The sequence below is a fragment of the Neurospora hispaniola genome (assembly GCF_033458365.1).
Source record: "Neurospora hispaniola strain FGSC 10403 chromosome Unknown B0T23scaffold_10, whole genome shotgun sequence".
NCBI classification, from domain to species: Eukaryota; Fungi; Ascomycota; class Sordariomycetes; order Sordariales; family Sordariaceae; genus Neurospora; species Neurospora hispaniola.
The window spans coordinates 879,041-1,115,737 of NW_026944415.1; the positions used below are offsets into that span (position 1 = coordinate 879,041).

A 236,697-nucleotide genomic window follows, 5' to 3' on the forward strand; every position below is an offset into this window, starting at 1 on the left:
GGAATTTACTAATCTAATAAACTTCTATAATTTTAATAATTCTATAAAAGTTTACTACTTATATAATAAAATTAATAAACGCCTTTACAACGCCCTCGTATATTATAACCTTTTTAAGGTTAATAATTTTAAAAAGTAATTTATAATTTACTATATTATTATAAATAATTTAGAGGACGCTAATTATTACTATAAAATAAATGTTTATTTTTTCAATAATAATACCTCCGCTACCGGTAGAAGTTTTAATAATAATATTAATACGGGCGGCGCTTCTAACTCCCGTAACGCTAACGACGTTCTAATTAATTAAGGTAGTAATAAAATAGACTTCGATACTATTGACTTTATTATTTTTATTTATAAAGACGTCCTTAATTAGTATATTTATAATAGTAAGTACCACTATTATAGTAGCGATAATTATATTATTAGTAATTACCTTACCTTTATTAATTATAGCGTTTAAAGCCCTTAATATAATAAAAGTAAAAAGAATAAGGGTAAGGGCTATAGTAAAGGCCGTTATAATAGAAAGGAGGTCCGCAGTATTAAAATTGCGCTTATTACTACCCCCGCCGCTCCCGCTATAGCCTCTACTATTACCGCTATTAGTAGTAAATATTATAACAAATTAGAAAATATTTAACTTTTATATTTAATTATATATAGAAGCCCTTCTAATTATTATTGTAGAAATAAATTTTAAGCTCCTTAAAATTAAAGGGTTTAGAAGAGGTTAGAATATAATTATTAAATAATTCTACTTCCCTAAATTTAATATTCTTATTATTTTATATTATAATTAGATTATATAAAAATTATTATATTTCCTTTATTAATACCGGCTATTTTGTATTTACTTTTATTAATTACTTTTTTATTATTAAATATAACCTTCCCTATTTCCGCCTCCGCTATATAAAGAAGCTTATCCTTACTAATAGAATTATTAAAAGTATTATTTCTAAAGGAGTAATAGTTAAATTCCATATTAAGTACTATAATAAAATAATTACTTTCCTAATTTATAATATTTCGAAGAAATACCCGGTTATTTTAAGTTTCCTATAGATATAATACTATAAGCCCGAAATCGATTATAATTAATGCGGAATATATTTTATTAATTTTATTTATAAGGGCTGTTATTTATTTATTAACTTTATTAGAGATTAATTGGTAGTCTTGAAAGTTCTTACTAACCGAATTTCGGTTGCGGTTATCCGTAGTAAGATTATTCCTATTTTTTTATTAATTTTAATTCCTCAATTAGCCCCGAGGAACGAAACTGCTACCCTTACTAAAGTAGCCCCGGTATTATTAGAATTAATATTAATTAACAAGATTATTAGCTTTAATTAAATAGTATTAATATTATTAAACCTTATATTAAGAGTTTTTAAAGTTAATTATTAATTTACTTCTACCCTTATTAAAGTATTAATAATTAGTAGGGCCGGGTTTAAGATTAGTATTATAGATACGGCCGTACTTCTTATTAAAATTAAGAATTTAATACCCTACGAACCTTATATTCACTTTAATAGCTAATATATTTTTATAGGTATAAAACGCCCTTAAACCTACTATTACTATAACCCTAATAATACCTCTCCTATTAAATTTAATAATATTAGAAAATTTAATATAACTACTTTTAATTTTATTTATAAAATTTAGTAATTATAATTGTACGTTACGAATTATATTAAAATTAAAAGGTTAGTAGCTATAGCGGAAATCCGGGATATAAATTTAATTAAAGAAATAATCGCTAATATAATAGAGGGTAACGGATAGTAATTTAAGGAAAATCTTCTTCTACTCCTTTATAATTTTATTAATAATTTAACTAATATTTACTCCTCTAAGGAATTTAGGGAGGCTATAATCCTCGCTAAAATAATTTATTTTATTAGAAATTTTAATAAAAATACCCCGTTCTACAAGGAAATAATCCATTGCATATACTTAATTAAGATCTTTAATAAAAATATGAAGAAATTTTTCGATAAGGCTAATTATTTAATTAAAATAAAGGACGAAATTCTCGCTATTTTAAAGGAATCGGAGGGACAACGATATATTAATAAAGTAGTAACCTTCCTTCCATTATTAATTAAGGAGGTCCCGCTTAACTATTCGTATAATTATAAAATCGAATTCTAATTAGGAGTAACCTCCTTTAATGCGCGTCTGCGCTGTATATCCCCGATTGAAGCTGTTATTATTAAGAAATAGATTAATAAAAATTTGAAAAAGAATTTTATTTACTTATTATAGTCTACAGCTATATTTCTTATCCTTTTAGTAAAGAAGCCTAGCAGTAGTATTTATATTTGTATTAATTATTATAGTATTAATAATATAATATTAAAAACGTATTACCTACTCCTACTAATTAAGGAAACCTTCAATACTATTTATTATATAAAGATTTTTATTAAATTTAATATAATTATTATATTTAATAAAATCCGTATAAAGGAAGGATATAAATAATTTATTATTTTTATTACCCGTTTTAATTTCTATAAATCTATTATCTATCCGTTCAGCCTCTAAGGGGCCCTAAGAACCTTCCAAAACTATATTAACAACGTCCTATATAATATCTTTAATATATATATAATAGCGTATTTTGATAATGTGCTAATTTATTTAAATAATAAAGAAGATTACGAAAATTATATTAGGGAAGTCCTATAATAGATAATTTAAATTGGGTTATAAATTGATATTAATAAGTACGAATTTTATATTATAAGAATAAAATATTTTAATTTAATTATTACCCTAAGAGGATTCGAAATAGATTTTAAGAAGGTATCCGCTATTATAATTTAAAAGGCTCTAAAAATTAAGAGGGTATTATAGTATTTCCTAAGTTTTATTAATTTTTATTAATAATTTATTAAATACTTTTCAATTATCGCCGGTCTATTATATAAATTAATAAAGAAATCGGCGGAATAATAATAGACTAACCGCTACTAAAGGTCTTTTAAAACTCTTAAGAAGGTTTTTAATAGTAGTTTAATATTCCGGATCTATAATTAATTGAAGTAGATTATTATTAAGACGGATACTTTAAATTAGGTTTGTAGTAGTACTCTATTTTAATATAATAAGGAGGGTATTTTATACCCGGTTACCTATTTTAATTAGCAGTATTCTTTAATTAAATATAATTATAATATTTATAATAAAGAGTTACTAGTTATTATTAAAGCCTTCGAGGAGTAGCACTCCGAATTAGAAGGAACCTAAAAACCTTTCGAAATTCTAATTAATTATAGGAGTTTGAAGACCTTTACAATTAATAAATAGCTTATTCCCTATTATATACGTTAATCTTATTTTCTCTTTTATTTTAACTTTATTATTAAGTATTGCCCCGGGTTATTATAAGTACGTCCCGACGTATTAAATAGGAAGCCGGAGGATTTGCCTAAAAATAAAGCTAACGAACGATTATTAATTAGGAATAAGGTTTTATTCAATTATAATATTTTTATTAATAGAGCTTTCGTTTTAAAGGATAGAAGCGAAAAAGTCCTTATTAATACTAAATATATTTATAAATTAGAGATTTTAAATAAAAGGTTAATAAATAATTTAGTAATAGAAGGCTATGAAAAATCGATTATTCTATAAGATATTATTACCTATTTATCCGACCCTAATTATCGAATATAGTTTAAAGAAATTAAAAATTATATAAAGAGGGTCCTATTTATTAAATACTAAACGATTTAAAGACGAATGTACTTTCGTAGCGCTATTTTTATCGACCTTACTAATATAGAATTTTACTTTTTATTCTTCTATTGTATTTACAATTTATTATCGGCCGGATACCCGGGTTGTAAAAAGACTTATTTATTACTATTGCAATCCTTCTTTTAATTAAGGATATATACTACCGTTAAATTGTACTATAAGGCGTATTTAGTATATATTAAATCTAAATTATTATAATACGCCCCCTATAGTTTTTTAAAATTATTAGCGGTATTATTCGTACTATAGAAGGATATTTCTATTAATTACGTTACTCCGCTAATTTTATACCTACGCTACGGGCAAGAATTTAAGTACGTTATAATTATTATTAACCGCCTAATTAAAATAAGGTATTATATCCCTATTATCGGCCTAATAATAGAAGAATTAGTAGAGCATTTTATTAAAAAGGTCTATAATATTTATAATCTATTGGATTTTATTATTTCTAATTATAGTACCCAATTTATTTTATAATTTTAAAGAGTTTTATTATTATAATTAGAGGTTATTCTTAAACCTTCTTCCACTTTCTACCCTACTATTAATAGTTAAATTAAGCGTATTAATATAAAAATAGAAAAATATTTATATTTTTATATTAATTAGGTTTAAGATAATTAGGTAAATTAATTACCGATTGCAGAATTCGCTAGTAATAATCTAGTATTTAAGACTACTAGTATTTCCTTTTTCTTCGCTAATTACGGATTTTACCTCTATATAGGTATTGAACTAGTAAAATTATATCCACCGGAAATATTAGTAGTATAATAAATAGAATATTTTAAAATTAATAAATTAACTAACTATTTTATAAGAATCTTAAATTTTATTATTAATTAGGCCCGTTAAATATAATAGTATTACAAAAGTAATATAAATACTCAATAGTCGGACGCTTTAAAATATAAGGTAAGAGATAAGGTCCTTTTTAATATTAAGAACCTCGATATTAGCCGTCCTTATACTAAATTTATACTTCTTTTCGAAGGCCCTTTCGAAATTCTTAAAGTAGATAATTATTAAATAACGCTCAAATTTCCAATTAATATAAAGTATAGCCCGACGTTCTATATTAGTAAGGTTAAATTATAGGATGAAGAGGGTTTTTCGGAATAAATAAATTCGGAGGAATAGGACGTTCGCACTAACTATAGCCGGACTATAAAAAGGATTAATAATAGAAAGGATTTTATTAAATACGAATTCGAAAGGATAAACAGATATTAAAAGAATAATAAAGGCCGTTAGAAATATTTTATAGTTTAGGTACCCCTATATACACTATTATAATAACCGTATACCGATATATTTATAGCCCCTAATATAGTACGGGCCTTCTATAATAGATACCCGGAAGCGTTATACTTACCGGTTTAGGTAATAGCGGAGAAAAAGCGGAAGGAGAAGGAGAAGGAGGTAGAGCGGGAGGCTCCAATTCCACGGCGGAAGTTATAACGATAATTATTAGTAATAGTAAGGATTTTTCAAGATCGGACCGCTTGTTTAATAGGGATTTCTATTATTTTATATAATATTAGTTAACTATATAGTTTTTTTTAGTCTAGGGAAGTATTATAGGGTTAATTTATATACTTTATACCTAGTATTAGCGTATAGCAGTTTTTAAGATTGCCGTACGCTATTATTACCGCCGGTAAACCGATTATTGCCGGCAATTAATTAGTTAGAACGCTGCCTGCCGCGGGCCTATCAGACCCGTTGGCGGTTGCCTTTATAAGGCTAGCCTTCTAAGCACTCGGCTGCACTTCTCTTCCTTCCTCCTTCGTACAATTACGCATAATCACATCTACCACCTACCCTTTGCCCGTAATAATTAACTTATTAGGAACGTAAGCGAAAGGTAGGTTGAGGTGATTATAATCGTAATTATATATAGGGGATAGTAAATTAGAAATTAATTTAAAAATATATTAATAATTACCAACTATAATGAAATACGCTCTGTTAAACCTCTTTTATACCTATACAAACTCTATTCTTCCGCTAACGAATATTATAGAGTCTTATACTAGTCTAGCGCCTTAACGCGGTGCCGGATTATCCTTCCCGCGAATCCAACCCGATATAAGCGTTATTATAAATAATTCTACGCTTCCATTAACGAAGGGGCGTAGCAGCCGCTGAGGTGCCTTTATGTACGAGCTCTTAGCCTCCTAACATTTCTTTAATTATTTAACATTAATGTTGGGCCATTTGAGGGCGGAGGAAATTCGCAGGCTTTCAACGGTTAATAGAGTTAAGGAGTCACTGTTCTTTTCTAGATCCCGTCTTTTACCTGATAGTTAAAACAAGACAATGTATGAAACCGTCTTAAGAGGTGTACAAAGATCGGGATTTAGACGTGCTCGGTTTACTTATCACTGGTTGCCACCACGATGTTCCTTTTTGCTTTGACATCTTGCTAATATCAACGAGATGGATGATAAACTTATCCAAAAACAAAAAATATAGTCTCCCTCCCTCGCATATCTAATGAGGTAAGGGTGACAGTATTTTTCTTTGACTATCACTGTACATGTTTGTGCTATAGGTGAGCACTGAAGCCCAAGGCAAATATAGGCTCAGAGCTTTGTATATTCTGTAACAATCCAAGGGCAATTGGTCTAGGGGTATGATTTTCGCTTCGCATTGTTCCACAGATGCGCCTTTGTGAAAGGTCACCGGTTCGAATCCGGTATTGTCCACTCTTTTTTTGTTTCTTTTTTTCCTATAAGCTTGAACCTTTTCTATCCTTTTGTCCTCCTTTCTTCCTTTTTTAAGTTATGTAGCAGGAACTACCCCCTCATCCTTTACGAACGTAGTAGGTATTTCGGTTTAAATAAGAATGCTTGGGCGGTGGTATTTTCCAAAACCTAGTGTAGTGGCACCGTAAGCCAACCACACACCACACGGGTATGAGGAAGATGCGCAAAAGAACAACTCCGAAAATGATGGTATAGCGGTAGAGGGGCCGGAACTGTATGGAGGGAATAAGTAAAATCCAAGGCGGTATGGTGCACAAGATGATAGATAATGCTGATTTGGACAAATAGCGGCAGCTCGACTAACCGTGCTAGATCCATATGATCAAGCAAACAATCCAAACACACATGGCTGCAAAGTAATGTTCATGGCTTTTTGGGAAGTAAACCTCGACGCCGTGGTGTAGAGAGAGAATATCTGACAGCTGGACGAGTGGTGTGAATGACTTGGATTGACCTGGATCACAAGAAGATACTCGGTCGACCAGCCACTGTCACTTTTCATTGCACATTCAGTATATAAGTCAATCGAATGTATATCTCAATCAAATGAATGAAAAGAATCAAAGCCAGAGAATGGATGATAGAATATCGGCTGTTCGCCGGTGTCTCGATTGGTGTCGCTCCTCCAAAATCAAGATTGTACACCAAAGCCAATCCAATCCCATTATTACCGAAATGTTTCTCCCAACGCCAAGCAATGCTGTAAATATCTTTTTCCGGTCGCTCGTAATTCTTGATTGCTCTCACCTGAGACACTCCAATCTTCTTCCTTCGCCGTCGCCCCTGACGACAACTACCAAAACCGCCCAAATCCCCCAATGACCCAATGACCCACGACCCTAGGCAGTGTCTAATCCCACATCCTAATCTCACCCTTCGCTCCCGCCGTAAACACCTTACTCGTCTCCTGTTCCGACCAAACCACACAGTTAATGGCTCCACCACTCGTGTCCGCGTGGATCTTGTGGTACATCTTGCACGTCTTCCAGTCCCAGAAGCAGACATATCCTCCGGTATCGCCCGAAGCGACGAACTGCCCGTCGGGACTGCAGACCAGCCCGATGCCGGAGCCGGCGGTGTTGTGGCCGCGCCAGGATTTCTTGCGGTTTTGGCGGAACTTGTCCGAGGCCGACGAGTAGGCGACGATGGAGTTGTCGGAGCATTGGTAGAGGACGTATTTGCCCGAAGGGTGCTGGGTGGATTTGGTGAGGGCGAACATGTCGGGTTCACTGAGGGGGTGGATGTTAGCATGTGATTACTTCTGGCAAGGAGGATAAAATGGGAGGAAGAAAAAAAAGAAAAAAAAAAGAAGACATACCTGATGGTCTTGATCTCGACAGGAATTCCATACTCCCATACCCTCAACGAGCGGTCATCTGACGTCGACATGAACCGCCTGTTCTCGTCCACAAATTCGAGAGTGTTGATGGCGCCCAAGTGGTGATCGTACTCCTGCACTGGATCCGCTCCCGCACGACTGTCGTACTGCACAATCCTGTTATCCGACAAGCCCGCCAAGAACTCGTGACCCTGGTCCACCGACGGGTTGAACTTGATGACATGCGGTGTCTTGCCCGTATTGAACCTGTTGACACACTGTCCCGTCTCAGTGTCCCACAACTTGATCCATCTGTCGAACGAGCCCGAAAGGAACTTGGTGCCGTCCCTGTTAAACGACAAGTCGGTGATAGCCTTTGAATGACCCGCATACGTCCGTAACAGCTCGCGATTGCGATACACATCGAAGATCTTGATGGTGCTGTCCGTGCTGCCCGACAGACCCAAGTGACTCGACTTGGGGAACAGCTGCAACGCCGTGATCGGCTTGCCGGCATGGTGCCTCCAAGTATGCATGTGCTTCTTGGGGATAAAGTTCGTGACGCTCCCGACGTCCTTGGTGAGACTGATATCCAGATCCTGCGGGACGTGCATGTATGTCCGGCCGAGATAATCGAATTCCTCGGTGCCATGGAACGTCGTCGTCTCGGCGCCCTGCTCTTCCACCTCTTTCCTCCGCGCCAGGTTCTTCGTCGGCGCCTTGACGACCGTCCCGCTCTCTACCACGTCTTCCTCTTCCTCCCCTTCTCCTTCTTCGACGATCTCATACTCCTCATCACTCCCCAGCTCATCTTCGTTCACCTCCTCATATTCCTGCTTCTTGTACCGCGCCCACGGCCCGACGTAGGCCCCATCGCCATCCGCAATCGTCGCGCTTCCTTTCCCCTCTCTCTGTTGCCTCAGCTTCGCAGCCGCCGCCTTCTTGGCGGTGCTCCCCAGTTGTTCGCGCGCGGGACCGCCGCCGCGCTCGATGGCACGGTGCTTGGAGCGGAAGGTGTGTTCGCTGATGTAGGTCTCGGCCGCGGTGCCGGTCAGGACGTTCTTCCTTTTGGTGCCAACCGCAGTAGAAGCCGAGTCGGTATCGTCGCGGAAAGGGTTGGCGGGCCCGAGTCGCGGTCGGCTTAGATCCTCGCCGGTGTAGGGGACTACGGCATGGTCTGGTTCGGCGACTTGGCGGACAATGAGGGCGTCTTTGACTGACAGGTTTGCTGGGTATTCGTTGAAGTCGGCCATGGCTATTTGGATTCTGTTGAGTTCTGCTGCGGCTTGCTGAATTTGTGGTGATGATATGCTCGCCAGCCGCACGCTTGATGAACCTGAAAATGTTTTTTTGTTGTTTTTGTTGTTTTGGAGATGAAGATGGGATGCGACCCTCTTGGAGTTGTCGGCGGCAGGCGCATTGGTTGACGTCTGGAACAGTGGACCTCAAATTCAGAGTGGAGCTTCTCCGATACACGCGTGCACGGGCCATATGCGAACCACCAACCGGGTTGCTGTCGCACTCTGGCTGAGCAAGGACCAAGCTTTGGAGCTGAGGCTTGCTTGTGAGGGAGGGGCTGACAATGATCAGCGTTGAGCCAAGCTCTTGTGTTTTTGGCTTGTCTCGCTCTCTACCATGCAGTAGAAAGAGTGTTCAGTGTCCCGAATATTCGGTTCCATCTTGGTAGGACGACAACAGCTTCCTAAGAGAGTACATATTCCAACAGCGCGCCCAATATCTATGAACCAAAAAGTCATGTTCCTGTTCTCCATATGTGGCCCGCGTTGCCTTCCCTCGGTGTGGACATTTGACAAGACAGCAAGAGACCATGATCTTCATGACGTAGCCCGCCCGGTTTCATTACATACTTCATGAAGCAGTAAAATACAGCACGCGATTTCTCCATCTCCTCACCTGCCTACACCAATTGGTATCGCTAAAGAGGTCGTAAACTCTTTTTGATCATTTCCTTTTGCCCCGTCTATCCAGCTGTCATGCCAACCGAGGCGTACAGCAAGGCAGTTGCCACCTTCCCGAAGACCGTCAGTCGCTTTTCCTCTTCATTATAGAAGCCAAAACCATACAATTCGTCCTCCTCTTCTCCCGCCATCCAATAATATAATCATTCCCGCCATTTCTTCATAGCTTCATGCCCTCCCATTCCATCTGTCAAGGTCGTCGTATGTTACGCTCATGAACCCTTCCCGTCCTTTTGCAAACATCCGTTGCCGAGGATCCTGCCTGCCTGCTTGCTTGCCTGTGGTTGTACTGTATATGATTTTTGTTTGTGTGTGTTTGAAGTACTGCGTACCAGTGAGCCCAGCGCCGTCATGTACTTTCGAGAAAACGGTGGTGGTAAAGATGCGAGCACGAGCTCCGATGAGAGAGCTCCGCGTCCGATCCGAGGGACTTCGTGGCGGTATCGTAGTGAAACGAGAAGTCCAGTTCAACTTAGCGAGCGACGGCCATTTCCTAATGAGCCTCGTCCCGAATGAGGGCCACAATCATACTGTACAAGTAAAAGAAGAACAGAATGAGATGGAAGCCGAGCTTAGTGAAAGATTCCTAGAGAGCGCGCAGATCGGTTAGAAGCAGTTCTTGAAGCTCCACCACAGCGGACGCGGTTGGTTGTGGTGAGCTGATGACATACCTTCTTGTGGACATTAAGCTTGCGGAAGATCTCAGTGGCGTCCAGAAGGTGGGCGTTGTCAACGATCCTGCACCGCATGGTTAGTTATCCGGTTCGCGCAAGCTGCGGATATGGTCATCCAAGCGGTTGTTGAAACTTACTTCTTGACGTTCCAGGCGAGAAGAGGCACGTTGAGCACGAGAGGCAGCCAGTAGCCGTTGATAAGGAAGAGGAAGGTCAGGAAACCGTGGACGGCGACTTCGGGGATGATGTAGGTGTTGAGGCGGTTGCAGAGGTCAATAGGGTTGATGTAATCGCTGCAAGATGCCGTTAGCAACTGTCTGCTCGAAAAAAAAGAGGCGCCAGCCACAAAGCGCGCAGGATGCCAAGTCCCGTGTACTTGTAGAAGCCTTTGAGAGGGGGGTAAGATGACCAACGTACCATTCCAGATCGCTGTACATGATGGTGAAGAAGACTTGAAGGAAGAGGTTGACGGCGTTTATAAGCACCGCAAACAGGTATAGCCACGCCTCGCCCGACATTTTGGCGGTTGTTTGCTTATCGGATGATAGCTAGAGCTTCGGTGGTGTAGCTGGTTGGACTCGGTTTGCGCGAGCGTGGGCTAGATGTTGTACGTGCGCGACAGATGGCGTGCGCAACTATGATGGAATCGAAGTCGGACGATAGAGTTCGATCGAAGGAAAGGGGGACTATGTCAAGCTTCGGGCGCGCCGGTGTCGGTGCTTGTACAAACGTGGAGGCTGGTTACCAAGTTAGATAGAGGTGGGATGATAAGACTTGGAAAAAGCTGTCGTGTTGATCTTTGGATTTGGTGTTTTCTGGGAAAGAAAAAAAAGGGCGGTCGCAAGTTGGCAGACTCGGGGCAGTGGTGGGAAGACTCACTCGGTTCTTGCGTGGAGACAGCTGGAGGTTCAGTTAGGCATGGAGGAGGAGGGTTGTTGGGGGCAAGGCAGATAGATACCTACCTTAGCTGGTGCTGGTGCTGGTGCCTCGGGGCTTCCTCGATGATGAAGGCGCCCCCCCCCGGCCTCATTCCACTCTTTTTCGCCGTGAACTGCCAGCCCGAGCCCACTTGCCAAGTCCGCCCCTGGAGCCTGTTGGGCGGCTAGGTTGGCCCAAGCTTCTTTCTGCAAAGCTCCACTATCCTGTAAGCCCAGCCCGGCCGAGGTGGGGCAAAGCGGCATAGAGACGTTCCCCGGTCTCGGCCTCGCCGACTCGATGATCCGCTACATCACTTTTAAGAAGCATGGTTCTTCCAAGTTCTCATGGTTCCAGTTGACTACCGAAGTGATGAGTATTAGTCTCAAATATGGTGAAACATTAGGCGTTGTCTGTACTCTATCCAAGCATTTACAATCTCAAATCGCTTTTGGGGAAGAGAGAGAGAGAGAGCTCCTGACCCGGTTCTCCACAACCCGCCGAGTCTACCGCCGAGTCCGCCTTGAAGTGAGGATCCCGAATCCCGCTCCTCTCGATTAAGAATCTTCCAGAATATCCGTCCAGACACTTGTTCTTTGCGCGAACCTGATATATGTAACGTGCCTCTAGCTCTGCGATTGTGAGATCAGTAGGTTGATAGATCTGACCATGGCTTTGGGTTTCCCGTTTAAATGTCTCCGGGTATCAACTCAGGCATTGAACGCTACGGCACAAGTCTATACCACAACATTATTCCCTTTAAACGCCTTTTTTTGTTCCGATAACGATGCACACCTTACTTTTTAGCGTCCGACCAAACTCAAGCAGCGGCGGTAGGCATGGGTACCGGGCCGCCAGGAGAGTCAGCCGTGCGCGCCGTCAAAATCTCAACACCGGTCTCGGTGACAAGGAGGGTGTGCTCTGTTAAGCAGGGTTAGTTGAACATCTCAGCACTCAGCCACCGCCTACAGAATCATGAACAGCACTTACCAAATTGAGCGGTCCTCTTGCCATCAATGGTGGTGGATGTCCAGTTGTCGGGCCAGGTAACATCGCGGTACTTGCCCAACGCAATCATGGGCTCGATAGTGAAGGTCATTCCAGGCTTGCACTCGCCGACGGCCCTGTTCTTAGCGTAGTGGGGAATGTTGGGCGGGCAGTGGAAGGTCTTGTTGATGCCGTGGCCGACGTAGGTGCGGATGACGCTGCAGCCGCGGCTCTTGGCGTGCGCCTCGATCACGTTGCCAAAGTCGCGGAACAGGGTGCCGGGCTTGACCAGCTTGATGGCCTCCTCCAAGCACTCGCGGGCCGTCTCAACGACGCGCACCGAGTCGGGGTCGGCCTTGGCCTTATCGCCAACGTAGTATGTCTCGTTCAGATCGCCGTGGTAGCCCTCGTGGTAGAGTGTGACGTCGAGGTTGAGGATGTCGCCGTCAAGGAGGACGCGCTTGTCGGGGATGCCGTGGCAGATGACCTCGTTGAGCGATGTGCAGACCGACTTGGGGAAGAAGTTGTAGTTCAGAGGCGAGGGGTACGAGTTGCGCTCGATGCAGGCCTCGTGTACGATCTTGTCGAGATCATCGGTGGTGATGCCGGGGCGGATGGCGGCAGCGGCGATGTCGAGAACCTCACGGGCGAGGCGGCACACCTTGCGCATGCCCTCGCGACCCTTCTCGTCTAGCTGCTCAATCTTGTTGGACCTTGTACGGCCGCCGCCGGGAATACCGCTCTCGGCATAGTCGGGATGGGGGATCGACTTGGGGACGACGCGCTTCGGCGAAAGAGGGTAGACGGGGCGGAGAGGGCCGGTGTAGCTGAAGGTAGGGAAGGGGTTGTAGGTTTCGGGACCTGGAGCAGAATTTTAGAATATGCGCTCTGGCAAAGGCGGAGGGGAAGCGGGTTGATTTACTGGCAAGCTTGTGAAGCTCCTTGTGGGTGTTCTATTGGGCAACCCAAGGGTCAGCTATCAAGGTTCGCATGCAAGTGCGAGTCCAAGCAAGGTATTACGGGACCCAGTCGAGGAAATCCATAGGTATGTGGGATGAGGGAACCAAAGAAGATGCGCCGTACCCAGTTTTTCTTGAAGCAGTCCTGGGAGCAGAAGAAGCTACCCTTGATACCCAGGCTCAAGCACTTGGGGCATTGGAGGGAACCGGCATCGTTTTCGCAATCAGCGCCGAGGCACTTCTTCTTCGCGGGGGGTTGTTCGGTCATGGTGGTGGTGCTCGTATTAGACTGTAGTGGCACTGTCTGTGGTTATCGAAAGGCTTTAAAGAGGGGCCGATAAGTTAGCTTGACGATCGCAGGTGGAAGCGCGGATGTCGAAAAGAGTTGCTCTTTGACGACGAGAAAAGCACGACCTGATGTGCCGAAGGGAAGCAACAGACAACAAGTTTGCGTAGGAGAAGATGGCCTAGAGGCACAGGGTCTGAAGAGCAAATAAAAGTAGAAGTACCTTTGTCACCTCGTGTTGGGTACCTATCCTAGTCGGGAGAATTCGTTGTTCTTGAACGGGCGTGAGACAAAGTGAAGAAGCGACAACGAAACGGAAGGCGACAGGTCGGGATGCCGGGCCCTTGGCGTGGACGGACGAATAATATTTTTGGCGGCGCTGTCCGCTGCGCCCTTCCTCCCAAAAGTCGTCCCACGCGCATTCCATTCTCAGTGGCGGGCAGCGGCGGCTCTGCCGGGGTCCGGGACGGGTGGGGCTCTGCTGGATGGACCCAGCAAGGGACCAAGATGCTTACCCAATTGATCCACCTTTCTGACCACACTAAGCCGTTTATGGTGTTAGTGCACCAGCAGGGCGTCGGTAGAGTGGATCAGCTCGCACGGACGAGTCTCGAACTGCATGTCGCATGGGATCTTGGTGTAAATCGTCTGATGTAATCACCAACACATTTTATCACCTCCATTGGGTTTTCCGGCAAAGCTAGGAAATCCTCTCAATTACCAACCCAATTTCGAAAAATGGAGGAGAGAAAGCAAAAGGTCGTCGTTGTCGGCGCTGGCCCGGTCGGGTCATTGGCTGCTCTTTATGCGGCCAACCGTGGTCATGATGTTGAGATTTATGAACTGCGCGGTGGTGAGTCTTGTCTTTTTACCGTGTTGACTTTACAATACATCATGAGTCAAGATTCAAGATGTCACTGCTAACTAACAAACACTAAGACCTCCGCGATCCCTCAACAACACCACTCAACTTCACCAGATCCATCAACTTGGCCCTCTCAGAACGCGGCCTCAATGCTATGCGCCATGCCAACCAGCCAAGACTCATCGATTATGTCAAAGGGGTGACCATCCCCATGAGAGGCCGCATGATCCACGGCAAGCGACCAGATGGAAAATTGTATGAGGAGGCTCAAGACTACGACATCCATGGACGGGTAAGACCCCTCCCCTCGACCCCTTTGCCTTTCTACAGAGCAGGTGTGTTGATGAATAGATCAGAGCATCCTCGCCATCGACCGTGGCGACCTGAACAAGCGCCTCCTCGACATGCTCGAAGAGATGCCCAACGTCACCTTCTTCTTCAACCACAAGCTCACCGGCGCCGATTTCAAGCGGAACAAGGCCTGGTTCGAAGACAGAGACGAGAGCACCTCCAACCCACGAGACCGAGCCCGCGAAATCGAGGTCGACTTCGACTTTATGATTGGTGCCGATGGCGCCCACTCCGCGGTCCGCTACCACCTGATGAAGTTTTCCCGCATGGACTACCAGCAAGAGTACATCGACACACTCTGGTGCGAGTTCCAGATTGCCCCATCATCATCATCAGCCAAGTCCAAGTTCAGGATATCCCCCAACCACCTGCACATCTGGCCCGGCAAGGAATTCATGTTCATCGCCATCCCATCCAACGACGGCTCCTTCACCTGCACCCTCTTCGCCCCCGCCGCCATCTACGAGCAACTCGACGAAGCCGGCAGTACCGGCGACACTTCTTCTTCCATCCCAGACTTCTTCGACAAGCACTTCCCCGGCGTCACCTCCCTCATCACCCCCGCCGACCTCGTGTCCCAGTTCCAGACCAACCCCCACCTCCCCCTCATCAGCATCAAATGCAAGCCCTACCACTTTTCCTCGTCCGTCGTCATCGTCGGCGACGCCGCCCACGCCATGGTCCCCTTTTACGGACAGGGCATGAACGCCGGCCTGGAAGACGTGCGCATCCTGTTCGACATTCTCGACAAGCACGACCGCATGACCAACGACGACAGCAGTCTTGAGGCGTCGCAGCGGGAGCTGGCGCTGGCCGAGTACAGCGCCGTGCGCGTGGCGGATGCGCACGCCATTAATGATTTGGCGCTGCAGAATTACATTGAGATGCGGTCGTCGGTGCTGTCGCCCGTGTACCGGTGGCGCAAGGCGCTGGAGGAGTGGTTGAGCGTCTATGTGCCGAGTTTGGGGTGGCAGACCAAGTACTCGCGGGTGTCGTTTGGGAACGAGAGGTATTCGGAGGTGGTGAAGAAGAGTGAACACCAGGGGCAGGTGTTGGTGCGTAGTTTGATTGGTGGTGTTGGTCTGCCGATGTTGGCTGGTGGCTTGGTCCTGTGGTTCAGGTATAAGGGCGCGTTGGGCCGGGCGGCGTACGGGGTGTTTTATAACTTTATGGGGATGGTGTGTAGGACGATTCATGGGAGGAGGCGGTAAACTGGACGTCCTTTCTTGAGGCTGGTGGTGAAGAATTGAGAAAGGAGGGGGTTGTGTACGATTTATGTTAGCATTCGCCAATGAGATCTGGAATATAGAAGTTTGTGTGGTATCATGAAGTGGTGAGCTTTTCGGTTGTCGCTTAGAACAGCTGATGTCTCTTGCTCACGAATAAGTTCAATTCACCACTGCATCCAGACATACAATCTGAAGGCCGCTTTCGTAAGATGGATTGATCAATATTAGCCAACACTTGCGTGCTCCCCCGAAAGGACCTAATGCATGCATGCTAAGTTAACACGCTCCAAAACTCCTTGCCCCAGATAAACGATCGACATCTTCACCAAAACCCAACCCCAATAGACCTGACTTCCTCCCCCCTCTTTGTCTCTCTAAATCACCACTCATACCCCCTTTTCCCAAAGCTAAACCCTCCCGTCCAAACCCTCCCCCCTCTGAATCCTCTCCACCAATACCCCATGATACCACCCCGTCCTCTCCACCACCGGCGCATGTCCCATCCCCTCCTCAATCAATCCCACCTCCGGCTCAATGATTTTAATCAACTTCCTCCCATGCGGCACGCTAATCATACCATCCTCCGTCCCATGCATTACCAGAATCCTCTCTCTCCCCACCTCATCCGCCATTTTCTGTAACTGCTCGGCCGACTTATGATGCCACCCCGCCGCAATCAACTGCAACAAAAACCCCTTGAGCCCAAAGCGGGCCGGGTCAAGACGCTTGTGCATCTCCTGCGCCACGTACCTCTGCGCGTTGCTATCGAACTTGAGATATTCCGACCCAGCAGGGCGGGGGATCTTGTGCGAACGCGGGTTGGGTGGACCGCATTTGGGAGTGGTCGATGGGTCGGGCACTTCGCAGTCGTCTGGCTGTTCGAGCCACGAGAGAGGAAAGAGCTGCCGAGCCGTGTCGGCCATGGAGTGATCAACGGGCCGGGGCATGAGCATGCGGATGCGGTTGGCGATGTTTTCGGCAAAGGTGGTGGTGTTTTCGATGGCGGCGGCTGTGCAGCAAAGGTTGAGGGAGGAGATGGCGGTGGGGATGAGACAGGCGAGTTCTTGGGCGATCATGCCGCCTAGGGAGAGGCCGACTACGTGAAGGGTGCGTTCGGTGGGGACGGGGAGGGGTGGCCCGGAGTGTGATGAAAGGGAGGCGGCAGAAGAGGAGGACGAGGACGAGGAGGAAGGCGGGGCGGGAAGCCATCCGACGTGAACGAGAATGTCGATCCAGTCCCGGGCCATCTCGCTGCTGCTGTAGCGCATGAGAGGCTTGTCGGAGTCGCCCATGCCGCGGTTGTCGATAAGGAGAACGGAGTACTTGTCGCGATTTTGGTGGCCGAAGTAGAGGGTTTGACGCTGCCAGGCGGATTTAAGACCTCCGAGACCCATGATAAACTGCGAGAGTGTCAGTGATAATGTTGGTTGTGAGGGGAAGACTGAGTCGAGGGCTCATACCAAAACCTTGATGGGCCCTTCACCGTGTATTTCCCAGCTCACGTTGAAGGGCCCGCCGCGGCCAACAGCGACCGGAGCGAGGCCACTTTGATCGGGCTCGAGATTCCATATCGCCGTGGGAAAGGCTGGGTGCTTGATGGTCTCGGCTACGGTGGGCACTGGAGGCTTGCGCGTTGTTGTTGGCGCCCTAAGAGAAAAAGTGTTAGTGAGTGCATAGTATGTAGGTAAGCATCTTAACACTTGCATGTTGGGGTATTTTGCGCGTGATGAGAAGAGATATGAACTGGCGGGCTCTAGATGATTGTTGAGATGAGACGGGATTGAGGCCAAAGCACACTTTCAGGGCCAAATAACGGGTATAGGTGGTAGATGGCTCGGTGTTCGTGGTGGCGGCTCGGTTGAATTGGGAGCACCTTGTCGGCCGGCGTCCACATGTGATTGTGTTGGTCCCCATGGCAGTGACGTACCTCGACGTCGAAACGCTCCGATTGGTAGATCGTATAGAAAGTGGGACAGATTGACAGGCTTGTCGGTCCGCCTCTAACTACGGAGATGCCCCTGTCGTGGGATCATTCAGCGAAAGCGTTGGCGCAATCCCCGGATGATGACTCGCATCGCAAACATGTTGGGGTTCAAGGCAAACCGGGGAAGTCGTTGGTGAAGGTTCCCCCTCTTCCTCCTTTTGATCTGTGGCGAACTAATCCCGGGTCAAGAAGGCACGGTCCGAGTCCAACAATGTAGACCTTCATCGTCTGGCAGCGCCAGGCTGGCTGAATATCAATACTATTACAATTGCTTTTGATGCTAACCCCGCTGGTATCCATCGGGTATTGTTTGTATGCAGGCAACTCTTGTTCAAACACAGTAGAATCAGCCACCCTGAAAGCAGTCAACAACACCCTAACCCAAAACCCTCTTAGACCATGACAAACCCGACACCGCTCAAGTTATCCTCATCCAGCCTGTTCTTCTTATCGACACCACCGTGGATGGGGTTTGCCTTGTAGTTGAACAGGTAGTAGTGAAGCTGGCCATCGCCTGGTCCGAACTTCTGCTTCTCCAAAAAGAGCGCATTGTCCATGAGAGAAAGAGCGTTGAAGACATCAAAGTTGTGGCGCTTGGCGAGGATCAGAGCATCCGCCATCAGATCGTTCAGGCGCTTCTGGAGAGCCCCCTTGTCGAAGGGCTCGGCGAAAGCAGTCTCGGTGGCATAGTAGAACATGTAAGCAGCGCGGATCGAATTGTGCTTCGGGTGCCTGATGACTGTCGACTCGAGAAGGTAGAAGGAGAAGAAGTCGGTGATTTTGCCCGAGGCATCCTACATCAGATTAGCGTACGAGTTCAACTGCCAGGAAAGCGGATCGTAACTGGAAACTTACTTCAACAACATACGAGTAGATGACCTGCTCGGCATAAGAATCCTTCTTATGGAGGAGCCAGTGTTCCGTTTCCTCCCGGTTGAATACTGGGGTGAGGTCGAAACGCTTCAGGTAGCGCTCAAGCAGGCTGTGTACCGCGTCGAGATCCTTGACCTGAAGTTCGCGAAGTCCCTTGGTCGAGGTCTGTTCCGGAAGGGCGTACTTGCGGACTTGGAAGGCCGGCTTGCTGTTTGAAGGGCACGGGCTGAAACCAACCTCGTACAGCTTCTGCCAGTTGAGCGCACGATGGTAGTAGCGGCAAGTGCTGACGGGCCTGGGCAAGACGATGCCACCGGTGTAGATGGCTTGCCAGATACCCTCACGGTTGATGCGACGAGTGATTTCCTTGATGAGGACGGGAGCCAAGCGCTTGCCTCTAAGCTTCTTGTGGATGCAGAGGAAGTTGACCTCGGAGCCCTGGATAACCTTGTCGCGAACGCGGATCTCGGTAGGAACGGCAGCGATGAAAGCGCAAAGAGTGTCACCGCTACGGATACCGACGTGCCATTCCTTTCTCCAGCCAGGAGACATGAGCGACCTAGCGCAACGTCATTAGCACAAGCCACATGGACGCGACTGAAATAACCCTCGCCAAGTGTCACTTACCACTTGAGAATAGAGGTCGAGTACTTGAAACGGAACATGGCCTCGTCGTCCTCCACAAAGTGACCGTACAAGAGCTTCTCGACCTCCTGCATTTGCTTTTCGTCTGTGAGGTCCATGGTGACCCATCGGAAGGGCGCCAGGTTGAGTGGGATTGGCTCATCGGGAATGTCTTCGACTTTTTGGATCTTGAGGGGTCCTTCCTCAAAGATGGCTGGTTTCTCGTCGAACTGGGGCACGGGCTGGGTGGCCCAGAACTTGTATGATGCCATGTCCTTACGGTTCTTTCCACTGCTCGCAAGACCGGTGATGATGTCCTGAATCTTGAGTTTCTTGAAGGCTTCCATCACGTCGATTGTTCCCGAGCTCCCAGACGCCGCCAGCAGCTCGTTGGCAAGGGCGGGGTTCAGGTCGATGAACTCTTGAATCTGCTTGGGGGTCAAGCCGCTGAGTGCGGAATTGGGGTCTGCCTGCGCCAGCGCCTCCGTCAAGCCCACCTCAGCAGAAGATTCGGTAGAGGCGGACTTGTCCTTGTTCTTCTTCTTGCTCTTCTTCTTGTTCTTCTTCTTTGTGGAGCCGGATCCAGCCTCCTGGGCGGTGCCGTCGGCGCCCTCATCTTCGGAGCCGGACTCGTCGGCGGCGGGCTGCTGAGCTTCCTTGAGGGAAGCAAGAGCCTCGGCGGCCTGCTTCTCCTGGGCCGGGTCAACAGGCTTGGACTCTTGGGTCGGCGGCATTGTTCCTGACGAATGTGATGGATGCGCACTAGGAGAGGGTAGGTGGGGTGCTGTCAAGCTTGGGGTGGTGGTCGTCGTAGTAAAATCGTACTAGTAGAGTCGTGTGGGACTTTTGAAGCTGCCCTCACGTCCAGGGGGAGAGTTGAGAGATGAAAAGGCTGAGGACGGATCGAAGAACTCGGGTGGGAGACGTGGGGAAGGAGAGAGATTCTTGGGTGTTGACGATGGATACAGGACTCCAAAACAGCTCCAATCCCACCCTGAGCTCCTGTCCCGCTCGGGGGTCGGAGGTTGCTCCTTACTGGCGTGTTGGCGTGTCGTGGCCCAGTTAGCGCATTTTCCATCGTCTCACAGAAGGCAGGGTCAGCGGGGCAAGCGGGGCCCAATTGACCTGTCGCGGGGTCCTCCAAGGCAGCCCACGCTGTCAGGTGCAGGGGACAGCTCGGTACGCACCGAGAGGGAAAAGTGGAGCCTTCAACGGCTTCTAGGTACATATCGGTCGGGCATTTCATATCTCTACCCACGTTATGTACGACATTGTGCTGTGTGTATTATAAGAAAATATCTACCATACCTCTACATAATTATTCAAGTTGTTCTCACTTCGATTTTCGTAACATTCCCTTTGGGGTCATTATAGACACAACAATAAAACCAGGGAAAGGCCCGAGAAAATGCTTCGAACTAACACATTTGCAGCTAAAATCTGAACTCAAAGTCGATGTCAAGATTGGCTTGGGCTGATTTCCGGTGTTGCTGCGCCACTCACTGCTGCCTTCGCTGTCAAAGAAGCTGACCACTCATCTTTTCTCGTTCATCACTTGAATATTTTATGATCACCAACCGTCGCCCAATTCACTTCACCTTCCTTCAACTCTATCCTTCTATTTCTCGTTCCTACTGATGATCATATAACAGTTGACATCTATATTATCTACACATTATTTCATCAGAAAACCCTAATCCTCAAGATTGTTATCATGGGGAAACCCTCACCTCGTCTCGGCGTCAGCGATGATGCCGTCTCCATGCGCACTCAACCCGGCGAACACTCACACTCCGTTCCACTTGATGGCACTCTAGATACCGATGCCCCAGAGCTGGACATTGACGACCTCCCGCCCCTCTACGACGAAATCAACGCCTCGGGAAGCAGTAGTAGTGCTCCTCTTCTCCCTTCTGGCGCACCACCCTATATCAACCACCCACACAACATACTTCCTCCCGGAGACTGGGTGAACCACTACAAAAGAGACGAGCCCACCGGCACCGAACTGTACCTCGACTCGCGCCTGGACCACGATCCCAAGTTCCTCCAAAAGCACATCGAGCTATGGTCCAAACAGCCACCCCGGCCTTTTGTCCGCATCCACGGCACACACAAGCGCCGCAGGGACATAACTGACCCTCAAAACGGGCGTCGTAAGAACGACTCGGAGCAAGTTACGGACTTTGACCTGCACATTGAGCTCACCCCCTACCTCTACTCGGACCCTGTCTCGCAAACCTCTCTCATGCAGCTGCGCACCGCCGATAACGACGAGAAAGTTCGGCGCGGCACCGTCCTCCGCAAGCGTGCGCCGGGGGCTAATCGCCATATCGAGGTCGGCTTAGCCGAAAGGCCGACGCTGGCTGAGTGGTGCCACCGCTACTGTGCCAGCCACGCCGGACTGAAATGTCTGACGCTGCAGCGGCGCGTGGTCGGGTTCGACGACAAGAAGATTGTGCAGAAGCTGACGGACCTGGTGCGCGCCACCAACTACCGCGGCAGTCTGGAGATCAGTTTCCCCAAGAAGGACGAGTATGTGCATGTGTACAACGATTGCGAGACGAATCGGTGGCGGACGACGCGGTGGATCATCTGGCTGTGCATATTCAGCCTCATGTTCATCTTTACGTGGCCGTATTTGTTTTTCCGGACCAAGAGGTTCGAGACCGTGTTTGCGGACTGGCACTTTTCGGTCATGGGCGCGGATGGACAGAGGAAGTATACTAGCATCAGCGAGGACCAGTGGTATAACATGTGGGGACGGGCTATCCATCGTGCGGTCATGGAGAAGAGGCAGTGTACCCTCGATCAGCAGGACTTGCTGAACAGCCAGGAGGGCCAGCAGGAGACTTTTGGCCATCCTGTAGTGGACGGAGTGGCGAGCTTCGTCAGGGCGGGTGTTAATGCCATGAATGCGGTGAACCGCTCGCTGGGTTGGGGTTATGATGAATTCTGAGGTGTCGTTGATTCCTGACAACGGTATTTTGCTTCTACGAATACGACAAAAGAGGGTGCCCGGCCTTGGTCGGGCTGTCCATAGCCCCCTTTCCCTACGATACGGCGACCGGCGATAAACCCTTGAGGAGGGAACGGTGGGGGTTCTGGGGGCGCTTGATCATTAATATATCCTTTTTTGTGGCTATTATTTCCCCATCTTCGTTTGGCTTTGGCGACAAGTTCACTATCATACATTAACCATTACTGTGCCTGTGTCTCTTCGTGATGATGCCTCTTTCATGCAACATGTTCAGCCCCTTCAGTACATGCCGTCCGGTGGTATTCACAGTTTCAAGCCGTGTGTATCTTGTAAAATGAAAATCTATTCGTGAACGCCTCCTTATGAGCTACCACTGCCCCATCAATCCCGGCTACTCAGGCTGGTCAGCAAGCCCAAATGCCCTTATAACAGCCATTGGCACCGGCGCGTAGTACATGAGATTATTATGTCCTGCATTATCACCTGATTAGCTCTCTCTTCACAACCGCGATCTGACCCAAGCTCAACTTACCACCATAAGGCCATAACTCCTGCCTAATGCATACCTCCCCATCCTCCCATGTCGTCACAAACGCCCTCTCATTCTCCTTTCTCACATCTCCCATCCATCTCTCCACCGTCCTCTTCCCCTTCTCCTTCTCCAATAAGTTCTCCACACAACTTTCCACCTCCCTCTCCTCCTCCCTCCTAATCCTCTCACGCTCATCATCGTGCTCAACCTCCTGCTCACCCGTCCCATACTCAGTCCTAATCCCCAGCTCCGCCTCCACCAATCCCCTCACCGCGCCTTTGAAAAGCTTATCATCTTCGTGGCATGGAATATCCCAGTCGTCTCTGGCGTGAAGAAGCGTCAGATTCAGCCTCCGCCCATCCGTCTTAGCAGACTTCGTCAGGCTGGTAAGTCGCTCGGCGCTTTGCCACTTGTCCACGATACGGGAAATAACTTTGTCGAGTAGCCATGGCCAGAAGGAAAGCGGGCGAAGGACGGGGATCCAGCCGGCGATGGCGTAGCCGGAGAGCATAGTGGGGAGGGAAGAGAAGGCGGCTACGAGGATGATTCCGGCGAAGTCCCTCGGTTCTTCTTCTCTCCTTGCCTGAGTCTCGTGATTATCGTCTCTGTTGGGTTCAGTTCCATCATCCGAAGAGCAACAGCCAGCCTTAGCCTCAGGAGTACAACAATACTCGGCAGCAGTAGCAGCCGCCACCGCCGTCCCTAGACTATGACCCAACAACACAATCCTCTCAGGCGGGATCCGCGCAACCTTGGTAGCCCAGTCGACCACCGCTCTGGCATCCAGAATCAGCCCTTGCTCCGTCGGTGAGCCCGTGCTGAGGCCGAAGCCGCGGTAGTCGATGGCCAGGACATGGATCTTGGACGAGACCGAGGTGAGAGCGTGGAAGGAGCGCGGGCGGATGGATTGCGTGATGTGGCCTGCGTTGCCGTGGAAGTAGAGCACCAGTCTCGCTTCGGGGTCGTCGCGCAGGAGTTTGAAGTTGAGGGTGGTGGTGATGTCTGGCACAAACCCGTCGTTGGAAGAGCGTTCTTGGGCGGCTAGGGCGGATTCGTGACGGGCGTAGAGGCCCAGGGGGAGGATGTGCCATGCGTAAAGGGTTTGGGAGTCGAGGGTGTGAAGGGGGAAGGGGGTTACTTGGTTTTCTTTTTTCGGGTGTTTGATTAGTTCTACTTGTGTTACCTAGTCACACAACCATCTCTGCTTGGTGTTGGTGATTAGAGACTATGGTACTGACTTGCAAATCCCCATCGTTCGGGACGGTTGGGGTTATGTGGCGGCCACCAGAGGGTGTTAATTTTGTGTGAATATACGGCACTTACCGAAGAAAGATGGAGGATGGTTTGGTTAGCACATTATGTTTACGTTTCTGATTTATGCGATGATGGTTCTGGTAGTATTTTTCTACGGAAATGATTTTCTTACAATCGTTGAATACACGGAATCGAAACAAGACCGAGAAAAAGAGCGTATATACCGACGGGAACACCGACGGCGAGGGCCGGAACGAGGTAGGCCGCCGAAGACGTCATGATCCCTTGTCATACATGTGAACGAAAGGGAATAGAATGTAATTGTTGTTGGGTGTATTATGTGTGTGTTTTGTTGTTATTATGGATTTGTAAGATCAGAACGCTTTTAATCCATTGTAAAGAGCGAGAGACTATGAACCCAAGCCGCTTTGTAAAGATTTGTTGCCTTGTTGGTTGCAAAGTTGGAATGGAATGTTGGTTCCAAGATTCGCCAGAAGAAGAGCTGACGTTGGATGGCAAAGCGGGACTCGGGTTGGGCCCAGTTAGAAGCAGGATCACCGAGGCTAGGGTTATCCGTGTAGCTCTCACCCAATCCTGCCGTCGAGTTGCTAAGGAGCATAATACACTGGGTCCAGGGCGCTTGAGGCTTAATCGCCGTCCCACCCATTGCACAGTCAGCCGCAATTCCCGTGTTGGGCTTACTCACTATCAGCGTCTATCAAACCTTGCCGCCAATAGTGGCTTTCCACTCATCTCATGTTCTGTCGCATGAGCATGCGCAACACGCGTTTTTCTCTGAATGTCAATGACGAGATGATATTGTCACACATATTGAAGCTTGGACCGGTGTTTATGTCTTTTCCTCAAATTTAAATCAGAGATGGCGGAGACACGAGGTGCACCTGCCCGACGAAGGAAAGCTGGACGACCAAGGGTAAATAAACTTGGAGGGGACCTCATTCGACCCCGAACCAATCACAGGGCCGCTTTCCTTTTATTACCCTAGAGGTATCCAGGATCAGTGTCCGCGCAGTCTCCCGTTTGCTAGTGTACGTAGGTACCTCTAGAATAGAGGACGGTAGGCCGATGGTAGTGTAGTGTAGAGCGGAGGACAGGCCGGCCATTCGGACCATTTACCTACACTAGGCGGAGAGGGGGAAGGGAGTGCGTGCTCATTCCCTTCCCGTCACAGGCACATGAAGCCCCATCCTATTATTTCTTCCACTTCCGTCTTGTCCATCTCCAGTCTTCACTGTACATACACTACGCCACATCCTTCACCTTCACAACGAACTCTCACTACGAGTCGCAACACGCTCACTCGTCCACCACCACCCACACGTCCACACACGCAGCCGCGATCGTCGTCATCTCCGGGCATATTTGGACACCCACCCCCGTCACGCCGGACACGTTCCCTCCTTTTTTGCTTCTTATTCAACCGACACTTCCCATTTGGCACCTATCTCTTTTTGTTCATAATCCCATTTTTCTCCTTCGCGATTGATACCCCCCTCTGCCCCCCAAGACACACGTCATTTTACGCCCTTGATACCACATCCAATAATCAGCTTCCCTCGACATTCGCAATTGTTCAGGTCCCGATGCCGATTGCATAGTGCACCACTCTCACTTCCACATCACGACGAGAAACGTACCGTACCGTACCGTACCGGGTCGGGTCGCGTGCGTGAAGCCATGACTACGGAAAAGAAGCGCAAGCTGCCTCCTCGCGCCGCGGCGAGGTCTGAGCAGGCCGCCAAGCGAAGACAAACCGACACGCCTCCGACCTCGAGAAAGTCTTCCACTCCAGCGCCCGCGCCCCAAAAGGAGCCCGAGCCCGAGCCCGCTGTGGAGGAGCCGCCCAAGCAGACATTGCCCAGCTCCGTCACAGCAGGGAAGCCGCTTCCTACCGTCGAGGAACCGCAGCCGGAACATCTTTCGACCAAGGACTATCAGACTCTGCAAGAAAGGTGTGCAGCCCTCTTCAAACCCCCGCGCGTTCATGCGCTTTGGCTGAATCTAACATGACCACTTCGCAGCGGCGTCCTCCACGAGTCCTTTGTCCGATCGCGTAACCAATGGATGACCGAGCAAATATTCGAAAAGTACTGGACGAAGCCGATAAAGAAGAGGGGTGCCGTCATCGAGGAACCCAACAATCCTCCCAAGGACAGCATGGTTAAGCTGGGCCAGGTGACAATCACGGTTGAGCCACATGTCTTCGAGGCGACAATGTTCGCGGTCAAGGATCCCAACCCTCCTCCGCCAAAACCACCAACCGAGAAGCGACCGATCCTCGAATACGGACCTCCGAATGGGGTCATGCCGCCTCCTCCTACACCCAAGCCCAAGTCAGTGGTGGCCTCAACCTCGTCAACACCTACGCCAGCTGCATCAGACGCCAAGAAACCGATCACAACAGAGGCGGATCCAAAGGTCACCTCTCAGACAACACAACAAGCGGAGGCCAAGCCTCAAACACCAGGAAAGCTAGCAGTACACCCGACGTCACAGACACAGCCGACCAAACAACCATCCGCGCAAAGTGCTCCTAGTCCAGCTGCTGCGGCCCCATCCACGCTCGCGAAGCCCGCTGGAACGCCTAGAGGCATCGAATCACTTCTTTCACCATCTCCGTCCTTGGCGGCTCCGCGGGCCCCAACCACAGCACCAGTTGCTGATGCGCAACCACCCCGACCAGTGCCCGTCCCACCAACCGTTCCACCAAGTGCTGCGACTCCGGCCACCCCCTCAATACCATCGGGTGTCCCCCCAAGACCAGCAACAGGGGCTCCAGCAGCTCCAGCAGCTCCTGCCACGCCAAGAACCACTGCCAATGGCGCCGCACCAGCCAAGCCAGCTGCGGGGGCAGATCCAATCATTCTCATGCTAGCCGAGAAGGCTGGCGAAGACCCTCAACTCCGAGATCTCATGAAGCGGGTGGCCCAGGGGGAGGCCTCCAAGCAGGAACTCGAGCGATTCCAGGGTATCATTGACGCCATCACGTCAGAGAGCAAACGGCAAAGCAACATTCCGGCGCCACCAGCTGCAGATAAGTTGTTTGTCGATGGAAAAACGGTTCAGTACTTTGCGGACGAGGTAGCTGCAATACTTGACATTGTTCTAGCATCCAACCCCAAGCAAAAGTCATCTACTTTGCAGCCGCCCAAAGACAGCGATGCTCTCCTGGTCTCGTTAGTAAAGATAGCCCTGGACGATGAAAAGACGAAGGAAATGGTCCGGCGTATAGCCCACAACAAGCCTCAACCCGCCGATGCCACGGATCTTAAGGCGATTCTGGACCTCGCGCATTCTAACATTGCCACTAAAAAGAACCAACAGCAACGACGTCAATCAACGGTCTCGGCAGCGGGATCTTCGAAACAAACCAACGGCGCGAGCAATGGGACTGATTGCGGTACAGCAACGACCTCACAGGCCAATGCTGCTGAGGAGAAGAAGACGACGACGGAGAAGGCCGAAAAGGCCACAAAGGAGAAAGGAGAGAAAGCCGACAAGTCATCTGCCCAACAGGCACTTCGTTCAAAGGGCCCCCCGCCGCCGCCCAAACAACCTGATTATTCGGCCATCGTATTCGAGTTTGCAGGAGGAAACGGTGATCGGTACCTCTTTCCCAAGTTCAGCATTCTGGATTATCAGACTATTCCCAGTAGCAACGCTAGCAGTACCCAAGGACAGCAACAACAGCAGCAACAACAGCAGGTGGTGGCGTCATTCCTTATCATCAGGAGGGGAAGCAAAGCAGTATATCCGATGGCGGACCCGGAGCTTGATTACTACCAGCCCATAACTATAAGGTTGTTCACGGCGGCTCCCAGTGGCAAACATGTGCTGGATAATTTGGCAAGAGTAGTGGCGCCGGAGGAGGAGGTCAAGAGGTACATGGACGATATCATGGATACTATGCAACGAAGCGAATACGTTCTACTAGCCATGAGGCTGCCCAGGCCCACTGAGACGGCAGAGAACGGCGAAGGAGAAGGAGGTAAGGCGCAGGACGGGGCCGCCGCAGCCGGGTCTGGAAAGGGACAACACGCGAAGGAGAAAGACAAGGACAAGGAGGTGGTGATGATGGATGCTCCATCAAGAGCAGAAGAAGCGGCGGCGGCGGAACTGAAAGCGCCAAAGGCGGCAAGGACGGGAGGAGTGTTGTGGACGACGGCAAACAAGCAGATACCCAAGCCGGAGATTAGGGAGCTTCCACCGAGGCGGAATGCTAGAATCATGCTGGAGACCACGGAAGATGAACAGTACCAGAGTTTCATTCAGACGGTTACCAGAAAGGATAAGGAGGTGGTCAGGTGATTGTTTTTCCTGGAGGAGCGCTGTATTATCTAGATAGTTTTGTCTGTCTGTCTCTGCCAGGAGTTGACTTTTACTTGGTATTAATGGACTAGACATGGTTGATAGTCAAGGGGAAAGTCTGGCGTGCTTGGTGCGGTTTATTGATGTGTTCCATGATATGGGATGAGGAGATACACTACAAGTAGACGTGTTTCTTCACAGTCGTTGAAGGTTTGTAACAGTGTTGACAAGGGCAAACGAAAGGGAGGTTATCACGGTGCAGCGCTCTCTTCTACGCAGTACACTACATAGCATACAAGCTCCAAGTACTTGTACTTGTACTTTAGCCACGTGCGCAAATGAATGGAGGATGCTGTATCTCTACCTGCCTGCAAGGTCCTGGTCGAATGACCTGAGCAAAACCTCCCGTCTTGCCGGCCGGAGACCTTGGCCGCGAATAGCCTAGCGGCTTATTCCAGTGCTTGGCAGCAGCACTCCCCTGCCGTCCAGCGGTGGTGGAGGTGTGACCGTCCGTGCTTCCAAGTCCACCGGGGATCCAGTTGTGGGCCGTGCAGCTCTCTTTCCGCCTCACGACCCGGTGCTGCTGCAAGTCTGCAACTGAACACTCACAGCGAGTCGACGCCTCAAAAGTCGGTCCATTTCCCACACTCATCATCCATCAACTCGAGGCCGGCCAATCTTCCATTTCTCACCTACAAATATAATCCCACGTCTCGCGACCTACGGCCATCTCTCCCTTCCTCTCTCCTTTCCCATTTCTCGCCCACACCTCGACACAACGCGCGACCGCTGGTAGTACAACTGTACGACACCCCTGTCGCTCGCCGCTCTCTTCCAGATAATTATTCAGAATGGCCTCAAACAGCTGGCAGTTCGCCGGCGCCGACGACGAGTCCGACGATGACAACTTCAACCCCGCCCCCGCCGACATGTCGGACGAGGAGAACAACGACAACGACGAAGAGACCACGCACAACCACCGCCCCGCTGGTAAGACCGTGAGGCAGGCTAGCAGCCCGGTACCAGACGAAGAGGAGGAAGAAGAGGAACACGACGAAGAGGAAGACGCGCGCCCAGCCAAGCGATCGCGTCGAGATCACCACGACGATGACGAGGATGAAGAGCAAGATGAAGAGGAGAACGAGGAGATAGATGAGGAAGAAGAGGAGGATGAAGAGGAAGAGGAAGATGAGGAAGATGAGGATGACGTTCATGGTGTAAGTTCGCATCACAGCAATGTCCCTTTACACTTCGATTCTGCGGCACCCTCCCATCCACGCTTGCCAAACTAGCACAAGACAAGTGCCGGTGCAGATGACCTGCCAAACCTACCCGTGTCGCCACATCGGGGACCTAGCTAACCCGCTGTCTTTTTGTCTGCAGGGCAATCGTCGCAAGCGCCGCAACAAGGACCGTAGAGCTGCCTTCTTCGATATCGAAGCCGAAGTTGACGACGAAGACGAGGGAGAAGACGAAGTCGGCGACGGTGAAGAGATAGAGGACTTCATCGACAATGCCCACCCTGACGATATTGCCGACAGCGGCCGCCTTAACGATGATAGAAGACACCGCGAGCTCGACCGTCGCCGAGAGATGGAGGCCAGCCTCGACGCTGAGAAACAGGCAGAGATCCTGCGTGAGCGCTACGGCAAGCGCGCCCCGGCTCGAGGTTACGGAGACATGGCCATTGTGCCCCGTCGCTTGCTTCTTCCCAGTGTCGAGGACCCCAGCATTTGGGCCGTCAGGTGTAAAGAAGGAAAGGAGCGTGAGGTCATCTTCTCGATTATGCGTCGCATTGAAGAGCGAATGGGCACCAAGAACGAGGTCCCCATCACGGCTGCTTTCGAACGTGGTGGTATCAACTCGGTTATGAAGGGATACATCTACGTTGAGGCTCAAAGACAGAACGATATTCTCGTTGCTCTCGATGGCATTCTCAACGTTTATCCCAGGAGCAACATGCACCTTGTCGAGATCAAGGACATGCCCGACCTCCTGCGTGTCATCAAGACGCCTAACCTGGAGCCTGGCGCTTGGGTTCGTCTCAAGAAGCCGGCCAAGCACGCCGGTGATCTTGCTCAGGTTATCGACGTTACAGAAAACGGCCTCGAGGCCAGAGTCCGTTTCATTCCCAGACTCGACTACGGTGTCAGGGATGACCCCGTCTTCCAGGCCGATGGTAAGCGCAAGCGCCCTGGTGTGCCCGGCCCTCGTCCTCCCCAGCGTCTGTTCAGTGAAGCCGAGGCGCGCAAGAGACACCCCCGTTACCTCCAGGGGAACCCGCAGACCAACAGCTGGAACTACAACGGCGATGATTTCGAGAACGGTTTCCAGGTGAAGGACATCAAGATCCAGCAGCTCGAGGTCAAGAATGTCAACCCTACGTTGGAGGAGGTTACCAAGTTCGCCAGTGGAGCCGAGGACGGTACAGAGAACCTCGATCTTAAGGCTCTTGCTGCTACTCTCAAGGATAGCGCTAAGAGTGTTGCGTACGTTCCTGGTGATATTATCGAGGTGTATGAGGGCGAGCAGCAGGGTGTCATCGGCAAGGCCACCAATGTTCAAGGCGACATTGTCACATTGCAGGTTACCGAGGGTGATCTTGCTGGCCGGACCATCGACGTCCCCAACAAGGGTCTGCGCAAGAGGTTCAGGATTGGTGACCACGTCAAGGTCATTGGTGGCAGCCGGTTCCGTGACGAAGTTGGTATGGTTGTCAAGATCGTGGACGACAGAGTCACGCTCCTTACAGACCAGACCAACACGGAGATCACCGTGTTCAGCAAAGACCTCCGTGAGGCATCCGACATTGGTGGCCAAGGCTCTCTTGGACAGTACTCCCTCTTGGATCTTGTGCAGTTGGACGCTACGACTGTCGGCTGCATCGTTAAGGTTGATCGCGAGTCAGTCGTGGTGCTCGACCAGAACGGCGATACCAAACAGGTCCAGCCGTCGCAAATCACCAACAAGCTCCCCAAGAGGAAGTTTGCTGTGGCTGCTGACCGCAACGGCTCCGAAATCAGGCTGGACGACGTGGTCCGTGAATATGGTGGCCAGCAACGCCAGGGCAAGATCATTCACATTCATCGCTCGTACATCTTCCTTCACACCACAACCACCAACGAGAATGCTGGTGTTTTCGTCACTCGGGCTAACAGCGTCACCACGGTCGCGGCCAAGGGTGGTCGCAACACTGCTACTGCGGGCCCAGATCTCAGTGCGATGAACCCAGCCCTGAAGCGCAACCCCGCTGCTAGCGGCAAGCAAATGCCAGCTCCGCGAACCTTCGGACCTGATCGGGCCATTAACCAAACCGTGGTTATTAGACGCGGTGGTTACAAGGGCTTGCTCGGAATCGTCAAGGACACAACGGACACTCATGCTCGTGTGGAGCTGCACTCTAGGGGAAAGATTATCACCATTCCCAAGGCTGATTTGAGCTTCAAGGACAAGGTCACTGGCAAGACCATTGACATCAACCAGCGCGGTGGCAGCCGTGGTGGCTTTGGTGGAGGAGGACGCGGTGGCGGCGAGTTTGGAAGCAGGACCCCCATGGCTTCGGGCGGATCGGATCGTACACCGGCGTGGGGCTCTTCTCGGTGTAAGTTTTCTGTTGTCATGTTTTCTTATCACCATTTGCATGAAGCTAACATTGTCACTAGCCACGGCCCGTACCCCTGCCTGGAACCGCGACGCTGGCGGCTCGCGTACACCGGCGTGGAACGACGGCTCCCGTACCGTCAACCCCTACGACGGCAGCCGCACTCCTTACGGTGGCGCTACCGCCTACGGTGGCATCGGATCCCGCACTCCGGCGTGGCACTCGGGTTCTCGCACCCCCGCCCCCGACAGCTTCGGCCACGGCTCCAAAACACCAGCCTGGTCGGCCGGCTCCGACAGCTGGGGCTCCAAAACGCCCGGTTACGGTGCCTCTGCTCCTACGCCTGGGGCTAGCGGTGATGCCTGGGGCTACACGCCCGGTGCTTCGGGCGGCGGTAACTCATCCTCAGCTTACGATGCGCCCACGCCTGGTGGCGGTCTAAGCGCGCCCACTCCCGGCGCGGCACTCAACGCTCCTACACCTGGTGCGTATTCAGCCCCAACGCCGGCTGCTGTCAGCGCGCCCACTCCTGGGGCCTGGCAGGGTGGCTGGGGAAGTGGCGGTGATGCTGTGAGTGCGCCGACACCGGGTGCCTTGGGTGCCCCTACGCCGGGAGGAGCACCGGGCTATGCGGATGATGATTAGAGACCAAATTCCGCAATGAGTCCTAGGGTTTAAGAGGGAGTGATTCAAGCTTTCACGTTTGCTGTCAGGCGTCTAGTTTTATTGTACGTTAATTGGGCTCTTGTGGGTGCCAGTCATTTGCAAGACGGAAAAGTCATGAGCGCAAGGGATCCAGTGGAAAATGAAGATACAAAGGAAGCATGACATGGGTATGATGCAGTATAAATGGAAGCAAATCGAGGGTTGAAATAGCGGAAAAGGCGGTTTCCTCAGCTTGGTGTTTGATCTTCCGTAACTTGAGTAGGATATCCATTCCTCGAGCATTAGTGACACGATTACCTGCTCCCATTCCCGTGAAGAGCTTGTGAATCCATGCCTTGCCCGAGATACCCTTGATGTCTTCACACGTTGTCCGTCCCTCGCTGTCTACCACTCACTCCTACGTATTTGCTTGGGCTCATATAGCTATTCATACAACGACTGAGACTCATCCTTTGAAATGCTATCCTTTTACTCTCCGCTTTTAACTTGAGGCAGTGGAATTGCTGGATGTCGAGATGTGTCCATGTTCTTTGTCACTTTGTTGATGATGATGCTGGACCAGGGGTTAGGGTTAGCGTACCGTTTGCCGCCGCCAAGCACAGACCTGTGTTGTTCTCCCTCGCAGCTTCATCCGTGTATCGACATTTCCACTCTCAAACATCAACACCACAGACAAAGCTGGAGAGAATCCAATTGTCAGCCCACGACACTCGCGACTTATTGATTCCTTGACTTACTGTTCCTTTCTCTTTCAAACTCTTACTTCTGCTGCCATGAAGCCATGGGGTCTAGTTAGCAACTGGTCGGGGCCTGAAAGAGAGACAGACAAGTTGTCCCCTTCGGGCACAGTCCACTGACCGATGTGAGGACGACGACGTTCCCGTCGCAACGAGAGCTCGACACAATGATGGCTTTGTTCTCTCCCCTTGCCGACGGATTGGTCAAGTGTCAATTGCCCATTCCGGAGCAAACAAAACACACCTGGTTGTCAATGCTTGGTTCGAGCTGCCGGCCTGTTTCTTTGTCTCCCAGGTTTCCCAATGTTCGCATGCAGCAACTCCAGCTCTCCCTCGAAGGTTCCCGTCCTTGACTTTAGACAAAGAAGTTTACCTCTAGCTAAAGCATGACCCACAGAAACTGCCAGCAGTACAGCTTACCCTTCAATGGGCCACCCACTTCCACAAACGCAGACGCAAACGCCTTCACTTGTTTTCGAAGGGGGCCAAAGGAAGAAGGGGAAGAATAATGCCCTCGTTTGTCTCTTTGTCCGATGTAATGCCTTGAAATGGTTGTTTATCCCCTACAATCACCATTTCCCCTCAATGTCCTTCTCTTCCTTTTTCTCTCTTCTTTTCTTCCTCCGTTCGTCAATTAAGCTGTACGCCGTTCATAAACAATTCTCATCGTTGATCAACAGCAACAGCAACAAGTAAACAAATCATCAAAAGTTGTTAGTGCGGTTTGACTAGGCTCATCTACAACACCTGTAGAAGACCTAGTCCGAACCCAAACGAGTGCGGGAACAACCATCATGCCTTGGGGACTTCCCTTCTTTCGGAACCACACAGAGGACCAGAACGAGAACAACAAGAAAAAAGGCAACAGCAAGAGCCCGAAGAACGCCAACAAACCCACCAACCGCGTCACCAAGCCCAGAGCTCACTCAACAGGTAACCTGGAAAAGTCCACCAAGTCCACCATCCAAAAAGCCATCGACTCCGCGGACAGCTCCAAGTCCGTTCCCATCACAAACCCTTACGGCTCCCGCCTCTTCGGCACCGATCCCTCCAACCTCGCCTCCTTCAATTTCCAACGCCCTACCCCAGCCATTCCCCTCTCCCCCACGGAACTGGCCATCAAAAAGCGTGACCAACGCCTAGCCGCTCTCGCCCAGCGCAAAGCGCAAGAGGAACACGACAACAAGCTCCGCCTCGCCTCCCATCGGCGAGTCGACCCCACCGTGACTCCTCACTCTGACGCCTTTCAAACTAATCTGTATTCCATCCGCACCCACCTGGACTCGCCCACCTCTACCCTGAACGAGCTGCTCAAGTCGCGGTTCAGTCCCGAGGATCGGGACCTGTTGCTGCCGGCTGATTGGGAGCAGAATCCCGTGTTGGCCGAGTTGCAGGGGAAGAACAGCGAGAGGTACAAGAGGTTGGTCAAGGGGGAGGTGAAGGGTTGGCAGAAAAAGAGGGATAACAACGAAGGGTGGGCAAAGGAGGCCGATCTAGCGTTCAAATTGACTTGTTTGTACTTTGGATTGCCGGTTGCGCCGATGGGGTGGGAACAGAGCGAGACGAGGAGGTGGTGGGAGAAGAAGCAGCAGCAGCAGCAGCAGATGAGTGGTGGAGGTAAGAGCGAAACGGGTGGGCCGGGGTATGATGAGGAAGAGGATGATATGGGGAATATTGTTAGGAGGCCGAGAGAGGATCCGATCAAGTTCTTGAATTGTTATGGGAAGAGGGTTTTTGAGAAAGATGCTGTTCGAGGTGAGTCGTCTCTGCCTACCTACCGGTTTGAATGTGCTGCTAACGGTTGATGTAAAAACAGAACCGGATCCGGTCTTGGAGACGTACAACGCTCTGCCTAAGTTCCCGCCGACACTTAAGGAACTCGATCCTGAGGGAGACTACATAAACGCTGATGCGTTGCGTGTAGATATGCCGGATAGGTTCGACTTTAGCATCGGCCTGCGTGGCGGTGGTGATTTTGATGATGAGGATGAAGAGGACGAAGTCGACGAGGATGAAGAGCACTCAATGGATATTGATGAGCCCGTGGATCTTGTCCCATCCCCAGAAAACGCCCTCGTCTCTCTTCGCGGCGGAGGTCCTCTCAAGGACATCGGCGGCGTCTTTAAAGACATCGACCGCGGCAAACACCGCCTCTCCACCGAGGCTTTCTTTGCTTTTGCGCAGACTGATCACCACAAGGAGGGCCTCAAAAGCCGACTTGAAGGCGAGAGAGGCGGGTTCGAGAATCTGTGGATCCCACTCTACGGTTACCAGGGCATTGTCTGGTTCCGTATCGACACGCTCAACACCTTTGTTGACGCCGTCGATCGTCTTTTGGGCTTTGGCGTCCGAGCTGGTGCCTCATACAAGCTCTACGTGTTCGACAGGAACAAGGAGTACAAGACCCGAGCCCAAAAGGAGGCCTTCCTGCGAAACGACAGGAACTCTCTCGACGTCGCCTGCAAAGGACCTGGCGACTACAGCAACGACCACATTGCCTGGAACTGGGTCGTCGGACACCTTGGCTCGCTGGGCGACGACACCAGCGGATCGCCCCTGGCGCACCAAAAGGTGCTCTTCGTCGCTGGTCCCGGTGATCCCGTGCCCTATCAATGGGAGCCGGCCAACATGCACAACGTCGCCAAGCTGGTTCTTGAGTGGGACGGCATGCCGGACATGAACCGTCCGGACGTCGCCTACCTCCGCATGCCTATCGTCGGAGATCCGTCAGCGGCGGATGTGCACACCAACCAGTTTGCTCCCTGGATGACACAAGCTTGTCGTGTTTTGTGCGCCGGCCGCATCCCCAACCGTCCCGGCCATCCTTTTGTTCCCGACGTGTACATTGGCGTCAAAACTACGTCCGACCCTCGTAATGGCGGCAACGACAATGCCTACGGCACGTACGGCGGGTTGACCTTCAACTTCAACCAATGGACTTCCATCTTGCAAGCCCACAAGGACTCGCGTAACCAACCGATCGTGCTGCGGGCGTGGACTTCCGAGTCACCTAGCGGCAACATCGACCGTTGGCACCTGTTCGTGCCCGGCGTCTCGTATGTGTACAGCGACGACTGCGCAATCTTGCACTCCGAGTTCAAGGACTCCAAGCGCGTCTACGCCAAGATTAGCAACATGCTTGAGTCCGGTCTCGGCTTAGAACAGGTGCAGGACCTCAAGCACATCGAGGTACACCTCCCCGGCGAGTCGTTCCTCGCCGATGCGCGGGAACAGTCGGAGGTGCTCATCTCCGTCGACTCAACCGGCAAACTGGACAAGCAGGGCGTCCAGCGTGTTGCTGAACTGCTTGAGCAGTGGTATAACTGGCTAAAGGAGAAGCCGGGCGTGCCGCCAGCTAGGAATGGCGTGGATATGTTCCCGCAGTTTATCACGCTGCAGCCGGTGTATTGGGACCATGCCCTGGTCTGCGATGAGGATACTGAGCAGTCGTTGGACTGGAATCCGAGGGAGACGAGCCTCGCGGAGTTCCGCAGGCTGATTGCGGAGTTGTGGATCTCCGGAAGGTACTCGGTTGATTACTATGCTGAGAGCTCAAGGGTGAGACTGACGCAGAATGAGCTCGACGGCGCGCCGATGTTGGTGGTGCTGCCTACTACCACGGAGTTGGAGTGGTACAAGATTCGGGATATGATTGTTTGGCCGGAGCTGGTTGTGCAGGTCTATGATGATCAGTTTGATGGTGAGTACTCTCCAGAGTTTGCTTCTGAAAGCAGTTTGCTAACATGTTCAGTGTTTGGTGATATCTTCGCCCAGCCTTTTGGTTACCGCGATATCTACAAGACGGACGCCAATCTTCTCTACAGCAGTCTCCATAACAAGGATGATCTTCCCAACGGGAACATCCTTCGCTTTGGTCGTGACTACCAGCTCTGGGCTGAACAAGTGCCCTGGAGTCATGGCGAACTGAGGACTATCCAGCCATCAGACCATCAGCCTCGGCCTGTCCCTGGTACTACTGCTTCTCAGCAGTCGCGGACACCACAGACAGCGGTGAATCAACATAACCCAAATCCGATGGGTTTCGCCTCCAACCTGCCACCTCCACGTCCCACTCATACGGGCGTCTTCAGTGCTTCCAGCAAACTGGACATCAATGCCATGAACCCGAGCGAAAAGGGCCGCTTCCTCCGGGAGTTCAGCTATGCCAACCCGCTCACCGTGGACTTTGTCAAGGGCATTCCTGTCCACATCCCTCCCATCGACCAGCTCCTAGACTGCAAGTTCGATAACACCCCGCGTCTAGCCAACGGCGTCCTCACGCCCTCGGAAGTTCGCCTTCTTCAACAAAAATACTTCGAGCTGCGCACCATCATGCTTGAACGCGAGGAAAAGTGTCACTTCCCGGGCTGTGACGCCGCCTTTCCCTTCGGCAGCGGCCTCATGGCGCGACACATCAAAGCCGCCCACACCGCCGAGAAGTGCAACTTCTGCCACGACCCTCTCTACCAGCACTGGACCGTCGCCCAGCGTTTCCAGCACTTCGCCTCCAAGCACGCCGACATCCTCGGCGCCCTTCAAACCAGCCGCCCCGTCAATGCCGCCTCCTACGACGACCATCCCAACCCCTTCCAGTTTAAGCGCGAGCTGTCCTGGTTTTTCTGCTGCCGCTGCGGCCGTGACCACTCGGTCCTGTCTGCAAAGCTCGACCGCTTCCACCACGACCTCGTTTGTTACCCCGGCGCTGCCCACCACGAAATTCACCCGTGGAAGTCCTGCACCGTCTGCGGCCAGCGCATCAACACCGACGATCCGTCCTCCGCCAAAGCGCACAAGCACCCCGACGTCGCTCGCGGGCCAGGCATCAAACCCGATTTCTGTGCGCAGTGCGGTCTCGAGCTGCGCAGGCTCGAAATCGCCGACCGCGAGAAACATGCGCATTTCTGCAGAGGCCACTGCGGCGGCAAAGGCCACAACAGCAGTTCCTTTAACGTCCGCTTCTGCCCCTGGTGCGGGCTGGAGATGGAAATGACTACTTCCGCTGACGGAACCAAGGTCGTCGACAGCGTAGCGGCGCAGCGACACATTGATTCATGCGTTAGGAAGCCGCAAGACGACAAGACGACGTTTGGCCCCATTCACCCTGTATCCAGCCGTGCTTACTACTACGGGATTCCCAATGGCGCAAAGACGGCGCGTGTGGATGTGCCACAGGGCGTGATCCCACTCAAGCAGTGGCAGGGGAGGTCGGTGGCGACCGGGGGGAGGCAGCCGTTGAGGGCGAGGAAGGGGGAGAGGGTTGGACCTGCTGGGGCAACGGATTTGACGATGGGGACTGTCGTTCCTGCTGGCCTGTTTGCAAATGTCACACAAGGCGGCCCGGGACCGGCTACTACCGCTGCGAAGACTGCTGCGAAGAAGGCGAGGTTTGCGGATGTGGTGGAGGAGGTGAAACCTGAGGAGGAGGAGGAGGAGGATGATGAGGATGAGGAGATGAGTGATTTGTCGATTTCGTCGGAGGATGAGCCGGCTGGGAAGAAGGCTGGCAAACGGTGAGTTTGTGTTTTCTTTTTATATCACTGTTTGATGTGTGAAAATTGTTCTTGAGCTAACAATCTTGTTTGACAGACCCGCGCGTGCAGGAGGCAAACGAAAGCGGGCCCCTTTCACGTCAGACGACCCTACCTATAAACCTACTTGGAGTTGGGATCCATCAGATCATTCTTCGGAGTTCATGTCTGGTAAGAGTCTTTTTATACTGTCGGTCTCAGCAGCAAGATTTAATAACAAGCATGCAGATGATGAAAGCGTACCGCGCCCATCGGCAGCCAAGAAAACCAAGACAGTGGCAGAGCCGGAAGTCAAAGTGCCAAAGGTTTCGTTTAGGCCTACGGGCAAGGGAGGCAAGAAGAAGCTGGCGCCGTTCCAGTCGGAGGACCCTAGTTACAAACCTCCGAAGGACCATTCGGATGAGTCTGATGTCTCGGATGTTGGTATGTCTTCCCCAATTTTCTCATTGTTCCGTCTTGCGTATTTTTTGGGTCAGAATCACCAACTAACAAACCACAGCCGCCGACCCACTTGATATCTCACTCTGGCCCCAGCCACATGAGGTTGTAACATTCCCCGGTGATGAAGTAGTTGATGAGTCAGAAGAGGAAGAAGAGGAAGAAGAGGAAAGGGAGCCTACGCCACCACCAACAACCGAGAACTCCACGGTCAAACCGCCCAGGCCTGCCAAAACCCTCGCCCTGACAGCGGCAGCCCAAAAGGCCGCAGCCAAGGCAGCCGCGGCAGCACAGGGCTCCTTCGTTGAGAAAGTCATTCTCCAGGCCCCGCCCAAGATTCTACCGACCATCCATGGCATCAGGGAACCAAACTCGGACGCCACGACGTCGAGCTCTGAGGATGAGGAAGCTTTTGACGAAGAGCCCAAGAAGGGCAAGAAGAAGGCAGCTCCTAAGAAGGCTGCCGCGCGTGGTGGTGTAACCACCAGAGGCAAAGCCAAGCAAGCCGCCGCTGTGGATGATGCCGACGAGTCGGAAGAAGAGGAGGAGGAGGGTGGTGAAGAAGGAGAAGAAGAAGAAGCGGGAGAGGAAGAAGAAGCACAAAGCCCCGTGAGCGCCACCGCCCCAGAAGACCAAGACCAAGAAGCAGACGATCAAGAACGACCCCCGACTAACCCGTTGCCTGCCCTCAAAGCAATGAAAGTCAAGGTCCTCCACGCGCCTGACTCCCCCACTTCTACCGGCACCCAGAGCAGAGGTCTAAACGCCAAAATGATGCAACTTCCCTCCGGTTTCGGCTCTGGCGGCGGCGACGAGTCCAACACCAACACCAACTCCACCCCATCTAAGCTTCGCTCTCGCGGCCGCGGCCGCGCTCATGGGCGTACTCGCCCCAAAGTCTCTCTCTCTCCCAACCCCCGCCTCTTCGGCAAAGGCACGTCTCCTGACCCTCTCCAACCCTCTCAACCCCCTCCTCAACCCCCTCAACCCCCTCAATCCCCTCCACCCCAATCCCCATCCCCCCCTCCCCCTCCTCAACCCCAACCTTATTCCCATTACGGCTCCCGCTCCCGCTCCGACGCCCACCCCAAGAAACGCGTCAAAAGAACCCTACCGCCCCCCAAAAAAGTGGACGTAGAAGAAGAAGTCCAGCGCATCATAGAAGGCCAACTCAAAGCAGCCAGACTCGCAAGACAGGAGAGACAAATGGAAGACTACAGGCTGGCGCGACATGAGCAGCGGAAATTACAAAACGTGGACGACGACAACGACAACGACCCCTTTTTGCCGGATATGGATGCAGAATTAGATGAGCTGGAGTACATTAAGCGGCTTAAGCGGAGGAGGCAGCAGGAGAAGGAAGAAGAAGAAGAAGAAAGGGAGAGGAAGAGGTTGGCTACCTCTAATGAGCGGGCAGTGGTGAGGAGGTTGAAGATCCATGGGTCGATGGAGGCGGTGGAGAGTGTGAATGAGGAGAGTGTGAGGGAGGAGGAGAGTGTGAGCGAGGAGGAGAGGCAGGAGAAAAGGAAACGGCCGGGACCGCCGGGAAGAGTAACGGATGAGACTTTGGAGGCGTTGGCGCGGGAGTATCCTGGTTCTATAGTTTAGTAGGTCTTTGGAGAGTAAACGTGAGCGAGTGAGGATGTAGGTAAACGGATTTGGTCTTTGGTTTGGAGATGGATGGATGGCGTTTGTCGATTCAAGTATCGTTCTTACGGGTTGGTTTATCAGCTATTTATCTCTCATCTCTTTCTCTTGGTACGTTAGTTTATTTTCTCGTTTTAGATATCAGTTTACGTTATTGCTTTCCTTACTGAGCCTTCTACACTCTGATAAGTGCCCAGTCGTGACCTGTGAAGTTCTTGTCGTCAACAGGTTGTCTGTGTTCCAATTCGAGTTCATAAACGTGTTTACCTAGGTAGGCTGAAATCCTCAACCCATACTCATACCATACGAGAGAACTTAAACATTACTTGTTAAAAAGATGCTACTCTATGATCAATGCCATGACGTTTACCTCAACTCCATAACCCAGTCTCGCTGTCAGTTCCGGTATACCCAAAACAGCCAAGCCTCGTTGGACCCTTGCTTGCCCGCTCCAGATCTCAGGGCCCTTCATGCTTCCTTCCTTGCAAAATCATAACCGTAATCAATCAGTCCACGAGCAAATAAATGCCCTTTCATCACTCCCAAACACCTCATTACACTACCCATCCATCCCATTTCCAATTAATTATCACACACTTGCCTCCCAAACTTCCCTGACCTACCGCTCACCCTTCTCCTTCCCTTGTCCCTCCTTCCTCCTCTCCCTTGCCTCCTCAACCTCCTTCTCAAACCCACACCCAACCACCTTCCCCGTCACCCACTTGACCCCCTTCCCTCCTCCTCTTCCTCCTTCTCCATCAGGACAAGTAACACACTCCGGACAAATCCTCACGCGATGCCATGCCGTAGCCAAATTACCTCGCACGTTATATATCCCGGCGTGAGACTCGGGTTGGGTATTGTAGGCTTCATCGATAGCTTTGACTATCAAGGTTGTGCAGTTTTGATTTTTATCATCCTTAATACTACCCTCCTCGCTGGCGTTCGTCGTGGTGGTATTGGGATTGGGAACGATAGAAGAAGAAGAAGCCGGGGGTAGATGGCTGGAATACTTCCACCGCTTCCACGTCCACGTTTTGTTGCCGTAGCAGGGAGTCGCAGGGTTGTTACAATCGTCAATCAGCTCTGCCTGATCCCATGTCCGTCCGTTGTCGAGGGAGACGTCCACGCGGGCGATGGCGCGGCCGCCGCCTGAGTAGGCGTAGCCTTGCATGGTGATGGGGATTTGGGGGTTGGTTTCAATGGGAGATGGGGATGGGGTGGTAGTGGTGGTAGCAGTCTTGGAGCACCCAACCTTCAGCCCATCCACCCCGGCCAAATCGACGGTGGTCTCTTTTTGCTTATTATCATCGCTCTGGTACTTGCCCTTCAAACAATCACTCCCTACCCAAACCCCCGTGATTGCTGACGTGACTGGCATCTCCTGTATACTCCTCGCCCGCTCCCAATCCGGGTTCGCGCCCTCATTCGGTCCAAAGCTTTTGTAATCTCTTCGTTGCCACTGGCTTGGACTCTCTTCGTCGCTTACAACAATCTTGTTTAACCATTTGACCGAGCGAGCAGCCACATGACCGGGAACAATGGCCCTCAGAGGAAATCCGTGATCGCGAGGTAGAGCGCGCCCGTTCATGTCGAAGGCGAGGAGGACATCACCGGTAGGATCGAGGGCTTTGGACAAGGGGATGGAGGCGCCGTAAGCTTCGAGTGCGGAGAACTGGACATGAAGGTCCTTTTGGGAAGGGATGTCGTCGCCGCCGTCAGAGTTGGACGATGGGGAGGAAGATGGCTGGACAGGAACGGCAGTAGCAGTAGATGGATCGGCGACCTTCAACCCTGCATCCTTCAACACATCCCTCAACAAGACGCCTTCCCACTCCGCATTACTGATAGCGCCCACGCCCCATTGTAGCCCGTTCGTCTTGCCCGCGTGGCGCGTCATATCGTTCCGTCTGTTGCCCGAGCACTGCAGCGTCGCTGTGACTTTGTGTCTCCGAAACCTCTCCTTCAACTCCTTGAGGGTGTAGCCCCGTGTCTCTCCGTCCGGCAACTCCACGCTGAGGACATGCTTCTCTTCTGGGGCATCATCCACAACAGGCACCCACATGTGATGCCGCACGTAGAACACGTTTTCATCCGTCTTGAAGTCTGCTCCCACCAAGTCGGACGGAGTCTCGGCGTTCCTCGGCTTCGCCGTATGCGTCACCAGCCGCTCATCCCTCTCGGGATCTTTTTCGAACGGGTCTTCTATTTTGTCCATCTTTGGCCTTTTTGTCACGGGGTCTAGATCATCCACGTGGATATACCCAATGCAGTATTGTTCCAGAATGTCGCGGACGTAGGGCGAGGTCTTGTGGATCGTGAAGATGTCCCAGTACGGCTCGATTGGACCACCGGCCGCCCGCAGAATCACGTCCCCGCCTGGGTGCGCGCCGACCCAGGATGTGATGTCGTAGACTTTGTCGGCGTAGGTGACCCAGGGAGTGTTGGAGGTAGAGGAGTGCTGGGATCGGATTTCGGAGAGGCGGTAGCGGGGGCGAGAGAGGGGTTCACGGAGGTCGTCGGTGATTTCGTTGGGTCGTTGGGAACTTTCTTCCTCTGGAGAGGGCGGTGGTAGTGGTTCTTTATCTGGATCCTTGTCTCGACCGGTCTGGTTGCTATTGAGCTTAACTTTTGTCTTGCTCTTGTTGTCATGTTCGCGATCACGGTTGTAGAGGTAGGAAGCCAAGACAGCAACGCCAGCGCCTACGGCCAGACTTGTGGGCGCGGCGCGCGCTTGTCGGGGAGGGGTTCGGGTTTGTCGATCCTTTGGACCTCGAGGAGCATCATGTTTCGGCAGTTTTTTGGGGTTCGGCGTAGTAGGAACAGAAAAGGCACGGTCGTGAAGAAAGCGGGTGCGTATCGTAAAGGAGCGACATGAGTTCGAGACGGTTGTCGTTGGTGGTGTAGGTACTAGTGGTGTAGGTCGGCGAGGTGCAAGTCGGAGAAGGTCGCCTGCGAGGCGGGCGGCAGGCCGTGCAGAAGCCATTGCGTGTGAGGTCCTGCAAGCTGTACAGCTGTCTGTCTGTGCTGGTTATGTATGTCGATGTCGTCGTCTATTATATCATCGGTCTTCGTCCGAGTGCCGTATCTTTTGTCCCGTCAGCTATTCACCGAGAACCGGATGTAAGCGCCAGCAACGATGAGGATACACGCATTGACTGGTTCAGTTGTTGGCAAAGGAATGGGGGTAGGAAGGAAAAAGAAAGAGACAGAATTCGCCAACCATGGAAAAAAAGAAAGGCAAGACTTGAAAAAGGTAAGGAGTCCCACAGGTTAGGTGGAGGTAGAACAACCAGAGCAAGTTGGAAGGGGAGGACTTGTTGTACTTGTACCTATAAGTGGCAGGATCACCACTCCTCGTCCAGACTTGTAGACTTTCCCAGAATCCTTCCTGTTACCTTTGCTCGTTATCATTACCTACCAGCGCGTCCACACACCGCCGTCGTCGGTATAACGCACGATAACAAACAAACAAACAAATCGACAAGTGGTCACGGGTTCCCCGATAATCCAGCCACTTTCGACAAGACACGCAGCTCGTACATGCTGCCGACCTGCGTGCTGCGTGCTACAACCGGTCCAGTCAGTCAAGTGATAGTCGGTCAAGATGGTACCGACCTACCCTAGCTAGCTATCGTACCTGTACCTGAATCGCGTTGGGTAATGGGAATGGGAAGCATGGCTGGCTGACTGGATGACTGGCTGCATGTGGCCAACAAGGTGCTTGTTTGGAACAAATGTAGAAGAAGAAGTGCCTGCTTGACCCGTCAATTGCCGTTAACGTAGGGGATGGATCGCTTGACGTCAGGGGGGTCCATTGGGCGGGTCCTGTAGCGTTGCATCCGCTGACCTCGTTCAGCGCTTGTCTTGGCGCTATGACCGCTGGGACGACTGGGAAGGAAAGCAGGGGTACGAACGGTAAAGTAGGGGCCGCGGCGGGCGCGGTTATCGGTAAGTAGCCAATGTTGACGTCTACGGAAGTCGGCGGCGGCAACATGAACATCACAGCGGGAACCAGACAACAGCACCGTATGTAGTAGCTTTTTGCTGTTGTTCTAGGTATTGGGCTTTGTCTTTCTTACCCCGTATGACCCATATACACTCCTAAAGTACTGCCCAGCGGTCCGGAAGACCCCCCCCCAAACGCCGTCCAAATGTGTACCCAGGTCATCCAGTCGTAGTCCCACAAACATCCTTTATTCAAAGTCGCCAGTCCTGTAGCTTTTCCCTGCAACCCACTTCATAATCATGACCAACCCTCATGTGAACATTCCTCAACTTCACAACATGAACCATGGCCCATCAAACAACCTACCATTGCCTCGTAAGTCATTACCGTGCCGTGACACCGAGACAAAACAGGCTTCGAAATGCAAAACAAAATCATCGCTAGCAGCAAGGTACGTAGTTACGCAAAACATACTCACTCGGGAACGATGAACTTGTCAATATCGACCCTCTCAAAAACGCTCGTCATATCCCATCGGTGCCAGTGGAGGGCCAACGTATTGTGGGAGGCCAAAAAGAGGTCGCAGTCTATCCAGTCGTCTGTTTGGTCGTTAGCACTCCCTCCCCCTTGCTCTTCCAGCAGATGGATGTGATACTAAGGACTCAGAAAAAAGCACTTACCATCCCGAAAGTTATGTTCGGCCACATGGCCCTTGGCCTTGACTACCCTTGCCCCTCGAAACTCCTCTTCATCTGCAACCTTGACAAACCCTTCCTCCCCAATGTCCTTTGCGACAAAGGTATACTCCCCCCTGGGCACATTCGGGTCGCCAGTAAGCTTGATCCCCGCCAACCCACCCTTATAAACCTTGGACTCTAGCTTCCTCTTTTGAAACTCCTCATCCGTCTCATTCTCCCGCCTTTCTATCTCTGCATCTTGTATGCTCGGATCATCATCAGGCTGATGCATCAAAATAAACTCGCACCCATGCGGCCCATAATGTCCCACAAAGATCCCCCTGTATGGCTTCTCGGGCGTGGGTGTATACAACTTCTCGTCTAGCGTCGAGTACGTCACCAGCTCTTCGCCAATATGCGCCCTCATCACCCTTCCAAACTCCACCCACCTCCTCAAGTGGAACGCATGGTCGCTAATCTCCGCCCGGGTGGCAGGCGGGCTCTGCAGAATCTTGGACGTGGCCTCGGCGTTATAACCCCCGTGCACACCCACCGGCCCAACGTTAGCCACTCTATGAGGAGCCTCGATCGTGGGCGGCGGCCAGTATTTGTCGCGTAGAATGGTCATCATGCCGTGGTGGGGCGCAGCGTTGCGCAGGCCGTCGCCGCCTCCAATGCCCGGAATGGCGCTTCGCATGAGGTAGTCCCGCGGAGAGAGGGAGCGGCTGAGGTCAGCATGGAGCAGGTCGCGGACGTCGTGGGCGTCCATGAGATCTTGGGCGTCGTGGATGACATTGTGCAGACGTTGGGCTTTGGCGAGGAAGAAGTTGGTGTGGAAGGAACGGCTGCGGGAGCCGGCCGACAGGGAGGAGCCGCCTTGGGCGCGGACTTCGACTTTGAAGTGTGGTTTGGGTCGGCTAGGGTCGTCTTTGTAGCGTTCGGAATCGAGTTCTTGCCAGGATCGGACCGTGGCGTTGTCGCTTTCGGGCGATTGGTTTTCGGGATCGAGATGAAAGACGGGATGATCCAGGTGTAGACCCACGCGGAAGTCGTGCTTGCGAATCGGGTGGTCGTTAACCAGTAGATCGTCGTCCCAGAGGTGGCTGGGCACCGAGGCGACGAGCTGGTAGCCTTCGATGCAGCCGCGGCGCTGGTCGAAGCGGGCGATGATCAGACGGCCGTAGAGGCTGTCGTCGGCAAACCATATCTTGTATTTGGGCAGGAACCAGCGCGGGTCGTGGGCTTTGTAGAGCTGGCGGAACGACGTGTAGGGGTAGCAGGAGGTTACTCGGTAGCCAGGCACGTTTTCCTGGACGAGGCCTTGCCAGCGAAACTCGGACGTGGCGATGGTGCGCAGATGACGGCAGGTGGCCGAGACAGCGACCAGGTCGATGGCAGAGAGGTGGTCAAAGATGCCTTCGAGGAGTTCGGGAGGGAGATGGACGAGGGGGCTTGTTTGTTCGGGTGAGGTATTATTGACTTCATCTGCGACGTCCCTCTCGTCAGTATCGACTCGAGCCAGTATAGAGAGGAGGGGAGAGAAGGGATGCCGACGTTGTTGCGACGCCATGTATTCTGCCATGCGCTCCGAATTGGCCTCTGTAGTAGCCGAGCAGAAGGACTGGCTTTCGGGGGTATAAGCGTCCAGGTCCAGCGGTTCTGCGTGTGACCTAGGCGTCTGGCGGTGATGGGGGTTGTCGTTGGCGGCGGCGGTAGAGGTAGCAGCAGGGGCGTTGAGGTTGTTGTCCGTCCCCTGCTGCGAAGGTGACGGCAGGATGTGATGCCATGGCGAAGGCCACGACTGGTTTGGAAGATTGCCCTCCATAGTTGAACACGTCCAGAGATGTCGTGGTGTAAGAAACTGAATAGAAAACGAATTTTTGTCGGCTTTTGGAAATGGTGACGACGTCCATGGTATTTTAGCGTCTCTCTGTTAGTGCTTAGGCGCTCCGCTTACCCCACCTCTGTGTTGGCGATCTCGCGGCGATCAATGGGACACAGACGCATGGCGAGCAGGGATAGCAGCGACATGTCTTTTGTTAGTGCGCTATTTTGCCCTTCCCAGTATAGCTGCCTACAGCGCTACTGTACTAACAATTGCAATGCAAGATGCCCATCACATGCACCAGGCAAAGTGGAAGGGGATGGAGGGGTTCACTCCATCACAGCGCATACACTACCACCTCTACCTCTACCTCTACTGAGTATCACCGATCACGATGCATCATGATCCGCCTTAAGCGCCAACCATTCATCTACCATAACCCGCCTACCTACTGCTTCTCCATTTCGAATAACAAAAAATCTAGACTAGACCCCACCTCCCCCTCATCCCCCCCGGCCCAGCCTCCCTCCTCTATCACCCTACTTATCGCATTCACATGGGTTTCATAGCCATCATGGCCTCCCTCCTGCCCATCATCAACGACATCCTGCCCATGATCCTACCCTCTTCCGTTTCCGTCACTAGGAAATCCGATATAATCCCACCAATACCCCCCGTCATCCCCACGACGACGGCCGATGGAAGTAAAGGGAGTCATCGAGTGCGCGTTTACAGCCGAGATGCCGTGGTCAACAAACTGGACAAGGTCTGCTCAACGGGTTCGTTACTACGTACTAATCGACTCACGTTGACCATTTTTAACTGATGAAATAAAAAGTCCTCATCCTCTCCCCCAACTCCTACTCCACCGTCCGCCACCACGGCGAACAAGACGCCATCATCTACGTTGCCTCGGGCAGCGGCGTGCTCCTGACAGCGCCCAAAGACGAAGGCGGCGAACCGGAACGGCATGAGCTTGGCCAGGGTGATTTTGCTGCCGTCCCGGCTTGGACGGAACACCAGGCTTTGAACGAGTCGGCGGAACAGGATGCGCATTGGGTGATTATCCGCAGTGGGAGTCATCCGGTGGAAGTGCACCTTAAGGGGTGGGGGAGGGGAAAAGCTGAGTATCCGCCTTCGAGGGCCTGAGTTGATGCTTTTTATTTTTTTTCCTTTTGGAAGGGAGTCTCTGTGCTTGGGAATGATATCTAGCGAGGAGTGCGGTGCGGTGGGATGAGCGTTAATATACCCTTTTGTTTTGGTTCTCCCTCGTATCCAGGACCATCAAGACTCTACTTCAACCCCCCGATAACATCCAACACCGGCCTCAGCCTCTCCCCACTCTCAAACATCTGCGCATGATCCAACCGCGGATACCAAACGATCTCCATCCCATTCCCCATCTTCTTGCGCATCATCTGTTCCTTCCCCCTCCCTTTCCACTCAACGTCGTCCTCATCCACTATGCCCTGTCCCTGTCCCTGATCCCCAGATCCATCCCATCCCAAATACCCCCTCACACTCTTGGTATCAACAATCAGATCCCTGCCCGCCAGACAAACCACCACCCTTTTCTTTGCGTCCCCTTCCAGAAACGCCTCCAAGTCCTCCCTCCACAGGATATTCTGCCTCCAGAAGAACCCTCGCCCCAACGCCCTCGCTATCCCCAAATCTGTACTAGCAAAGTACCACAGCTGCCACTCATTCGCTGTCCTGGGCGCACGGCGCGTGAAGTTGTATGCTACCGAGGGCAAATGAAGACAGATAGAAACAGGGTCGGTGAGGATGAGTGTGTTCGTCAGGGCCGCTAGACTCTTTCCTGATGCTGCTGTTGCTGCGGCGCCCTTCTTCGCAGCCTTCGCTCCACTTCCGGGTAGTACAGGGTTGTTGAATAGGAAAGGCGTGCTGGACCTCAAAATAGGCGCCACCAGCGTTGATCCGTACGAGTGCGTCACGAGCGTGAAGCCCTTATCTAGCGGAAATCCTCCGTCATCTTGGTTGTTGTGGAAGGCGAGGATGGCTTCCAACTCCCTCAGAAATTCCCCGTGGGTGAGCACGGCCGGAAGGTCAGGACCCGAACCAGTAAGTCGGGAGGAAATTGGCAAGAGCTCAATGGCGAGGATGCCGATTTGCCCGTCTTCTTCGGACCCTACTGGACCGTGCGAGGTTTTGAGCGAGCTGAGAAGAGTGGTGTAGCTCCAAAGGCCGATGCCGATACCGTGGATGAACACCACGGGCGCTTGGGTGCGTGATCGGTGTGGACGGAGGTAGTAGCTGAGGTGTTGGGTGGGCGATGTGTGGTGTCGGAGACTGGAGGGGATCAAGGGGATGGAGTGTTGGAGGCGTGGTGGAAAGAGGGTTGTTGTGGGTGTCTTCTTGGCTGCTGTTGATGTCGCCGGTTTTGGTGACAGGGATCGAGATGGTCGATAATGCGTATACCCGTGCCACGCCAACATGAAATGCGTGATCAAATCCAGCAGCGCAATAACCCCATACCAAACAACGCTGCGGTACCGGGTATCGATCGCATCGAACGTCAGCCGCAAAGAAGTGGCAGTACCGCGGCCTGGTGGGAGTTTCCGGCCTAGAAGGGTTTCGATCTTGGCCAGATAAGAGTCCAGCTCTTCCTCAATATCTTCGTTGTTCCCTTTTGTCTCCCCATCCCTGTCAAAGAAAGCCCAGAGTAAGAACTCCCGAACATTTTCCCTCTTCACTTCATCAACCTCCGCTCCGAGGAACCATAGCTTCAGATACTCATTCCAGTCTGTCGTGCTGTCTGAGGCCCTGTCAAACAGCTCTTCTCGCTCCTTTCGCCCGGGTAACGGGGGATGTACGGCTTCGTGTGTGAGACTGGATTTGTGCGGGAGGTAAAGGGTCGTGATGTAGATGAGCTCTGTTGTAAGAAGGGCTGCGAGGAGGGGAATCGTGGTGGGGGAGGTGAGGATGGCGAGGAGCGAAGGAGGGATGAAGGAGGCGATATGCTCTGCGTAGGCGATCAGGGGAGAGGAAGGGTATCGAAGAGTAACCGCGATAAGGAGAATGAAGGTTTCGATGAGCGGGGCATATTGGAGGAGGACGATGCAAACGCGGATGAAGATGAGGCGCGGAAAGGTGTTGTCTATCATCGTAGCGGTTGGTGTTGATTGAACCCCTTGATGTTTCTGCCCTGTGAACTTTTGTGACACTTGAAGGATAGGTATATTATTACTCGAGCGCGTTCAGGGCTTCATGCCTGGGCACAAGACAACATCTTGCTAGTTCCGACGACTTTTTTTTATTTTTTTTGGTGGGGAGCCGTCGATCCAGCCAGGACCCTGAAAATTCGAGACACACATGCATAGGCAAAGAATGAAACCGTTGACAAAAATACATGCTAGACAATCTCAAATCAAGGAAACATCATTCGACTCATGGTCCCAGAAAGGAAAACCAAAGGGAGATTGTTCCCAACAGAAATGGCAACTGGTGAGAATGGCTAGTGTAGCGAGAAAAGAGTTGGGGCTCCATTCAAACACTGCCCATTGGCCCAGACCCCAGGCGACCCTTATGACGTCATTGCAGCCATCCCCGTTCGTCTCGACGTTGACTTTCCCCTGGCCGGCCGGCGGTCGAGGAAAGGCCCAAAAAGATATAGATCACTCTTAGGTGAACACTTGAGTTTTGCTGATGTCTCTGTCCGTCTGGCGTCTCGCGTCTGGTGCGCGATTAGGTAAGCAAACCGTTGTCTTGTTCCATGTGTTAACCCTAGCTAGGTAGCATTGAACTTCATAACCATCACCGTGTTTCAGGGCATCAGAGCAGTCAAGTTCACTTAGGAGTGTGCGCGCACAAATTCGCGAGTGGCTGGCATTGGCATTTGCTGTCTCGTAGGCGGCCCGGCTGACTTGAGCGAACATCACCACTACACCTAGCCCGTACAGCGCAAAAGATTTAGCAATGAGGTCGTCTATTGGTAACTAGGTGTGATATACCACTTGTCCGGTCCACTTATGCTTCTATCATGCGACTTGCGGTCTTCCAAGATCATGGCGTTCAGGATCTGGTATGGTAACTTCATGGTAGCTTCTAAACATGTTCCTAACATGGTCGGCAGACCATAGACCAGCGTCTCCGTACTACTTGTAGGGAGTAACCATGCATAGCACGGAGACCTGGAGCTGCACATTAAATGCGTGTTGTTCAGTTTCCTTGCACACCGTACTTCGTCTTGGCCGTGAAAAAGAGCCGTCCGGACAGCCCCAGCCGATTTCATGGAGATGCTTGTACGCATATCAATGCTCAAGGCAGCTGCCGGCGGTGAGAATCCAGCGTGCATATGTACTGATCATTCACTCCTCCAGTAAAAAATGCCAACGGCATCTCGCAGCATCGTGATTTCGATTTCGCCGAGTAATGCAGGTCCCGTTACTTTTGTCCGGTCTTGGAATACTGGATGCACTCTTCCAACGTCTGACACATATCGGCCATGTTCGCTACGACCGTCGATGGAGGGTTCCCTCGCTCGGCCATCTTGTTCCGGTAATTCTGCATCGTAATGAGATGGTGCTGCAAGTCTTTTTCTGCAGCCGCCATGGCCTGCTTCAAGCTCTTCGGTTGGGGCTGAGTCCTACCAGAAGCATACACCTGAGCTTGTAAACTCGAAATCTCCTTCGCCATTCTGTCCAGTTTTTGGCTCTGACTCTGAATCAGAGCTTTCTGTTCCCCGAACAGTGCTTTGATTAGCTCAGCGTCGACGGAAACGCTGATGCTTGCTGATGAGTCGGCTGTGTCATTCATCCGAGCACGCTCCTCCTTCAAGTCCATCACTTCATTCTTGAGCTGGTCGACATTATCAGATATCGTCTTTACGACACCCATGATATCTTTGAGGTCGCCTGCGTTCGTGGCAGGCGGAGAGGCAATTCCCCGTTGCGCTTGGCCTTCCTTTCTCAGATCGGACACCTCATTGTTCAAAGCGTCCACCTTTTGCGAGATGGCAGCCAGGGCAGTCATCAGCGCTTCCGAGTCCCTAGACGGAGCAGTCCTAAGAGGTGTTGCCGCTACCCTCTTTTCCAGCTGCTGGTGCTGCAGACGGAGGTCGGATATTTCGCTGAGCACCAGTGCGACGCTCGTCTTAACATCCTCTACGGAAACGGAGAACTCTGCAATGCCATTGTGTTGCCGCTCTTTGCTTTGGAAATTCTCCTTGATGCACATGATGTCGTCCTGTATGAAGGCCATTCTGTCCACCATAACCTGGAACGAGTCGAAGAGGGTGCTCATATCTCCATGGAGACCGCTAACATCCGACTGGAACTTGCTAATGCTTCGTTCAAGCGGCCGAATCACGGCAGCCGCCTTAAGCTGCCCTTCAGTATCCGCCAGTTTCTTCTCGAGTGTGGAAACCATCTCTTTCCACCCAGCAACTTCTTCATCCGAAGACACGACGGACGGATGCGGTGAAGGTCGCAGTCCGGGAATGTCGGCCCTTTCTGAGACAGATGGGGCCGGAACAGCGGCGTCGGAATGGTGACAAGCTGCAGGGGAGTTGGTTGTGCTGAGCGGAGTGCCACTGCACTCCGGTGGGCCTGTGTTATTATCGCGCTGCTGCTCCTGCTTGTTGGGAGCAAATGACTGGGTAGTAGAGGCCGAGCCGTTCAACTCAGGCTTTTGCTCTTTCCTTTCGTGCGGCTGATCTTGGACCTCTGGGCGAAGTCGGCATTCAGGGCAATTGGCGAGAAAGCGTTCCAGGTCCTCACCCCTACTGGGCCAGAAGAACTTTGCAAAAAGCGCCTTCTTAGTGCGTTTTCTTGGGTAGTGTATCCCGTCGGGCCCGCGGTGACAGTCAGACATAATGTTCATCTGCAGCGTACTCTCGGGCACTACCAAGCGCCCATTCCACAGTAAGAGATGCTCCCGAGTTGTAGTGTAAGGACTCCTTGCTTGATTAGCCTGGGATCTGTACCGATGCAATTTCGGACTCTTCTTATTGGCTTCTTCTAACCGCATTCTCAGGTTGGATCCGGAAAGGTAGAGCGAAGCGGCCGAAGGTTGAACGGTTGCTATGGTCGAGCTTGAAAGATGTGCGATGCTCTTGCTGTCGTCGGTACGCTTAGAGTGGCGCATCTCCTCAAGTTTGCGATCATTTTGAGAATTTTGCTCTCGTCTCTCCTGCTCGCCAACTTTCATTCTGCTCTGATCATCAACCTGCTTGTGCACCTCGCGTTTGCGTTGTTCTTCGAGTCCCTTCCGAGCTTCCTCAGCTTGCTTCTGAGCTTCGACTTGATTGCGCTCCTCGTCGAGCCTCCTTTGCTCGAGTCGCTGCTGGGCTTCGGTCTCCTTGCGTTCCTCCTCACGACGCTTCTTGATTTCGGCCTGTTTACGTTCCTCTTCAAGTCGCTTCCGAGCTTCTTCAGCTTGCTTGCGTTCCTCCTCGAAGCGTTTCTGTGCTTCTACCTGTTTTTGAGTTTCGGCTCTCTTGCGCTCTTCCTCAAGTGCCTTCTGCTCTTCGAGTCTCTTCTGTTCCTCGATTCGCATCCGGGCTTCCTCGGCCTTTTTCTTGGCTTCGGCCTGCTCGGCTTCGGCCCGTTTGCGTTCCTCTTCAAATCTCTTTTGGGCTTCCGCCTGCTTCCGAGCTTGGGCTTGCTGGCGCTCTTCCTCAAGTCTCTTCTGCTCCTCGAGCTGCTTTTGCTCCTCAAGTCTCTTCTGCTCTTCGAGTTTCTTCTGCTCCTCGAGCTTCTTTTGCTCCTCAAGTCTCTTCTGTTCTTCGAGTTTCTTCTGCTCCTCGAGCTTCTTTTGCTCCTCAAGTCTCTTCTGCTCCTCGAGCTGCTTTTGCTCCTCGAGCTTCTTTTGCTCCTCAAGTCTCTTCTGCTCTTCGAGTTTCTTCTGCTCCTCGAGCTTCTTTTGCTCCTCAAGTCTCTTCTGCTCCTCGAGCTGCTTTTGCTCCTCGAGCTTCTTTTGCTCTTCAAGTCTCTTCTGCTCTTCGAGCTTCTTCTGTTCCTCGAGTCGCTTTTGTTCTTCAAGTCGCCTCCGAGCTTCTTCGGCCTGTTTGCGAGCTTCAGCTTGTTTGCGTTCCTCCTCGAAGCGTTTCTGGGCTTCGGCTTTCTTGCGCTCTTCCGCAAGTCTCTTCTGCTCCTCGATTTTCTTCTGCTCTTCGAGCTTCTTCTGCTCCTCAAGTCGCTTCTGTTCTTCGAAGCGCTTCCGAGCTTCTACCGCTTGTTTCTGCGCTTCGGCCTGCTTCCGATATTCTTGGGCCTGCTTTTGACTCCTTTCGTCAAGCAGTCGGATTCGTTCTCCCTGTTGTTCATCAAGACTTTTGAATTCTTTGACCCTCGCTTGCTCCTGAAGCTTCTGTTGATCCAGCTTCTGCTGCTCGAGCCGCTGCTTCTCCAACAACTCTTGGTGCTCTTGAAGCTCTCTTTCAAGTCTGAGCTTTTCTTGTTCGAGCTTTTGTAGCTCAAGCCGACGCTCCTTGATCTTCTGCGCCTTGAGCCTCTCCTCTTCGACTTGCCGCTGCCTGAGTTTCTGGTTCTCCATTTGCTGCTGCTTGAGCCGTTGTTGATCAGATCTCTGCTGATCGTGACCATGCTGCCTCTCAAGCTGGGATTGAGCACGGGGCGCGGTAGGCGGCCGAAACAGGAATGCCTCTTCAGAGCGCGGACCTAGTGGTGGCAGACGTTCTCCAGATTGATGCCATCCATGGTACTCATCCTTATCTGACTGTCGTAAGGGAGACCTGTTGTTGTCTGGATGCCAATGTTGGGGTGCTGAGTGTTGCTCTGGGTACCACCCGGAGCTGTGGTGCCGTTTGGTCGGGTGAACGTCGTCTTGGGCGAAGGGTGAGCCTGAGCGCTTGCGCGGCGGTACCGGTTGTTGCTCGGATTTCCTGTTTGGTTCCAACAGGAACTCCCAGCCCGTACCTCGCGGTTCGGCCTTGACGGGCATCGTGGGGGGCGTTCTTGAGCGAGTCGGCGAAATTTGGTTCGGTTGCCTTTGGGAGTCAAGGGGAACTTGAGGAGAAGCACGAGGCACGCTCCGTTGGGCCTCCAAGATACGTGCTCGTCTCGGAGGTTTCCCAATGACGAAGGTTGGGATATTGTTGCAATTGATTAGAGTTCCTCTCATGTCGTTAAAGAAACCACTTGCAGTGGAAAAAAGTAATGGATCCGTCAATCTGCCGGCGTTTTGGCTGGTAAGCTGAGGCCCGTACTGGTCGAGCCAGGCAATGAACTCATCGACAACGTGGGTAGTGGGTGAGTTATGAACACGTCTCATCCTTTGGAGAGCAGTTTTGCGAGCATCCACAAGCATGTAGACCAGTTCTCTGACATAGCTGGGTTTGGTACTATAACCTCTAGCCATGGCGTTCCAAAACTCTGGTTGACCCCAGAATTCACCACACCGGCGAAGGGCCCTGAAAAGCACGAAGACGTTGTTGGCATACTTGAGCTCCTGCATGGCCGACGAATCCACCATGAATCGCCTGACCTCGTTGTGTTGCTCATTGGTGTAGATTTTGGCTACAAATCCAGCCGACCAGACATTGTCGAAGGGGTGATCCTCCTGGATCTCCGGGTCAAATCCGTATAGGACCGGAGGCTGTACAAAGGATACCATGTCTGACGACAGTGTCCTCCTCTTGAAAAAGGTTGTCTGTGCTAGGTTCAGAGACAGACTCGAAGAATCTCGCAATGCCGCGAGGTCGAGGAGCGCGCAGACCGTGCTCGCATTGACGGAGCGAGCAGTGGAAGCTCAAGATGGTGGGCGTCGAGAGTAGCTGGACGAGAGTACAACTGCAAACTGGTTGCGGGCTGGTGTTAGTATCACAACGGAAGGAGACCTGCTAAAACGAAGCAAGGCAATTAGCACAGAAGTAAAGCAAGGTACCAAGGAAGTTCCACAGGCAAAGGGGAAAAAAAAAGGGGAAAAAAAAAAAAAAAAGAAGAAGAAGAAGAAAAAGGACGAGGTGGGTAGGTTTCAGTTCCAGAACTCGAGTGAAGTTGTGGGTGGAGAGAGCACTGCAGAGATCGATAGATGTCAGTTTTTGGCCGTCACGGTGCGAGCAAAATCCTTGACGGACCAGCCAAACAGAAAGAGCAATTGCAGTGCGGTTAGGAACGCGGCATCAAAGACGAGCTGTTTACACTGTGGCCCGTCGAGATGACCGTTCCAGTTTTGACAAAAAGAACGACGGGGAAGTGCCCTATTTGATATGTCAAAATTTTTGGAGAACCACTCCCCGATATCTTACATCAATGTCGACACCTGATGGTTTACAGGCTCGTTGCCCACACAAGCAAAAGGCGAAAGCAGCTTGAGCTGGACTGTGTGGATTCCTGAAAAGGTGGAGGCCTTTTTTTCCCCTTCAAGGAAAGTCGAAAGGGCAAGTGGTGATCCACAATGACCAGCTGGCGGTCGTCCGAACCTTTCTCGCGCGGGTGTTGACATCTGCACCTGACTCTGACCAGGCGACGGCGGGCGGGAAAGAGCCTGGGAATCATCACCAAGTATGTCAATTCTGCAGGCATTCGGTCTGAGTGCATATGACGATGCAGCGCAGCAAATGATCTCAAGGCGATGGGTGCTTCAGGACGTCCCCTTTGGCGTTTGAGCAGTGATGGACTGACAGAGTCAGTTGTCTGGAAGAGGCATTCAGCGCGACGGAGTGCTCGAACGAAGAAAATCAGGTTTGACATGTCGTGGTTTCCTGTCCGTACCGTCACTGGCGGGGATCCTGGCAACATGGATCCCACTGTCACAAATTCAGGGTCCACGGGAGGGTTGATCAGGGTCCCGTCGTCCCGTCTGTTCCGTCTTCTCGGGACGCCGGCCACGTGCAATCTTTCGGTACCGGTTTAACATCATACTTCATCTCACCTTGGGGCTTCCCTCCGCCTGAAGCGTCTCCTATCACTTGCTCAAAACAGCGGACCAATCCTGCTTCTTCATCCATTCCTCCAAACTGGTCATGGGACACTCAATCCCCGCCTGTTCACAACTAACAGTCAGTACGGACTCCTCCAGCAAGACTTCTCGTTCGCAATCACTCACCTTCCTCATATCCTCCGCCGTCACCAAATCCATTCCACCTCCATACCCAGGATCATCAGAGTAGGCAAACATCATCGCCACCTCAACACCCGTATCTCTATCCGTGGTGTCTGCTATCATGTCATCGACTGACACTTGTACATACACGGCCTTTTCCGCGGGGAGTCCAACTGCCTTTGCCCATGCCTGCAGGTACTCAGGCCAGGTTGCGTGGGAGCCCATGGCCATGTAGTTTTTGCCCGGAGGCATCTGGTGAACGGCATACACAAAGTTTCCAATGTCTCCATTGACATCTAGATGGGGGATCAATGTGTTGGGCGAGCATGGCAAGCGCATGTGAAAGGAGCCATCGGCTTGCTGTTGCGTACCTGATGAGTTCTCAAAGCAGCAACCGAAAAACAGGGGGCAACACACCTTTTGAAAGTACGAATTCGGAAGGATGGCATGACTGGTCATGAAGTAGCCCGTTTGCACGCAGGACATCTTCGCTGCCAGAGCCGGGTAATTCTCCCGCACATAGTCAGGGAAGATATCAGCCTTGGAGTCAAAGTGATACAAGTCCGTGAACTTCCCGCCACTGCACTTCCGGGCGTGGCTCAGAGTCGATACCAGGAAGCCATTGTCCTCCAATGTGTCCACCACCTTGGCCGCTGCATCAGCAATATTCTTTCCCTGCCGATACTCGACGTCGTAGGCGTAACGACGGCAGGTGATACCCAGCTCCTGTGCCTTGACGCGGCTGTCGGGACGGAAGAAGGGCTCCCAGTACTGGGTGACGCTGAAGATGATGTTTGCTCCTGCAAATGCGGCATCAAGTGTCTTTGGGTCATCGAGCTCAGCGGTCACCATCTCCACACCCAGAGCCGCGAGGGCCTGGGAAGCTGGGGACGAGGTATTGCGGGTTAGGCCGCGGACTGCATATCGAGGGTCTTGAAGGAAGCGGCGAGCGACAGAGCCGCCTTGATTACCCGTGGCGCCAACAACCACAATTAGTTTCTTCTCTTGGGCCATGGTTTTTGTGGTCAGAGTGTGGAAGTTCCAGTGGTGATACTTTTGGGCAGTGGACGGCGTCATCTACCTGTGTGGCTCGTACGACTGTTGGGAGCCTGGAAGAAGCTGGACGTCCAAGGTCAATTGGCAAAGAAGACTAAACCCCTCAGTTGCCCACCCCAAGCCCAGTACGGGACAAGGTCTGCAAAAAGCAACCTAAGGCCACATGGTCAATTTCGATCAATAACAGTAATAGTATTATGCAGGGGTAGGTTGTTCCTCCTTGGGGGTGGTATGGTGGCAGCTGCGGTGCTACGCCAAGACCAACCTGTCACAACAGCAGTTGTTAGATTCAGGGGTACGGCATCTGCCCCCCCCTGGAGTAAAGTAAACAGAGCGGTTGCCTGTAGGTAGGTGTTTGTTACCACATGGCAAAGAAGCATCCTTCCTTGGTACCACGACATGCAAATAGCTCACGCCAAATTAGAACAGTGACGAGCTGCTCGTTGACAGACCTGATCTTCTCGTCACGACCAGCCAGTTTGCTTCAATTTGTCACATGGGATGTTGACCTTTGGGTCTAGGCGTCGGGTGTTGGGACTGAAGCCAGCTTCCATGGGTTTTCTGGCTGAGAAACGATTCAGTTGTATCTGGTGTGGTACGGTGAAGGCGAAGCTGAGTTGGACGTGGGTGGGACAATTGGAGCAACAGCTTGTCTGTGGCCAATGGGTTCCATCAGCATCGCTGCGGTGCGAGTAAGCTTGCAATGGCAATTCGACACAACATCAAAAGACGCATGTCGCACAGTTGTTGAGTCTGTTATTTCCATTGATTGTGTTCGCTTCGTGTAAGTGCCGTCCCGGTGGTCAGGCCACGGTGAGAGATGGCGGCGAAATGGAAAGTAACAATGTCGCCGGTAGAGGTGAGATCCTACCGCCAGTGCAGGACACAGACTGCCCAATATTGCCACATCGGTCGCATGCATGCTGGCTGGAGTGCATTATCTGGCAGGAAGTTTCAGTGGGCGATTAACGACTGTGTAAATGGGAAGTCGTGTTTAGCTGGAGAGAAGTGAAAAGATGATGGCAGCCGGAGTTTCGGAGACGTCGAAAAAATTCAAATTACCGGGCAGTAGTAAGCCGAAAGTGAGGTCTACGGGTTTAAGCTTTCCTTCAAGAATTACCTTCTTTCCCATTCTCCTCAACTTCAACAAATGAACCCCACCAATTGCCGCTCCCGACGCACTTTCCCAGCCGCATTCTCACTTCGCAAGGTACCAACCAACGGAAGCGAGGCGTACTTACCGTCACTGCACTGAAGGGAGCCTGCAGATGAGGAAAGACTGGCCTTCCCAGGTTCGAACAGTCGACAACAACCTGAACAGCATCCGGATGTCACCTCTCCACGTTCCTTCCAGTTCTACCGGTTGCCTTCCCGTATTACCACCTGCCTCATTCCGTGATCTCAAGGGAAACAACTTCCAAAGTGTCTGTGTCAGTCAAGTGTCCCTTCCATTTCCGGTCAGCATGATTGCTTCAGGAAAGGAAGTTATCAAGGTCCTCAGCCCGCCTACTAAGTACAGTTTACTAGCAATCATTACGCCTTCTCCATGACGACGGGAGTCTTCTCCTGACAGGCACTCCTGCTCTTCAACAAACAACTGCACCTAACCGCCAAGGATGAAGACAATTCCAAGTGGAATCCGCTGCAGGAAAGCCAAGAGATGAACAAAGTGAAAGTAAAAGATTATTTCCTTACTACTGGGAGAACATTGACTGGTGTTGACTTCACCGAAATAAAACAGGCGTCTGCTCGTCTGTCTGCGTCGGACTTTTCCCTCTGCTCTCTTCGTCGCCCTGTTGTACAACATCAGCCTCATCTGCAACCTGCAAGCCCCCTGATTATCTTTCATTCTGGACTTTTCTTTGTCTGGAATACGGGTACCGCGCCCTGCATATGCACTCTTTGACATGATAGCCGATCAGTCAGAGCCAGGCAGGTAGGTGACTTCCATTCTCGGGGAGTCGTCAATGTCGACCGGTATGACGTCTGTTCTGGGGGTTGGACACTAACTCGGCTCTCCCATACAGACAGGACCTAGAATTTCGAGATGCATATTGTCATGTTTGCTGGGATTATCCTGGCCATTGTTTCCAGTGTTCTTTCTGTTCCGGCAGCAGTCTCGGCCCCGGCCTCTCAGTCTAACAACTCTACTGCCTCCTCCACTTCGACGCAACAGAACTTCCAAGTCATCAAGTGTCAAGGAAGCATATGGATGAAAAACACGACGACCCATGACTCAGCACTGGTTGAGGACTGCCATCATCTACAACGTAACATTGCAAAGGACGGTGAGTGGAGGACTATGTCGAGCCGCCACCGCAATCTTGCAACGTATGGCACCTGTGTCTTTGGAGTCTGGGGCTTCGACGGCCTCGACATCTTCAAAGTCGGGAATGACGACATCATTGACCGAATTGACGAGGCCGTCGCCGAGTTCGCATTGCAAGATGCCGACGGAAACTACCACGTTGGAGCAGAGGGCGAGTTCTGGTGCGACAGCCTGATGAGCTGGCAGGATGGGGTTATCTGGGGCATTTACCGCTCTGACGATGATTTCTGAGGCAGCTTCGGCCGACAGGGACACAGGACACTGCAGTGTCTGAGGGAGATTTGAGGCCAATCTGATGGGTTTCAGCTCACATCTTCCGCACCTCTTACGTGCGATTTCTGACCGGGTTGCTGGTAGCATCCGTACGCCTCTATTCATGAGAATCTCTCCGCATTTGTATCACGGAATGAGGTAGTCTGAGTCATGGGGAGGGACTATTCGGAGAATTATCTCACCAGTCGATTTTCGTGCTACCTTGCGGCTAACTATCATCCGCGTCTTTGTGTTTCCGTATTTTAGTTAGGCTTTAGGCTCAGGCCGCTATACTCGGTGGGAAGGTCCTAGTCAATGATGGTGATAATGAGCTTGTGAGATAGTACACGGTACAAAACCTGATCATAAGTTCTCTTCGTTCCATTGTGGTGGCAACACCGTCTGCATTTCTCGCAACCCATCTTGTTCAGCATTCCCAGGTGTGATCGCCAAGTGAAAGCAGAGTGATGGACACTACATGACCGCAAACTCGCAAAGGTCCTATTTCTTCAGATGACCACAAACTCATCCCATTGTGGGTATGTCGTCCCACGACGGAGATGATACTAAAACATGGTACGGGTGGTTCGATGCTTGGTACAACTACATTCTCTCTCAAGTCCCGTTTGAGAACCGAGGCTGTTACCTCCAGTTCTCCAACAGGGCAACCGATCGCTTTCTGACCCCCCTCGTGCGGTACTGGATCGAGGAATGCTAGCCAGATAATGGAAGCAATGAGAACCTTGCTGGACAAAGATAAAAGGTGCAGTAAGATGAAACGCAAAAGTCCCGCCACCTCTCGGATGAGGGCGGTCAATTTGGCAAAAACCGACAAGGCTGGTTACAGTATCGTTCATCCGAACTTTTGGAAATCCAGACTTGGAAGGAACGTACCACCGCTGGGTGATCCTCGAGTCGAGGGCAAACAACCCTTGGGCAGGTATAAAGGAGGGGTTCCTTCCTCCCACAAACTCTTTCTTCTTCTTTTCCTCCTTCATCCATCACCACTCCTCTTGCTGGCCTTCTCAAGCTCAAAACTTGGATCACCACTCTCTCACCTTGATCATCGACAAGACAATAAGAAGCAAGCCACATCACAAGACTACCTCACTCTTCTGTTTTCTCACTTCGTTAAGATGCTCCTCAAGACATTCGTCGCCCTCATTCCGAGCTTTGCTGCTCTGGTCAGCGCTGCTCCCACTCTCGGCGCGTTCAAGCATGACCCTGACAACAACGGCACCCACGTTTTCAACAGCGATGGCTTGCCCCACATGTTGTTCCACGACTGCAAAGGCGATAAATACGTGACCAAGACTACTGCCGCCTCCCCGCTCGTCGATGACTGCCGCTACATTGCGGACGTGATCATCCCCGACTTTGACCACACCCCCATCTGCTGGTCCTGGCACGACACCATTCCCAGGGAGATTCTCAGCCACGGCACCTGCGCTGTCAACATTGCCAGCAAGTACGACGCACAGCCGGATGGTGTCTTGATCGATCTGTGCAACAAGGACATTCAGGACTTCATCCATTACTCGATTGACAACTTCCGCTGGACCACGCCCGATGGCCGCCTCGTTGTCGGCGCCGAGGGCTACGCCAATTGCCCTAGCGACTTTCCTGGCCGCTGGGCCGCCGCCATCTACGGTCTTTACCACACCTAAGCTGAGTTGGAGCCAAGTCCTCGCTGAGCTAAAGCTGCAGGCAGCACATTACCAACGGTTTATCACGATACACTGGGCGTCTGCTGGCAGCACCGCAGCCTGATTTCACTGGCGTCGGAGTTCATTTCTGGGGCGGCGGGATCTTGTACGGAGGGCTTCCTCTCGCTTTTCTTTGCATGGACAGATAGTATGGGGCACATAGCATGCTTGGGTTGTTCAACAAACATAGGTTTCGTCAGGCATATGTTGACATTTGGGAACGGGTTTTCTACACTGGATCCATATGCCAGCTGGGTATAATGACTGATGATGGGGGACTTCAAAGTAATATGAGATTGGTTTGAACAAGTAGTCAGTGTATCTTGCGCTTGTGCATTGGCACCCGACAGGTGGTAGTAGGAGATCAAAGTCTCATGGAGGTTACACTCTTGGACGGGCTTCCATTCCTCACACATAGTTTCAATCAAGTTCTTGCCCTCCCCCATAAAATGTATGCATCCTTGACACAATCGTGAGTTCCAGTGTGGAAATGTACTAAGTAGCACTCGATAAAAACCCATTATCATTAACTTTTTTGGTGTTCCAACTATGGTATCATGTCCTCGCCATCAACGTCATCAACCTTTTACTCAGTCTTGCCACGGAGGCGCTCCTGGACGGTAACCAGCTCGCCAAACGACTCCTTGAGCTCAGGAATCTCCAACAGACCCTTGAGGTATCCCTCAACGCTAGGCGCGGCGCTCTTCTTCATCTCGGCATCCAACAACAACTTGCTCGCCAGGATCAAGGCGCCAGCAACCATGACATCCGCAACCGTCACCTCGTCACCAACAAGGAACTTGCCGTTACCCTTGGCCAGGGTGTTCTCGACATGCTTGACAGCGCGCTCAAACTTCTTGGCAGAAGCATCATAGCCCTCGGGGGTGTACGGGACCAAGTCGGGCCTGTGCACCATCAACATGCAAGGGTACAGGTTGGTCAAGAGCTCCTGCTCGGCGAAGCAGGCCCACTGCTCGATCAAGGCACGGTCAACAGCGGTGCGGCCGAGGAGCTGCTCGGACTTGGGGCCGGAGTCGGCAAGGAAGCGCACGATGGCTTGGCCCTCGGTCAGGTTGAGGGAGCCGTCGGTGGTGGAGAGGGCGGGGACCTTGCCGTAGGGGAACTTGGCGAGGATGGCGGCCCACTTGGGGTCCGAAGGGTTGGCGAGCTGGAAGTCGCTGTCTTCAACGATCTCGAGGCCGTTGAGCTTGGCGACGGCTTGGGCCTGGAAGGGAGTGGGTTAGTCAATGTGGCAAAGGAGGGTTAAGGTGGTTGAGGTGGTTGAGGTGTAAATGGGAGAGAGGAGTAATATGGAAAAGGGCAGGAAAGGGAAGTAGAGTAACAGAAGGAGAGGGAAGGGAGGGGAGCGGATTAAAGCGGGGGGAGGAGACATACACGCTGGACGCGGACGTTGTTGGGGTAAGTGTAGATGGTGGCGAAGGGAGCCATGTTGATGTTTGTTTGTGGTTCTTTGGGTATAAGTTTATTGGTATAAGAGTCGAGTGAGATGTTGCAATCCGAGTTATGGATGGCGTGATGAGTATGGATAGGTCGAAAGAGTCTTAAGGAATAGATACAAAAGGTCAAGTCAGAAGTAAAGAAGACTAAAACCCCAACTTTATAGCTGAACAAAAGGACCCCTGTGTCTCACTTGTTGAAGATTGTGAAGCATTGTCAAGCATTCAGCTGTGTCTCCATCTCGGAAGCAACCGAGCGGATGCCGGATCGACATCGCCCTCGATGTTCAGGGCGTCAAGCGGCCTCCAGCATAAACCAGAACTGGCCAAATCATCCACAATCACTTCTAGTTTCCGCTGCCAAACAATAGTGTACATAATAGCCCGTGTTCCAGACTGTAACTATCCATGGGCTTCTATTGGAGATCGTCTACTACTTCCGGAATTAGTCAGCGGCTGGGATTGCCAAGGGGGTTGCAAAACCATCCATTTATAATCGTGGTCGTACAAAGTGTCCTTCAAAAAAAATGCCAAGAAATGCTTCCCATCAAGTGCCGGCGGACGAAGGTGGGCGGGCTATCCCAGAATTCCCAGGACCAGGCGGCAGATGCGGTGACCTGGCCCGCCTTGGGGACGAAGGGACTCCACCGAATGGACGGGATGCCGGGGGCACAAAGAGACCCTGTGAAACGAGCTCGAGACGCAGAAGTGACCGTCTCGATAGATAGAACGTCGTCCCGACTTGAATGAACTATAGCTACACGTATTGGCTGTTGATATGTTGTCATCACATATGTTGCGGTGTAGTGTACGGCAGTGTGTTGAGCAATCTTTGGATGTCGGGATTAAAGTAGAAGTTGCAACATCTTTCGAAGTCCTCTTTCCATCCAGATTGACGGGATAACAGGAACTCCCGCGCTATTGCCCAGTTGGCATTTGGCAACCCATCGATTCAAATGGCATGGGGTTACACGGTAGTAGACACACACTGCAACACACCATTCTCGATGTGTCGTGAGTTTTCTATCTTCCATCAGAGCTCTGCTCCCGTCCTGCTTTGCACTTTCAATGGTCCGAGGAAGAAGCCCCCAAAGGTTTAGTGCAACACTCCGCTACGTAGCAAAACAAGACACTTAACCAAATCCCAATTCTCGAACCTTCGACCCCTGAATTGGCGGCTGCTATTTTGATCATGGTCCGGATGCTCTGCGGCGGGGAAGAAACCAGATCGCAACGTCGGGACCTAGACGGAACATTGACGGAGTGGAGGAAGCCACTGTGGAGGTGAAATGTGGAGCCGGTACTTACTAATCGGTGCCGACGGGATTTAGCAGCAGCCCGGCGGCAGGCACAACGTTATGCCCGAGGACAGCGATGACGAGGGTAAATATTATATGTATGTACATTAATTCTCCGAATGGGAAACTGCAAGATTTGCATGTTCCACCATTCGAAAGCTGAATCGAGTACACATAGGTGAAGATGAATGTCATTACTACCTATGAACCAAACTGCGAGGAGTCAAAACTGAAGTGATGTCGTGAAATCGATCGCGGGGTGCGGTGGTGATTGCACTAACAATTAACTTTCCCCCTCCACCGGCCACCCTCCCACCGGCCACCGGGGCAACTGTCCACCGACTACCGGTAGGGGCATCGCGCGAACTTTGAACAAACTGTCCGCTTCCTTTCCACGACAGACGACGACTTCGGTCTTTAACAGATTTCCTACTACTCTACCCATCCACGACTTTGAAAATGTAGCAAAAGAACTAGTGTCCCCTATCATCATCATTAGTTTTCCCTTCCCGCGTTCCCTGCTTGCTTGCTGTCAAAGTCTGAGGCTCCAGTCGCCCAGGACAGAATCGATGACACCCGAGTCTACTACCCAGAACAATACCAAACCCAGCCAAAACACCTCGGGATCCAACAGCTTTGTGATCAATGCACGAAAACCTTTGCAGTTATGAAGTATCTATAAGGTATTGGTCAATCCATTCGTTAATGGTTTCTCGCGTTAAAGCCGCCCAACCTTCGCTAGGTGCACCTCTCAAAACTAGAGGTAGACTCGGGTCTCATTCAAAGCTACACTACAACCACATCATTACCCTCATTTTCCCTTTTATCTTGTCTTATAGCTTCACAATCACCACTCACAAATATCAACAACCAATAAGGTTACACAGGGCGTGTGGCTCAGTTGGTAGAGCGTTCGCTTAGCATGTTTCCGAGCATGCGAAAGGTCCTGGGTTCGATTCCCAGCTCGTCCACCATCTTTTTGGTTTTTTTCACCTGATCATGTCTTCCGACTTTTCCTGGTGGTTGGATGAGTTGTTTCTGTTTGTTCGAGCAGAACTTATCTTCTTAGTTTCTTTTGTCCAGTTGCTCTACGGTGTTTACTGTGAAGCGTTGGTTATGCCTCAACACTCAAGGTGTGACAAGTAACTCGATTTGTGGTCAAGGACACCAGTGTTTCCCATGGAGTATCGAGGCCTTGTGGTGAATTAGGTTGTATATTGTTTTGGCAATGAATAACGGGAACTAACAAGTTGCACAACATACGGGTCAGACTACATTGTCTGGCTTACAGGTTGATACTAAATGGCCAACGTGGTGATCATACATAGGATACTGCCAGCTCACAAGAGGCTGAAATGCCACAACTTTCGACACGAATAGACTCTTAAGTAGTTTATGACCATATATGTTTACCGTCTGTCTCCATATGGTATGATACGTCGACTGCAAGGACAACCGGCCACCAGTCATCCCATTGCAAACCCTTTTAAGCTTTCGCAGCCTCCAGGAGTCCAAGATCATGCTCCTTCTTGGCGCGTTGTGTCTGTTAGTACATTGCGCCAACCATAAACGCCTTCGCTATGCTACCCATACACGCTAGACTCTAACTCCTGTACTCAAAGCATGCACTCCCTGCTAAGCATTGGTTTTTGCCCATGTGGCTTTTCAGTAACCACAACTCGTCCAACATGATCAAAACAAAAGCGAGCGCTAAAACTCCCCAACCGAAAACTCATGATTCACGGTCTTCCTCACCTTCCGTCCCACCTTCATAACCGCGGCCGAGGGACTCGAGGGTGATCACTAATACCTCTTGAACGGCGGCACCTTGGATCCCTCAGGCCTCAGATCCACCACCTCAAAGTCAACTCTGCTTGACTCAAACACGTGCCCTGGTGCATGACGGGCACTACAGTAAATATCGTCTGAGGGAATGGCGTGCTGATGGAAGACGCCGGGGGTGTTGCAGTTGATGATGTGTGGGAGACCGGGAGGGTCCGTGAGGCGGAAGATACCGTATCTGTTTTGTTGGTAGACTTGTTAGCTGTTGATATTGAAAGGGGTAAAGAAGGATATGCGGGTAAAAAGGGAGGGTGAGAGGACATACGAGGGATCATATCTCGGCGCACAAACAATGGCAATGCTCTCCTTCATCATGGTCTGGTATCCGGCATGGGTATGCAAGTCTCTCGAGCTCATGAAGCACGTCTGCGTCGGATGAGTGTGGATCCAACCGAGGACGAGCAGGTCGTTCTCGATGCAGTACGTGACGTACGCTTCCTCGTTGATGGTCTCGCATGTGTCCGAGGTGCACTCTTGTTCAGGAATGAGCAGGCAGGTGATGAACAGGGCATTATTGATTAGCGTGCCACAGAGAATACCGCACATCTCCAGCTCCCTGATGGTGTTTCCACGGGCTAGTTCGAGGAAACGGCGGCGCAGACCGCTGGGGAGGAACACGGATCGGAGAGGTTCGCCGCTTTCGAGGTAGGCGACGGGGCGGAAGGTGACTTTGTTCGCTTCTTTCGGCTGCGTTTCTGGCGGCGGCGGCGGTTCGCTGACTTTGGGCGGTCTTGCGGGCTTATCGTCGACATCGTCCTCGTCGGTTACTAGTCGAATAGTCTGACTAGGAAGCATAACGTTCCTCCTTGAATCTCTGTTCAACGACCCCGATCCCTTCCGTGGGCGTGGAGGTGGTGGAGGAGGTCTGGTGACGGGCACTGGTCGCTCAAAGGGGATCACCTTGGGCGGAAGTGGTGGCTGTGGTTTTGGGCTTTCCGGCCGTGACGCCGGCTTCGGGTAGTCGTAGGTATAAGTAGATGTTGGTTTGATGGCTGGGTAGTGATAGTTGACGGATCGATAGCTGTCGGTGTCGCTGGTACCATTGTCAGTTTCCGAAACCCCGTAGCCTCCCGAGCGGTCCAATTGTCGTCTTGTGGCCTCCATTTGCCGGCGAAGGTCGTCGTCTTCCGAATAGCGATGGTTCGTTGGTGGTGGAGTAGGATATTGCTGTCTCCTGCCCGCATCATAACCTCTCTCCTCTCTGTAACCTGATGGAGGCCTGTGCATGCGTTCATCTTCATCAGCACTCTCTTGCCGTCGTCGTCTCCGTCGCTTAAGCAGCGCCTCTCTAGCAAGGTCGACTGCCAACTCTTGGTTTGATCCAGCATCCAGGATCTTAGCCTGAGAAAGATGGTTCCATGACAGAGCAGCGTCGTTGGCAGCGTGTCTGGAGTATTGGGAAGATGTAGATAGCCGCTTCTCCCTGCTGTCTTGTACGCTGGCCGTGAGCTGCTGCCACTTCGCATAGGCCTCCTCTATCTGGGGCTTGAGCTGTTCAAGCTGTTCAACCACGGTATTTATGCGTGCGTTCAGTTGCTTCATCAGTCCTCGGTTTTCGGGGAGTTTAGCTTCGGGGTGCTTCGCCATATCCTCGAGCACGAGGGTGCAGTAGCGGAGGAGAAACATGTAAGCTTGCGCTATGCTTCCTTCTTGGAGGTAGATCTGACCCTGTAACCACCAGATACTAGTCAGCGACCCTTCTTGGTGTTGCTGCCATGGCAGACTTGTGACGGACCTCATGATGGATGGTGTTGGCAGCGCGCGCCCAGAACTTGAAGCCAATCCGGGGGTTCCAGTCGTATTGTTTTGCTTTCTCGGATATCTCCCTGACATTCATGGGCCGGCTCCCGGCCTCTATCGTCGCGCTTCCCATGGTCGCCGTGTACTAACAAGGATACACTATCGGTGTTGTCTGTTTGCTGTTGTTGTAGTGTTTCCTTCTGTTTGTCGGTCGTCGCGGGGATTTTTTGGTCGCTGTCGTAATCGCAATGGCTGCCCTGGCTCGGCTGGTTGGTGAACCTTGAGAGCTACTCGAAGCTATCGCAACGGATGTTGTTCTTGCTCTTGTCGCTCGGATTGGGGAAGATTATGGGGTTGTCGAGATCGGGCAATCCAGCTTTCATTGTTTGTTCCTTGGAATCAGCCAGGCTTTGGGTGTCGTGGGAGATGACCAAGAGACCCGGCGGCCATGGAATGGGCTCCGGCTCGCTTGTTGTTCTGGTCAAAGGAGCTGTCCATGTCATAACCGTCACAGGGTCCCGGAAACAGTCCACATGCCGTCCAGGAACCTTTCAGTGGCTTCTTTGCTGAAAGACGACCTGGAAGCAGGAACCTTGGCGGCCGCCTCGACCCCGCCATTGGGCCGCGCGGCGGGCAGTGCGAGAGCAGATCCAATGCCTGCCGCCAGGCTGCCTCGCTCTGGCTTGACAGAAGGGGAAGCGCCAGCAACGGAACAGCTCGGCAGGCTTCAAGAGACAAGGCATATCAGCTGAGTCAGCTTGGAAGGTGCACAGGCCACTTTGGCGGTCTTGTACAAGTACAGGAAGTATGGTAGACTCGACATTTTGCCATTTTCAAGTTTGTAGTTTGAACGTACCATGTGAAATGGCAAGATAAATGATGGATGGCATCGATTCTTCGAATTGAATCTGCGTCCAATATCCCGGCGGTTGACCATGTTGAGATTCTGTTGTATCACATTCCTGCATTGATCTCATATAGCTGACTTGAACCCCCACGGCCAAATTATGCACACAAGTTTCTAGAAGTTGGGAGGGTGTTTCGCATCAGATCAAACATCCAATTCTTGTCTGATTCCCATGCGAGCTGTCATCATTTCAAACATGGCAACAGCGATATCCTGCCTGTTTTCGTGGTATTTTAGCGACCAACACTTGGTGACACGGCGGGACCAGCCGATGGATCAGAAGGCCCAAAGAAGCAGGTTAGCGAAATGCAAGTCGAACCACTTGGGAACCATGTCCAGCCTCAAAATCGGGAGTTTACGGAATCCGCCAAGGGGATCGGAACCAAACGGGGGGCGAGGATATGCCACAAGGAGTGAGGCATTGAGATTATGTGAGGGTGAAGAATCTAGCCCTTGACAGATACGTATAGTAAACAGGACTTGCAACTGGCCAGCTGACAGGTACGCGATGCGGTGCCCTTGTTTTCCACGATCTCGACCGCGCCATCATGACCTCGATCACGGTGTAACTTCGGTCGCAGGCTGATTATACGGAAATGCCTTTTCCAAGACAGTAAGATTAATATCAAACCTGGAAAATAGGAGGCGGCGAGACTTTTCGTGTATCCCATTCTGTGTGTTGTCTACTTGCTTATAATCCTGCCTTGATCCCCGAGTGCTTGTGTGTTGTGGTACTCTACCATCAACCTGCATCTCTCCTCTGTTATTGATACCATTTCTACATCTCAGTGATACCCTCAATCTTCTTTCTCTTCATCACAATGGCGTCCACAGTCTCCTCCGTAAGCCCAATGCAAGGCAAGTCCACCACAACTCCTCCGCCCAGCCCTTTCCTCCTCCTCACACAGCCCTCACGCCCGGCACACCCAAGCTAACACCCCATCTCCCCGCGTAAACAGCCAGCATCGAAGCAGCAGCCGACAACCTATCCTTCGAACAGGGCCGTCTCCTTGTCCCCCCCGAGACCTGCCTCTCCACCCTACTCAAACAGATCCTCGTCCAATTCACCAACACCTACGCCCTCCCGGATAGCAGTCATGCCCTCCTCTCCCAGCCCTCCAGCCTCGACCGTATCCTCAACTCCATCTTCGACACCTCCTGTCTCGCCTTCGTGACCGAGAAGGAATTCCGCATCGAGGCTGGGCTAGACGATCACGACAAGGTGACGCTGTTCGTCCAAGCTGTTGCGGGGATGGCCATGGTTTTTGAGCGGCTCTTGCGTGCTTGTTCTTCTTCTGCAGCTTTCGCAAACTCTGGCTCAGGAGACTTGACGACCAGTCTCCTCTCCAGGGAACTCCAGCTCTTTGCCGAGAGCGAGCAGCGCAGAACGATGCTGGATCGTATCGGCGCGACGTCCTTGCTGAGCCATTGCTATACTAAGGACGAGCTGGTCAGCTTCGTGGTGGCAATGGTGGAGGATCCGGATCGGGCGTCCCAGCAGGGCGGGAGTAGTCTGCTTTCGCTGAATGCGGTGGGCGAGGATTTGTCGAGTGATAGTGTGGCGTGGGTTAGTGGCCGAAGTTGTAAGAATATGGGGCTGCCGTGGGGGTTCACAATTATGGCGCTGAACTGAGGTTATACTAGACAGGATGAGAAGCTGCGGTCTGTCGGTGGGTGGATGAGTAAGGGGAAGGGAGAGGGGGGGTGTAAGCTGTGTTTTGGTTATCTCCATTCAGCGATTTTAGAGCAAGGCGTCAAGGGGTATCTTGGGGGAATCTTCGGTAAATACATCACGTAATAATCACCGTTTGGTAAAAAAAATCGACCTATGACTGCATTCACGAGACAGTTTCCCCGGATCGCTCTGTGATGAATCGTACCTGCGCCTGATCTCGATTGGGTATCGTGGACATTCTTTCCGTAACTGATTCCATTAGGTCTAAGCCTTGACGGCCTGAGGGGCACCACCAGCCTGGGCGCTCGTCTGGACCTGAATGATCTCTGTCCTCTTCTTCTCAATCTTGCCCTGTGTCTCCTTGATGACTCCCTCCAAGCGAGTGCTGTGACAGTAGGTCAGTTGCTTTGGAACTCAAGATCCCATGCAGCAGTTCACTTACATCTCCTTGCTGATGAACTCCAGTCTACCCTTGACCGTGTTCTCTGCGTCCATCTTGTCCTGCTTGAGCAGCACCGGGCCCACTAGCTTGAAGATCTGCTCGTCATCCTTGAGCTTCTCGAACTCCTACATGGTGCTCAGTTAGTCCCCATTTTTTTCCTTGGGCAGAATTTGGCGAAAGGCATTGGGCATGCGAGCTCGATGCTTGGAAGAAAGCTGACATTTTGCACGCTGATGTTTTCCTGCTTCTGAGCCTCGAGCTTCTGTCTGGCGAGAACAGTCTCTTGGAGTTCTGAGGTACAGTTAGTAGATGAACTACGGGGATATCATCATAAGGGGGGCTCACCTTTGTTCAGGTTTTGATACTCATCAGAGAGAGCTTGGAGCTTTAGTTGGAGGGGGCTGGCCATGGTTGCTTCTGTGGGGGTGATGTGAAGTGAAAGAGAGGGTTATGTTAAGAAATTACTAGGTGGTGACGTTCGAAAAAGTGAAAAAGGGTTTGGACACAGTGAGGGAGGGAAGATGATGGATCAAAATGTAGGAACAGGAAACACAGGTGAGCTCCAATATGGGGAATTTGGAGGTTCCTTCTATTCTGGGGAACTGAGCTCGCTGTGCAGTCAATCGTCAGGGGTGAGCTGAGCAGATCCCCAGGTCAGTGCCCGAGCTTTAGCTGTTAGTGTCGAAGTGTAGTCTCAGGCAAAGTACTAACAGCCCCAGACCAGCGCTCTCTCCACGCGCAAACAAGTGGCGTCAGTGGCCCCAGGCCCGGCCGGGAACCATAGCAGGACCCCGCGCTACGCTAGCGCTTCCAGGTCAACGGCCAAGACAAGTCGACCTCGTTGCTTGAAACCAAGATCATATGGACAAGACCACCATCAATCTTCCCCTCTCCAATTCCACCTCAGACCAGGGCGCGACACCAACTCTTTTGTGCCAGAAGACAATCTTGTTGTACTCGTTACCAGGTGACGCCCGCAAGATACGACCAGGTCTCGATCTCTCTCCACCTTATCTCTGCCACTCTCGTTTCCGTAGCCTAGGACAACAGCAGTCGTCATCAACGAGTCTCCTCCCTCGCATATGGCCATCTGTTGACATTGACTTCGAACCTCGGCGCGCGAATATCAACAAACTCTCCTTGTCCGAGCGAAGAAGCAAACAAGTCTAACGACTACAAACGCTTACTACGGCGTGCCAAGAAGAACCACCAATTATACACTCGACTAAACCACGAATTCACGCGACACCACTTTACACGCTTCGAACCGCCGCCGCCCAAAATGTCCAATACCGACTTCCTCGGCCGCGCCATCGAGCAAGTGCGCAAAGCCATCGAAGCCGACAACGCCGCCCAGTACGACAAAGCCTACCAGCTGTACTACCAATCGCTCGAACTCTTCATGCTCGCCCTAAAATGGGAGAAGAACCCGAAATCTAAGGAGATGATCCGGGCCAAGACGGGCGAGTACATGGACCGGGCCGAGAAGCTCAAAGCGCACCTGGCGGACGCGGAAGCGAAGCGGAAGAAGCCCGGAATGGTGGGCGCGAACGGGGGGTCGACGGGCGGGACGGGGAAGGGGAAGGAAGCCGGAGAGGACGGCAATGGCAACGGAGAAGCGTTGGATGAGGATAGCAAGAAGCTGAGAAGTGCGTTGGCGGGCGCGATTCTGCAGGAACGGCCGAACATCAGCTGGGATGATGTGGCTGGTCTAGAGGGTGCCAAGGAGGCGCTCAAGGAGGCGGTCTTGTTGCCGATCAAGTTCCCGCATCTGTTCCAGGGGAAGAGGCAGCCGTGGAAGGGTATTTTGCTGTATGGCCCACCGGGAACAGGAAAGAGTTATCTGGCGAAGGCGGTTGCAACGGAAGCGAAGAGCACGTTCTTCAGTGTGAGCAGTTCGGATTTGGTGAGCAAGTGGATGGGTGAGAGTGAACGGTATGTTTTGTTCCATTGCCTCTATTCTTATGCCACTATCGTGACTGGGAAGCTAACGGTTTTCCACAAAAACCAGTCTAGTCAAGCAACTCTTCGCCATGGCCCGAGAAAACAAGCCCTCGATCATCTTCATCGACGAGATCGACGCCCTCTGCGGTCCGCGCGGCGAAGGCGAGTCGGAAGCCTCGCGCAGGATAAAAACCGAACTTTTGGTCCAAATGGACGGCGTCGGTAAAGACAGCAAGGGCGTGCTGATCCTAGGCGCGACCAACATCCCCTGGCAGCTGGATGCTGCTATCCGTCGCCGCTTCCAGCGCCGCGTGCACATCACTCTGCCGGACCTGGCGGCGCGCACCACCATGTTCCGGCTGGCTGTAGGCGACACCCACACGGCCCTCAAAGCGGAAGACTTCCGCGAGCTGGCGCGCGCGGCGGAGGGTTATTCGGGTTCGGATATCAGTATTGTTGTGCAGGATGCGTTGATGCAACCGGTGAGGAAGATTCAGCAGGCTACACATTTCAAAAAGGTTCGTTCTTATTTTAACTTTTCTCTCCCATCCCTGACCCTCAACCCCTATTTCTACCTCTATTCATGTTGCATGATTGTTGACTGTTGTTACTACAAAAAAACAGGTGGTCCACGAAGGCAAACAAATGCTCACGCCTTGCTCGCCAGGCGACCCCGACGCCATCGAAATGACGTGGGAGCAGGTACCCTCGGACGAGCTGCTCGAACCATTTGTCGACAAGAAGGACTTTATCAAGGCCATCAAAGCCAGCAGGCCGACTGTGTCGGGCGAGGATCTCAAGAGGAATGAGGAATGGACAAAGGAGTTTGGTAGTGAGGGTGCGTAGAGAAATGCCGGCCTGCCACAGTGTGGGGGCGGGTGTGGTCAATGGTTCGTTCGTGCGGTTTATTCTTGTTCTTTGGTGTTTCTCCCATGGAAAGCGAAGGAGTGGTATACAGAGGGCGGCGGGTATCTGAATGTCTTAGGTACTTTTACTTTGGGGTTATCAGTCTTGCAAGCCCCTTTTTTTATCTTGGCAGCACATTGCATGCGGCATGGCACATGTTTACTACGAAGACTTGATGATGACGATATTATTCTAGCGAGAAAATCAGGGGAAGACTATGGAGTGTCGATGGGCGTTTTGCAATCATGCGATAATGGAAGAGTACATAGATTCATGGCACTTCATACATCAACCAGGTTCCATAAGACGTACGTTCCGTTCGTTTAATGAGCCTTTGTTTTTACCCATATCGCCGCCATATGATGCTCCATGGGTATGATGCTAGTACACACGCACATCCTTCCAAACTTTTTTGCGCTACCCCTCTATGATCAGTCGTAGATGGCAAGAGATGTGAATGACGACAACGACGAACTATTTATGATTCTTGCAAGAAACAAGTAGACCCGTAAAACTCCTTTGTACCAGATTTGACCCATACCCCATACATTATAAGAAACTCCCGAGGATAACAACGACAACAGAGCGAACCAACAAGAACGACGTGCCAAAAAACGCGACGAGAAGCTCTAAACAAGATGACGAAGAAAAAAAGTAAAAATCGTGAAAAAGACACAAGTGGTGACGCTGCTTTTGGCTCTTTTTCTTTCGGTCTTTTTACTCAGACTTCGACTTCTTCTTCTTCTTCTTCTTCTCGGGTTCCGCAGCGTCGGGGGCGTCTACCATCTCGACGTCTTCGCTAGTCGCTTTCCTCTTCTTGTCCTTCTTGTCCTTCTTCTCCTTCTTGTCCTCCTTGTCCTTCTTCTTGTCCTTCTTCTCCTTCTTGTCCTTCTTGGAGTCGGCGGCGTGGGTGGCGGTGTGCGAGTCGACCATCTCGGTGTCAATGTCCATGTCACCCTCGTCGTCCATGACGAGCTTGATGGCCTTGTCCATGGCCTCAGTGTTCTTCATGGGCTTGATGCCCTTGGCGTACCACTCCAGACGCTGCTCCAGCTGCTCACGCATAACCTCACCGAAGCGCTTAGTGGGGTTCTCGGAGAAGTTGTCGATACGGGAGGCAATGGAGCACTTGTTGGCGAGGTAGCGGGAGATGCGACCCTTGACCTTGGGACCGGCGCGGCCAATGAAGGTGCTCTGGTAGAGGAGACCGTACTTGGGGGTGGCGCCCTTGGTCTTGAGAGCGCGGAAGAGGGCCTTCTCGGCACCGAGGATCTGGAGGGTAGAGGCGGGGTACTTGGCGAGGTTGGTGAGGGAGCCGGCGTGCGAGATGAGGCGGGCGGCAACGGGGGTGCCGAGGATGACCTGCAGGTTAGGAGCGACTTCGCCCATCTTCTTGTCGAGCGACTCGGCGAGGATGCGGCGGTAGTCGGCCATCTTGGAGACGTTGTCCGCGAGGTCCTTGACCATGTTGAGATCCATATCGCTGATGTCCTGACCCATGGAGACCTTGGCGGCCTGGATGATGGCCTTGGCCTTGTCCTCGTCCTGGTTGAGGACGTTGGCGAGCTCGTCGAGGGACTCGTCGCTGAGAGACTTCTTGTTGCCGACAGCGAGAACGACCTTGGCGTAGGTGCCGTTGTCGGAGACGATGCGAATGAGCTCGGGGAAGTGCCAGCCGTACCACTCCCTCACGCGCATGGCGCCGGAGTTGATACCCTTGTCGAGGGCATCGAGGGTAGCGATACCCTGGATAATGTGGTTGTCGTTCTTGTGGACGGAGAACTTGACCTTGGCACGGGAGTAGGCGTGACCGAGACCGAGCTGGGCGCGGTTAATGTCACCGTCCTGGAGGCCCTTGAGGAGCTTGCCGGCGTGGGTGCGGATGCCGCGAAGGAGGGCAGCGACGACCTCGGAGGTGTCGGCAGCCTCGCACTGGATACCGGGGAAGTTTCCGCTGATCTCACCAGCGAGCCTCTTGTCGACGACACCGAGGACGATCTTGCTCTTCTTTCCGCTGGTCTGGGGGAGGTTGAGTTCGAGGGTGTTCTTGAGGTGGTCGGGCATAATACCCTCGGAGATGAGGTTGATGGCCTCGAGACCGTGGGCGGCAGAGCTGGAGGTTAAGGAACGTTAGTTTCTGGTTCAGCCAAGACAAGTAATTCACACAATGTTTCTGTCCCTCCCAACATCATCATCACCACCACCACCACATCACCATGATATCACCACAACCACCTCAACCCGAAACACCCACCCCAAAACCACACAATGCTTTTGCTTCTGGCTACCTACTTCCAAGGGTTGAAGCTGCGGAGCTTCACCATCTTGCCGAACTTGTCGAGATCCTTCATGGCATCCTTGACCTCGGGCAGCTCCAAGCCGACAGTGTCGGCCTGGTGGACGACCTCGAAGAGCGAGAAGCCGACCGCGCTTTCGAACAAAAGATAGTTGACGTTGGCCATCTTAACGGTGATGTTGTCGTATGATGACTCTGAATTGATGGGTGACTGGGTAACCGGGTGCGCTGGGATTCGAGTGTTGTGCGCAATTGGGCGTCGTTCAATGCCACCGGTGCATGAACTCAGTCTTCGGTCTCCGGGAATCAGAACGGCGCTGTGTTTGGATATTTTTTTGCTCTGCCACTTTTGCCCTGGACAAGTTTTTTCGAAATTTTTGCGGCAAGCTCAGGACGAAGCACGGGCCACAGCCATGCGGGGTGGGGATTCTGCCTACCCCAATTCACGCCGCATTGGCGACCCCATTGGCCCGTTGGAGCGCTGTAAGTTGGGAAGGCTTGGCAATGGCAGCAGCAATTGTGCGAAAGTTTCTTTGGATTTTGGTGCCGATAAGAGTTTGGATAAGACGAGTCTTGCCAGCTGGGCGACAGCTGTCCGTGTGTCTGGCCTCTTCTCTGCCTGACAGTCCCGCAGTTTCGCAACAGGACTTCCACTCACAGCTTCAAGCTGACCTGGGCTCGACATTTTGCTGCCCCATTCGCCCACACCCACTCACCACACCTGACTCTTTGCATCGAACTCAACCAGATCGCATATTATTTGGCCAATGGTCGAGTTCCCTCACTCACATCAGCCCTATGGGCTCGATCTGCATGTCTGACCTGCACAATGGGAGAGATTGAGGCTTGGACTGTTTGGCGGTGTCGGTAACAGTCCGTCCTTCATCGATCCTTTTACGGCTTTCCATTCGGAAAGCAGCGAGACGGATGATTCATGATGAGTCCTTGTTCTTCTTTCCATTGCGGCAATGCCACAATCCCCTTACTTATTCTGTCGTTTTCGTGCCAATATGCAAATACATACTCCTTTGTCGTCGACCGAGACACATGCCATCCTACGTTGTTTGTTGGCGTCATGTCTACTCACACGAGACACGATATGCAGTCAGATCGAGAAATATGTGAAGGCGTCGGTCACGGGTTCTCTCGCTTCTCGCCTCACAAACTGGTGTACTTCACTTCTCTCTTTCGGGCTCCCCTCTGCCACCTCATGTCAACATGCCCACCTCGGACTTGGGTTGTCACAAGTGTCGACAGCTTCGCATTTCCAAGCAAGACCCGGCGTCCATGAATGGATTACCAACTGAAGTGACCGGAACGCCGGATGACTCAGGCCAACATTGTCGACTGCCCGGTCTCAGGACATTCAACGCATCGTCTACTGCGACGTTGATGTTCTCGTCAGGGCGTGGCACAACAACAACAAGACAAGACTTGGGATGCTTTGATTATTCCATTCAAAGCATGTCGCTCATCATCGGTTTCACATCCTATAATGGCCGTTGTCTGGATGATCACAGGCGTCGCAACATGGGAATGCCTTCTCTGGCTTCTGCGGGATTGGTCGTGAAACGGTTCCGTCCATCCGGACATCCAATCAGCGACACCACCTCCGGGTCTTCGAGGGATGGTACAGTATGTACAGTGGCGGAAGAGCCCTACAGGATGCACGACACCCCCAAATCGCCCCAATGCTCCCGTTCTTCAGCGCATCAGAAGCGTACGGGTTTCGATGGCGCACCACTCCGGCCCGTTGCATGGATGTGGTGCCGCTGTGTACCTATCATTTCCATTTTGGGTCACGCAGCGTCGACGACACCATCACGATACTACACAGTACCTCAAGTCGATCCAGTCTCTTCCGACAGTTCAAGTGATGCCAAGTCCATGGTGGTATTTGGCGTGGTGATTTGTTTTTGTCGTTTGTATCATGATGGCTCTTCAGGCGAGCAGCTTGCCTCACGCTCATAGCTCATGTAGCTTGAAGCGCGAGATCCGTGGCTTTCAAATTAGAGCCATCAACGTCAACAAAACAAACGTGTTGTGGAGCTGTGAAATAGAACATGTACCCGACCTATCTGACCAATATATCAAATCGGTACTCGACATGCACAAGGAACAGCGCTGATACAACCCTCCACCATCTCCAAGACGCCATTGGATGCCCCAGTCGAGGCCTGAACAGTGCGCAGCTGCGATGAGCTTCCATCTACACCGACCTTCCAAGCCAAGAGACTGTCAAAGAGGTACTCTGCAGTGTCTGTCTATCCGTCCCCATTGATTCAGCCTTATGCCCTCCGGGTTACGTCGCTATACAGCGGCATCTCCGTACGACATAACCCCATCCTTACGTACCTTGCCAAGCCTAGTCTATTCGCTAAGTTACCCTGGACTTGGAACAATGGCCAGTCTACGAGCTCCGCGTCGGCACACCCCACGAAACCATCATCAAGGGCCGCGACTTCGCCTTGTTCTGACATGATACTACCGTCTCTCCGCGTCACCCTAGAGGCCGGCATAGAAAATGAAAGCACCGCCTCCTCCAGGAACCGTTCCGTCTCCCGATAGCTTGGTTACTTCTACCCGGATCACGTCTGACGCTTGAGAGCCTCTTGACTTCACTACCCCCACAAAGTCTTGCACAGCCCTGTGCGCAGCCAGTTCGTGAGTCCACTTCATCATTTGGTCGAATGAGCATAGATCTGGATACAAGACATGATCTGACACCCCTAGAGCTTCGATAAATAAGAACCGACCCCTTTTTGAACAAGGTCCATCTGGAGGTAACCCGTTTCCTGCCTTCTTCTTCTCACGGGATTCTACACAGACTGGTACACTTGACTTATATCTTTGTGGTCTAACAGAAACCATACCCCTGCCCAATACCGTCCAAATCCTCTTCATGGCTCTGAATCATCATCAGCCAAAGGTGGACCCTGTGAGAGATGGATTCACCAGCCATGCCGTCGGAGAAATTGATGCTTCTTCGTATCAGGTGCCGACTACTACATCCAAGGAAAACCCATATCCCGAGACACATACCGACAACATCTGGCAAGAGACCGACTACTTTCCGACTTACGATCATGATCTCATCAGCAAACACTCCCGCGCCTCGCTCGCCTCGACATCTAGACGGAGCTCAGCTGCTCCCAGCATCTTTTCGACTGCTGGCCTAAGAATCTCAACTGCCTCGACGGCATACTCACGATATTCGGTTCGACAACACTCCCTGGACTCGGCGGACCCTAATTTGTCTGCAACACCTTGTAGTTCTGGGAAATGCGATGACGGCTTCAACACCGACGACTACCCGCCTCGCTATCATTGCACATTTTGCGATGCCATGTTTGCGTGTCCCGGCCAGTGGAGGGATCACGAACTCAGGGATCACGACAGACCCGAGGAGCATCTGTGCTCCATTTGCCACGATTCTTTCTCTGATCGACCATCTCTTGCATCCCATTATCGAGATATTCACAATCTTTCTTCTTCCCCAACGACTCAACACATAGTCAAGCTACCCACAAGAGGAGCTTGGGGATGTGGATTCTGCGGTGCCTTCGTGCAGTCGCGTCCTGACTACCTAGATCACGTCGGCCGGCACTGCGAAGAAAGCATGCAAGGAGCCCATTGGCAGCATTCCTCTGTGATTCGTGGCCTTTTAAAACAGCCAAAGATAGCGGAAGCATGGAACCGCCTGGTTACAAATCAAGAGCGGGATCGAGGTACCAGGTTGCATTTTACGTGGGATGAACAGGCAACCGGACGACACGCGGCCACGGAGGCTGACGGCGCCCGCAATCCCTCTCGGTTACAAGACATACTTGAGTTCTTCGCAAACAGCTCTTCGGACCCCCAGTACATCGCGCAATATGCCTTTGACACGGCTCATATCAGAACCGAACAGAACGTCAATAGTCTCGTCAAGGCGTACTACTCTCATGGCTTGCGCCCGTTGCCGGAGAGTCCAGGTGACATCACTTCACCTCGAGTTGATGGAATGAGCTACCCAAACCTCGAGCAGTGCGCGCCCCAAATCAGTTCTAAAAAATCAGACAATCCTGTACCGGCTGAATGTTCATTTCCTGTGTCATTCGCGGGGGCAATTTCTACTGCAGCGTTTCTTTCGCAAGCAACTGTCGTCGAATCTGGACTAAGTCCCGCTTGGGACCCCTACGCTCGCACCCAATCATCCCAGGCAAGCCAGGATCGAGAAACGGGCATTGCACCGCATCACACAAACTCGCCCAACACCACAGAGAGCGCTCCTTCTCCTGTGACAATGACCAAAGCATTTTTACACATGAAGTCGACTCCATCACCAATACGAAAAGGGCTGCGTCGGATAGATAGCGATAGACATCTTGATGCTCTCAAACCTGGAACTGTGGACTTGGACCGAGGGGAAAATATCCAACGTCCACGGACTGCTTTGGCCTCAGATTACACCAGAGCCCCAATTGCAGTATCTGTGGAACATGGCGTTGAGGCCAGTCAGCAACCCTCTCTTTCAGATGCTGTGCTTAAAACTGCTCCCATGAACAGCGTCGTTCGCAAGGACTGGCTGCTTGTTTCAAAGCCAGGAAGCCGCTCTTCCATTGGGTCACCGTCTGTCTCGAGCATGCGATCTGATATTACCAGGAAAGGATTCTTGACCCACGATGATAGCACTAGTGAACATGTCTCAGATGACAGTCTATCTGATCCAGACCTCTGGGCAGAACACGACATCGGCGATGACAACAGCAGAGCTTGGAGCAAAGCGTATCAGCAGGCCATCAACATGGCGCTACAACGACTCTGGTCCCAGTATAACCACAATTGGGATGCATTAATCAGATCATGTGTTGGAAGTGCAGGGAGCAGCAACACCGACAGAATGGATCCATATCGAGCGAGAAAAGCCACACCGTCCCGGCGAAAGCCGGACGGAAGCCTTCGACCTCCGAGTTCACGGCGGACCTCCGACGACGATGACGATGACGATGATGATGACGGTAGTCAGCTCTCGCCTTATGCTTCCAGGCCTGGGTCCGCAACATCGAAGAGATTTGCTTGCCCGTTCCGTAAGCACAATCCAGAAAAGTACAACCGTGTGGATTATGATATTTGCGCCAACAAGGACTGGCCGACCATTCCAAGGCTAAAGTAAGTAACCACGACCTCTAGCCCTCGCGCCATGCATGGTACGTCGCTAACACTCTTTATAGGGAGCATCTCTATCGGAGACACTACAAGATCCATTGTCAACGGTGCAAGCAAACTTTCAGCGATGCGAGACAGCTCACGATTCACGAGATGGCCCCAGAAGCTTGCGAACTCCTCGATGTCAAACCGCCTGGAGACATTACTACATCACAGGAAAGGCAGCTCAAGTCCAGGAAGCATACATATCGGCGCCAAAGCGACGAAGAAAAATGGAGAGAGATTTATCGACTGCTGTTCCCCAACGATATTGTACCGTCACCTTGTGAGTCTTCCCTAGGACTTCCTGTCTACAGCGTCCAGACAAACAACTGACCGACCTGTCAACAGATCCCGAATACGCAGAGGATTTCCAGCCTATGGGAGCCGAGTCTCGCAACGTTCTCGAATTCCAACACTACCTGTTGACGGAAATGCCCCGGCTTTTCACGCAAGCGGCCTACGAGTACGCTGGACAACACATACAAGAACAAGTACTGCTACGGATTGACGACGTCAACAAGATCATCGAAGATACTTTGCAACAGGCCTACGACACATGGACATTACAAGGACGTCTGCTTCCGCCGAACATCAGCCCATCCATCTCAATGCGCGAGTTCCCGGCTGCACCGGCTACACAGGCCGGGCATTTGAGCAGCATGCCATCGACAACCTGGTCCGAAACATCTATGCCACTTCGTCCATACATTCATGAGCAGTCAGCTGCTCCTCTGTTGCCCAATACTTCTGCTCCAGAGTATACACTCTTCTCAGTGGCATCTGAATTGGACGCGATGCTGTCGCTCGACGACATCGATATCCCTGTTTCCAATCCGGTTGGGGTTGGATCTACACCAAGTTACACGGTCAATGACTACATGACGACGGGGCCTGATGTGCAGTATACTGGTGTCGGCTTTTTTCCTTATGGTAATGATACGGGCGGAAATCAGAATTGGTTCTAAGCCACTCCTGCCGATACGAGTGGCACAAAACCCCCCCAAAGACCAAATACAATGGCTAGACTAGGGTACTCGAAGACGAACGAAGATGGGGGCTGTTTCCTATGTTGTCTACTGCAGCAGCCATTTTGCAGCGAGCCTTTTCACCTTCTTGAAACTCGGGGTAATATTGACGGAATGGCCAGTGCCGGTTTGTTGGACAAGTCATTTACTGTTCTTCACAGCTTGTTGCGGTTTGTCCGCGATCGACAGCGAAAACTAGATTTCATTTGAATAGACCATTTGAGGCGTGATGTCTTGTCCTTCTTTTCCTCAAATAGACCATCATGTATTCTGGATTTAACTTGGATTATTTTCCTTTCCTATTTAAATGACCGACTTGTATAAAGTAGATGGTTACGGTACGGTTCAGCAGGCCATCAACGAGATTTGATATGTTATATTCAACTTTGAAAAGGGTATACAACAGCATGAAAGGACTTTGTTTGACTCATGGAATATCTGACCCGACGTCCCGGGCTACCAAACAAACCAGTGCAATGTCAACCCCTAGAAGTGCAAACAATCGGGATCGCTAGATTCAGATGCACTTTGTGCGTGCTTGCAATTAAGGGATCTGGTGCACAGACCACAAAACACCTTCTAGCCACTCAAGAGCGCCCGACGATACCAAAAGAGTAGGCCTTCTCAGCCCCGATAACTGGGTATAAATGTTTCCTCCCACCAAAATCGGACCTCTATAAGTGCACATCCTGGCCAATGTCTCTACACCGGGAGATATTTGCACTTTAAGGGGATTACACTTTCATGGGTTGATACGGTATTGGATTGATAGCTTGGAACATTCTGGCAGCTTCCAACTGAAACCGTGGTCGTTGATACGCTGGGCAACATGATGTGATGTAGATGTAACATGTCGGCGGGGGGGGAGGGTTACATTCGGTTTCGTTGCCGCTCCATCATCTGCTTGATACAAGTTGCTATCCCTTCTTGAACCAACATTGATAGTAACGAATACGACGATCGGGATTCGGGCCAACTCACACCACATACCACTTGCTCTTTCGTGCTCGTTGCGAAATTCGGTCAATGAAGACGCAATTGATAAGCTGCCACACATTGTCGGCAGATGGCAAAGATGAGGGGTCCTAAATGGGCGTGCGTCTCGAACTGTCTTGGTCCTGTGCCTTTCTCTCATTGGCCAAACGCAGTACCTGGACCGGTGGGTACAACCCTCCCCTTGGAGTATGCATGCCATATCGAGCCAATTTTGCAACATCATGATGCGTAATGCCTGATTGTCAGGGAATGATGTCTTTGATCGCGGTTCACAAAAGCGGCATGTTGATGGAAACGTGGAATGAGGGGAAAGTATAAGAATCGGGCGAGTGGCCTCGTGGTCATTGTTCAGGGTCGAACGTGCATCTTGCCACCTTCAACATTAAAGAACACTCGCCAGTCCCGTCTTCATCCAGCAACACCAAAAGCTTGCAAGATACCTTACGTTTCGAGATTCCTCTGACCGAATAAACACATTGAGCAACTCGAATCACCGATTGTACATCATGTCTTCCACCATCAACACCGTCGCTGTCCTCGGTGTAGGTTCCTTTCCTCCTCCATCTGGCACCCATAAGACTAGCGATCTAACAGTACCCTTTCTACCCAAACATAGGGCACGGGCAACATAGGCACCCACATAGTCCGCGGTCTCCTTGTCGGCGGTTTCACCGTGACCATTCTCACCCGCGCCAATTCCTCCTCCCCGCGTCCCACCTTCGACCCATATCCCGTCCGCTTCCTCGAAGTCGACTATTCCTCCCCTTCCTCCCTGGCCTCCGCTTTCCAAGGCCAAGACGCCGTGGTCTCGACCATCGCCACCGGTGCAGTGCAAGAGCAAAAGAAGGTTATTGATGCGGCTATCGAGGCGGGCGTCAAGAGATTCGTGCCGAGCGAGTTTGGAGTTCACACGCGCAAGGAAGGGGTGGAGAAGACGAGGCTTGGGGGGTTGTTGGAGGGGAAGAGGGCGGTAGTTGATTACCTTATTGGCAAGGAGGGAGATATTAGTTGGACTGGGTTGTCGACGGGGCTCTTTTTTGATTCGGTATGTTCCCATCATGATACTCCCTCTCTCTGCCTATGTACCTATGTGGGAGGGTGCGCTTTGCTAACCGTCACTTTGTGTAGGCGTTATCCAAGGGTCTGGCTGGAGTCAACGTCGAAAACGGCACCGCTACCATTGTCGACTCCGGCAACGAACTCTGGCCCGCCTCCCTACGGTCTCACGTCGGCCGCACCGTCTCCGAAATCCTGCGCCACCCCGACCTCACCAAGAACCAGTACCTCGCTACGGCGTCGTTCAACGTTTCGCAGAACCAGCTTGTCAAACTCGTCGAGGAGCTGACGGGCAAGAAGCTGGAGGTTACCCATGTCAGCTCAAAGGATCTTTTTCAGCAGGGCGAGGAGAAGTTGAAGAAGGGGGATTATAGCGCGTTTGTGGAGTTTTTGCAGGTCCATTTCTTGGCAGATGGGGCGGGGAATAAGCTGGCAGAGCAGGAGAGTGCGAATGAGAAGTTGCGGTTGCAGACGGAGGACGTAAAAGCTGCGCTTAGGGGGTGGTTGGAGAGTGAGGGTTTGTTGGCTGCTTGAGGGTTGACTTTGTAGTTCTTGGGCTGGATGTTTATGACTGACGGGATTAGGAAGTTACTTCAGCTTGCGGTACCGAATTGACGTTTCTTTTCAATGACAGTGGGGATGTAAACGTCGAGTGTCTTTGTCATAATGTCGATGGTGCGAGCTACTCTGAGTGTTACACCATCCTTGCCAAAAGATATAGGGCAAGAGTAACAAAAGATTTTCAACAACCAATAGGGATTGTAGTATAGTGGTCAGTACTTCTCGTTGTGGTCAATTCGACATACAACGATCCGAGAGGACCCAGGTTCGATTCCTGGCAATCCCATCTTTTTGCGTCCGTTTTGTACCTCACCTTATTTTTTTGACACTCTGAGCTTATTTTAGATCTTGCAATCGGCTACTCTCTTTGTCTTTGTCGTGTTCTCCTTATCTCGGGGTCGTATGGACAGGATAAGAGAAGCAGAGCGAGACTTTTACCACACGATACAAGCATTGAGATTGCAGTAATTCAACGACCTGGGAATACCTCGTTCCTTCCAAATCCTATGCATGATTAGTGAAAGGTCACTCATGTTCGACTGAGCTACCCCGCAACAGTCCTCAGTTAGACGCCTCATTGGGCCTTCCACGCTTAATGATATGTAGGTAATGAGTTGACATTTAAGCAAACAAATTGAAAGCAGGCGCCTTGTGAAGCTTGCCCGTAGAGAATTGGAAGCGGCGTTCAGTTGCCGTTGTACTCCAAATGGACAGCGAGCTTGCTGGCTGCTGTTAGTGGGACTTGGCTAGGTGCCCAGCCGAAAACCCTTGCTACATCTGCCTGCCGCACCTATCTCTACCAGGCTGGGCACAAAATCAACCCGCTCTGGCTGGCAAGTACTGCACCCAAGCGCTGCAGAGGTACAGTCGGGTATCTTCAATATTCCAACGTCCCACCGCCAAAACATTCTTCTTCCTTTGTGTGCCATGAATTCCTCCTGGCCTTGTTCATTCTGGTTCTCTCCTTACACTTGATAGACTAATGTGAACAATGACATCTTCCCACGTCTCAATGCCAATCAGGACCATCATGTCCTCGTTATTCAAGTTCCGGTGCTGCGGCCCTCACACACGCCGTCGTTGGGACTCCAGCTCTTGATCGGTCGGAGCTGTCGACACGACGAGAGCAATCGATACTCCTCCCGCTGTCACCATAAGAATGGCCGCATCTCAACTGCCTTGCGAATTCCGGACAGCGGACTTGTGATGGTTCATGGTGCCCGTTGTGAATAAATAGTATTCTGCCAGGTCCGCCAACCTCGTTCGGTCGATTTCTTTTCTTTTTTTCCTGCCACGAGATTGAGCCGCTGTCACGGTGCTAACTCTTGACAGGACAGGGACACCATCAATTCCTTCGTGCTCGACGAGCCTTCCTTCTCGTCCCACAACCGTCCATCACAGTCAGTCTGCTGCCTATTGTCAAGACATGAGCATATCCAATACCAAATGGCCATACCCAACCAACCATTTCATGTCCTACAGTAGTGAATCGAGTCACTTCTACCTTTGCCCGGTGCCGATCATCATGGACAAGCCACCGACGAGATTGGACTTGGACGTCGGATTGCAAGCAGGTTTATGAGCCTAGAAATTAGCTGGTGCTACGGCTGCCAAGCGGTAGGAATCATGGCCCGAAGGAGGCGCTGACTACCAAGGCCTATAAGGATGGCTTGTATTTCGGTGCCTGGCCACCGCATGCCGGTGAGACCTGAAACCCTCACTTCCCTCCACCCCCCTAGCAGTTCGCCTGTCCACCATTGGCTTGAACCCGGTGATGGCTGCGTCCCACGGCACAAAACACTCAGCCCTCTGATATGGCTTACCACCAATGACACGTCCTTCAGTCAGAGATCTCGCCACAAAGGAAGGCTCGGGCTCTGTTTTTCCTCCCTCGATTTATTTCTGGATTTCAGAATAGCCGTGAGGCGGTGGGAACAAAATGTGGAGCTGAGCCTCAGGTCATCACTCTAATAGTGGATATAGAGGCGTTGTTGTCCTTAGTGCTGACGGGGGAAATCCTTCGGCACCAAGATCCCGAAGATGGAGACACAACAGCATTCAGTTACGAATGAAAGCCTGCGTGCTTGTCATTGGTACCTTACGTCGTGGTACACCAATCCACTGCGTAAAGTACAAAACTCGCCATGATCTTGTGCGAAGGACCTCTGGTTTACAGCCAAAGCACACTTTCTCGTTTCAACAGAAGTCCAGACGAAAGGCTCTCTGGACAGGGTGCTGGAACCAGTAATGGCTCACGATATACACCAAGAAACACCACAAGACGTGGTTGACGACGTGACGACACCCAACGAAATCAATCTCTTCTTCCTGGTCGACTCTAGCATTCGCAGCGGAGTACTTCAAGACCCTTTCGTCCCAGTGGACAATGCCGATGGTCCACGCTTTCTCGACACAGAGGCCTGTCTTTGCCAACTTCGACCAGAACCTGTAAAGGGCGACACAGTATGGTGGCAGTGTGTGGGAAACCAGTTCAACATAACAGACACGGGAGGAAAGTGGTTCCAGGCCAGGAATGTGGATGCTCTCGAGCTCGAAGCCAACAACACTCTCGGCCCCATCTACGATGCATCGTATGCTCCAGACTCGTCACAAGGGTTCGAATGGGATGACAGCCAGAAACAACTTACGATAACGGGAGATAGGACACCGGGTCTAAATGTGTGGGATACCGCCTGCACAGCGGAGAACAACACCCTCTTTTCGACCACACTCTATCGCGCGGCCGCCGAGATTCGGGCCAACCAGACACCGGTCGATGCGGCACCGTGCTGGAGACCCGGGGCGGTTCCTATCCAGATACAGGACTATGAAAACTGGCAAGAGCATGGATGTAAAGATGGGTTCCTTTGTACGTTGATCCTGATGCCTTCCCTCACCTCTCCCTTGTCGACTACTGGCAAACCTTAACACGCTGCTCACAGGTTCAAACAACACCGTCAACTCGTTACCACAGTACTGTACTCCCATCACCGCATGTCAGCTTGCCAGACTAGGGGGCATCGACTGCAAACTGAATGGCGTCAATATTGGCATGGGCCCTTTTGAGCCCGTCATCTGCCAGGCTGGATGGTACTGTCCTCGAGAAGAGAAGGGAATGGTCACCCTCAAGTGTCCATCTGGCCATTACTGCCAGGCAGGCGCACCTACACCCACGCCATGTGCAGTTGGGAGCAGGTGCCCAGAAGGCTCCTCCTTTGAACGTTACCTTCTTCCCATTGTCCTGCTCCTCGTCATAGACGTGTTTCTCATCCTTGGGATGATCCATCTCGGTATCCGGAAGAGACACCGCAATTCCTCCGCCGGCACCATCCGACAAAATCGCTTCGCAGCTGTCATTGGTGGTTACAAGCAGGTTGAGGAGAAACGCCATGAGGAAGTCGACTACGATATGGCGCTGCGGAGACGAGTCAAGCGTCAAGACACCTTTAGGGGTCTCGGCGATCAGCTTTACGAGCAAGCGCCTCCTATTAATCACGGAAAGACCGTCCGTCACGATCCTGACCCGGAAATCTCGCCTACTATCAAAGCCTTCGTCGACTCAATGCGCAAAGCTACCTCTGCTTCCGAGTTTGGTCTGTCGTTTGGCTACGACCAACTGACCTTTGCACCCAAGAACAGCAAGAGGCCAATCCTCCAGAATGTCACTGGATCTATCAACAGCGGAAGCCTAACGGCAGTAATGGGCGGTTCGGGTGCTGGCAAGTCAACCTTCATCAACGTTCTCATGGGCAAGACGCAGTATACCAAAGGCAGCGTCACGGTCAACGGCATCCCGGGAAAGCTCAAGCAGTATAAGAAGCTGATTGGGTACGTGCCTCAAGACGACATTGTTTTACCTGAGTTGACTGTCTACGAGAACATCATGCACTCGGCCAAGATTCGGTTGCCGCGCACCTGGAACGATTCCGATGTCGAAACCCACGTTAACGTTGTTGTCGACTGTCTGGAACTCTCCCACGTACGTGACAGCTTGGTCGGCAGCGTTGGAAAGCCTGTCATCAGTGGTGGTCAGCGCAAGCGTGTGAGCATTGGCATGGAGTTGGCGGCTGCTCCCATGGCCATCTTCCTGGACGAGCCGACCTCCGGTCTCGATGCTACTTCAGCGAGCTCCATCATGAGCACACTCAAGGCTCTTGGAAAACTCGGTATTACCGTTATTGTCATCATCCATCAGCCGCGAGTGGAGATCTTTGAGATGTTGGACGATATGATCCTCCTCGGAAATGGACAGCTAATATACGAAGGACCTCAGAGTCAAGCGAAGACCTTCTTCGAACAGATGGGTTTTGTGTTCCCTCCTGGTGCCAACTGCAGCGACGTTATCACAGATATCATCACAGGAAATGGTCGGCGGTACAAACGGGAGGGAGATATATCCAAAGATGCTCTCATTGCCCAATGGGCCAAAGGCTCCAGAGTGAGCCTCCTAACTAATGAAAGCGTGGATAGGTTCTGGCAACCTAGTCACTCCCGAAACCCATCTGACACGACCCTGGCCGGCAGCGAGAGCAGCGACGCCGACACATCCCGCCACAATCAATCTTCTCTAATGTCCATCAGCAAGCTCAAAGCAGGCGCACGTATCTCAATGCTGTCCATCTCCAACCCTCAGCTATCCCGCATTCTGAAGCATCGCGGCGCCCCTCGTCGGCGACAAACGTTGCTATGCCTATTGCGCTCCATTCTCCAGCAGTACCGCACCCGCTCCAATTTGTGGTTTGAAATAGGCCTTTCTACTCTTGCAGGCGTCTTGCTCGGACTCGCTCAAAAGCCAAAAAATGGCGCCTTCTTTCGAGGCCAGTACAACAAGCCATACGAAATCCTGTCTCTCTCAGCAGACTATGTTGCGGCCCCGCAGATGGCGCTGCTCATCACCCTAGCCATAGGTCTTTCCAGTGCCGCGCCAGGCGTTAAGCTTTTCTCCGAGGATATGCTCGTGTACCGCCGCGAGGCGGAGGCTGGGCACTCTCGAGTAGCATACTTCCTTGCAAAAACGATCAGTGTGCTTCCAAGGATGGCATTGGCTTGCTTGCACTTCTCTGCTCCATTGTTTCTGATAAGCATGCCTGTAATTCCGTTCTGGACGGCATTCTTAGCCAACTTGTTATATGTGTATTGCATCTACGGATTGGCTAGCTGTATGAGTATGGTGGTGAGACGGGAGGATGCGCCGCTGTTGGCGACGATGTTCAGCTTGATTGTCGGCATCTTAAGTGGTGCGGCGCCGAGCTTGAGAGAAGCTAAAAGGTGGCATCTTGACTGGTTGTGGAGGGCTGGGCCGGGCGTGTGGTTAGGTGAGCTGTATTTTGGGCAGTTGGTCAGGCCGTTTGACTATCTGTATGATGTCAAAATCGCTTCCCAAGTAACGGGATATGAGCTGGATCGGTTGTGGGTTAATATGTTGATCATGCTTGGCATTGGGACGGCGTATAGGTTGTTGGCCTTTGTAGGGCTGGTTCGAGGTGGAAAGTTGAGGGTATAATGGATTTTGACTAGAAGGGATTCATGATCATCAACTTGTTATCGAGGGGTCGTTGAGCCGTACAGTCTGTTTTTGGTCATTTTCTCTCGCCGTGATTCGGAGAGGGACGCTTGATGGTGACTTCCTAGACTTGGTGGTTGTGAAAAGAAACGGCGTACCACCACAGTGTGTGTGGTAGCGAGAGCAAGAATTTTGACGGTCTTGTCTGCATGCCAGCTGCATACTAACTGCGAAAATAGCCTTATCGATGACCAGCGAGCCAGAGTCGTGCTGAATGTGGTTGCATTGGCCCCAATGCTAGGCATCCCAACGGCAACAATTGGGTATGTATGTAACAATGGATACACACTTTCACTGCAACACTGAGGACTTAGCTACTACCCCTCCTCCCCCTCTAGACATCAACCAAATTTCTTCATGAGAGCTTTTTCAATGCTCATATCGATGAGCTCGTCAGGTCAGACGCACACTGGAAATGTCGACGGAACACGCCGCGGAGCTCGTCAATGCTCTCAAAGACATCAAGGAGACCCTAGCTGCACAAACCGAGCACTTGAAAACAAACTCGTTGCTGCTCCAAGCGCTCCTAGAACTGAACCAAAAGGAAGTGGGGAAGAGGACGGACGCTGAGCAGCGTGTGAATAATGAAGCAACAAAACCTCCGGACGTTAAAGTTGAGGCCGATCAGGATAGTCAGTACCTCTAGGTTCTTACTCCTACATAATGATCAAGTTCCGGTCTAACATTGGCCTTGCCAGGTGGTCAACGAGAACAGCCCCGGAACAAGTCACGCGCTCTCTACGCCGACGCGCCACCTAACTTTACATTAACGTGGGAACTAACTGGAAAGGATAGAGAGACTCACCATGACAAAGAGTGGTATCACTTTGAGGACCACAAGGACAAAGAGTGGTATCATATTGATGACCACAAGTTGACAACACCGCGACCTCCGCCATGCCCGCCAGAGGAAATGCACCTGAGTGGGAATCTCTATGTGCCCTATTCTCATAGCAGGACACGACGATCATATAAGAGCCGTGAAATGGAACTTACCGCAGAAACGACGGGGCTCGGGAGTCATGCTGAGACTATAGTAGAAGCACTGAACAACCTGTATTCCGTACCCGCAGACGCGAGACTTCCCCTGTGCTTTGAGCCGCTGTCGCTCCGGCGCATGAAAGTAACTGGAGAGCTGGATGAATACCTTATCAAGGCCACTCAGTTCCTGAAAGACTTACGCCAAGCCTCTGGCACTTTCATAATTTGGGACTATGATACTCTCGGCAACCACTTTTGCTATTACCCGTCTGACCTAGGCTGGATTGACAGAAAAGCATGGGTTGCTCGGCGTCCCGCTGTCGTTCAGTATCGGTTGCTCATAAACAGGCACCAGGGCGATGAAAGGTACTTCAAATTGATACCCGTGAAGATATACCGTGAGCATTACAGGTTACGGGCAAGCCGTGAACATTGGCAAGCCACTGATTGGGCTGCACGTTCTCAAAAATACCTTCGTGTGAGAGCGCATCTCTCGAGCCAGGGTTATTTGGGATTTGATGAGCCTCAAACAACTAGGTACGTCCTCGCCACCAATGACAACCACGATTCCGAAGAAAAGTAGGATAGGAGAAACAAGATCGAGAGCACAACAAGTCCACTACATACTAACTTGACCCCATACTTTCAGGCCCTGGTACCGCATAATCGACGTCAATGGACTTGAGTGCATTGGCGGGGCTGACGTGGCTCGCACATTCGTCCAGACTTTCCTCACTTCCAGACTCAGCCCTGCATTGAGAATTGATTCCACAGAATCAGGCTTGACATTGGTTGACCATCTGCTGATAGCTGTCTCACAACATTTGAAAGCGGACCCTCTTTGGGGTGCTGCAATCAGGACAAAAGGGCAATGGGACACGTTTCACATCTCGTGGTATCGCGCGTCTCCCAAACCTTACAAATCATCTTGGGGACATGGCCCTCTGTATGTGGAGGAAGGGTCCTTTCTCAGCCGCCAATCATTCAGTGTCACAATATACTGCTCCAATTACGATGCGCCTAGCACTGGGGACTGTGGCCCATATTGGACCATGCTCGTTCTGCCTCCGCCTCATTTCTATACTCTGCCCGGGGAAAAGGGGGAATCCTTCTGGAATTCGTCGGTCTGTCTACGGACTGGGGTCTTGGATTTCATAGACCGTGCTTTGAAACAAGCTGCCACAGACTGGGCGGGACTCGATCCTTATTTCGACCAGCTTGACGCGAAGCGTGAGCTCATATTCGACCCGGGAAAACACGACAGCCTTCTATTTGACGATAGGCACTTTACGCAATCAAGGTTATACTTCTGGGCCATCAATAGCCTTGGAAGATTTATCCAGGATATCGACTTTACGATTGAGCGATGGGAGACTTTTTGGGGAGAGAACGAAGACAACTTTCGCAGAACCGAGAAACATCTAGTGACTGTGAACGAGCAGGCCAAAGTCAAGGGCTGTAAAAACGTACGAGGCGTTGTTCACAAGAGTGTTGATCAACTTCGTGCTTCCATTCTTTCACGGATCCAAAGTCTAAGGAACACTCGACAAGGCTTCGAATCCAGAAGGCAGAAGATCATCGAGTATAGAGATGGGGTAAGTGGATAACTTCCCTAGGTGACAGTGCTCGCGCATTGAACAATACAATCTCCTCGCAACCATCACATGTCTGACCTCTGGATATTCCAGTCATCAAAGTCCATCCATATACCTTTATCCAACGCGGCATTCACTGACCTGAGACTTAGCTCTTCAACGCAAGCAGTGTCATTGAGACTCGGGAAGCGACGAGACTGAGCCAAAATGTCAAGCTATTGACCTTTGTCAGCATCTTCTACCTACCGCTGGGCTTTTGCATGTCGATGTGGAGTATCAACGAGAACTATAACGCAAACCATCTTGTCGCTGTCACCATATGCATCGGGTTAGCAACCTACCTGGTGGTTGCGAACCTCGAAACAACAGTCTATTCCATTCGATGCGGTCTGTCACTGTTAGCTGAAGCACCTAGGCAGCGTTTAGTAAGGAAGATGATGGAAGAGAGGGGCACTCGATGGAGCTTCCTGGGCCGGGAGTTGTCAAGAGTTCAACCGAGCAGGGAGGACGCGAAGCCGAGTGAATGGCTTGTCGTTGGGTACTGGCTCGTGACCATATACCGCAGCTTTAAGAGCTTCCGCAGTACGGAACAACCTCTCGCCGAGCTGGACGCAGAACAGAACAACGCTACTAGAGAGGCCCCAACATCCAGAAACCCAATCAACCTCTTGAAGAGACTTCGGCCTCGTCCAGACAAGGACGTTGAGAAAGGAAACCCGCCGACAGAGAATGTCACCACTTCCCTTGCAGGGCAGGACACAACATCGGCTTCTGAACCAGAAGATACCCCTCCCCTATATATGTAAAACCTCACTCCTTGCAATACAAAAACAAATCCAACGTCAACCGGGCAGATGCACCGCTGTCACCACAATATCCTGACCGATGCTCCCATCGGCTTCTCGCTCCTGCATCCACCATGATGTGCCAAGCCGTCTCCGCCTGTATCCCCGACCCACATGAACTCACTGCAAGCCCCGTACGTACAAGTCCAGAACCACTTCTTCGTCGTCGTTTTCTCGCCAAGGGAATATAAAGCACCATCCCAGCTAACGTCGACGTAATCCAGCTTCATGGCTTCACCACAGCAGCACCTGGGACTGTCATCGGCTTCTTCTTCACTGAGACTCCCAGGAGGACTTGAGATCCACCATTTCTTCCCTCTTTCAAGGGTGGCAACGGGTGAACCTTCTCCACTTGCTTCCGGTTCTTTGCTACCACTGCCATACCTCCCATCAGCATTACTACCGCCGCGAGCAAAACCAGCATCACTGGGAACAGAATCAACACCATCACCACGATCACCCTTAGTGGGATCAACACCCTCATCCTTCGCAGCGACAACAACAAGCCCATCAAAGGGTTCAACACCAGCCCACCCAACCCAGGCCAACCCATACGGACACCGCTTACAAGCAAAGTATTTCCGCCCTGCGTTCCCCTTGGGATTCAGTGGACCAACGGTACAGAGCGTCGAGGGTTGATGGCAGTTGTTGCAGGGCGGGCCTTGATTTGTTTGCGCTTCCTGGGAAGCTGGCTTTGCGGATGGTGATGATGATGACGATACCTCGGAATCCAGGCTTGACTTTGGTGGTGATGTTTGCGATGGCTCTAGTTTCGCGAGTGTAGGTAGGCCGGAGAGGCTGGCGGGGCATGATGTCAAGGGGGTGTAGGAGTCGGAACATGACGAGGTGCGGGTTGGAAATTGGCTGGATAAGTCCGCTTGGACATGGGAGCTCCATGACATGGATAAAGACATGGCGGCGAGATGGGACTGGACGTCGTGGTGGTGTTGGTGGTGGTGTTGCTGCTTGCGTGGATGGCTTGCAGGCATGGGTGGCGCTGGCGTCGTTCCTGACTTATTGTGGCAGGAGATAAGTTTCGTTGACATTTGTGGTGCCATGATTGCGACCGTTTGCAAGGAACTGTCGTGGTTAGGTGGGTAATGGCAAGACTCGGATCATTATCGACGTAGCGACGAGAGCTGGGATCAAGGGGCTGGCCTCATGGTGGCTATCGTGTTCATCTTTAGGTTGGAAACTTATTTGGAGCAACGCTGAATTTAGTACAAACAGTAAGAATTTCAAGAAGATGTATATCTTGGTGAGCTGCTGCAGGAGGCCCACGACTCATCCAATTATATCATTGTCCATGCCTTGATCCGTCCAAGGCCAAATTGGAACCAATCACAAAATGCACCCGTAGGGATCGAAAGGAACAGAAGACAACATGACTGTCGCAACTTTCAAAAACCAGCACTGGGAAAGGTAAAGCAAGAAAAGAGAGAATAGGGCAAGCAACAGGTCCTAATAGGCTTGTTGGTCGGGACTCGGGAGTGTCTTGTTCAAGACTGATGATTCCAACGGTTGTCGTCAAAAGTGGAGTCTGTCTTACACCATGCGAGAGTGAGACGTGAGACCATCCCGTCTGCTACTAGCAATGGCGACACTTGTTGAGGCAATGGGCGGTTGGGCCCGACTTGGCTAGGTACCTAGCGGGTTAGGGCTCAGTGCGACCGAGAAAGCACTGAAACCCTAGCATGTCGATGGTGATGATGTCCGGCGGATTATGAAGGAACTTCCACTTGTAAATTGTAAGACGCGAGGCGGCGCTTGCCATCTTCTCCAACACCAGTCTCGCAGAGAGTTGTTCGATCATGAGGGGACGGGAGGGGGGAAAGCGGCTGTGCAACCTGCAACTTGCGGCAGGCACAGGCAGCTACGGGCAGGGCAGTTGGGGGCGTATGTCTAGGTAGGACTTGATTGCCGGCCGCGCGGCAGGATGGTACCCCGCCATTCAGCCCATATGTACTGTGTACTGTACTAGTACCAGCCCGCTGGAGCCTGAATCTGGTTTCAGCTTGGGCCCTGATCAGCATCCACATCCCACCTCCCATCACTTTCACCGGTGATCTCTCTCAACTTGATTCCTCCTCCTTCATCCAAATATCAATTCGTACTTGTGCGCTTCTCATTCATCATACGCTCCCTGCTTCCTATATTGCTTGATATTTCACTACCTAGAATCATAGCATCGCGAATACCGGACACCGACCAGCCATATACTTAGCCCACTAAACACCTTCACACACAGCAGCAGCAGCAGCAAGCAACCGCAAATATGGTGAGTGCAGTTCACGACGACACAACGAAGGAATTACCAAGCAACACCAACAAACCCAACTCAGCCTTCGCAACAACAACGAACCATGGTATTCCCAAAGCCCTACTGACCAACCCGCGCTCAGACGCCCAAATACCCCACACTCACCCCCGAGCACATTGCTCAATTCCGCGAAGTGTTCGACATCTTCGACAAGGACCACACGGGCGACATCACCGCCGAAGAGCTGGGCGTCGTCATGCGCGAGCTCGGTCTGAACCCCTCCAAGGCCGAGCTCGAGGACCTGGTCAACGAGGCCGACACCAACAAGGACGGCGTCATCAACTTTGAGGAGTTTCTCAATCTCATGTCGCAGTCCGTCAAAGAAACCGATTCCGAAAAGGAGCTGCTGGAGGCCTTCAAGGTGTTTGACAAGGACAATTCGGGCACCATTTCGACCGGGGAGCTTAGGGCTGTCCTCAAAAGTCTGGGCGAGGACATGACGGATGCGGACGTGGATGAGATGATCAAGTTGGCGGATAAGAATGGGGACGGGCAGATTGATTGTGAGTCTTGTTTTCTTTACTACGAGGTTGACCTGTTGTTCATTTGGGGTTGGGCGCTGCGGAGGAGGGCCAGGTGCGTTGGCCCGTTGGACCGTTGAAGCACAAGGAGGAGGAGCAGCCACGCAGGCACGGGCGACAGGAGCCATCGATGCGCAGATATGCTAACTCGATCACATGCAGATGCCGAGTTTGCCCAGATCATGAAATAAGCGAGCTGAGGCCGTGAAAGCGATACACATCACGGGGCGGGTTTCACTTTAGTCACCTCAAGGGTGACAAACTACGTGCCAAATCAGCGAACGATATCGGACTCGCAGGAACGGGCGCACACACGCTGCGGAAAGGGCAGACAGCCTGGCAGCTCAGGAGCGGGCAGGCCAGGATGCAGGGTGCGAGCTGCAGAAGCTGAGGCAGCGCGGCTATTTAACCATCGAACGGGAGATATGTACGTATTCACACGCAGGAACTCTTGCTACTACAGTTCGGGAAATGAGCAGGCGGGCGTAATATACAGGACACGCACACGGTATGGGCCTGGGTCTGGTTTGGGATAAGTTATGAGAAGGCCGGAGGCTTTCATTCAAACATATATCAATTTTAGTTTCATGCCTTGATTGCGTTTCATCATCAAGTTTTGAGCGCGTCACTGTTTGATCTGCCTTGGTCGCATACAGTGAGTGGCATGCGTTGCGAAGAAGGGCAAATTGCATATGCCTTGTCAGATGTTGACGAGCAGGTATCAAGCATTTAAGCCGGTCTGACAGATGAATGCGTTTGGTACTAACAGCCATGGTTGTAAATGGGAGAACTGTGGTCAGTCACCAAAGCCCATGGAGTCAGTTTTCGAGGTGTCTTTTGAGTCTCATTGGATGAGATGCTACTCATGGATGACAAACCAGTTTCACCATGAGAGATGACACGATAGTTCAAGACGTGAAAGTGATATAGTACAGCCCAGTACTGCTTTGTTTGTTAGTTCGAGACCTCGTGTCAACTTTCCTATACCTTTTTATGGCTAACTAATGTCTAATTTGACCTTGGATACGCCATCTCTAACATTCAAAATATTGTATCCAATCCAGCTAATGCCTTTTAATTTGTCCGTGTAGGCTTTGGGACTCTTCGAAATAGATTTCATTTAGTGTACGATGTATATTAAGTACTACGAGTGCCTAGTGTACCAAGCTCACAGATCAACCAGCATCGGACTGTATCCCCAATGCTTATCCAGAAAAAGGATGTAACCTCATCAAAACTCGATAACATAGAACAGAGGCCTCTTTTCAAGACAAAATCCAAGCCCCAAACGCCGATGCTATGCAACGCAAAACTACCGTACTTCCCACAGCCATCATCATCTCCAATCGCATCCTCATCGCTCTCTCATGGCTCCTCATTGACACCTTCCCTCTTACCCCTGGACCCCATTATAGGCCACCAAATTCGGACTCATCTCGCCCGCATCCCACACCTTATCCGGAACCCCCAACGCCCTCAACCCACTGTGCGCATCCGAGCTATTCCCATACTTCTCCGGATCCAGACTCTTCAAATACAGTGCCAAGCCCGCAACATGGGGACTCGCCATGCTAGTCCCGCTCATGGTCATGGTCCGATTATTATCCCCATCCTTCTTGCCGATATAAGTCGACACGATATTTACGCCCGGTGCAAAGATATCCACAATGGCACCATAGTTGGAAAAATACGCACGCGTGTTCTTGTTGTCGATGGCGCCCACGCTGAAGGCACGGGCCGAAGAAGCAGGGGAGACCAGCGCGGCGGGCTGGTTCTCGTTGCCGGCTGCTACGACCGTGAGGATGCCTTGGTCGTAGGCGGCGTCGACGATGGCGTTGAAGGCTTCGGACCGGTCGCACCCCAGCGACATGTTGATGACGGAGTTGCGTTGGCGCTTTTTGGCGATAATGTCTTTGACGGCCCACTCGAAGCCGTCCATTACGATGGTGTTGGCGGACTATGGTGATTGATGGCTTGTGTTAGTTGTCTGTGGGTTGGACAGATTAAGAGAAAAAAAAAAAAAAAAAAAAAAAAAAGAAAAAAAAAAAAAAAAACCTACACCTCCGCCGTGAAACACCTTGACGCATATCACCGTCGCATTCTTGGCCACTCCGTACGTCTTTGAAATCAGAGTACCTGTCACGTGCGTGCCGTGGCCATCCATGTCTATGAAGGGCGAGTCGGGGTAGGCGTTGTAGCCGAGCTGCACGCGGCCCTCGAAATCGACGTGGTCTTTCCAGCATCCCGTGTCGACGACGTAGGCGTAGGTGCCAGTGCCGGCGGTGGAGTTGTACACATAATCGGACGAGGTCTTGCCCTTGTGGGAGAGGTAGCCAAGACCCCAAGGCGCTTGCTTTTGGGTGATGATGGTGGTGTTGTCAGAGTTGGAGTCGTCGTTGTCTTTTTTGTTGCTCTTGTAAAGGCGCCAGCTTTTGTCGGGTTCGATAGAATGGACCTGTGGTTTGGTTGTTAGGGTTGGGTGAGACTGAGTACCGTAGTGTAGAGAGGTATTCAGGGGTTTGTTTGATGCGCGCTCAGTGAGACATACATTCCTCTCATCCCGCTGAATGATGTTCAAAGTCTCCTCATCGAATTCGCCCGCATACGCCTTGAACTTGCTTCCTACACTCCACGCCTTGTGCACACCGGCCGTGTCTCGGCGCGACAGACTCCTGGCGTGCACATCCTTTGCCCAGCTGAGGTGACCTTCGAGATCGGCATGTGGTTTGAGCAGCACAATGTACTTTTCGGGAATCGGCTTCGTCTCGACTTCGATGATGGGAGCGGCCCATGTAATTGATGCGGGGAGGATAATCGACGCCGCGAAGAGGGCGACGTTTTTGAGCCCGACCATCTTTTTCTTTTTTTTTTTTTTTTGGCGTTGTTGATACCTAAGGGGAATGAGAAAGACTTGAGACGGGAAAAACAACACCCCCCAAAAAGGATGAACCGTTCACCGTCACTCTCTCTCCTGGCTTTCATGAAAAAAACAGGCGGGACACAGCGAGCTTTTAACAGGATCCACGCCCCTGCCACCACCAACTTATGTACGCCAAGTCGCCAACCACGCCGCCGTCCAGGCGGCCAGCCAGCATCAGCCCTACCCTACCAGCCTACCTCCTATGGAGTCTAGCGTCCACCATCCCCACTGTAGCGAAGCCAGGAATAGCATTCGCTACCCATGATTCCCCGTAGGCATGTATGTAGCGATGTGCTGGGATGTTGCATACGAGATGTGTGGATGTGTACAGCGTTCCAATAAACCCAAGGAAATCAATCCTTCAAATCACACAGCCCGAAAAGCCCGGAAACAACCCCCCCAAAAACCGCCATTTTAAAAGTGAAACGGACGGCCAATTGGCAATGGGCGATTCTTCCCGCCGCCGCAGGCTACCATAAAGATTGAAAGCAAACATGGGGGGCCAAAGGCAGGCACGGCAGCAGCCTGGCAGCACCTCTACGCGCGCCTTGGTTCTTGGTTTTATGGAACCGACTTGGCTTTCACCTAGGTACATACCTGGCAATTATTACTTGTTTTGGGATTGATTGTCGTTGGGACAAGACAATGCAGCGAGCGAGGCGGCGGCGGCGCTTGTTGGTATGTAGTTGGGAGGAGGCTGGGTAGGTAGAGGTAGGTAGGTACCGGCAATCATTATTGGAGCCGAAAGTAAAAAGTCATCTCGCAACTTTTTTAGTCTGCCCGTATCGTGAGAACCACCATCACTTATCGAGAGTGGTTCCCCCCCCCAAAAAAAAAAAAACAAAAAAAAAAAAAACCAAAAAAAATTTGACTATCACTCATTCTGGGAAACCTATCTTGGATAATGAAGTCATCGTATCGGCGGATAAATCGGGTGTCCCTGTCAAGCCTGTGACGGCAGAGAGGCTCCAAAGTGGGCGGTGTCGTGAACCCCGGATCCCCGTGGTGGGCACTGCCCGCCCCTGCATGGACTTGTCTTTGTGGGCTCCATCGGTCCTGGCCCGCCCGGTGAGCTTCGTTGGACGCTGGGCGTTGCTGGGCACGGGAATAGTGTCTTGGCGTTCTGCAGCCATCTGCCGTGACATGCGAAGACGACGAAGCCAAGGAATCAGGAACTGAGAAAAGAAAAACACATGAAAAGTCAAAATGTTGACATTATATTCGCTCAAAACTTCCCGATCCTTGTTGACAGCGTTGATAAAGACAAGACGGACGAGAGTGGTTGAAGAATAGGCATTGTGAGATTAAGGGATGGAGCAGATTTCGTCAGCAAACAAACAAGTCTGGGGGGGGGAATTGTTGTATGCGGCTTGAGCGAACTAAACAATCGATGTGAAAAGTAGGTGTGATTGATCTTCCTGGGGCAGCAGTTACAGATAGAGAAAGTCTTACACAGACGTGGCTGTCGAAATTGTATTGGTGTTGCATGCCGCCTGCCGCCAACGGCCCGACGAAAAGGCGATAATGATAGGAATACAAACGAATGGCCGGCCAACTTCCACTTCCCACACTGCAAGCTTCCGAAATTCCAACGGCAAAAAAAAAAAAAAAAAAAAAAAAAAAAAAAAAAAAAAAAAAAAAAAAAAAAAAAAAAGAAAAGAGAAAAAGTCAAACAAAAACATCGATGAGCATGGAACCGACTGCTCTCAAAATGCGCATATTGGATATCAACTAACTTCATCAATCTACAACACCATGCCCCTACCCCTAGTCTACCATTACAAAACCAACTCCAACAGCGCCTCCCATCCACTCTGCGGCTCCCTGTGGATCTTGAGCACATCCTGCCCCTTGACCTCCACAAACAGCACATCGCCCTTGAACCGAACCAGCACACCACCCTTGCCATCGCCCCTGGCTGTGATCCGGTAATAAGGTCCTTCGGCATGCATCTTCTTGCGCTCCGGGATAAACTGCAAGTCGTTCTCCTGGCACCAATCCTCCAGCGCATGTCTGAACGTGATTTCCTCCGGCTGTTTCTTCTCTGCCTCCGCTGGCTGCGGTCGGGCTTCCCGTTCGCGGTGCTTCTCACGATGACCATGTTCACGCTCGTGCCGGGACGACGATGAGTACTTGGATGAAGGCAAAGCGGGACCTCGTTCCGGAGCCTTGAGCTCCGTCTTTGCGCCATCACCCAGATCCAGAGCGCGCTCAATCATCTTCATGCCCTTTTCGAACTCGGCCGTGATGGACGGGAGTGACTTGATTTCCTCCGGGAACACTTGATCCTGCCACCACTCAAACCACTGACCAATCTGCTCGTAGTTCGCCGTATCGAGGAGAAGCCACTGATACAGCGCGTCATGCCACATGGGGAACACCTCGACCACAATCACCTCTCCGACCATGGACGGGCGGATGACGTCAAGCCATTTGAACAAGCCTTCGAGCATGTCCATGTACGGCTCCTGGTCGCGCGGGTCGACGCGGAAGTTCTTGCGCATGTACCGCGCCATGCTGGGGAGGACGTGGTTCATCACGAGCGGACCCCATTGATCGGAACCCCGGCGAGGGCGGAGGACTTCCTTCCATTGTTTAAGGCCCGGGATCACGCCGCGGCTGAATTCCCAGACGTCAATGAGCTGGCGGAATTTGCGCTTGACGTCCGCCACGAGACCGGTCGAGCTCTTGGGGTCAAGGTGGGTCGAAGGTAGGTAGGGGAGCCACGGAAAGATCCACACGTGCGGGAGATTGGATGTGCTGCTCTTCTTTCTGGGGTGCCACTTCTGGACGGCTTCTTCGAGTTTGCGGACAATATCTTGGAGGAGCTGAGACCGGATAAACGAGGGGATTAGCCTGTCCCAGGCTTCAAAGACAGCGATGAGTTGGTCGGGCTCCCGGACATCCCATGCCCTCACCGCACTTGCCACAGAGGGGAGCCAGAGCTGGTACATCATGGTTTCGTAAGGGGTCGCTGTGGCCCGGCGATGGGTATGCTTGGTCTTCTGGTCGAGGCCGAGTAGCTTCCGAATGGACATCAGACCATCAACGAAGCCTGGCTTGGGATCCTCGAGTGGTTTCCAGATCTGTAGGTATTCCCTGAGGGCAGGATAGACGGCGGCAACGGCGAGTAATGCGACCTCGTCCTTGATCTGTGGCAGCATGGCATCAGAAAAGGAGTCGGAGGCGCTCACTAGACCAGAAATTGTGCGTCGCAGCTTGTAGTCAAGGTCCGCCCTCTTGTCAAACTCGCCGCTCTCGACGGGGATAGAGAGCACTTCGCAAAGACCCGTGATGGCCCTGTTCGCTTGTAGGCTTGCCGTGAGCCCGTCCAACTCCTGCTGCTCTTGCTTAAGCTGCAATTCGGCGTATGCCTTGCGTTCCTGAAGGTTCTGCCATTCTTCCAGAATCGCCATAAAATCATTCTGAGCCCGTCTAACGAGCTTTCGCGATTCGGCCGCCTCCGTCGACTCGGCAGGGGTGGTGGTTCCGGTAGGGGTCATCAGGCCTGAAGACGTCGTGAGCATCTTCTTGCCAGGTCCGGTCATATCCAGGATGGGAGTAAAGGCATTGGGAATGTTCAGCCCTGGGGCGACCTTCTTGACCTCATCCAAAGTCATATACTTGGGCTTCTTGGGTCGCGGCGTGCTGCCAGCGCTGGCCGTACCACTTCCCAGTCCGCCAGCCAAAGCCTTCTTTCTGCGAGCGGCCTTCTTCTTCTTCTCCTCCTCTTCCGAGTCTACCAGCTCCTCTCCACGCAGACGTGCCTGCCGCTTCTCTTCTTCCCGTTCTTGTTGCGTCTTTTCCTTGACAGCGCCCAGACCGGCACCCTGGGGCCGGAGGTTCGCCTCGATAATGACGTTGCGTCCCTGGCCTTCTTTACCGAGACCCTTGCCCTCCTCGTACCCCATCTTGGCCATCATACGGGCCGCGAAGGACATCTTGTTGGTTTTTGTCTTTCCATCTTTTGCCCGAGCAAAAGCACTGGGTAGGGCGACGCGGGGCGTGGAAGGTTCATCGTCGTCTTTGGTGAGGAGCGTCGGTGCTTTGGCCGAGGTCGGGGTGAATCCTGGACCGAGAGGGTTCGACATGTTGATTGTTGACTTGACAAAGGATTGTCGTGGCGGACTCTTTTCTTGCTTTTGTTGTGTCGGAGGTACCCATCCCAATCCTTGCCCTGTTGCTGCAGCGGCGGCAGATTTGAAGCCCAGCCCAACGCCTCGTGACTCTTCCTCCTCTTCTTCTTCTTCGTCCTCCTCCTCGTCCTCAGCATGGGCAGCCTTCATCGATGGTCTCGCGTCGTACTCGTCATCCTCGTCCTCTTCATCATCAATATCATCTTCATCCTCGTCCTCGTCCGAGTTGGCTGGCTTGTTGTTGGCTGACGAGACAAAGCTGACGCCCTTTGTGCGGAGGTTCTTGCGCTTCCATCGAGGACCCTCGTCTTCGCTTTCGGAACCAAAGACACCAAGGGCCGCGGCTTCCTTTGCGTCGCGACCAGTTCGGCGTCTCTTGCGCGGGTTGAAGTCGGCGAAATCGTCGTCGTGGGGATCGCGCGATGGCACCTGGAAATCATCAATGTCGTCCGCGTCCGAATCCGAGGACGAGTAATCGGCGGCAGTGGCCTTGTTGAGTTTGGAGGCGTCGAAGTTGAACCCGCCAAGGCCAGCCATGATGGCGATTTCGGATCGAGTGTGGTCGTGGAAAAAAAAGACAAAAGAGAAGCGAGCGGGAGGTGGTGATGACGGCGGGATGTTGTTGTTTGGAAATTGTTTGGAGGTTGCTCGCTCGCTACAAGCTACCTACGTATCGATGTTGACTTCTGTAGCACTGAGCAACAGGCGTCGTACAGTGACGGGACCGGGGTGTGTCCCGGGCAATTGATGGGTCCAGCGGGTGCCAAGTGGCGTCAGAACTTTTGGCCCCTAGAGGTACCTTCTTTGACTTATCGGAGCTTTTCCCCCGCAAAATCATTAAGCGCTTCTCAGTGCATTTCTACCCGCAAAGTGTGGTAAAATCGCAACTAGAGGGCCAATTGCATTAAAGCGTGTGTCATTATCGACTTCGATATGGCTGCAGTTGGTTACAAGTCGCGCCTATGTATGAGACAGAGTAAGTTAACGAGACAATGTCATCGATGTAGTACTCGGTATTCAACGTCCAATATTAAAATCATATGTGCAAAATAATACTGCCTGGTCACCCAAGGTCGGGTGTCTGGCATGTCTGGGTATCTCTCATTATGTCCCAAACCGGAGTCGGCTTTTCTCCCCACCCCCGCTTTTCATGCTTCCAACGAGGTTGCCTGTCAGTCTTGCCCCTCCAACGCGATTTCCATCAAATCTCAATTCCGTCTCATCAACTCTTCCGCCGACATGACACCTGTTCGATTCAACTTGTCATCTCCGCGCCGCTCTTATGCACAGGAGGACGCTTTCTAAAATCCTGCTCGATTGCAATAAACCCGACATCTTTGAACTTTGAATCATCCCCGGCATCTGAATCATCAGAGTTTGTCGGTCCCTCCTCGTCGCCCGATGAACCGGACGTGATGCCTTCAGTATCATTCGACGCAGTCGACCAATTGCTGCCCCCGCTTTCGCCCGACGAAGAAAAAGCCTCCGATGGAATCATGTGCCGCTGCATGATGCTCTCCCATGTCTCTTCCTCTGTGGCAGGTGGTAGCACCTCTGCTGCGCCGTAGTTGTGCTCTTCCAACCCCGCGATCCCATTCGGCAGAGAAAGATGGCCGTCTGGGATGCTCGGTTCGTGCCCGCCGCTTGGGCTTGGCCTGTACACCATAGGCGACTTGACTGTGGCAATCTTGCCGCTTTCCCAGGCCAGTGATTCTGTTTGAGGACCTGAAGCTGTTGGAGAAGGCACCCCGCGAGGCTGGCGTACTTTGGCCCAATGCTCGACAACGCTCTTTACCTGGTCGGCGAAGCTGATGAAGCCCATTCCAAATGTATCTGTCGTCAGGCTGGTGTCGATTGGTATACTGACTGTCTGGTAGTAGCCACTGGTCGTCAATAGCCTACTTGCGAAAAGCTCTGGGAATTCTTCCTCGGCGATGTCGATGGCGTCGGTCCACCGTACTTGCTCACCCAAGATGAAGCTCTGATCCCCAAGAATCTTGGGGCTAAGAGCCTCGACATGAACCCGTGCCACGTCTTTGACATGCACCGACAACCCCGCGTATACCCCCTGACTGTGACCTAGGAGCAAGGCTGCCAACATGGAGTTTGTGCCCCGCATCGCCTGCTTCTCCGTAGTCGCTGCCGTGTTGGCCCCCAGCACGAAGCCGGGATGTATGTAGACGGCGTCAAAAGGTGGCCGCTCGTTCTTCATGTACTCCTCCGCCACTTGGAGTGCTCGACATTTGGAGGCTGCGTAGGCGGCAAACTCGGATTGGTATGGTCCTTGGTCGACGGGTATCCGGTCTTCGGGAAGCACTGGCCGTGTTCTCTGTTCTTTGCCCTCCATTTGTGATATTGGAACAATTGCCGCAATGGAACTGGTAAAGACAACACGTCTCACGGTTCCGCTTTGCTCAGCGGCATCAAGGATGTTGAGTGTTCCAGCAGCAGCAGGCTTGATGAACGTCTCGCGAGCGTCATCTGGGGTGATCCAACGAGCAGACTTGCTCGGTAGGGGAGACGCTGTGTGGATGATGTAGGCGGCATCTTCGGCAGCCGCCACGAATGCCCCAGGTGTCGTGATGTCTGGCACGACGGTAAAGGAAAGTCTCGAACCGGGGTTCAGACGACGTACTGCGGGTCGAGCTCGGATTGTGTGTTCGTCCTCTGCTTTTCGGACAGCGCACCGGACATGATATCCTTCACCGAGTAGGAAACGAAAAATGGCCCAGCCAAGGTGGCCGGTGGCGCCAGTCAACAAAACTGTGTCTCCGAGTGCCATTTTCGGCGGTCTTTGCTGTCTGGTGTTTTGTCTTTTCTCGTGTAATGGCTGACGATAATGTGTATATTCAGTCGATGGCGAGCCAAGCTTGAAACGTCAAGAAAGTTGGATCATATAAGGAGGTCGACGTAGAGAACTCAGGAAAGGGTGGGCAACAGCCTAAAGTATCAACATGTGCCGCGTAACGCCCTCCATGAGTGGCATCGGAGAGCGCTTCCCCCTTTCGGCTCCCAATCGCACCCCATTGTCTGCACCAGCATCAAGGTATACGTACCTCAGCCACGGAGGGCCTCGCCTCTCATCTGTTTCAGCTGTATTCTGCTGACCACAAGCCTCCAACAAGGGGCAATCACAGTTACGGCCCAATGCCAAAGCTCCCTTCCCACAGACCGCAGTTTCCGGAGATTTGGTCCAGAGTATCTCTGGTCACGGTTTCGACGTCACCATATCAGCACATTTTTATGCTATGCCACGTACCCTCCGTTGTCCGAGCGGTACTAACCGAGACCGCACATTGCACTGATACCGGGCACTCGAACAAGGACGTTACCTCCGACATAGCCGTCCCGCATGCGCTTTCGGGCACTCAGCGGCCGACTTACCGACGTCGGCAACACAAGCAATGTCAAAGACGTCGTCAGCATCTTCCTGCAACTGCCCAAACGTCTCATGCTCGCATCTTGGCGTTCCGTGTGACCCCGACTGTTTGTGGCGGCTTGGGCGTCGGCCGAGAGACGATGCTCCAAGGAGGTCATTTTCTCTCCCAATCTGACTAGAACGGTCTCAATTACCCCAGATCAATCGCGGCAGTTCGAATCGACCCCTTCTTAGCTCTGCATGCATGTCTGCGGTGCGCAGATGGTACCGTCATATGCGAGATTTCCAGCTCGCCAGTCGGAGTTCGCTGAACAGTCGAGACCGACTACAAACGACAGAAGCGATGGTGACACAGCAGGGGCAAACATGAAAGCTGCTGATTTGGTAGACAATCACGAAGCGTTGCTTGATTGACGCATCTCGGATATAACAGCAATGCCTGCGACTGACAGGTCAAAACAAGTTGCATCTGCCGGCCGCCGACTCTGACGCGTCCAATGCAAACCGGCACCTTCGACTCCTTCGAGGGGCACGAGAAGCACACATGGCTACCTACCTCCACGACCCGGCAGCACGCGGCGGCGTCGTAATGCACATCTGGTCTTTGTTCATCCCTTGCATAACCCCCGCGTGGGATCTACAAATATGTAGCCGATGCCCGTGGTCTCCGACAAACTCGCAACAATGGAATGCGGGCAGTAAGCGGGCAAAGCGGGTTTGCCCACGCTCTCCACGCTGGCCAACAGTTCAAGCGGCGAACGGCGATCTGCACATATGTCTCTACCCGCCGCGTCTGGACAACATCTCCGCGTCACACACGCACTTGCAACAATATTCTTTTCGGTCCCGTGAGCCGTGAGACATGATTCGCAGAAGTAGCCGACCGACAGACAACGACCTCACCTCTTTCGGTATTTTGACTGACCGTGAAAGCTCGATCTGGACCTTTTGTTTTGCCTACAACTGAAGCTGTCTCGGTTTCTTTCAATGCTCGTGTCACCCATTTTGACGGATGTTTAGGCAGCAAGCCACAGCTACACACAAGCTGGGCTGAGAGTAGCCGCGGCCTGGCCATGGCGTGTCGAGGCAACGCCACCGGTCACACCAAAATAGGAGATTCAAGATCTGGGCTACGCCACGGGGGGTTTTTGCAACAAAGGGCAACAAAGAACACCCTGACACGCATTATTCACATGGCGAGATCTGAGTGGCAAAGACACACGTTAACGATTTCGAGGAACAGGGTCCCGGGATGCGGAGAAGACACGGATCGGGGTTTACTCCGGGCCAGGAACGAGCGAACGACAACAGCACCTTGTTATGCCACGCTTGGATCCATAAATAATGAGGCCAGGGTCTTATAACTCTGGTCTGGCATTGCGCTTGGATATCCTGGAATAACTCTCCATTTTCAGCCTCAAACGGGCGAGACCACAAGCTGCATCGCAGTCCCCCACTCGTGTACAAAATGCTCATAAGTAGATATTGCTACCTGATACGATTCCGGACTGGCATACTGCCTCCGGCTCGCCTGTGCCCCCGAATCTCCCACACGGATGACGGCCCGGAAGCTCACCGGTTCCACAACGGGGTCCGAGGCGATAATCATTGTCAGCATATGGTATAAAGTATTAGTCCGGCCAAGGGATAGTTGAGCCTATGCCCCGTCCGGTTCCTGGTTCCAACTGTAAACATTGAGTTACCAACGGCATGTCTCTTTTTAACTCTGCGATCGCGACCAAAATTTTTCACCTATGGTCACAAGCTTATGTCGGACGGCAGACATTGCTGCCAAACCACACCGCGCACAGATATGGCACAGTAGTCCTTGTGACCGGCCCTGTTCATTGTAGGAGCCATTCTTCTCACTCATTGAGGGGTGAGCGTGCAGGTACGTCATTGGCTCCATTGTCGGCCATTCTCTCCTACGGTGGGACGTCACTAGCGGAACATGTTCTAGGAAGCGCCGTTCGTGAAAACACGAGGGGCGTTCGTCCGGAGGAAATATCTGTGCAGTGCAGTTCGGACGAGGAGTTCCTGGCTGGATTTACATCCCCTGCTCTTGCTTTCGCGGGGGCTCCCGGGGTGTAGATTCGCAGTCGTTTTTGCATTGACCCCATTTTCTCCAATATGTCAAACCGAAGCCCTCTTCCTACCTCGATGTTCATCCGGCACTCTGAGCCTTAGCCGGCGTCACAACTTCTCTTATCCGAACTCATCGTAATTCTACAGCCATCACACCACATGCTGGGCTCTTCGTTATCACACTCAGCCCTAACCCCGAAATCGGTCTTTCCAGCTTACCCCTGAATGATGAAAACAAACGCCAAGTGTCCAGATATCTTATTTTCCGTCAAGGTGATGCGTCTCTACTTCCAGCTTCTATGGCTTCTTTCTGGGTTTCTTTATTAGCAGAAGCTTGGTCCTTTCATGGAGAGATCAAGTTCGGGTGCCAGTCAATGTTGAGTGGTGTTGAAACAGGCAAGAGGAGTCACGTCAATCAATCACTCAAGTAATTTCTTCTTTCTGAATCACGCAGAACACGGTGAGGCAAGCTCAGTTTGCGTTTGACGATTCCACTATGACGTTAACAAGCCTGTCGGTGATGATGCAAACACAATTTTCCTACTATAAAGTCCGACTATCCCATTGGTTGTCTACGACCACTTATCGTGCCGACCAAGCTACACCGATATTAACTATTCAAAATCTACAACTCCTCATCTGAGATAACCTATCAATATGATGGCTCTCTGTTCACAAAGAACTTCCAGCCTGTCAATGTTTCAACTACGATGGACCATGGTAACATATTTTGCCTTTCAGGAGGTTCCCGATGAATTTGATCTGTCGAAATTTGAAGCACAGGCATGGCGCTGACAATGACACTTGATGTTTTCCCATCAGATGATTCGTCTATTCCAATTCGAACTATGAGCTTAGATTCTACGGGCACAATGTACGTCTCTTGGTACCACTATGTCACTGAATCGAAAATATCAAGTCAAATGTCTCCTAAACCTCCTCCAAATTTTGGGTTCCTTTCAACTCTTTCTCGCCCAGTTTCCTGCCTACTCATATTGATGAGACTCTTTTCATCCGCCGCTCATAACGAACTAAATCAGTGACCACCGAGAACCTCGCAACTCAAATGGGCATAACAACCAATACCCAAGCCATCAAGATGGGCAAGTCCCTTAACTCTCCAAATTTCCATGCACTTACGGCCACTGACGCTTTACCCTCTTGTACTTCTACCTAGTCAACGAGTTTGCCAACTCTCCAGTTCCTATCAACGCCCAGAGACGCATAAATATGGCTAGGGCAATCGTTGAGCTGGCCATCGACTCACTGAATGCGCATCGCAATCTCGACTGGCTCAAGGATCTCGCTAAACAAGAGTTGGAACGTTCGCTGAGAACGAATGTCACCTCTGGAATGAGGGGGAAACACAATCAGAAGATTCTGCTTTGGTATAAGGTTGTGAGTGTCATTGAGGGCAAGGATTACCAAGTCCTTGTGAGAATTAAGGCCCGAGACTGCGGAGTTGAGGTGGAATAGAGGGTTGGAGTATGGACTTTGGAGGGCAGGTGAGGATATGGACAGAACGCTGGAGATTATAAGGAAATGCAAAGAAAAAGAACTGGAGAGCTAATCTTGGTATTGGAGATGCCTGGGAGTAGGCCGGGGATGAAGGAATTTGGCGTCGGGGTTATTATCTGGAACATGAACCCCTCTCTTTGTTACCTCCATGCTCTATGCTGACGACTTCCACTTGCCTCTAATCTTATAATTGCACTGATAACTCCATGCTCTGATAAACTTGTTCAATTATCCCACTCTAACGCGTAATGAAGGTTGGGAGTATAAGATCGTCGACGAGCTTGACGACATGAAATTTGTCAGTTACCTGGACACTACGCTTGACGAGCCGTTGGAAGGCAAGGACAAGAGGAGGATGTCTCTGGTAAGTACAAAGATTTACATAGTATATTAGCGAATCAGCTTTCAACAGTTGCAGATGCTAACGTGTTTGTTACAGCTGGTGTCCAGAAGGGCGTTGACGGTGAAGGTGACGAGTGGGAAGGCTGGATGCTTGTCTGGGTTGCCAGTCAAATCCGAGGGTTGCAATACGGAAACTTATCAAAGCCATGTCGCCACATAGACTCTTGAGAATTGGGTTCATTATCTGCGTTTGCATTCATTGCACCTTTCCACTCGGAGCGTCACAGAGACTAGTTCGAATACATGACGCCCTTTTAATTATTCCTCCTCTTCATCTGCTATTTACGTCTGTTGTATATCCTCATCTGTTCGGATCCCGTTGGATGCATCCGACTACCAGAACGAGAGAACGATGAACAGCCCCAGTGGTCGTGGGCTGACCTGGGAGCGGGGAAGACATCATGAACCACCTCTCCACTAGCCCCTCAAACCATTCACTTCGAAACAGATCATGCTGGCTGGAGCGTACACCTGCCTAGAGGTAGATAGGTACCGTGACCTCCGAACAGCCTTTGAACAGGCTGTCTGTCCCATCAACCTGGATCCACCAAAGCTCAAGTGAAGGGAAACTTCGAACCACGGACCTGGATGATTAGTGCCTGCCAAATCAAACTGTCACTGCGTGCCACCTGCTATAAGTTCCCACCGCCCTCTCTCTCTTTCCCAATTCCAAACTTTTGCCTTGCAACCTCACAACCCCAACCAAAATCACAACTGCCGACCGACTACCACTCTTTAAACCACTACAATATCCCACACAAGATGTCGTCCAACATGTACACCGATGGCCTCATTTCCCTCAGTAAGTCGCATCTCCATCTGCCACTTGAGGTCTTGTCAATTCACCTCGACAAAGGGACTGACACTTCCTCCCCTCCATGACAGTCAACATACATGAGAAAAATTACCCCTATGATTCTCCCACGGACTTTCGATTCGGCTACGCGGTCGGCCTTGTCGGCCTAACTGCTCTCAATGTGTCGGGCGACTACACGGCCCAAGAATTTCACGACTCCATTCGCGACTATGCGGTTACTCTTCGAAAGGAGCGCGCCCTGGCCGAGACCGAGGATAATCGTGAGATGACTGCGAAACTCCTTAGCAGGGAGTTCATTTGCTACGACATGCTGGACGTTGTTTGCGGTAAGTGTTTTCTCTCTATCAGATCCAGGATGCCCATTTTCAACCCGAACCTATCTGACACGTCCTGGACAGAGCTTCAGAGCAATCGCAGTGAGACCAAGGCCAACAAAGGTTTTGTCTCGAACAACGACAGCATCGTCAACAAGGGAAACGAAGTTGTCATCAAGAAGAATGATGTCGTCTATGTCGGCGAGGACAACGAGTTTGGTAAGCTATAGCCAAAGATGTGTAGCAATCAAATGTCGATTCAACTTGAGCTAACATCCAACGTGATTTAGTCCTGATCAGCGACGTCGAGAGCGAGACGACCAACTCCGAGGCGGATTCGTCCGAGTGGGAGCTGGTTTGAAACCACGGATGCAGATGGTCGGCTGGGGACTTCACTGTGAGGACGGGATATTGCGCTGAAAATTGGGAAAAGGAGCAAATGGCTGCGAGATATAAAAATGGTTCAAGTTCATGATGGACATCAGAATAACCTCCAACATTAAACACAACAAGTTCAGCATTCAATTAACCTTTGTACCTTACCCGCAGTTCTTGAGACTCATTGTTACCTCTACCTTCACAAAGTGCCCCATTGTGACGTGCTCATTATACGCTGGGGATGATTGTCGAGTGCCCCGTATACATTCAGATTTCAGGACTACACCAGTGAATCGGACAACTGTTCACAGATTGGATAGATCATTTGGTACAGGTACTCACCGTCGTCTCCCCAGGTCAATCCACACCAGTGAATTGGACAGCTGTGCACAGGCTAGAGGGATTGTGTTCAGGTTCAGGTATGCTTTTCGCGGTTTGGTCTTCTGTAATTGCCATTCACCACAACCTAACACTGGTATAAGAACTGCCCCTCCACAAGCTTTCTGGTCTCAAACTCTCTCCCTACACAACACAACCTCGATCAAAACCACAACTGCCGACCGGCCAACTCTCTTCAAAACTTTAAAAAAATACCTATCCAGACAGAATGTCACGCAGCATGTACACCAAGAACCTCATCTCCCTGAGTAAGTCGCATCTCCGTGCATCTGCCTTCCTGATTTCGTCAACCTACCTGGGCAAACCAACTTTGTAACACTTCGTTCTCCATAACAGTCGAAAAACATGAACACAGCTACCCGCATAATCGTCCCACCGGGACGCGTCGTGGCTACGCGGGTGGATTGTTGGGCTTCTTTGCCCTCTTCGTGGACGACAACTATACCGCCGAGGAGTTCAAGGAGACCATTCGTGGCTATATGGCCACACTCAGACAGGAGATTGCGCTAGCTGAGAGCGACGACGTGATTGTAAAGCTTTCCAGCCGCGAGGTCATTTGTTATGACATCCTCTTCGTCTTGTCCGGTAAGAGCCCACCAACCCTTCGATGCCCATTACCAGATAGGATTCAATTGACATGTACTTGGCAGAGCTGGAGCTCATCGGAACCGTGACTGGCAAGCTTAATGTCTCCACCGGCATGGACAGTGTGGTCGACAAAGACGTTAGTATCAACGAGAACGTTGACGTTATCATGAAGAAGACCGTCGATGTCGCCGAGGAGAGTATGGGTGCAGACGAGTTTGGTATGTTCTGATTATGACAATCAGTGGTTGGGCTAGAGCTAACTATCGTCTTACCACAGTCAATGTTACGGAGAGCGACGCGGGAGTCTCGGAGGCAGATTCCACCGAGTGGGAGATCGTTTGAGCCACCGAGAACTACAGTAGAGGTACCAATAGAGACTTGCATTGAGCGGAAGTGTCCTGGGAGATTTGGGAATTTGAAGATCGCAAATGGCTACATGGCATAGAGGTAGAAATGGTTCAAATTGGCCATCGGCGTATGAATACCTGAATGCAAAGTACTACAGTCATGGACCTTTTACATCCACAGTTCTTCGGGCGCTCAATGAGGTACCGTTTTCGAGTATGTTTGCGTCCTTAGACGTGAACTCGACTCTACTAGCAGTGCCGAGCGGTTTTCCCAGGTCCGTCACAGGGAGATTCTCTGCGGTGACGTTCTCACCGTCATATGCCGTAAGTCCTATCACACTTTAATCAAGGACATGTATTTAATGTGAGTATAGCTAACTTGTGCTGTGCAGAGCTTAGACAGAAAGCCACTGTTCATAAGAAGGTTGATGTTGTCGTCAACCCCAACACTTTTGTCAAAGAGGATAATGTCGACATCGACGACTTTGGTAAGTGCTGCTCGAAGAATAAAGCTGGCAAATACTGGGTTGATTGTAGCTAACTATCGCTGCCTTACAGTCCTTATCCACGAGATCGGCACCGGAAAGTCCGAGGCGGGAAGTGCCGGGTGGGAACTTGTTTAAGGCCAAAAATGGAAACAACCTTCGAGGGGGACTTGCTGTAAAGTAATGAAAAGGGAAGCGAAGCACAGGAAACTTCTGAGAAAGGGAAAAACCAGGAATGCCATCTCAACATTGGGGTCTAGTAGTTCGAGTTCATAATGGATATGCGAATCCGAAGGAGTGCACGTTCAAGACCTCCAGGCAAAACAAACACATAATTCTTGGACATCCAAATTCGCCACTCTTTTTTCTACCCATCGTGAGACATTTTTCTCTACATAAAGTGCCCTATTATAATCCTAACTACATAGGTATACACGCTGCGGACGGTTATCAAAACCCAGCCGACATCTAAAACCGTACTAGTGAATTGGATAACTGTTCACAGATTAGATGGATAGATTTTGTTCAGGTTCTTACCGTCGTTCCACCCAGTGCTTTTCGCCTGTCCGGTCACTGGCATATACCATTCACTTGTTTTCGAACACAGGTATAAAACTGCCCCTACATCAGCTTTCCGGCCCTCCCAAACTTTCTCCTTGCAACTCACAAACTTCTACGATCTAACCTACCGACTAAGTACCTCTCTTCCCTTACAATTTCACAACAACAACACCCTGACAAAATGTCGTCCTCTATGCAAAACCCCACCAAGGAGATCATTTCCATGAGTAAGTCGAACTCCCAACCTCCCCTTATCAGCCAACGTCGACAGCCGACCTCGACAGAGGCAGTTACTAACAATTTTTCCCCAACAACAGTCGAGAGACTTGATGGCCACCCCCATGGCCTCCACGCCGACAAGCGATTTGGATACGCGGTCGGCTTGGTGGGTTGCGCTTTGCAAAAAGGCTACACCAAACACGGGCTCAAGCGCATTATTTGCGACTATGAGGTCAGCCAACGACAGGAACTCGCCCTCGCCAAGAGTGACGTCCAGATCAAAAAGATCAGTCACAGGGAGCTCCTCTGTCGCGACGTGCTCGATGTTATCATCGGTAAGAGATTCCATTAACATGAAACATGCGGTATACGAAACCCGCCGTGGCCATTGCAACTAACTGACGTGTATTATTCAGAGCTTGAAAACAACACCAAGCGCGACGAGCAGGCTAAGGCCGACAATATTGCCGCTTGGAACAAGGACGTTGTCGTCGCGAATGGCTTTGCGGTCCACAACGACATCCAGCCTGTCACCGACAAGAACCTTGTTGTCAACGAGGACAATGTCGATACCCTCGATTTTGGTAAGTGCTGTTGAGAACATGAAGTAGTAAATGAGCAACGCCTGGGTCAGAGCTAACTGTCACTGTGTTATAGTTCACATCACTGGAAGCGATGTGGAGTGCTCAGAGGAGGATGCTTCTGACTGGGAACTGGTTTGAAGGTTTCCCATGAAGAATGCCAGGTAAATTATCACAATGTCTCTTAGTGGGATACTGTAATGAAGAGGAAAGTCTGGACTTTAGGGATGCTTGTATGCGAATGGTATCTTGGAGTGGACAATTCAGAATCCAACCTCAAATAGCACAAGACATCCGAGGGATACTTGCTTCAATGGACTACAAAAACCATATCATCATTGCGTTCATTGAGGGATCTCTTCATAATAGACATTCGAGTGCAAGTCCAATCTCCGATACCTCTAGGCAGAAGAAAACATGGTTTTGGACATGAACCTCTATAATCCCCAATCACTCCTCCAGAATTCCTCTTGAATATAGCTCTATCTGTCTGAAATAAGCGCCCCATGGTGACGCGTCAATTACACGCTGTGGATGCTCATCATTGGAATTTCAGCAGACTGGAAATTCAGAATCACTTTGGTGAATTGGACAACTACCCGTGCACAGACTAGTTGTACAGAAGGGCCAGGTCTTTTTTTCAGGTTTGTACAGGTATTTTCGTTCATCCAGTGCATACCGCCTTTTTTTTGGGTCTCCCCTTCACTTCACCTCGGACACTAGTATAAAAATTGCCCCTCCACAGGATTTCTGGTCCTCAACTTCCTTCCTCTTCGCAACTCACAACCGCACAACCTACTGCAAATCAACCCAAAGCACCTACCAGCCAGCCCACTTTCTTTCCCTTATCTCAAATTCTCAACAGCTTTCATCAATTACAATGTCGTCCTTCAAGTCTTCTGTCGATGTCATTACATTGAGTGAGTCGCATCCTCGTTTGTCACCGACTTTGACAGGGGCATTTACTAACACTTCACACAACAGTCGAGAGAAGCGATGAACACTCCATTCCCGATATGCCCCCTATGAAGCGCTTTGGGTATGCGGTTGGCGTCCTTGGTTTCGCCGCCCTAAAGGGCAACTACACCGTCAATGGGTTCAAGGACACTATCTGCCACTATGTGGCTACCTTGAAGCGCGGCCTCGCCGAAGCCGACACGAATGAGCTCGTCGAGAAGCTTCAGCACAGAGAGCTGCTTTGCGCAGATATTCTCTGCGCCCTGCTCCGTAAGAGTCTCTGTCAAACTCGCGATGTCCCTAGCTAATACTTGTTGTATAGACCTGGAGCAGAAGCGGAATGATACCTCTAAGGATATTAATTTGAACGAGGTCGTTATCTCTGACAACAACGATTCGGTCCACAGCAATGTCGAGATTGTCGTCGACAATGAGTTGTCCGTCGATGAGCACAACTCGGATTGGGAGTTCGGTAAGTGCTGCTTGAGAATATACCTACCTGTAAAGCAAACCAAATGATACAGTGGTCAGAGCTAACCATCGCCGTATTTAGACTTCATCAACGAGAGCGAGGTAGAGGCGTCTGAGGCAGATAGTGCGGAGTGGGACCTTGTTTCGGAGATGTCCGATTACATGTAAGGGCACCTCTAGAGGTACTATCATCGGAAGGTAGTGCCTACCTACATCGTGTGGTAGTGCCCTAGGCAGCTCACCTATTGGAAGAAAGCCCGGATCGGCGAATTTATCATGTTTTACCCTTCCTTCTTGAGAGGTAGTTCCTTCCATTCGTGATAGACTTCCTGATGTGATGGAAGGCAATAGCTACAACGAATTCGTCATTGTATTACACACTCATACATACGTCGATTACCCTCTTTCTACCCAGAATCGCATGAGTTGTGCTCGATCCTCCCAGTTTTTGCTTCAAAGATTGTATAGCGTACACCCAAGGAATTCGAAGAAATTGTTAGCTCATATGCCGCCTTTCTTAAGCAGGAGAAGTGGAATGCCCACTCTCCGGCCGAGGTAATGGTCACAAGAAAACCGCCTGATAGATCCGAGTGAGCTAGCTTCAAGAAGCTACATTTGATTATTCTCTGTATTTACCTATTTGTCGAAGCCCGGTCGGCTGCTTTTGACTTGCTTCTCTTGGTCCACTGCAAGTGCCACGTGCGAGGTGTGAAGCTCTCGAAATCTGTAATGACTGCAAAGGTCACGGGGACTACATCACCTGAACTTGGTCCTTCTTTTCTTGCGGTTCTCAACCTCCGCCGTGCAACACCAACGCGCATCCATTTGCACCACACCTCCCACCTCTCGCAAAACCGTGCACATTGGTTCGCCATATATAACGTTCAGCAAACGACATCATTCTTCGATAATACCTCTGAGAAAATGTCATCCATTGGAATCAACCTTGCAATGATGACTAAGTCGCTTCACCAGAGCTTGCTAACCACGGCACCCAGCTACCCATCCTGCGCCAGTCATTATAGAGCTGCAGGAACGTGGTGAGTATCCATGATGAATTTGTACCAGCTCGGGACAATCTTTTCAATGTTTTGTCTGCCCCTTCGATTGATCTGTTCAGGTTTCTTGCTACCCGATGATGCCTGGTTGTCCAGTCAGACGCCAAGTGGCATGAACACGATGCTAAGCCCACACCTCAAGACGAAAAGGATACAGTTACCTGTGAGAGGCAACTGCCACAAGTTCTGACGTCTCATGTTTAGCACAAGTCTATTGTTCATCTCGTTTCCTTTGCCCGATAGATCTTGGATCTTCTGCATGTACCTCTAGTTCCTTTTATGGCACAAGCTCATTGTTCTGAGGTGCCATGTTAATGTCAACAAAGAAACGCCTTCCCCGAAATACCTAGACCCTGAGACCGAAGCAGAAGATCTTCTAGCACCCACAAGGCCATCCAATGAATATCCATCACATTCTCTTTGAAGCGATTCATCTCAAACCAAGCTTCCCATTCCTCCAAACGCAAACCCGCGATGAATATCCCCTTTGTCCACTGGCACATGTCATCTGTCGGTGGCACCTTCACTGTTGAACAAGTTCGCGAGATTTGCACGTCGATGGCAACGATGGCGCCTCTCGTATCAGAATGTTTGGGCGGGTGCCTGGGTCGGCGATGGTGTATGGTGGGAAGCTAATCACGAGCGACGATCATGTCGAAGACCTCTGTAAGGTAACTCGTTAGAGGTATTTCGAAGGTACGCTCTATAAAAATAGTACGAGATACGTACCTAGGTCGTTCAACATGCCACAATGGATGTGGATGATAGCGCGGAGGAACTTCCTCTGCACCTCCAGGCGCTCATAGGCCATTCCGCGCGGGATGTTGTGCCTATATGCTGGATTTCCGCTCATGACAGTATCCAACTGCTCCAAGATCTGTTCTGCGGCACTTCTGACCACCCGTGGGGAGAGGGCGGTCCTATACGCGTGCTTGAACCACTTGATCGCTTCGACGAGAATTTCGGCTGAGCATGGCGGGATGCCTCCATTGGCAGCAGTCATGTCGGAGACTATTGCATTTGTCAGAGAGAGGTAGAGAAGAAGAAGACCGGCGCAAGGAAGGCAAGGACATACTGATGGTGTCTACCGGAAGAATCTGCAACGCAGTGAGCACGGGGGGAGGCGGAAGATGGAGAATGATCTCTACAGACAGTTAGTACAGGTAAATGTTGGATTATACCGGCGCGAAACACGCTCAACCAGAGGGTATCACCGGAGATCACCCATGTAAACTATGAAGCATATGGAGGACACTCACTCTTGATCGTCGTGGGCTTTTCTGGGGTGCTGTGGGTAGTCGTCATTGAGGCAGCTTCGTCGGCTGGCTTGGAGCTAGCAGTGGAAACGGGCTCTGGGATTAGCAATTCCGACTCGTCGTCAACATCGGGGGCTGTCGAAAGCTTCGGTTGTTTCTCCTCCTCGTCGACGACGACAGGCTCAGCGGAGCGCCTTGGAGTTTGCAGCTTCTGCGCTGTGGTACTTCGAGTGATGTATTCGGTGCGCGCCATTGTCGGTTACGTTATCGAGTGTTGCGGATGTTGTGTGTGGCTGTTTCTGGCTTGGGCGCTGGATGGAGAATCGAGGTATCGCAAATGTAGTTGTGGGTGAGGGTGCAGACTAACCGGAAATATTGCGACGGCGAGCGACAGGACACACACGCCAGCCTAGAAAGGAGGGGTGAAGAGTGGATAGCAAGGTTCTACATGGCGTGTTCGGTGAATTGCCCAAGAGTGGGCGAATATGGAAGGAACTACCCACGATCAAGGTCCTTTTTGCGGTGAACACCATGCCAGTTTGGCAACCGTAAATTGTGAACAACCTACTTGTCAGAACTTTAGGCTTTCAGACCTGGAATCTCAGGGTCGCTACCGGAGTCGCATGTCACTTGTCAACAGTATATAATATCATCCACTCACCACAAGACTCTTCCACCTTTTCACACCTCAACATCATCGACCAAAAATCGCCTACCTGCTCAGTCAACTGTTGACCTCACCTTCGAAGCAAAAAGATCACCTCCTCTACCAACATCCCTCACCGCAACAAACGCAACAATGGTCCGTGTAAAGTTCTCCACGAAGCCCCCTCCCCACTGGAAGGCGCACTCGTTGGACACGAGGAAGCGTCAACAGACCAAGAAGGGTCGACAGTCCGAAGCCGACAACGACGACGAGACTTGGCTTCTTCTCCCAGAGCCTTCCTCAAACACAGAACAGCTAGAGGTCGTCGAGATCAAAAAAGGTGAGCAAGCATACGTGTTTTGTACATAGTAACCATTGACTAATCCTGAATACTCCAGTTGTCATCGAACCTCCTCGGGCTGGCACCCGCTTGCACGCAGCCATGGAACTGATTCCCGTTGAAGACATCGGTAAGTCATCCAGTCAACTTCCAGCATTCCCTGGTTTGCTGCGCGGTGAACCCTCGGACTCGATCGCTAACATACAGACAATAGTTGCCGAACTGTATTATCTCGGCTGTCCCCCGACGAACAACGAGCTAGTCACCCATGCGAGAATGTTTTTCGAAGGAGCTGTCGCACTCGATGCTACAGGTAAAGTCAAGGATGCAGCGAGCGACATCATACTTCATCTGGCATCTATCATCAACGGAGGAGAGACTGGAGCATTCCCAATGGGCCACCAGTATGAACTTTTGAACAAGCAGGTCACATTCCTCAGTGCCCTACTTGATCTCACTGACCGCCCTCAAACACCCGGTATGTTGTCCCTCCACGAGGTCACGGTGCCAGGATTCGCCTCAATGCGTCGACCATAGCTACAGTCTGCTGATACTCTTTTCTGTTTCTAGTAACCTGTGCCGCTAAGCCTGCGACAACGAAGCCCGCCAGAAAGCGTGTGTCCCAGTTGCAGCACAACATTCCGAAGACCGACCGCGTCCTCCGTTCAAGAGCCACGAAGTCGAACTAGTCATGTGCTGCGTCATGGAGTCGGGAAGATGGTCACCCCTCAAGAGTCAAGAGGGCATATTGGTTCAAATACCATCAGAGTAGCATGTACAAAAACATGATGTGAGGGCCAAAGAGCTCCTGAGCTAGCCACGAGATAGTTTGCACCCAGAACGTCGAAGAGTCGGAGCTTACTTCAGACCATACAATGAGATGAACGATTGATATGTTTCACGGGACGATTGAGGAATGTTCCGATAGAAGGCAGGATGGAGAATATGAGATGATCACTGTGCAAGGGGCTAGAAGGACAGAGAAATGCAATGGAATCTGTAGCAGGAAGAACATCTCAATGACACCTGTCTAGCCATCTCTATCCTGTAGCAGAACGGTGCTTAACGTGTTAGTGTCCCCAATGATGAAGCTGTAAGGGGCTGTCGTATGGAAATTGACAAGACAGTTGTGATAACGTTGAGTGCTAACATAGAGTCGGGAGTGAATCGGAGTGAGCACAATCATCACGAGACTGAAAGCACGGGTACTACTGTAGAACGATAACTCGATATGAATGAATTGAACAAGCAACAAATCGGGAAACACAACGAAACATTGTTGTGCTTTTTATGAGAGTGTCCTCATAGAGTACTTCCCCAGATGCAGATCTGCATTCTTCTCCAATACCATTCCTACGCCATAGTCATTCAGCATCGCCATCACCTCGGCTTTTTCGTCGTCTGCAAACGCATCACCGATGGCTTGCTCCACACGATCGAGCAGGCTGTCATCCTCGCCCTTGGCCTTCGGTTTCTTCGTGCGCTTGTCTGACGGGAGCTTGTTCCAAAATGGACCAGCTTCGTTCTGGGCCACCACGAGCTGGTTGATCAGGTTGGTGTGTGCCGCGTCGTCTTCAACACCTCCATTGACATCTTTCCAGCTCCATCGTCGTCTTCTTCATGACGTGGTTTGTCAACTCGGTTATCTCAGTGATTTCTCTGGGAGGACTTAACATGAGGATGAGCAATAGGTCCAAAACATTCCCTCTCGGACATTAAGCGTTGTCCCTATCACGAGTGATAAGTGTTAACACGACTCTTCGAACGATCCGGAAAGATGAATATACGCTGAATAGCTCACGAACGGGGACGAACGGGGAGCTTACTTGGCCAACTCATCAAGAAAGACTTGTTGGAGTCTGAACTTCAAGACTTCTGTCCTCAGGTCTTGTTGAGCGGAGGACTCGTTGATCCTGTGTAAGACCTCGAAATCCAGCATCCTCGCCGCCTTTCTCACTGCTTGTACGGTCTCGTTCTCCCGGGCCCTAGCCAGGAAGACGCGCGCCTCAGCCGCTACCATCTCTGGAGTGGGTGCTCGCAGCTTGGGCAAATTCTCGGCAAATAAACGGTTGACTAGTGTGGGAGACAGGGGTGTTAGTGGGAGCCCCATCGAGGATCGGGAGTAACAGGGTTAGGCAGCTTGGACATCTGAAGGAATGAGCAACTTACTGATATCGACGACTGGGACTAACTGAAGTGCCGCCTTCGTACGCGCGTCAGTAGTCGGCTGTACAACTTCTTGGTTTCCCTGCGCGGTGCGTGGCATCATGGCCTGCTGGTGGACGGTCCCGACATTTCTGGGCTGTGAACGATCCATGACTGGATGCTCCTCGACGTCAATGGCATAAGCTGAAACAGCAGCCGGAGCGGTGGCCGGTGTAAATGAGGGTGGAGCAGCGTTCTTAGAGGTAGTCGGCATACTGGCTTGAACACTGGAAACTGCATCATTGGCAGGTAGCTCTGGAACATTGTCGTCGTTTCCAAACTCGAACAGTGCCGGGTCCACCAGTTCCATATATCCATATTCGTCGTGATCAACTGCGTCGGTGTTGACAGCAGGCAAATCAACGGCTGTAAAGTTAGCCGGAGCACTGGCTGGAACGGACACAGGAGCTATGACTGTGGTTGTGTCCGTGGTCGTGGTCGTCGCGGTGGTGGTGTTGGTGATGGCAGAGTTGGAGGCAGCTCTGGAGGCAGCCCTCGTGACCCTCCTGGTAAAGGGCGTGATACTCGTTGCAGGTACAGAGGGCGCGTTGGGGTTAGCAGCGGTGGTAGCGCCGGTCGGAACTTCGGGAATCTCGCCAGCCTCTCTGCGACGCTGTAGCTCTTTCTGGCGCTCTAGCTCCTGAAGCCTACGACGCTCTTCGCGGCGCTGACGACGGTGGAGCAGCTGGCTCCAATCGGTAACCTCTTCACCTATGCGTTCCTTGACGTACTTCACACGAGCCATCTTGGTTTGTTAGTCGCGAATAGGTGCTGTTTGTTGGTGATTGCGTGGTGGAAAACGAAGAAGGTTCGACGATTTTGCTTTGTGTTTTTGGGCAACTCTCTGAGAAGAGGTAGAAGTTTTTTGTGATACGATTCTGGGAGGAATGGAATGTAGAAGGGGATGGGATGGGACGAACACGTTTGCCTAGACTCCCGAGTGAATGTCTATTTGCGTGACCACCTCCGGGCCGGCAACACTTCTGGACACTGTCAGCTGAGAAAACCTTTTGGCGTCCCACGTAACTCTTGGAGTCGAAACCGTAAAATCAGGCCCTTTTGGAAGAGATGACTGATGTCAGGAGTGAGAATGATCACTATCCGAATCAGATTGTGGTGTCACCTCATGAACTGACAACACATTTGGACTACACGGTGGCGCAATTTTTCAATGCAATCACGGTAGTAATTATATATCTGCGGGACAGATACTGTCTGTCTTGTACTTCCTCTGGTTTGAGGCCCAGCTTCCTCACTTTGGGATGGTTGGGTGTTTTGTCAAGTATGAATAGCAATATGAACGGCAAAAGTTTGTAGGAAGATGGCAAAGGAAAACCACAGACGTTTCCTGCTGTTTCAATGACAGAACATCACCACAGACGCAAATGCAGGGAATCGTTTGCATGATAGCTGTCAACTTGCCGCATTCGTGGGAGGCTTCAGGATACAAAGCTGTCGCTTCTTACATCTTGGTGCCCTCGAGACTTCACGGGCTGAATGGTATCTTTCAATCTTCACAGACAGTTAAGAAACGCGGTGTATGTCAACAATCCTGGTACGAGAGAGGTCTGTTGGTGCATATACACTTGTAGATGCTGTGGAATGACCTCTACACTACACATGGAACACATATCCTGAAAGTTTTATATCACAGCCTGGCAAAGAAGTCAACTGGTCACCCGTGCAAACATGTGAGTAGTCAACACTGCTTTTAACTGACTCCTAGAGTCACTAGTGGTAGCGAGTGACCATTCCATCTGACTTCACGCTGAACATTATCCCATACATTATCATCCTCATCAACTCAAATATCTCACTGGCCTCTCGTCTGAAGACTTCTTCATTCCATGTCAGACATGACACCGGCTCTCCGGCAACATAGTTCGTCCTCCAACTTGGTAATATAAGTGTCTCATGCGCAAGGATATGTCGCTTCCGGACGATGGCTTCATCGAAGTCCAGGAAAAGAAGGACGATGGTCGTTTTGTACGCGTTGCGACACCGACTTCGGTAGTCGAATGGAGAGCTCGAGTCGTTGTTCAGGAGAAGTTATCGCACGGGGGTTACAGTCCGTTGGGCATCCAAAGATCAGCTTTGCCAGTTTCAACGAAGGCTTTGGCCAACTCTAAGTACAAGCCGTGTTAGCAATGCTCCTTTGTACCAAGTCCTCTTAAGGTTATGGGGGGGAGAAAACATACCGCCACAGATAGCCCTCATGGCCTTGACAAATTGTGTTTTGGCCTTTAGCGTTTCGTACGCCTTGTGCCTCGCTGTCGTCCGCTCCAGGCCCGGTTCAAAATGGCGAATGAGTACGTTGGCCGCAAACCGGATCAGGGAATTAGGGTATGTACTGCATACGTCCACGAAGTAGTACGTGGCTGCAGTCGCGATGTCTTCCTCGTTCGGGACCTTTCCGAGGTTTTTGGCAATCAGGTTGTCCACAGTTGGCACGAACATGTCAGCAAAAGTTGGCAATATTGAGAGACTCCTTGGAAACAACGCTGAAGAGAGACCAACTGGAGAGGAACGTACAAATATCTTCTATTGGGATGAACTGCATTGCATCCCGTACGTGTGAAGGGGGCAAGCGGATAATTACTCCTATGGTAGGCTTGGTGTCAGTAGGGGATCCCGACAAATTCTATGGGCGCACGTCGCAAATTGGGGCGACTCATACTGTTCTGCTTTTTGGTATGTGCCCTCCTGGAGAGCGCGGTCTTCGTAATGGAGTTGGAGGTGGTTGGCTGTGGGAATGCCTCAGAGGTGGTGTCGCTCTGGTTTCACTTCTGCCGCTCGTTGCTCTGAAGCTGCCTCAGCCGCTTACTGGCGTCGATTTGAGGCTGTATGAGCCTCACGCTAGATCGAGCGAAACGTGCAGAAACACGAAGGAGGGTGCGGTGTTGCACGCTGAACGTTTCAGTCTTCGTCGGGGAGTGTGAGATTGCCATTGTGGACAGTTGGTACGGTTATGGCTCGTCGTTTTTGGTTGCTGGGATCGGCGTTTGTTGGCGAGAGACCGGGCGCTTCTAAATTGGTGCGGCATCTGGAAAGACAATCTTGACGAGGTGGATAGCAATGGACGAGCGAGGGGTAGCAAAGTACGAGTTGGGGGGCCTTAGGAGGGGTTCACATCGGTGAAATGGAAATTAGGAAAGGAAAGAACGATTGGATCCAGTCTGGCGACCCCGGAACCTTCCTTCAACCAGACTTCACTTGCGTCCCCGCTGCCCGTACAGTGAATCCCTCCTGTATACGCCCCAAAAGCATAACGCGTCAACGATACGCTTGAAGTTTTCAGCTTCATCTGAAGAAGGGGAAATGCGGGAATGATCGCCAGTGGAAAATCACTGAAGAGGATTCATCAACATCACCTCGGAGACACCTCCACCACTCCAGCTCATCTTGAACCAGGCACTTTCCACGTATTATATTGAAAGATATATACGGCTGGAGTTGAAAACGACTGAACAACATGTCAGTAGGCGGCTGCCACGAAAACCCAAAGGTTCTGCTTTGGGCCGTCGGAGGCCTTTCGACTCGATCCACTTGCTGGGAAGGAGAGTAGTCAGTATATAATCCCTCTCTTGTTCTGGTCGTCACGTGGAGACAGGTTTGAGGGAATCAAGACGGCGGCGGTTGAGCTGAGAGCGGTGTGGATGGCCAATAGCTTTGTAAATGCAGGTTAGGTGACAGATTCTGCTTTGCAAACTAAAGGAACCAAGACCAATCTCGGCCGCACCCGGCGCTAGGCCCCTGGGGACAGTTCATGTTACTTGCAACTGGACATAGACATGAACAACAAAATGAGTTGACCAAAACGTCCATAGAGGAACAACCCAGAGATATGAAGATCAGAAACAGAACCGCACGTGGATATTTGACAAAATAGATTCTCGGACTGGTGTCTTCTGAGCTGTTGGCGGTTCATGATTCCAGAGTGCTTCTGTCAAGCCCATGGAAAAAGGCCCCACTTTCAGGCCCCACATCCGTCCGCCAACAGTTCGGATGAAGTCAGGAGGAACGCCAAGACGGCCCCTCTCGGAAGGTCCGCAGTCTCCACACGACCGGCGTGGTGGGGAAAGTGCGGCCGGAGCTCAGGCAAATCGGTGCAACACGAAAGCTCACAGCAGATGAGCCACAATTTTGGTCGAATGGCTTAAGCATGTTGGATCGATTTGGTGTCTGGGGCTTACTTTGGTGTTTGATGAGGCAAATGAGGGAGGGGTTGGTAATGATACCCATCTCAACAAGAGAGTTTGGAACAATTTGAGAATGTGCCACCGTGCACATCATGTGCTTAGGTAATTCACCCGCACGGTCACCTGCCATCGCGGCCCTGTTGCTCTTGCCAGAAAACCAGAAACAACCCAACACTCTTTTCCAAGCCCGTAACGCTGATGCCAATTTCTCCGACCTGTCCTTAAAGTCACCCATCACGCATTGTACTATTGACTGTCGTTCCTTTTGTTTCTTTCCAGCTCTTTACTTCTACTTACTTACTGAGCTGGCAACTGTGTCCCGGATTTTGCTGCAGGCAGTTCGCCGTTATCCACACCACACACGATTCCCAAGAATTCCCAAGGTCCCGTCCTCAGACCTCGTTCCCTGCAACTGAACCCATCATGGCCTGACTGGTAAGAACAGTTTTCAGTAAGTCAGTCCCCTAATTCTTCTCATTTCCAAAATTTGTTGACTTTTTCATCGGGCTTCGCAAGATTATTGCCACATCAGAGAGGCTGTCCCTAACAGCGCACGTCCCACGTCGAAGTTCGAACATCTGTTTTCTGGCAATCAACTTAGAACGACATCAACTTCCAACCATGACAACCCACGATGCATAAGATCTGATAAATTTCTACGTAGACTGGCCACAAGATCAATGACAACTACTTCGTCAACTCTTCCAGATCTGGGGATGAAATTGGCAGGGAAGTAAAAGTCTCCAGCGATGAGGATAACTCAAGTTCAATCAAATAAGGGTTTAAAGTTGATTGAGTGGGTCAAGTAACCAACTTGAATTGATTGATTGCTTGATTGATTAAGTAATTGACGATAGAGTAAAATATTAAAAATTTCGAGATGGGGTAGGTCCGAGCTAGGGTAGCGATCTTTAGGGGTAGAAAAGTATGGGCTTTAACCCTAACCCTAGAATTCTGCCGGGCGGCCAATTAATGTCAATCAAGTTGATGACCTTTAATTACTTGGTCAACTCTATAGGGGACTTCGAATTGATTGATTATATTTGTTTGATTGTTTGAATTTGGCTTGGAAACTTGAGTTATCCTTATTGCTGAAAGTCTCTGCGTCTCCATTTCTTGTGCATTGTTCATTGACAAAATTTGGGCATACTCAAACATTTTTTACGGGTTTGTTTTGCTCTTGATCTTGCGTCGCGTGCTCCCACCGATTTCTTTGCTAGAAACATATGCTGTTGTCACTGAGAGAAGTATTTCCATGGTTTATGTGTACCCAAGTGGTTACGGATAAGCTTGATTGTCGTGCCTTGCGGCTTGTGGATGCTGCTGTAAATCGGATGCCTTGTTCGATTTTCCACAGTTCTCGCTTATAGTCTTGATTTGTCGTTGTGTTGAGACCTCTGTGTCTAATTTGCTTCCGCTTTTCGTCAAGCTGGATGGGCTTGCTTGGTAGACAAGTGTCTGCACGGAACAGCCTAAACGTTTGGTGTACGGCTGAACACGCTCAGGTGAGCAAACCCTGTGCTTCATAATTTCATGATCCTGAGAGTGACGAAATTTCCAATTTAAAGAGGTGCCTGGGGCGGCAAGATGACTATAAGGACAGATTTACCCATCTACCATGAGTTTGTGACATAATCCAGAATCAGCTCTTTAACCTGGTATCGGCAACGAGATAGTTCACGTCTCTTAACATCATCTGATTCTATTTCCTTTCTTCTGTAACACGGAAAATGGAGAGCTCAGAGACCAACAGCCAGATAAAGAGTGTTCACCTTGAGGAGCGTCAACCGGCTGCCTCAGATCAAAGTTCTGGTAAGTGAGATCTTTGTGACGCTTCTACTTATCTGTATCATATTCAAGTTTATTCTTCCGGCACTTGAAGTTCTGATACCGCTTTAACCAAATTCATTGACATCGAGAAAATCAGTATGTGTACATCTACCCAGATTCTTCTCTTCTTAAGCTTCAAATATCCAGCCCATTTGCCGAACTTCCAGCCGTAATCACGCCTAAGCTACTAATATTGACAGCCCCTCTTACCTCAACATTTCCATAGCTTTCGAATTGACGTCAAACTTTACCACTACCCCCACCGACGACCAAATAATGTACAAAGCACGCGTCACCGTCGATCGAGTTCTGACACTCCATCCAACCCGCCAAGATGGAGGTGAGATCATGAGGCCATCAAATCACTTCATGGTCACTTCTATTTGATGTGGGCTGTTGGCGAGAGGGAAGATGTGAAGCTGTTGCTGAGGGTGAAGCTGCTTGCTTGTATGATGGCAGTCATGCGTGGTAAGTTCATGTCCAGTCGGAGATCGGTGCTGAAATATAGCTGACTGATACCAATCATAACACACACAGAGGACTATCTTGAGGATGGACTGCCTTCTTTGAAATGTTAAGGTAGACCTTCTCCTTTCTCGCTTTGTGAGTTTGGCATATCAACCCCGAGGTACGTTCATTCCCATTTCCTCCCTTGCCTGTTTTCCCCATTGCTTCTCTTTTGCAATACCTCCTGTCTACACAACTTCTTCTTTCATTCCCTCGGCCTGGTCTGAAGTATTTCTGGATATTTTCGTACGAAGTCAAATGTTTGCGGGTAGGGATTTCAAGATTCGAATTCTGGATTTTGGTTGTTGTGGTAGTCCAAATTCCGGCTGCATTTATTAGTTATATTGATGGACACGGTGGTGTCAAGTCCTTCAGCGCGACGACGAAGTGCACTGTACACTTCTAGATGGAACGAAATGTTGTTCTTACCCCTACGGGATGCCGAGGAGTCACATTTGAATGCACGCAAATGGACGTGCATGGACTTTGACCAAGATTTCCAGTCACTCCGCAAGTTTTCACCAACCGCAGCTCTCATTAGCTACATAAAGGGCACCTCCTGATCCCAGCCTTCCAATATTCCCTTTTTTTTTACGGAATTTTGGACGTTAACTCACGGTCAGATAACCTGATCCCACCCAATTCCAGCTCACAATCTCCTCGACATGTCCAGATTAGCATCCAAACCAGATGAGGTGTCTTACCCTCGCAAGGCATCCGGCCCCAGGATATCTCGCTCCACCATGCCCGCCTCAACCAGCAACACCAGGGTGGGTAAGTTTTCTTCAGCTCCCAGTGTGTTGAAGCGCATCAAGTAATAAGCGGTCGCTAACCTCTCTCTACTACTCATAGGAGCTGTTTCCGCGCCCCGCCATACCCTACTTCCGATGGCATTCAGGATCATTCCGATCAACCGGATCAGTATGTCACAATGAACCAAGCCTCCCACCTGACCATTGCCTGCGCCTCGCACTGATTTCTAGGTACACACTTACCGTTTGGTAGCCCGCGAAATGACCCACAGCAGCACTGTCATCCCGACCCGTCCCAAGATCGCACTCAGGGCTCGCCAGGTTATCCAGAAAGCCTTGATGAATGGAAGTCACGATGAGACTATCGAGATGGCTCTCACCAAGCTGCTTTCAAACTTTAATTACCTCTGGGGCTGGGGTGGTTACAAGGATAAGTCGGTGGGGGTCACCGTTGGGTTACTTAATGAGATGCTGGCTGTCTTGAAGGGTATGCGACTTCCTTGGCCCCTGCTGCTCGCTCGTCCATGTTGACCGTACGTACTCTTAAGCTGACGTATCTGGTGTAGAAGATCGGTTGGAGGGTGGTGGCTCGAATCTCTCAGCTGTAACATACAGGTCGTATCTAGGTAGTAAGTAAATTCAGCCTTCTCGTGTCAATTTCGATCCTTCAGTCTTTCATTTAGTCCAAATCCCTTTGTTAATCGTCTCTGTTCTCTGCGGCGTCTGTCGGACTTACTGGAACAAGCGTTCTGAATCCAGATGTTTTTTCGTCTTCCGTCTTCGAAATGCATGCACTGCCGATGGGTTACAGGGGGCCATGCGCTGTATGTTATAGCGTATACCCTTGGGTTTCCGGATGTCGGGTTCCCCGTTGGTCGCATACTCCACTTGCACTTTTCGGCTACCGGCTTTGGGTTACATCATATGTACAGCGCTTTTGTCTGGTATGCCCCAGAGCTTACAGCGCTCAGCATACAGGGGAGCCCGGCATACCTGTACCTCTACCTCTATTCTAGGGCATGCACGACAAAGGGGCCAAGTCAGCCGACCAAAAACATGTGTGAAGAAACAAAGGGATCTCGCCATGGTGAACCACGACAAATTTATTCGTCTTTCGTCAACTCGATCGAGGGTCACGAGGAGACTCTTCAACTTTTTGAGAAGCAGCCAAATCTCAAGAGAGGATGGTAGTGCACATCTCTGGTGACCTTTCCCTTGCGGTATGAGCACCTCCGCCGGTTGTTATATTTGAAGGCTACCTAGACTTCCACCCAAATCTTGACCGCTCAGGTTTGAGAAAGGGGGCAAACTGACCCCCTAATCTCTTTTAGCCAAGCTGTCCGCTGAGAAAGAATCTACCGGGCCAAGATGCTCCGAGCGTGACAGGTAACAGAAGCTGCGGAAGCTTGCCAGATCGGTGACTCGATCACAGTAGTTGACACCAATGTCTGGTCTCAAATGCCAGGAAGCCATACCACAGTCCACATGAAGTAGATTGAGAGACAACATGCGCGAAAGCGTGGGAAACGCTCAGTCCATTGAGCCCGCTGCAGTTACTTCATGGCCAAGGCCTGCCTGAGTCTACATGTACTGGAAGGTGAGCGATCGCGGTCTCCCAACCTTGCTTGAAGAAGTCCGAACTCATACTGTAATGGGTTGGTAATATTGTGCAAAGCAGGTTGGGGGATTGACTCTCGAACGAGGAGTGTCACCGAACCAGTATTGCATCGGTTAAATTAGAGGTAAGTGCTCGCAGTCGTATTGAGCGAGGGGTGTTTCTTACAATTACAAGTCTGAATTCCGAATCGACAAGGTCTATGGGTTTTGCAATAGAATGACAAATACATCTTTCAGACTTCCAATCCTTCATTGGGGACAAAGTACGCTCTCGAAGGATGCACCCGAAGACCTTTGATTGGCCTGTGCGTGGGTGAAACATGAATCAAAAGTCTACACGGCCTGCTCATTTTACTCTTGTTTCTTCCATTGTTTCTTCCATTGTCCCACTCTCACCATTGTTATACCCATGCTGACCAAATCACGCCCATTGTCTGCCCACCTTCAAACCGTTATCGAATTCTCCGTCAATGCGGACGTCACCTCGAGTCGTGTCCTCGGCAAATCTTCTACAAAACCATGTCCTAGTCGCTTCGGTAAAGCGGCTAAATGATGGTCCCTGAGCTCCCTGGCCCCCTGCCGAACTAAAACACCGACAATTCGCATCCCGGTTATATTGGTAGCGCACCCCTCCAAAATGCAACGGGAATCCGGGGTGAGCCCTTGTCGACGCCTTGATGATACCCTCCGGGCTTCCCCTTGGGGCTCGTCTATCTCATATTGGCTCGTGGCAACCATGCATCAAAATATCTTGGCTTGTTTTCGATGGTCCCAGTTCATCCAGGATTGGTGTTTCGGAGAATTATACACTACTTTGGAAGGCGCTAAGATCTCAGGAACCGGTTCAAAGCAGTACGTATCGGGAATTGATTGTAGACTTCGGAGGCTCAGTGGCCGGTTAAACATCAGACTCGTGAATGTCGATCCTCAATTCGATCGAGTACAAGAACGTCATCTCGTCCTGCTTTAATGTGTTTCTCTTCTCTCCATCTTCTGCTTCCTCCCCCATCCAGCACGGACCAAACCATCAGCCATCAAGATGCTTGCCGAAACTTTCATTACCGCGGCCCTCTTCGCCACTTCGGCGCTCGCCGCCCCGGCTCCCAACCCCGTTCAGCTGATGAGCCGCGCCCCCCAACCGGGCGTCGTCATCAGGCAGTGCGCCCAGCCTGGCATGCTCGCACTCGCATACGATGACGGCCCGGGCCAATACACCTCGAGGCTGGTCGACATCCTTGACGCCGCCGGTGCCAAGGCCACCTTCTTCATGACCGGCACTTTGTACGGCTGCATCTACAACCAGGCTGCGGCCATCAAGAAGGCCTTTGCTAGCGGTCATCAGTTGGCTTCGCATACTTGGTAAGTTCTTTATTTTTGTTGTCGTTGTTTTGGTCAATGTTGTTCGGTTTACCTCTATCGAGCCCCTGACCCCTGCATGGACATCCTACCCTGCTCAAGCCTCCAAAACACTCCAGTCCCTCATTCGCAAAAGTCAAGTCGTGCAACCATCAGACAGCAAAATATGATACATAGACTAGAGGTAACTAACAAACCAAAACCACCACAGGTCCCACGGCCATATGAATTCCTTCTCCGCCGCCCAAGTCGCCTCCGAGATGACCAAGGTCGAAACCGCCTTCGCCAACCTCGTCGGCAAGAAGCCGCGCTACATGCGTCCTCCCTTCCTCGAGACCGGCAACCAGGTCCTCCCCGTCCTCAAGTCCATGGGCTACAAGGTGATCACAGACGACGTCGACTCGGGCGACTGGAACAGGCAGACGCCGGCGCAGTCGGAAGCCAAGTTCATGCAGGCGGGTGCGCGCGGCAATGGCCACATCCCGCTGATGCATGAGGTGTATCAGTCAACGGTCGAGCAGTTGACGCCGTGGTTGATCAACTGGGCCAAGCAGAACAACTTGAGACTGGTTACCGTGGCGGAGTGCTTGGGAGATAAGAATGGAATGTACCAACCGCAGAGTTTCCCCGTGCATCAGGGACCGCTTTCGTGCTAGGTACCTACCTACAGGAGGTTAGAATTGATAAGTTGAGGGGCAGGAGGAACGAAGGGTATATTGGGTTGGGATAGAATTGGTGGCATTTGTGCTTTTATCTTCACTACATATTGGCAGATCAACGTACATAAGAGATTTGACTCGAAGCTAAAGTCTGCAGTGTGACTTGCGGCGGCCCCCGTCTATGGTCCCTTCATGCAGACAGAGTCAGAGGTGTGGTAGTCTTGCTGTTGCCATCAAGTTATCGTACCTCTAGGTATTCCCCCATTTCGGCTCATATCTGTAGCGTTACATGTATAAAACAGATCCCACAGTCAACGACGGTATCGGCTACGATCTCGTCGTCTTCACATCTCAGTTCTAGTCCCGATCTTCATCATCACCGGGACAAACGAACTCGATATGTCTTGCAGTCGGTAACAGCCTTCAACCTCACCAGCGTAGAGTTAGGAAGTCGAAGAACCCACGTCCCCACCCCTCTCTCCAACAACACCCTGTTCACTACCCTCTGCTCCTCCGAGAAACTAGCCTTCGCCAACATTCCCGCCCGCGACTCGTCTCTCTCCTGGCTCCTGTCCCAACTCGCCCAAGATGATGCCTTTCCCCCTTACTCTGGTCTCTGAATTCATGATTCCTTGCCTCTCCACCTCCAGGGTAACGCATCCTCAATATAGGCAGTGGCACCGGCCGCTCAATTGCTCCTCCCTCGCTGAAGCAGGCCATCCACTCCTGTGGTTGATTTCTATCCTGCCGTAATCGACTTCACACAGGAGGATGTTTCTTCGCTGTATCCCGGTAAGAGGGCAAAATTTGTGAGTGTGGATGTGGAGAAGTTCGAGCCGGGGAAAGATGATTCGCTCTCTCAAGGCACAGAGAGAGGCTGGGAGGGTCGAAAGTAATAACTGGGAGGAGGGAGATCCGGAGGGGTGTCATGCCGTAACGGTGGATTTCTCTTTGCTGCGCAAATCTGAGACATAGGAGATTAGATAGGTAATTGAGGAGATATTTACTGGTTGAGAGAAAGGCGGGCTGTTTTCATTGGGTACGGTCCCGATGAAAGTCGAGGGAGAGCTGATCGAGTGAATGGGAAGGTCGGTACCGGAATCGAGCTGAAGTTGAAGTCAGGTGTTGGAGGCGGTTCGGCAGGTCGGGTTTCAGCTCGAGTGGGAGACGACGAGGAAGTTTGCGTCGAAAGTGGTGGAGGTGGGGATCTTGAGGCCGAAGTAGGCGCATTTGTTTGTTTATGCGGTTCAGACGTGGTATCCGTAGGAGTAGGCGGAGGTGGTCAACGCTCGGTCAAGTCGGTTCGCGATCTGAGGTACCGGCTGGGTAGCACGGGGCACAACTCGTTGTGCTTTTCTGTGTGCGAGTTTTTGGTTGTTGTGTAGGACTTTTACATCGCGAGGAATGGTCTCAGTTGCCATCCTCCATCTCCTCATCCTCCTCTTCGTCTCCCACCTCCTCCTGCGCTGCCGCCTTAAGCGCCATGATTTGTTCCTCGGAATACTTGAATGCCTTCAACACGTTGACAAAAACCATCTCATATCCATCCCTGTACCGTCGCACCAAGTCCTGTCGCTCAGTTTCCGGCTCCCACTCCTCTCCTCCGTTCGGCCTGCCATAACAGAACTCGACAAAGTCCCTCTCAATCTTCTGCGCCAATGTAGCTTTTAGCATGTCCACCAACGGGTCCAGCTCCTCCCCAAGAGAACCATCGCCGAGGCTATGATTTGGCAATTTCTTAAACAACTCCCACTGCTCCGTGGTAGCCATCATCGACACCATATCATTGATAAGCCTGCCATCCCAGTGGCTGAAATGCGGCTGGTGATGAAGCGCGTTGGGCACAAAATCAGATCCCATGCGATTCCGACAAGAATAGCCCTCCCAGAAGTCCTCGCGACAGATTAGGAAGTCCTGCGGCTCGCCGCCCTTGCCCTGTGTATCGCCCTGATGTTGTCTCTTTCGCACATGTATATAATCGTTATGCGGCCTCCATGTCTCTTGGTTCTTGACACCAGCAGAGAGGTCTTTGGGGTTAATGATAAAGCCATAGCCTAGCAACAACTCGCTGTTCGTCTTGAACCCGTAATTGTTGAAAACCTGCTGACCGGGGCCATAGCTATCGTTGCAGATCAGTTCGCACGCGCTCGGCTCTGAAGTGAGGTTCCATGTGTACGAGGCATCCCAGGAGTGATTGCCAATGTCATACAGGGGCTGCAAGATGGAGAAGTCGTCAATCTTTGCTCCCTCCGGCAGCAGCCGCTCGACGTACTCCCTCGCCGACTCGGACAGGACCAACGAAGGCCTGAAGCTGCGGCTGGTAAACATGCAGTACGCCCAGTTGTAGAGCACCTGCGTATAATCGCGATAGTCCGGGAAGCCTTCCTTTTTGAGGATCTTGCGCGCCTGTTTGTACTCGGACTTGACGTTGTTTTGGATTTCCTGGATGGCGTTATAAGCGTTGGTACCCTTGAGCAGCTCGATGTCGTCCTCGGCCCAGAAGGGAGGCAGTGCCCACTTGTCAAGCTGGCTGGGGTCGGCCAGGGTGGAGATGTAGGGCGCCCAGAAAGAGGACTTGCCCTTGAGGTATTGCTGAATCAGGTAGAAGCGGCCGATGACGTGCGGCGGGAGGGAGTTCATGAAACGCTCCGGAAATGCAGGATTTTCAGTGTTGGGAGCCGGCGTCGTTGAGAACGGTGTAATGGGCTCGTCAGTGAGAGCATTGAGGTAAGAGAGCGTGATGGAGGTCGGGCAGGAGACGGCCTTGAAGCCACTTTGTAGCAATTCAGTGGCCGATGGCTTGACGCGCAGCGAAAACCCTGTGACCTCGTCCTCGTACACCTCAAGCAAAGGGTGCAGACTTGCGCCGTGATTATGAGCCCAGTCCAAGAGCGCCTCAAAGCGTTCTTTGTGTGGCGACTCCATCTTTGCACGTCCTCGTCGTCGGTGGTGATATGACGTGTGTGGTGTTGTTGAGGTTGAAGGGAAGTTGAGAAGTGTAAGTTTCACTTTTACACCATGTCGGTCGTCAGTGCTGTCACTTGGTGGCTTCAGGCAGGCGGTTGTTACAGCTGACAGCATCAATGACCTGTGTAGCTCCCCTGTCCAGATTAGTCAGCGGCACAGCGTAAAATATACACCTCTGCTTGGATTTGAAATGTTAGCGCGGTGAATTTGCCGATTAGTGGGGGTGGCAAGGCCCGGCCGACTAGGGTATTACAATGTCACTCTTCTAGTAGTTTCTATAGGAAAATACTTAAATTTTGGAAATTGGACTTTTGGGAGCCGGGGGAAGTATTTTTTTATTACTACTTTTTCTACTATGATAACGGTTACCGTCCCTCGAAGTATTGCTATTCCTAACCTTCTAAATCCAGTGTCAGGAACGTAGGCGAAAGGTAGGTTGAGGTGACTACGGTCGTAGCCGCACGTAGGGGACGGCAAGTTAGGGGTCAATCCAAAAATATATTAATAACTACCGACTACAATAAAATACGCTCTATTAAACCTTTTTTATACCTATACAAACTCTATTCCTCCGCTAACGAGCATTATAGAGCCTTATACTAGTCTAACGCCTCAGCGCAGTACCGAATTATCCTTCCCACGGGTCCGACCCGAAATAAATATTATCGTAAATAATCCTACACTTCCATTAATAAAGGAAAATAGTAACTGCTAAGGTACCTCTATACACAAACTCTTAACCTCCTAATACAACCCCCCCCTTATAGGTTCCGTCTTCGGAACTTTTATAATAAACGCCGGGTACTATAACATTGTTGGACATTATTTACTATAACTACTAACGCTATATTCTGGATTATAGCCGCTCTGCTACTAATAAACCGCCTACTAGAATATTAGTATTATAATATCCGTTCTTATAAATTTTAAATATAGTTACAAAACCGGTATTAAATTTAAAGAGTTAATATTCCGCCCACCGGCATATTAGTACTATAATATCTATTCTTATAGATTTTAAATATAGGTACGAACTTGGTATTAGATTTAAAGTATTAATGTACCGCCTATTAGAATATTAGTATTATAATATTTATTTTTATAATTCTAAATATAAATACAAAACTAGTATTAGGCTTAAATGTCTAACGTTCCGCCCGCTAGAATATTAGCATTGTAATGTCTATTTTCATAACGTACTGCCCGTTAGAATATCGGCATTATAATATTTATTCTTATAAACTCTAAATATAAATACGAAACCGTTATTAAATATAAAGTATTAATATTCCACCCGCTAGAATATTGGTATTGTAATATCTATTCTTATAATATACCGCCCGCTAAAATATCAACATTATAATATCTATTCTTATAACGTACCGCCCGCTAAAATATTAGTATTGTAATATCTATTCTTATAAATTCTAAATACGAATATAAAACCATTATTAAATTTAAAGTATCAACGGGGTTCCCGACCGTTATTAAAACCGTTATCCTATAAATATATAAGGAGGTAAATTTTATTTTACCTAACGAAGAATACTATTCCGAACTTAAAAATATTAATAAATATCTTAGGATACTAATATAATTATACCCTATAATTCTTCCCTTTAAATACTCTCTATTATCCGCACTTGCAATATAATTTAATACTCTCGTAGGACACTCTCCGTTATTTATACCTACTTCGGAATACCTACGTAATTAAAATCCAAAGCTCCTCTCGTAGGTTATTCTCTATTATTCGCGCCTACTACGACCTACTATAATATTTAAATATAATCCCCCCTCCTATAAATTCTATTTTCGGAACCTTTATTTCTATCCTCCACCTCCTATAATTCTATATACTACTTCCTCTATAAACCTCCCTTACTTATATTATTCCTTTTTAATTACTTTTCTATTACTTTCGTTTTATTTTTTATATTATTTTTTTCTTTTTAATAATATAATTCTTAACCACTTCCCTTACTCTCCTTACTATAATTTAAAGTACGTACCTTCCTATTTTCTACCTTTCCTTCCTACTTTTTTATAACTACCGTTACTATTTATTCGTCCTATCCTTCCCCTTTTAACTATCGCTCTTATCCTATCTTTCTATTTATCTCCTCCTATTATTTATATAATTACTTAATACTCTATTTACTTTATATTATTTTATATTCGCCTACCTTAAATTATATTTACTTACCTCAATTTATATTCGTATAAGGACCTCCTCCCTTATTTATATAATATCCCTTCCGCCTACCCTTTTTACCTCTTCTCTCTTTTTCCTCCTATCCTTACCTTTATAATTATATTTACTACCCCCTTTTTTAATTCTATAATTACTTCGCCTACCCCCTTATTTAAATTACCTTCTACTATAGACGTACGTATTTTTATTATATATTTATATACTAATCCCTATTTCCCTTATAAATTTAATTAGTATATTTACTTTTCCTTCCTATTTTCTTCCTTTTCGTTCTATTCTTTCCTTCCTCTTATTTTATACTCGTAATTAACCTCTAATTAACTACTCCTTTTCTATCTTCTAATAATATCCATCCTTTCGTTTATTTAGGATATAATATTACTTTAGCCTAAACATTCACTAACGCCCCAATTTTAAACCTATACGAAGTATTCTATTTAATTAGTACGTATACCTACTAGATTAAAGGTACGTTATCTACCCCTTATTATCTCCCCCATTTTTTTTTTTTTTTTTTTTTTTTTTTTTTTTTTTTTTTTTTTTTTTTTTTTTTTTTTTTTTTTTTTTTTTTTTACTAACGTCTTCCCCTTCCAGAGTTCAACGAGAGATCGCAATATTCGCTATCGCTACGCCGCTATATACTCGAAGTCCCCCACGGTATTTGCAACCTCCGGAACGATATATAGGATATAACGGCCGAAATTATACGCCTTACCGATACTAGTAGCCCCCTACCTACCCCCTCCTATAATAATTATATTAGTCCGTAGTAGCGTTTTAAATTATAATATAAGCGTACTTTATTAATAATAATCTCCCTATAATATTACTTAATATATTCTGAACTAGGAACTTCGATTATAAGGGCTATTTAAAATTTAACTACTATAATATTAGCGATATTAATATTAATATTAATCCGGTAGCCCCTATTAATAGTCCTATTACTAGTAATAATAGCTTTCCTATAAATATTTTTATACCGAACTCTCCTATTTATATTACCCCCTCCCCTAGTTGTAGCTAGGGTCCCTAGCGTTAAATAGTTAATAGGAGGTTAGTATTTATAAATAGGAAATTAAATAAATTATTAGAATTCGCGAAGGAAAACTATAAATAAATAGTATAAAATAATATTTATAAATATTATTAATAAATATAATAGTATATAAGAATATTCCTCTTAAAGTTGTAGGTTCTAATCCTATATTAATAATAATAAACACCGTCGAGGATTTTTTTATTTGGAGTAATAATAAAAAATATAAATTATATTCTACCTAATACTTTATTAATATCTTACATTAAATTAAACTACCTTCCCTTCCTATTTTTTATCCCCTTTAACATTTTTACTTTATATTTCCGCCTTATATCTTTATTTTTATATTCCTACTTTACGCTTTATATCTATATTTTATATTTATATTTTATATTTATATTTTATATTTTATATTCGCATTTTACATTTATATTTTATATTTCACATTTACATCTTACATTTATATTTTACATCTTACACCTACGTTTTACACTTACATTTTACATTTACATTTTATATTTACATCTTACATCTTACGTCTACGTCTTATATTTATATTTTACGTCTTATATCTACGTTTTATATTTATATTTTACATCTTATATTTATATTTTATATCTACATCTTACGTCTTACATCTATGTTTTACATTTACGTTTTACATTTTACATTTATATCTTACGTCTCTACTTTAAATTTCTAAATAATTACTATTCTCCTTCTACTACCTAATTAACCCTTATCGACCTAATAGTCGGCCTGCTACTAATATACTACTACTATATCTCCCTAACTTCGTACTCCTTAAAAAGGTCTAAACAATTTATATCCTCTTATAAAACCTATAAATTCTTATTATTTAAATACCCCTTCTATTTAACCTAGAATTAACATTAATAGCCGGATCTACAATACTTTATAATTGCCTTAATTTCGTATTAAATATTATCCTCCTTAATATCTATAATTTTTCTTTATAGCGCCGCCGTAACGGGATTCCTATAGTATAGTTCTAATAAAGCAATAGGGAATATTAGGTAGATCTAGTAATATATAGGGAATATAAATCGGTATACTATCTTCTTCTCCCTAATAATTTCGGTAATTTAAAAGGGTCCTAAAAATTTATCTATTAATTTAGCGCTTAAATAATATTATTTAATATATTTCGTATTAAATAAAACCTAACTTCTAATATTAAATTCCTTTAACTTCCGAACTTTATTATACTATTTCATATACCTTTAATTAATAATTTCTAAGGCTGTTACGATTTTTAACCGCTTATAAAGTAATTTATTAATCCAATTAATAATTACTATTAAAAGGACTATCCTCCGCCTTCGTTCTAGGTTTATTAATCCCCGAAGATAATACCCGAAGAATAGTTCTAAGGAGGACTTTCCAATAGCGGTATAGAAATGATTATTGTACGTTTATTGTACTAATATAATTTTTTCGGCCTAATCGACTTACTCTATATTATAAAAGATTCAAAGGTATAATTCTAAGTTCTAATTTTACCTTTCTATCTATCTATCCGTTTAGGGGTACTAAGCCGTACTAAAATATTTACGAATATTTAGGAATTCGTAATAAATCTTTTAAAATTAATTTATAAAAAAGTTACTTCTATTTAATATAATCGAATTTAGGAAATTAAATTATTAGAAGACATTTCGTTAGAAGAGGAATATAAATTACCGAGCGTTGATTATCTTCTACGTAGGGATATATAAAACGTACTTAATAAAACGGTTAATAATAATAAAAATTATATTATAAGTCTAATTAAATATAGGGTTGAATAATTTTAGTATTCTAATAATAAAATTATACGAAATATTTTATTAAGGGATAATAGAGATAGGTAACGACCCTAATAGTTTATATAATTAGTAATTATAAAGTTTAGCCTTCTAATATATTAAATATTTGCGGACGTATAATTCAATATTAGTTGTAATAGCAAACTAATAATAAAATTAATTAATATACTTTAATATCTTCTTTTAACCCGGGTATCCCGCTATTACTATATTATAATAGGCGTAGAATAATTTAGTCCGTATCCGTTCTAAAATATAAATTTAGTATTAATACTATAAAATTCCATTTTCCCCTATCTTCCAATTCTTCGTCTATCTCCCCCCTTCGCTATTCTTCTATACTTCCTTAATAATAAATAGGTCCTCTTTCTATACTTCTAATAATTATTATCCTAATAATAATAATTATTCTTCGTCCTTCTATACCTTCGCTACTATTATATACCCGCCTATATTTCCTATAATAATATTTTTATCCTCCTTCCCTAATTTAATAATAACTTTACTTATAAACCTTACCCTCTTCTTCGCTACCCTATTTTCTCTACTCTCGCTCTCAATTTCCTTTTATTTCCTCTCTTTTTTATTTAACTTACTTTCCCCCTATAAATTCTACTTTTCTTTTTATAATTCAACCCTTTTATCCTCCAATACCTAATCCTCTTCTATTTCGTTTATATCCTATTATTATTCCCTCTCTTCTACCGCTATCCTTTAAACCTCCTTCCCAATTAAAATTACCCGTTTTATTAATACCCTCACTACTTAATTTTCCTTTATTGCCCGACCCTTTTCCTCGCCCCCTTCAATAATTTTTATTAATAAGTAGTCGCCCCCCGCCTCCCGTTCCTCTCTTCGCAATTACAATTTCCTCGATAGCCTATCCGCCGGATTTAACTTTCCTAGACAATATTTAATCCTAAAATTATACGCCGCTAATTCTAACGCCTACCGATTCTACTTTATACTAACCTACTCCTTCTTTCGAAAATATTATAAATTTAAATAATTTATAATTATTAAAAATAATTTATCTATATATAATAGGTATTATTTCTACGCCTTTAATATTCCTATAATTATTAATAATTTTCTATCTCCAACCCTATATTTAATTTCCTCTAACGATTTCTTCCTCGAAAAGAAAATTATTAAATACTACCTATTACCGTATAATTATATAAAAACCGTCCTAATTGTAAAATCCGACGCGTCCGTCTCTATTCGGATTTGTAATGCTAGGTTAAAATAGTATAGTATAGGAACTTCCTAGAATAATTTTTTGAATTCTGCGAATGTTTCTTCTACTTTCTTTATAAATTTAAATGGCCTCCGTTTATCCCCCTTTAGTAATTCTATTAGAGGCGTAGTTACTTTAGAATATAATATTACAAAATATTAATAGAATTTTATAAACCCTAGGAAAATTTAAATATTATAAACGTTCGCTGGAGCCTTCTATTCTATAATTACTATAACCCTCTCTAAATCTATTACTATATTTTCCGGGGAGATAATATATTTTAAGAATAATACCCGTTTTATATAAAATTCGTATTTATTTAGATTTATATAAAAATTATAATTTTATAACCGTTAAAAGACTTCCTTAATATAATTAATATAATCTTTTTTATTTTTACTATAAATTAGGATATTATTAAAGTAAATAATATATATTATATTTATTAACCCTATTAACGTATTATTAATATACGCCTAAAATATTATTAGTACGTTTGTTAATCCTATTAATATAATTAAGAATTTATAGTATTCGTACTTTGTACAAAACGCTATTTTTTTTTTATCTCCCTTTCGAATCCGAATCCTATAATATATATCTTTCAAATTTAATTTTATAAAAACTTTAACCGATAATAACCGATTTAAAATCTCTTAAATAAGGGGTAACGCCGTCCGATTCTTCTTTATAACTTTATTTAACGCCCTAAAATTAACATAAAGCTTTAACTTTCTACCCTTCTTTAGAACGAAAATAATAAGAATACCTATTAGGCTAATAAAGGAATAAATTTATTCCTTTTAAAGTATTTCTATTAATTATTTGTATAATATTTTTAATTTTTTAATATTTAATATATAAATTAATCCTTAAAGCGTTAATTCCCCTTCGATTAAATTAATATAATATTTTAGCCGGTTATATTAGGGTAGGGGTATAGCCGAAGTTTCGAATACTAATTAGAATTCTTTATATTCTAGTAGAATAATTAGTTCGGGGACGGCGGGCTCGCCTTCTATTCCCTCTAATAATTCTAAGGGTTATAGTAGCGCTAATTTTACGGGGGGTATTAGGGTAGGGTAGACGCTATTAAATATTATTCGAAAAACCTTTACCGAGAGGGTAAGGACCGGAGGCAATTCGACCGACTCTATTACGATGGGTAGGGTTACGAATTCTAATATTAAAGAAGAGGGGATTTCGAACGGGATATTTATATATATAGGAAGGTAAAAACCCTCCTTTATCTTTATTACTTCCTAAGGGTCTAATAATAGAATTAAATTTTACTATAATTCTATTAAGATAATTATAGTATTATATACTTCCTTCGCTAGTATTATACTTAATATAAAATCGCTAACCTTAATACGAAATTAAAATAATTATCGCTACTAATTAATATTAGAATTCTACTTATAAAATTAAAAGTAACTAAAGATAACTTTTATAGCCGGGGATTTAATTATAATAAATGTAATTTGCTTTGTCCGCTTAGTACTATAGGAATTATATATTTTAATAAAATAGGTAGTTATACTATATATAAAAATAAACCGGAGGGAGAAATTAATAAAACAATAGGGTACTAAATTAATTTTCGTATTCGATAGGAATAAATACTTATTAATTAAATTTAATTCCGTATTCGAATTTATTAACCTTTATATATTCTATTAATCTCTATAAATCTTTACTAATAATTTTATTTCTAAATATATTTATAATCTACCTATATTATCCTAAGTAGTTATAATTACTACTCTAACTATAATTGGTTTAATATTCGCTCTATATAAAGGGGCACTTATAGGGATAGGGTAATTCCGTACTAAATAGTTAATTTAATCGTAATTGTAATAAGCTCGGTTCGGGTATGCCGCTATAAAATAGCTTATTATATTATATTCGTAGTAAATATTCGGTAGTTTCGATTAGGTATATTAGTTATACGTATAATTTTTCTAATAATAAAAGGAATAAATAAAATTAAAATTTATTTAAAAAGTAGTAGGGGGGCGACGGAGAAAATCGGAAGGATTATTACTATAGGACGATTAAGAAGGGATATTCGAAGAGGGGGTAGAAGGGTACGAAAATAAAGAAAATAATGGATTATACCCTAAAAATACTTAGTATTAGTAATATAATACGGATAGTTCGATATTTTCTAGGCCTTCTAACTATTTTGCGTACGCTATTACTTTGTTTATTGTATTAATATTAGCCGTTAAGAGGATACTTTATTTAAAGAGGGGGCGTAATCGGTTAGCCTAAGTAATAATTTAAGTATATTCCGGTTAATTGTATAATAAATTAAATTCTTCGGTATAATAGCGATTATAGAAGGTACAAACGGTTTCCAAGGCGCCTTACTATATATATTCGAATTTATTGAAAATAGATTATTTAATAGCCTAGGTATTACTATTATATTCGGTCTCTAAGAAAGTACAAAGGTTATTCTATATAGGTATATTATAAATAGTATTATAATTAGGCTTACTATAGAAAGTTAATATATATTTAATTTATATATTCTTAGGATTATTTTTAATATAATTAATAGTAAATGAGAGGGAAGTATAGGGGTATTTTTGAAAGTATATATCGATATTATAGAAGTAATTCTATAATTATAAGAAATTTTCGTTAGTGAATTTAATAATATTATATTTAAGACGGTATTTAATATAGGCCGGCGTAACCGTAATTAGTAAAGGGGTAACTATAGTAACGGCCGCTGATAAAGGAGTAGTAAGGGGAAATATAGTAGAAATACGAATTTAGTTATAGAAGAGGTAATTTTAATAATAGAATTTAGTAAGAATAAGGGGGTAATTTCCTATTGAATTTTATTTAGTGAGGCCTATAAATACAAATTATTCTTACTAGGATATATACGAGGGGAAGTAATTAAAGAGGAATTTAATTATAATAAATTAAAATTTAAATAATTATTATTTATATACAAGCTTATTAATTTCCGAAGTTTAGGGGTACGAATAGGGAGTTTAGGGTAGTATAGGAGAATAGTCTTTATTACTATCTTCTTCAACGGACTCTATAGTAGGCTAGTATTATTATAATAAGGGTAGAAGGGATTGGATTATTTTAATTATAGTAATTATAGGGGTAGTAGTGCGAGAAGGACGAGGAATAGCCTCGGTAGTACAAGAAATAGACCGGCTACTACGTATATATATCTTAATAGTATCAACTCAATTCCTAAAAGAAGAGTTATTAATTTATTAGGAATGTAGGCGAAAGGTAGGTTAAGGTAATTACGGTCGTGGCTATACGTAGGGGACGGTAAATTAGGGGTTAATTTAAAGATATATTAATAATTACCGACTATAATAAGATATACTTTATTAAACCTCTTTTATACTTATATAAACTCTATTCCTCCGCTAATGAGTATTATAGAGCCTTATATTAGTCTAGCGCTTCGGCGCAGTACTAGATTATCCTTCCCGCGGGTCTGACCCGAGATGGGCGTTATTGTAAATGATCCTACGCTTCCGTTAACGAAGGGGAGTAGTAGCCGCTGAGGTGCCTCTGTGTACGAGCTCTTAGCCTCCTAATATCCAGCTCCCTCAATACTAAAAAAGACGGGATTACGGTATTTAATAAGGGATGAACGGCTTTAAATCCGGGTACTTTATAATTACATTAATTTAAACTATACCAATATTATTAAAAAGATGGGGTTTATTATGCGGTAAGTCTAATTTGCTTGTATTGGCCCTGTCACTCCCTAAAAGCGAAAAAAGTAAGGTCTTTTAAAGACTTCCGAGAAAAATGAATTTAAGGAATAAATAAAAGAGGAGCGCTCTCGGAGATTTATCTCCTAGTATAATTTATTTCTCTACCTTCCTCCCTACCTTATTGCCGGCCCCGAAGTTCTAAAGAAAATACTTTACTCTCTTAGGTTTTATTAAAAACTAAAAATTAAAAGAATAAAAAGAAGTATTATTAATAAAAGAGAAAGAATTTAATAGTACTAAGAAATAAGAAAATTTTGCCCTTATCCGGAAGATTAGGAGGATATCCTTAATTCTAATAAGATTTGGGTAATTAATAATTTAATATAGAAATAATAGGTAATTTTGGACAAGGATGATAATCTAAATAACTTTACTCTTACTAAGAGAAAACCTCATGGTTGGATATTTTAGGGATCCTTTACTAGAAGAAGAAAAGGGCTTTATTTCTTTTAGGAAAAGGAATTTGGAGGAATTACTACTTAAAAGTATATTTCTTTTATCCTTCCGATAGTAGTAGCCTTTTGCCGAGAAAATAGCCTTATTTTTTAGTACGATAATATTCCTTTTTATCGGGTAAAAGTGACTTAGAGAGTATTAGAATTAATAGAAATCCCTAGGCTTAGTTAGAGACGATTTCTAGCTTACTCTCCGGATTTAGTACCAATTGAGAACGTTTAGTATTGGATGAAGTTACTTATAGAGTATAAATACAATATTCAAGCTCTTAACCCATTATAACTTAGAGTAGCCATTCAAGAAGTTTAGGATATAGTCCTAGAGGATTTCCTTTTAAAGTTGGCCTATTCAATGCCGGAAAGAATAGAAAAGATTATTGAGGCAAATAGAGATAGTATTAATTATTAGATAAAAAGATAGATAAGAAGATAGGGTACAATAAAAGGAAGGTTTTTCTATATAAAAGCCCTAGTTTATTGTAGCCTTAGCGGCTTGGCTGGCGGCTTAGCTAGTAGCTTAGCTGTACCATTTTAACCTTTCAAATCCAAGCAGAGGTGTACCAAGTAGAGGTATTTCTATGTACCGTACCTCCCCACTACATGCTCTACTCCACTGCCCGCACCCATCTGACTGGAGCTCTCTATCACCTCGGGGCTCACAGCAAGCATTATAGGTCATCGATCACTGTACATCATGATCAATGGCACTAGTGTAGGGCACTGCAATGGTCAAGTTAAAGTACCTACAATGGCCGGGCGTCTGTTTACTAGGCAATGCGAGAAACTCCCAGTAAACATAGACCACGATGTTGACAACGAGAGAATGTTAACTACCTACCTACCTAAGGAAGGAACGGATAAGAGATAGAAACTAGAAAGCCCAAGCCAAAACCGACGGTCTACCAGCAGTGATCGATAAGAACACCCTCCAACCTGAACAAATCAACCAGTACGTATTGGCCGTGCTCGTTGTTCGACCCGGTTCTTTGCGAGTTGCTTGACGTGTTGACTTTACCGAGGGAGAACAACATAATGTCAACCGCAAGTGAAGAAAGGAAATATAGACAATTTCTACCTCACGTTGTCACAGATGGGGGAAGCGAGCGAAGAGATGCCCAAAAGCCTGCAGTGTCTGCAGTCAAGACATGGCGGGTCGCGAAGGATAGTGATCATTGAACATGAAATTATAGGTAAAGTCGTTCATGGCGCTGCTCAAAGACCCGGATGTTCAGCATCCCCTGTTCCATGTGAGGTGAGATTATCACATGCGTCATAAGCCGATTGATGGTGCCGAGTCCGGAATACCATGCGGCAATAGCATAGCTCGCCTGGGTCGGACGCCAACTGGAACTTGTAGAATATAAAGAGTCACTCTGTCGTGAAAAGAACCGGCCGACGTGGTGAGTCAGCACGAAGTGAAAACGAGATCGTCATAAAGTTTTTCATGAAGTTTTCCAGAAAACCGTTGAGCAACTGCAAACTGTTCCAAATATCCGCAGTTCCACATTTGTTAGCCCCCGAGGCCCGGTCCACTTGCCGTTATCCGCGACCCACCTGGTGGACTTGGCTTCGGCGGAGCTGACGACGCCGCCGTTGATCAATTCGAGAACATTTCAACTCGGTGAACTGAAGAATACAATTGCAGTTTCAGTTACAGGCGCTGTTTCGATGGAGGTCTCGGATCACCTTGTGTTGCCTGTCTTCTTTTCTGTTGCCGATTGCGCTCCGTGGCTGACAAGAAAGGGATAAAGTGGTACCATGTCACGGCGGCCGATACGGGACCGGGGAACCACTCGCCACGGCGGAGGTTAGCCGAAAACCGGCCCGGCCCCACTACTGTTTGTGCAACTTTTGGATTAAACAAAGTGTAAAGGCATAACCCTTGTGATCAATGGCAGGATACCAAGCAGTCCGCGATATTCCCGGGCAAATTTCTTCGCAACCGAAGCAGATGTGACGGATCAGGCAGCGTCTTCATGGACAGGACAAGTGCGCACGGGAATGAACAAACCACAGAGCGACGCGACAGCCGTTAAATCCGCCCCAGACTCACCGCACCTCCGAGCTCCTGAAAGGATTTACAGACACTTCAGCAGTTGCCCTTGCAAAAATGTTGCAAATCGCCTTCAATCAACCAATCCGGCCTATGACGTCGGCCATCCTTTCCCTGACCTGCCCCACCGGCGGATGCCACCCTCGAAATGACCCTGGTCGACATGGAAGAAGCAACAAAACAAAACTAGTGTAGTTCAGATTTTAAAAAGGAAGCTTCGTCCCATCCGTAACTTTGTCATGGAAAGAACTCCTCTCTTTGTGAGAATCACATTTTTGGACTCGGCCACGGTTCCTTCCAGCACAAGTTATTAGGTACCATGTCACCGTTGGACCGTGAACCGATCGATGCTGCTGCTGCAGCCGAGAAGCAACAGATGCATGAACCACCACAACCACCTCTCGCACGGGCGCCTTCCTCCCGGAAACAGGACGAACGCCTCGACTCCAACAGGCCTGAGCACTTGGACCCTCTGGACGACCCTGAAAATCAATCGCCCATGTCGCGTCGCCACACCGATAGCCATATGAACACCAGTTCCAGCAGCGACGATGGGTATGACACCGAAAAGGACAGCGACGAAGATGCCGACGAGTACGACGGCCACCGCATCACCAGCCGAGACATCCGACTGACCCGTACTCGCACCAACCGGAGCATGAGATCCAGCACCAAGGAAGGACCGGAGCACGCCAACACCACCGGCAGACTCGACCTCACCAAGACTGTTTCCCGACGTGACACTGTCCTCTCGCGCCTGCGATCCCGCCCTACCGCCCGATTCGAGTTCAACCATCCGCTAGCACACACCCCGACTGGCAAGGATGTTATTGTCGACTTCGAGGGTCCCGACGACCCCTACCGCCCCATGAACTGGCCCATGAAGAAGAAGATCATGACCACGATGCTCTACGGCTTGATCACCATGAGTGCCAGCTGGGCCTCCTCCAGCTACTCGGCCGGTACTGCACAGGTCTCGAATCACTTCCACGTTGGCCATGAGGTAGCTGTCCTGGGTACTTCCATCTTCTTGGTTGGTTTCGGTATTGGCCCTCTGCTATGGGCGCCGTTGAGTGAGGTTTTTGGGAGGAGAGTGGCAGTCTTCGTGCCCATGTTCTTTGCCACTTGTTTCAGCTTCGGTAGTGCCACTGCCAAGGACTATCAAACTCTGATGATTACCCGCTTCTTTGGTGCCTTCTTTTCTTCGGCTCCTGTGACCAACACCGGTGGTGTGCTGGGAGACTTGTTCTCGCCTGCCGAAAGAGGTATCGCCATGGCGGGATATGCCATGGCAGTTGTTGGTGGTCCAGCCATCGGTACGCCCCGCTTTCTCATTTCTATCTCTTTCCCGTTGGCCTCGGCTAATTTATCATTATTTTCCTCACAGGCCCCGTCGTCTCAGCTGCGGTTGCCATTCAGCCCAGTCTCGGTTGGCGCTGGACCCTCTACCTCACCGGCATCCTACAAGCCTTCGTTCTCGCTCTCGGCTTGATCTTCATCGACGAATCTTATCCTCCGCGACTGCTCGTCAACAAAGCTCGTCGCCTGCGCATCCAAACCGGAAACTGGGCACTCCACGCCAAGTTTGAGGAATGGGACGTCACCTTCTCTGAGCTCGCCCAAAAGTTCTTACTTCGCCCGGTGCAGCTCCTTTGCACGCCCATCTGCTTCCTCGTCGCTCTTTATGCTAGCTTCTGCTACGGTATTCTGTACATGCAGCTTGGCGCGATTCCCATTATCTTTGGCGAAGTCCGCGGGTGGACGCAGCTGGTTGCTACTCTGCCGTTATTGTGCATCTTCATTGGTGCCATGATCGGTTGCGGCGCGAACGTGTATAACCAGTTTCTCTACAACAAGGCGTACCACGCCGCTGGCGACCGCGCCGTTCCTGAACGCCGTCTGCCGCCCATGATGGTTGGGTCCGTGATCTTTTCGGGTGGGCAGTTCATGCTCGGGTGGACTGCGCCCAAAGATATTCACTGGATTGTGCCCTGCATCGGTCTGGTTCTTATGGGATCGGGATTCTTCATGATCTTCCAGGCTGCGCTGAATTACTTGGTCGATACGTTTACGCGGTATGCGGCGTCGGCGGTGGCTGCGAACACGTTCCTCCGCTCGTGCTTTGCATGCGCGTTTCCCTTGGTTGTCACTCCCATGTTCCATAACATTGGTGTGGGACCGGGATCGTCGATTACCGGAGGGTTTGCGGCTTTGTTGATACCCGTTCCGTTTGTCTTTTTCGTCTATGGAAAGAGGATCAGAAAGAGGTCGAAGTGGTCGAGACCTAGCGTTTATGACTGAGGGGTCCATGATGGATGATGAGATGATGCATGATCATGCATTTCTGGGATTATGGGTATGTCATGTTTGATGATGCATTTTACGGCGTTCTGGCTCATCTACCGGAGATACCAACTGATAGCATTGCGTTTGAGCTTTGCTTGGAAATTCCTGTTGACTTTTATGAAGTACAAATACTTGTCAGTAGACAAATAATATTAATTCTGGCTATCGAACTCAACGATTGACAAGTGCGTCACAGAACAATCGAGTGATCATGTCAGGGTTAGGGTCTTTTTCGAGATGTCACTTTGCCCCTGACGGCGGCCCGCCCCGCTGATAGTGCTGACATCACCACTAACGTTGTGATCAACGCCGCACCGTTACACACGTGTAGAGATCTCATTGAAAATTTGTTGGAAAGGTGGTGATCTCCTTGCAGCTCTTTTACTGGATTCATCATCCTGCGATCATTGTGAATCGCATCTTGGAAAAATGCCTATATCCGTCATCGATCCAAGTCCCTACCAGGCTTCTTATCTCCGATCCGACAGCTGCATGTGAAAGGGAATTGATCAGGGGCCCGGACCACCTCGCGTATCTTTCGATAGCATCATGCAAATCCCCCACCAACGTCATTTCATCAACGATCATTTAGTATAAAGATTACCGACTCTCCACAGTCCGTCACGAACAAACGCTTACTATTCAATCTCCAGTAAGCTCGAACAGCAAAACGAATTCATCAGTGACGGCAACAATAATGGACTACATCCCCTTCCTCTCGGGGGGCGTCTCCTTCAACCCCCGCACCGACATCCCCTCTTCTGCTCTCCATGGCAAAACCATTCTCGTGACAGGCGGCAACGCCGGCCTCGGCAAGCAATCCATCCTCGAATTCGTCCGCCAGCCCGCCGCCTCTCTCCCCTCGCGCATCTGGCTCTGCTCCCGCTCCCTCGAGCGCGCCCAATCCGCCATCGACGACATCTCCGCCGCCGTCCAGTCCTCCGGCGTCAATCCCGACTTCGACGCCTCTTCCATCATCAAGCCCCTCGACCTCGACCTCACCTCCTTCGACTCCATCAAATCCGCGGCCCGGACCGTCCTCGCCGAAAGCGACCGACTCGACATCCTCATGCTCAACGCCGGCATCATGGCCGCCGCCACCGGCGTCACCGCCGAAGGCTACGAGATCCAGTTCGGTACCAACCACGTCGGCCACGCCTTGCTCACCAAGCTCTTGCTTCCTCTCCTGCTCAAAACCGCCCGCAGCGCCAAAGGTAATGACCTCCCCCAGCCGGCGGACGGCACCCCTACCGCACCTCCGGACGTCCGCGTTGTTGTCTTGTCTTCTGAAGGCCATCGTCTTCCGCCTCTTTTGGGCATCAACTTCGCGACTTTGAAATCCAACCAATCCTCCATCTTGACGTGGCAGCGCTACGGCCAATCCAAACTCGCCAACATCTTGTTTGGCAAACAGCTTGCTGCGCATTATCCGGAGGAGCTGACGGTGGTGGCGCTGCATCCCGGCGCGGTCAACACGCAGCTTTTCCACCCGTTCCGCAATAGTGGGTGGATCGGGTGGGCGGTCACGGGGTTCCTCAAATTCTTTTTGAGCACGGTGGAGGATGGAGCGAAGAATCAGGTTTGGGCGGCGACGGCGCCGAGAGAGCAGGTGCAAAGTGATGGGAAAGGCAAGTGTGCGTATTTCCTGCCGGTGGGGAAGAGGGTGGGAGAAAGTGGATGGGCGAAGGATGAGGAGTTGGCGAGCAAGTTGTGGCAGTGGACGGAGGGGGAGTTGGAGGGGCAGGAGGTCGATGCTTGAGCGGGAGGTGCTGCGATGCATGAAGCGTGAGGTGTTGGGGACACGTACACTAGATGCTGGATTGGAGCGGAACTCTTCCCGACTACATGAGCACCTTGGAGGGGCTTCGGGCTTGTCCTTCAGTACCGGAGAGCTAGAAGATCTCTTATACGCCTCTGTCTTTGGTATATCTTTGACACGCTGGCTATCAAGTTCTGTTTCTTCTAGCTTTCAGTCCGGGCGCACCGGGATCAACTCAGGGGGATTAGTCGGGTTGGAGTCTAACGTGTCGATAATGTTTTTCAACCTTTCTATACAACTTGATAGTTCTTTCCTACAACAGCGGTATATAACATACATTCGAACTCGCTCATCAAGCAGTCAACGCCCCCGCCCATGGTGGGATTTGACGAGGCGGTGATCAAAGTTGCGAGTTGGGCGCCGTTGGAGACTGGATCTTATTGACGCTGATGTTGGTGATTGATAAAATATACAGCAGCTTGGGCCCCATGTATTTCGAGTTACATCGGCTCTGTGGGTCTCTGAGATGGAACATATCTGGAAGTTGTGAGAGGGGCGGCAACCATGGGCGCCACCGCCGAGCTACCTGAGACGTTATTCCCATTGAGGAGGTAATCCAATTTGTCAGAGACTCAGAGGCGAGGATGGAAAGCTCACCTAAGCACACTTAATCCAGGTCGTTCGACCACATCATTTCATGTTTCATCACGTAGAGGTACCTACCGCTAGATACTCAGCCAAACAACCTTTCACCGGCCTTTTGAGCCCATCGACTGACACAAGATCGTGCTGGAAGGGAACTACTACACCTAGGAACACTCTACCCCAACGAGCGCACCGAACCATGTCCCTAACTTATCTACATTCTCCTCTTTTTGGTCTCTCTGCCTGTCTTTATTTACTGACAATATTGGGGCCGACACCAGATAGGTACGCTTTGACGAGACTCAATATCATACGTTGGACTAAACGTCAACTGGCAACGTGGTAGATATCCCGTTTGCTTTGGTCATGTCCGCTCTGCGTCGTCCTCCGAGTCAATTTGTTGTATAATTCTGAGTCGCAGCAGTCTGAAGGAATAGATAGATACTAGGCGGTCAAAAGCAGTCAACGAAGTACCCTTCGAGAACTGTGATATCGACGGGCACCAGAATACGTTCCGTCTAACTACCTTGCCCATCCCGCCGCGTTCAAGCACTGCGAATTAGGTTGGTAGTTTTGTTTTTGTATGATTGAGGGTGGAGGATGAAGGAGAGCAGGAAGAAGGCAAAAGGCAGAGGGGCGACGTGGACCAGATATTTGTATTACGATGATTGCCTCTAGAAGGCAAGTCCCCTCTCCATCTCCTTGGGATCAACAGGCGCGGGAGGAGAACGTAGATTACCCAGTTTTCCTTGTACGCCTCAAGATCGATTTTGGATTCCTGAACTTCGACTTATCACGAATGCTCTCGATCATTTCACTGCTCCTTGGTTTCTTCTTAGTTTCTCGAATATGGTGGACTCAGTACAAGTACCACTAGATCATGATCAGAGGTACATTACTATAACTATCTTCTCTACCACATTTCGGTACTCCACTGCACCCACACCATATCACATGCACGCTGTCACTGATGAAAACTTGAGACAGGTGATCACAGATGAGATTTGTGAGAGGTGAATGACGCGTCTTGTCGGATTGCATATATCTTCGTGATCATTCGATATGATTCTTCCATCAGACAGAAGACGTCCAGCAAAAAGTTCATCCCCTCGTCCTATTATAGGTTCCTGGTATCTTGTAAAAGCCATGCTGGGTATCACAACTCCCCTTCTTCAACAAATGAAATGTCCTCAAGCTCAAGGCCTTCCCACCTACACTATCGCAGGCTTACTGCTCGGCGCCACAACCGTCCTTTCCCTCCCCTCCACTCCGCTACCTGCCGGCCTACTACCTCGACGGACCCCTATAGCCTGGGTCCTCGGGCAAAGGAGCTGGTGAGCGGCGCTGACCCTCTGGTGAAGGAGCTCGCGAACGGGCTCTGGTGCTCTCCCTGGCGGATGTGGCTATCATTAGGTTTGAGTTAGCTTCCACTCAACAACAGTATATAATGACAACAAGGCGAAGACTCACAGCCGTTGGCCCTATCCTGCAAGGGCCTGTTGTTCACTCGGCCCATGGGCGCGGGCAGGGGCAGTGGCCGGCTGTCAGCAGCCACCGTTGCCAGTGTGTTCAACCTCGCCGCAGAAGTGGTAGGGCCGTTGTTGTGTGAGTGGCCGTAGCCACTGGACGTGCCGCTGGGGATGTTGCCCCTGGTGTTGGTGTTGGCGCTGCGGGTGATGGTGGTGATGGTGGTGGGATTGGTGGTTTGCGGGTTGCTGCCACCCACAGCAACAGGGCCGAACGAGACCGGGCGCGAGCCGGGAAAGGGCTGCCAGTTGGACTGCCACTGAAGTGGCAGCGTCCCTGGCACGTTACCCGGGACGTTTCCCCAGAGGCCGAACTCGCCAAAGCCTGCTCTCAGAAGCATGAGAGCTTCTACGGCCTCTTGCTCTCTTTGTCTGCGGCGCTGTTGCGCCGCTTCATAGAGCCTTTTGTGGGGGCAAGGTTTCTTTTGATGACGAGTCATCTTGGTTGGTTGGTGATGATGATGGTGGTGGTGTTGTTTGTGGTTGTGTCGTTAATGAGTGAGCTTGGAGGGGCAAGTTTGAGGTTGGCTTTTTGCGAAATGGTTATGTGCAAGCAGGGCGGTCTGAGATTGTTCTGCCAGGGGCAAGTAAAATCCAGATGGGAAAGTGAAGGAAGGAGCAGGCAGACAGGACGATGTCGTCTTAGCGCGCACGGGTCGAATTCATCTGAAGACTTGAGAGGGTTCTTGTTACCTGACTACAACCTTCCGCTCCTTCCTCGGATGACGACAAAACGGACTGAGTCAAAATGCTTGGTGAGTGGCCCGTTTGCATCGACAGGGGCAGGTATATGTGGACTTTGTTTCGTCACTCTGTCCTCCGCTCCTTCCTCTTTGCTCACTTCCCCAGTATGCTGCCTGAACTTGTGGAGAAAGAGTCAACGAGTTGTCCAATCCAATTTCTTGATCATCACTTGGAGCTGATACACATGCCGGTGTAGTGGAAAGATGAAGGACAAACAGAAAGTAGCAGGCCCTGGGGTTTATATACGGAATGCAAGAGCAAGTGGAATTACAACGAACCATTGAAGGGAACTGACCAGCTTTATAAAGAGGTTGTTTCAGGTCTAGTAACGGGAAGGCGTGACAGGCAATAAGCAATGGCAAACATGGAAACTTTTCTTCAACTTCTGACACTTCCGTTTTCCCTCAAACCTCTTGTCCTTAATGTTGTCGACATATTCAGCACGCTTTTCTTCTACTTGGCCATTGACTTCTGGGAGTTCGAAGACACTGCCCACTTCTTGAACCAATTTTTTCGACCATACAACATACGTGGTAACGAAAGATATAGATATTGGAGTAGCCAAATGTCCTTCTCTTCTCGCATGTGGTATCCTTGAGCTGCCAGTCGCTTCTTTGTTCACTTTCACATCTAGTTGTTTTCTTTGTGTATGTCTGTGTTTACACTTCCTTCACTTTGAACTTCAAGGCAAGGAGTCATAACCCAATGTCAACACTCAACAAACGCCTTGTCATAGCCAAACAAACAAGCTTTAGTGACTTGCGTTGTCTTCAACTTTCATCAACTTCAGTTCATCGTTACCAGGTATGCTCCTCCTCCATATCTGACAGCCCTTCCTCACTCTTCTTCATCTCTTCAACCGCCCCCTCCAACTCCTGGACCTTTCTGTCTACCTTCTCATTCAAGAGATGAATCCTCTCGTCCAAACCCGAAGTCAACACCAGATGGCTCCTCTCTAGCTCGGCAATCCTCCTCGTCATCTGCTGCCTGGCAAACTCATTCCGCTGGATCGTATATTCCAGGTTGAAGACATGCTCCTTCAACATCTGCATTTCACTGCGCAGGCCGTCGTACTTCTCGAGGTGCTCCTTCAGCTTCACCAAGAGCTTCTCCCGCTCCCTGTACCTCTCAAAGGCAAGCTCCCGGTACACTCTGATCTTGTCTTCCTCTGAGTTGTTGGACAGAAAATACTTCTCCCAGGCTTCGAGCGGCTCGGCGCGCGTTTCGGCCTTGGCAAGCTCCTTGTGGAAATCGTAGCGCATATGGCCGGACATCTTTTGCCATGCGACCTCGCGATTAGTGTCGAGGCTTAGGAGAGCTTTCTTCAGGCGCTCTCTTCGTGCAACAGTGTCGGGAGGGATCTGGACAGGGCCGTGGGCAATGGCACCGAATTCCGCGGCGGCTGGCACATTCGGAAAATGAACCTGCGTGGGCTGGTTTTGAACTGCGATGCTCGTTGGAAGCGGGGGCTGATCTTGGATCTGACGTCTGGCTTGGTCAGGTTGGGCGTTCATGTTGGGCATGTCGATATCGAAGCACTTTTCATTGCCTGGTCAGTAAGCCCCTCTCTGAGTCTCTGGCGCCTAACAGCGGAAGTTAGCACGTACCTCATCACCGTTGCTGAGATGATCATTCATGTTATGAGAGTGCTCTAGATATACTTTGCTTGTTGTGTGGATACAAAGCAGTCGCTGGTATAGTTCACTGGTTTTGGTGCTTCTGAGATGCTTCTCGCAGGTAAGAAAGAAATGTCGCGTAGGTTCATCAAGCTTTGAGCTTGAACATCATGTGATTTGAGAAGTTGGTGTAAAGATCTGTATTGTTGAGCAAGAAATGTGGGACATTACCGGTGAATGGTTGCCATGCCTTCTCCCACAGTAAGACCACAACAGCGCAAAATAGAAACTGGTCCTGGTTCAATGTATGTCCCTGTGGAGTTAAGATGTCGGGACAAACAGCTGAACTGAAATTCTTATTGGCTAGAAAATATCTGCAAAGGATTTGCGACAACATGGGACGGAATTTCGATGCATTTGGTACCCCCTTTATCGTGTTCAAGGCATTAGCAAAGGACGCAAGACGGAAATCGCTCTAACCATCAAAGACTTCCATGCTGTGTTCCTGCAGTCACTCCTATTCTCAACGTGGCCTGGCTTTGTATCAAAACGATGACGATGAGCGAAGGTAAGTACCAGGAAACCGCGAACTTGCGTGGATCGCATCGACCAAGACGAATACCGCACGGGTGGAGAAAGGAGAATGCTCGGCCTATCTTCGATTGATCGATCCCACACTGGTATGGTAGATTGCATACCTGTCGAGACAACAGTCTGTTTGACCCTTTCACATCGACATTATTGGGGTAAGGTCGTGCCATGTTGCAATAAAGGACTGATCAAATATTTCTCTAGAACCTTTAGTTTTGGCACGTAGGCACCTGCGTAAAAACTAGGTAGCCAGAATCCAGGAGGCAGACATAGTTGTATCTATCTTCAGAGAATCGATACCCAATATCCGAAGTGGAAAAGCTTCAAAGTGTCTAAGTAGCAGTGAAATGCAGAATTAGTGGCAAGCCCTCAACGTGGAGTTAAGCAATCACGAGGTACGATGGAATTTGTAGGCCAAGTCTGGTGGAAAATATAACAGCAGGGTAGACGAAGGAGATCTGAGTGTTGGAAGCAAAGAGGCCTAGTCAAAGTCCCGTGAAAGAAACAATTTCTGTGCGTTGTTTTGTCGGAATGATCCCTTCTGCAAATGGGGCGGAAGGAGGAAACGCGCTCGTTCCTTCCATAGTCACAAGGCGAAAGGACAAGAATAAGTGCTCAATTGAGGCCTTTTTCTTCTTGCAAACCTAACAAGAGGAAATGGATAACACCTGGCAGATGGAGAAACTAAAGGAAGTGAAAGGGGTGGGCTAAGGACTAATCGTACCTACGGGAAGGCAATGTCGCACCCACGACGAGCAAGTAAAAGAAGTGAGGTCGTGAAGCTGAGCTGCAGTCCAAATAATGAAAACAAAAGAAAAAAGAAAGAAATGAAGTTGTGAGTTGCGCTTTTCAGGTTAAGAAAGGAAAAAGTTCGAAAAAAAAATTTAAGACTCGGATACCGGGAGTCGAACCCGGGGCTGTTGAGAGAGCAGTCACTCCTAAGAAGTGAGAGTCAACGATGTTACCGCTACACCATACCCGATTGAACTGGTATGGTCCGATTTGTTGGATGTAAGCCCATAGCGTTGGCATTATAATCTCAAAACTGCTGCTAATGGAATCGGCCCGGGTTTCCAAGTCGAGCCGCAAAGTTTGGAGATGCGGGTTCAGGAATAATTCTTGCAATTGTTACATCTGTCATTTGGACCCATGCAGTTGATCAATGCAGCTGCTAAATAAGTCTACTGCAGCCTAAGACAGTGTGGAGACGAAAATTACGGGCACGCTGTAAGGTATGATGTATTTTACGCTGCGTATCCAGAGGTATTTTTGTGGCGTACATGAGTCCAGGGGGTTTTTTCATAACCCGCTGCTATGTGCCTGCCTTCCCTCTCCATTTCCAAGTACCGCTGCTAGGAATGAAAGCGGTTTTCTATAAAATCTCGTCTATTATCAGCCGCATCGACGTTGTTTGCTCCTTGTCATATCCCCAAGGGCATGACTTGGGAAGGCCGTTTTGGGAAATCTTACATGCGAAGCAAGAGAATTCATTCGCTGAAGCTTCGTCTGTCCAATACCAACAGTCGGCACTGTAATACAAGACGTTTTCCCACACATGCAACGTCTTTGCAAGTGGCCGCCCGCTACTAGGATAAACCCCTAACTGTTCCCCCGAAGCAAGGAAGCGAAACATCCATTGACAGAAACAGCGACACCACGATCCAACTTTTCGAGATTCGCAAGGGAAGCACAGTCCAACCTCGTCCCCAATGTACCTTGCTCGGCGTCCAATTCGGCCACTCGGATTCCTCTCGTTCCTGATCAGTTGATATACCAGGTGTCCCACAGCGTCTGCTCGCGCCGCTCGGCTTCTGGCACAACGGCAAAAAGGACAACTACGACCAAGCCCGCTAGCTGTACTGGCACGCCAGGTTCGATCAAGAAAAGACCAGCACGACTATCAGCGCGGCCAAGTACCTCAGGCAGGCCCGCTACACTGCGATCAAGCTGTGTTTCCGGGCCCAGTGGTAGTGGTACAATATTGACCCCAAGTTGGTCGAGTCGGTCAACAGAGCATTGAGAAAGGATAAGGTACCATGGAGGATTTTACCCTTGAGGAGGTCGCGACCTAGTGTAGACGGAGGATGCTGAGCTGTGGAACAAGGCAGCCAAGTCCTGGTTTCCTGCCAAACAACTCCAAACAGCCTCATCATCCTGACTAGATGTATCCAATTCACACCCTTCAGCCTCCAGGTCAACTACCTATCCAAGACGCCTTCTAGCCCGCTCATGCTCTCACCAACTAGAGATATGGCCTTCACTCAAGCAAACCGGCATATCTCCACATCGCCATTATCTCCCTGTTCGTCACCTCTCTTTCCCAATCTTCCTGCCCCATTCCATAAGGCACCCCTTGCGCCGCGGAGCAAACTTCATGCCGAATACCCACCAACCTTAGAAGAAATTCGTCGGTGTGCACAGCTCGAAAGAGCGGCCCCCATTCCCTCAGCTTGTCCATGATGAGCTGCTTTTCCGTCAAGGGTACCTCTACGTTCTCCTGCGGCCAGCGAGGAATGTCAACCAGGCTGGTGCGCAGCTTCACGGTGAGGAATGCCAGTTTCCTGCAAGGTGAGTCGGGGCGCAGGGACGGTGAGAAGAAGGACAGCATGTGCGCCAGCTCCGTGGTTATGGTGTCGTTGAAGTCGGCGGAGCAGTCGAGATGCAGGATGATTCCGCGGATCATGGGCAGGATGGCGGGGCGCTCCGCGGCGAAGACGGGGAAGAGGTGGGGGCCGTAGGGGAATTCGGCCGTGCAGTTGGGGTACAGGGTTTTTCCGAGTTCTTTTGTGACACCTGGTGATAGCTGAGAAAGTCGCAGCAAGTTCTGGTACTGATGGGGAGAACGAAAACGACAGCGTGGCTCGTAAGCGGTGGAGTGTGGACAAGCGCGGCGCGGCGTTTCCAGAGCGACAATCTCCTCGTCTGTCTCCCAGATATGTGGCCTGTAGACCATGACGAAATCGTAGTCCACATATTCTAATGGATCACTGTATTCATCATCATCATCATCATCAAATATTGGAGAGTCCAGGTGCTCCGCGTCTTTGCCATCCTCCGCTGTGGCGAGGGAACTTGATTCCGGGATGGCGATGGCAGATCTGAGGAGAGGCGTCGCAGGAGTAGAGACTTTTGAAGGTGTCGGCGTTGAAGATTGGGCTGAGCCTTTAGAGGATGGCTCACCAGAGGGCGATGACTTGATGCAAGAGGCATCTGTGACATGTCGAAAAATGGTAACGCACCTGTTGTTGTTTTCTCTTTCGATATCGTCAAAAATATGCCCCAACTCCTCTTTATCATCGAGGGCCCCCGTAAAGCCACACAGGAGGTCGCAGCACTTCTCCAACAAGGGATCAATGAGAAGTCGGTGTGATTGAGTTGGGCCCTCGCCATCCCGCCTGTTCGTAGCGAGAAATGCCCGCTTGGCACCATCAGGATCGCATACGGGATCTCGATCAAGCACAAGCCTACGACTAGATGCTCTGGGAACGAACGCAGCAACATCCTCCCCGTTATCTGCCGTGTCGTCATCGCTCGACTCATCATCGCTCGACTCATCACTGTCGGAGTAATCGTCTGTATCCTCCTCGGTCATCTCGTCCTCATCCCAGGATAACTGTTCCAATTGTTGGGCAACCCCTTCGCTCTGGAGCCATCCATCCGGAATTGTCTCAGCAGTACCGGACTCGATCTCTCGGTAGGTTGCAAGAGGGTCGACGGCCTGTCGAGTTGCAACCATCTGGTTCAAGTTTCGAATGGATACTTCACCAGTGACAGTGAGGTTATCAGTTGAAGAGGGTGATTCATGGGAGAAGGAGCTCTCGACGACTTGAAAGCGGATACCCCTACCCCTGAAATACTGCGGTACAAGATTGTCATCATAGTATTCTTTAAAAGGAGCGATAATATGTTCGAAAACTTGACAAAGTATTTCCGAGGGGAGGTCCATAACGGCCAAGTTGGTGTTGTCTGGTTTGTGCGAAGGTGGAGTGGTAAGAGAGCTTCGACCGACAGCGGATTTAAAGAAGTGCCGGACTTGCAAAAGGGTAGGCCGGCTCATAGTCCAATGACTCTGGGTTATCGTCATTGAAGGAGTTCCAATCCTTCCTTGGAGATAAGTCAAAGGAGCCGAAGCCCCCAGTGAAACCATTGTTGTTCGTGGAACCCATGATGTTTGCGTTTGGTTACACGGCTATTAATTTATTGCTAGGTGTGGAAGCGTGAGGTTGAGCAGCGGTTGGAAAGGTCCAGGAAGCAGGACAGTCGAGACATTGTAGCAAGAAAAGGGAGAATCAGATTGATTTTTATATCCCCATGTTCTGAAATGTCCCTTCAACAGACGCATATGCCTACCTTAATGACGTGAAGGCATGCAATATCTACTTGTCTTATCGTCGGGAGCCACCAGTTTTGTACGAACGAAAACTGGAAAAGAGCAGTAAATGGGAGGACTACAATGCCTCGGGTCGTTCGTTCTGGGAACGAGCCTAATCAGTACAGGTTAGCACAAATACGCCAGCATACTGCAACATGTATGCCCACCACAAAATCGTGTACAAGACGGTGATTCTGTGTTCTCACCCTCCAGGGGCCTTGAAAAACAGGGAGAAAAACAGGGCACGGGGAGAACATCTCCCCCACTGTACATATTCAAACATACCTACATATGTCTGACTAGGCTGGTCTCTCACATCGAACGGCCCGCGACATTGCGGTACCCAAGCTGCTGTCTTGATCGAGCAGCTTCTTGGCGCACATGTAGATCCGCACACCCCGAGGTGCCGGTGCGGCAAGATGGCAGGACATCTTGGGGTGAAGATTTTGTTGGAGCACTGCCATCCAAGCACCAAGCATTCCAGAGCGTCATCACGGAGTGTTAGCGGATTTAGACGCAGAAGATCTCGCAGTTCAAGATTTGAAGCTTCGCCCCTCAGGATCCTTGGTGGTGCCGTCTCATGGTGGGCTTTTGTGACTCCCGAGGTAGCTTGTGGCCCGCGATCCCTGATAGAGATGAGGGGTAGCATGCATGGATGTATGATGGGAGATAGTTGGCATTCTGTGCCATCTTATACCTTACAGCCTCCCAACAGCTGGCTCGCGCAGGGTGCGGTGACTCTGGATTGTGTCTTTAGTACTTGTTTCGTCTGTAACTCCTTATCAAACAGCGTGAAGTAAACAAGAAACGATTGCCTGCCATGTAGCCACTTGAGTGCTTTGAAAAGCAACGAGTGATCGGAGCCTCTCCACTAGCAAGCATTACTTCGTGTATAACAGCTTGAGGGCATGTACATGAAGTCATGGACATGATCACCAGTGACACGGAGCCATCGAGCCTCATGCTGCGTTATGCCGTACAGCCCTGGAACGAACGTCTTCTGGGGCCCGATACCGATAGGTCCGCGGATGACTGACAACCATGTACGGAGCGACGGCTATGAGGTTCAAGCCGTTGAAGTCTCTTTTCTATCGTCGAGGTATCATGGCGCGTATCGTTAGGCCAATGTCGTCGTCGTCGAGAAATTGACGTTGTTGACGTTGCTTTTGGCGTTTGGAGTGGGGGTATCCTGGGGGTTTGTCGACGCCAATCAGATGCTAAAGATTCAGCCACAGCCCCCTGTCCGCCGCCAATCTTGAGGGTGGAATTCCGGTTGGCTACGGTTGCCCGGTTTCGGTCGCCGGCCGCTAGGACCGTCACGGTGAGAGTGGAACGGTCCGGTGATTGTCAGTGGTCCAGGTCATGACAGGGCCGAGTTCAGCTGCTAGCTGCGGCTGCAGAAGGAAAGATTGCAAACGGTCTCCAGCTCTGTGGGATGTCATCTTCATCGCGGGTTTGCTTCAATTTCGTATTTGCAGTCTCGAACGTCATAGCGGTCTGTCCGCCATGCACCTCGCTGGGGGTGGCCAGATACCCGGCTAACAGCAGAACGCTGTAGACACTGTGTCGCAGCGTGCTCGGTTGCGATAGTGCGCTAACTCGCGCTCACTGCATCACGCAGTCAGGGCAGTCACAAAACTCGCAGACGCCCTCTCATAAGAAAATTTCACTGCAACTTGAGCGCGCGCGCCCTCATCATGAGTGAACCAGACGCAGAATCGTCGCCCAAGTCTTCGGAGCCTCAAGACGAGGGCGCTCATAGCATTCCATCAAATGACACACGTCCTCCGTCTCCGATCGTGTCGCCATCAGAGGCACCGCCGGCAGACACCGTCTCGTCGTCAACAAATGGCGTAACCACGCCCGTAGCCGCCGCGAGCGGTGTGCCGCCGTCACCCTCTCCGGCTCCTGTCAGTCCGGCCGCTGCCACAACCGGTCCTCCACCAGATCCAATCTCTGCGGGAAGTCCCGGCTCCGAGGTTTCCAACTCTTCGGATTGGGTCACAACCGATTCATCGCCGAGTCCAAACTCCACAAGCAGTCCCGGTCCCGATCTTGGTCCTTCTTCAGACCCAACATCCGGTCACGAACCAAAAGAAGAACAACAACAACAACAACAGCAACATGAACAGTTGCAATCGCCATCGCCGCGCCCAGATTCGTCCGAGGCCGTCGACGCCAACTCTAATGCCAAGCAGCTACCTCCCCTCTCCTCCCTAATCCCACCAGCCCCACATCACGGCGATCAGCCCGGGCCCGGCCCGTCCCACCCACACCATTCGCACCCACATCCACCACCACCGCCTCCTTCTACCGGTGCTCCGAGCGACGTAGTACCACCACATGGCTTCTCATTCCCTCCGACACCAGGCGGGCCACCGCCCGGCACTGGGCTTTACATCCTCACCTCCGCTCCTCATCCCTACCCAAACCCTCCGATCCGGGTCTACCCTCCACCTCAGGCCTATCCCGCGCCTCAGCCCTATCCTGCTCCTCAACCTCATCCCGGTCCCCATCCTCATCCCGCTCATCATCCCCCATCAGCACCACTAGCTTCTGATCTCCAAGTCCATGCCACCCCCGAAGCTCAAGCCGAAGCCCAATACAAGCAGATTTACAGATCACAATACAGTCAAGCCCATCCCAATCATCGTCCGCCACCCGTCTATCACCAGGCACCGCCACCACCACCGCCGCCGCCGCCGCCGCTATTCATCTCATCATCAGGACAAGTTCCCGGATCTGACGCCCCGTTTGGTTTCTACCGCTCGCCAGGCAAGGACCCGAAAGAACCGCCTAAGCCAAAGTTCTACCCGCCTTCTTCCAAACCGCTGTTCCAGATACAGACGGGAAAGGCAACTAACTCGAAATCGTCCAAACGAAACGGGGTGCAATGGTACGCGTTGGTTCAAGGCAGAAGTGGAGGAGAGGGACAGCAGCAACAGCAGCAACAGCAACGGAATCAACAACAGCAACGCCAAGGACAACCAACCAAGATCATCTACCAAGAACCCCCACCACGGCCAAGGCAACTCCAACAACTCCCACCATCAGCTCCATTACCACCTCATCTCCAAGCCCAAGCTGAAGCCGAAGCGGCAGCCCGATACAAGGAGATCTACGGACCACGTTACTCCCAGTCCGCAGTCCTCAACAGAGCCCAAGCCTACGTCCAAGCCCAAGCTCAAGCCCAAGCCCAGCAAAACCAGATGTACAGACCACCACCGGCACAACAACACGCCCAAGGCCATCCAGCGCAAGTCCCGGCACCAGGCCAGAATCCGGCCCACCAATACGGACCGCAACATGGCCAAAGCGCAAGCTATGGCGGACCAGGGGTGTCGAGCGAGCATCGCCCCTACCGGTGTGACGTCTCGAATTGCCCGCTAAGTTTTGCTCGCAGTCATGATTTGAAGAGGCACATGTTGGTGCATTTCCCAGAAAAGCCGTTTGCTTGTGAGAGCTGTGGGAAGAGGTTTGGGAGGCAGGATGCGCTTAAGGTTAGTTTGAGTTCTTTTTTTCTGCTTTCTTTTGAATGAGTTGGAAGGGAAAGCAGGGAATGACTGTGGAAGATCGTGTTGGAGGGTCAATTCGGGAGAAGCAAGGTATGACAGGAGAAATATCTGATTGGCGGTGTGAGTGGTTCCAGCAGTCGAGGAAGTGAGAGCGGGAAAGCAAAGAGGCAAGGGTAACAGGAAAGTATCAAGGAGAAATTCGGAAACCAAAAAAGGAAAAAAAAACAAAAAACGGAAGGGTGGGAGGGACAGAGGGGCGAGAAGCATAAAAAAGAGGAAAGAACGAATTGAGGCACCCGCTAACAACCGAAACAGAGACACATTTTACAAACCACAAGAGGCTGCGGCTCCAATTACACAATCGAGATTGGCTCAAGTCTATCTCCGTCCCAGATTTCAACACCAGAGTCAGGGGCCGCGAGAGACGCCGACGCCAACCATGACACCCACAACACTCCGTCAGCAAACAGGAATGGCAGTACCAACAGGGCAAGATCACCATCGGTATTAAGTGACACGGAGCGGAATCGCGGACGAGATCGCCAACGAAAACGGAAAAGAGATCACGAAGGAGGAGAAGACGGCACGGACACCGACAACGATTACGAACCATCAGCACGTGCAAGTCAAAGTCCGAGCCCAAATCCAACTCAGCAGGGTCCGAGTCAAAGTCAAGGTCGGGGGGAGGAAAGCCAGACGCAAAGTCAAAGGGAGAATCCAGCGAGTCAAAGGCAAAGGAAAAGCCCAAGTTATCACAAACAACGTCAAAAAGAACTCCAAAGTCGATGGGTTATTGGCACGTCGCGCGCAAGTCATGGTACGGCGGCGGCCGGGGAGGAAACTGCAGGGGCAGGGGCAGGGGCAGGGGCAGAGACAGTGGCAAGAGGAGAGGCATTTGAAGTTCAAGGGAAAAGAACGGCGCCGGGGGCATCATCATCATTATCATCATCATCATCAAAGCCATCATCACTACCCGTAACGCACGCCGGAATTGAGCCGCCTGATCCGGCGATGGTCAAGGTGTTCAAGTCCTTTGTGTCTCAGATACAAAATTCGTAAAACATGCAGATACAAATACAAATACAACATACAGATACAAATGCGGCAGAGGTGCAGGATGAACGCTTTAACAACGGAATTACAACAAGAAACTCTGTTATGAGGTTTACCACCTCGGACACAACTGAAGATTTGAGAAGATTGGATTGGAGTGACCAAGTCATACTCGAAGGAAAGAGATAGCTCACAAGCGACTGAACATACACATGCACTCGAGCTTACATCCGAGCAATGACGCCTCGTCGAGTGGAGCAGAGGAACACCGCGAAAAGGGAGGTGACACCAGTCTCGATGTGACCTACCTGTACTTGCGCTTCACGAACCAAAGCAGGCGAGAATAGCAAAACGATGATGATGCAAAAACTTCAAATGCATTCAAAACCCGATGCTAGATGACGCCTGACTGTCCCATCCTTATCCATCCCAATCCTCCAGATGATAACTCGATTCCTCAGTACCCCGATGCATCCTTCCATCATTGCCCCGTGCATGAACCATCATCCAGACTCATAACCGCTGCAGGACATCACGGCTCAGGAACATGCACCAAAAAACGTCCTTGCCTTTGATTGGAATGCCGTATCATCTTCAATCATTTCAACCTCCACACTGCAGCTTCAATCCTTTGACAGTGTCCTAGACACTCCGTCATTTCATCCCCTTAGATGTGAAGAGCATCAATATTAGCCTTAATCCAGTTATACGAGTCAGAGCGGAAATCATCCGTTAGATATCCGGCATAGTCCGCAAAGAACTGGACCAGCTTTCTCTCCTTCTGCCATTGCGGCCAATCCTGGCCGACCTTGCTCTTAGAGGAAGTGCCACCGGAGGCGTCGTTGGGGTCAAGGTTGTAGACAAAGTTGGCGTAGTAAGACTGGATGCTTTTGCTGGCGTAGTTGGGCAGGATGCCGTAGAACACCTGCAGGATATCGGAGGCGTGAAAGGTTCCGAGGATGGGGGTGCCAAAGTTGTAAGACGCAAGATACGACCAGGCGGGCACCGAGGGGTTGAGAGTGGTGGCGGCGTCGAGAAAGATGCGGCGGCTTAGGGTGAAGATGAGATCGCCGAGGATGGCGGCCAGGCGCTTGAAGCCGGGGTAAATCTCGTTGAAGAGGCCGGTGCCAAAGGGCGAGCCGGCGGAGATAAGGGTACTGTAGGTCGAGACGAGAGACTTAATCTGCGACTCGGTGGCGTCGTTGAAGAAGATATCGTTGAGGTAGCTGACCAGCTTGCTGGTGGTGGTGATGTTGCTCTGGAAGAGGGAGAAGAGAGTGCCCTCGTCCTCTTGATCGCCGATGATCATGGGGACGGCGGCGTACTTCTTAGCAAGCATGAGCTTATCGGAGCTCTGAGTCAAAACCTTCCCATCGGGACGCGGGAGGTAAGAAAGAGCAACGGAGTTGTACGACAGAATCCCAGGCACGGAGTTAGCGGCTTTGAGAAAAGTCTCGTAGGGAAGAGCGCGCAGGCAAGCAAGGGTGTCAGCAGCACCAGAGCAGCCGGCGTTCTTGACGACGGTGTCGTAGACTTTCTGGCCCTTGGGGCAGTCGACGGGGCCGGCGGGGACGATGGAACCAGAGTTCATGATAGCGCCACGGAAAAGGGGCTTTCCGTTGTACGTGTTGTCACCATCGTAGAGGGACATCTGGTTAAAAACGGACATGGCACCGGCGGACTCGCCCCAGATAGTGACCTTGTCCGGGTCACCGCCGAAGGCAGCAATGTTGTCGGCAACCCACTGGAGGCCCATGCGCTGGTCGAGGTGGCCCAAGTTGGAGGAGCCGTCCTTAAGGATCTCCTTTCCGGGCATGAAACCAAAACCACCGACACGGTAGTTGACGGCAACGTAGACGTACGGCTTACCCATGTTGATAGCATTGGTGACTAGGGGAGCGCCATCGTACATGGAGGCCGATCCGAGCTGTGAAGTTTCAGCCTTTGTTCATTACATCGCGTATATAAGCTGGATTGCTCACTTCGAAACCACCACCAAAGATCCAGAAAAGGACGGGGAGCTTATCACCAGCCTTGGTGCCCTTGGGACGAGTGACCGAGATGGTCAAGCAGTCCTCCTTGACGTTGAGTATGGTCTTGAAGAGCTGCGTGTTAACGATCTTATCGATAACCTGAGGCAGAAACTCGTTCGACGAGGTGTCGGCAAGGAACTGGGGGCAAGCAGGGCCGATGCCAGACGCATCAAAGACACCCAGAGACGACTTAAGTCTCACGGGAGGCTTGAGGCGCAGATTGCCGGTGGGAGGAAGTGCGTAGGGAATTCCGTTGAAGGCCTCAGTGAGGATGCCGTTAGCACCCACAATCGTACCGGTGGAAATGGTGACAGTCGGGGCGGCCCGCTTGTCCAACACCTGGGTAGGGGGCTCAGCTGGGGCAGCAGAGACCCGGCCGAGGAGGGCCAGCGAGGTGGCAAGGAGAGCGTTGGGAAAGCCCTTCATGGTGACGATGTGACCCGGAGTGGATGAGGAAGGGGAGGGAGAGGGAACAGTCCTTGTCGTCTCTTCTCTTTTGATCACATCTCGACAGCGGCGGGATGGTGGTGGTTTAATACCAATATTGACAGTCGATGATCGATCCCTAGCCGTCCCATCCATAGGCTAACCCACGCACATGCTTCGTGGATCCATCTCACAAAACTCTTAGTCCCTTGACCCTCGTCAGTTCAGTTGGACAACGGATGGGCAAGGGACTTGCAAGCCAGCCCAGAACGAGAGAGCTTTGCTTGTGTCTTCCACCCCGCATTTCGGTGGTTGTGGTGTTGGGTTGCTGACCGGAGCAGCAGGGTGGAGGGAGGCTCTTTCGTGGTTGCAAGCAGGGCCAGGTGACCATGTGCCAACATGGAGATATGGACGAGACGGGCAAGTGGCCGAAGGTTAGGGGAGCATTTCCCCAGGACTTCCCACCTCAACTACCGTCCAGGTTACCACCGGGCATGCAGGATATTTGTTATCTTGGATGGCCGATTAGTTTGTTTGTGGGCGGCGGACAAGGCAGTGTGACTGCTACAATACGACGGCGACAACGACGACGGCGACGACGGTAACCATAGTGAACCCATGTTACGAGGACTCCACTTCCCCACGGGGAATCCTAGAAAACAACACGTCGATTGGTGACATTTGTGCTCGCTAATCATGGTAGCATAGATCTTGCTGGGCAAGATGGAACGTCGGAGGACATTTTGCGAGTTTGGGTGCCCAACACCAACAAACAAAACAATTCGAGTGCGAGATGGTGACCAGCGCTTTGGAAGAGCATATCCATAGCATGTGAAAGATGTGCGACCAGTTCCCGAGTTGTGCCTGGTGTGCCTGTTGTGCCTGGTGGTGTCCCTGTCCTTGGCGCTAGATGAAAAGCCTCGGTCTCGTGTAGGCAAGGATAGTCGTCGATAAAAAGGCGCTATCGGTAGTTGGGCGTTTCGTGGTGTCCGCGGTTTGGCTATGGTTGGATGTGAGCTTTTCCAACTTCCGATCCAGGGTGAGGGGTACCTGGCAAAGAGTTGGAGTAGCTTCGCCGGAGCTCACGAGGCACAGGAGGCACAGCGAGGCTTTGGAAACAGTAATTAGAGGGCATCGGGGGCAGTCCTTGCGGTGAGATTTGCGCTGAAATCGGTTGGAATGAAGCTATCTCCAATACATTTGCCGGTGTTTCTTGTCATGTCGTGGACTGATATCAGTAAGACATACTTGACATGAGCTGGACGGCGTTGCCGCTCGGGAACGTGCGGAAGCCATGTAAGCTTCGTTTCGACAGGCTGAAATACGAAGGGGGCTGAAGGGATCAATGTGACACTGTATGAGAGAGGAATAATGAAAAGTCGAAGTCGAAAATGGAAGGAGAACTACCTACTGTACCGAAAAGCAAAAGACGAAATGGATGAAAGAGGGAAAGTGAAGAGTGGATCACCGCCGGGGCAGGTGGGTTGGGGCATCATGTGGAGCACAGGGTTTGGCTGATATGAGAACCGGCGCCTGTGTGCTATTCGCCCAAGGCGGAAGGGAGGCAGGAACTCTGCAGTGTAGCGGCATTTGAAGCCGGGCAGGGGCAGTGCCGGGGTTCCTTCCATGCTGGTGTTAGCGCAGCGGCTGAGCTTTCCATCTTTCCTCTCTTTTTCTTTCGTCGCTCTTTTCTTCATCGCTAGGTGCCCAAGCAAATTTGGAAAGGCCAGCTACGTTAAAGGCTTTGAACAAAGGTCGGAACTGAGGAACCTCACAAACGAAAAATTTCATTTCGGTCTCGGCGCCGTCACCGAGTCCGCATCGTGCGGTGCAACTGCCTGCCATTGTGTTTTGATATCGTCCGACATCTCCATTCCGAACACGACGGCGTCAATCTTAGCAGCGGCCAAGCTGGATGCAATTATCCAATCTATTGATATCCGCTACAAGACTGTTGCAACATGAGCTTTGCAAATGCCCCTGTGATACCATCTCAACGTCTTTCTCTCACAAAATAAAAATGAAATTTCAGGTCAAGTTGGTGTTTGTCCTTGGGCATTGTCACGACTGTAGCATCGTGAGTTGTTTGCGACTTGAAGGAAAACTGCCTAAACTCTCGGCCTTGGCAGAATCCTCCCGATGTGAAAGATTTCCTTCATGTGATAGAACATCACAAATGCCAATTCCAGACTGCTGATCTCCTAAGAGGGGTTAGGTTGTTGCTGTTAGTCATCCAAAGAACCCTACAAACTTCAACTGCGAGACTCGTCACGTTCGGATACACGCGCCGACGACCTCGACCTCACATCTCCCCGCCTCCACACACCTCCATCATCCATCTCGCATGGCACAATCGGAGTGAAATACGGGGTCTGACAACTACAGGTCACGTCAACGGCAAACGGCTACGGCGGTAAACCAAGCCAACCACCACACCCACCCCCCTCGTGTTTGTGATGATGTTCGGTGAAAATTGCGGAGTGTTTACCCCAACTTCTTCTTGGCCTCAAGATCAGCAACCCACAACCTACTAGCAGCGGAAGTCTGACGTGAACTGCGGGGGTATCCAATTACGATCTCTCACAATCTGACATCTGCCAACATTTCCCTTCCGAGCCCTCCCAGTTCAAATTCCAAACTGCAAAGTCCACTGAAAAGGCAACATGTAGGAAGCCTTGAAATTCTCCCCATTACCGAATTAAATATTGGTATGGGTTTGGTTCGCTTCGTTCGGGGGGTTGGTTCTTTGCGAGGCTCTCAATAATCTGCGTCGAAGTCGCAAACTCACCTGGAGGTATCGATTGCTCGGTGAATATTAGGTACAACAGAACACTCGAACGGGAGGGGGGGAACTGAAGCACGGAACAAAAAGGTTAGCCAACCTATGTCCTCCTCACAGTACACCAGCGCTACTTCCATTTCCGCCGGTCAAGATCATGTGTTACGCACCACGGCCGGGGAGCGGATGTGGAACAGTCTGCCAGTCTCATTCATGATTTCTGTCGACTCTTACAGCGTAGCTCACCGAGTCTAAAATTTCGCGAGCTGCGTACCCGCGACTCACCATACACAGTCTACACTACCATGTTCCACCAGTCGATCGTCCCGTCTCTGTTTGTAGCTCTGCTGAACTTCTGGAAGTGGTGGGACTGGATCGTCACACCCACATCAGCACGCCGGCCCGCATTCTTCAAAGAAGGGGGAGTGTCTCCTGTTCCTGACGATCCGAGGCAATTACTTGCCAATGGTTTGCAAGCCTTCCAGGTATCAAGACCAAGGATGTGATAATGTTTCTATGCTCAATAGCGGCACATAAACTGGGCTTAAGAGCCTCCCCGCAAAATACTCCTTTCACACGCACCACTTCTCACCATGTCGCCTAAACACCCCCATTCTAGTCGATCTCAGAGCTTGTTGAACTCATCGTTAACGGCATCATTGATCTCAGGAAGGAGAGCCGCCGGAATGTCTTCCTTCTCGGCTACTTCATCGACGACTCGAAGAGGGGGGGGGGTTGCTTGTTAGAACAAACCCAGGCCTACTGGGGAAAGATAGATATCATCGTTGAACTCACTACTGTCAACAACGGCATCCTCCTTAGCGTCATCACCCGTCTCATCGGCTGCTACTTGCTCGGAAGCACTGAAGAAGGAGAGGGGAGAGGTTAGTCACATGCCTTGGCTGCCTTTGGACGACTCGGGAAGGGACCAAACAAGGTTTCTGGACTTGAAATCCAGGTCTGTCTTGCCGCCTTTGGCAAACGAAACTTCAAAGGGATATGATATGGCTGAAGGAGAAGAATGCACGTGAGAGTGAACGTACTCCTGCCCGTCAACAGCGTCGACGACTTTCTCGACAAAGTCCTCTAGACCCATGATTGCCAGCGGGCCGTGATTCTTGATGATCTGGGGTGTAGTTGAAGATTGGTGAATAACTTGAGCGAAAGCAAGTCAAGGCAATGGTAGTGGTTCGTTAGGGAGAGGTAGTATCGCTTGAGTTTTGATATGATGAGCAGTAGATTATGTGTATAGGGTTCGAAGCTCGTTGAAGCTTTTATACATGGGTAGGTAGCAAAATGATATGTAGGTACCCAAGAGTGATGATGCTGTAGGTGTCAATCCTTTAATTTGGGAATATTCTCTCGATACTCGAGAATCGAGAGAGAGCACTACAAGCACAAAACGCAAAGTGACCAATCTGGACACACCTCCCAAATGGAAGCTGCCACCCCTCAAATGTTTGAGACGACTTAGGCAAAAACCGGTCAGCCCATTGATGTTAACGCAAATCTTCACAGCGGAAGGCACAAACCACACGACACTCATGAATCATCCGAGTCACGTTCCCATCCAATATCAGCACAAGTCATGACGAGTAGTTGCCAAACACTCGCATCTGTCCTCAGGATCTGAGTCGATGACAGTCCGAGTGCAAAAGGAAGGAGCGAGCGAATAAATAGCATGGGGCAGAATGACGGAACAGACAAGAAAAGAGAGGCGCCACCACCACTGCATCCACTCGCACATCTTTGGGTCTCACCTTCCTAGCCCTGCAGGTAACACCAACACAGACACATGGATTTGACAGTTGTGACAGTCAAAAGTACCTGCCCCTTATCTGGAATTCGTGGTAGGCTCACATAAGAGGAGCTCATCAGACTGGCCAGTGACAGCAGTCGTGATCAGGGCGGACACGAAAACGGCAGTGATTAGATGTGTTTTCGGTTGGTGAGTTATTGGTGGGGTTGACCGACATTTCCTCTTTGAAGGATTTGGTGACAATCACAGATATCGTGAATAAAACCGACGAGGACATGGCTGAATGAGATCGAAAACTCTCGAGCCTGGATCTCTGAATGCGGGCATTTGTTGCGTCCCGTATGAGAACGATTTGCTAGCTACAATGGACACTCCGCCATTGTTTGTTGTGTCCATGGATTATCCGACAAACTCGATGCAACATTGACTGCTGACAAACGCTCGAAGATGAACAATTACATGGCCCTGAGGGGCGAGGAGTCTTCTTTCATCCAAAACAAAAAGTACTTGTGTTCTTACATAAACGCCATACCCATCATCTTATATCTTTACAGCAATCAAACAGATAACTAGCAGAACCATTGACACCAGTACTTACTACAATCGGCGGCACACCAGTGCTCTGAACACCAACTTTGATATACCATGGTCGAATTGATCGAACGAGCCACAAGTTGGATTTGCAAAGGGGGTATCGTTTCCATGTTTCCCAAGCTTCCCATCTGAGACGCCATCCTCGTAACGCAAAGCATGCCCGTTCGTGGTTCCCTCCTCTTTCTATGCCTTCCATCCCGCGCATCCCGTTTAGCCTTTCTTGAAACCCATGCACTTCCAGTGACATGGAGATAACACGACAAACATACAACAATAGAACATGACTCATAACAAATACAATGTGTGCGTAGATAGCGTAGAGAAGAAAGGAGCCTCATGATCATGATCTCACCTCACGAACCATCGGTCGATCGACCGACTGTGAGTCAGCAACTAACGGACCTCCACAGCACTGATAGACCTCGCCGTCCTCCTCCTCTTAGTATTCGGACTTAGTACGGGCCGATCACGATCTGCTCGGTCTGCTCGATCCGCCTCAGATCTCGTAGGGCTCGTAGTGGCGTCGCTCTCGGGCGCCTCCTCCTCGAAGCTGCTGTTATAAACCTCGGACAAGGGTTCCCGTTGGCTATCACTCTCACTATCCCCCCTGCTCTGGCTCTGGGAGCTCGTGGCACTTCCCTGGCTGTTGTAACCCTGACTGCCCTGACTGTGTCGTTGACTCTGACTTTGACTTTGACTCTGATCGCTCGGACTACTTTGCGACTCCCTTCCTCCTTGCCTATCAGCACGTCGTTTCCTCGAGTTGGATTCGTTCCTCGGTGGTGTGCTGTTGTTGGTGGCGTCTTTGCGTGGCTCCACGAGAAGGTCCCAGAAGCCGATGTGATCGGGATAGAGGTCGGAATACACGTCCGGACCGACAATGTCCTTACCCAGCGCCCTAGCTAGGCGCTCTTTCAAACCGAGAATGGGCCAGAAGGGGACGGGCGTCATGGTTATGTCAAGACTGATCCGCTTCTTCGCTTTCTTGGACGACTGGGGTACCTTGAGCGGGTACAGCCACCGCTCCATGTAATCTGCCGTCACCGTCGCCGTGTAGACAAGAAACCGGGGGTTGTTCTCGATGCCCTCGTCGTGGGCAATGATTGCAACCTTGGTATCCTCGAACTTTGGTTCTGTAAGCTCGAAGAGTTTGCCGTTGCTGGAGCGCGTGGACTGTTGGGAGTCGGATTTTTGCGAGTACAAAGCATCCTGGTAGTAATTCGATTGCGCCATGGAGACCATCATCGCGACAAGATACGGATCCTGATCGACGTCGGCGGGTATCAAATGTTTCGAGCGCAATGCTTGTAGACCGGCGACAGCGTCATTGGGGTTGAAGGGCGTTTGAATAATCCTGAACAGGTTTTGTCGTATCAAAGCAAGTTGCGACTTGTTGAAGTAGGCTAGAATCGGCATGTTGGGTGTCTGCTGGGGTATTTCAGGCTGCGGCTCCTGCGGGCTGTTGGGTACGTAAAAGGAGTCGTTCGGGACCGTGGGTATTGTTGCGAATGAACTGCCGATGGGTGTCTTCCACAGGCACGGAATGCGCACCGCCTTCCGGAAGACGCGCTGGCCAAAGTAAATGTCAAGCTCGGCGTTCATCTTGGGGTTTGCTAGCCTATCCGGGAAAAAGATGCCCATTGCGTTCTTCATGGCCATGTTCTTGCAAAATACTCGTGTCATGGACGGTTCGTTCCTGATCAGGGTGTGAAGTTGGTCGGTGAGCTGGCGCGCAAGGAGCGAAGGATCGAGCCATTGCCCATGAATAGATTCCGGTACCGGCGTGACAATAGGGGCACCCTCGGTGAACGATGCGCCAAGGAGCGTGGCATGGAGATCTGTCCAGCAAATGGGAAGAACGTAGAGTGATTTGCCAGAATTGTCGTGCATTATGTCGTATATAGAGCCTTCATCGGGGCGGTATACCCGGGGAACCTTTCGTTTCCTTGGGGTGGTCCGTTTCCGGCGCGGCGGCGATGACGTCGATGCATCGGTACTTTGGCTGCTGAAGGCGGGGCTGTGAACTTCGGAGGCTGAGGCCGGGGGTTGTTGTGTAGGGCCCGGCGATGGGCCGGATATGTCCCGTGAGGCTGACATGGCTACCTCTATCATGGCGCGCAGTTGTCCAAACAAGGTGCCACTGCTAGAAATGAGGGACCTGAAGACAAGAGAAGCCGAGATTGGAGGCGCGCGTCAGCTATGTAGTTCCAGGTTGTTGTAATGTGGATGTAACGTTGGCGCGATGTAGCTATTGCCAGAACGAATGGTCGTCTTAAAAAAAATAACAAGTGTTTGCACGATGATATGATGGAACAAGACAAGAGAGCGAAGTCGCAAAATGAGCGGGCCTGGACGTACTCAAATGCGGTCATGAAAGAAGCAAGTGGACGGGAACTATCTCGAAGGGGGGAGAGTGTTCCTGGTCCGTCGTCTTCTTTTGTTGACCTATTCAATGGGCGGAGCGCAGTGGATGCGACAGCTCTGCTAGGGCGGATCGGCAGAGCGTTTTGTGGAGGGAGTGATGCGCGCGTCCACTGCAGTGCACGTTCCCTTTTTCTGGGGTCCCCTTTTTTCTGTTAATCCAAGTCAGCCCCACGCACAAAACACAGGTGAAATCACACCAAATTCGCAGCACCGGTAAAACATGCAATGAAGCAACTCACCTGAAAATGGTGCTTGGAATGATGTTTTGTTTTGGTTTGAGGAATGGAGAAAAGCGATCCAAAACAAGTCGCGCTGGTAACGACTGAGTCACCGTAAAGAGGGGGAAAAAAGCACTAGGATCAAAGTTTGCCTCCTAGTTCAAAAAGTGGGAGGAGGGGTTTGTCCGGGTTCTTGTGTTTGTCTTTGGGCGTGAAGAAGCGGAGGGCTGGTTTTAAAAGATTGAAGAAGGCAGTAGGTGGAGGGTAGGCGGGAGAGGGAGAGAACCGTGACGCAGTGATGTATGTGAGGGGACTGGAGAACCCAAAATACCCCTCCATCACCCTTTCTCAGTGGACGGCGCACGACGGCGCTTTTGATTCCGCGTTGGTGCGTACACTACTATCACAGTCCCTTTAAGCAGCGTAGTAGCGCTCTCGACTGGTGGTGTGCCTGTCGGGTGTGTGGCAGTCTCCGGCCGGATTTGCGTCGGATGAACAATTGCGCCAACAACAGCCAGCCAAGTCTGGACTGCTGGCTGATTTCAACATTTTCGACGCGCTAGCACACGAGCTCCCGTGACTTGTTGTCTTGGCATTCCCTCTTGTCTCTTCAATGTTTCTGCTTTCTGAGTCTTCTCCTCTCTCCTTGACGACGGGCTCCCTTGTCGTTTGAACAGGCAGCGGTGGGCGCAGCGCGGCGTTCACGGTGTTGGACTTCATCCTATCCAACTAACATCCAGGTGTTGGCTCTCTTCCAGGTTGTTGGACTCGACCACGGCGTGAACCTCGGACAATCTTCTTCCTTGAAAAATTCCGCCATAATGAGTAATGATGGGATCCTTGGAACACCACCTTGAGCATGGAGTCTTGCTCTTTGTCTGGATTTCGAGACACAGCAGCTTAAGCTGTATGGAAAACGGGCGCTGACATCGAACGCGGTGGCTGACTACATGACACGTGAAGAGTCTTTGTGTCACTAAACTTCCTCTGTATACCAATGAAGTGGCATTTTTACTTGTTCACATTCGCTCTCCTTAAACAGATGATGCATTGTGCAAGACCTTCCGATTACCTCGGGACTAGGTGGTTCCACTTTAGGCCGCAAAGATCCACTTTATCGGAGCCAAGCGAGCTGCTGCCTGTCCGATGACGAGGCCGGCTCCGGTAGTAGCTCTACACGTGATGGGAACCGGGAGTGCTTCATACTGTACCAGGCCTCATCCGGAGTCCGGACACAGCCACTCACTGCTGAGCCACAAATTCAAATAGAAAGGTGACGCACAGACCAGCTTCAGCTCTCACTGCACATAGTCCGTCACAGCGGCACGGTGCAAGCAGCGGTCGTCACCGCCAGCTCGACGTCAGCGCAGGAGAAGCCGCCATCGCCCATCGCTGGCACGCTGCAGGTCCAGGAAGGCCAGCCCAAGTCACCTAAGTCCAATTGACCCCATCACCCCGCAAGGCTGCGCCATAGAACCCGGACGCGGTCAAGTCAACACGACATCCCAGATTTACCTATCTCCAACTTGAACACCCTTTTGCTTAATCTGGTAATAGCTTCATAGAGGGAGCTTGATACCAACCGTCACAATGCCGGTAAGCGCACCCGCTCGCAAGCTCCCAACACCCAGCCGCTATGCGCATAGCTTCCCCAAGCTATACCAGTCAGCCAGCCAGCTACCCCTTAATCGTCCGACAAAGCTTCGTCCATGATCGCATCACCACCCAACAACACCACGAACCGCTTTGCGCCCAATTGCATTCCCTCGCCTCTGGCCTCACGCACCAACTCTCATCACCAAACACCAAACTAACGATGCCACTTTCTAGGCCTACAACTCCGTCTTCAATGCCGACCCCTCCCCCCGCCTAATCGGCAACTTCCCTCTCTTCCCGCTTCGCACCAAGATCCGCGGGCCGACCTACCCTCTCCCCTTCCCGGACCCTCCGCTCGCCGCCAACGAGTCGCCCGACCCGGACTCGGAGTCATACGACATTCTGGACGAGACGCTAGCTCTCTTCCGCGCCAACACCTTCTTCCGCAACTTTGAGATCCAGGGCCCCGCCGACCGCCTGCTGGTCTACGGTATCTGGTTCATCAGCGACTGTCTGGGCCGCATCAAGCCGCACTATGGGGTCAGGGAGGCGACGAAGGAGGTGAACAATGCGGCGCTGGATGTGAACTTTGCGTTGCCGGGAGATCCTGGGTGGCCTTTGAATCAGGTGAGTTTTTCTGGGCGTTTAGTAGGGTATTGTGGGCGGGGATAGTATATCGGGAATGGGATGGGAGTAAATGTGGCCGTGGCGGTAAGGTGGAAAAAAAATGGATGGCGGCTAATAAGTTTGACCCAAAACAGATGTACGAACCCCCCCGCGACCGTCAAGACGCAGAAGTCCTCCGTCAGTACCTGTCGCAGGTCCGGCAGGAGCTGGCGCAGAGGTTATTGGCGCGCGTGTACGACGACGAGACCGAGGACAAGCCGAGCAAGTGGTGGTTGAGCTTTACCAAGAGGAAGTTCATGGGCAAGGGACTCTGATGCGATGCCTTCCCGGTTCAGATGGCGTTGCATGGAGTCGTTTAGCGCCAAAGTATAATACGTACTCTACACAAATAATATCACAAGTTTCCTAGAGTGTGAGGGTATGTTGAAGCGAGCGAGCAAGGCTTTCAGTTGTTGTTGTTGTTGTTCTTGGCTGGTCGGGTTCAAACAAGCATAGACCGATTGCACATACATTAAAACCCGATCATGAGCGACATGGGTTGTATCTCCAGTTAACGTTCGATTAGTAGAATTACTGCAGCTCTATTTCGTGCAAATGGTATCTAAGCGCAAACGAGATCTATGCACATCTGTCTTGCTGGTTCTCCTGACTGCTACTATCAGACCCTTGCTCATTGTTTGCCCGCCTCTGATGGACAAAGCATAATCCTTTGGACCCATGGTTGCCTCCACTCCTCCTCGGCTGGTCGAGTCCACCTACTGCAAGCCGGCCTCTATCTGTCTTTCCCTTTCTGACTTTCCCTCTGCCTCATTGCAGCTGTAAAATCCTCCTTGAAAGATCTTCCGATGCAGGGGGAGAGAAGTGGCATCCTTGAACTCCCACAAATAGCTCTTTCCGACCAATCCACTCATGCCGAAGCCGGCGTCGAAACGCTCTCCTCCACCCTCCTCCTCTTGAATTTGCCCTTGGCCGCGATCTTGCCCTCCGCCGGTTTCGCCCTCCATCCCGTAAAGATATATCCATCCGCACCACCGCGCTCCGTCATCAACGGATGCGTCCTGCCCGGCAACACCTGCCACCTCCTCGCCCTGCTAGTCTGGATGCTTGTGCCCAGTAATAGCGTAGGGTTGAGCGGGAACTGCTCGCTTCCCTCCCACTTTTCCAGCTCCTCGGCCGTCTTGCCCTGGATCTCCGCCACGTGTCCGCTGTTCCACGCCGTCCTCCTGGCAACGCTGAAGCAATCGGCTAGTGTCGCGAGAGGCTCGAGAGAGGGGGAGTAGATGGCCACAGGGGCGCCGCCAGCCAAGAGGGGAAGGGCGTGCTTGAGGATCGAGATCGGGTCCATGGTGCTGGCGCAGACGAGGCCGGAGAAGTTGCCGGCGCGCGTGCTGTCGACAATGTGGCGAACGCGGGCGTAGCGTCTGCGCTTGCGGTGGAAGTTGCCGCGGCGGCTGGGCTTCCAGGTGCTCAAGGTCTCGGGATCGGCAGTGAGGGGAGGGGTCGAGTACGAGGTGTCGAGTTCGGGCTTGAGGAGCTGCAGCCAGCTGAGCGTGAGAAGGTGGTTCAGTAGCGGGTGCGGCGGGTGTTGTGGGGCGGTGACATCGAAGTTCCAGTAGTTGAGGAATGAAAGGTTCGGTTGGCTGGCGCCGTGAAGGACGGTGATGGTGTTGGTTTGGGAAAAGGGAACGGCGAAGTCGGAGTCGCGCGGCTTGTTGTCGCGCGGGCGCTTGGGGTGTCGGGCGAGGGTTGTTGTCTCTGATGTAGTTTCTTGCTGTTGTTCGTCGACCATTTCCGCGTCTTTTTGGCTAGTCGTGTCAGATTCCTGTTTTTGTTCCGTCTCATCCTCTGCCTTTTCTGTGGTTTCCTCCTCTTCCGCCGCTTCCTCGGTCTCGTCATCTTCTTTGTAGAGAACTCCCATGCGCTCGGCCATGGCTGCGACTAATAGACCACCGGTATCATCGACAACTAGCCACCTTCCAGCCAGCAAGTCCTCCTGCAAGGGTGCAAGAGCCTCCTCGCCTTGTTCTGTTGTCGCCTTGGGATCCTCCAGGAAGACATCCGCACCGCCATAGTGAACGTTACCCCAGCAACCGACCAAGCCCATCATCTCGGCCCGAATGTCCAAGATCTTGCTAGCATCTCTCTCCTCCAGCTGCCAGTTGGAAAAGGTAGGAACGTCGATGGGCAGGACCTGAAACCTCCTGATATACTTCTTCGTCTTCAACAGCTTGTACTTGGACAAACTGAAACTCGTCTTCTGGTCGAGAGCAGCATGCGACAAGAGAAGTTTGGCGATGACGTCCTTGCCGGCGTTGGTCCCGTCGCGCTTCAACTCCTCGATTTCCGCTTGTGTCAGCTTCTGGCGGGCGTTCTCGTCGATAACTTCTTGGGTAGACCGCGCAATGACGTTGCCGCTCTCAGCATCGACTAAGCTGAATTCTTCGCCAGCGGCGGTGGCAATGACGGCGTCATTGTTCGAACCAGGACCGGCAGCGGGGTTGGCGCATTCGGCGTCCTCTTCGGCGAAGACATCGGCGTAAAGTTCGGAAGGGGGGACGACTCGGAGGCGGGAAAAGCTTTCTTCGGGTAGCTTGTCTTGGACCTCAAAGGTAAGGTAGTATGGGCGTTCGAGGATTAGGTTGGCGGGGAAGGTGCCGTATTTTCCAAGGGAGATTGATCTGGTGGTGTGATGAAGGCATATCAGCATCTCACCATGTCTTGTTTACTTTGAAGCCGCCGTTGTCCTTGGTTGACGTACGTATTAGGAGTGACCTGGATAACTCTGGTAACACCGGAGGGCAGCTTGAGGGCTACCCAGCTGTTGGGCTTGATTACTGAGTGGTGCATCTTGAATTGCCTGGTTCGCAATCCTGTTCGTTGCTGGGTTCAAGATTGCAAAAGTGGAATTGCGATTCCCGAAGAGGAATTTCAATTGCCGCCGAGAAAAAAAAAAAAATCGGCGAGAAAAGTCCAGAGCTTAGCGCGTTGCGGGGTCCTGCGGGTCCGTTGCAGGCGTGAATGGGTCTCGACCGGGACGACTCCACGCTCAGGGAACCTTGATGGATTGGGGGTGGGACCCACTTTGAACCTCACTGCTCAGGGGGGTGTGCACTAACAATTACCGCTGAATCATCCAACATCTACACTGCACAGTAAACACCTAATCACACAATTCCAACTTTTCACGTCGACATCTGTGGCTGTCCACGCCGAATTTGTCATCAACAGTCGATGGGAAGGTGCGTACGACTGCCCACAGGAGAGGTGCAGTACCTCTGAAACAGGTCATTGAAGAAGAGACAAGATAATTTTACAACAAATTCTCCCATCCGAGTCGCGTCGTCCACTTCTTTCCAGGCTCGGCTCTTCCTACAAATTGAACCATTGCCTCCAACTGTGCCCTTCCAACGCTTCTCGACTTATCTGTGGTGCTGAACTGATCGCTATATCACCACCACTTCATTGACTATCGTGACGCTCGAGTCGTTTCCCCGAATTCATCATCCAGTTGTTGCTCAGCACGTCTTCTTTTTTGATCGACCTGGTCTTTTGACTTTGACTTTCGAGGATTGCGTTTCGAACTTCGAGCATTGCAAACCATCATCTAACTAATTATCTCCATACTGACAATGGCTTCCAAGGTTGCTTATGACCTATACCTCTCCTTCCAAGCTCTCGCAGCTAACCTCAGGACGGCAGGATAACCAGGGATCCGGAGCTTTCATTCGCACCGAAAGCGCGTTCCGCCATTTTATCTCCCCTGAACCCAATGCTCAATTTCCAGCAGAAAAGGGACGGTATGCTCTGTACATCTCGCCCACATGTCCTTGGGTAAACTTTGTCCCTCTTTCACTTGATCATTATTCTTGTGGGCCGTCAACTTACACATTTGGTAACAGGCACATAGAACCTCCATTGTCCGGATTCTCAAAGGACTCGAGAACATTATCGACCTGTACGAACTCCACCCATCCATGGGTCCCAAGGGCTGGTACTTCAGCGGTGAAGGTTCTTCCCTCCCTGCAGACCCCTTGTACGGCTTCAAGTACCTCCCCGATCTCTACAAGAAGGCCGACCCCTCCTTCACCGGTCCTTTCACAGTTCCCATGCTCTGGGACAAGAGGACCCATACCGTTGTCAACAACGAAAGTTCCGAGATTATCCGCATGCTTACTACCGCCTTTGACCACCTCCTGCCGGAACACTTACGTGAAGTGAACAGGCCAGGTGGCGGACTGTACCCGAAGCATCTGCAATCTTCTATTGATGAGGTGAATAGCTGGGTCTACAACTTGATCAACAACGGAGTGTACAAGACAGGCTTCGCTACCACCCAGCAGGCGTACGACGCGAATCTGTACCCACTTTTTGAGGGACTCGATCGTGTTGAGCAACTCCTCTCCTCCCCTGCACCCAGCGATGGTGGCTCGCCTGAAACAAAGTCAAGGAAATACCTTCTTGGGGACAACCTCACAGAAACTGACGTCCGTTTGTATACCACAATCATTCGGTTCGACGTCGCGTACCGCCCAGTGTTTCTATGCAGCCTCAAATCCATCCGACATGATTATCCGAGCATTTACTCCTGGCTCCGCCGCTTGCATTGGGATCAAGACAGCCGCGAGACCAATGCCGCGTTCCACTCGACATCTGCACCGTACCTGGATGTGTATGGGCCGTCATACGCCGCTGCAAGGCACAAGAAGGTTTTTGGCGGGCAAGGACCTTTGATTGTCCCTGGGGGGCCGACACCGTTGATCGATCAGTTGTAGGGCAAAATTTCACAAATGGAATTTCGATGCTCTGCTACAGACATTACTGCGAAACCATGATCGTTGGTCTGCCGGTAAACGAAATGAATTCTTCCTCTTTTCATTACACAACACTCCATCAAATAGGATCCAACGCCTTCAAGGAGTGAGAAAAGAGGGCAAGGAAAGTGAGAAAATAGAGGTTAAAAGTAACCGCCTGTTCAAAGGTTACCTTGTGCCGTTTTTGCCAGCCACTTCTCCAAGCATAGAGAGGCGCAATAGGTGTTACCTCTAACTGTGGCCATTGGACAAATTACTGGGGTTGATGGTGTCGTGCGCGGGTCGTTTCTCATAGTCACCCTGAGGCATGGCCGTATCAGGGTCCGGAGTGGTCCGATCAGATCTCACAGGTTCCTTGGGTTCAATCACGCTGTTCCGATTGACCTCCCTGGCTAGATCTTTAAGAATATGCCCCATGCAGGACTTCTCCTTGCAGGGCGTCAACAGGCAAAAATCATCTTCAATGTTGAAAATGGTGTCTTTGCCATTAGCTTCGCGGAAAATTTGCTGTTGTGGTACCCCTTCATTGCACCGCCAGCCGCCATAGGGCCGAATCTTCGGCAGGTCTTCGCTAGTCGGACGGTCGGTTTTGGTGAATTTACGATCAGGGTCGTTTTTCTCGTACAGGCATCGAAACAACTGCACCGCATCAAGCACATGATATCTGCACCAAAAGGGATGATGACGGCCCTTCAGTACAAGAAGCAGCAACTCGAGCAAGAGCCAAATCGCCGTGAGAAAGACCAGGATGCTCACCAGACAGATGATCCCGGTGAGCGAAAAGGTCTGGATGTCCGGGCTGGATACCACAAAGTGCCCGGATCCTTCCTCGGGTTGTCCGTTGCCGCCCCGGAAGACATTGGGGTAATTTTGTTCGGAGCCACCGAACATGGTTGCGTCATTGAAGATGTTCCGAGTCGCTACGAAGCTCGCGAGGACTAACCGCTCCATGTCGGTGTCAATGGATGACATGGATGCATCAATCACCCCGTTGGGACTGGTAGTTCGAGACCTGAGTGCCGAGTCACCGCTTGCGTTTCCTAATCTGACAAGCATCGGGCCACCGAAGAATGTTGCCTCGAGGACTGCGACGAGGACGTCCGGAATGGTTCGATCTGTCTGGTATCTGAGGTCGGCAATCGAGTCGAGAGCGGTTCCCTTGTGTAACCACTTCATCTGCTCCCAGCAAGAGAGGATAGGTCTGGCGCGCTTCATCCAAAATTTGGCATTGTAGTGACTTAAGTCAGCGGGCTGGTCACGCAGCTCTGTCGTATACCAAGGATCACTGCCTTCCGTCACGCTGGTCCGCCGCGCGGAACTCACTATTATAGCGAAGGAGTAGTTGGAATCCGCTGGTGGCCCCACGGCCGCTGTAAAGTACTCGTTGGGGAGCAGAAAGGCGGCGGTAGGTGCGCGAGTAATAGCATCCTCAGACAACCGGATGGACCGTGATTGATTCTCGTTGTTCCACAGGTGGTAGACGTCGCTGGCATTGGTACTCATGTCAGGACGGTACCAGTCGTACTCAGTTCTGCAGAAGCCCTTCACCCCTAGTGAGAGGCCGTCGCCACCCCGGAGACCTAACTCGACTCCGGTGAGGTTATAATCGTAGTTGAGCTCATGGCCAAGATCAGTTCCGTTTGGAATGAGGCCGGCATCTCCGCCCTCAATGCTCACGCGAGTGCGTAGCGTCACCTTGGCTGCTTCGACGCTTCCCAAAGAGCGCAAGATGCCTGGGGCACGGAGACCGAAATCCTTCAACTGCTGAACAGCAACTTCACCAGGGATGTCGGGGTAAAACAAGACGCTTGGGTTAACGGGTGCGACGTGTCCAATTGAAACGAGCCAGGAGACGACCGTCGACATGGCCACACTCCCTCCCCAGACGGCAAAGCAAACGAGGCAAAGGGATAAGCCGTACAGGAAGTCACCTCTTTGCTTGGGGCGCTTTCCTTCCTGATTAGTGTTTGGAAGATCCCCGCTGGGAGTCTCTGACTCTCCCGTCTTGAGCTCTTTAGTAGCCCTATGGGGAGTCGCTGACTCTTCCGTCTTGGGCCTCGTGATTGTCCGTGGATAACATCGAACGGTATACGTCACCAGTCGAAGGAATGCAGCGATCGCATCGCCCGAGTTCCAAAGCATGATCATGCCAACAAATCTCCTCCTGGACTCGTTGCCCTGGAACATCAGGGAGACGAAACATATTATTTTCCAAAGGGCTGCGAAACTCAGAGTGACGACAACGGAGAGCGCAGACGCTACAAGCACTGAGCTTCTCCCGGAAAATGATATAGCCCAACGGTCTCCTTTGTCGCTAGGCATATAGAATGCCTGTGCGAGGTAGTAGGCTGTTCGTGGAGGTGGGGTGTAAATGTCAGACATCTTGGTCAAAGATGAGGTAGGTCACCCCTAGAACCTGTCTGGCTGTGCTCTTCGGGGTTGACCGAGTCAGCAAAGGTCCATTTGGATCCCCATGTATCCCCAAAATCAGGTGCTTTTGCCGACATTGGAAACCATCGGTTGTCATAACTGGAGAGAAGCAACTGAACTTACAAAGAAGTGCACAGGTCGTTCCGATATTGAATGGATACCACAGGCAGAATATCGCAGATGATAGCCTGAGAGCTCCGATATGCTCAGCTTCGAGCTGCGAAGGTCTTTTCAACTCAGAAGGTGATGTGCCTAACCGGAGTATTCAAATTTGGAAAATGTAAGTTGACAAGGCACTGGTTGACCAAGATGTGGCATTCGAGGTAAACTGACTAAGCCATAACATGAAGGTGGCAAGGGCCGGCATCGTGCTTCACCGAAGTCACATTGAGGGGACACAGGCCAAACCTCATGCCTTGAAGTTTCTTCATCCTCCAGTCTCATTCGACATCTCTTCGTCCATGAGTTCTCTGGACTCCATTCGGCGTCTCGCTCTTCATCCTGAACCTGTCTTCTCCACTTTCATGTTCCCACATCCAGACAACTTCAACTCCGCCTTCACAATTCTAGATTTTCAGCAAAGACTTCCTCATCCAGACCTGACAATTAGGGCGGGGTTTTCTCGAGGCTTGACAAGTGGTTGGCTGGAAGGTGTTTTGGGTTCAATGAAGTCCTGGCATCAGGCTGGAAGAAAGGTTGCTGCTGCCCGGCGACAGCCCATTCGGAATTTCCGTCCTCTCTCCACCTCCTCCACTCCCACCACTCCTACCACTCCCCCACCCTCTCAACTCCCTCTCTCTGCATGTTGTCAGGCCATGATAGGCCGTGACACTTGGCAAATGTCAAGGACATGATTCAGCCGCACTACGACCAAAGTCTCCCAGAAGCCTTGAGGCCTGCGAGTCCTGGTCTTCATTTGCATGATTATGGTGTGTCGTACACCCGCGAGTGAATTGCAAGGACTCACTCTATTGCTTCAACAAGCACCTGTAGGTTTTTTCTGTTGCCGAGTTGTGACAGCAGATATCAATAACATCTGTCAACGGGACGCAGAGACTTACAAACCAGGCGCCATGATTGACATGCGGAGAGTACAGATTTGTGCAGGTGCTGACACTTGCCCGTCCAAGTTGAGCTCGGTTAACAATCTCGACCCTACTCCCCAACTCTCTCCACGGCACGGTTTAACAATGCAGCACGACGATCATCAAAGCCTTTGTGGGGCTTCGATATCATGCTCGTGCATCGCTGAGACTACCAACTAGCCACTACCATCTCTTCAACCTTCCCACCTCGAAGGCGATCTCAAAAGCCTGGTCTGCTTGAGAGCCTTCAGTAGCTCATATAGGAAATGTCGTTGGCCGGATCAAACTTTCGTGCATACGAGCCCATCTGGAGCCACGTAAGATTCACGCCGACTGTCAGTGACGGCCCGGGCTGGATGCACAAGACCCTTCATGCAGCAAGTGCGTGAAAATGCGGCTTGCAGGCTATTTCCCTTTCTCATCACTTACATGACAGCCTGTGGACGACAGGAAACGGCAATGGATCAGCAGCAAGACTCTGTCAGCGCCAAGTGATGCTTTGGACACGTCGAAGCCCAATCCTCCTCAAGCAAGGTCAGTGGTTGGTTTGATTGGAAGAAAAGGTGGTGAAAACGGATGAGAAGGCTGCCAGCGCCAAGCTATATCTTCGACAGAATGCGGTTTGTGATGCATAAAGGAGCCCGTCCGGCTGATCTGGTTCGATCCGTTAGCATCTTCAGCTGAGCCTCTATCACAACCTACATAAGCGAAGCACGCCGAGCCTTCTGATTTCCGGAGCCTTGTGGGAAATTCGAATTATGCAGCATGCAATGGAGCGGCTGGGGCGGTTCGTTCTCTTGCTCCAGAAAGTCTTTTGGTGCTTTGACGAAGTGCGGAGAAGGGCCTGCATGCAAGCTGCAGCCGGGACTTGCTAGGTTTTGTAAGGCTGGTCGGTGACCTCGGCGATGGTGAAACCCTTCCAGGTCCCCGGTAATCCCCTTGATTCGCTAGTCGTTGTTCGAGAAACGAATAGGGTCCATCGAATGGGGACTTGCCGACCATATATCATCACCACTTACACGCCCGGATGGGGCCAGTGCCAGAGCCGATAGATACCAGGACTTCGTCGTTTTGGGTCAACTCTTTGACCCTGCATCGATACCACCAGGCCCATTCATTTTCCTGCTCACCACACATCACAAGATTATCGTCAAATTATCTGTGATCAGTTCGCAGCCTGGTGATGTCAAGATCCATAAACATTGCAGGAAAGAGGATCATGAAAAAGTTATTGCGGCATGACTTGTGTTGGCTCCATCTGATAGGTCAAGAGAGCCTCAGCTCCGCATAGGGATGGATAGGTAGTAGATACCCAACGATGCAAGATGAGGAGAACCGAGAACTGCGAAATGCAGAACTTGGACTGATAGGACGGGATACCTGGATTCCATATTATTACCAGCCGTATCATGTTGGTGATCAAGCACTTATCAGCATGCCGGCCTCAACTATTTCAACCAGAAGCATGAGACCGAGGAGCCGAAAAGCTGTCAATATTGCATAAAGGTTGCATATGTGGGGCAGTTCAGTTGTCCGGGGCTTTTGGGTGTAAGTAAAAGTCTCCACGATCGGTTTTCGGTAAATGGCCACTCCTCCATTGGACGCGAATTATGCCAGTTTCAGGTTTCGAGAATTGGCATTCTGCTTCTTGGGCACTTCATTCAGCAGCTGCCAAGGTGGCACTGCCATGGAGCAATGGTGTCGGTGGCTTGGTGGGGAGTTTTCCGAACGTATGTCCGCCAGCAGCTCGATCAACAAGGGCCGCAATCGATACAAGTTACCAAAATTGAGGTGGAAGTTGAAGAGAAGGAGCGGCTGAGGCAGTCCATATATAAGAAGTCGCATACCCGCCGGCGTCGATGGCTTCACTTTGTGTCTCACTGCAACACTGCTTCTTCTACACCAGTCTTCACTCACCAACTAGGTAAAGGTCTCGAATCACCTTTCCCTCAGTTAGCATCTCCGGCACTTCGCCATCATCATGATTCTTTTCCACGTTCTCCTTGCCCTGTCGGCGGCAACCCTTGCTTCCGCCGACACCCTGATCAACACCCTCCAGCAGAATGGTTTCAGCGACTTCGCCAGCATCTACCAAGATGCGGACCCCAGTATTCTCTCCAGCATCGACGTCGGCAGCAACTTCATCATCTATGCCACCAACAACACTCAGTCCGCCGTCAACTCTACCCTCGGCCGTCGTAGGACCACCAGCCAGTCTCAGCGTGCCGCCATGAGTTCGGTGCAGAACACGGCTTCCAGTTCGAAGAAGTTACGCTTCAAGCGCCAGCAGGCTAATTCTCCTGCAGCTGTCTTCCAGTCTCTGCTGAGTGACCCGGATATTGTCAACCTCGGCCCGGGCGTCAACCAGTCTCTCGTTGAGAAGCCGGTCGGAGACGCGGGTGTGCCCACCGTTTTCGCCGGTGCGGGTAAGGCTGTGCCGGTTGTGGGTGATGATATCCCTTTTGACGCAGGTGTCATTAGGCCCGTGGCTTCGTAAGGAATCCCCTCCTCTTCTCTTAACACCAAACTCGCCACTAACGACTCCGCCAACAACAGCCTCCTCGAGATCCCTGGCGCCATCCCCAGCACCCTCTCCCTCTTCCCCAACCTCTCCAACCTTACCGCCCTCCTGACTCAATCCAACCTCACCGGGCCCGTCAGCGAGACCGCCGGCATCACCGTCCTCGCACCCGAGGACAGCGCTTTCGCCGCCGTCAATATATCGGCCCTCACCGACGAGCAGATTGTCGGCATCCTCAGCCAGCACGTCATTGTCAACTATGTCGGTTACTCCCCGTTGTTGAAGGATGGACAGGTCCTTAACACCCTGGCCAACGACACCATTACTGTTGCTGTCAGGGATAGCGGTGTCTACTTCAATGGTGCAAAGGTCACTGCTTCTGATGTCATTGTTGAGAATGGTGTTGTGCATACTGTTGCTTCGGTGAGTTCATCCTTCTTTTCTTTTTTCCTACAACCGTAATAATTGAGGACTTGCTGACACAATATGAACAGCTTGTCGGCTCCGGGGACGGCGAGAACCCGCCCGCCACTGGCGCTGCTGGTCGTGTCGGACTTGATTTAAAGACTCTCGGCCTTGGTGCTCTGAGCATGGCTGTTGCTGCATTGTTCTAATGTAATTGCTAATCTTTGACCGGAAGTTGGGTCACAGGCTGGGTGTTGAAGGTTGAGGAAGGTGACGGAGTCTGATGCGTTAACGATTGTATGATGAATAAATGATCTGTACCCTGTTTTGAATCAAGCCAGCATTGCTCATGACCAACCAGTTACTGGATGACTGTTGAGTACCTGTAGAGCGTTGTGTATGGTAAGTGATAATTGCCGGATTACATTCATGACGGTTAGGGTTGGATGTGACGACACGGCTCGGAACGGGCACTTTCTCGTATGTGGTCCAATCGAGGAGTCGGGTCCAAGGTGATCCGGATTCTTCGGCGTACGAGTTGACTTCTGGTCATAATCATCCAATATGATTGCAAGACTCGCCAGTTTCGGTAATTTGTGCAATTGCGCTCTCGTTCACTCAAACTTGTCCTGTCGACGCGTTTCCGGTATAGGTAGACTGGGACAAATCCCGGCACCAGCGGCCAAACGCCAACTCGTATGGCTCGGATACGATACCAGGGCATAAAGACCTAATCATGATGAAGCACAAAAGGAACGAGGTGGGTGTCGAGTCGAAAAGAACCCCATCTTTCGAAGGATCGAATGCCACCTACCTAGGTCCCCTCTCGTTTGCACGTTGCCGCTGACCAGTGAAACAGACGCCATATAGCGCTATCAGATGCCCTAGGGTCGCACCCACACCCCTGGAAGCCCGGCACGTCGGCGTCATCCGGACATCGCAGTGCAGCCAGGAACACCCGACCCGACCCCACCACACAATGGCACCTGACGACCACCTTCGCGCATTGCCTGCTCAGCCATCCTTCTTATCAGGTGTGGCTGCAATTGAGACATCGAATTTGGCGCGGCACTATCGCTAACAGCTGTCACAGCCCCACAGGCCTCTCACAAAGTCTCAAAAGTGCCTTGAGAGATTTGCCTCGCCGTGACCACCATCCCAGGTCACTTTTGCATATTCTCATCAAACAACTTCCTCACAAGATCCATGTTCATGGACAACACACCAATCCACATGGAACGGCCGTGACCCATCCATCCCTCCATCCATCCATCCACCCATCCATCCTGGCGATGGCGACCATGGCGTGGTGCTTCATCCACAAGGGGCGAAGCGCTTGCTTTGGCATGGGAGTCCTCGGGTTTGTCAAGTCTCTCCATGATTTCACTCTTAAACCTTCCCGTTGCCAAGATCTTCAAAAGAAAAGAGTTTCATATCTTGGTACTTGATAACCAGTATCAACCGCGCTAACACACCTATCCGAGAGCACAACACCGTCTCAAAAGCAATCGCAACCACCGCCACCCTATTATTACACCGCCATACCTTGATATACACCTTAATACACGGAATTGTAATACACCACCTCGACAAGGGGGGCTAGCTACCAGGCCTCCACCTGCCGCCGACGATCACCACCACCAAGGCGTCGGCACTCCACATAGACACACCTTATTTCAACGTCAACTTCGTTACTGTCCCCTCCCTCTCCAGTGCGGCTCCACTCACCGACATCTCAACCTCAACCTTACAAACACATCCTCGTCACAACCAAAACCTAAGAAGTTCAAGATGACAGTCACCACCCCCAACCCTTCCAAACCACCATACCAGCACGAGCGTCATATTGCCGAGCTAGCCGTGCAACGCGCCTCCCTCCTCACGCGCCGCGTCCTCGCCGGCATCCTCAACCCTTCTTCCACTTCTACATCTTCCACCTCCACTTCCGGTACCTCGACACCACAGCTTCATCATGACGACCACCCCGCCTGCCGCGTCAGCGTCGCTTCCATCTCCAAGCCCGACTTCTCCCCCGTGACCGCCGCCGACTTCGCCGTGCAAGCGCTCCTCACCGCCGCCATCCGCGCGCACTTTCCGCACGACGGGTTCATCGGCGAAGAGGACGCGGATGCTTTGCGCGGGGATCCGGTGCTGGCCAGACAGGTATTTGATTTGGTTCGTTCTTGCGCCTCCACCGAGTTAGGTGATGAAGCCTTCTCACCAGCCCTCCCGCAAACCATTCCCGAGATGCTATCCCTCATCGACCTAGGCGGACGCGGCACCGGCTCACCCACCGCCCGCTTCTGGGCTATGGATCCCATCGACGGCACGGCGGCGTTCATGCGCGGGCAGCAGTATGCTGTGAGCCTGTGTTTGATTGAGGGTGGACGGGAGGTGGTTGGCGTCTTGGGCTGCCCCAACCTCGGCATTACTCTCCCCTCTTCCTCTTCCGCTTCCCCGCAAACCAACACTTGCACAGCCACGTACATAATCTCCGAGGACAGCACCCCATCCCCATCCCCTGACACTCAAGATCAGGATCAACAACAAACAACAAACGGCATCCTCCTCAGTGCCGTGCGCTCCCAAGGCGCTACTATCCGGCCCATCGCCGACCAGACTTCCCCAACGGACCTTCTCCCCGCAATTCCCCTCACCAAGTCCTCCTCCTTCACTAAAAATCCCCAAACCACCCCACCAGACATGTCCAACCTCCACTTCATCGACTCCCTCTCCACCCCCGCAACCTCTTCCTCCCTCGTCGCCCGCGTCGCCACCTTAGCCGGCGTACCCAATTACTCCTTCCCCGGCACCGAGCTGTACTCGTCACACATGCGATACGTAGCCATGATCCTTGGCGGGCCATCGCACGTGCAGGTGCGCATCCCCAAGCCGAGAACCAAGGCCACCTATATCTGGGACCACGCGGGCGCACAGCTGATTTACGTCGAGGCGACGGCGGGTAAAGGGAAGGTGACGGATCTGTGGGGGAGGCCGATTGATTATGGACGGGGAAGGAAGCTGGATGGGAATTGGGGAGTGATCACGGCCCATGAAGAGGTTTCTGGGCGCTTGTTGGAGATTGTGAGCGGCATTGTTGGGTGATGAAGGAGGTTGGTGGTTGGTTTTTTTGGAGTTTATGGGCGTGACTGCGTTTGCCTGCTTTGTTGGGGGGAATCATGGTGATTTTGGTGTCAATGTTGGACGGCTGGATACCCTAAGTGATGCGAATGGGGATAGACGGCGACGGCAGCAATGCCCCAAACGGAAACACTTCTTGAGTTAATGCATGCATATTATGACTACTCATATTGATACCATTGAACCAAATAATTACTGCGATCGCCTCCGAGTCCACAGATGTGACAAGCTACCACTGCTAAACTTCCCAGATGCCCAAGCTCCCGGCCTCTTTTCGGTTGGTGCTTCCCGATGTTCGTGGATTGGTAGCTCCTGCAGACTCTCACCATATTGCACATCCCGTTCCCTGAGTTTCTCCAGCATAAAGTCCCGTAACGTATGGGCCGACGCTTCCTTCAACTGATGCGTAGATGCCACTGGCTTCCGCAGTCCACCCACAAACGACCGCCAGCCGCCGAAGATGAGGCTTCGAGCCCGAGTACTGAAAGCAAGCGCGAGTGATAGAACTGTAATGCCAAGTGAGGGAAAGACTTTGGACTGGTCAGCCTAATCATCCAAAATTCAGAACTAATGGGACTCACTCACGCATTAGCAACAGCTGGGTGCCGATTCCCATATGTCCATCGTTTAGTTCCCGTGCGTTCATACCGAACATGGTGGCGAAGAATGATAATGGTAGAAAGAAGATGGTCACAACAGTGAAGACTACTATTGACCTCCCTTGAAGGACGCTCTCGTCTGCTCGTCGAATACCCGCTTTGGCTTCGATGATTCCCGACTGCTGTTGTTTCATGTCAAGCAATTCCCGGATCTGGGTCCGTGTTTTAGCTTGCCTCTTCTCAAGGTCAGCGAGTTCATCACGATTCGATTTCATGTCAGTTAGCAGAGAGCTGGCACGCTCAAGAGTAGAGGTCAGTCCGTCCAACTGAGAAGACGGAACCCCAGAACCCAATCCACGTAATACCTTTTCAAAGTCCGTCATGATGGTAATCTGCTGTGTAAATATCTCTTGCATAATTTGTAGCTGGTCGATGACACTCTGGGCTTCCATTAGGACGGACCATTCGTACTTGATGTTGAGGGACTTGCGAAGCAGTTCTTCGGAGGTTTCGAGCGGATCCTGAGTGTTCATCCTCTTGACGTCACGGCCGAACCGCTCGTATGACTCCGTCTTCTTTTCCGCCTAGGGTCCCGAGTGTTAGCAATGCCATCGTACGTAACAAGGGGTACATTAGACGAACAATTTTGGATATGGCGGAACCGAATATGTCCACTACCTCTGGCCGAAGATCAGGCTTGGTCCTGTCGAAGATGACTTTGGAACATTCATCAACGATGATGAGAGCAAGATCGTAGATCGAATTGATCTGGCCTTTATCGACAGATGCCATGTAGTCCCGGATTGCTCGATGGACTGCAGAGGGATCAGGTTTGTTACGGCCCCATCTCCGAGGAAATGCGGTGATGATGGTATCTGTCGCCCATGAGGTTAGCTTGGAAACACATATCATGCGTAGCGAAACTTACTCTCATCCAGGATCCACATCCACAGTTGGTCAACCATCACTACCCTGGGAATAGACTCCAAATCGTTCTTCATCCAGGTCCCACGATAAACCACCTGTTGTCGGTCTCTCTTGGTTGTATCATCTGCAGTCCAGCTGCTGTATTGTTCGAGCGTGCGTCTCGGATGCAGGGAGGACTCGCCATAAAGATGGTCATTGATCAGTCGCCAGTCGGCGGCCTCGTCGATCAGTTGAAAGAGCTTCGCTGCATGCCATAAATAAGTCCCTAGTCGGCTACTGGGACGCCAGGAAGGAGCATCATCCATGGATTTGTCGCTGATAAATGTGTCGTCAGGTATGCTGTCCTGTCTAAGGACACGTGCCGTCATGACCTTATCAACGACACTACCCCAGGTTCCGCGACGCTTGTTTTGACGCTCCATGTAATAAGTTTCTTCCTTCTGCTGACGTGTCTTGCGTATGACATTCGTCATTCTTGTGAGTCGTTTCTCGATTTCCCAGTGTAGGTATGGCATAAAGAGCACCACGTCGTTTGTGTTTGTGGTAGCACTCATTGGCGACCCCAACGTTGGCTGTGTTCGTGGGGCGTATGGCGCGGATGGGACAACAGCGCAGCGAGGTCGTATCTGGCGGGCATGGGGTGGAAGATGTGTACCGATACCGCCGCGTTCCTGTCCATGCCAAAGTTCGCGCTTTAATAACTTCTCGGTGTTTGACAAACGATTTGTGGGCTTGGACATCCCCCTTTCACGTATGATTGTGCTGCGTTGACGGTCTAATCCTGAGGCTTCACCGTAGTATCTTGCAATGGCATCTTCCACCCACTTCATGTTGTTCGCCTGGAGATGAAAGTAGCGTAACTGGTTCTTGTCCTCCGAGCGCTTGAGTGGTGTATTGCCTATGTCATAAAGCAGCTTCTGAACCGAGATCTTTTGATGGGGGTACTGGCCATGACAGAGAGGGTGGTCGAGGGTCACTCCGCCTTTTCCCTTTTCGTACACAATCACCCAACCATTGTAGCCATAGTTGGGATCGCGCGGATTGTCGTCGATGCTATCGTCGGGTGCGCCCAGTCCATCGATGTAATTTTCCGGGTCCAGCTCTTCTTCCCTTTGCTGGTCCTCGGCCGGCTGCGTTGACCATTGCTGAACCTGAAGCAACAGAGAACGGTTTCGCTGGAGAAGAGGCTTGTGATAGCAATTTGGCTGTGCCAATTCCTTGTCGCACTTTGCTAGTGCCGCCTTGGAATTTTGTATTGCCTGTTGCTTCCAACGCCTTCGAGAATCATCGAGCAAGACAACCAAGGGAGCGCTGTTGGGCTTGGGGGACAGGCGTAGGGTCTCGAAATATTCCCTCAGGTAGCGAACACGACGGAGTTCTTTCCGGACCAGCTCCTTCTCTGTTGCCGTCAAACTTTGGTACAAGGTTTTTCTCTGTGAATATCTCGCGGACAAAAAACAAGCCCAAGCGTCGGTGGGAGGAAGGGGATCGACGTATTGATCGTAACGAGGAGGAGTTGGTTGTTGATGTTGATCCATCTGCTTCAGAGACAGTGAGATGAATGTTGGATGTGGCCAGGTTGGGGGGTTCTTTGTGGTTGCAGCGGGGTTGTTGGCTGCTTGTTCCCGGATGCTACAGTGGCATGTTACGCTGTGTTTCTTCGGAGGTTCAGGGAGAGTGACAGTGGCAGTTGACGTCGGGCAACGTTAAAAGCACTACATGTAGGAACTCGCGATGCTTATATACCATCTGCTTCGGGCTGTGACGTTAATATGTCTGTGATGTTCCTTGCGAAAGCTGAGCTGCAGCTCTAGTGTACTTGATGTAGAACGAAGATGCAACTGAACGATTGGATGGCCGGTGTTGGTTTGGCCTCGCTAAGGAAGAGGGTTGGGTGTTGTTTCCCCGTTGTGCTACCGCTCGGCGCATTCGTGCCTTGCCTTTCCATTTTTCCACGTTGGTCTCGGTCAAGATGCCTCGTTGCCCCCGAATTCCATGGAAATCTGACCTTGCCCCAACAGAAGGCGCCGGTTAGCATGTGCACTTAACTTATCTAGCAGTCTCGCAAGCTATCATTAGAATACGTACCGTGTGGCTTTGGATCTGCGTAGGGAATACGCAGTAAACAACAATCAATGGACACGCCTCGTCCGGGCCAAGCTGGTGCCCAACTACCTCGTGACGATGTCTGCCTTGGGGAGGGGAATGCATGGCGATTGAAGAGAACTAAGTAGAGGTAGCCGAGGACAGGTGGTATGAGGGGCTCTGTTGAAGAGTACAATTGGCTGGGGAAAAGGTATCAGTTTGCGACAGCTTCCATCCCAGGCAGAAGTATGAAGCTGCTGAACGCGCTTTCCATCGTTGCTGATGGTAGGTAGGTCGCAGCTTCGGTGTGTGACGTGTCTTGTATCCAGAGCAGATGCGAGCTGGATGCATCGACATCTCGGGAATGTACCCCTTGTTAGTAAATTGCAGTCAGGCTGATGTATCCCTTAACACTTACACCAGGGGAGTTATGCACCTGGGTGGCTGCTCTTTCCACTGTTGATCGTGACGCATACCCTAACAGTACCTAGGTAGATATCCAAGTACTTCCTTCGTTGACTCCTTCTATTGTTGAGACATCTCGATAAGCTCAAAGAGTCTGAACTCGAGCAGTCTCGGTCACTGTCTCAGCTGTATCCGTGAGGGTTCAGTTTCAATCGGACAGTTTCTGTCCCGCACCAGGGCATCCCGTCATGCAGCCACTTTGACTCGGCAGCGAGGGGAAAGCGGCAGGCACCATGCCGTTGCAGAAATATTCATGTGCGAACCTTCACCAAATCAACCACCACTGCAACATCCCAGACTGACTGTTGGAGATAAAAACAATGCTCGGCCAAGTCTTACAGTCAGCAGTCAACAATCTCGAGACTATCAAGCACTAGTAGCCACCAGAAATGTTAGTCCGCAATCATCTACCACCTGTTGCGCCCTTGCAGCTTAGGTTAGTCCCGCAGCTTTGTCTGATACGTCGCCATGGTTGAGAGCAAACAAACAAACCGAAATTCCCGTGTGTCGACAATGGCAAGAGAACAATGCCAACAACAGGCCCACCCGAGTCTTCCATCAAACGTCCACAAACCGGTGCCTTGAACAACACAAAACCATCCGAACTGTGCACATCCGATTTCTTGATGCTCTGCTGTTTCTGGCTTCGAGTTCCCAGACCTGTAGCTGCACCACCTGGCTGCCACCACAACAACTGTCACAATGCCCTCCACCATGGCAGACGCGGTAGCTGAGATCGAGAGCACCCTCGACACCGGTATTGCCACCATCAAGGGCCTTATTCCCATGATCTGGGTCCAAAGCAAAACTTCACCAGTCCAGTTCCTCGTCGGCGGCGTCGCCGTACTGTTGTCGTACTTGCTCCTCACCATCTCACCACCTCATGATCCGTCCGAACCACCCCTCATCAAGCCCAGGTTTCCAGTAATTGGCCATCTCTTTGGTCTGCTGAACCACCAAGTCAACTACTTCAGCGAGCTATTCACGCGGCATCATTTGCCCATCGCAACTCTCCCCATCGGTAACCAGAAACTCTACGTTATCTTCGATGCGCCCCTACAACAGGCCGCTCTCAAGGCCAAGGACATGGACGCGCAGTCTTTCATGGTGGACTTTGTCCCGCGCATCTTTGGCGTTAAACAAGGTACGGTCGACAAGCTCCTCGGAAAGGATGGCGTGCACCCAAACATCATGGGCGACATGGAACAGGTCTTCAAGTCCGCGCTCTCGGGAGACAACCTTCAGAAGTTGGCCAGCACCACTCTTGGGACCATGGCCGATACCTTGAACGATGTGGATTCCAAGAAGGGCACCAAGATTCCCAACATGTTTCTCTGGCTTCAGTCACTTCTTAGCAGATCCACATCAAAGGCATTGTGGGGAGAGAAGCACAACCCGTTCAAAGACCACCAAGTCATTGACGCCCAGTGGTACGTTACCTTCCCTCTACCTTCTCTTAACCAAAGCTAACCATCACCAAAACATCACAGGGACTTCGAATCCCACCTCGGCCCCTTGGTCCTCGGGGTCCTCCCATCCATCGTCGCCCGCCGCGCCTATCTCGCCCGCAACAAAGTCCAATCCGCACTTCTTTCCTACTTCAGCGCGCGCCATTACGAGACTGACCCGTCCACCTCCTACTTCATCCGCGCTCGTACCCGTCTGCTGAAAAAGTACGATCTTCCCGATGACGAACTAGCCAAGAATGAAGTAGCCATCACCCTTGTCGCCACTACCAACGTTCTATCCACTCTCTTCTGGTGCATCGCCGAAATCTGGACGCGCCCTGATCTCTTACAACAAATTCGCGCCGAAGCTTTGCTGGCCGTCTTTGGCAACAGTCAAAAAGCTCTTTCGGGTGAGGACATGGGAACAAGAACAATCACCATCCCCGCCACCGGCCTCGACGCCAAGTGCCCCCTTCTCGCCTCCTGCTTCCGGGAATCTATCCGGCTTGCCTCGCAGATCGTTACCGCCCGACGCGTGCTCAAGGATACGATGCTCACCGACCCCGTCTCGGGAAATTCCTACATGCTGAAGGCTGACACCAATGTCATGATGCCTGCGAAGGTAGTCCACCGGAACACCGCCGTCTGGGGCGCTGATGCTGAGGGTTTCAACCCGCGTCGGTTCATGTGGGAGGAGCTGGGTCCGAAGGTGGAGAGGCAGAGGAAGGCGGCCTTCGTCCCCTTTGGCGGTGGAAAGCACATGTGTCCGGGAAGACATTTTGCGTTTACCGAGAATTTGGCGTTGATGGCGGCGTTGGCAATTGGATTTGAAATTGAGGGATTGGATAGAAGTAAGTTGAAGATGGGCGACTCCAAGAGGGGCGAGACGGCGAAGCCGTTGCCGGGATTGGAGGGTGGAGAGGTGGTTTTGAAGAAGAGGAAGGGGTGGGAGGGCGTTGAGTGGAAGTTTAGCTGCTAGTCGACCGTGACACCTGTCTCTTCTCTTTGTTCCAGTCTGGCATTCTGTTTGCGGGTGTGTATAGTACGGAGTCTGTCCACTGATAGTAGGGAAGACCGTCGTTCATACGTTGCAAGACATCTGTCCGACAATCGATTCCATGATGCGCATGGTGCTCCCTTTGTAGCGATCGCAAGAGCTCTTCCAGTTTACCATCAACCCTCAATAGAAATTCCAAACGCCCTCTCCCTCCATAAACACACCCGGGGATTCCCTCGCTCCCTCACCTCCCATCCACTCTGACCCGAAAATCAGCGTGGTTTCCATCTCTCTGAGTGTCTTCCTGCCTCTCCCAGCCCTGACGCTGCTATTCCGTCCTTCTCGGATGTTTCCATTTCAAGCCTGGCAGCTTCTTTGGCCTCCAAGCGCCGCTCAGGTCGAAACACATCCGCATCCTGCCCAAACACTTCCTTGGAGCGGCAAATGATGTAGATTGCCGCGCCTGTCGATACTTTGCTTCCCGGCGGCAGGTCAAAGCCGATGATGATATTCTCTCCGTGTCCAATACCCTTGTGAACCAGCCCGTGGCTACAGGCGGCAAACTGCGCAGCGATTCGCGGAGACCAGCTTGGTGGTAGGGGAGGTAAAGGTGGGTTGTGTAGGGGGTTGGCTGTTCCTGTCTGAAAGGGAAAACGCGGAGGGGTTAAAGCCGCCCACCACAGGCATGTCGTCCCCCGAACGATACGGACGACTGGCCGCCAGCCAGCCAAAGTAGTTGAGAACATGATGATACGGCGTCCTCAAATTGCAGCATCCATTCCATTCACTTATTGTTTCCAGGAGCCAGTGGACAATTCTTGGCCGTCCTTGACGTTGTCAGTTTGCGGCAGGCTTGTAGATCATAAACACGCTCCAACTGTCTGGACCACGGTGACTGCCTGGCGCTGTTTGGACGGAAATGAAAACATCTAGGAATTGGGTGCGGTGGGAACAAAGACTAAGAACAAGTGGTGGTTGTTGCGCTTTTTTAGCGAGATGGCGCTCGTTTTGACCGTGATGCGGGCCGAGCTGGTTGCGCGTTTGTCGAAATGTTTATGCAAACGCCGAGTACCGGACATACGACAAACTCCCCATATGCATGCAAGAACGCGAATGGCTTCTTCTCCATGGTACCACCCGTAGGCAGCAAGCATAGTGAAAAAAGATATCCGAAATGGATGATGGATTGACATCAAAAATTACGGCCGGAACGGCCCCGAAGGACAATTCATGGCGGCTGGCACCACGATGTGCAATGCAGGCCCTCCGCCATACTACGCGGTGTTCTTGATCTCCGCGCAATCGACCAAGGTAAGTATGAAGGAAAAAAAGAGGAAAGAAAATTCTAAGAATGAGGGGAGGGGGCCGATATTAAATACCCTTGGTGAAGGGGTCTGTGCACGGGTGCAATTTCTCTGCTGGCTCCACCCAGAATTTCTGGGTGGCTCGTGCACGCTGTTGCGGTGGGCTTCAAGCTGTCAGCTGTCGACCAGGCGGCATCACTGCACCCTCGACTTCCCTTCCGTCTTCGACATCGACATCATCAACGCCAGGTGTAGCAACTCCTCTGGAACTTCAGTCTCAAAATGCAAGCGCATCTTCTGCCATCTTGTCAAGGCAATCGGCAACATCCATGCCCTCCACTTAGTCAATCATCTCTCGCTTTCCGCAGTCGGCACCTCCAAGCAGGAGTTTGCCAGTACCGAGGCAGCCAACAACCGCCCGCCGCTGTGATGCTGTTTCCCTCGCCCTCAAGTGCACCACGAGAGATGTTGTATGATGGCTTGGGTCAAGTTTGACTTTGGATACATTCCCTAACCTCTTACCATTCACCAACACCAGTTCTTCCCCCAATAGCAAAGTAAACACTGAGCTCTTTCTGATGCTTCCGGCCTTGGCCCTGAAAGTCGCCCCGGCAGCTACGTTTCTCATCTTCCCGTGAGCCTTCATGGGTGGTTATAAGGGTCCTACTTCCGAATTCAAGTGAGCGATGCCTAGTTACCGTCTTTCCCACGTTGCTCCTCTACTCTGCGTCCTCGCCATCGTCATCGTCATCAGCATCATCTGGCATTACCCTCATCGTCGTCATCATCAAACGTCCAATTTCCGTTCTCTCTTCTGTTTGTCCCAACCCCCCCTAAGCCGGTTTGGACACGATAACCTCCGGTGCTTTCTTTCCAGCCTTTTCTCGCCCAGCAGAGACATCAAGTGAGAAACCTAATATCTTGTCCGTGGACGATACTCGACACTGCAGTATGCCGCCAATGGAGCGACCACGACGACCGGTTCTACAACTCATAATTCCGACGTATAATCGTCCCCAGTTTCGTTCATGGGATTCCTCCGCCGGGTTATTTGAGGTCGACGGGATCCACTCTCGCCGCATCCGGCAACCTCGACCCGAAGATGACGGTCCGCGCGCTCCTCCAAGCATATCTTCTTTCGTCTTTGCCAATGAATTGCTCCCCCCTCAACCCCAGCATATTGACATGGACATATCTATCCGCCTGGGTCGGCCGCGAGATCTTCCTCATCTGAAGAAGGTCCAAATTGCCTCTACCCTGAACTTGAGGACCTCCGTGAGATTGAGAACATGGCTGCCGTGGCGCGCCAGGCATACGACATATACGCGAGAGCTCTGGAATCATTGCCTTATAAAAGGGATGCTATGGGTTGCCGTCGCCGAGCTCGCAACGGGAGAAAACTGGATCGTTGGTTTTGCAATTGGCATCCTGAAGGACGACTGGAACAAAGAAGAGCGTCGTGACGACGTTCTTTACATCGCGATTCATGTCCATGCTTCTGTGCGTCGGATGGGCGTCGGAAGCCAGCTTCTGAAACAGGCTGAGCAACACTTGTGGGAGAGAGGCTTCGATTATCTGGTCGCATCGGCTTTCAGGGAAGAACCATGGAAGGAGCCGGAGGAGACGTTTTTGAAAAAGAATGACTTCGAACGAGTAAATTTGTTGGGCTTCCAACGAAGGTGCCCGTGTCCACACATTATGGATAAAATCCATATTCTGAACGGCGAGTTGAGCAAGATACAGCCGGGTATGGAAAGGGCTTTGTGGATCAAATCCTTGCCTCCCAGGCTTGGCTCGAAGCGCTATGGTGACAGCACTCCGCCATCCGATGAGAGCACGCCCGAGTCCTACGAGTGGCCTTCACTCCGGAGGCTCCTGCTAGAAGATGACTACGTCGATGATTGAAAGCTGGCAAGGAACAGAAATTGATCATGGAGAGCACAAGGAGCTCGCCATGTTTATGTTCTCAATTAGCGTTGGATTGATATTGATTTCAGAATAGCGTACTACCTGGGGTATAACAGCCTCACAAAATAGCACAAAACCAGCAACAGCTATCTACTACATATCCATCTGCGGCGGCGTAGTTCAAAGGAATACAACACAAATTCTAAACAGTTCCAATTCTTTTCCAGCCCTCCTTCATTACACCCACTCCTGTTTTCTTTTGTCGAGCGGCACCTCCATTCCGCCATCCACCCCACAGCATGCATTCAGCCGCTATACCCCAGCGAGGAGCATTGATGATGATACCCATCAAACATCCCGAAATGATGCCGGCAACAGGCAGAGTGATGAACCAGCCCATGTAGATCCAAGCCACAAGGCGCCAGTTGATGGTCCTCCACGTGCCCGAGCAAAGACCAACACCGACAGTAGCGCCCGTGATACACTGCGTAGTCGACACAGGTAGCTCTGTAAGTCAATCGTCGTTAGCAAGCAAGTTCCCCACTTGCACCGGCAGTCTCGAATAAAAGAAGAAAGAGAGAAAAAAAAACTTACTCAACCGAGTGGCCAAAATAACCGTCACCGCGCTCCCCAACTCCATCGAAAACCCTCTGCTCGGACTCTGCAGCGTAATCCGGTTGCCCAAGTTCCTCATAATGTTGTAACCATACGTCCACAGGCCAATAACCAAGCAAGCACCACCAAACACCAAAATCCACACCGGAACGTCCGCCTTGCCCTTCTCGGGCAACGCGCCGTCCTTCCAGAGCTGGAACACGGTCGCGTAAGGGCCAATGGCGTTGGAGATGTCGTTGGCGCCGTGCGTAAAAGAGGCGGTGGCCGCCGTCATGATTTGCAAAAAGGAGTACATGTATTCGGTCTTGTTGTCGTAGTGCGTCGCATGCGCGTGCAGTTCCTCGACGTCGGACGAGATGACGGATTTTTCGCCTTGGGACGAGATGACGTCTTGGTCGACGCCGCGGAACAAGGCCCATTTGACGTACCAGAAGAGGACGGCGCCCGAGTGCCAGGGACCAGCAGGGCGAGGGCCGACCATGGTCTTGATTTGGGGTTGGGCGGGTTGGGCGGGCTCGGGATGGTCGTGCGAGTAGGAGGAGTCGTCCTTGGTGATGGTGGCCCCCTTTTCGCCGTCGGTGGGAGCCAAGGGGTTGGAGGTGGAGGATGTGACGGCACCGGCGGCCATTTCTGAGTCACCGGTCTGAGCGGCGCGGCGGGCAGCGAGTTGCTCCTTTGTCAAACGACCAGCATAGAAATCCTGGACGACACCGGAGCCGTCCGCAGGCGGGGGCGGGACCTCTCCGCGGCGGAGAAGGAGGGGGCCGAGAGGGATGTGCCAGAAACGGAGCTGCCAGTCCTCGAGGATGACGACGCGGTAAAGCCAAGGCATCAAGAAGATGGTGACTACCAAGCCCCAGGCGGCGCCGACGCCGACGATAGTGCCCGCAATCTCGGCGTTGCTCAGCGTCACCTTGTAGCTGCCGCCCTTCCAGAGCAGGAGCATGCAGAGCAGTGAGGCGGTGATGCCGAAGTAGATGGGCACCACCGCAAAGGCCTTGTAGACCGGGTTTGAACGGAGCAGCACGCCGTACTTGGTGATAAGGAAGATGATGGACGCGAAGGCTCCCGCGAGGCCGGGCGCGATGACCCAGGCGAGGAAGACCGAGACGACGCCGTCGTTGATGCCCGAGCCGACCCATTGGATGCCGTCGGCACCGACGGCCGCAACGCCCATGCCGATAACACCGCCCATGATGGAGTGGGTGGTGGAGACGGGCAGGCCGAAGCGAGTGGCCATGGTCAGGTAGAGGGAAGAGGCAACAACGGCGCAAACCATGCCCAGCATCAGGAGAGCCGGGTCGTTGGCGAAGAGAGTGGTGTCGACGACTTTAGTGCGGATAGTGTCGGCTACGCGGGCACCTACACCAACGGAACCGGCGAATTCCATGATGGAACCGAGGATCATGGCTTGGAGGTAGGTGACGGAGCGGGAGGCGACCGAGGTGGCCCATGAGTTGGCAACATCGTTGGCTCCTGTTGTGAAAGGGAATGATTGTAAGTGAGTGTTACCAAGGCTTTGTTGAATATGGAGCAGGTTGTGCGAGTTGACATACCAATGTTCCAAGCATCAAGGGCAGCAAAGATGGTGCCGATGGCAAGGAGATAATCGAACTGATGAAGAACCATCTTGAACGATATGTTGCTTCAACCAAAACACTGAGGAAAAGAGGGTAGTTGGTCGCGTGAGGGGAGGCACGCGAGCGTCTCTAAGAGAAGCTCTTGTGCTTGCTCTGGTTGTTTTTCTTTGTTTGGTGAGCGGCTTGCTGCTGGAGAGAAGACAGGATTGGGCTCGGATGGTTTCCATGGTTGGGTCCTATATGTAGGATATACAAGACTGCGCGGGATGGATTGTTTGTGCATAGAGTACTGCAACAAGGTTGCAACAGGTACGTCCCGTCGAAAACCAACGGAATGCGTATGGGAGGCGATCTCATCCAAGGGTCGGGCACACGTGTGTGGTATCTCAGGATGTGAGTGTTTCTTGGTGTTCGCCAGCCAAGGACCTAACTGCTGCATATTCGCTTGCCCCACACACATTTACGGTGTGGCAAAGAGGTGAGGTGGGCGAGATGGTGTGAGGATAGTGGTGGTGGCCGTGGTGGTGGTGCGAACGTTGTTGTTAACTGCTTCTGGGCATGCCCGCCGTGGTCGAGGAATCTTCATCGTTTTCGGATCTGGGCGTGCTCGGCGCGTGGCGAGTGCATATCATGCTAGTGATCTTTTGTCGAACAAGACCGTAATGACAAGACCGTAAACCCTTGGGGAAGTGGAGTCCGGGGGAAAAGGAATGGGAAGAGAAGGATTGGTAGGTCAGGTACCATTCACCCACCAACATCTCGATCGACTCCTCCAGAGAAGGCTGGAAGTAATATTGGCCGTCAACAGGCGTGGGATGGTGAACGTGCTTCGCTTCTGCGACGAACATGATTGCATGGAAACGAATCATTGAGGGCTGGAGGCGCGTGACAGTGATGTGGCAGTGAGTGCAATTTCTGTGAACAGCCGAAAGGGGTTTGGAAAGAAGACTGGACAATGATACTTACTGCTTGTCTCGTTTTAAACGCTTGGAGGGCTTCCTCGCAAACGTGCCACCTGAGGTCTGCCCCATTGAGAAGACTGCAGATATCTTCTGCCTTCGAAAGATATCCACGGTAGGTATCTGGCCTTGAAGCTCAAGATATCGACCACTCTGTCAAGTTTCTTGAGCTCAGCGTTGAGTTCTCCTCGAGTGTCTCCCACTTTCAGAGCTGCTGGACGAACAAGACAGAAGTCGATATCCACACATAACGAACATAGTCCCGCCGTGATTGAACAAGTCCGCCATGGTCAAACACTCTCCAGGCCCGAGATCATCCCATACAAGTAGTGATTCCAGCAAATCACCTCGTCCAACACACAACACGTCCATCCCATATCTCCAATGCGGGTTGGCTTGCGCCAGGAGAGGAACTACCCCGAGGAAGAAGGGTCCAACGACAATAACAAGAGTAAAAGAAGAGGTCTTGGCCGAAGCAGCCAAGAAAAGCCAAGGGCGAAGAGCTGAATGCTTATATATTGCCAATGGGTCGGCAGAGTGGCGTTGACATGTTGAGAATGAAGAAATCAACGCTCGCCGTCGACACACGTGGGTCAGAGTGACTCGGACGCCCATCGTTGGGAAAAGAGACGCCAAGAAGCAAAGCGCCAAGAAGAAAGCCAAGATATGCGCCATTGGTACCTGCCTCCCGAAACGCCACGATCTTGGTGCGCTTTTGGCGAATAGGAAGCCTGGAAGAATCAACGTGGTTGGAGGTCCGAACGTGAATGGCATGGAATACTGGAAGGCGCCGACGACATCTCGACATGTCGATCAACCCCCGATGCAGAGCAGAGCATGAGGTTGAGATGCCCCGAAGAAGTCTTCTAGTAGGGTTTAGTTGTATTCATCACCGCTAGCAAATGTTTAGGTTCCCGTTGCACTCGCGTCAGCGCATGTGGTCTTGTAGTGATGTGGTGTTGTGATATTGTGGTGTTGTTTGGATGGGACTGAGTGGGTGAGGTGGATGGTTGGGCTATAAACCGCCCCAACTTCACCATATCTGAAGATTGCCGATATGGCGCGCCAGAGTTATGGGCTTGTTACCCCACTATCAGTAAGTGACCAAAGTTTCCCGCAGCTAAGTTAGAGGCCCATCTCATTTCAAAGTTCAAGTTTCCAAACGAGGAAATGTCTTGCGCTTCCTTTTGAGAGTCAATCCTACAGTGAACAAAACGACGACCGTCAGTGTCTGCGCGCAACGATGTCTCGTGATCACCTTACTGGAGCTTTGACATTCCCAAGTCATCAGCATGTAACTTCCATGGTTCCTTGGAACGTGCACCGTTGTCCTGTACCTGTCGATCAGTTCAAGTCATGCCTTCCCTTCCGTGGATATCAGGATATTTTCAAATTCGCCAGCTTTCAAGAATGGAAGAAGCAATGGAAGGACGGCCAGCAATTGCGGGTTTCCAAGTTTTCAAATTCGCTCTTTGCATTGTGTCCCTATTGCCTATTGCCTTTTGCCTTGACAGTACCTAGTTTTCCACCTTTGGCATCCAGTCAGCTACTCTTTACTACTTGTCCTTTTCGCCGGTGCTCTTCGCTTTTACGATTTACACACTCACTGCGTCTCTCAAAATTCGATGCAAATACGCCAGGCGACGAGGAGAATTAAGTGATTTCTGCGGCTTCTCTCAGAATTCTCATTGTCAGGCTCATACAGCTCGGTTTCAAGCTGATTTGGTCTTGGATTATCACAAAACATTTGGAAAAAAAAAAAAGGATGACGAGAGTTGGAAACGTCGATGTTGAAGCGGTGCGAGAAAAGAACAACCCACAAAAAAAGTGAAAAAGAGAATGGGGCCACCCGGGGATTGAACCCGGGACCTCTCGCAAGAATGCTCAGGATGAACCCTAAGCGAGAATCATACCACTAGACCAGCGGCCCTGATTGGTTGTTGATAACTGCAGCAAAACCAGTAATCATGAAGGCAAAACACAGCCCACAGCAGCTGGGTGAAGCTGGACACTGCAATACGAACGTGAGAAACCTACTCGATATGACCAATGTCAGCATCGTGAGAGGTCTTTTTTGATCACAAGATGATCTTCTCTCAAGTGGGTCTGGATGCTTTTCAGGGCGCTTGTTGCAGTCCCGAACGCTGATTTGTTTTTGGCACGTACACGCCCAAGAAAAAACCGGACATATCCACACCGCTTTACCATCGAATCATCGCTCTCTGCCCAACACACGACTCCTTCTCATTTCCCAAATCGGAGGTATCTCAACATCTGGTTGGTCAGCGTACCTGCTAGTCCGATCTAAGCGCCTTCATGCCTTTTGCAGTGGATCAAATTTGACCGCTCTTGCTTGATTTTATCTGGAGGTTTGGGATTTGACGCAAGACACATGTTTACAAATACAAGGGAGGCAGGTCGCCTTATGAGCCCCATGGCCGTCTTTTGGTTTCTGGAACACTTCCAGCTCCGGTTTGAGGCCTAAAAACAGCAACTGAATACCTGTCATGTCTTCCAGTGAGATGTCTTGTTGGATAATTGGGGCCGCTGATCTGGTGGTACCCTTTTTTCGAGTTTTGTCTGTTGAGGTCCATCTTGAGCACTGAGCTCTGCAGGCTTCACAAACTTTCACCCGAGGTCTTCCGTAACGTTCAGGCTTCTCGTGCAAAAGTCGTTCCAAGAGCATGGACGCGCTAAGGCCTGCTCAACAGGTCAATATGTACAGTATCAGAAACACCGGCTCAACATTGATTGCGCTTGTTGGAGGGACTGTGGTCCCCGATACCGACCTAATGGTTTTCAGCCCCTGTCAAAAATTAGCTTCCGAACTGTCGGGACTTGTCCTAACCCAAATTTGGGATGCCCGGCGGCAAAGTTGTCCACGTCAACGCGTGTCAATGGTGAGCACGGCAGCGAGGCATTCGAGCGAGGCGAAAACGGGGTAAGGGCAAGGCTGGGACTGGAGCTAGAGGATCCTGTGACCGATCGTGATGCTGGCACCGCGCCTGTTAGACTTGTTTATGGGGTTGGAGAGACCGATTAAGGGGAGAATGGCATATATACTGCCACGAAAACTCGTAATCGTCATTCATGTTGTACTTGTCATTGTCGTCTATATCAACTTCTCTTATTCTTTCATTCGTTCTCTCTCGGGCTGGTTTCCGACTCTGCTTCACGTTCCTTTAGCCTTGGTGTGCTGTTTCTGTTCCCATTCTCTTTCTAGGCGTAGCATACGCCCTTCCCGCATCGGCCCTCGCTTGCTATTCTCACCTGTTTCTGCGGGTACAAGCCCAACCGGGAGCCATGCGTCATCCACTCTCTCTCCGCTTCTTCGCCAACTTCACTATTACCATTCTCCTCGCCTGCAACATAGTCTCTGCCTTCCATGTTGAAGATTTCCTTTACACCTTGCGATCGCTGAGTAAGTCTTGAATACCAAGCTCAAAATATCGGAAGCTCTAAGCACTGACGACCCTGTCCCTCATCACAGAAGATGCGCCATCCGGTAGCGCGGTTCTCAATGCCCGCAGCTCGAACCTTACCGCTCCTGCTTCCGCTCCGGCTTCCAATGGCACTGTTGGCTCCTCCCATCCTGACTCTACGGACAAAAAGGAATGGGGACTTGGCATAGGTGGTCTGTTGCATAACCTCTTCGGCCGCCATGATACGTCCACCGCCATCACTCTCAATATCCGGGCCTCAAATGGCACCGTAACCCCTGCTGGAGTTTCCAATGGCACTATCCTAGGCGGTGCCTCCCATCCAGACGCGGCAACCAAAGGAGACCATGGATCCCTTGGACTTGGCGATCTCCTTCACAAGATCTTCAATTACCACAACACGCCCACCATCCCTGGTCCTCTCGCTGGCCGCAGCTCGAATAGTACTGTCCTTCCCGCTGCCGTATCCAACAGCACTGTTCCCACCGGCTCTTCCCACCCGGATGCAGCAACAGATAAGGGACAGGGGCTCGGACTGGGTAATCTTCTGAGCAAAATCTTTGGCCGTTCTAAACCTGTGCCTGTGTCTGTCGAGCCTGAAGATGTTGACGAGGTTGACGGCGAGGTTGGTATGCTTATGAGTCTCAACCGCCGTGCCAAAAAGGACGGGGAGAATAGGCTGAGCCGTGAGGAGAGGAGGAAGAATCGGGAGAAGAGGCGTGTGAGAAGGGCCATGTCTGCTGCAACTGAGTCTAAGAAGGAGGAGAGACAAATTGCTCGCTCCAGAGTGTTTCGGGGGTGAGGGTGGCGGCTGCTTGTCGGCCAAGCCAAGATGAGCTTCGGCTTTGTTGTTGATATTTTATAGACCATAATGGATGAAATCAATAGATGGTATACCGAAATGAAGGGCCCAGTGTCGCTAGCGATTCATCCATCAGCGAAGCCCATGCTAACAGAAAGCGCGGATCCTCATGTCCTCCTAGTATCTCGTGAGTCTTCCTCATCATTAGGCCAGATGGTCTGCTGTGCCGCTGACAGTACAACTCTGTGAAGATCAGCGATGCGTCGGATACTCGTCCAGCTATAGCAGTCCAAGTCCGCCATACTTCCATGGGAGGGTGACACAACCAAACCCAAAGACTCCCCGATGCTCTCGAGCCGTGATGTTGACCGATTCACAGCTTCGTCATCGTATATGAGCTTGGGAGGTCGCCGGTGACCTGTTGTTATACACTGCATCGAACGCAGTCTGAGTATGTGGAGGATGCTTGAACCAAAGCGCTAGTTCGTTGCGAGGTAAACACCGATCAGGCGCCAGCGGTAGCAACAACGCTCCAACAGCACCACTCCACTCACCTCTTCTTGACATTCTCCATCCACTCCTTGCTCGCCTTCGTCCCATCATGTGCACTCCTAAACAGCTTCCTCTCCCACTCATCCAACCCCCGCAAAAAGTCCTCACCCGCACCTCCCACGCCCAAATTGCTGGCATTATCGTCCTTTGTCGCCTTCCCCTTGCCCTTTCCGCCGGCTCCTCCTCCATCTCGACCATGATACGAACTCCCGCCCCCACCCACCTTCCTAGCATGCAACGCGATCTCCGCCGCCCTCGAAACAAACGTCTTCCTTAACACCGCGCTCAGCTCCGGCTCCTCCGACAACTCCATCATGTGCGTGGCGAGGGCGTAGAAGTGGGCGCTCTGATCGCGCAGCGGCACGGAGCGCGGGTCGGCTTTCAAAGCTTGAACAACGTCGTTACCCAGTGCCGGGGGCAGGTCGAAGGTGATGAAGGATTTGCTGGACTGTGATGGGTCGTCCATGTCGACGGTGCCCGTGTTAGCAATGGCGAGCATTTCAGCCAGCCAGATGGGGAGAGCGACGCGCGAGCCGGACTTGAGGGTGTGCCCCGGTTGGTTGTCGAGATAGCCGAGGTCGGGGACGTCGATTTGAAAGGTACAGGGAATTTTCTAGGGAGGATTTTCGGGTTAGTTGGTGTTTTGGCGATGGGTGGTACTATTTGGAGGGGGAGGGAGATGGAGGGTACCTCTGCGTCGGTCAGGATCGCATCGATATCGTAATATGACATGGTGGTAATATTGGTAGCTTCAATTGGACCGGCCTGGCGTTTGTAGATGAGTTGGGCAGTGTTGAGTTGGCCAGTTGACCCAAACCAAGTTTTCGTCAGGATTTCGAGATCAATCTAGGTTCTGGGGAGACGCGCTCTGGAAGTGGGAGACGCGACGGAGAAAGAGCGCCGCCATGCCAAGAGACCACAATCGAAGCTGTGGCTTATTCACCACTCAGAGACAGCTCCTTGTTCCCCTTCAGCCACACCGAGCCATAGAGGTACCCACCTCCCCCCTCGGCGGGGTGGGGCTATGACGGAATTAGTTGGAACGGTTTCCATGGAGCTTCCATCATCATCCGAGCTTATTAGATAAGTAAATAGAAAGAGACATTTCCGATAGTCGCAATCAGTCATCCAAATTATTTACTTCGAGGTAGCCGCCGTCCCATTGATCATCTGATTGTCCTTCTCTTGCACCTTTAGACCTGACCAGTTCACCTAATTCCTAGTCTCTCTCAATAAACAAGCCGTCACAATGTCCGCATCTCTCTTCCGCGCTACTCCGGTCGCCCGCAGCGCTCTGCGCGCCGCCAGCGCCGTCAAGCCCGCCGCTACCTTTGTCCGCGGCAAGGCCACTCTTCCCGACCTTCAGTGTAAGTCTTCCCCCAAGAACCGCTCGCTTTACGACGCCTCTCAGTCCACCTCATCCTCCCTCCGCTTCCACAAGGAACCCCAATGGCTTTAGGGAAAAAAAAAAACCCCAAGCTAACTCCCTCCCCTTTCCCTAGACGACTATGGCGCCCTCGAGCCCTACATCTCCTCCAAGATCATGGAGCTCCACCACTCCAAGCACCATCAGACCTACGTCAACGGCCTCAACTCGGCCCTGACCACCATTGCCGAGGCCGAGTCCAAGGGTGACTTCACCAAGGCCGCCTCGGTCGCCCCTCTCCTCAACTTCCACGGCGGCGGCCACCTCAACCACACCTTGTTCTGGGAGAACCTGGCCCCCGCCTCGCGCGAGGGTGGCGGTTCGCCCGATGGTGCTCTCGGCAAGGCCATCACGACCGAGTTCGGGTCGTTCGAGAGCTTCGTCAAGCAGATGAATGCTGCGCTGGCCGGTATTCAGGGCTCGGGTTGGGCGTGGTTGGCCAAGGATAAGGCTGCGAACGGCAAGCTCGCGCTGATTACCCGTGCCAACCAGGACCCTGTTACTGGCAACTACGTGCCCCTGTTGGGCATCGACGCGTGGGAGCATGCGTACTACTTGCAGTATGAGAACAGGAAGGCGGAGTACTTTGAGGCGATCTGGAACGTGATTAACTGGAAGACTGTTGCCAAGAGGTTTGAGGCTTAAGTTGTATATACCTTGGGGTGTAGTAGCAGGGGCGCTTTAATTGACTAATGTGTTGCTGCTGTTCAGAAAGCTTGTGATTATCTGGTGGTAGTGTTGTATGTGATATTACTTGCGGGTACGAGAAGGTCACGAAGCGTCATGTCAACGGTGCAGGAAGGTGACGTTGACGTTAGAGCGAGCAGCACGTCCTTGTCCAAACATGGGTTCACATCGATATGAAGCTCTTGAGTAGAGACAGAATCTGGACATTTGGGTTTTACCATGAAAACTTCGCTTTTAGCGCAAAGGGTACCCTGCTATACTTAACTTTTAGTCAAGAACCACTAGTGGCATCGCGTATTCCCGTTGAACCCCGTGTGTCGTTTATATGACGAGACAGGCCAATCTTGATGAATGGTCCATGACTGGCTAGCATGATGGTATAGACTCCTCTTTCCTGGATTTTGAGTGATATAAGTAGCCTGGGAACTGAATTGAGATGCATCGTAACCACATTCCATATCATATTCACAATCCAAGTTTGTAAAACTCTGCGTAAGTTTGTAAACGTTCACCGCGATCATGATCCAGGATACCAACTTTGAGTATGATGGGCATGGGTGTTTCAATAGCGAAAGTGAGTTGTGTTGAAATATACTAGCTTCGATAGGGCATTTCAATAGTCTCCGCAGGGCGTAGAGGAGCTCAATTAGTTAGAAAGTTAGATATGGGCGTTCGTGCTTTACAAATAAGTAAGAAAATGGAAACTTGAAAAATACCAGCCGGTCTGGGATTGGTCGTAGGTTATTATTTATTGAGGACTTCATTCCAGGATACGGAGAATCTATTGGCTTCTCAAGAGTCTTACACTGGACGGGCGTAGACGGGAGCCTTGAATAAAAGCTTTTGTGTAGCAACAGAGAGATATTACGATAACGAGAAGTAAAAGAATGATTTCGTTAACGTGTGATCTTGGTTGAATCAGGGTTAAAGGAGGCTAAGAGAGAGTGTCCGAAGAGAGCTAAGGTGAATGAAATGCACGATTGTGATGGATGACGATCACGAACGTGTCCCTGGATGATGCTCAGGCTTGTGATGGCCTTTTACCCGCAAAATGGGGTCACGAAGGACAGGGCTGCCGGTTCCCAAATCTGAGGGACAAAACCGCTCGTCGTCTGTGCCTGTCATTGCGGCTGTGGGGGGCGCCGAGGTGAGGTTATCGCTGTCGGTCGGACGATGAAGCATCAGTCGGTCCACATGACTCGTGACCAGCTGCTGGGAATTGTCTAGACGAGTGAAGAAGAAATTGGGCCCTCGTCCAGCATCTTCTACATTTCGCTTGATTTCTGCTTCTTGCAGCGTTTTGAGACATGACTCGAACCAATTGGGATGTTACAATGGAAGCAATCAGCCTTTTTTTCGTCCTCGGAAGGCGCCGGGCACTGCCCAAGTCACCTAACCCGATGCCGGCCGGGCGCCGTTAGAACCCGTTCGTCGTCGCTGTTGAAATGACGCAAATGTCTGGCCCACAATGACTTGGCCCGCTGGAAAGCGCCGGAGGCTGCCCCGGCACGCCTGTCTCTTCTAGCGGCTTGGCGAAGTCGTGACGTCCCGCTTTCACCCCGCACTGAGGCTTCAACCCCACTATTAGGGCCTAGCTCGTAGCGGATGAGACCCGAAGACGACGACCTCAGCGGCCAGATGGTGGGACTTCTGTGGAAACCGTACCTAGCATCAATTAAACTCGCCATGTTCGCATTCTCGCCTGAAGGGCCCGGGCTGGATGGGATCTGGAAGTTGGGCTTAAAAGATGCCCAGCTCGATCGCTCAGCACCTTCCACTTGCTAGTCCTCAGCAGATTCATCGTATGACGCCATTCCAACTTGTATCTTTCTTGGTTCATTTCCCGAAGAGCTACGAGTACCCCGGAAGCGATGGTACGACCATGTCCCCGTTCCCAGTTCCGAGTTCCCCGTATGGAAGCATGATCTGCACACAACAACAGGGCACTAGGTAAGGGAGCTCCAGCTTGTCTGTAGCACTACATCGTTACAGCGGGCGAAGTGGGTATCAAGTACATCATCATCATGAAGAGGCGACCAGCTTCCGATGCCAGAGGATTGGAGAATCTCGCCATCAAGGATACGAGATGAGCCACCCAGTTTCGACTTAGCACAACCACATCCCCCTACCTAATCAGCCTCACCGGCCGCCCCAATAAACCCGGGATCCTAGGTAGACACAGTTTAGAGCTTGACAGCCAGGTGACTTTGTCTGAACCAATAACACTTTATCCGAAACATTGCAAGTGCACTGGCTCTCCTTGATCACGCCTCAGCCATCACCCGTTTCCCGGCGTCCAACAGCTTTCCCCCCGCGAGACATGCCCCGTCTACCAAGAACCGATCCCGGATGCTGCGGGTGGCCCGCAGGCAAAACAACGGCTATCACTTTGTGATGCGGTGATTGCTTTCCTTCGTTCACCGACCTTTGTGCCCATTATATGTCTCATGCAAAGAGCAATTCGTACCGGGACAGCTCTCCTTGGCTTCCATGCCGTACAACACCGCCCCTCACAGCTTCCAGACACCTTCTCCCAGTGGGGTGGTGGGATGGCGTCGAGATCAGCTGCCACCACGTCTGGGGAAATACCAAGTAGAGTGTTACGGACAAGCATCGACCCTGAACTTCAAAGCGTAACCCCGTTGTACCTCGACAAAGAGCCACAGACTTCACTTGGCAGCAAGCGATCGGCAGCCGTCCAACAATTTCAGATTGTAACATTGGCAGTCATCACAGGTGGCAATTGCCCTCGGACAAGGGAGGTAAACTTTTGCGAGGTAACTCTCCGAAATCACACTTGCACTTGTGTGGCCGGTGTCATTGAAATACGTCGTAGGTAGGAAACTGAAACTGTCACACCTGTAAACCAGTATGGTAATAGCGGAACACACCGGACCCCAACCTTGGGGTGAATGTGAAAGAGGGATTTGGTAAGACATCGAAGGAGTTGAAGGAGGAGACAACAGAAAGACCCGACAGCCTCAGATGCCCGTGCCCGTACCGCCGTCACGGGGGTCTAGAGGTAGAGGTCCAAACTGGAAAGAGAGAACCCCGCCTTGATCATTGAACGAGAGCCGGAAACTGACAAGGATCAACCGGACAATGCAGATGGCCAGACGGGAAAGAAGGAGGGGATCCCGGGGGTTTAGCCAAACGAGAGCGACAAAGGTGGTGGATGCCAACCCATACAATGCACTACACTACCCGCACGTGTTGCGTCACCACCTCACCTCCCACCTTCCGTGTCCCAGGTCGTGCCCGCCAAGAGACTTCCCAATACTTAATCAAAAAGTGGAAGTAACACTGCAGAACCTGCACACCACCCACCCAAGGCCACTACTTACCGTGCAGTGCAACGTGAAGCCATCAATTGGATGCAATGGTTGATAGGGAACCCAAGCAGGCCGAGACCGACGAGTCCGCCAGCGCCGGCATCGCCTTCAAAAATCCATTCGCAGACACCACCCCACACCACCCGGCCTCGAATGACAACGACTCGTCCCGCTCCGACACAAAAAGCCCTACGAGTCCGTTGAATGATACTTCCGGGCCCTCCAGCTCGCGTCGGATTACCCCTTCGCTTGGCGTCCAGCAGCTTCTCAGTAATCTTCAGCCAAGAGATCCATTGGCCGACCAGACGCCTGCCCCCACCAGCGACACTGTTGCGTATAATTCCAGACCTTCCCTTCCGCATCAGCTCCAGAAGCAACAACACCTCGACCACGTCCAGGCCAACACCGGCCACTACACGTCTCCTAGCGGCGACAACACCCAGACCTACGATACCCGGTCGGCTGCCCCCCATCACCACAGCATCAAGCCCATCGCAACCGCAGTCATGGCGTTTGAAAAGGCCCGCAAGTTCTCCACGGGCACTTCGGTGCACCGTAAGCGCCAGATGAGCACTCTGGTGGAGAAGGAGGGTCACTTTGGTCCTGCTCTAACTGTGAGTACCTTGCCCACCACGGCTTGCTTGACTGCGTCGACGTTTCATGCTAACATCGGATGTCCCATAGACGCTCTATCTTGGTATCTCTGCCGTGTTTGCTGATGACCATACGGCCGTTGTGGCCCTGGCCATTCATGACACAGTCTACCTGGTTGACTTCTCAGTCAAGCACATTGAGCTCGATGACGCCCTGAAAATGGGCGAGGACCTCATCGCAGAATATGTCATCTCCGAAGTGCAAAAGTATGAGCACGAGAACTTTTCCAAGTTCGTCGGTGCTGGTCTCCCCACGACACTCAAGTACATGAGCCCAACTCTCTGTTCGCGGCTCTGGCTCGAGGTGGATATCGTGCCCATCGTTATGCGCCCAGATGATGAGCACAAGGAAGCGACCTTCTGGGATGTCAAGCGAGTCGATGAACAAGCCGATTCCATGGCCCGAAAGTGCATCATGTAAGGGTCCCCCTTCTCCTGTCAGTTCACCCTGAAGAGCATACTGACAACCCTTGTTAGGCACTTTGGCCCTTCCCTCGTTCCTCTCCTCCAGGTCGGATTCCGAGGCATTGTCCAAACCGATGCTGGATTCCGCGCTCACCTTACCACCGTCCAGAACCACAAAGACACATGCGGTCCGGCAACGTGGGAAACCACTCTGACATTTGCCAAGAAGCTTCGTGCCAACAAGCTCAAGATGGCCTTCTTCAGCTCAACACCCCAAGGCGGTGGTGTTGCACTTATGCGGCACGCTCTCGTACGCTTCGCTCGTCTTTTGGGTGTCGACCTCACCTGGTACGGTAAGTCAAACAGTTTGCTTTCCGAAACGCTAGGCGGTCAACTAACACTGTTCCAGTGCCAAAACCACGACCCGGTGTCTTCCGCATCACCAAAAACATCCACAACATCCTGCAGGGTGTCAGCCATCCCGATCAGCGCGTATCTGCTGAAGAGAAGCAGGCCATCATTGATTGGATTAACGAGAATGCCAGTCGATACTGGTTCTCCGAGGGCGGCCCTTTGCGTGCACCCGAGGAAGGCGGTGCTGATATTGTCGTGATTGATGACCCTCAAATGCCCGGCTTGATCCCCCTGATCAAGAAGTATACCCCTAACCGCCCCGTTCTCTACCGCTCGCACATCCAGATTCGCAGCGACCTCGTCGCCAAGGCCGGTTCGCCTCAAGCCGACATCTGGGATTTCCTGTGGGGCAACATCCAGGGCGCCGACATGTTTATCAGCCACCCGATTCCCAGTTTCGTCCCTCACAACGTCCCGCGCGAGAAGGTCGTCTACTTGCCAGCCACCACCGACTGGCTTGACGGCTTAAACAAGCACCTCAACCACTGGGACTCTGGTTATTACGGTAATCTGTACAACAACGCCTGCCACTCGCAGCGCATGACGGAGCTCAACTGGCCCGCCCGCAAATACATCATCCAGGTGGCCCGCTTCGACCCATCCAAGGGCATCCCCACCGTTATCGACTCGTATGCGGAGTTCCGTCGCCGCTGCGACAAAGCCGGCATCACTGACGTGCCGCAGCTCGTTGTGTGCGGCAATGGTTCCGTCGATGACCCCGACGCCTCCCTCATCTACGATCAGACCATGGCCCAGCTTGAGACATATTACCCCGACCTGATTCGGGACGTCAGCGTCATGCGTCTGGAGCCCAACGACCAGGTCATCAACACCTTGCTCTCCAATGCCCACGTCGCGTTGCAGCTTTCCACCCGCGAAGGCTTCGAGGTCAAGGTTTCCGAGGCCTTGCACGCCGGCAGACCCGTCATCGTCACCAACGTTGGCGGTATCCCGTTACAGGTCAAGGACAAGGTCAATGGTTTCCTTGTCGCCCCTGGTGACTGGCGTGCCGTGGCTGGTCATCTGATGGAGCTGTTCACCGATGATGAGCTCTGGAAGAGAATGCACCATGCGGCACGGACGGGCGTGTCTGATGAGGTCGGCACTGTCGGTAACGCGCTTGCCTGGTTCTACTTGGCTGCCAAGTGGACCGAAGTTGGCGTAGAGACAAGTGGCAAGGGTGGATTGAAGGGCAATGAGCAGTGGGTGAACGACATGGCGAGGACCGAGGCCGGATACTTGTACACCCAAGAGGAAAACCGGTTGCCGAGACACTTTACGCAGAGAAAGCCGGAGTCCGAGTCGGGGTCCAAGGACTTGCCCATTCACGAAAAGAAGGCAGAGGTTACTGCTTGATTTTTTGTTGGCGGATGGCTTGTTTTTGGTCGAGTTTAGTTTGTTAGTTTAAGATATGAGCTCATCCATGGAATATCTTTCTAGCTGCCGTTACGATGAGAGAAGACAAAATAAAGCTTCTGCTGTCACGGTGGATGCTCATCGTGTGGCATCTTCATAGTGATCAGTGAAAGTTCATCACTCTCATGCAGCCGCTGCGCGTCTGTCGGTCGGCTAAAATTATGTGAGAAGCACGTTTCAACCTGTGACAGGCAACCCAGCTGCAGGCGTCGAAAATCACTGAACTACATACCTGTGTCTCGACAGCGCAGCTTCAGCCTTTGCCAGGTAACTTACCACGGTCCATCATGCCAAACAAAGATGTCCCAGACGGGAAAGATCAAGGTATACGTTGGTATGATGGAGGATGTTCGCACGCCCACTCCGAAGCCATCAACGCTGAGTTAAGTAATTGAATCTGAGAAAGACTTCTGGTCGTTGCCTTGTTTTCCTACCGCTCTCGTGGTTCAATCCCGACAAGATACTAGTAGTCGCGTTGCCAGACAAGAGGTTGTGCTAAACATTGAATCTGAACAACGAGGTGACGCGAAAGCACGTGCTGCTGCTAGTGCCTGTCACACAAACCCACAATATAGTGGGGATGGGGTAATCTCAGCGACTACTGTAAATCGAGTCGCGCTCTAAACGCGTCCCCCAAAAAGTTCCTAATGTCCAGGGCCGGAAGAATTGGCATCGTCACAACTTGTTTAGGATACTTACCGAGAAGAAGCAGCTAGAGTCTTTCGACACTATTCAGTTGCGATTTGACATACAACCATGACGGTCACCACATCCGAACCCGTTGCGCCAGCGCAGTCGCAGTCGCAAACCTCCTCCTCTCGCACCAGCCCAACAACAAAACGTCACGAAGAATACCAATACCTCGATCTCGTCCGCCAAATTCTGGACGAAGGTGAACTCCGTGAAGATCGGTACGTTCAGTCCCCCATCCAATTATATTCTCACCACAATCCATCTTTTCCTCGCATTTCCATTCCCAGCTAACCACCTCCCACCTCTTCTCATTGCAGAACAGGAACAGGCACCTACTCCATCTTCGCCCCGACCCCTCTAAAATTCGCCCTTTCCCGACCCTCCTCCTCCTCTGGGTCCTCCTCCAATCCGTCATCGCCAGACTACACCTACACCCCCATCCTCCCACTCCTTACCACAAAGCGGGTCTTCACCAAAGCTGTTCTCCTCGAGCTCCTCTGGTTTATCTCCGCATCGACCTCTTCCACCACGCTCTCCGCCCAAGGAGTCAAAATTTGGGATGGTAACGGTTCCCGCGCCTTTCTCGACATGCTCGGTCTTTCCCACCGCAAAGAAGGTGACCTAGGTCCCGTATACGGTTTCCAATGGCGGCACTTTGGCGCCGAATACGTCGATTGCGAGACCGATTACACCGGGCAGGGCGTGGACCAACTCCAGCGCATCATCGACACTCTCCGCAACAACCCGTACGATCGCAGACTGATTCTGAGTGCCTGGAACCCCAAGGACATGAGCCAGATGGTGTTGCCGCCTTGTCACATGTTTGCGCAGTTCTATGTATCGTACCCGGGGTCGAGGACACGGGGTGGTACACAGGCACAGAAGAAGGAAGGGGAACTGGATACACCAAAAGAGAAGCCAAGGGGCCACTTGCACTGCCAGTTGTATCAAAGGTCGTGCGACATGGGACTGGGTGTGCCCTTTAACATTGCCAGCTACGCGCTGCTGACGCACATGCTCGCGCACGTGTGTGATTTGGTGCCGGGGAGCTTGACTCATGTTATGGGCGATGCGCATGTCTATCTTAACCATGTAGACGCGCTCAAGACGCAGCTGGAGCGTGAGCCGAGGGAGTTCCCGACGCTGGAGATCCAGAGGGAGAAGGGAGGTAGTATCGATGGGTGGAAGGCCGAGGATTTTGTTATCAAGGGTTACGAGCCACACAAGACGATTGCGATGGAAATGTCTGTATAGGTCAATAATTGTCGACTACGATTATCAATGATATATTCAATACGTTCTACCTATCTATTCACGAATTTAGTTTCTCATTGCTTGTGTATGGCGTGTCTGTGCTGATAGTGAATACATCGGGACCGACTGGCGATTGTCAAAGCTGCAATGGCAAAGCATCGTGGTATTCAACAAGAATATATTGTTTTTGCACACATCAAAGTTCGCTGCTAACCTGTATCCTCATCGAATCCCTCTCATTGGCACCCATCTCCGAAGGGACTTGCTTCTCATCCATCTGAGACTTCCTTCCGTCATTTCCATTTTCAGAACCACCTCATTGGCAACACGACCTGTTTGTTCAACGTTTGAGGAGTTATAAACAGTGACAACGGAACCCTTTTCTTGAACCTTGGTGTTCAAACTATAAGTGACACGCTCCCACCCTTCCGCCAATTTCGCCATTCAGGCCACCACCACGGTTCTGCTTCCCGAGGGATATTCTTACGTTTTCCATAGTATTATCCTGCGCAACATGGGGACAGCAAAGCGTTGGTATTGAGAAGCTTATGCGGACGGCCATGCCACGCAGAGAAGCAACTCTTCTAGGTATTTTTAACCTTCAAACCTCGAACAACAACCTGCAGACCACGAAAAAGAATCTCTTGTGAAAATATCTTAGTACTATGATGACAGAGAACCCTGGAGCCCCTCATGTCCGTTTCAAGACGTGATGATGTAAAAGAAAGAAAGATTGACAAGAAAAAAAAGAAAAAGATGAGAAAAATACATACAACACCAGGGATTCGCTGGTCGTCACCGACCCAACTACTAGTCTGGCCCTCACTGGCTTATCTATGGGAGAGCGGACGGGATCCCGAGTTTTCCAGTGGGTATGGTCGTATGTACTAGATATGCACTCAAATTCTGATTATAATCGAGGAATCAATCTTGGTGCAAGTTCTTAAACTGATAACCAGAGTTATAGATTTCACTTCACTTGCAGGTTTACATGCTTTAGTAGGGTTCAATTATATGCAGTATATGAAATTGTCCAGTCTATGACATTGTCAAACAATTCGATTGATCTCTTCACCGCTATAGCTACAAAGTTGGGGTTTATCAATTCTCTGGCACAAGGCAAACCATATCATGATTCTTCCGGTCTTGAAGTTTCGGCAGAAAATTTCCTCTAACACAAAAACGCATCAAGCATTACCAATCTGCCTGTCCCATAGACAAATCCGGGGTAATAAGGAAGGACTGGAGAACCCCTTTTATGTAAGGTCGAAGTGATGGCTCTGAGATGGCCCAGCAAACGCCACCATTCCCTCCGCTATTGATATTGTCTGTATCATACAAGTCAACCAACGTCTGTTCTGTCCTGTGATGGAGGTGAAGGAGGTGAAGGACTTTCAGGATGAGATCGATACAATACTGTCTTGTTGGCCGACTGGCCAAAGCTCTGAAAGCGGATGCCCTTGCCCCTGAAAGATTGTGGCACAAGATTATCGTCATGGTATTCTTCAAACGAAGCAATGATTTGTTCGAAAATTTTGTAGAGTATCTCTCGGGGGAAAACCATGGCGGCAAAGTTTTGCCGACGCTTAGTTCGCACGAAGGCGAAGCGGCAGATGAGCGGTGGAAAAAAATCGCTGGACTTGCAGGGGATAGGCCGGTTTAAACCTCAATGACTCTGGGTTATCGTCATTGAATGAGTTCCAGTTTTTCCTGGACGATAGGTTGAAGGAACCGAAGCCCCCAGTGAAATGGTTGTCGTTCGTGGAACCCATGATGTTTGCGTTTGGTTACACGGCCAATGGATGATTTGCTGTGGAAGGATCTGACGTCTGGTTCGTACGAAGGGGAAGTAGTAGATGAGCTTCTACCGACAGCAGATCTTAAGAATTGCCGGACTTGTAGAGTGTCTTATTCCCTGGTAGTGGTCTCGAGTCCCCAGGAACAAGCGGTTTCCGGGACCGTTGTAGTTGCTTAGAAACACGAAATTGCTGATCAGACCTCGAGAGAGCCTTGATTTTGCTTTATGAGTTCCCCAGGAGCATCCGTATTGGAAGATGTCCAAAAGGTGAAATGACAAGATGGAATCGCCGGTTGAGAACAAGGAAGCCTAAATTTCGATCTGAAAGCCAGTTTTGGTCTGCTAACCAAATCGGTGAAGGATGAGACTCCAAAATTGCATTGAAGAAGACGAGCTCGTAGATGGGCCCCTTTCGTCATCCCCCTTCTTTTCCCTCACGCTATCCCGGAAACGTTGACCTTGTTGTTGAAATACTCTTCAAGGCAGTCCTCCAATATTCTTGACCGTCGAGCAACCTTGGCAGAACGACGCCCACAGTCTAGGTAAATGCCTCTCTACACAGCGTCGACTGCGGGTGTGAATAGCCGCTTTCACAATCTTCATGTGGAAATCCACAGTGGGCCATTTGTTCCCTCGTTCGAATCACAACAACGAGGTCTTAGTGAGAATATTGCGCATTGAGACAAGTCCTTGATTGGACTTTGCTTGGAGCTATAGTTCAGGCTCGCTGCGGCCCATCTCTTCTGGCACGGTGACGTGCACAATGGAATTCAAGATACACCGTCTTTCTGATATTTACGAGATATCTGAGGCTCTCTGAGAGGGGATCAATGGATATGTTGAGAATCCTTTCGGCCTTCGCTAGGGCTAGTCAGCGGGGACGCCAAAGCACCCACGGACATTGAGTCGTGCGACATACCGATTCAATGGCAGTGACCAACGAGGCGGCTAAAGAGCGAGAACTTTGGCTAGTGAGGACCTGAACACCGTTTTGGCCGTTGAATCGAACCTTGGCCACGGTGAAGTGGGATTCCTGGACTGCTTCCAAAGGTAACCTGGCGAAGTAGTTGGTCAAGGTGTTGGATACCGTTGGCCAGAATGTGTCTCAGTGAACATGTTATTTCCGGGTGAGGGGTCTGCTTTCTGTGTTTCACGTGAATGATCTAAAGGTTCTTGTCCTTGGCCGGAGGTCTTTACAACTATAGTTGCACTGGAACACGACGGTTCCTTCTCCGGCTTTGCTGATGTGCTAACAGAAGTGAATGTTTGGTTTTGGCAAATAGCCGGAGCTGACCGTGATCTTCTGTGCTTTAAATGCACCCAGTCCGGGCTAAAGGACTGTGACTGTGAAGACGAGGTCTTGGAGAGAGCGTGAACTCCCGGACGATCAGGCCCAAATATTGAGGGTGTGGACTGAGTAGGTCCGACGTCAGTTAAGGCCGAAGGAGGTTTGGTCGTTCCTAATGGCTTCAAATCATGAAAATGTCTCCTTTCAACATCAAAGGAAGAATGCTTGAAGCGTGGCATGGAGCTAGCCATGTCGTCTTTCGATCCACTAGGCCCATGCTTGCAAAAGTAGAAAGTGGGATTGAAGATCTGACCGAACCCGGGATCCATCCACCGATACCGAACGTCATACACCAGATCAATGAACATATCAGGGAATCGACGGTCGAAGTGGTTCTCAAGCAATACACCGCCTTGCTCCAATGGCTCCACCAATTCGTCACCGCGAAGGAGCTCTGGATCATCCCACGTCGAGAAAGCTTGCGGGTTGGACAATTGCTGAGGCGTAAATGTGGCAGACTCGGAACCTCTCATCCGACCCTTCAAGCCGCCTTCAAGCTTTGTTTGTTGGAGGGTTTTCATGCGTGCCCCGATACTGTCCCACCGCTGATCGACGTCGAGTTCGCTATAGATAAAATGCGTGTCAAAATAAAAGTCAGCGAGGATTTCAGACGGATCATCAAAGTCCTCATCCAGTAATGCCTCCATCAACTCCAATCTCGCTTCCTCTGGCAGGCGATCATCAGGCTCTAGTTCAAAGTCTGGACAAATTTCTTCAACAATGTCTTCGATCGGACGCCTTCTTTCAAGCCATAAAGCCAACAAAAGCCTAAAGCGGTCATCGTCGCAGCCACCGCCGTCTGAAGTACCAGATTGAACCGCCTCGTCAGGTAGCGGCCTTGATTCTGATTTGGTGGTTGGCGAAGGCCGTAGTGGAACTGGGAGACCTTGCTTCGACTTGAGCACGGGCAAATCGCGATACACGGAAAAGGACGGACTTGCGGAAGGCTTGGGTGGTATGCGGGCTGGGCCACTCGGTATGTTTTTGGTCGCTTCGAGGGCGCGTTCGTAGAAGCCTCTGTCCTCCCAATTTACGATGAACTTCAAGATCCCCCATGGTCTGGGCGCCTCACCCTTTTTACCAGTGAGAGAGAAGTGAACAGCAGGGTCGCGGATAGCTTGCAAGATGCAGGAGTTGGTGGTTCCATCAATGATGAAAGCCAAATCGCCAATCTGCTTGATAAGAGTGGTCCGAGCCTCGACGCTTCCGTCAGTGACTTCGACAATCAGCTTCTTGTCCACTGACAGCGACCGGTCAGTCGTCAGGAGATCTATCATTTGATGATCGGTGTACTTGGAACTGTCTAGCACCAAGCGGAAATTTGCCTGCGGACATTGGCAACTGGCCATGGCATCGACAATGTCAAAAGCCAGATTGGAGTGATCGAATGGCAGGTCGAAGCAGAAAACCTCAGCCGAATCACGTCTGTGGAAGTCGCAAACAGCCTTCCAGGCTGGATACAGCGAGGTGCGAATGAAGTGTTTGGAATCGGCACAGGGCTCTGGTGTAACCTCTCTGGAAGCAGTAGAGCGAGCCAAGTTACCATCGTTGTCGTCCAAAATCCACGAACCGCCCTTCAAGATGTTGGAGATTGACTTGCGGACCCGAACAGAGAGCGGCTCTGGCTCTGGCGATGAAACGACCGGAATCTTGCAGTGGGCCTCGTTGATGAACCATTGATCGAATTGGAAGGCGATGTGTTCCTGCAGAAGCTTGTATCCCTCGGTGGTGGGTGGGTAAGAGATGGGGACTTGCCAGCCTTCTCGTTGCCTATGCTCGCGAGAAACATCTTTGCACTCACGGCCTGGACCTATCTCTTTTATGATCCTGTTGAAAGCGGGGAGTCAGCTTGGGGAACACATGGGCATATCAAACCAGTTAAGGAGGAAAAAGGGCCTGCTTACCATCTCCAAAGGTTACGTTCCGTGGTTGTGCGATGGGGCCTCCTGGCCATGTACCATTGCCAAGCCTTTCTCCCAAGGGTGATGTGACGAGGTTCATCCAGAGAGTCACGAAATGAGAAAGTTGGCGGCATGGCAGTGTAAGGGAGGTGCCGTGGAGAGTGGATGGGAGAAGAGGAGTGATTTGTCCGCTGAAAGGCCAAATTGGCTCAAATCTCAGAGAAAAGAAGGCAAAAGATATGCAAGGATGTCAAATGATGCTATGTGTTCAAAGAGGATGTTGAATAGAAGATGTTGGAGTTGTCGTTCAAGCGGGTGGTGGGGAACGGGGGAATGAGGGACTTCTTATAATCACCCGAGTGCTCTGTTCTCCTGAAGACGACTGCTATTCTGGAGCTCGCATCTTTCCATATTGACGGCTGGAGCAGAGGGAGTTCAAGGCAGGGGCAGAGTCCTCCGCGTCAACCATTTTTCACCTACTCAATGTGTTTTCATCGCTTTGACTTTCGATTGTTTGCGCGTACTTTCTGTTTCCCATGCCATCAAGTGTGATGGACGCAACAGAGCCGGAGCGTATGCTGTGTCGAACGCGCAAACAATTGCAAACATTGCAAGAGCGCCGGGACAGAGACCTGGTATGGAAGATGCTGCTACTTCCCTCTGACTTGCTAATTTTCCGAGCAGAGACGATTTCGTTCGCAACTCGTTGGCGGTGGATTACCAGAGGACTCAGAGGAGGTACCGAACGAGTCAGGTGGGTCGATCTTTGCTTCTTGAAATTCCATCGCTTGTGGTGCTTGTATCATGGCGTCTTGCGCTTGAACAAGACTGTTGCGACTCTTGCGGTTTGCTGTAGCTTCTCTTCTCCGGAAAACATTTCCATGGAAAAATGTGGATGTGTTTGTAGATGACCTGAAATTTGCATTTGGTGCTTGGAAATACGGGGATAGTACTATGGTAGCATCAGGCCAAGACGGAACACTTCAACTTGACCTCATTCATTCGGAGACAGCCTTGAGGCGGAACTCCCATAACTTGGACACTCGTCCATCAAACGGACTTGCACCTTTGCAAAGAAGAACTGACCTCATCTGAATTCATCTTACTTGCCACACACAAGCCTCCTTTGATGATTGTTATCCGAGTGGGCCCTGCGAGCTCATCAATAAGGCAGGCGGTAGAGGACAGTCGAAATGTGCTCCCGCTCATACTTGCTGACGCCCAGGAAGCCATTTTTCTGACGGCAAGTGGAAATGGAATGGGCGGCAAACGAAGGGAACCTCCAAGGACCGAAGCATGCAACTTCCACTTCCACTACATTCCTGCCTTCCTGCCTGCCCTCGTCTGCTCGTAGCTGCCTGCCTGCCTCTCCTAACCGGCAGCAGCACTTTCCATCTTGTCGGTCCCTAACGAGCCAGTGACTCTTGCCTTATAATCGCCCATCCCATCCTACTACCTTCCAACACCCCCAGCCAACGACCAGGGGCAGTTCAATTCTGGTTGGATAGTGCAGTCAGTAGTAAGTACCGTTCCTGGCGTTTGAGTTCTGCATCTCCCACTCCATCCGATTCCGAGTTCGATGTCTTCAGACGGAGCAAATCATGAGGATCTTTTCAACAGCTGACGGTGTGCCATCCATGTCGTACATCGCCGCCGGAGTTGTACACTGGCCAGGCTATCGGGCCAGATGAACCGAGTAACCAGTTGTGACCTTTGTTCATTACCTCCCGTCCTTTTTGGGAAGTTATTCGAGGGAATCTGTTGATTGTCAAACGCTTGCAAGTGATTGGGTGCATGGTAGAAATCATAATAAGATGGAAGGAAGCCCCTTCGGTGGCCAGGACGCTCTTGTGACTGCCGGATCAAATTTCGACAGAGTCCCCTTACATGAAGAACAGACAAGGGCAAGAAAAACCCGCACGATCAGTGTAGTAGCCTGAAAGGAGAAGGCACAGCAGCGACGGACATGACATGCCGAAAGACGGAAAGGACTGATGTCGTTGAGATTAAGTGATGCCAAGGCCAGCCACGACGGCCATAGCGCCAGTCGGTCGTTCCCGGAAGGACGGGAGAAGGCGGATGAAATTTTGACCAGAGCGCGCCCAACCTCCATTACTAACCCTAACCCGCGCAGTGTTTGCGGGATCAGATACAGAGTACCCAGGGGCAGACAGCCCGCACTGACAAAAGGGAAATCAATCGCTGATTGCGTTGGCCACCGCCTTCGGCTGATCACAGCGCTTTGCGATTCTTTGCAATGTCACTCATCTGCAGTTGTCTTGTCTTATGCTTGAACTTGTTGCGATCCATGTTGTTCACCTACCGAACAAAAGTAGTCGTGGTCGCCGACGGGAGAAGATACAAAAAACGCAAGACAAAAGGAACCACGGGGGCATGAAACTGACCAATATCCTGCCTGCTAATTCTCACCCGTCAAATTGCCATCACGGGGGGCGCGCAGGGAGCACCGGGCGCCGTACCTGGGAGCCCTGGAACTGAAGCTGGAGCGGGCCCGTTCGGGAGTTCCCTTCCCCGCGGAGATGCATCATTCAAGCGCTGATGGGTCCACGTACACGTTTTCTTTCCCGCAAAACAACGGCAGTCTCCAGTCTCGAACCTTGACGGGACTAGATCGATCACAGAACGCCCTCGCTGATGGGTATTCCCGGGTGTACGGGTCGCTTACAACAGGCGGCCCTTTCTCAGCTTCGTCAGCCTCCGTGGGCTGCCTCGAACCATACTATTATTAATTGTGAGCTGATTTACTCCAGGACCATTTCCCGCATCATTCAATCTACAGGGTTGGTGCGATGGACCAGACGGTGACCGACGCCTTCTTTCGGTCACTGACCGTGTCACCTCCGACGTTCCCGGGACCGAAATTTGAGCCTTGATGGTGGCGGTCTCGACTCTCTCCGCGGCGCCCACGGAGAAAGACATTTCCTCTCTTCACTCGCCCTTTCCGCTGCGATATTTGCCCATGATCGACGTGACAGAATTACATTTCCCATCGTACCGCGTGTCGAGTGGTCCCACCCCTCCGCCGTAAAAGGCTCCAGAACTCGGGGGATGGCCTGCGACATGCTGCCGATGGGAAAAACCCGGGACTCCAAGTGGAAACCCACGACCGCCTTGCGCCAGGAACCGCCCGTTGGGCCGGGACCAGGAAAACCAATGCCTTTTCCCGTTGTAGGGCTCAGAGTCATAAGGCCCTGATAAATACTCGGGCAAGTGCCCGGACGTAGCATCATTACAAGTTGCAAGTTCAAATATAACTTCAGACGAACACCCTCAACTCCAAATTGGAATCCCTGATAATTCCCACACCTGCCCTTCCCATACTATCAGTGGCCTTCCCAAAGGTACAACCACCATTCACAATGACCCTCACCGACGCCCAAATATCCATCGTCAAGTCCACCGCCCCTGTCCTCAAACAACACGGCGAAGCCATCACCACCGTCTTCTACGGCGACCTCATCACGGAGAACCCCTCCCTCAAAAACATCTTCAGCCTCACCTCGCAAGCCACCGGCGCCCAACCGCGCGCTCTCGCCCACGCCGTCCTCGCCTATGCCACCTACATCGACAACCTTTCCGCGCTCTCGGAGGCGGTCGCGCGCATCGCGCACAAGCATGTGTCTCTCCAAGTCGAGCCGGCGCAATATGCCATTGTCGGTCAATACCTGATCCAAGCCATTGGCAAGGTTCTGGGCGATGCGGCGACTCCCGAGATTGTAGACGCTTGGACGGCGGCATATGGAGTTTTGGCAAACGTGTTTATTGGCGTCGAGGGGGGCATGTACGAGGAGAATGAGAAGAAAGACCACTGGAAGGGGTGGAGGAAGTTCAGGATTGCGAGAAAGGTGGAGGAGAGCAGTTCCATTTCGAGCTTCTACCTGAGGCCCGTGGATGGGGCCACTCTGCCCAAGTATCTGCCTGGCCAGTATGTCTCTGTGCAGGTGCTGGTTTCGCAGTTGGGGTATTTGCAGAGTAGGCAGTACAGCTTGAGCGAGGCGCCGAAGGAGGGCGGGATGGAGGAGTATCGCATTAGTGTCAAGAGGGAGGAAGGGGAGACCGGTGCGCCGGGACTGGTTTCCAACTTGCTCCATGGTATGCAAGAAGGCGCGGAGGTGGAGGTTAGTCATCCCCAGGGCGAGTTCTTCCTTGACCCCGCGGATGCGAGCAAGGAGGGGGTGCCGGCTGTGTTGATCTCGGTGGGCGTGGGCGCGACTCCGATGATGGCTATCCTCAAGAGCTTGCTTCAGGAGAATGTCAAGAGGAGACCGGTGTCGTGGATCCATGCGAGCAAGTCGAGCTCGACGCAGCCGTTTGGCGAGGAGGTGAGGCGCATCGTCAAGGAGAACCCTGAGCAGGTGTCGGCACATGTGTTCTTGAAGACGATGACAGGCACGGATCAGGCCGGCGTGCATTACGATTTTGCGGATACGAGGATGGACTTGACCAAGTTGGATGGGGAGCGGGATCTGCATTTGGCGGATAAGAGGACGGAGTACTACATCTGCGGGCCGGAGCCGTTTATGGTGGAGATCAGGAAGGTGTTGGTTGGTCTTGGGGTGGATAAGAGCAAGGTGCACCTGGAGCTTTTTGCTACTGGTTTCGTTGCTGATGAGTAGCTGATGAAGTTCGGAGTTGTTGATAGCGTAGTGTAAGATAGAGGTTTTTTTTTTTTTCCCAGTTACGAGCGAGGTTTTGATACCTACTTAGAGAAGGGGCCTTGAGGTTGGGATTTCCGCTCAAAAGTATCTTTTGATGACTACAGAATTCCATAAATCGATCTACTGTGTACGTGAGAACATCTTGTTATGTGACTTGCAATGTTCTTCTCGCTGTCGGGGATGGACATGATCATGGTAATGAATGGGAAAAAAAAAAAAGGAACCCAAGCTGCCAGCAGCAGGTTTCTGTGTTTTATTGCGTAAAGTTTATTATTCCATTAAGGGTGTATATTGGTGACAGATATACATGATCGGGGCTCATCTTGCGAGGTGAGGCAGAGAAACACAAGTAAGGTGTTTGAATCATTGATTGCTTGGCTTTCTGGAAAAAAAGAGGAGGAAACCAAAAAGCCTCCCCACTACATGCACAAAGAATGACAAACAATGGACGTCTCTCGTTCCGTAGTTTTTCCAAACCGGCGTGGTCTTGATGCTTTTGGTTGGGCACATGTCCGATGTGATGGAATCCTTCTTCAGCCATCGGGGATTGGCGAGGATGTTAGTGCGGAACCTTATGAACCTCTTCGTTTTTGGGGCATCTTGATGTACCCCGTTAACAGAAAGGTATTCCATCGGATGTTGCACCTCAAGTTCAGCCAGCAACCGCGAACATCTGATTCGGATCGATAGCACTCTATTACCCGACATAAATCATTGTGTCGGGCACCTAGTATCACTGTGTCATATTCGCAATGACTTTTTTTTTTTTTTTTTTTTTTTTTTTTTGCTTGCGTCCCGTGGTACCTGGTACCTGGAACACGAGACTATGCAACTCGAAGCTTGAAGACATCTTCAGTCGCAGACAACAGCTTGTGAAATATGCCTCTTGGTTGTTCCTGCCTGATATACCTGCTTCCCCGCCTCTTGAAACGACGGACTGGGAAAAAAAAAACTTCCCCCACCCTTACTCGATGACATCGGGAAAGAACTCGAGCAACTAACATTCGTCGCACCTGCTTTCAAGTAGAGCAAGGTTACTGTGTAAGGAAAAAGGGATTTGAAGCTTAGCGTTGATGCTGTGTAGGTCATCCCATATCCGCATCACTTAAATGCCAATCTAGCGCTCCAAGTCATCTCTTCCTCAGTACCTTCCAAAGTCGAATCGGAGTATCAAATGTTGTCAATTGTTGTTGTTATTGTTGTTCGTCCACGTCGTTATCGTCAGTTTGATCGTCCTGGCCGTCAAGGTACCTACAGGTACCTTCCATTCCTCCTGCATTATCGTCTATATTGGGCCCGTGCATAAAGCTTTCCTGACCAATCGTTGCCGTTGATTGAGCCTGCGGTCCCCGCAAAAAGCTATGCCTTCGTCTTATCGCGCTGGTCTTGGCAAATGCATAGGGTGGGTGCCGACATTTTGTGACTGGGCTGATTTGCGGCGCACAAGTCTAATCCGCTCAACGTCCATCCAACGTCATGTCGTCAGCTCGAGCCTTCAATTCTGGCTGATTTCCGGCTTCATCTGCCATGATTTCCCTTCAATAGCCTTGCCGTATATACTACTTGACTTCTGTCCCTCCTGCTTTGCTTCTCTACTGCCATCATGGCCCCAGTGAGCGTGTCATGTCCGATTTTGGGCGCGCGTTTGCCGTTCACACCAACAGCGTACCAACACCAACGCCCACGTCCACGCCCATGAGCCCTTTGACTGTCTGACCATTCGAACGACGACAGGTAATGGGATAAGACCGTCTGCAAGACATCACAGTTTCAGCAGAAAAGAGATGAACGTGCCAAGCTTCCCGCCTCGAGGTGATATTACTTGAAGGGCTGAACTACCACACCTGTCTGAGTCTACTATCCCAAGTCACACTCACACTCACACTCGTCCACTTCGAGAGCTACCTCCGACCAACAGCTTGTTCACCAGGTTCTACTCCCTCCAAGTACAATTGGGAACCAAGCACACTCTATCCAGATGATCAGCTCTGCCCCTCCAAGACAGCATGGCAAGTCGCCCCCATGGGCCTGGTTGGCCCTCCTTTCCTCCTTGACGCTCATGATTGCTGACGTACCGCGTGCTACTACGTGATTGATGCCCAGACTTGCTTTTCTGGTACCAACAACGCCTTGTTGAAAGACCCCTGCATTCATCGGATGGGGTTTATTTGCCGCCAGCTACTGCATTTCACGTCAGCCGTCAACGCAGTCTACACTTTGGTGCTACCCACCCGGCATCTTGGGGTCCAAGGTTTTCAGCTTCGAGTTTGTCCCGGGTCCTGGAACGAAGAACGTAGCATCTTCATCCTTCCATAAGACAATGTGCTGCCACAGTACTGCATCACCAACTACAGCCGTCGTCTACGCATTGTATGGTGTCCTTCGGGTACCACCCGGTTGTATCATCTCTCCCTTCTGGGTGCAGTGGAAACGCTGACGCAACTGAGAGCATCGCCCCATGGCAAGCGGGTGTTCTCCGGCTCTACCCACCATGTGCGACTTCCACAAGAGGCCTCAAAGGACCGCACTCATTGTGATGAGCGCGAGGCTCACATATCGCCCAACCCTGCAGCCAACACCTGGGCGGCACCAATTCCTGGAACAGGTCCCGGAAGTAGTTCAAAGTACTTCCACTTGCCTTGCCGTTGTAACGCGTCATCGCGATGCTTCATGAATTGACTTACACCAACATGATACAATGGCCTCCTGGTACGACGCGCTCTTCAGACAACCTTTGCCCCAGGATAGCATGATCATGCTCGCAGGCAAGTTGTCTTCTCACACCTGTATCAAGATTTGACCAACTTTCAAGGGTTTCCCAGATGGACGCGTTCCGCTTCTCCTAGACAAACCATGTGACAACCGCTGAAATGCAGTTGCTCAGCATACTGACAGCGGCTGTACCGTCCCGGCCGCCCTGCCCTCAAAGGACGGCCTCCCAATCTCCTTCAACGGGACGGGAAGGCCCGGAATGGCTGCCTCAGTTTCTAGAGCTACACGACGATCAGGCCGACTCAGCTTCGTGTCACCCTCTGTGCTCTCGGGGTTTTAGGTGGACAGGAAACCCCGCCTTAACAGCTACGAGGCTTGCGGCAACATAGCACACTAATCGAGAGCCGTTGTGACGTCGCTGGCGGCT

At 50.8% G+C, this 236,697-nt stretch overlaps 73 protein-coding genes and 5 non-coding genes across 78 annotated transcripts; 42 read left to right on the top strand and 36 right to left on the bottom strand.

The window, feature by feature from the left end:
• The first annotated feature begins 6,408 nt into the window (after positions 1-6,408).
• Positions 6,409-6,500, top strand: B0T23DRAFT_t388. The gene has a single exon. It is a non-coding gene; the product is annotated as a tRNA-Ala (tRNA).
• Positions 6,501-6,981: 481 nt separating this feature from the next.
• Positions 6,982-9,267, bottom strand: B0T23DRAFT_416019 (WD40-repeat-containing domain protein). The gene is made up of 2 exons (XM_062839616.1): positions 7,879-9,267; positions 6,982-7,789 (listed from the first exon to the last, which is right to left on the bottom strand). The coding sequence occupies exons 1-2, from the start codon at positions 9,129-9,131 to the stop codon at positions 7,411-7,413; spliced, it is 1,632 nt and encodes a 543-aa protein (XP_062688252.1). The 5' UTR covers positions 9,132-9,267; the 3' UTR covers positions 6,982-7,410.
• Positions 9,268-10,350: 1,083 nt separating this feature from the next.
• On the bottom strand, positions 10,351-11,049 carry B0T23DRAFT_327132 (cornichon; the record flags this gene model as incomplete). The annotated part of the gene is made up of 4 exons (XM_062835593.1): positions 10,351-10,443; positions 10,529-10,595; positions 10,669-10,824; positions 10,949-11,049. 4 exons carry the CDS (start codon positions 11,047-11,049, stop codon positions 10,351-10,353), a joined length of 417 nt encoding a protein of 138 aa, XP_062688253.1.
• A 1,217-nt stretch (positions 11,050-12,266) lies between these two features.
• B0T23DRAFT_408441 (methionine aminopeptidase 1) lies at positions 12,267-13,660 on the bottom strand (the record flags this gene model as incomplete). Its single annotated transcript, XM_062839299.1, has 4 exons — positions 12,267-12,367; positions 12,437-13,294; positions 13,356-13,386; positions 13,517-13,660. The coding sequence occupies 4 exons, from the start codon at positions 13,658-13,660 to the stop codon at positions 12,267-12,269; spliced, it is 1,134 nt and encodes a 377-aa protein (XP_062688254.1).
• A 622-nt stretch (positions 13,661-14,282) lies between these two features.
• Positions 14,283-16,311, top strand: B0T23DRAFT_390177 (FAD/NAD(P)-binding domain-containing protein). The gene is made up of 3 exons (XM_062837862.1): positions 14,283-14,531; positions 14,618-14,835; positions 14,900-16,311. The coding sequence occupies exons 1-3, from the start codon at positions 14,417-14,419 to the stop codon at positions 16,103-16,105; spliced, it is 1,539 nt and encodes a 512-aa protein (XP_062688255.1). The 5' UTR covers positions 14,283-14,416; the 3' UTR covers positions 16,106-16,311.
• Positions 16,312-16,530: 219 nt separating this feature from the next.
• Positions 16,531-20,791, bottom strand: B0T23DRAFT_423883 (glycylpeptide N-tetradecanoyltransferase; the record flags this gene model as incomplete). Its single annotated transcript, XM_062839841.1, has 5 exons — positions 19,608-20,791; positions 18,963-19,539; positions 18,516-18,901; positions 17,584-17,770; positions 16,531-17,523 (listed from the first exon to the last, which is right to left on the bottom strand). The coding sequence occupies exons 1-5, from the start codon at positions 20,336-20,338 to the stop codon at positions 16,531-16,533; spliced, it is 2,874 nt and encodes a 957-aa protein (XP_062688256.1). The 5' UTR covers positions 20,339-20,791.
• A 357-nt stretch (positions 20,792-21,148) lies between these two features.
• B0T23DRAFT_46042 (uncharacterized protein) lies at positions 21,149-22,769 on the top strand. The gene has a single exon (XM_062841293.1). It carries the CDS (start codon positions 21,319-21,321, stop codon positions 22,561-22,563), a length of 1,245 nt encoding a protein of 414 aa, XP_062688257.1. The 5' UTR covers positions 21,149-21,318; the 3' UTR covers positions 22,564-22,769.
• On the bottom strand, positions 22,722-24,833 carry B0T23DRAFT_46037 (Alpha/Beta hydrolase protein). The gene is made up of 4 exons (XM_062841292.1): positions 24,543-24,833; positions 24,355-24,434; positions 23,117-24,262; positions 22,722-23,055 (listed from the first exon to the last, which is right to left on the bottom strand). The coding sequence occupies exons 1-4, from the start codon at positions 24,647-24,649 to the stop codon at positions 22,976-22,978; spliced, it is 1,413 nt and encodes a 470-aa protein (XP_062688258.1). The 5' UTR covers positions 24,650-24,833; the 3' UTR covers positions 22,722-22,975.
• Positions 24,834-25,973: 1,140 nt separating this feature from the next.
• B0T23DRAFT_46099 (uncharacterized protein) lies at positions 25,974-28,825 on the top strand. The gene is made up of 2 exons (XM_062841294.1): positions 25,974-26,343; positions 26,413-28,825. The coding sequence occupies exons 1-2, from the start codon at positions 26,069-26,071 to the stop codon at positions 28,697-28,699; spliced, it is 2,562 nt and encodes an 853-aa protein (XP_062688259.1). The 5' UTR covers positions 25,974-26,068; the 3' UTR covers positions 28,700-28,825.
• A 436-nt stretch (positions 28,826-29,261) lies between these two features.
• On the top strand, positions 29,262-33,259 carry B0T23DRAFT_347292 (transcription elongation factor spt-5). The gene is made up of 3 exons (XM_062835988.1): positions 29,262-29,916; positions 30,083-32,300; positions 32,362-33,259. Exons 1-3 carry the CDS (start codon positions 29,551-29,553, stop codon positions 32,943-32,945), a joined length of 3,168 nt encoding a protein of 1,055 aa, XP_062688260.1. The 5' UTR covers positions 29,262-29,550; the 3' UTR covers positions 32,946-33,259.
• A 1,018-nt stretch (positions 33,260-34,277) lies between these two features.
• Positions 34,278-41,482, top strand: B0T23DRAFT_436315 (uncharacterized protein). Its single transcript, XM_062840572.1, has 6 exons — positions 34,278-35,458; positions 35,520-37,403; positions 37,455-39,213; positions 39,290-39,402; positions 39,460-39,654; positions 39,731-41,482. The coding sequence occupies exons 1-6, from the start codon at positions 34,498-34,500 to the stop codon at positions 41,275-41,277; spliced, it is 6,459 nt and encodes a 2,152-aa protein (XP_062688261.1). The 5' UTR covers positions 34,278-34,497; the 3' UTR covers positions 41,278-41,482.
• A 419-nt stretch (positions 41,483-41,901) lies between these two features.
• B0T23DRAFT_46156 (Oxidoreductase, molybdopterin-binding domain-containing protein) lies at positions 41,902-44,394 on the bottom strand. The gene is made up of 2 exons (XM_062841295.1): positions 42,082-44,394; positions 41,902-41,995 (listed from the first exon to the last, which is right to left on the bottom strand). The coding sequence occupies exons 1-2, from the start codon at positions 44,300-44,302 to the stop codon at positions 41,991-41,993; spliced, it is 2,226 nt and encodes a 741-aa protein (XP_062688262.1). The 5' UTR covers positions 44,303-44,394; the 3' UTR covers positions 41,902-41,990.
• Positions 44,395-45,338: 944 nt separating this feature from the next.
• B0T23DRAFT_390195 (uncharacterized protein) lies at positions 45,339-47,824 on the bottom strand. Its single transcript, XM_062837863.1, has 2 exons — positions 45,946-47,824; positions 45,339-45,864 (listed from the first exon to the last, which is right to left on the bottom strand). The coding sequence occupies exons 1-2, from the start codon at positions 47,765-47,767 to the stop codon at positions 45,740-45,742; spliced, it is 1,947 nt and encodes a 648-aa protein (XP_062688263.1). The 5' UTR covers positions 47,768-47,824; the 3' UTR covers positions 45,339-45,739.
• A 517-nt stretch (positions 47,825-48,341) lies between these two features.
• On the top strand, positions 48,342-48,916 carry B0T23DRAFT_399940 (RmlC-like cupin domain-containing protein; the record flags this gene model as incomplete). Its single annotated transcript, XM_062838451.1, has 2 exons — positions 48,342-48,546; positions 48,606-48,916. The coding sequence occupies 2 exons, from the start codon at positions 48,342-48,344 to the stop codon at positions 48,914-48,916; spliced, it is 516 nt and encodes a 171-aa protein (XP_062688264.1).
• On the bottom strand, positions 48,881-50,996 carry B0T23DRAFT_46189 (uncharacterized protein). The gene has a single exon (XM_062841296.1). It carries the CDS (start codon positions 50,890-50,892, stop codon positions 49,060-49,062), a length of 1,833 nt encoding a protein of 610 aa, XP_062688265.1. The 5' UTR covers positions 50,893-50,996; the 3' UTR covers positions 48,881-49,059.
• A 1,175-nt stretch (positions 50,997-52,171) lies between these two features.
• Positions 52,172-56,362, bottom strand: B0T23DRAFT_326754 (uncharacterized protein; the record flags this gene model as incomplete). The annotated part of the gene is made up of 2 exons (XM_062835569.1): positions 52,172-53,238; positions 55,060-56,362. 2 exons carry the CDS (start codon positions 56,360-56,362, stop codon positions 52,172-52,174), a joined length of 2,370 nt encoding a protein of 789 aa, XP_062688266.1.
• Positions 56,363-57,655: 1,293 nt separating this feature from the next.
• B0T23DRAFT_327152 (NAD(P)-binding protein) lies at positions 57,656-58,807 on the bottom strand (the record flags this gene model as incomplete). The annotated part of the gene is made up of 3 exons (XM_062835596.1): positions 57,656-57,733; positions 57,797-58,153; positions 58,211-58,807. 3 exons carry the CDS (start codon positions 58,805-58,807, stop codon positions 57,656-57,658), a joined length of 1,032 nt encoding a protein of 343 aa, XP_062688267.1.
• Positions 58,808-60,533: 1,726 nt separating this feature from the next.
• B0T23DRAFT_423894 (putative necrosis-inducing factor-domain-containing protein) lies at positions 60,534-61,683 on the top strand. Its single transcript, XM_062839842.1, has 2 exons — positions 60,534-60,785; positions 60,877-61,683. The coding sequence occupies exon 2, from the start codon at positions 60,897-60,899 to the stop codon at positions 61,407-61,409; it is 513 nt and encodes a 170-aa protein (XP_062688268.1). The 5' UTR covers positions 60,534-60,785; positions 60,877-60,896; the 3' UTR covers positions 61,410-61,683.
• An 883-nt stretch (positions 61,684-62,566) lies between these two features.
• On the top strand, positions 62,567-63,097 carry B0T23DRAFT_457222 (putative necrosis-inducing factor-domain-containing protein; the record flags this gene model as incomplete). Its single annotated transcript, XM_062841280.1, has 1 exon — positions 62,567-63,097. One exon carries the CDS (start codon positions 62,567-62,569, stop codon positions 63,095-63,097), a length of 531 nt encoding a protein of 176 aa, XP_062688269.1.
• Positions 63,098-63,415: 318 nt separating this feature from the next.
• On the bottom strand, positions 63,416-64,810 carry B0T23DRAFT_46266 (glutathione S-transferase). The gene is made up of 2 exons (XM_062841297.1): positions 64,532-64,810; positions 63,416-64,361 (listed from the first exon to the last, which is right to left on the bottom strand). The coding sequence occupies exons 1-2, from the start codon at positions 64,583-64,585 to the stop codon at positions 63,723-63,725; spliced, it is 693 nt and encodes a 230-aa protein (XP_062688270.1). The 5' UTR covers positions 64,586-64,810; the 3' UTR covers positions 63,416-63,722.
• Positions 64,811-66,777: 1,967 nt separating this feature from the next.
• Positions 66,778-66,862, top strand: B0T23DRAFT_t389. Its single transcript has one exon. It is a non-coding gene; the product is annotated as a tRNA-Ala (tRNA).
• Positions 66,863-67,553: 691 nt separating this feature from the next.
• Positions 67,554-69,739, bottom strand: B0T23DRAFT_46276 (uncharacterized protein). Its single transcript, XM_062841299.1, has 3 exons — positions 69,469-69,739; positions 67,999-69,401; positions 67,554-67,911 (listed from the first exon to the last, which is right to left on the bottom strand). Exons 1-3 carry the CDS (start codon positions 69,604-69,606, stop codon positions 67,695-67,697), a joined length of 1,758 nt encoding a protein of 585 aa, XP_062688271.1. The 5' UTR covers positions 69,607-69,739; the 3' UTR covers positions 67,554-67,694.
• Positions 69,675-70,122, top strand: B0T23DRAFT_46270 (uncharacterized protein). The gene has a single exon (XM_062841298.1). It carries the CDS (start codon positions 69,783-69,785, stop codon positions 70,041-70,043), a length of 261 nt encoding a protein of 86 aa, XP_062688272.1. The 5' UTR covers positions 69,675-69,782; the 3' UTR covers positions 70,044-70,122.
• A 1,079-nt stretch (positions 70,123-71,201) lies between these two features.
• Positions 71,202-72,013, top strand: B0T23DRAFT_408460 (uncharacterized protein; the record flags this gene model as incomplete). The annotated part of the gene is made up of 2 exons (XM_062839300.1): positions 71,202-71,238; positions 71,340-72,013. The coding sequence occupies 2 exons, from the start codon at positions 71,202-71,204 to the stop codon at positions 72,011-72,013; spliced, it is 711 nt and encodes a 236-aa protein (XP_062688273.1).
• A 202-nt stretch (positions 72,014-72,215) lies between these two features.
• B0T23DRAFT_46296 (Prefoldin) lies at positions 72,216-73,084 on the bottom strand. Its single transcript, XM_062841300.1, has 4 exons — positions 72,843-73,084; positions 72,718-72,788; positions 72,498-72,622; positions 72,216-72,440 (listed from the first exon to the last, which is right to left on the bottom strand). The coding sequence occupies exons 1-4, from the start codon at positions 72,904-72,906 to the stop codon at positions 72,320-72,322; spliced, it is 381 nt and encodes a 126-aa protein (XP_062688274.1). The 5' UTR covers positions 72,907-73,084; the 3' UTR covers positions 72,216-72,319.
• A 238-nt stretch (positions 73,085-73,322) lies between these two features.
• B0T23DRAFT_436333 (vacuolar protein sorting-associated protein VPS4) lies at positions 73,323-75,287 on the top strand (the record flags this gene model as incomplete). Its single annotated transcript, XM_062840573.1, has 3 exons — positions 73,323-74,432; positions 74,509-74,959; positions 75,066-75,287. Exons 1-3 carry the CDS (start codon positions 73,780-73,782, stop codon positions 75,285-75,287), a joined length of 1,326 nt encoding a protein of 441 aa, XP_062688275.1. The 5' UTR covers positions 73,323-73,779.
• Positions 75,288-76,064: 777 nt separating this feature from the next.
• B0T23DRAFT_367404 (protein SIK1) lies at positions 76,065-77,985 on the bottom strand (the record flags this gene model as incomplete). Its single annotated transcript, XM_062836417.1, has 2 exons — positions 77,640-77,985; positions 76,065-77,460 (listed from the first exon to the last, which is right to left on the bottom strand). The coding sequence occupies exons 1-2, from the start codon at positions 77,807-77,809 to the stop codon at positions 76,065-76,067; spliced, it is 1,566 nt and encodes a 521-aa protein (XP_062688276.1). The 5' UTR covers positions 77,810-77,985.
• An 876-nt stretch (positions 77,986-78,861) lies between these two features.
• Positions 78,862-79,614, top strand: B0T23DRAFT_399951 (uncharacterized protein; the record flags this gene model as incomplete). The annotated part of the gene is made up of 1 exon (XM_062838452.1): positions 78,862-79,614. One exon carries the CDS (start codon positions 78,862-78,864, stop codon positions 79,612-79,614), a length of 753 nt encoding a protein of 250 aa, XP_062688277.1.
• Positions 79,615-80,545: 931 nt separating this feature from the next.
• Positions 80,546-83,798, top strand: B0T23DRAFT_327319 (uncharacterized protein; the record flags this gene model as incomplete). Its single annotated transcript, XM_062835605.1, has 3 exons — positions 80,546-82,794; positions 82,857-83,116; positions 83,182-83,798. The coding sequence occupies 3 exons, from the start codon at positions 80,546-80,548 to the stop codon at positions 83,796-83,798; spliced, it is 3,126 nt and encodes a 1,041-aa protein (XP_062688278.1).
• Positions 83,799-85,219: 1,421 nt separating this feature from the next.
• B0T23DRAFT_46476 (uncharacterized protein) lies at positions 85,220-86,548 on the top strand. The gene is made up of 3 exons (XM_062841301.1): positions 85,220-85,396; positions 85,471-85,899; positions 85,983-86,548. Exons 1-3 carry the CDS (start codon positions 85,361-85,363, stop codon positions 86,442-86,444), a joined length of 927 nt encoding a protein of 308 aa, XP_062688279.1. The 5' UTR covers positions 85,220-85,360; the 3' UTR covers positions 86,445-86,548.
• Positions 86,549-86,665: 117 nt separating this feature from the next.
• Positions 86,666-86,757, top strand: B0T23DRAFT_t390. Its single transcript has one exon. It is a non-coding gene; the product is annotated as a tRNA-His (tRNA).
• Positions 86,758-88,457: 1,700 nt separating this feature from the next.
• On the top strand, positions 88,458-91,993 carry B0T23DRAFT_46526 (uncharacterized protein). The gene is made up of 2 exons (XM_062841302.1): positions 88,458-89,340; positions 89,414-91,993. The coding sequence occupies exons 1-2, from the start codon at positions 88,719-88,721 to the stop codon at positions 91,972-91,974; spliced, it is 3,183 nt and encodes a 1,060-aa protein (XP_062688280.1). The 5' UTR covers positions 88,458-88,718; the 3' UTR covers positions 91,975-91,993.
• A 356-nt stretch (positions 91,994-92,349) lies between these two features.
• On the top strand, positions 92,350-95,446 carry B0T23DRAFT_46542 (uncharacterized protein). Its single transcript, XM_062841303.1, has 4 exons — positions 92,350-92,666; positions 92,733-93,552; positions 93,665-94,610; positions 94,763-95,446. The coding sequence occupies exons 1-4, from the start codon at positions 92,450-92,452 to the stop codon at positions 95,414-95,416; spliced, it is 2,637 nt and encodes an 878-aa protein (XP_062688281.1). The 5' UTR covers positions 92,350-92,449; the 3' UTR covers positions 95,417-95,446.
• A 235-nt stretch (positions 95,447-95,681) lies between these two features.
• Positions 95,682-96,513, bottom strand: B0T23DRAFT_327155 (uncharacterized protein; the record flags this gene model as incomplete). Its single annotated transcript, XM_062835597.1, has 2 exons — positions 95,682-95,830; positions 95,901-96,513. The coding sequence occupies 2 exons, from the start codon at positions 96,511-96,513 to the stop codon at positions 95,682-95,684; spliced, it is 762 nt and encodes a 253-aa protein (XP_062688282.1).
• Positions 96,514-97,818: 1,305 nt separating this feature from the next.
• Positions 97,819-98,504, top strand: B0T23DRAFT_408469 (uncharacterized protein; the record flags this gene model as incomplete). The annotated part of the gene is made up of 4 exons (XM_062839301.1): positions 97,819-97,821; positions 97,858-98,304; positions 98,343-98,351; positions 98,418-98,504. The coding sequence occupies 4 exons, from the start codon at positions 97,819-97,821 to the stop codon at positions 98,502-98,504; spliced, it is 546 nt and encodes a 181-aa protein (XP_062688283.1).
• Positions 98,505-99,226: 722 nt separating this feature from the next.
• B0T23DRAFT_367422 (peptidase S8/S53 domain-containing protein) lies at positions 99,227-101,277 on the bottom strand. The gene is made up of 3 exons (XM_062836418.1): positions 100,845-101,277; positions 100,356-100,751; positions 99,227-100,253 (listed from the first exon to the last, which is right to left on the bottom strand). The coding sequence occupies exons 1-3, from the start codon at positions 101,148-101,150 to the stop codon at positions 99,690-99,692; spliced, it is 1,266 nt and encodes a 421-aa protein (XP_062688284.1). The 5' UTR covers positions 101,151-101,277; the 3' UTR covers positions 99,227-99,689.
• Positions 101,278-102,920: 1,643 nt separating this feature from the next.
• B0T23DRAFT_390230 (GC-rich sequence DNA-binding factor-like protein-domain-containing protein) lies at positions 102,921-106,070 on the bottom strand. The gene has a single exon (XM_062837864.1). The coding sequence runs from the start codon at positions 105,887-105,889 to the stop codon at positions 102,995-102,997; it is 2,895 nt and encodes a 964-aa protein (XP_062688285.1). The 5' UTR covers positions 105,890-106,070; the 3' UTR covers positions 102,921-102,994.
• A 281-nt stretch (positions 106,071-106,351) lies between these two features.
• On the bottom strand, positions 106,352-108,134 carry B0T23DRAFT_367429 (NAD(P)-binding protein; the record flags this gene model as incomplete). Its single annotated transcript, XM_062836419.1, has 2 exons — positions 106,352-106,664; positions 106,696-108,134. 2 exons carry the CDS (start codon positions 108,132-108,134, stop codon positions 106,616-106,618), a joined length of 1,488 nt encoding a protein of 495 aa, XP_062688286.1. The 3' UTR covers positions 106,352-106,615.
• Positions 108,135-111,982: 3,848 nt separating this feature from the next.
• Positions 111,983-112,896, top strand: B0T23DRAFT_436345 (uncharacterized protein; the record flags this gene model as incomplete). The annotated part of the gene is made up of 3 exons (XM_062840574.1): positions 111,983-112,140; positions 112,589-112,698; positions 112,774-112,896. Exons 1-3 carry the CDS (start codon positions 112,047-112,049, stop codon positions 112,894-112,896), a joined length of 327 nt encoding a protein of 108 aa, XP_062688287.1. The 5' UTR covers positions 111,983-112,046.
• Positions 112,897-113,443: 547 nt separating this feature from the next.
• Positions 113,444-114,228, top strand: B0T23DRAFT_367430 (uncharacterized protein; the record flags this gene model as incomplete). The annotated part of the gene is made up of 4 exons (XM_062836420.1): positions 113,444-113,538; positions 113,622-113,879; positions 113,952-114,086; positions 114,158-114,228. Exons 1-4 carry the CDS (start codon positions 113,499-113,501, stop codon positions 114,226-114,228), a joined length of 504 nt encoding a protein of 167 aa, XP_062688288.1. The 5' UTR covers positions 113,444-113,498.
• A 572-nt stretch (positions 114,229-114,800) lies between these two features.
• Positions 114,801-115,574, top strand: B0T23DRAFT_436353 (uncharacterized protein; the record flags this gene model as incomplete). Its single annotated transcript, XM_062840575.1, has 4 exons — positions 114,801-114,892; positions 114,981-115,229; positions 115,295-115,450; positions 115,510-115,574. The coding sequence occupies exons 1-4, from the start codon at positions 114,853-114,855 to the stop codon at positions 115,572-115,574; spliced, it is 510 nt and encodes a 169-aa protein (XP_062688289.1). The 5' UTR covers positions 114,801-114,852.
• Positions 115,575-116,806: 1,232 nt separating this feature from the next.
• B0T23DRAFT_326822 (uncharacterized protein) lies at positions 116,807-117,566 on the top strand (the record flags this gene model as incomplete). The annotated part of the gene is made up of 4 exons (XM_062835572.1): positions 116,807-116,852; positions 116,943-117,179; positions 117,261-117,428; positions 117,502-117,566. The coding sequence occupies 4 exons, from the start codon at positions 116,807-116,809 to the stop codon at positions 117,564-117,566; spliced, it is 516 nt and encodes a 171-aa protein (XP_062688290.1).
• A 739-nt stretch (positions 117,567-118,305) lies between these two features.
• Positions 118,306-119,021, top strand: B0T23DRAFT_399964 (uncharacterized protein; the record flags this gene model as incomplete). The annotated part of the gene is made up of 4 exons (XM_062838453.1): positions 118,306-118,345; positions 118,410-118,652; positions 118,705-118,854; positions 118,936-119,021. The coding sequence occupies 4 exons, from the start codon at positions 118,306-118,308 to the stop codon at positions 119,019-119,021; spliced, it is 519 nt and encodes a 172-aa protein (XP_062688291.1).
• A 1,522-nt stretch (positions 119,022-120,543) lies between these two features.
• B0T23DRAFT_432978 (uncharacterized protein) lies at positions 120,544-121,420 on the bottom strand (the record flags this gene model as incomplete). Its single annotated transcript, XM_062840405.1, has 4 exons — positions 120,544-120,575; positions 120,641-120,922; positions 120,987-121,055; positions 121,171-121,420. The coding sequence occupies 4 exons, from the start codon at positions 121,418-121,420 to the stop codon at positions 120,544-120,546; spliced, it is 633 nt and encodes a 210-aa protein (XP_062688292.1).
• Positions 121,421-121,966: 546 nt separating this feature from the next.
• On the top strand, positions 121,967-122,842 carry B0T23DRAFT_432979 (uncharacterized protein; the record flags this gene model as incomplete). The annotated part of the gene is made up of 4 exons (XM_062840406.1): positions 121,967-122,153; positions 122,212-122,283; positions 122,368-122,631; positions 122,724-122,842. 4 exons carry the CDS (start codon positions 121,967-121,969, stop codon positions 122,840-122,842), a joined length of 642 nt encoding a protein of 213 aa, XP_062688293.1.
• Positions 122,843-123,975: 1,133 nt separating this feature from the next.
• B0T23DRAFT_327299 (uncharacterized protein) lies at positions 123,976-125,103 on the bottom strand (the record flags this gene model as incomplete). The annotated part of the gene is made up of 2 exons (XM_062835604.1): positions 123,976-124,226; positions 124,323-125,103. 2 exons carry the CDS (start codon positions 125,101-125,103, stop codon positions 123,976-123,978), a joined length of 1,032 nt encoding a protein of 343 aa, XP_062688294.1.
• Positions 125,104-126,295: 1,192 nt separating this feature from the next.
• On the bottom strand, positions 126,296-127,306 carry B0T23DRAFT_416053 (uncharacterized protein; the record flags this gene model as incomplete). The annotated part of the gene is made up of 5 exons (XM_062839617.1): positions 126,296-126,483; positions 126,557-126,767; positions 126,859-126,959; positions 127,012-127,130; positions 127,272-127,306. 5 exons carry the CDS (start codon positions 127,304-127,306, stop codon positions 126,422-126,424), a joined length of 528 nt encoding a protein of 175 aa, XP_062688295.1. The 3' UTR covers positions 126,296-126,421.
• Positions 127,307-131,559: 4,253 nt separating this feature from the next.
• B0T23DRAFT_399969 (uncharacterized protein) lies at positions 131,560-132,837 on the top strand (the record flags this gene model as incomplete). The annotated part of the gene is made up of 5 exons (XM_062838454.1): positions 131,560-131,668; positions 131,747-131,815; positions 131,900-132,133; positions 132,213-132,275; positions 132,458-132,837. 5 exons carry the CDS (start codon positions 131,560-131,562, stop codon positions 132,835-132,837), a joined length of 855 nt encoding a protein of 284 aa, XP_062688296.1.
• Positions 132,838-134,037: 1,200 nt separating this feature from the next.
• B0T23DRAFT_367431 (glycoside hydrolase/deacetylase) lies at positions 134,038-135,346 on the top strand. The gene is made up of 2 exons (XM_062836421.1): positions 134,038-134,622; positions 134,831-135,346. The coding sequence occupies exons 1-2, from the start codon at positions 134,303-134,305 to the stop codon at positions 135,273-135,275; spliced, it is 765 nt and encodes a 254-aa protein (XP_062688297.1). The 5' UTR covers positions 134,038-134,302; the 3' UTR covers positions 135,276-135,346.
• A 1,252-nt stretch (positions 135,347-136,598) lies between these two features.
• On the bottom strand, positions 136,599-138,302 carry B0T23DRAFT_46684 (uncharacterized protein). Its single transcript, XM_062841305.1, has one exon. It carries the CDS (start codon positions 138,201-138,203, stop codon positions 136,689-136,691), a length of 1,515 nt encoding a protein of 504 aa, XP_062688298.1. The 5' UTR covers positions 138,204-138,302; the 3' UTR covers positions 136,599-136,688.
• A 12,872-nt stretch (positions 138,303-151,174) lies between these two features.
• Positions 151,175-153,156, top strand: B0T23DRAFT_326454 (MFS general substrate transporter; the record flags this gene model as incomplete). Its single annotated transcript, XM_062835561.1, has 3 exons — positions 151,175-151,933; positions 152,012-152,171; positions 152,243-153,156. 3 exons carry the CDS (start codon positions 151,175-151,177, stop codon positions 153,154-153,156), a joined length of 1,833 nt encoding a protein of 610 aa, XP_062688299.1.
• Positions 153,157-153,898: 742 nt separating this feature from the next.
• B0T23DRAFT_399973 (uncharacterized protein) lies at positions 153,899-154,960 on the top strand (the record flags this gene model as incomplete). The annotated part of the gene is made up of 1 exon (XM_062838455.1): positions 153,899-154,960. One exon carries the CDS (start codon positions 153,899-153,901, stop codon positions 154,958-154,960), a length of 1,062 nt encoding a protein of 353 aa, XP_062688300.1.
• Positions 154,961-156,892: 1,932 nt separating this feature from the next.
• On the bottom strand, positions 156,893-157,571 carry B0T23DRAFT_408485 (uncharacterized protein; the record flags this gene model as incomplete). Its single annotated transcript, XM_062839302.1, has 2 exons — positions 156,893-157,008; positions 157,076-157,571. The coding sequence occupies 2 exons, from the start codon at positions 157,569-157,571 to the stop codon at positions 156,893-156,895; spliced, it is 612 nt and encodes a 203-aa protein (XP_062688301.1).
• A 1,101-nt stretch (positions 157,572-158,672) lies between these two features.
• Positions 158,673-159,398, bottom strand: B0T23DRAFT_408486 (uncharacterized protein; the record flags this gene model as incomplete). Its single annotated transcript, XM_062839303.1, has 1 exon — positions 158,673-159,398. The coding sequence occupies one exon, from the start codon at positions 159,396-159,398 to the stop codon at positions 158,673-158,675; it is 726 nt and encodes a 241-aa protein (XP_062688302.1).
• Positions 159,399-160,972: 1,574 nt separating this feature from the next.
• B0T23DRAFT_t410 lies at positions 160,973-161,064 on the bottom strand. Its single transcript has one exon. It is a non-coding gene; the product is annotated as a tRNA-Glu (tRNA).
• A 1,275-nt stretch (positions 161,065-162,339) lies between these two features.
• On the bottom strand, positions 162,340-164,248 carry B0T23DRAFT_408487 (uncharacterized protein; the record flags this gene model as incomplete). The annotated part of the gene is made up of 3 exons (XM_062839304.1): positions 162,340-163,292; positions 163,470-164,114; positions 164,227-164,248. 3 exons carry the CDS (start codon positions 164,246-164,248, stop codon positions 162,340-162,342), a joined length of 1,620 nt encoding a protein of 539 aa, XP_062688303.1.
• Positions 164,249-165,857: 1,609 nt separating this feature from the next.
• Positions 165,858-169,056, top strand: B0T23DRAFT_367444 (uncharacterized protein). The gene is made up of 2 exons (XM_062836423.1): positions 165,858-167,954; positions 168,285-169,056. The coding sequence occupies exons 1-2, from the start codon at positions 166,152-166,154 to the stop codon at positions 169,026-169,028; spliced, it is 2,547 nt and encodes an 848-aa protein (XP_062688304.1). The 5' UTR covers positions 165,858-166,151; the 3' UTR covers positions 169,029-169,056.
• A 633-nt stretch (positions 169,057-169,689) lies between these two features.
• Positions 169,690-171,481, bottom strand: B0T23DRAFT_326923 (Alpha/Beta hydrolase protein; the record flags this gene model as incomplete). Its single annotated transcript, XM_062835582.1, has 2 exons — positions 169,690-170,949; positions 171,005-171,481. 2 exons carry the CDS (start codon positions 171,479-171,481, stop codon positions 169,690-169,692), a joined length of 1,737 nt encoding a protein of 578 aa, XP_062688305.1.
• Positions 171,482-176,710: 5,229 nt separating this feature from the next.
• B0T23DRAFT_46783 (uncharacterized protein) lies at positions 176,711-179,372 on the bottom strand. Its single transcript, XM_062841306.1, has 3 exons — positions 179,277-179,372; positions 178,972-179,186; positions 176,711-178,771 (listed from the first exon to the last, which is right to left on the bottom strand). The coding sequence occupies exons 2-3, from the start codon at positions 178,983-178,985 to the stop codon at positions 177,007-177,009; spliced, it is 1,779 nt and encodes a 592-aa protein (XP_062688306.1). The 5' UTR covers positions 178,986-179,186; positions 179,277-179,372; the 3' UTR covers positions 176,711-177,006.
• Positions 179,373-180,582: 1,210 nt separating this feature from the next.
• On the top strand, positions 180,583-182,028 carry B0T23DRAFT_390254 (ARP2/3 complex 21 kDa subunit). Its single transcript, XM_062837865.1, has 3 exons — positions 180,583-180,851; positions 181,086-181,478; positions 181,613-182,028. The coding sequence occupies exons 1-3, from the start codon at positions 180,846-180,848 to the stop codon at positions 181,790-181,792; spliced, it is 579 nt and encodes a 192-aa protein (XP_062688307.1). The 5' UTR covers positions 180,583-180,845; the 3' UTR covers positions 181,793-182,028.
• Positions 182,029-182,328: 300 nt separating this feature from the next.
• Positions 182,329-184,478, bottom strand: B0T23DRAFT_46817 (Gcd10p family-domain-containing protein). Its single transcript, XM_062841307.1, has 2 exons — positions 184,237-184,478; positions 182,329-184,156 (listed from the first exon to the last, which is right to left on the bottom strand). The coding sequence occupies exons 1-2, from the start codon at positions 184,323-184,325 to the stop codon at positions 182,386-182,388; spliced, it is 1,860 nt and encodes a 619-aa protein (XP_062688308.1). The 5' UTR covers positions 184,326-184,478; the 3' UTR covers positions 182,329-182,385.
• A 469-nt stretch (positions 184,479-184,947) lies between these two features.
• B0T23DRAFT_46831 (glutathione S-transferase) lies at positions 184,948-186,385 on the top strand. The gene is made up of 3 exons (XM_062841308.1): positions 184,948-185,119; positions 185,178-185,309; positions 185,378-186,385. The coding sequence occupies exons 1-3, from the start codon at positions 185,108-185,110 to the stop codon at positions 186,248-186,250; spliced, it is 1,017 nt and encodes a 338-aa protein (XP_062688309.1). The 5' UTR covers positions 184,948-185,107; the 3' UTR covers positions 186,251-186,385.
• On the bottom strand, positions 186,386-189,001 carry B0T23DRAFT_46911 (uncharacterized protein). Its single transcript, XM_062841310.1, has 2 exons — positions 188,843-189,001; positions 186,386-188,713 (listed from the first exon to the last, which is right to left on the bottom strand). Exon 2 carries the CDS (start codon positions 188,669-188,671, stop codon positions 186,521-186,523), a length of 2,151 nt encoding a protein of 716 aa, XP_062688310.1. The 5' UTR covers positions 188,672-188,713; positions 188,843-189,001; the 3' UTR covers positions 186,386-186,520.
• Positions 189,002-191,704: 2,703 nt separating this feature from the next.
• B0T23DRAFT_46846 (FAS1 domain-containing protein) lies at positions 191,705-193,053 on the top strand. The gene is made up of 3 exons (XM_062841309.1): positions 191,705-192,297; positions 192,361-192,748; positions 192,820-193,053. The coding sequence occupies exons 1-3, from the start codon at positions 191,786-191,788 to the stop codon at positions 192,937-192,939; spliced, it is 1,020 nt and encodes a 339-aa protein (XP_062688311.1). The 5' UTR covers positions 191,705-191,785; the 3' UTR covers positions 192,940-193,053.
• Positions 193,054-193,880: 827 nt separating this feature from the next.
• On the top strand, positions 193,881-196,027 carry B0T23DRAFT_390261 (carbohydrate phosphatase). The gene is made up of 2 exons (XM_062837866.1): positions 193,881-194,090; positions 194,215-196,027. The coding sequence occupies exons 1-2, from the start codon at positions 194,023-194,025 to the stop codon at positions 195,833-195,835; spliced, it is 1,689 nt and encodes a 562-aa protein (XP_062688312.1). The 5' UTR covers positions 193,881-194,022; the 3' UTR covers positions 195,836-196,027.
• Positions 195,950-199,083, bottom strand: B0T23DRAFT_46916 (uncharacterized protein). Its single transcript, XM_062841311.1, has 4 exons — positions 197,399-199,083; positions 197,113-197,345; positions 196,457-197,054; positions 195,950-196,401 (listed from the first exon to the last, which is right to left on the bottom strand). Exons 1-4 carry the CDS (start codon positions 198,933-198,935, stop codon positions 196,064-196,066), a joined length of 2,706 nt encoding a protein of 901 aa, XP_062688313.1. The 5' UTR covers positions 198,936-199,083; the 3' UTR covers positions 195,950-196,063.
• Positions 199,084-200,649: 1,566 nt separating this feature from the next.
• Positions 200,650-202,374, top strand: B0T23DRAFT_433000 (cytochrome P450; the record flags this gene model as incomplete). The annotated part of the gene is made up of 2 exons (XM_062840408.1): positions 200,650-201,377; positions 201,438-202,374. 2 exons carry the CDS (start codon positions 200,650-200,652, stop codon positions 202,372-202,374), a joined length of 1,665 nt encoding a protein of 554 aa, XP_062688314.1.
• Positions 202,375-202,433: 59 nt separating this feature from the next.
• On the bottom strand, positions 202,434-203,259 carry B0T23DRAFT_47031 (uncharacterized protein). The gene has a single exon (XM_062841313.1). The coding sequence runs from the start codon at positions 203,136-203,138 to the stop codon at positions 202,665-202,667; it is 474 nt and encodes a 157-aa protein (XP_062688315.1). The 5' UTR covers positions 203,139-203,259; the 3' UTR covers positions 202,434-202,664.
• Positions 203,260-204,494: 1,235 nt separating this feature from the next.
• Positions 204,495-205,703, top strand: B0T23DRAFT_47057 (uncharacterized protein). Its single transcript, XM_062841314.1, has one exon. It carries the CDS (start codon positions 204,648-204,650, stop codon positions 205,599-205,601), a length of 954 nt encoding a protein of 317 aa, XP_062688316.1. The 5' UTR covers positions 204,495-204,647; the 3' UTR covers positions 205,602-205,703.
• B0T23DRAFT_47067 (phosphate transporter) lies at positions 205,704-208,094 on the bottom strand. Its single transcript, XM_062841315.1, has 3 exons — positions 207,776-208,094; positions 206,199-207,695; positions 205,704-206,111 (listed from the first exon to the last, which is right to left on the bottom strand). The coding sequence occupies exons 1-3, from the start codon at positions 207,846-207,848 to the stop codon at positions 205,807-205,809; spliced, it is 1,875 nt and encodes a 624-aa protein (XP_062688317.1). The 5' UTR covers positions 207,849-208,094; the 3' UTR covers positions 205,704-205,806.
• Positions 208,095-210,599: 2,505 nt separating this feature from the next.
• On the bottom strand, positions 210,600-210,688 carry B0T23DRAFT_t409. Its single transcript has one exon. It is a non-coding gene; the product is annotated as a tRNA-Pro (tRNA).
• A 1,098-nt stretch (positions 210,689-211,786) lies between these two features.
• Positions 211,787-213,040, top strand: B0T23DRAFT_47087 (uncharacterized protein). The gene is made up of 2 exons (XM_062841316.1): positions 211,787-212,179; positions 212,249-213,040. The coding sequence occupies exons 1-2, from the start codon at positions 212,062-212,064 to the stop codon at positions 212,998-213,000; spliced, it is 870 nt and encodes a 289-aa protein (XP_062688318.1). The 5' UTR covers positions 211,787-212,061; the 3' UTR covers positions 213,001-213,040.
• Positions 213,041-213,550: 510 nt separating this feature from the next.
• Positions 213,551-214,284, bottom strand: B0T23DRAFT_399992 (DNA replication complex GINS protein psf-3; the record flags this gene model as incomplete). Its single annotated transcript, XM_062838456.1, has 2 exons — positions 213,551-214,165; positions 214,243-214,284. 2 exons carry the CDS (start codon positions 214,282-214,284, stop codon positions 213,551-213,553), a joined length of 657 nt encoding a protein of 218 aa, XP_062688319.1.
• A 360-nt stretch (positions 214,285-214,644) lies between these two features.
• B0T23DRAFT_423929 (superoxide dismutase mitochondrial precursor) lies at positions 214,645-215,968 on the top strand. The gene is made up of 2 exons (XM_062839843.1): positions 214,645-214,919; positions 215,055-215,968. The coding sequence occupies exons 1-2, from the start codon at positions 214,802-214,804 to the stop codon at positions 215,621-215,623; spliced, it is 687 nt and encodes a 228-aa protein (XP_062688320.1). The 5' UTR covers positions 214,645-214,801; the 3' UTR covers positions 215,624-215,968.
• Positions 215,969-219,044: 3,076 nt separating this feature from the next.
• B0T23DRAFT_327066 (UDP-Glycosyltransferase/glycogen phosphorylase) lies at positions 219,045-221,825 on the top strand (the record flags this gene model as incomplete). Its single annotated transcript, XM_062835587.1, has 4 exons — positions 219,045-219,611; positions 219,682-220,067; positions 220,128-220,408; positions 220,465-221,825. 4 exons carry the CDS (start codon positions 219,045-219,047, stop codon positions 221,823-221,825), a joined length of 2,595 nt encoding a protein of 864 aa, XP_062688321.1.
• An 816-nt stretch (positions 221,826-222,641) lies between these two features.
• Positions 222,642-223,832, top strand: B0T23DRAFT_399995 (thymidylate synthase; the record flags this gene model as incomplete). Its single annotated transcript, XM_062838457.1, has 2 exons — positions 222,642-222,796; positions 222,896-223,832. The coding sequence occupies 2 exons, from the start codon at positions 222,642-222,644 to the stop codon at positions 223,830-223,832; spliced, it is 1,092 nt and encodes a 363-aa protein (XP_062688322.1).
• A 2,514-nt stretch (positions 223,833-226,346) lies between these two features.
• On the bottom strand, positions 226,347-229,214 carry B0T23DRAFT_47210 (uncharacterized protein). The gene is made up of 3 exons (XM_062841317.1): positions 228,883-229,214; positions 226,550-228,805; positions 226,347-226,491 (listed from the first exon to the last, which is right to left on the bottom strand). The coding sequence occupies exons 1-2, from the start codon at positions 229,011-229,013 to the stop codon at positions 226,702-226,704; spliced, it is 2,235 nt and encodes a 744-aa protein (XP_062688323.1). The 5' UTR covers positions 229,014-229,214; the 3' UTR covers positions 226,347-226,491; positions 226,550-226,701.
• A 2,825-nt stretch (positions 229,215-232,039) lies between these two features.
• On the top strand, positions 232,040-233,694 carry B0T23DRAFT_436400 (globin-like protein). The gene has a single exon (XM_062840576.1). It carries the CDS (start codon positions 232,260-232,262, stop codon positions 233,514-233,516), a length of 1,257 nt encoding a protein of 418 aa, XP_062688324.1. The 5' UTR covers positions 232,040-232,259; the 3' UTR covers positions 233,517-233,694.
• Positions 233,695-236,697: the final 3,003 nt, after the last annotated feature.

What these genes read in the sequence shown, in the direction of transcription:
- B0T23DRAFT_416019 (XM_062839616.1), bottom strand. Translation starts at nt 9,131, where the DNA reads ATGGCCGACTTCAACGAATACCCAGCAAACCTGTCAGTCAAAGACGCC. An exon ending in GTCGAGATCAAGACCATCAG is followed by an intron (nt 7,790 to 7,878) that starts GTATGTCTTCTT and finishes CCACCCCCTCAG; the next exon opens with TGAACCCGACATGTTCGCCC.
- B0T23DRAFT_390177 (XM_062837862.1), top strand. Translation starts at nt 14,417, where the DNA reads ATGGAGGAGAGAAAGCAAAAGGTCGTCGTTGTCGGCGCTGGCCCGGTC. An exon ending in GATTTATGAACTGCGCGGTG is followed by an intron (nt 14,532 to 14,617) that starts GTGAGTCTTGTC and finishes ACAAACACTAAG; the next exon opens with ACCTCCGCGATCCCTCAACA. An exon ending in ACTACGACATCCATGGACGG is followed by an intron (nt 14,836 to 14,899) that starts GTAAGACCCCTC and finishes TGAATAGATCAG; the next exon opens with AGCATCCTCGCCATCGACCG.
- B0T23DRAFT_46042 (XM_062841293.1), top strand. Translation starts at nt 21,319, where the DNA reads ATGGGGAAACCCTCACCTCGTCTCGGCGTCAGCGATGATGCCGTCTCC.
- B0T23DRAFT_46037 (XM_062841292.1), bottom strand. Translation starts at nt 24,649, where the DNA reads ATGACGTCTTCGGCGGCCTACCTCGTTCCGGCCCTCGCCGTCGGTGTT. An exon ending in ATTCCGTGTATTCAACGATT is followed by an intron (nt 24,435 to 24,542) that starts GTAAGAAAATCA and finishes TTCTTCGGTAAG; the next exon opens with TGCCGTATATTCACACAAAA. An exon ending in GGAGTTATGGCCTTATGGTG is followed by an intron (nt 23,056 to 23,116) that starts GTAAGTTGAGCT and finishes GTGATAATGCAG; the next exon opens with GACATAATAATCTCATGTAC.
- B0T23DRAFT_46099 (XM_062841294.1), top strand. Translation starts at nt 26,069, where the DNA reads ATGACTACGGAAAAGAAGCGCAAGCTGCCTCCTCGCGCCGCGGCGAGG. An exon ending in TATCAGACTCTGCAAGAAAG is followed by an intron (nt 26,344 to 26,412) that starts GTGTGCAGCCCT and finishes ACCACTTCGCAG; the next exon opens with CGGCGTCCTCCACGAGTCCT.
- B0T23DRAFT_347292 (XM_062835988.1), top strand. Translation starts at nt 29,551, where the DNA reads ATGGCCTCAAACAGCTGGCAGTTCGCCGGCGCCGACGACGAGTCCGAC. An exon ending in ATGAGGATGACGTTCATGGT is followed by an intron (nt 29,917 to 30,082) that starts GTAAGTTCGCAT and finishes TTTTGTCTGCAG; the next exon opens with GGCAATCGTCGCAAGCGCCG. An exon ending in GGCGTGGGGCTCTTCTCGGT is followed by an intron (nt 32,301 to 32,361) that starts GTAAGTTTTCTG and finishes CATTGTCACTAG; the next exon opens with CCACGGCCCGTACCCCTGCC.
- B0T23DRAFT_436315 (XM_062840572.1), top strand. Translation starts at nt 34,498, where the DNA reads ATGCCTTGGGGACTTCCCTTCTTTCGGAACCACACAGAGGACCAGAAC. An exon ending in TGAGAAAGATGCTGTTCGAG is followed by an intron (nt 35,459 to 35,519) that starts GTGAGTCGTCTC and finishes ATGTAAAAACAG; the next exon opens with AACCGGATCCGGTCTTGGAG. An exon ending in GTCTGATGTCTCGGATGTTG is followed by an intron (nt 39,655 to 39,730) that starts GTATGTCTTCCC and finishes AACAAACCACAG; the next exon opens with CCGCCGACCCACTTGATATC.
- B0T23DRAFT_46156 (XM_062841295.1), bottom strand. Translation starts at nt 44,302, where the DNA reads ATGGCTTCTGCACGGCCTGCCGCCCGCCTCGCAGGCGACCTTCTCCGA.
- B0T23DRAFT_390195 (XM_062837863.1), bottom strand. Translation starts at nt 47,767, where the DNA reads ATGGAGGGCAATCTTCCAAACCAGTCGTGGCCTTCGCCATGGCATCAC. An exon ending in CGAACATAACTTTCGGGATG is followed by an intron (nt 45,865 to 45,945) that starts GTAAGTGCTTTT and finishes ACGACCAAACAG; the next exon opens with ACGACTGGATAGACTGCGAC.
- B0T23DRAFT_46189 (XM_062841296.1), bottom strand. Translation starts at nt 50,892, where the DNA reads ATGATAGACAACACCTTTCCGCGCCTCATCTTCATCCGCGTTTGCATC.
- B0T23DRAFT_423894 (XM_062839842.1), top strand. Translation starts at nt 60,897, where the DNA reads ATGCATATTGTCATGTTTGCTGGGATTATCCTGGCCATTGTTTCCAGT.
- B0T23DRAFT_46266 (XM_062841297.1), bottom strand. Translation starts at nt 64,585, where the DNA reads ATGGCTCCCTTCGCCACCATCTACACTTACCCCAACAACGTCCGCGTC. An exon ending in ACAACGTCCGCGTCCAGCGT is followed by an intron (nt 64,362 to 64,531) that starts GTATGTCTCCTC and finishes ACTCCCTTCCAG; the next exon opens with GCCCAAGCCGTCGCCAAGCT.
- B0T23DRAFT_46276 (XM_062841299.1), bottom strand. Translation starts at nt 69,606, where the DNA reads ATGGGAAGCGCGACGATAGAGGCCGGGAGCCGGCCCATGAATGTCAGG. An exon ending in CCAACACCATCCATCATGAG is followed by an intron (nt 69,402 to 69,468) that starts GTCCGTCACAAG and finishes TGGTGGTTACAG; the next exon opens with GGTCAGATCTACCTCCAAGA. An exon ending in GCGCCGAGATATGATCCCTC is followed by an intron (nt 67,912 to 67,998) that starts GTATGTCCTCTC and finishes CCAACAAAACAG; the next exon opens with ATACGGTATCTTCCGCCTCA.
- B0T23DRAFT_46270 (XM_062841298.1), top strand. Translation starts at nt 69,783, where the DNA reads ATGTTGTTCTTGCTCTTGTCGCTCGGATTGGGGAAGATTATGGGGTTG.
- B0T23DRAFT_46296 (XM_062841300.1), bottom strand. Translation starts at nt 72,906, where the DNA reads ATGGCCAGCCCCCTCCAACTAAAGCTCCAAGCTCTCTCTGATGAGTAT. An exon ending in GTATCAAAACCTGAACAAAG is followed by an intron (nt 72,789 to 72,842) that starts GTGAGCCCCCCT and finishes ACTGTACCTCAG; the next exon opens with AACTCCAAGAGACTGTTCTC. An exon ending in AAAACATCAGCGTGCAAAAT is followed by an intron (nt 72,623 to 72,717) that starts GTCAGCTTTCTT and finishes AGCACCATGTAG; the next exon opens with GAGTTCGAGAAGCTCAAGGA.
- B0T23DRAFT_46476 (XM_062841301.1), top strand. Translation starts at nt 85,361, where the DNA reads ATGTCTTCCACCATCAACACCGTCGCTGTCCTCGGT. An exon ending in ACACCGTCGCTGTCCTCGGT is followed by an intron (nt 85,397 to 85,470) that starts GTAGGTTCCTTT and finishes ACCCAAACATAG; the next exon opens with GGCACGGGCAACATAGGCAC. An exon ending in CGGGGCTCTTTTTTGATTCG is followed by an intron (nt 85,900 to 85,982) that starts GTATGTTCCCAT and finishes CACTTTGTGTAG; the next exon opens with GCGTTATCCAAGGGTCTGGC.
- B0T23DRAFT_46526 (XM_062841302.1), top strand. Translation starts at nt 88,719, where the DNA reads ATGGCTCACGATATACACCAAGAAACACCACAAGACGTGGTTGACGAC. An exon ending in ATGTAAAGATGGGTTCCTTT is followed by an intron (nt 89,341 to 89,413) that starts GTACGTTGATCC and finishes CGCTGCTCACAG; the next exon opens with GTTCAAACAACACCGTCAAC.
- B0T23DRAFT_46542 (XM_062841303.1), top strand. Translation starts at nt 92,450, where the DNA reads ATGTCGACGGAACACGCCGCGGAGCTCGTCAATGCTCTCAAAGACATC. An exon ending in GATGAGCCTCAAACAACTAG is followed by an intron (nt 93,553 to 93,664) that starts GTACGTCCTCGC and finishes CCATACTTTCAG; the next exon opens with GCCCTGGTACCGCATAATCG. An exon ending in TCATCGAGTATAGAGATGGG is followed by an intron (nt 94,611 to 94,762) that starts GTAAGTGGATAA and finishes CCTGAGACTTAG; the next exon opens with CTCTTCAACGCAAGCAGTGT.
- B0T23DRAFT_367422 (XM_062836418.1), bottom strand. Translation starts at nt 101,150, where the DNA reads ATGGTCGGGCTCAAAAACGTCGCCCTCTTCGCGGCGTCGATTATCCTC. An exon ending in TTCAGCGGGATGAGAGGAAT is followed by an intron (nt 100,752 to 100,844) that starts GTATGTCTCACT and finishes ACCAAACCACAG; the next exon opens with GTCCATTCTATCGAACCCGA. An exon ending in AGGTGTTTCACGGCGGAGGT is followed by an intron (nt 100,254 to 100,355) that starts GTAGGTTTTTTT and finishes CAATCACCATAG; the next exon opens with TCCGCCAACACCATCGTAAT.
- B0T23DRAFT_390230 (XM_062837864.1), bottom strand. Translation starts at nt 105,889, where the DNA reads ATGGCTGGCCTTGGCGGGTTCAACTTCGACGCCTCCAAACTCAACAAG.
- B0T23DRAFT_367431 (XM_062836421.1), top strand. Translation starts at nt 134,303, where the DNA reads ATGCTTGCCGAAACTTTCATTACCGCGGCCCTCTTCGCCACTTCGGCG. An exon ending in CAGTTGGCTTCGCATACTTG is followed by an intron (nt 134,623 to 134,830) that starts GTAAGTTCTTTA and finishes AAACCACCACAG; the next exon opens with GTCCCACGGCCATATGAATT.
- B0T23DRAFT_46684 (XM_062841305.1), bottom strand. Translation starts at nt 138,203, where the DNA reads ATGGAGTCGCCACACAAAGAACGCTTTGAGGCGCTCTTGGACTGGGCT.
- B0T23DRAFT_367444 (XM_062836423.1), top strand. Translation starts at nt 166,152, where the DNA reads ATGAGTGAACCAGACGCAGAATCGTCGCCCAAGTCTTCGGAGCCTCAA. An exon ending in GGAGGCAGGATGCGCTTAAG is followed by an intron (nt 167,955 to 168,284) that starts GTTAGTTTGAGT and finishes CAACCGAAACAG; the next exon opens with AGACACATTTTACAAACCAC.
- B0T23DRAFT_390254 (XM_062837865.1), top strand. An exon ending in CTGGGTGGCCTTTGAATCAG is followed by an intron (nt 181,479 to 181,612) that starts GTGAGTTTTTCT and finishes GACCCAAAACAG; the next exon opens with ATGTACGAACCCCCCCGCGA.
- B0T23DRAFT_46817 (XM_062841307.1), bottom strand. Translation starts at nt 184,325, where the DNA reads ATGCACCACTCAGTAATCAAGCCCAACAGCTGGGTAGCCCTCAAGCTG. An exon ending in ATCCAGGTCACTCCTAATAC is followed by an intron (nt 184,157 to 184,236) that starts GTACGTCAACCA and finishes TCACACCACCAG; the next exon opens with ATCAATCTCCCTTGGAAAAT.
- B0T23DRAFT_46831 (XM_062841308.1), top strand. An exon ending in TCTCGCCCACATGTCCTTGG is followed by an intron (nt 185,310 to 185,377) that starts GTAAACTTTGTC and finishes ATTTGGTAACAG; the next exon opens with GCACATAGAACCTCCATTGT.
- B0T23DRAFT_46911 (XM_062841310.1), bottom strand. Translation starts at nt 188,671, where the DNA reads ATGTCTGACATTTACACCCCACCTCCACGAACAGCCTACTACCTCGCA.
- B0T23DRAFT_46846 (XM_062841309.1), top strand. Translation starts at nt 191,786, where the DNA reads ATGATTCTTTTCCACGTTCTCCTTGCCCTGTCGGCGGCAACCCTTGCT. An exon ending in GTCATTAGGCCCGTGGCTTC is followed by an intron (nt 192,298 to 192,360) that starts GTAAGGAATCCC and finishes CGCCAACAACAG; the next exon opens with CCTCCTCGAGATCCCTGGCG. An exon ending in TTGTGCATACTGTTGCTTCG is followed by an intron (nt 192,749 to 192,819) that starts GTGAGTTCATCC and finishes CAATATGAACAG; the next exon opens with CTTGTCGGCTCCGGGGACGG.
- B0T23DRAFT_390261 (XM_062837866.1), top strand. Translation starts at nt 194,023, where the DNA reads ATGGCGACCATGGCGTGGTGCTTCATCCACAAGGGGCGAAGCGCTTGC. An exon ending in TTTGGCATGGGAGTCCTCGG is followed by an intron (nt 194,091 to 194,214) that starts GTTTGTCAAGTC and finishes CACCTATCCGAG; the next exon opens with AGCACAACACCGTCTCAAAA.
- B0T23DRAFT_46916 (XM_062841311.1), bottom strand. Translation starts at nt 198,935, where the DNA reads ATGGATCAACATCAACAACCAACTCCTCCTCGTTACGATCAATACGTC. An exon ending in GTTCCGCCATATCCAAAATT is followed by an intron (nt 197,055 to 197,112) that starts GTTCGTCTAATG and finishes TCGGGACCCTAG; the next exon opens with GCGGAAAAGAAGACGGAGTC. An exon ending in CACCCAGCTGTTGCTAATGC is followed by an intron (nt 196,402 to 196,456) that starts GTGAGTGAGTCC and finishes ACCAGTCCAAAG; the next exon opens with TCTTTCCCTCACTTGGCATT.
- B0T23DRAFT_47031 (XM_062841313.1), bottom strand. Translation starts at nt 203,138, where the DNA reads ATGTTCTCAACTACTTTGGCTGGCTGGCGGCCAGTCGTCCGTATCGTT.
- B0T23DRAFT_47057 (XM_062841314.1), top strand. Translation starts at nt 204,648, where the DNA reads ATGCCGCCAATGGAGCGACCACGACGACCGGTTCTACAACTCATAATT.
- B0T23DRAFT_47067 (XM_062841315.1), bottom strand. Translation starts at nt 207,848, where the DNA reads ATGGTTCTTCATCAGTTCGATTATCTCCTTGCCATCGGCACCATCTTT. An exon ending in CCTTGATGCTTGGAACATTG is followed by an intron (nt 207,696 to 207,775) that starts GTATGTCAACTC and finishes CTTTCACAACAG; the next exon opens with GAGCCAACGATGTTGCCAAC. An exon ending in TATTTTGGCCACTCGGTTGA is followed by an intron (nt 206,112 to 206,198) that starts GTAAGTTTTTTT and finishes ATTGACTTACAG; the next exon opens with AGCTACCTGTGTCGACTACG.
- B0T23DRAFT_47087 (XM_062841316.1), top strand. Translation starts at nt 212,062, where the DNA reads ATGCGTCATCCACTCTCTCTCCGCTTCTTCGCCAACTTCACTATTACC. An exon ending in TTACACCTTGCGATCGCTGA is followed by an intron (nt 212,180 to 212,248) that starts GTAAGTCTTGAA and finishes CCCTCATCACAG; the next exon opens with AAGATGCGCCATCCGGTAGC.
- B0T23DRAFT_423929 (XM_062839843.1), top strand. Translation starts at nt 214,802, where the DNA reads ATGTCCGCATCTCTCTTCCGCGCTACTCCGGTCGCCCGCAGCGCTCTG. An exon ending in CACTCTTCCCGACCTTCAGT is followed by an intron (nt 214,920 to 215,054) that starts GTAAGTCTTCCC and finishes CCCTTTCCCTAG; the next exon opens with ACGACTATGGCGCCCTCGAG.
- B0T23DRAFT_47210 (XM_062841317.1), bottom strand. Translation starts at nt 229,013, where the DNA reads ATGCCGCCAACTTTCTCATTTCGTGACTCTCTGGATGAACCTCGTCAC. An exon ending in GAACGTAACCTTTGGAGATG is followed by an intron (nt 228,806 to 228,882) that starts GTAAGCAGGCCC and finishes CGCTTTCAACAG; the next exon opens with GATCATAAAAGAGATAGGTC.
- B0T23DRAFT_436400 (XM_062840576.1), top strand. Translation starts at nt 232,260, where the DNA reads ATGACCCTCACCGACGCCCAAATATCCATCGTCAAGTCCACCGCCCCT.